Below are 256,437 nucleotides of genomic sequence, written 5' to 3' on the forward strand. Positions count from 1 at the left end.
GTTTCCTCGAGACCTAGGTTCTGCCCTTCCCCACTGAAATCTGCGCACAGAAAAGGGCAGGCAGAAAGGACCAGGTGTCATTTCCATGATTTGGGTACTCAAACATTCCCCAGGGCTCACATCTGGATCGCTTTGGGACTTTAGAGGGAACAAACCAGTGCCAATTTGATGTGTGCCCAAGGGTAAGGGCTATTTTTAATCCCTAAAGGAACAAGAAGAAAGCCTTCCTCCAGACCTGAAGGAGCCCATCCCTGGTGTTGTGAGGACTGTGCCCATAATGGCAGGTCTTGTCTCTGTAAATCTAGTGCCCTGGGACTCGAGGAGAGCTGACAACACCCTCTGTCTCAGGAAGCTGCTCGCTCTGAACCTGCGACTTACCAGAAAATGTCCCAACCCAGTGCCCAGGTAGGGAGTTTTCAGATCGCTGTGCCCGGACAACAAAAACCTCCAATTTTTGTCCATTTTTCAGTTCAAACTGAGAACTGAATGTGAGGTCTGCTTGCTCCAGAATTAAAGCCACATCCTTCGCTTCAGGCAAGCCACAAGCCAGAGGCCCCTCTCTCAGACGTGTTTATGCTCCCGGTACCTCAGCCTGCAGAGCATATCAGCCTGTTCTTCTTTTGGCAAGGGCATATTCAGGATATCCAGATGGGAGCCCACACAGCATGGGCTTAGCAGGGCAGGGCTGGCCCAGGCAATTCAGCTGCCCAGATCCCCCGACACTCCCTGTTCAGTCTCCAGCCACGTGGCCAATTCGCTCAGGCGGTCTTTGTGAACGGGAGCAGCTCGTCGGGAATATTGGCTGGCTGGCTTCCACGGGGACAGCTTCTTCTAAGGAAAACAAAACTCCCCCCCAAGCCCTAAATCTTACAAGCCCAGCTATATGAATAAATAAATAAATAAGTTCTGCAGTGGTGGACCACTGTGGTATTTCTTAGCTGAGACATTTGCAACAGGGGCACGTACCTCGAGAGCAGAGCATATATGGCCAGCACATCTTTGAAGAGCCAACTCTAGCCGACCTTTCCTAATTAAATCTCAAAAATGGAAAATGATAGATGGTTTAATCAGGCCCCTTCACATCATTTGCTCTGGGATAGAAGATCATTCAAACCTTTTTTTTTTTTTTTTGGTTTCTTTTTTTTTTTTTTTTTCCAAACGTATCTAGCACAAGGGCTTTTCTAGATCCTTAATCCTTCTCTCTCTGATCTGAAATGCCATTATTATTATTTTTCCATCGCTCTTTGCACCTCACGCAGCAGTGCAGACGGGGCGTGCTGCTGGCTGCTATTAAACGCTGCAGCACGCTCAGTTGTCTCCATCCCTGCCTCTGCGAAACTCACACAGCTCATTTGCTTCTGAGCAAAACTGCTGAACTGTCCCCTGCAATGCCCTATTATTCCTCTCCGCTGTAACACGCTGCTTTTGATTTTTGCTTGGCTGGTTCGCTAGCGAGCCTGGTTTGCACGTTATACGTACTGCAGCCGCATGCTGAGAGGCTAGCAGAGAGATGTCTCTGGCTACGTGCTTGGCAAAACCAGATCCATCCTTTTACTCCCGAATAAGGAACCATTACAGCCTGGCAGCGGTACAGGATGCCGATGCATCGCCTCGTGGGCTGCATCAGCACCTTGCCTGCTCCGCGTGCTCTCCTGGGGGTTCTCCTTGCACCTCCCTCGCGTGTGAAGGAGACGGGGATCGCCGACGAGCACAGAGATTCAGGATCTGTGCCAGCAGCCTGTGGCAGCTCCGAGCCTTCGTCTTCCCATGCGGCGAGGCTGTGACAACACAGACAGGCACATCCCGTTAGATACTCCCAGACACCGAAAACAGAACGGAAAACAATGAAAAACGTGCTCCATTCCTGCAGCACGTTAGCTGCCAGTAATGACAGGGGTCTGCTCATTCATTCGGTTACAGGCTGGCGGTCTGTCCACTCCTCCTGCTTTATCATCTACCAGGTATTAATTGCGACTTCCACTTGCCGCCAGCAGCCCGAATCGCTGCGTTGTCTGCCGCTGCGATCAGACATCTTCTTATTTCTGCTTTTGTTGTTTAAGCAGCAGAAAACTCAATTACACGCGCGCCCGCATGCATACACAAACACACAGTAGTAGGTTTGTGCTGATGTTTTTCAAGATACACATCTGCTGATACTAAAAATAGGTCCTCGTCAGCAGCTTGGTAATTTTAGGCTCAATGAGAATTCATCCCCATGGTAACTGTACAGTTGTTGAATCATTTATTATTTGAGCTTCGAAATCACAACAGAGCTGGCAGTCTTCACCCTCAGAGCATTTTTCAGGACCTTTTGCGGAGCGTGGCAGTGCTCCCTGCTCCTCGCCACCAATATTTATCAAACAGCCCCCGAGCTGACTACCTGCTGTCCCTCGTCTGCAGCAGGACTGGGCTGCTCGATAGCAGGACGGCAGTTTAAGCAGGTTTCACTTCTATGATAACAGCGGGGCTGCTGGCGGGGCTCTTTGGCTGAGGACAGCACACACCAGCCCCTGTGAACTCCCAATCAGCAAAACAACTTGAATGAAACCTGGAAGTGAAGCCCCGAGCCTCGGCCTTTGTCTCGATAGCCAGAAAGCCGGATAGCTCAGGTCTCCGTGTTGCAAGAGGTTGTGCAGATAAGGGGCCGGCGGTTTTTAACTGTGCAGATAGATGCGGTTGGCTCCAAGCTGCTGGGGTACGCCGCCTGGTTTCTTCGAGATAAAAGCTGTTTGTACTTTCTCCCACTTAGAGATAACACTCATTAGCCATCGGGAGCCAAAAAAAAGGAAGCTGGCCTGCTCAGCTGACAAAGAGTAAGGTGACACGCAGATCCCCTGAGCCCAGGGTTTTCTCAGGCTCTGCTGCCACCGGGTTCCCCGCTCTGCAGAAGGTGGGGACAAGCTGTGCAGAAGAGGCAGCAGTGCCTGCCTTTGGTACTGAAACAGCCAGAATTCAGCAGCAGGACCTGTTCCACACCAACTGCCTCCAAATGGGGTGCCTGAGACCGCTTTCAGGACCTGTTAAATCACGGGCATCAACTCCCGCACCAGCTGCCCAAACTGGAAGCTTTTATTTTAGCTGCACTATGGATGGCTGCGAGGTTTACCGGAGTGCATCACGCCGAGGGCCATCCCGTTTCAGGCGGAGGAGGCTCAGGGGAGTCCCTTTTATCCTGACAAACTGGGATCTGAAGGAATGACCCAGAAACATGGACTCTGTTCCCAGGTGTAAGCAGTTGTAAAGCGATGCTCTTAACAGAGCGGCTTCCTCCTAGATTAAACACGATGGCTGTTACACACTGGCACAAGCAGCGCCGTATTTTTAGTCCGAAGGCACTTTCATTGTCTACGCTTTAAGCTCTTGGCCAACCTAATCTGCAGGGTGCTTTTGAAACAGAGCTCGTGTGATTAGTTCACTGTGTCAAACACAGCGAAATGTGGATGTGCAAGCGCCTCGCGCACCTTGCCTTCCACCTTCAGCAGCTTTCTGCAAAGCTGTCAGCACCCAGCGCATGTTGTGGGATTTGTCAGGTGTGCCCAGCGTGTGTTGCGGGGAGAAACACGATCAGGAGAGGGGCATTTCCCCCTTCCATGCACAGTCACCTCTGATGCTGGTCCCGCCTGCGTGCGGCGGTGCTGCTCCCTGGGCAAAGGGGAACCAAACAGAGCACCACGGGGCGACGCTGCCTCGAGGCGACGGCTGCTTCTCTGCTCCAGAGATTACATTCAGAGCTGTCCAGGACCGTGTCATGTATTTCCATTAGAATTCCTGTCAACGGCCCCAAAACATTTTTTATTTCTAAAAGATAGAACAAATTTAAAAATAAATATAAAAATGAAAGAGCATCTGGTTGCTCAGTCTGTTCATTTAATTACACCAGAATTTCCCTTCCCTCCAGTTGGTTCCGCCACTATACATTTATTCCAATTTTTCATTGCATATATAGGCAGATTTGGGAGATGATGCCTTTTTTTTTTTTTTTTCCAATTTCCACCCAAAGCCTTCCTCTTCCCCAGGCTGAGCAGTGCACGCTGCGGCCCAACACGATGCTGGCTATCGCTGCTACGTGCCGTGCTGCGGCCAGGATGCTCCAGCAGCAGAGCTGCCATTGTGTAGGATCCAGAAAGCCGGTCACAGCTCACGGGTTTTATAACGAGTTGGGAGGGGGAAAAAATCACCTGCACAATGGACCAGAAGCGGCATTAATTTCCAAACCTGCTGTGGCCAAGAGAGGGCTTCCACGGTGATTCTTTGCTTTGGGAGCAGCTCCGCTTTGTGCCCAGGCTGCTGCCCATCCCTGAATGTGCCCAGAAAATGGGGTGGTGGTGCCAAAGCCCCCTTCTCTTCCTAAAAGCTCTTCCCCTTGCCACGAGTGCCTGGAAAGGAGGACAAGCCTGCCTGAGACTTGGACACCAGGCACCAGGCCTTTTTATCTGAAGTCACAGAGCAATAATGGGCGTGCGAGTCCATTGTGCTGCTTTTGCAGTCGCTTTCTGAAAATGAATCAAGTGTTAAAACCCATCTATCAGCTCCCTGTTACTAGATTTTTCCATCTGTATACGACTGCATTTTCCATCCGAGATTTTGGTTGGTAAAAATAGCTCATCTGTGATTTGTATTACAGTAGTGACAAGGGTCTTCTGACTGGGACTGGCTCTGGGGTGTCCTAGAAATGTCTCTTCACAGCTTTGTGCTTATTTATGATTGTTTAGAAGAAGCATTTATTCCATACAGCATCCCTTCCCTCTTCCCCTTGCAAGCAGATTCACAGGGGCTGAAACTTTTATAACAAACGGGCTGCTTTGTTCTCCATTCGGAAAGCATCTCACCCAGGGTCACCCCCAGCCTCCCGAGAGAAGCAGAAGTGATGCTGGGCTGCTCCAACAGCCTGACAGGGCTGGGCAATGCCTCTGCCTGCCGAAAGCTGGCTCTGCTGGCTGCTGGGACTCTCAGCGGAGATGACTTTCTCCATCCTTCACTCCAACTCTGTTACAAGGTCATCATTAATTGTGTCTGCACTCCTCTGAGTTCTTATTTTGGTCTGTCACTACGTGCCCCCGAGTGTAACTGCAGCAGTGTAAGCGGGGACGTCCCCTCTCCCCATCGGGGCACTGGCTGTGCAGGGGGCAGGGCTGGCACAGCCTCAGCCTCTGCCCAAATTCCCCATGTTCAGAGGTGCTCTGCATGTTGTTTCTGAGTGGGTCCCACCTGGGCATCACCTGGTGGTAGCTGGGAGCATCTGTCTGAGAGTGGTCGCCCTGGACCTGTAGGTGCCATGGAAGCAGCCAAATGACCATGCTTATGTGAAGTCCCTTGAGGGATACAGAGCTAGCACGTGTTATAGGTTATATCTAGATCCAGGGACAGCTTTTTATTGCTATTCAGGCTCACAAATCAGTAAGAAATTTGTTGCCAACTACAGGGATTGATATCACATGGGAATGTATTATACTTCCACTTGCTCACCCGTCACTGAAAGCACTGGTGGAATTAGCCTGTGGGGTGACTTGATGTCCTTGTGCTATCATCAGGGTGACAGCACAGCGTCCTGTCTCCTCCAGCTGGCCTTCTCTCAATGTTATCTGGGTCTTTTCAGGCCATTTTAGCTGCCTGTGGTCCTCTGATGGCCTAGTGACAGCCCTGATGCCCAGCACACAGTGTTGATGGCAGTGCTGCTTACACACATCCCTGACTCTGTGCTGGGGCTCCCCTTGGCTGTGCAGCATTGCTGGTTATTCAGATCCAAGCTGGGGTCAGTACCACAGGATCCCAGAGATGCTGAGGCCGGCAGGGCCCTCTGGAGCCACCTGGTGCCACCCGTGCCCAAGCAGGGACACCCAGAGCAGGGTGCCCAGCACCACGTCCAGGTGGCTGCTGAAGGGCTCCAAGGAGGAGACCCCACAGCCTCTGGGCAGCCTGTGCCAGGGCTCCGTCACCTGCACAGCACAGAAGGGCTGCTGGTGCTCAGGGGGAGCCTCCTGGGGGCCAGGTTGTGCCCAGGGCCTCCTGTCCTGGCACTGGGCACCACTGCACACAGCCTGGCTCCGTCCTCCCTGCACCCTCCCCTCAGGGATGTACAGACAGTGATGGGATCCCCTGGGCCTCCTCTTCTCCAGGCTGAGCAGTCTCTCAACCTGCAGGCAACACATTACTTAACGCAGCCCAGGGTAACACCAGCCTTCTCAGCAGCCACAGCACATTGCTACCTCGTGTTCAACTTGGTGCCCACCGGGACCCCCAGCTCCTTTCTGCAGAGCTCCTTCCCAGCTGGGCAGCCCCCGCCATGTGCTGGTGCCTGGGGCTGTTTGGGCCCAGGTGCAGGACTCTGCCAGTCCCCTTGCTGAACTTCACGAGGTTTCCAGTAGCAACAAATATCTGTTGCTTCTCTATGCCCAAGGGTGCCTTTGGGCCTCCAGAGGCGTGCCCATGACCCAGGCAGCGTGTGGTGGCAGGGCGCATGGCGGGGAGGAGGAAGAAGGGACCTTCTGCTCCCTCTCTGTGAAACCATGGCCCCAGGGGATGAACGGGGACACGCCTTATAGGCAGAGGTGGTGACAGAGCCATAAATTCAAATAGAAACAAGGTTTGGTTTTCCAGACCCTTCTTTGGGTTTAATATTTCAGCATTTCAGACGTCTCATAGGCAGCCATAGCCAGTCAGGGGCGGGCGTACTGGTGTTCACGTGGGGGCCGCTCAGCTGTGGCTGCTAAATCTTGCCCAGCCAGACTGACACTCGCAGCCCACCTCTCTCACAGAAATAAATTATATTTGTTGGATATTTAATTACTTTAATAATGCATTTGATCAATATTTAATTACTTTTCTCAGTGCAGCCCTGCTGCTTCTTGATAGCTGATTTCTGGCCTAGGCCCACAGCCTGTGCTCTGCAGTCGGGTCTTTCCAGTGGCTTTGCCATCCAGCTCCACACCATCGCCCATCAGCTTCTCAAACCAGAGGTGGTGAAGGTGCACTGAAGGAAGCAGGCCCATCTCACTCCAAATGTGCTTGCAGCTGAGACCTACAGGACTTACAAGGAAGCTTCTGGCTCCCTCAGTGGGTGAGGATGCAGGGAGCTGAGCCCACATGGGTGCAAGGATGTGGGAATCCCAGAACAGACAGTTTTCCTTAGCAAGTTACTAATTACGTGCTGAAAACACTTCGTGTTCGCAGACTCGGGGTACTCATTTGCAAGTTATTTTAATGGATGTGTATTTGTTTTCAGCTTGCAGCGTTCAGGAAGAAAACAACCCAAAACCACAGACCGCAACATAACTAAACACTTGAAGCATTCCATAATTTAAAAATGGTTTGGTTTTGGTGGCTCCGGCTGCATCATAGGAAACTTGGGATAAGAAACTGTACTCTTATCAGAACTGGCCAAATAGGCACTGATATCAACGCTTCTTCAGGTGGCTGCCAAGAAGTCTTCCCGTGATAAGGAGGCTCTCTCTACTTTTCAGAAAAACCCGAGAGTTTCACACAGGCAGCGCCAGATCTCATTAAAGCCAACAGGAAAGTTTCCCCAGGCCCTTGCTGCAGCACGGGGCATGCTGGCGGTGCCCGAGCAGCCTTTTCACAGTCCTATGAAAATCTTTTGCCAGAACAAGATGTTATGGTGAGATTATCCCTCCTGACATCACTTGTCTTGCAAAAGTGCCAGTAGAAGAAAAAAAAAATTAAAGTGGGAATTTTAGGAACTTGTGTTGGCTTAAACATGGCATTATTTTTGGAGAAAACAAATTGTGATAGAAGTTTAAAATTGTGTTAAAACAAGATAAAGATTATAATGTTCCTAGTCAAACAGTGAGGTATCTTGCTATATATACTGGCATACCAACCAAGGAAAGTATGTGTTAAATAAAAACTTATTAAAAAAAATCTAAACATTAAACTCTTATAAAAACTAAAGGAAGTATATAAATATTCAGTTTTAGATTTTTAAGTTTGGAATTGTAAAATTCCAGACAGTGTGATTGCTGAGACTCAGTTAAAAACAAAACAAGCAAACAAAAAGAAACAAACAAACAAAAAAAAGTTATGGTATACTCTTGTAGTTTAGATTTTTTTTTAAACAAATAAACCCACTAGATTTAAAAGGTTTTATTGACTGTAGTTCATAAACTGAATTTCCTGCATGCAATACAATGATTTTAAATACAGTCTTTAAGAAAGCATAATATATATTTTCATAACCTTTTCTCCAGATTAATTCTAGTTATTAAATCTTTCATATGACATACTACCTACACATCTCAAAACATGAGTGACAGATTCATGTCTCAAGTTCAATTGATAGTCCTTACCCCATAGAAAGCTACATCGTGGACCTGGACTTTCATCTTTCCTGATGGAGTCTCAGGCTTTCCTGCTTAAATAAATAAAATTGCCTCCAGCTGAGATCCTGTTCCTAACTGAGGTAACCAAGATATTCAACGATATCAAAGCGGTGAGATTTGCCAATTAGTCTTGCAAAAGAAAGCTGACTATACCTACATTTTTTCCCTTTTGTAGGAATCACATAATTTCTAGGTTATTTGATTTCTAAAGCATATAACCATTAAAGCAGGGGCATGGCATAGTATTCGGCTTTAGGTTAAATAGAATTTAATGTTGTAGGCAATTAAAACAGACTGAGTTTTTGGAAAAAAAATATAAAAGATCCAGTTTTGAACTTAATAAAAAGAATATCAAATATGAAATATGAGCTTGTGAAAAATAACGCAAAACACACCTCAGGTCAGGTATATTAAAATGCGCATCTGACTTTATAAAATCTGAGGTCAGGGCCCTAAGAAGAAAGTGGAATCATCATAGAAAATCATGGTGGTTTTACACAGGTGGGCAGCAGAGCTCCACCACAACCGCTCTCTCACTCCCCCTCCTGAAAGGGAAAGAGGGAGAAAATACAATGCAGAGGGCTGAAGGGTTGAGATAAGGACAGGGAGATCACTCAACAGCTATCATCACGGGGAAAACAGAGTAAGGAGATTAGTAAAATGTATTGCTTCCCTCCATCCACCCTCTTCCACCTCCTACATCCTAGTGGTGCAGGGGAACAGGAGAGTAGGGGTTGCAGCCAGTCTGCCTGAACCGAGCTGGTGTGGGCTGCCCACAGGCAGCAGCTCTTCAAGAACTGTTCCCAGATGGGTCTACACCACGAGGTCCATCCCCCAGGAGCAAACTGCTCCAGCACGGGTCCCCCATGGGTGGGGCCAGCTCCCCCCAGCCCCCCTGCTCCTGCGTGGGCTCCTCTCCATGGGCTGCAGCTCCGGCCCGGGGCCTGCTCCTGCGGGGACTCTCCATGGGCCGCAGCCTCCTCCAGGCCACATCCACCTGCTCCACCGGGGGCTCCTCCATGGGCTGCAGCGTGGAGATCTGCTCCATGTGGGACCCATGGGCAGCAGGGGAACAGCCTGCTCCACCAGAGGCCTCTCCACAGGCCACAAGGGAGCTTCTGCTGTGTGCCTGGAGCACCTCCTGCCCTCCTGCTGCACTGATCTGGGGGGCTGCAGGGCTGCTTCACACTGCTCATTTTCCCAGCTGCAGTGTGCAGCAGGGTTTTTTATTATTATTTTTTTTTATTTTCTTTTTCCTTTCTTAAACCAGATCTCACAGAGGCGTAAACAACAGCGCTTACTGGCTCAGCTCTGGCCAGCAGTGGGCCCGCCCCTTACCTAACATGGGACAGCTTCTGGATTCTTCTCACGGAAGCCACCCCTTCAGCCCCCCCCCAACTACCAAAACCTCGCAACATAAACCCACTACAAAAACAAGACTGGAGGGGACGGGAAGAAGCCATCTTGTCCACATTCATGACTGAAAGCGGGATCAGCTGCACCAGCAGTATCTCTGATGGGTGCTCAGCCAACCAGTGCCACGTGGTGGACACCAAGCAGCCTCCCCAGGCAGTCTACATCCATACCTAACTACTGCCAGCATGGGAAGGTTTGTTCCATCTCCCTTAATGCCCTGCCTGTAATTCCATCCAGCTCCCCTGGTCCTATCCACAATGGGAAGAACTTATACCTTTTCTCTTAACAGTCATTTTTTTAATATACTGTTACCATAGCTATCCTCAGTCTCCTTTTTGCCAACTTAAGCAACCCCAAGAGCTTCAACAAGCCCCTGGGAGCTGTTTCCAGGTCCCTTCTGTTTGCTCGGCAGCTGGTCCACAGCTTTCTGCAATTTTGTCCTACTTGTCAGATACAACTTTTTTCCTAAAGTTTTATCAGCACTCCACAGAAGACCAGAAAAAGATCAATGGCATCCCAAGCAAACGTCCCATTTGTGCAACCCAGTGTGACGTTTACCTGGTTTTTTGTTTGTTTGTTTTGTTTTTAAGCATTTCATTGTTGTTACTTGAGATCAGTTTGCAATATATTCTTCCAAACCTTTTCTGACTACTGCTTCCCATCTAGTCATTCACTGCCTGTGTTGGCACGCTTGGAGCACTCCTAGGCAGTCAATATGCAAACACTCCATTCTGCCATCTCGTGTAGGCTAATTTTCTCTCTGCGTGACTGCCAGTTTATCTTTGTGCTCCAAAATCAAAGGCAGAGCCATTTTCCAAGAAAGGTAAATTAGAAATACCATTTTAAAATATTTTGCATCAATTAATCCTACTCAATATACTCACATTTACGGAACGGTGCTTTAAAATAATACCCAAACACATCAGACTCTAACATTGCGAAGGTTCCCAGAAGAATATTTAAATCTAGATTACTGGGAATGTAATGTGGTTTTGGGGGAAAGGGGAAGTGTGGAAGGGGACAGGTGGTACACAGGAAAGAGCAGAGTGAAGAAAATGAAGAGGGGAAAATGTCAGTTTTTAAATAAGATATAGTCTCATTTCCATTATCATTCATCTTTGCCAAAGCAGAAATCTTCCAGCTCTTTCTCTTTTCTCTTGTACTTTCATAGATACCACGGTACTGTTGTGAATTTGGTCATCCAGTAAACATACACTGCTTTAAGAGGAACATAGCAAACCCTGCCCAGAGCGTTGTGGATTTGTGCCGTCTTAAATAGTGAGACAGGTTGATTTGCCAAACACTTTATCTTGCTGGGCAATAACTTTTGCACTTGCAAGACATTCCTAACATGCATTACTCACAACCCCCCCTTCCATTCTTCAATACCAGTAACAGTACAGTAGGCATGTAAAGATGCTGCTCTCCCTCAAAGGAGAGTGGGTGCTGGGTCTCACAACAGAAAATATAAGATCACTATACACTGAGCAGGGTAGAAAAATCAGGAATACTACAGCATGAGAGAGGTTAACTGCTTGTCAGTTCCTGAATAAGCAGCGTGACTGAGGTTTGGAGATGTCTGCATCTGTAAGCTCTTTTAAATGTAAATACCCAAACAGATATAGAGCAAGTACAAGGTAAGAATCAGAGGCAAAGCATTTAACATCCCACATTTATGTTTGTATATGTATATATATATTTACAGTTACAGCATTTTTTCTTCAGATAATTTTACATTTCTGTGCTGTGTAAGGCACACCTAGTTCAATTGATACCGTGAAGTACACAGAGGCTTCTTTTGCACAGAACAATCAGACAAACATGTACAAGACATGAAAACAATGTTTGATAAAAATATCAAATACTAAATCAGGTCTTAAAAAACATTTTAAAAAAGTTTGAAGTGTGTGCAAAATTAGGCAAAGAAAGCTTTTTTTCATATTCCAAAGGGTATAGTATGAGAGGTTGTAGGTGCTGGCTAAACTATTTCTATTTTAAGAGCAGCTTAATACTTAAAAAAACAAACAACAAGAAACCCTCAAGGCATCTCATGATTTCAGTATCTGTGCGCTCAGTGAAGGGCTGAGTGGTCTGATGACTGTGTGTGTTCATTGTGCATTAACTTAAAAAGCGAGAGGTCCATAGTTCCAAAGCTCTGATGGTTTCTCTTTGAGCACAACTGGTTTGAGAAGTGGTAAAACTGAGAATACGATCAAGATGTCCATCTAGGTTTGCTGCATTTATTCAAAACACCAGAAAGCTTGGAGGAATCTGCATGAAAGGGTTGTGCATGTCACCAAACTCCGCCATGAAAGCAAATCTTAATTTCTCCATTTCCAAACAACCAAATCTTCAGTGAAATTTAAAAGCATTGGTTTTCACATTACATACGCAGGATTTCAATGACTTTCTGTTAGGGAAATACCGTTTTTCTTAGGAGCAAACCAGACTACTTTCACTGTTCCACAACCCTTTAGTTTCCAAGGGGAAGTTTTACCATCAGCTACAGGGCGGTAATACCATCCTCCTCCCTCCCACTCAGCAACCCAGAGTGGTTGAAAGCTGCCTGGAGGATGAACCCTTTCCTCCACGGGTGCAGCTTCCCTGATCCAGGTCACCGTGGTACAAATGCAGGTTCAGGAACAAGCAGCACGGTGTGGATGGGAAGCAGCGTCGCATAGTTTAATTCAGGATGCTACCAAGCATCTGACAACGGCCTCAGATTATCAGATGTATGGCTGGGGTTTAAGCTTTTCAAAGCAGCCAAAAAACAGCTTTTGACTGACTACGTGAGATGCAGATGCACAGAGGATCAAGTAAGCCATGCTTGAAAGGCTGAAGGGGTCAGGTCAGGAAGCTCACAAAGCAAGAAACTAGTTGCCAGATATACAGACACAACCTACTTCATTACTGCAATTTTACCTCAACCCATGGTTTAGAAATTAGATTTTTGCAGTTACCTAAAAAAAAAAAAAAAAAAAAAAAAAAAAAAAAAAGTAGCTTATTCTGCCTAATGAATGCTATATCCTGCTTCTAAAAGCTTTAGTGCATTGCTAGGAGAGTATCATACAGAATTTCTAGGTTGGAAGAGACCTCAAGATCATCGAGATCACGGGACTTGTTCTCCAGACCCCTCACCAGCTTCGTCGCCCTTCTCTGGACCCGCTCAAGCACCTCGATGTCCTTCTTGTAGCGAGGGGCCCAAAACTTAACACAGTACTTGAGGTGCGGCCTCACCAGAGCCGAGTACAGGGGGACGATCACCTCCCTAGCCCTGCTGGTCACACTGTTTCTGATACAAGCCAGGATGCCGTTGGCCTTCTTGGCCACCTGAGCACACTGCTGGCTCATATTCAGCCGACTATCCACCATCACTCCCAGGTCCTTCTCTGCCTGGCAGCTCTCCAACCACTCATCTCCCAGCCTGTGGCTCTGCTTGGGGTTATTGCGCCCCAGGTGCAGGACCCGGCACTTGGCCTTGTTGAACTTCATGCAGTTGACCTCAGCCCATCGGTGCAGCCTATCCAGATCCTCCTGCAGAGCCTTCCTACCCTCGAGCAGATCGACACACGCACCTAGCTTGGTGTCATCTGCAAACTTACTGAGGGTGCACTCAATGCCCTCGTCCAGATCATCAATAAAGATATTAAAGAGGACCGGCCCCAGCACCGAGCCCTGGGGGACGCCACTAGTGACTGGCCTCCAACTGGACTTGACTCCATTTACCGGGCCTCTTTGGGCCCGGCTATCCAGCCAGTTTCCAACCCAACGAAGCGTGCGCCAGTCCAAGCCTAGGGCAGCCAGTTTCTGGAGGAGAATGCTGTGGGAGATGGTGTCAAAAGCCTTGCTGAAGTCAAGGTAGACCACATCCACAGCCTTTCCCTCATCCACCCAGCGCGTCACTTTGTCATAGAAGGAGATAAGGTTCGTCAAGCAGGACCTGCCTTTCATAAAGCCATGCTGACTGGGCCTGATCGCCTGCTTGCCCTGCAAGTGCTGCGTGATGACTCTCAAGAGAATCTGCTCCATGAGCTTCCCTGGCACTGAGGTCAAACTGACAGGCCTGTAGTTCTCCGGGTCAGCCCTCCGGCCCTTCTTGTAGATGGGCGTCACGTTTGCTAGCCGCCAGTCAACTGGGACCTCCCCCGATAGCCAGGACTGCTGATAAATGATGGATAGGGGCTTGGCCAGCTCCTCTGCCAGTTCTCTCAGTACCCTTGGGTGGATCCCATCCGGCCCCATTGACTTGTGCACATCCAAGTGCCGTAGCAGGTTGCCAACCAGTTCTTTGCGGATAGTGAGGGCCACCTCCCGCTCCCTGTCCCCTTCCACCAGCTCAGGGTACTGGGTATCCAGAGAACAACCGGTATTGCCGCTAAAGACTGAGGTGAAGAAGGCATTGAGCACCTCCGCCTTTTCCTCATCTCTTGTAACTAAGTTTCCCCCCGCATCCAGTAAAGGATGGAGATTCTCCTTAGTCCTCCTTTTTGTGTTGATGTATTTATAAAGACGTTTTTTGTTATCTTTAACGGCAGTAGCCAGATTGAGCTCCAGATGAGCTTTGGCCTTCCTAATTTTGTCCCTGCAATATGCTGTGATTCTGTGATTACTGGACCAAAGAAGGTGATTTATCCGAACACCAGGCCTTACATCCCAACACCACCAAACACCAAGCACCCCAAGGCAATGGGCACCCAAACATCCCTCCGACACAGCGGGCCGACCAGCCCAACACCGTGTGAGGAGTTGGACTTGGTGGTCCTGAAGGGTCCCTTCCACCTCGGGGTATTCAGTGATCCTATAATGCACACCGCCCAACTCCACAAAGGGCATAACCCCGCCCTCCATTGTGAGGTCACGCCGCGCACCCTATAAATTCCAGGCGCACGGCCCCATTGCCAGTAGCAGACGCTGTCTCTGCACTGGTGCGACTGGTGCGACTGGCAGTAGACGCTACAGGGTCAGGGGCTGCTGGCCCTCGCAGACCCAGTGAAGGTGACCGACCGTCAGTGGCCAAGGGCCACAGCAGTCAGAGTTCAGCCAATTCTTCCTGTCCCCGTGGCCATGGTGCGGGACATTGCAGGAAGGGGACCGATGGGGCCCAGCCGCCCCACGCCCCGATGGAGCCCAGCGCAGCTCAATGGCAGCTCTGCGCAGCAGGAGGAGCGCAGGCTGGAGCTGCAGGCACTGCGTGCCAAACTGGAGGCCGAGCGCCTCCACAACCAGGAGCTGCGGCGCCACTTCGCCGCAGAGATTTCCAAAATGAAGGAGGCGGAGGAGAGGGAGCGGCAGCTGCTGGTGCAGCAGCTGCAGTGCGAGTGGGACAGGCAGCAGGCCCTCGACGCGCAGCGGCTGCAGGAGCAGCAGCGGCAGCAGCGCGCCACCGAGACCCGGCAGATGCTGCGCTGGAAGGCGGCCGAGCTGCAGGCGGCGCAGGAGCCGCTGCAGAAGGAGCGCGACGCTACCACGCACCAAGCGCGGGAGCTGCAGCGGCAGCTGGCCGACGAGCTGCGGAGGCCCTGCACGAGCAGCAGCGCAGCCCGCGCCAAGCTCCAGGCTGTCCTCAAGGAACTGCGCTGGGAGACGCATGGGGACCAGCCTGCCCGCATCCGCCAGCTGCAGCACGAGCTGGAGCTGGAGAAGAAGCTTTTCATCAAGTACATTGTGGCGGGCTTCGAGGACGAGCAAGAGGACAGCCAGGGAACAAAGGGCCAAGAAGACCAAGAAGGGCCCTTGCGCAAGGCAGAGCCAAAGACGCCAACACGGGCTCAGCCTGCCCAGGACGCACCTCAGCAGGGAGCCAAGGAAAGCTGTGGCTCCGAGAAGGGCAGCAGCCGCCGCCCTGTGAAGGACGCTCACGTCCAGGTGAGGAGACAGGCTGAGGAAGCTGGGGGTGAGAAGGCTCCGGGGAGACCTCGGGGCGGCCTGAGGTCCCTAGAGGGGGCTACGCGAAAGCTGGGGAGAGACTCTGTCAGGGAGTGCAGTGGGGGGCTCAGAGGAACGGCCTGAGGCAGAGGAGGGCACGTTTGGGTCAGGTATCAGGAAGAAATCCTTCCCCGGGAGGGCGGCGAGGCCCTGGCGCAGGCTGGGGGGGCCCCAAACCTGGCAGGGGCTGGAATGAGGTGGGCTTTGAGCTCGGGCTTTGAGCTCCCTTCCAACCCGACCCTTTCTCTCATTTGGTGATTGCAGGTTCCAGAACCTTCCGACCAACACAAGGTGCTGCCAGGCACGCTCAGGTGGATGCTGGAGCAGCACGCCCGCCTCCAGCGAGCCATGAGCGGCCTGGAGAAGCAACGCCAGGCCCTGGAGGCAAAGCAATGCCTCCTGAGAGAGGCGAGCACCAAGGAAGAGTGCCAGGAGCTCCAGATGCTCCAGGAAGCCAAGGAAAAACTGGTGGTGCTTACCGAGCAGCTGGAGGAGAAATGCAGATCCCTGCTGAAGGCCATCCACCAGGCCAGCAAGACTCCAGGGCCTCCACCCAGCCAAAGCTCCGCTGAGGCACTGCCACCTTGTGAGAGTGCCCCCAGCCCAAGCGAGGAGGTGCTGGTTGCCCAGCTCACGCAGCTGAGCAAGGAGAAAAACCGACTGGAGGAAGAAAATTCTCACCTCCGAAGGCAGCTGGACGCAGCGATGGAAGTCCAAGCTGAAAATGCTGACCTGAAGAAGCAGGTAGAGCAAATGGCAGAGGAGCAAAACTCTGCCCTGCAACAGGTCAGCGAGCTTCAGGCCCAGCTGCAAGAGGCAGAGTGCCAGCTGAAAGCGCTCAAGGAAATTGCAGATAGAGGGCCACAGCTGGAGAGAGAACACCTGGAGACACAGCTGGCGCTCCAGAAGAAAGAACAGGAGCTCGAGAGCTTGCAGAGAGCTCAGGCAGAAGGCAAGAGGCAGCACGAGGAAGCCTCGCAAATGTTACGAGCCCAGGTCGCCGACCTGGAAGATCGGTGCCACCATCAAACCAAACAACTCAAGCTGCTCGCTGAGGAGCTGCAGCGGCTGCAAAGCGAGCAATCCAGCCCTGCCACTACCCGTCTGCCACAGCTCTCACCTACCCACCCAGCCACCTCCGAATCCCAACCGGCAGAGGACAGCCCAGGGCCCAGCCTGCCTGCAGAGGAGGGCGCTGCAGATGAAAGTCAAGAAGCGGAAACTTGGCAGCAGCCCTTCGACCTGCAGGCTTCACTGGGACAAGGACCAGCAAGGATTCGGAAATTCCTAGCTCTGAACAGCTATGACCCTGCTGATAGTCCCAACAAGCATCCGGAGCGAGAGCTTCCCCTCACGGCGGGGCAGTTTGTTTATGTCATTGGGGAGATGGATGAGGATGGCTGGTATATAGGAGAGCGGACAGACGGCAGTAGAGGCTTCGTCCCCTCCAATTTGGTGGAAGAAGTGTTTGACGACCTGAGCTTGACAGCAGTGCCGCCAGATCTGGGGGATGTCCTTCTGGACACCGATGAGGGGGAGAGCTCCACTGACAGCAGCAGCAGCAGCAGCAGCAGCAGCAGCAGCAGCAGGGAAGCCAGGGATGATCTGGACAAAGAAATCTGTCCCGATATGATGGCTGCATGGTGTCGTGGTTCCGCTCGAGTGGGCAGCCGAGCTCCACCACAGCCGCTCTCTCACTCCCCCTCCTCAAAGAGGAATGGGGAGAAAATATGTGAAAGGGGCTCAAGGATTGAGATAAGGACGAGAAAATCACGCAATAATTAGTGTAACGGGCAAACCAGACTCAGCATAAGAAGACAGATAGTAAGATTTATTGCTCATTACAAACAAGCTAGAGAAGTGAGAAACAAAGGAAAGAAACCAAAAGCACCTCCCCCCCATCCACCCTCTTCCACCTCCTCCCCCCGAGCGGCGCAGGGGAGCGGGGGAACGGGGGTTATGGTCAGTCTACAGCACTTCTTCTCTGCCGCTCCTTCTCGGTCACTCTCGTCCCCTGTGCTGTGGGGTCCCACCCACGGGATGCAGTCCTTGATGAACTGATCCGGCGTGGGCTTCCCACAGGCAGCAGCTCTTCCAGAACTGCTCCAGATATGGGTCCGTACCACGGGGTCCATCCCTCAGGAGAAAACTGCTCCAACCTGGCTCCCCTACGGGCAGCAGCTCCTGCCAGATCACCTGCTCCTGCGTGGTCTCCTCTCCACGGGCTACAGGTCCGGCCCGGAATCTGCTCCGGCAGGGGTCTTCCACAGGCGGCAGCCTCCATCGGTGCAGGGCCACCTGCTCCACCGTGGTCTCCTCCACGGGCTGCAGCGTGGAACCCTCACTCGCTCCACCGGGGTACTCCATGGGCTGCAGGGGGACATCCTGCTTCACCATGGTCCTCACCACAGGCCGCAGGGGACTTCTGCTCTGGCGCCTGGAGCACCTCTCCCCCTCCTTCTACACTGACCTTGGCACCTGCAAGGCTGTTTCTCACTCCCTTGACTCTCCCGGCTGCTCTGTGGCGCAGCAGTTTTTTCCCTGTCTTAAATATGCTCTCACAGAGGCGCAAAACAACATCGCTTATTGGCTCAGATCTGGAAAACAATGGGGCCCTTCCCAAACATGGGGCAGCTTCTAGATCTTTCTCACAGAAACCACCCCTATGGCCCCCTGCTACCAAAACATTGCCATGTAAACCCACTACACATGGGCCGTTGCAGAAACCTTCCTGGAGGAGCTGCATGACGTGCTCAAAGAGGACGAAAAAACCTCCAGGGAAGGAAACGATGATTGCAGCGACCCCTTCTGTTTCTCACTCATGGTGGAGGAGGAGAAAGATCAGGGTGGGGGTGCCGATGGCACCAAAAGTCAATAAAACTGTCAACAATAATGAGCCTGGCCTTGGTGATTCTTCTCCAGAAGGTTTATAGAAATGGAGAAGGACTTCTTTGCCCTGCAGGTCACTGCACGCTGGAACAGGTTGGCCAGTGTTATAAATGAAGTCTCAACTCAATCTGAATTTTGTAATATTTATAAAACAAATATTTCTAAAAGGTATAAAAGGCAAGTCAACAGTGCTGGGTGTGCAGGGAGTCTACGCTCCACCAACACGCACACACGAACATCAAACATGCTAAATACACAGAACATCGCTTTCCATACTAAACCCGAGTATGCCTATACATAAGTACAATCAGGAAAGGTAACAAACAATCCTTTAAGTTCCATGACTTAACAGTCTCCATATTCCATTCCTTTTCTTGACCACAAATAAGTCTCCATTTTCCGTTCCTTTTGAACGATATGTCTCGCTTTAAGTTGTCAAGCAACTCAGTCTTCGGGCCTTATGTATCCCGTTCTTCCCGGATTGAAGAAAAGCATATCCATCTCCTTTTCAAGGCCCTACCCCAACCGTAACCCTAAACCTAACCCTAACCCCAACCCTAATCCCAACCCTAACCCTAACCCCAACCCCAACCCCAACCCTAATCCTAACCCTAACCCCAAGCCATAACCCTAAACCATAACTCTAACACTAACCCTAAACCTCACCCTCAACCTTACCCTCACATTAAGCCTCACCCTCACACTTACCCTAACCCGAACACTAACCCTAACGCCTAACCGTAACGCCAACCCTAACCCTAACCTTAACCCTAACCCTAACCCCAAAAAGTGCCCCCAAGGAAAGCCTTTGGGTACAGCTGAACTCCCCTGGGGAGCCTTTATGCAGCCCTGCATGAAACTGGACTCTTTGTCTTTGCTCTTTCTGAACAACCCTAAACGTAACCCTAACTGGAACACTGAGACGAATATAAAAGAGGGCCCCAGAAAATGCGTACGGAGCCCCTTTCTCCCATCAAAAAAAAGCCCCCAACGGAAGCCTTTGGGTACAGCTGAACTCCCCAGGGGAGCCTTTCCGCAACCCCCCACACAGCATGACTGTTCTTTTCACGGGCATCAAATTCCAAAATGAGAACTATTCTTAACTGAAGGTTTGCTCCACAAACGTCCTGTTATGGCTGTTTTGTCTCTTTATTGTTTTGTTTTGTATTAAAAACATCCGTATGCAACAACACGAGGCTGCAAGAGGAGACGTTCAGTCTTAATATCAGGAATTGTGTCTTAGAAACGTGGTCAGGCTCTGGAACTTGCTCCTGCTGAAAGGTTTCATGGCACCAATCTGCCGGTGGTCAAGAAGCGTTTGGACAATGATCTCAGACGTATGGTGTGGTTAATGGATGCTCCCGTGTGGAGTCAGGAGTTGGACTTGATAATCGTCGTGGGTCCCTTCCGCATTGGGATATCACAGAATTTCTAGGTTGGAAGAGACCTCAAGATCATCGAGTCCAACCTCTAACCTAACACTAACAGTCCCCACTAAACCATATCCCTAAGCTCTACATCTAAACGTCTTTTAAAGACTTCCAGGGATGGTGACTCCACCACTTCCTGGGCAGCCTGTTCCAATGTCTAACAACCCTTTCGGTAAAGAAGTTCTTCCTAACATCTAACCTAAAACTCCCCTGGCGCAACTTTAGCCCATTCCCCCTCGTCCTGTCACCAGGCACGTGGGAGAACAGGCCAACCCCCACCTCACTACAGCCTCCTTTGAGGTATCTGTAGAGAGCAATAAGGTCGCCCCTGAGCCTCCTTTTCTCCAGGCTGAACAAGCCCAGCTCCCTCAGCCTCTCCTCGTAGGACTTGTTCTCCAGACCCCTCACCAGCTTCGTCGCCCTTCTCTGGACCCGCTCAAGCACCTCGATGTCCTTCTTGTAGCGAGGGGCCCAAAACTTAACACAGTACTTGAGGTGCGGCCTCACCAGAGCCGAGTACAGGGGGACGATCACCTCCCTAGCCCTGCTGGTCACACTGTTTCTGATACAAGCCAGGATGCCGTTGGCCTTCTTGGCCACCTGAGCACACTGCTGGCTCATATTCAGCCGACTATCCACCATCACTCCCAGGTCCTTCTCTGCCTGGCAGCTCTCCAACCACTCATCTCCCAGCCTGTGGCTCTGCTTGGGGTTATTGCGCCCCAGGTGCAGGACCCGGCACTTGGCCTTGTTGAACTTCATGCAGTTGACCTCAGCCCATCGGTGCAGCCTATCCAGATCCTCCTGCAGAGCCTTCCTACCCTCGAGCAGATCGACACACGCACCTAGCTTGGTGTCATCTGCAAACTTACTGAGGGTGCACTCAATGCCCTCGTCCAGATCATCAATAAAGATATTAAAGAGGACCGGCCCCAGCACCGAGCCCTGGGGGACGCCACTAGTGACTGGCCTCCAACTGGACTTGACTCCATTTACCGGGCCTCTTTGGGCCCGGCTATCCAGCCAGTTTCCAACCCAACGAAGCGTGCGCCAGTCCAAGCCTAGGGCAGCCAGTTTCTGGAGGAGAATGCTGTGGGAGATGGTGTCAAAAGCCTTGCTGAAGTCAAGGTAGACCACATCCACAGCCTTTCCCTCATCCACCCAGCGCGTCACTTTGTCATAGAAGGAGATAAGGTTCGTCAAGCAGGACCTGCCTTTCATAAAGCCATGCTGACTGGGCCTGATCGCCTGCTTGCCCTGCAAGTGCTGCGTGATGACTCTCAAGAGAATCTGCTCCATGAGCTTCCCTGGCACTGAGGTCAAACTGACAGGCCTGTAGTTCTCCGGGTCAGCCCTCCGGCCCTTCTTGTAGATGGGCGTCACGTTTGCTAGCCGCCAGTCAACTGGGACCTCCCCCGATAGCCAGGACTGCTGATAAATGATGGATAGGGGCTTGGCCAGCTCCTCTGCCAGTTCTCTCAGTACCCTTGGGTGGATCCCATCCGGCCCCATTGACTTGTGCACATCCAAGTGCCGTAGCAGGTTGCCAACCAGTTCTTTGCGGATAGTGAGGGCCACCTCCCGCTCCCTGTCCCCTTCCACCAGCTCAGGGTACTGGGTATCCAGAGAACAACCGGTATTGCCGCTAAAGACTGAGGTGAAGAAGGCATTGAGCACCTCCGCCTTTTCCTCATCTCTTGTAACTAAGTTTCCCCCCGCATCCAGTAAAGGATGGAGATTCTCCTTAGTCCTCCTTTTTGTGTTGATGTATTTATAAAGACGTTTTTTGTTATCTTTAACGGCAGTAGCCAGATTGAGCTCCAGATGAGCTTTGGCCTTCCTAATTTTGTCCCTGCAATATGCTGTGATTCTGTGATTACTGGACCAAAGAAGGTGATTTATCCGAACACCAGGCCTTACATCCCAACACCACCAAACACCAAGCACCCCAAGGCAATGGGCACCCAAACATCCCTCCGACACAGCGGGCCGACCAGCCCAACACCGTGTGAGGAGTTGGACTTGGTGGTCCTGAAGGGTCCCTTCCACCTCGGGGTATTCAGTGATCCTATAATGCACACCGCCCAACTCCACAAAGGGCATAACCCCGCCCTCCATTGTGAGGTCACGCCGCGCACCCTATAAATTCCAGGCGCACGGCCCCATTGCCAGTAGCAGACGCTGTCTCTGCACTGGTGCGACTGGTGCGACTGGCAGTAGACGCTACAGGGTCAGGGGCTGCTGGCCCTCGCAGACCCAGTGAAGGTGACCGACCGCCAGTGGCCAAGGGCCACAGCAGTCAGAGTTCAGCCAATTCTTCCTGTCCCCGTGGCCATGGTGCGGGACATTGCAGGAAGGGGACCGATGGGGCCCAGCCGCCCCACGCCCCGATGGAGCCCAGCGCAGCTCAATGGCAGCTCTGCGCAGCAGGAGGAGCGCAGGCTGGAGCTGCAGGCACTGCGTGCCAAACTGGAGGCCGAGCGCCTCCACAACCAGGAGCTGCGGCGCCACTTCGCCGCAGAGATTTCCAAAATGAAGGAGGCGGAGGAGAGGGAGCGGCAGCTGCTGGTGCAGCAGCTGCAGTGCGAGTGGGACAGGCAGCAGGCCCTCATCTAAACGTCTTTTAAAGACTTCCAGGGATGGTGACTCCACCTCTTCCTGGGCAGCCTGTTCCAATGCCTAACAACCCTTTTGGTAAAGAAGTTCTTCCTAACATCTAACCTAAAACTCCCCTGGCGCAACTTTAGCCCATTCCCCCTCGTCCTGTCACCAGGCATGTGGGAGAATAGGCCAACCCCCACCTCACTACAGCCTCCTTTAAGGTATCTGTAGAGAGCAATAAGGTCGCCCCTGAGCCTCCTTTTCTCCAGGCTGAACAAGCCCAGCTCCCTCAGCCGCTCCTCGTAGGACTTGTTCTCCAGACCCCTCACCAGCTTCGTCGCCCTTCTCTGGACCCGCTCAAGCACCTCGATGTCCTTCTTGTAGCGAGGGGCCCAATACTGAACACAGTACTCGAGGTGTGGCCTCACCAGAGCCGAGTACAGGGGGACGATCACCTCCCTAGCCCTGCTGGTCACACTGCTTCTGATACAAGCCAGGATGCTGTAGGCCTTCTTGGCCACCTGAGCACACTGCTGGCTCATATTCAGACGAATAACATCTCCACACCTTGCTCCTCAGAGCTGTCTCTGAATCTCTGGAGGCTCCCAGCCCCAGTTTGAAAGCTTGAAGCTCTGGGAAGTACACAAAGCAGCAGCCCACGACAAGACTGGAGTAGCCAAAACCTGCTCAGTGGTGGCCTTAATAGCTGAGGTCTTATAAATCAGTGTGACATTCTGGACATAGCAAGGAGTAGCAATGTTTCTTGGGCAGCAAATGAAAAGTGATGCTGATCGTGGTGTTTATCTGAAGCAAGCACTTATGTTACCCCCTGACCCATCTCCTGGGTTTGTTATCCTTACCTTCTCTAAGGAATTCTAACTGCTGGGACCTTTAAATGCAAATCCATTCTTTGGGCACTGTCCTGGCCGCATCATTTGCATGTACAAGTCCATCCCCTACTGCATACTACAAACACAAGTTGAGACACAAGCAATCAGAAGCCAGGCTAGTACAGGAGAGAGCCAGCAGCTGGCTGTGCTGCTTTAACCTTTATGAAAGCTCTGGGCAGATATCAAAGTTCAGGCTACATAATGACATCTGTAATCCTCCATCTCCATAGTATCAAGAGTCATTCACCAACAGAAAACATGCTGGGAAGAGCAGCCTCCCCTAAAAGGGGAGCACACGGGAACACCCAGGACCTGGTTGAAGACCACCAGCTCCAGCAGCCACAAGTGGCTGGTCTCATGCCAGCATTCCTGGAGAGCAGGGGCCAATGCACCTCCTGCACAGCCACAGCCACTCTCCAGCTCTCTAAAGAAAAAATTTAACACGTTTACTGCCAGCTGGATCCACATACCGATGGATGCCACTGGTTTCTGAATAATTCTTCACTCCATGAGGTAGCAGAGGTAGACCAATGCCAAAAGAAGACGTTCACAACCAAGGAGCACTCTACGGCTGCTGGCAGTGCTAGCAAGGCAGTGTTGTCTTTCATTTTCTTATATTTCATGGACTCTTTAGGCACATCATCTTTAGTGGTCCCCGGTAACTGCTGCAGGTTGAAGATCACAGAGGAAGATGCTTGTCTTGCTTTAAAGAAATGTAAATGCCAAGATATTCAATATAATTTATTCGTGATTAATAAAAATACACTTCTCTAACATCCAAAACATAGTTTATAGAGAGGAGAAGCTTTGTTATTCTTTGTCAGGTCTTCCAGCTTTATTCAAATTCTCACAAGAGCAGAACTAGGTAACAGACCCTTGTTTTATTTTTATTTGACAGTTCAATCAAATATTGGCTTTTTGCTAAAATGGCAGGTAATCCATACACATTTACAGTTCCTGCTAGACACATGTACGTATGACACTTAAAATATACAATTTACTCTGATTCTTTGAACAAGGTGCTCCCCCCAGACTATTTGCAATTTCATGGCTTTGTGAAAAACATCATTTACATGAATCCTCTGGTATGTTTTCATACATACTCCTTCAGCTGTCAGGCCAAAAAAAAAAAAGGCTAAGTTGTGCATCCGATACAAAAGAACAGAACACCATAAGAGAAAAGTTTGGGTAGAATAGTTTAAATTCTTCTAGAATCCTTACAAAACCAGCACTGTGACTTCTAAACTCATATGAAAAGCAATGAAAGAGACATTTCCCAGTTTTATTTGCAATAGAGTCAACTTGTGGTAAGGAAAAACAAGGAACCCAACAACAAAACCGAGCGTGATGCAGCTTTCTGCTGTCAACTACTTTAGAAGAGGCAATGCAGAGTACTTTTTTTTTCCTCATACAGTGAAGCAAACTAAAAAGCAACAAAAATCAACATGAAACACCACCACAAATCAGACCCACAATAAGACACCTTGGGCAATCTGACCTTCCTCCCCAAAGCAAAGCTACGACGCTTCCCTTAGGAAAGGATTGGTGCTGAACAGAAGTTCCTTTGCCTTCCTTACTCTTACTGGGGGACCAAGCCATGAAAGCCTTCCCCTTTCCAACCCCTTTATTGTTATTGTATGATTTTTTCAGGGTCCTTATCTGTTTTAGCAGAGGTCAGACATCCTTTTCAAGCTCCAGCTACCCAGGCTAACCCTGCTGGCTTTGCACCAAGACACTCTAAGTTATAACACCAGCTTGGAGGTGAACAGCTTCTGCACCAGGTTAGGGTAAGGGCACCAATTCCTGATTCCAGCTCTAATTCCTGATACAAGACAACACACGGGCTGCCCCCAGCCATTTCAGTGTTCCCCCAATCTGAAGGGTGACATCCTCCGAGAGGAACAGCAGTGAAAGACCTGGAGTGGTCCTTCTTCAAGACAGAAAAGCAGCAGATGGGGACACTTACTGAGAAGTGTCCAAGATAAATATCTCTTCTAGCCTACGTTTTCAAGTTAAACAAACCAAGAACAAACACTGGCATGTTTTACATTGGGTCAGAGAGGATTTCTACAGTCATTCTTAAAGCTGCACATCACTATATTGTGTTGCAGTGCAAGATCTCAGCTCTTTTCGTATCAATATAGTCCTTGAAATCAAATGTGATGAAGCATTTCCCAATGCAGCCTTTTTTTCCCTACGAGTTGATCCTTCTTGGGTCTAATCGAGGGCCAGATTGGATTTTTTCCAAATCAATATTTCTGAGATTGTGGTGCTCTCCAAAGACTCTCAAAATAAAACACAATTAAGCTTTAGAAATCAGTTTTGGATGCAAGAACAAGTCCTCACATGTTGATATTGGCATCCAGACAACACTTGTGTGCCTCAAGGGATTCCAAACATTCATCACTGAAATCTGAAGAAACATCGAGGATCGCTGTCTCTCGTTTGATTTCCTAATTGCTCCACACACACACACACACTACGCAGTTGTTTAATAAATACTAATATCCAGAAGTAAGCTGTGATTTGTATTACAAGTAGGCGAGAGGTGGGAGCAGGCAGCATACATAACCAAGCAGCTTCTCAGGTCTCTGCCAAGCATTTGGCAGGTCAGAGAGAACCGCAGACATGCCCAGCACCACTCGCTCTCACACCATCGACAGCCTTCAGCTCCCTCCTTGCAGATCTGTTTTTCCCTTAGCTTTGCTCTCCGTGTCCTGAAAAAGGTTTTGGTGTAAGCGTTAGCTATTTTCTGCTCTGTGCCAACAGATACCGAAGATATCCTTTCATCAGGCTGCTGACTGACAGCTCACATTAATTTACGTGCTGTAGGCCAGGGCCTGTATTGCAGGTTAGCCTTACAGCATGTCCCTCACCACACTACAGAGAGAAACACTGCTAGGTACAGCCCTGGGAAAAGACAAGAAAGGGAAGTGGGCAGTGAAAAACAACTTGGAGAACTCATCTGTTTGGTTTTCTTTTTACACTTTCTCCATCTTCAGTTGTAGCCGAAGTGTAAACTGCACATCAAGCAGCCGCCAGAAAACCTCAAGGAAATGTGATGGGTCACCCCCGTGCCCTACAAACAGGAAATATTTTTTCAGAGACCAGCAGGGATTTTCAGCTGCTCCTGGGGCTGGCACAGACCGTGGGTACAACGCGCACGTATAAAGGGACTTGCGGCTTAATGCCCACAATGTTCATTACTGGAAAGCAGCCCAAACACAGGAGGAAATGAAACTGCAGGATAAAGCCTTTTTAGAAGTGGTTCACACAAAGTTTGAGAGAGGCAGAACTAGCAAATTTTGCGGCATAATTACCAGAGTTGAAAGTTTTAACCTGGTACTTTGTTCTCAAAACCTAACAAGGCATGCTATTAGCACAAGTATTTACATAACCAGAATAATTCATTTTCTAGGACTGGAATGTTTATCCATATTTAAAGAAAGCCCATGTAGCTTGACAAATAGCAAAGGTAAGAGTGCTAAATCATAAGGTCACCCGTTCATCAAATAGAAACATTGAGATCCCTATGACTGTCACTTAATCATGTACAAATATCGCCTAGCTTAACGAGGCCTGCTGAGAACAAAGTTCTCAACTTTAAGGGGCCTTACTCCAAGACCAACCCACCTCAACCTCTGCAAACACCAAAAGCCCCTCGGGTACAGATGCCATCCCCACATTTAAGCAGCCAGCCTGCTGCCCACTCAATGCATCCCATCCGTACAAGGCAGCAGCAGCACGACAAGAGGAAGCAAAAGGAACACCAGAAGTGTTGGCTGCCACCAAAAAGTGCATTAGTTTGCCCTGAGCAGTGCTGGGACTTCACTCCCTGGTATAAGGTGGCTGCTACTGAGTAAAGAGAAGCATCTAGTGACATATCTTTGCACCCTGAATTGCCTGAGATCCCTTTGTCATCACAAGTGAAGTTTAGGATAACACACACGCCTCGAGGAACGACAGAAGGATGCTCTCCTACTGCTCAATGGTGCTGTAAATACACAAAATCAGTAATAAGCCCCAAACTGATCTCTGCATCTAGCTTGCTAAACACTGTAATATCAACTAATCGCTCATACTAATCCGCATGAGTTACCGGATAGCAGAGGAAAAGTCAGCAGCTCTTAGCGTCACCTTCTGACTGAACATCAGCTCAGCCACTACACCAAGTGAACGAAAGGAACTTGGATTTTTAAGACCCTCCATTGACATCCGTGGCAGTGGTTGGTTTGGTGGGATAAGCAGATCTTGGACACCATCAGGTAGGCTTTTGTTTGTTTGTTTTTTAAGTTTGTTCTTAAAATAATGTTGCTACCTTGATCAACAAGTAACTTCATGTCAAGATATTACCATTCTGCTACTTTTCAGACATTAAGGCAGTTTGACTAATTAAAACCTGTAAGTGAAGGGATAATGACAACCTATGAAGGCATGCAATGATTTATCTTCCCAGCTAAAGCACTCTCTCTCCAAAGGAGTTAAAGGCAGCCCTGCTGATCCGGTGCTTGACAAGCTACCTCTGCTTTCAGAAGTGAATCATCAAGGTGTCCCCAAAATCAATCATTCCAGCGCTAAGATTGTGCCACTAAGTGGAAAGCTCAGCTCCTGCAGGATGTTTTCGTAAATCCATAGTGGAGACAGACTCGCCATGAGCAAGGATAGGTAAGGAATAGTCTCAGATTCTGCCACACGATCCAAATTCTCTCCATTCGATCCAAAAATGCTCCATTTCAGCAACTGACAAGTAGGTTTTAACCTCAGTTAGCCCATTCCCTACAGCTGCAATCCAACCTGACATAGTTATTTAAAAAAAAAAGTAAAAGTACTGCAGTGTAAGACCCATGGTCTGGAGTATTACTATCAGCACAATTAAGCCCATGTTTTGTTTCTGGCTACTGCTGCTCTCCATCTGTGACAGCTCTCCAAAGCCAAATATTCATATGGCTGTTATCTAACCTACTTCTGTCAAGTGATCCTGGTGAGCCAGAGAGAGATGCAAACAAAGCTACCAGCAGCAGCTCTCTGGTAGTGCTCCTGATCTGCCCCAGTTGTTCCAGCTTCCTAGTTTTGCTGGTTTAAACTAGCTGGGAGCTGTGCTCTAACATGGACCTAAGAAATGGCCAAGGTTATAAAAAAGCCTCACTTGTTCTCCGTGGTGGTTGTTTTGGGGGAAAAAGTGAGGATAAATTATGAATTACAAGTTCCCCCCGACCTTGGTCTTTAATAAACACACATTTTTATGTATGTATGCATGCATACATGTAATATTAATATGTATAATGTATACACACAATATGCATATAGAGAAATAATCTACTGTCACAAGTTGATTAGTGCATAGATAAAAGTAATCCATAGCAGAAGGAGGTGGAAGCTTACAGGTGATGACACATTCCCCTGGATTTCCTCACGCAGGAAGTGCCAGAACCATGTTTTTATCTACCACACAGAGAGACAAACTCAAATCACTGCAGTGAGAAGAGCTGTACATAGATTGGTAACAGGGAAATAACTTCGTAACCCAAACTTAGCCACCAAACTTAGACTAGCAGAGGGGAATACAACCACACTGTGGAAGAGTTCACAAACAGAACTAATCTCTCAAGACAAACAGTACTCTGAAGATGCTAACAAACACGTTTTCCTCCCCAACTTAGCTCAATAACACAATCGTTTACCGTAGGACACCAAGCATGAAAACACACTCCCAGTTATTTTGGGTTCAAGGACTTCCTGAGCCAGATGTGGTTTCTGTGTATTCACTAGCTGACAATGAATTTCCTGCTCTTGAGTTTGTTCAGTCTGTTTGAACCCACATCAGTTTTCAGCTTCCATGTCATTTTTTGGCAACAAGTCCCACCAGCACACTACTCACTGAATACAAGCCTCTTCCATCCATTTCACTCTTCAAAAATATTGATTAAAAATGTTTAAACGTGTTCCTACAATTTAGCATTTTGTCAGAAACTTGAGGTTTTAAAGGCATTGCTTAGAACTGATCAAAATGGCACTCTCAAGTTTGTGTATGCTAAAGTTTCCATAGTACCTGCCAGCAGCTGCCAAGTAATGCAGCTATCCACTACTTTCAACATACATGCACATGACAGCTAGTGCACCTACTTATCCAGGATTAGGTAAGGAAAGAAACCCATCCCTCCCCTGAATCCCATTGTTCTTTTTCTCAAAAGCCTGGGACTAGGCGGAGATAGAGACCACTGGTTTGCTGTCAGAACACGTTGCCAGATGATAATTACAAGCTGAACAGAGATATCAGAGGCTGACAGATCTTGAATAACTCGCTTTCCCTCCTTCTCATTGGTAGGTCACTAAAGCTATCTTAAAGAAATGGATGCCTTCAATGCTATTATGTCCTCGTGTTTCATCACCAAAGCTAGAAGAGTATTAAGAAAAGTTATATAAAGAACAGGTTTCAGGTAGAACACCAAAACAATCCTTCCCCCAAGCCTGCCACCTAGGTTAATTACTGTGTTAAAAAAAAAAAAAAAAAAAAAAAGGAATTGGCTATTCTAAAGCAACCTGACCTTGCAAAACTTGGGCTGTAGAACATTTTGGCAGCAGGTCAGAGAAACTTTCCTCATTGCCATAAATATTCACTAGATAGATTTACGAGCCATTGTCTGATCATTAGCCACCAGATCAGTTTTGCTTTTCCATGTATGTGCATTTAAAAGCACCACTGAGTACAGGGGTTACCCTGCTCTTCCCTACCGCATATTTAACTTTTTTTTTTTTTTTGAATTAGATTTCAGAACCTGAAAACTCCATTTAAAAAGTCCTGATTGTTACGTGAAAGGGACCCAATTGCTCATTGCATCCTTTACGAAGCATGGGAACTTGTATGATAAAATAAAACTTATTTCTCCAACAAAATATCAGCTACAAGGGATCACTGCGTCTATTGGAGTCATGTAGAAATTGTCTGTAGATCAAACATTCACATTGGACAGAAAAGCAATATCCAAATAGCAAACAGGTGTCATAAAATGGAAAGAAGCCAAGTTTACTCCAGAAACATTACCATTAAAATAAAACAAACACAGGTACTTGTAACTGCTATAAGAATTGCTACAGAGTTCTGTATCATTCTTAGGGAACAACTGCTGTCAGACAGGCATACAAAAAGGATATTTTGACCTGGGACTGATCAGTCTGTAACCAACAAATGTCCACAGATCATGCAGCCATTGATGGGACTCGTGTGGGATTCCCATTCAGTGAGGTCTCTGTTGGGCTTGCTGCTTAAACTAATTATAGACTAGCCACTGCAGATTAAGACACCCAAAACGCCAAAGTCACACCGAACTATTAATGGCACTGCGTTCTCATGATGTAAGAGCTATTATTGAGAAACTTGTTGTATGTTGCCAGTGCAAGTTCTGGAATTTTATTTTATTTTTTTGATCTTACATGAAAGAGGCTGAGTTTGGTAACATGTCATAACCATAAGACACATGAAAGCATTATAGAAATTAACTTTGAGTGAAAAACACATTTTAATGAAAAAAACAGGCAGCTCACAGACATAATGGTTTAGTTTAGTTAGAGTAGTTAGAAAACTTTGGTTATCTTACAGGTGCTACAGAGTCCGTACTGCTCAACAACTCCAAAAGTAGCTATTTGGACCCTTCTCCAGAGATAAAAAGCTCTCGCCTGAACCTGATTGAAAACTTGGGGTTCTTTTCTCAGTTCCCCTGACAGCTGAGGAGCAGTTTATGGCTTGTAGGGAACGTGGCTCTTTCCAAGGCCTCATGACTGCAGAGAACAAGAGGTACGAAGAGTCTTTGTTCTGCAGAAGACGGGTAGTTTGTGCAGGAGAGCCTTTCACAAGAGGTGTTCATGAGGTCAGGGAGAACATATGCTCCAAGGCACGTGTTTCACATATGCATCCAATACGCATATGCTTCAATGCAATATTTTCATAAATAAGTAAACAGAATTTTCACCGTAAAGGTCAAATGTTACTTTATTACAAAAAAAAAAAAAACCAAAAAAAAACAAAGAGGCAGGATTTCAGGAAACGTTATAAGGCAAGACCCCAATCCACCCCTTCTGAAAGGGGGCCAAAGGTGTCTTTGTGGACCCAGGTAGGAGTGTCCATAATCAATTCCTACCAAGGGCACAATGATGCAACCTAACGAGTTGAAGAGGCATGTGAGAGAAAAACAAAACCACAGAATTCCCACTGTAACCGTGCAACTTGTTTAAAAAAAAAATAATCATCACTACCTGAAATAGTCTAAAACTTGGGAAATCCCTAGATATCCTGGAATTGTTTCCCTGAACAAGATACTGAACAAGCTGTTCTTTGTAGCACAAGCCTTTAGCATGACAGACAACGTTCTTTGGTGAGCTTTGTGCATTTGCTGCAAGAAGATTTCTTTGTTCCTGCTTGGTTTTCTCTTCTGCTTTACCTGGGGTAGTAGGCTGTGTAGTTCATGAAGAGCTGGGCCCCAGCAGGGTAGTACGCCGTGGAGGGCTGGAGTGTTCGTGGGTTCAGGAGCATGGATGGCTGGTACAGAGCTGCTTCTGTTGGCACAACTGCTGCAGGAGTCGGGAAGGAGTAGGAAGGGGGTGAAAGGCCTAAAGGGACAAACAAAAAATAGGTTAAGACCTTCAAAAATCCCAGCATGTATATGTATATGAATTCCATTAGCTGAACAGCTCTGCTGTAATTAAGGAGCTTTCACAGGTTTCTCGTTTGCTTGCTCATCACAGAAGATAAAGCTGGGGCACTGCTATGGGCCTGACTGCAAGACTAAAGTCTGTCCTTCTACCCCCAGTCAAAAGCAAAGGGCAGTAACAAAAATCAGAAACCACTGATGGCTCTGGGAACAGGGTCTCTTTGCAGATGACGACTTTGAAGAAGACTTTGCAGCTTCTCATGTTTGTGTGTTTTTAAACTGAATGCTAACAACACACTGCACTTAGCTGTGAGGGCCTCATAATGCCTCACCTCTTGCTGAAACATCGTTAAACTGCCTCCTTTCCTATTCCTTTTCTTCTCTAGTACCATAACATAACTGTATGAAAGTTTTCGATAGCCCTGAATAAGTGACACTGAAGCTTATTTTAAACCAACAGTTAAAATCTCCCTTCATTGGGGGATTGGGCAGTGACAGAGCAAAAAAAGCTTATCTGAGGAATACATCACTTGCATTTGTATTTAGAAATAGGAACTCTGCCATCTAAGGATTCCCAAGCTTTGAGACTTTTACTCAAGAACCTGTCCTAGGAGCTCTCAGGAGCTCCTGTCTGGGATTTGTCACACGTGGGACCACACACTGCAGCTCCCCGCTTGGATGAATCTCGCATTGCAAGAAGTGCTGGTCAACTGGAAAGCTGAACTCCTACAGATTAGGTCTACTCACAGCTCAGGAGAAACCACACCCAAGAAATTCACTGTCAGACTGGGAGCTCTGAGGAGGGTTTAGAGAATGTTTCTTAGAAACGCCACCATAAACAGTAATACATGTGCAGAGAGAAAGCTCCTACTCTACTGCCTTACCATTTATTATCTTAGAAACAAAGTATTATTTTTCCCGTAGGCTCAGATTTATACAGCATGCATGTTTACTAGGTTAGCCCTTAAGCTCTTAAAGCATCTTCCCCAAACATTTGTCTAGAAGTCCATGCTCATCTGAACAGCTCTGGGGAGCAGAATTGTACATGAAATAGTTTCTCTGAGACCAAAAGGATCTGTATTTTACTCCCAGAGTATATTCGGTTTTGTACAACAAGAGGATAAGTTCCAAAGGAGAACACATCCAATGGTTTCATGAATTAAGTTTGGGGATTGAAAGTGGAAGGACTTATCTGACATGTTCACCATGATGAAAAAAGCGTACACACAAATCAGTTTAAATGGGAAACTGCTCTTTAAGCCTTAGGAAGTCAAATTACTTTTCAGAGTCATGGCTCACCCTGGCCAAGTTCAGTTTCAAGAATGGGAGGGGAAGTTTGCTACTGGAGAAGCAAGAGGAATTTGAAACTAGTCTTTCAGTCATAATAATTCACAACCAGAGGGAAAAATAATGACTGCAAGCTGCTGATTTATCACGAAAAGGCCTCATTTTACCACCCCCATCTGAGACTCCTTTCCAAGAACCAGAATCAGAGTCAAGAAAGCAGCTCCAACACCTACCCGCACACAGCGTAGAGTATTGGCAAGACGCATGCAAAACTTACATGGTAACTTACATGGTGGTGGGGACAAGCCATTTCGATTTAAAGTGCCCCCCATTAATACAAAGTTAATCTCCTCAGCAGAACACTGAAAGACTTCAACATATCTGTCCTTCATTGTCTTCTTGTGACACTTCTGTGCAGCCAGAAAAGCTCGGTCTGCAGATTTCATCTGAATAAAAGCATCTCCCGATGGACGTCCCTATAAAAAAAGACAAACAGAAGTGTTTCTGAAGCTCCTGTGAAGTAGCAGCATAACAATGATTTGTCCTGTTAAAAACACTCTTCAGCCATAAAAATATTTATCTCCAAAGTAAAGTGCATCCCTACAGACTCTTGCAACTATCAGCATGTTTAAACTCTCCCTGAAGTTTCCTCACTACTGCTGGGGAATCATAGTCTACCTGGTGCATCTTATGGGCATCCTTCCAACAACTTGTGCTAACTTAACTGAGAAAAGAAATGCAGTCAAAAGCCTATTTTCTGTTTTGTTAATGCCAATATGGGCTGGAATATTTTAAAATGTCACTAGCCTAAGGCTAATCATGTAGCTAGGCTTGGCGTGAGCTTGCAAAGAAGAAAAATTAGATCCTTGTACAGGGCTGTAAGTGGGTGGGATACACAATTAGGAAGAGTCACTTTAGCCACATAAAGCTGACTTGAAGTAGCCAAAACTGGCGGTAGAGATCTGAAGCCAGCTCTAACTTAAGTTCTGGGCCAGTTCTTCTAGTTTCTGAGGGAAGAAAAACCCCATAGCACCATCCTTTACATGCTTGTTTATGATTAGAGGGTTGGAAACAGGAGTGGTGGGAGTAGTGAGAATATTCAAAAAGATAAAAATCAAGTAGTTGGGCAAAGCAGTACCTAAAAGAAAGGTGACAGCTTTGGGCAGGGATGGCTGATCGCTCTCAGGACTACACACACTCTTCCTCCAGGTTCTTTCATTACTGCTGACAGGCTGATGCTAGCGTAAACAATTACTTGTGCTTTAGCATCTGCATCTTTTTATTTGTCTCTTGCAGACCTGCACATTCCTCATCATTTTTCGTCTCTGACTTGGATATGGCTAGGTCAAGTCCTCACAGACACAGAAATCTTAAGACAGGTGCTGCAGAAACTCTAGTCCCTTCTCTCTTCCCATGCTCCTCAAACAGAGAAGCTTTACTCTGGGAAAAGGAACTAGTTTGCAGCTGCAACATAGGCTTAGCATCAGCAGAGCCACTCAAATCATCTCCACAGAGGATGAGGAGCTGCCCTCTCCTCCCCTTAAAGTTACAAAACTATGCAGATAAACAAGGAGATCGCAACACGTGCCTTTGTCTAAAAGATTTTGCTAGAAACTACCTCCAGGAAACAATGGCAATGATGAAACTATCTACACGTGTCAGTGAGCCACTAATCCACATGTTTAGCCATAGCCATTCGAGGAAAGCAGCACCACAGTTCAGGAGACTTGAAACTTCAGCTGTAGTTTTAGACTTGTGCCATAGGAAATCCTTCCATCTCAATAAGGCTGCAGTCATATATGGCCTTAAATATACCTGGGGCAAAACACTCCTTGGTGAGTCAATGTTGACCAAAATTTTGTTTTTAAAGATATGCCTCGCATAAGAGGAATTATCAAAGCTGTTGAGCAGGACTCTTCAGTTTAAGCAGTGCAGGATCACAGCTGGTGCTATAGGAGCACCTCTAGAGATTGTGGCTTAGTTTTAGGCACCTGGGTCTTAGCGACAGAAACCACTCTACAGCAGATGTGGCAGCTGTTACAACGTGGTTCAAGTAAGCCCATCTATTATCAGTTCATTTTTAGAGGAGCGCTGGAGGCCAACTGATGTCATTAGTGTCAATCCCAAAGGTGCTCCCCTACTGGTGATGCTATCATCAGGAGGAGCCTGTAACACACACGTGCAGTTAGCAGCGTGTCCAGCAACGTGGCGCCTACCAACCTGGTGATTCAGCACCATGTGGACGCCGTGGGTCCGAATATCTGTAGAAAACTCCCCCAAGAACTCCAGGATATCCTCAATAGTGGCAGCATAGGGAAGGCCACGCAAGCGTATGCAGTCTCTGACGTTAGTGGGAGGCACGAACTGCTGAGGTAATACTGGAAGAATAGGAGGCGTTGGGAGAGGAATGAGAGGCGTGGAAGAGTACCTGTTCAGCACCTGTGCAAGACAGAAAGAGGTTACAAAAAGCTTCCTGACTTATTTTTCAATTCATGGGATTAGTGTTACATAATTTTCAGTCTGGGCAGCATTTAAAAAAAAAAAAAAAAAAGAAAGTGAGCTAGTTTCTGGGCTTCAACGAGAGCAGCAATGCTTAGAATTCAGACACTTTGCAGACAGTTTTTAAACTCTCCAAAATAAGTTGATTCTTTTTTTTCTCCAAGAAAAAAAATAAAATCATTTGAACCATAATGGAACTCTCAGAAGATCTAGAGCATGAAACCGGTATTTCTACAGCAGTTTTATTGTGAAAACATCCTCCTGTCTATATAGTCATGGGGCCATTTCTACTGAAAAAATTATCTCCTCTATGTGAGGTACTCACTCTCTAGGTAAGATACTCACTCTCTATGAACTGGAAACATGCTTCACTACCAAACAGCCTTGACGTGCAATAGCACATCAGGTAACATGGGTGGTGTCACTGAGCCACAGCATTAGAAATAAGGGAGTCATGCTGAGATTTGAGTAGTCTTAACAATAAAAACCCCACCCAGTCAAGAGCTTACCAGCTATTTAATCGCTTGCCTTTCACCATCTTTGAACAATATCAATATTCAATTACACAGGTGTCAGATGTTTTTGCTAAACAGAGAAGTTATGGGATAACTACAACAAGAGTAGCAAGTTACAGCTATGTTTTCTCACTTACTGTCACCCTTCAAATGAGGCATCAAAATCTCAAATTTGCGTGGGTCTACTGCTTTACACTACAGATACTGTTATTATCAATAACTCCTGCGTGCAAGAATATCAAAAGACAAAAAAAAATTAAGGACTCTGTTATACACACTTATGTATGCATATTTTGCATGTGTGTGTGTGATTGAGAACATCCATACACCATAAGATCCTACATGCAGAGGGAGCAAACCCTTACAGAAGTTTGGACAGTACTCTTTGCAGTAAAAGTTGTCACGAGTAAAAGGAAGAACTTTTTGTCGTGGCCAAGCAGTACTTGCTGGCACTACTTAATGCCAAAGCAGGACTAGAAGAAGCACATTTGCCACCTACCTGCTGAACTTCTGCTGCAGTGCTCCTGAAGAGTTCAATGTACCTTTTTCCCAGCAAGTCCTTATGCTTTTTCAGCGCGTTCTGCGCGTACTCCTCGCAAGCAAACAGCACAAAGGCATCCCCCGTTGGCCGGCTGTCAGGGTAGGTGACGAATAGGACTCCCTCCTTCCCTCCTGTTACAGGGCAGTGCTGGCCAAAGAACGTCAGCACTTCTTCCGTCGTCACGTTGAAAGGAAGGCCTCGCATCCTGACAATCACTTGGTTTTCTTTCGATAGGAACTGTGCAACCTCGTTGGAAGTGCCTTTAGCAAAAGAAGTAGAGAAGCACTCAAATTTAGGCAGCTACATAAAACCCCGAGAAACTTTGGCATAGCTAACTTCTCCTCCCTCTCCGAAGACCATTTTAAGAACATTTCTGAGCAGAATCCTCCTTCCTCCATGAGTACTGCCTCCACTACTGTTCACCTCACCCTTTTAACTTACACATTTGGCAGGCTTTGAAGTCACAATGTATGGCAATCAAGTTCCCAGACCATTATGCTTGGAAAGAAAGCTAGAAGGGCATGTTGAAGACAGTTCAGGAATTTCATCCTATCCTGAGAAAACTACCAAAGTCTGACAATTCTACTTCCAGCATCTTTAGAAGACCATTATGCTCATAGATATGAGCCTACACTACCCTTATCCAGATCTACTTGCTAACCAATTCTGCACCTTAGCACAGTCCTTTCACTTACAGCTAGCTTATTTTGCCAAGCTGATATACAAAACAAGTCTGGTAGTGTCAGACATACAATTTTCCAGCATTAGCAAGCAGTGTTTTTACTTTGAATGGTGCAACTATTACCAAATCTATCAGTTAGCCATCTATTCAACAACATAATAGCCTCTCCCACTCCAAAACCTTAACTTTAGACGTTCAGTTAGTCATCTACAACCCCCAGAACAAATTTATGTTAGGAAGCAAGAAGGATTTTAAGCCAGTATTGTAGGTACATAACAGCTTATTGGATCTTAACTCAAATTCTGTACGCTTGCAGTCATAAAGGGAGGGTGGTAGTCTGGGGGAAGATGAGTAGAACAAGTTTTGCAGTCTTTCAATTCAAGGTTTGGGAATAGTCCCCTTAAAATGGAGTATTTCATCTAAAATTTCCCCCTTAGTCAGAATCGAAGATTTCATTTGAAGAAAAATCAGTTCCATAAATCCCTTGTTATTTACGCTGTGATATCTGTTTGCTTTTATGTGCAAGTCTCCACAGCAACAGCAATAGTCCTGTTTTGCAGAAAACCAAAACCTGAGCAGTTTTTCCAATCAGTAACATTTAGGTCCCCTCGTTCAGGAAGATTACCTTCTGAACAAAACTCATAAGCGAGATCACCTTGTTTGATCAAATCCTTATTTAATAGGCTACTTGAAAAAAAGAGGTGGACAAAATTCATGGAACAGCTTGGACTGCCAGCAGAGTACCTAATTATCACCCATCCGTTACCTACTTGATCATGGAAAGAGAAATGAAAGACCACATCCAAGAGGAGCCGTTTACAACCCCAAGTTGCAGATAATGATGGAACAAACCCTCCCTTCTTATCCCCTCAAAATTACCTCCTGCAATTTTAAGGAAGTCTTCACCTGTTGCCTTGTATACCTAATGAAAGGGAAGAAAAGAGAACACATGACTGACATGCAGTTTGCGCTCCTGTTGAGAGGAGGCCCTCAAAGCCAGTGGCACACACCTCAATGTAGCGATTCCCCATATGATGCTTGTGTCTCTGCAGCGCTAGATCTCTGTGCTCTTCACTTACAAACCTCACGAGAGCCTCCCCATTCCTCCGGCCCTGGGCGTTGAGGCAGAGTGCAGCACCTCCCCTGAAAGATTCAAGTCAGAGAGAGGAAGAACTCCGTGACTGGAGCAGATGAAGCACTACAGAGGGAGAGAGAAGTTCTTGGCTACTAACTTGGCAATGTTTAAGCCTTTGAAGAACCTCGCTATGTCCTGGTCAGACGACTGCCAAGGTAGTCCTCTTGCTCGAATGACAGCATTGTCATCCACAAGCTCCATCTTGCTGCTGCAGGCACCAAAAGAAGAAATAATGCTCGTCATCCACACAAATGTGACAAGCCCCTGCCTGTGCTGGGCAAGGGGGAAGCACTGCCAGGGCTTCCTGAGACCCATGCCCAAAATCACAGCAAACAGCAAGCTCTGCTGAGCTGCCCCTTTCCCAGCTCCTCACCATGCTTGCCCCTTGAGCTCCTCTCCTTGAGCACATTCCCACTTCACTCCCCCCTCCTGACACACCGATGTTTTGTGCTTCCCCGTTGCATGAACAGGGTTGGTGCAGTACAATGAAACACTTGCTCTTATTTTGGGTAAGTAGAGCTTGAAGCAGAGCCGTGCTTGTAGTGTGCCAGCATGCAAGAGCCACTCACAAGCTAAGACCAGATTTGTTTCAGATTTTACTTCACCCAAGGAGTTCAGCCTGAACGTTTCATGTCGAGGCCATCGCTGTGCTGCTGGAGACTTAGTATAGCTCCAGGCGACGTCAACTGCTTAGCATGGGAATAGCTCAGCCACAGAGAGCCAGATTTAATTGGTCATTACCACAGTCCCTTTTGTTCTCTTGCATGTTAAAAACGCCATGTAGAACAAAACACTGACAACAGCTACCCACGGCTGCTTTTAGGGCTATTGGAAGGCCAGGTTGTTGCACAGAGAGCATGGGATTGATTAAGCAGCTGTCTCCCCTCCTACAAGGGTTGTGCTTGTGCCCTGCCGTAGGAGGGTCATGGCTTTGGTTGTGTTTTTAGTTCTCAGGTGGCCTTTCCTATAGAAATCTGTCCAGAACTGCTCCTCACAATCCCGTACTTTAATACTTTGCCTTAATAAAATAAGCAATTGGTGCATGTGCAAATAAAAGAGTGTTATCTTCTCTGATGACATACCCCTATTGTTGAAACGAAACCCATCAGCTTCCACTTTTTATCACAAATAAGATGGGAATCTTTTACCTCATCACAACATTTCATTATTGAAATGGGAAAAAAAATCTTAGAACAATGCTAAAACAAATAGCTGCCTGAACTAATCTCACTGGATACTTTCTGCCAATGCTGTTGCTTCTTTTTTTTCTTGCCTCTTTTCGCTCAGAATCATCTCTTGCCAATATCATCTACCATTATGAGAGTTCATTAATCTGGAGGAGGGAAGTCAGTACTTGGGACTAAGTAAAGTGAAGAAAAATTTGTATTTATACATGGAAAAGCAAGATTATGTTTTAAAAAGTCATCAAGCACAGATGAAGCTTTATGTTTAAAACATGTTTGGGAAGAAGACAATCATCATAGCTCAAGCAATTTACTGGTAGCAGTCTTTTGTTTGGCACCGTATCTTTATGGAAATGCATCTTCCCTACGCAAGAAAAAAAATCATCATGATGTATAGTCACTAACTGGGAAGCAAATTGCAGGAAAAGCTTAAGAGTTGATACTAAAAGGGTTACTTCTGCAAAAATGCAGAAGTTCTTTGTTCACAGGAGAGCCCACTCAACACCCATTATATACACTTATTAGGAGAATCCAGAACCAACAGCACCTAGCAGGCTACAGCTTCCTTGCTAGGCTTCAGTCCTGCATCTGATGCAGTTTTCTACCCCCCCCCCCCCCTTTCCCAACTTAAAACATCTAATTTACTTCCACAGCAGTGGCAAGATAAAATAAAAATACTGACAACATCGATATGCAGATAAGGAATGCAGAGAAGTACTTTTTCAAGCAGTGCCTTTAGAAAGAAAAAGAGCAAGATGATACATACCAAGGCCCACTTTCAAATTTGTAGTTCACTCTTTCCGGATCTGAGAACTTGTGATCTAGGAAACACGGTACAAGTTATTTCCTTTTTCCTCAGCATACAAAAAGAACAAACAAGCAACACAGAAGACTAGTTCATCACAGTCACTTACTGTATGGTTCAGATATTAGTGTTAAAATAATCTTCCCCATATCTTCAACTTGAGAGGCTCCATAGGGAAGCGCTGAACTGTTCTTGTCAAGATTTAAATCTTTATGCTGGAGTTAAGTCAATCATCAGAGGATAGGTTTCTAATTGGTCTCCTACAAGAGCAACAAGCTTTCATGTTATCCTTTGTGGTAAGGCGCTTCTCAGGGGAAGATTTAATCCATTTTCCTGCCGAGATGCATCAGCTGCTCCGGGTTAGCTGCTGCCTTAGCCTCTAACTACTGCCACCTGCGGGAGTGTGAGGTCACTCCAGAAAGTGTCTGGGGACACGAGACCCCATCATAAGGGCATACATATTTAATTCAGATATACAAAATGCATGAGCATAAGACAGATCCAATCCTGCATGCAGAAGAGACTGGTGTCCTGTCCTCTTTAATTAAGATCTTTAAGCTCTAGATCTGGGGAAGGAGGAGAAGCAAACCATCAGCTACAAACTCTAAAAATAAGAGGACTTGCCACACGTTTTCTAAACAGGTAAATCCCAAAGTAGAGTAGCTATTTTACCACTTTGCTAAAATTCACAAGCAGCACCTGGTCTAAACCTTGCCTGTTAGAAGGTACAGCCTGGGCTTTGTGCTCTCCTGCAGCATTAGGAGAATCAGGTTTAGAGTTCATTACTGAAAATCCAAGAGACAAAGCAGAGTCCCACAGCTCACATATTTTCTGATCTGAAGGGTGTTGGAAGATGATAGCAAGGAAAAGCTCTCCTGTCAACAGAGAGCAGAAAATGTTGTCTTAGCCTGTAGACTGACCAGATACAAATCTGTGCTTGAGGGAGACTGATTTAAGTTACAGGTATCATTTTTTCACAATTTTTTTTAAAGTTCACTAAGGTATCTCCCTCCCCCCCCATTTTCCTCTTGTATTTGTCCCTCCCTGTAGCATCAAACTACAGAACAGTGAGATTCCTTTCAACTCCGCTCCATTTATAACGCCAATTTGTATTGGCTTTTCCAAGGGTCTTTTCCATCCTCATCTCCTTCTTTGAAGAATGTTTAAGAAACAAACAAAACAAGTCAGCCCCAACGCAGTTTGAAGCAGGACTTATTTTGTTCTCGTGCCTTATCACTGCACAACAAGATATCAGAGCAAAAAATGTATGTGTTTCCTAAACAGTGAGACCTATCTCGGCACGGCTATGCAGCAATGCAAGGCATTCAAAACAGACAAACGCACCAGTTACTCACCCACATTTCCACACAAGTACGCGAGATGCATTTCAAATGCTCAGAGTTCTGCACTTTGGTCTGACGAACAACTTTTGAGCATCTCGGGGGTGAGGATAGAAGTGTCATCGTCTTCCCGTGACTTGTGGGATGACTGCAAATCATTCTAACAAAACTGTTTTATTTATTTTTTAAAAATCTCAGGACAAGCCATCAATTAATGCTCAGAACACTTAAAAATATAATTTCAACTGAACCAAACTCTTCTTCCATAGCAGGGAAAGGAAAGATGCAGCACTAAAATGCTGAGACCGATTTGATTTTGAGACTTCGCTGGTTTTAAGCGTGCACTGAGTATGGAAAGTAAGAGGTTTGTGCTTAATCAGCTTCAGATGTTCTTGTAAGAAGTGACTTATATTTAAAAAAAACAAACACAAGTAAACTAGTGATCTGCCAACTCCTCCACTGAATATTGTCTGCTAGCCATTGCCATCACCTTCCCTTCCCAGCATCTTTGGAGTAAACTAGTAAAAACACTAAATGGCTTTCTTAAAACCAATATAAAAATCCTAAACGAGCCACATGAAACAACCCCACAACATGGTGTAAGAGACTACCACCAGTAATTATGGCAACAAGGAACGTTTTCATTGCACTCTCTCTTCCTAAGCCAAACACCCAAGCTTGTCTCTCCCCCACAACTGCCTGGGAAAAGCTGGTGTGTGTGTGGGGAGTGCTGAAGTGAAAAATAATCCACAAGCAGGCTGCCTTCATCCCTCTCATGGCATCTAATCAGCAGCACGCAGATGTTTCTGGGCACCTCACGTGTCAAAACAGAGGAGGGCTTCTCCTCCTTCGCCTGACACCAGCCCCCTGCAGTTCCTGGTGCTTGTGCAGAGCCTCTGCCACCTGCCTGGGGAAGGAGAAGCTGCTGAAAATGCAGGAATTAGAAATCTGGAGAGGAAGAGGAATCAGGCAGCAGTTTCGACAGCCACTGGGACAAGGGACAGGCGTACGTGTGCACACATGCAACAGCTTGGCTGTGAGGGCAGGCTGTCACAACGAGGAGACACTTCAATACTTCCCGTTTGCAGAGCCAAGGATTCCTACCAGCGATCAGCTGCAGGAGGTGGGAACGCAGCAGGGTGAAAGGGGAGGACGCCGAAGCGAGGCCATCACACAAGGAAAACAAAACAAATTCCCCCTCTCTGTTTGTATTCTCCTCGGAAAACCTCTCACTGAAAATATTGAGGAGGTAGTTCCTAAAAATGCCCCAGTGCCTACAGAAATCGCTGCCGGGTGTTGAGAAGCAGGGAGATGGTTGTGCAAAAAACCTTCCAGAGTGATACAAACACAGTGGGAGGGGAGGGAGAAATTCATCAACATCAGTAGGAGTGAGAGGGGAGAGATTGCTCACACCTCTGCCTCTGATTAGCTGCAAGCAAGGCTTTTAGGCAACACGGGAGAATAAAACTGATTGCTTTCTGCACATGTGGAGGAGCACATTTATAACAGCCTCAACTAAGTGGAAATTTTAATAAATGTGTCTGTCCACAGGCAGATGGACCTCTGATCTGGGGCACTGGAAAGAAAGGATGCTTAAAAAATTAGTGGAATAGCCTTTAAAAGAGAATCACCACTTGTCCCATGAAGGTATACGAGACCACACACGTGCATGCACTGATATTTAAAGCTTGTCCATCCTAGGCAATTAGCAAAAAGAGTTGAATTCAGTGGATGAATCTAAGCTCACATTTAAAGCATTAGAAAAATGGACTTGGCTGTATAAACCTTCTACAGGCAATACCAGGTACCCACAATCCAAGTGAAGCGAAGGGCAAAAAGATGCACTCAAAAACCAAGACAGGACAGGGAACAAGGCTTTTCGGCTTGTGCTACCACCCCTCTGTAACACTCAGCACGCTGAGGGGTGGCACATCCTATGTCAGGCTCATCTGCATAGCGTGGGAGACATTTTAAACCCTGATTCTGTTGCAGCTTCACCTCCAAGTGTCCTCCAAGCCTTCTTCCCCCACGCTGTCTCTCCCAGGGTCTCACTTCCTTTCTTAACCATGGCAAAAGAAAAACTAATGCTCACTTAGCAGTGGTGACATGAGCATGTTACAGTTATATTCTGCACCGATGCTTTTCCCCCTTTATTCTGATCGCAATCTTCTGCTTGAAGAGACTTAAATCTCTTTAAATACTATTTTGATTAAAGTAATCTGATATTACCTGGTTCCTGGGTGCTCCCACAGGATATACAAATAGCAATGCACAAGATTTGTCAGGTAATACCCATTAATGGGCTTTTCATAGCCAGGGCTAAGTCCTGCTGGGTTTAGCTGTGCTCTGCACGGCGGTTTTCAAAACATCCAGGTCAAAAAAACAAGTTTCAGTATTGGAGAACCCAGATCTTATCCAGAGCATGAGGCAGACTGCTCTGGAGCCCTGCTGTGCTTCTCCTGACAACACCCTGCTAGCGAGGAGCTATCCTCACAGCCCCAGCTCAGAAGCAAGTGGAGCAAACCAGAGACGGGAGGAAGCAATAGTTATTTGCCATTTAATGACTTCTGCACGCCCAATCTTGAGGCAAAGGATGAGTCTTCTGCAGACCGAGTTATGAACAGTCATGCAAGCTTTGTTCACTCCACCCTGGAGGCACTCACAGCAGTGAAAACTGGCTCAGCCAGCTTTGCAAATCAAGAAGTGCAGCGAGTATGGGAGGTACAGAAGGTGCAAGAACAGCCCTGCTTCTTTTGTGTCCTTACACAGGCTTCGAGAGATTTCAACAGCACCAAGTCCTTTCCTTTGCCAGAACACGATCGTTTCTCCCAGCTTTTTTTGTTACTCAAAATTTCTCATAATCGTCCTGCTTCAGTCAGCGTTGTGTAAGAGGAGCAGAAGACAGCCTGCCACAAGGCTGCCTCCTGCACCAAAAACATGCTGGAGACCTTAAATTAGGAGGCAGTGGCAGACACAGCAGTTAAACTCATCTCAATTCTTCCTCAGCCTCCCAAATGCGATTGCATTTTAAAGACTGCCTTACCTTGCATTAAATAAATCAGTGGCCTTTTGGACAAGGAATTCACACTTTCTTTGGGGGCAGGGGACACAATGTAAAGTTTTCACCTGAACTCTTAGATTTTTAATGGTTTCATTTCTATACACAATTTCGAGTAGTTTGCTGAAGGATTAAGTCCCCAAAATTCTTTTTAAAGGAAAAAAAAGTCAGCAGGTTATTCAGTTTAATGTCCCTGTGTTCCTTTTCACCATCATGCAAAGAAGGCAAGCACTAAGTATACATCCAAGCACCAACTACCCAGCGTTTGACACCCCGGAATATGCCTCCTGAATGACTGCAGCAGGAAATTATTCCCTCTGATTGCTGGGAACCAGAGAGCACATTCTCCACCAGCCTGTAATTTGTTGTTTAATCAGACACTACCAACCAAAATAAAAGCATTTGAAAGCTTGCTAACAACTGAAGTGACTGCAGACCAAGGGCCAGCTTTCCCACAGCTCTCTCACACCACACACGTTTCCTCCCATTGATCCCAGCCGTCTCCTGGCTGGGTCAGGGATCCAGGCACATGAAGCGACTTGCCCAAACTCATTCTTCTGCTCCCACCAATTTGTGAATGCAGATCTACACCTCTGCTTTGTGCTCAACCCCCAAACCAAACGCTAACAAACCTGGTCGCTTCCTGCAAGAGTAATGAGAGATTGGGCAGGCTCTGGCACTATCTTGCAGCTTCCTTTCAGCTTCATCCACCAGCTTTTATTTTCTTCATCCATCCATCTCCCTTTCTCCATCCACCCTCCCCATCCCCACCTCAGATACGACACTTTTCTCTCAGCCTCCTCTTTGCTACCTAACTGTCTTCGAAAGAAGGCAGCTGCCTCACTTGAGGGGGAAAAACCACTAGGCACAAAGCTGCTTGGGCTAATCCTCAGACTTAATCACCTGCTCCAACCAAAACTTTTATCGCAAGCATTACACGCACGTACAGACTCTCCAGGTGCAATTAAGTTAATCTCCCTGGTGTCAGGCTGTGTGTAAATCAGTACATCTCAGCAAGGTGAGGGGAAAAGAAAAATTAGCATATTGGGCAATAAGAGGAAAACAAGTATTTTACTTCTTTGGCTCTGCACCCTTCTTTTCCCAAGCCCCTGCGAGGGCTCCCAAACAGTGTGGGGTACGGACAATTAATTCCAGCCATGTTTCATAAACACAGCAAGTTTACAAATAATGCATCAGCAGTTACAAAACAAGACAAACCTCAAAGATAAAAACAGAATCAATTCATACACACACCCAAAGAGAAGCAGATCGGATCTAGAATTCACACTCAAACTAAGATCACTCAGCCCAGCCAAACCTTTAGGACCTTGGAGGAAAAACTACCTGCAGTTGGCAACCAAGACCCAGGTGGTGCTGGCCGTGGGGTCTGCTCCCCTCTCCCGGCACGTAGGGAGTGCACAATCAATCAGTCATCGTACCTTAACTGCCCAGTGACCCTTCAGCTGTCTGTGGTCATACAACCGTTTCCACAGCAGCAGGATGTACACCAGGCACTCACATGGAGAGAAAGTAAAGGCATCTCTCTGAAACAGCTGAAGTAGCTCACTGCCTTTAACTTCTCCAGCTCATGTTTTCCGTCAGAGCATCCCCAAGCAATGTATTAGGCTTTTAACACTTTTAGAAGCCCCCATCATCTGGTTTCTAGACTATGCAAACACTTATGTAGAAAAAGCAAAATAAAAGTCCACACTCTTCCACTTAAATATACCACTTTGCTTCAGAGTAGGGGGAAAAAAGGTGATTTCTGCCCCTTTGCTAGAAGACATGCATCTTAATTGGCAGATGACGAAGCAGAGCAGACAGCCTCCAGCATTCAACCTTTAATTAAGCACACGCACAAAAAATAAAGCCACAAACTAACAGAACACACTTACATCAATATTTTATGCCCCTCTCACTACAGATACAAAACCCTGGTGATGCTGGTCCTACAGAGAAAGGCTACTGTAATTCAGATGTCACATAATTTTGAGTCTGAAAAATGCCAGTTCTTAATGGCAATCACTCTACAGATGCAAGAAGCTAGTCAAAGAAGTTATTAATAGCAACTTATAATTCTCAAGATCCTTTATCTCTTCTTCCTCTCTCTCAGGCTGGATACCACGTGCACCAGCAGCATCCCTGCCTTTGAATTAAAGGCTAACTACCCCTTCACATCAAGAGGAACCACTCCCCCTCCTAACAATGAAGATGAAGTGGTCTCCCAACATTTACTCTTACCTAAAAAACCTAAAGATTTAATTAACCAATGCAGCGAGCAAGCTCGCAACTTTAAACTCAGGATTCACACCAGCGACTTGAAAAAATATGTCACATTTAGCTGTGAAGTTTAAAGGACAACTATAAAAGTAGTAAGGAATGCATACAGAAATCAAGATGAAACAGAATTTCCCCCCATGGCACCACGCACTATCGTATGTTTTTATCTTTGTGAGAAAGCTCTGTGCAGCGCCGAGTCACTTGTTGAAGTTATATCACCTTTGAACACGTGTTGCAAGCATTACTCACACATCTTTGTCCCAAAAATCCAGCCGAAGCCGTAACAGTAGCAGGCACAGTCTTTGTCAAAAGGATACATTCTGTCATGGCCGCAACATCCAGCTTGCCAATATCGGGTGAGCCAGGGCAACACTTCTTGAACTCTTTCCGCAAGTCAAAAAAGGAGTAGAAGCATTCAGGCAGTAAGATATTCTGTAAAAGGACAAGGTACCAACTGTCAGCTGGGGCAAGCATCTTCTACTTCGTCTTTACATACTAAACTTTCCAACTATTTCCTTACAGTGGCTAGAGGGGGGAATAAAAAGACAACAAAATACCAAACCAAAATATTTCTGCTGCAGAGCAGCTCATATAGCTCCTCATAGTCATCCAAATATGTTTATCAACTTGTTTTTTTGCTTAAGCAGCTTTCTCTCTGTGATTTAAGAAAGAAAAATGTGCTTTCTCACTGCCAGAGAAGAGTTTGCTGTCATTACCAGTGCCTCAAATCCAATATACACGTAGGAGAGCAAATGCATGCTATTGCAACATTTATCATCAATTCCTGGTTCCAGCTTTTACTGCGAAAAGCCAGAGGGCACTCGGTTCGGTTTATAGAGCCAAGCAGATTTTGCAAGACTAGCAGAAGATGTCTTGGTTTGCAGACAAGGCTGAGTTTTCAGAGAGCAGTCACACTTCAAATATTTATTCCCATAAAAAAATAAAATAAACGGAGCAGATGAAGGTTTGATGTGGTGTAGAGGTTATCAGTCTATGCTTGGTAACTGCTTTAATTACGGCGCATGAAGCCAGGAGCAAGCCCATTGACAGTGTCAATAAAACCCTTTTTGCCCCACAAGGACATCTTTCACATGCTTTATTCCCTTCATTTGTTTCAGGATGAGGAAGAGAAGAAGCAGGGAAGTTATTTCAACAAACACAACCCCCCCTCTCCTCCAGACTTCCTCGCAGCCTCGGTGCTTGTGTTCTACTTGGCTGCCTGCAGTGCCTCTAAATCACAGAAAGCCCTTGCTTAACTTTATGTCTAGAACAACTAGTTAGCATCTTGGCATTGTAACAGAACGGCAGCATATGTGGATGTACGCTTAAAAAGCCAGAAGAAAGAAGTTTAGGCTCCGTAACAAGTTCTGCTTTGAAAACAGCAGAGCTTATCTTAGCATACAGACAGGTGCATTAGGCAAACAACATCCTTTAAAGACAAACTTATGAAAATGCAGGCGTGCTCGCCAAGATTGCCTGCTCTCGTTTTAGCACGGCTATTTTTCTGCTTCCATGAGAAGAGACTGAGTTCTGTACTTCACCGAGTTTCCCTTGAAGCAGTTGATATCACTTTGTTGTCTGAATACCACGAGCTGCTAGGCTGGTTGAGACTGGGCGTCTTAAAATAAACACCGGCAGAAATCACAAGGCTATTGAACAGATCTGGATTTCCGCAGTACACGTGCCACCAGCCTCAGCATTCGGTATCCACCAGAAAACTACTACAAGTCTCATAAGCATCTGATTTACTTGATCTATAGGCAGCACTGAGCAAGTTTCAAATGAAGAATTTGAAACAAAACAGCAACAGAAGATTTTGATGAGTCCTGTCACTGTGACTGAATATATATAGAGGAAAAAAGGACCCCAATCACTTGCACGAAATTAACTTAAATAAGAATATTTGTAGGGGTACTCCCTTCTTTTACCTACATCATTTAGCTGCATGGAAAACAAACAAACAAACAAACAACTGTATAAAAACACAAGCCCATTCTAAGTGACAAAGTTTGTTGTTACACATACACAGGTCTGGTCACTATGAATCATGCTCGTGGCTTCTCTGCTCAAGCTTTAAAAGTGTCAATCAATACTTATGGCACCAACGGGTATTAGGAAACAAACACCCAATATCAGTTTTGTAAGAGCACAGACTTGCAGCATTGCCCCTTCCAAGGCCAAGCAGCAAAATGCTAGGCGCAGAGATCAGTAGCCGGTGGGGATAGCAGAACAGCTCTGCTACTGAGCCATGCATGTTCACAGCAAACCACAAGACCAGATTTTATTGAGGCAGTGAATTCAGGCCTGAAGACGCAGCACAGTGCTGCAACCCTATCACTAATGAAAATTAGGCAGGAGCTCGTAACACTGTTGGCAATTTGGCAACTCTGAAGTTATGGAAAACTCTAGACTAGGGGACTCGTCATCACTCAGTCTGCCTCATGCCACTGCTCGGCTCCTTACAAACACAAGCACCGCCCTCGCAGAGTCAACTGAACGCATGGAGACTGAAAGCTGCTAAAGGTGAACGTAAAAATTTCAACAGGCAGTCAGCCACCTTAATCACGAACTATTTGGCAACATTCCCAAAGTTCCGTTTTTTAAGCCCATTGTGGCTCGCGCAGCAGTACGAGTGTCAGATTTAGAGCAACCTCTCAGCGCATTGCTCCTTTCTCAAACACTCAATTCACAGTTATTCTTCTGATTTCACTTCTAAAAGCCTCTCTCAGGGCAGTGCACGCATTAGACATTGCTCATGCCATCCACGTGGGCAGGCTCGTAGTCTGACAAGTATATTGACTGATGAGCAATGATTGAATCACAGAGGTGTGGAGGTCTCCTCGTACTATGCATTTTAAAGAGAAGTCGATCAGTTTCGCAAGAAAAACATACAGAGCACACCAAGAGTTGGACTTCAGTCAACTGCTACGTACCTTTTTGGAAGCTTCAGGATGCAGAACCTGCCTAATGTGCAGCTGCCCATCAGTACAGAAACAGAAGGAAGTACCCACACCAATGTTCAGCTCATTGCTCACGGACTGATTAAACTGAAAGCAGGAACAACAAAAGGCACGCATGTGAGAGATCAGAGCGGCTGCAGAAGGAAGTGTCATCAATCGACAGTATTAAACCTGGTCAGCAGGATCACAGGGCTGGAACTCCTTTTTGAGAAAGCCTCTTGTATATTTGTTTCTTACTAGCTAAGCACATGATTACTCCCATGATAATTAACTTCATAGGGAAATTGCCCCTTTTCCCTTTCCACCACGATGTGGCCACACACTCAGCCCACACCACAAAAATAATTCTTTTTTCACTTGCAAGAGCTCTGCAAGGAGACATAAAGCTGTTTGCAGAGAGCTGGGTGAGCACCTGGGCAGAAAAACCTCACAGACAGGGCATGTTGGATAGGAGAAAGACTTCCAGCCCTGCCCTTAATGAGAGCCACACACACCTGCCTGTTTATTTTGAGGCTTCGATACAGTCTCCTTCTTTCCAGGACAGATAAGTCACCATAAACCCAGCTTTTTTGAGGGGCACCTCCACTTGGCTTCCCTCCTACACTAAGGAAGACCCAGCCACAGCTGCAACTCAGAGCCCAGCAGGAGATGAGAGCTGGGCAATGCCCAACCTTCATCCTCCTCTCAGGGTTCAACCCCACCTCCCGAGGTGAAAGAGCACGAGGCAAGAGAGAAAACCCCACAAAGGCCAACAGGGTCCAGGCTGCCAGGCCCACGTGTGGCTATAGTGCCCGGTGCCGGGCTCTGCTATCCCAAAAGTGAGTGGGGAAGGAGGGTAAACAGATGCTAAGGTGGCTTCCACCTCCCACCACTGAGGGACTGCGGCTGGTTACGGGCTGTCACCTGTCTCAACGCCTGCTCCAGCGGTGGAGCCAGCGCCAGGCTCTCCACGTCCACCTTGGTGACCTCCTGGCACTCGGCAGTCAGCTCCGGGTGGTCGGGCCTGACCAGCACGTCGTGAGGGCACCCCAGCTCCAAGGAAAGCAGAGGAGGAGCGAGTCAGCACCCGGTTTTGAGCTCCCCAACCTGCAACCCCACAGCCCTGCCCTCCACCACCACCACCTGCTCCAGCCTGGGGCACCCCCAGCCAGCCCAGCTCCTGGGGCACCCAGCCCAGCAGGGGCAAGGGGAGCAGCAGAAGCAGCTGGGGATGCTCCCACCTCCTCCTCTTCCTCCTCCTTTGGGGGGAAAAATACCTCCTTCGTCCTCAGGTCGACCACTTTCCACAGGAGCTGGAGCAGCTCCCGCTCATCCGAGCCCAGCCTGGCCCCGTTGGTGCCCGCCGTGGTCACAAAGAGGATCACCAGGTAGTCGGGAGACGCCGTCATGGTGCCGCCAGGCAAGTGGAAAAGGGGGAAAAAAGGAGGAAAAAAAAAAAAAAAAAAAAAGGAAGGAAGGAAGGGGGGAAGAGAAGAGCCCAGAAACTTTCCCTCTTCGGGTCTCTCCCAAGCCGGCAGAGCCCCCACCTGCAGCCGCGGCGCAGGGGGCAACCCCTTCCCTTCCCTTCCTTCCCTCCCCCCTTCAGCTGATCCCGCTCGGATCTGTAGGATTGGTGTCGTTTCCTTCCCGAGGGGGAGGCAGAGGGCTGCCTGCACCCCTGGGAAGCTGGCAAATGGCTGCGGGCGAGTTTGGGGCCGCGGCGCTCGCTGCCCGCCCCCCACGTGGCGCAGGTACGGGGAGCGCTCACCTGGCGCCGCCTCAGCCCCGCCCGCCATGGGCGCTGCCACGTCCCGAGGCGGGCGGCGCCGCTCAGGGCCTCGCTTCTCCTCAGGGAGTGTGGGGGAGCCCTCAGGAGCGACCCCTCTGCTGCCCAAAATGCAGCCCCGAGTTTGCCATGGGGGGGGATCGGCCCGCCCTCGGGGTGCTGCCCGCCCGCCGGGCTGCGCCTCGCTGTGGGGGCGGTGGGGCTGCTGGTTCCTGGTGGGACCCCACAACCGCACGATCCTACAACCACACAACCCCATAGCCGAGCCGGGACCCCACTCTGGCACCACATACAGCCGGGAGCAGCTCCTCAGGGGAGCCCCGAGCAGGTTCGCCACAGCTGTGCAGCCTTCCCTCACGCAGCTTTCCCTCACACATACAGGGGCAGAGGTGGTTTTGCTCCTTGTGAGGTGGTTTTGCTCCTTGTGACAACCTCCTCTTTCTTTCTTCCTTACTATTTTTTTTTTTTGTTTTACCGTGAAATTTCTGTTTTAAACACGTGTTGATCAGAAAGCCCTTTTCCATTATGACAAGATCCCTGAATGTAGGGTAAAGAAGCAACGCTAACTTTCCCCAGTGAAATCCCCCAGTAACACTAACTTTCAAACCCCATACTTCTTTAACACCCTACTTGTGTGTTTCCCGCTTCGCTGTGGTGCCCCTTCCCAAAATATTTATCAAGATGATAGCACACATCATACTTCATGGCTGCTCCTGCTGTGGTGCAGGTCCGCAGCCCGCACCGTCTCCTGCTACCCCATGCACATTTGTTGCTTTGGCAGCAGGGCTCAGGACACATTTCGGAAGCACTCTGGGGTTTGGGATCCTGGTAGCCCCCAAATGTTCAAGCACAGCTGGGTGGCCTGATCCTGATGCACTTCGTTGGGCTGTGGGGTGTGCTCCTTGCAGGGACTGTCACTAGGGCCATGCTCCATGGTTTATGGGCTCCACTAAACAACCTCCTTGTGGTGGAAAGCTGGCTAGAGTCATTTTTGACCTTTTTGGTGTAAGATTTGGATAATGGCAGTCACTGGAACAAATTCCTGTGTTTAAAGGAGGTGGCAGAAATGTGCCATGCTAAGCTGGTATCGGGGACGTGAGGTGAGCATGTCAGAGTCCCCCATTTTCTCTGTGGATTTGTCTTCCAGCTTTCCATCCAGAAAGCTCAGACTCCTTGCCTTACTGCTACAGCAGGCTACCACTGCGTACAGTAACCTTTTTATAGGTTAAGCTTTACCCTAGAAGTATTTTTAGTTCCCATTATGTCTCTGGGTTCTTGATTAATCAGTATTTTATTTATTTGTTAATTTTTGAAGCCACTTACCACTAATTGCTCCTGTAGTGGCATTACCCTTTCTTTTTCCTTTTTCTTGGGTAACACATTCCCTAAAATGCCTGTTTCCCAGCCACGGTTCCCATTCCACCCTGCCTCTTTTATGCCTTCAGTATCCGGTCTGACAGCATGCACCAGTCGGTCGGGTTCCCATGTTTTGCTGCCCGGGCTCCTGGCATTTTGGTTGCTTCTCCCTTGCTGTGCGTTATCCCCAGGCCTGGTTAAGCATAGCCCGTGCGTGAAGTGTCATCCTCCAGATGACATCAGTGTTATTACCTACAGGAATGTACTAGGATGCTTTGGGGCACGACGACCTCCTAAGGTTCCTCCCAGCACCTTGCTGCTGTATTTCTCTCCTCTCGTACGCCTTCTGTTGCCTGCCTTCCCACCATCTGTCTCACTTTCAGCCCCTTTGCTAATCGCTCTGGTTTTCCCTTTCTGGATTAGTTCTGTTTCCCCCCGCAGGTTGCTTTGTACCACTTTCTGTTTCAAGGCATTTCTGAAACTATTCACATTTTCCTTCCTGCTGAGAAGCTGGGTTTAACTCCGCCTCCCTGACCGCAGCAAGAGACCTACCTATCTAACCACATTTTTATTACCTGTGTTCCCGAAGCTTCTTCCCCTCTCACCCATCAATCCCTTTCTTCCTGGTTTCTTTTGTTAATCTCCACATCCCGTGAGTTCTGCACCTCCCACCCTGCTCTATTACTCAACAGGAGGGTCTTCAGCTCATGATGCCACCTGCAACTCTGGTGTCCTTCCCATGGGGACCTGTGGTCCATGCCAGATCTCCCATCATGGCTTCCTATATCACACTTAGGTTTTCTTGCAAAACACCAACTTTTTAAAACTGTGATGGGACAATCAGCAGAGCTGTACTAAATCATTTTCTCCACTTTCATCAGTTATTAAATAGTGTCTGTGGATACCTCCATTGTTCCCTGAAATCACACAGCTGGCTGTAACATTCAAGCACTGCCACTTTACTGCACTGCTGCTTTACTGCAGCAAAGAAATGCCAACTTGTAAGCTCTGCCAAGTCCCAAAGCCAACAACACCGTATTCACAGCCATCTGAATGTAATATAAAATGTAATACCACCAAGCATGGTATTACAGTCACATTCTCTCATCCAGAGGTGCAGCTGTTTCTGCAGCAGGGAGTCACTGTAGATAACAATGCAGGGTTGGAATTCCCCTGCCACTCACTGCAACTACTGGCTCTAGCTCTTCCAGTTGTGCTACTGTCCCAGAGAGGCCACCTGACTATGGTACGGGCCATAGTGCCACGCTTGGAGTACACCTACAAAACATGTTCATGTCTAAAAGTCTAAACAGGGCCTATAAACATAACCAAAATAAGCCATGGCAAGTGCCGTGAGCATCTGTGAGGCATCGTGTTACTTCAGCAAACTATATATAAATTCAGGTTTTTGTTTTTTTATACGCATATAAAAATGTTGTATTTCACTTTAGGAGTTTATATCTGTTTGTCCATCAGGGCAAAGGAGGGTCCCAGCTCAGGGCAAGACTGAAAGCTGGCCAACCTTCTGCCAGTATTGTGTATGAGAGCCCTTGATTCCCAGATTCTCTGGTGTTTCTGCAGAAGGATTTGCGGTATTTCAAGCACATCCGTTGAAGTAGCATGGGGAGGCAGCAGTATGATTTCAATGGCTTCAGCAGCGCCCCAAACCCCGTCTTCAGCGGTACCAACAGAACTGGTTGCGGAGCTGCGTGTCGTGACCCAGCTCCCAGCACGTGGCGTGGGGACCAACCTTCCCCAGCGAGTTTCAGCGTGGAAAACGGAGGCACGGAACCACACCCTGGCTTGAACTGATGCAATGTTTTCGTACCAGGTCCGACCTGGAGGCCTGCAACTTCCCGGTGCCAAGTGAAACTGTGGGGTGCCGAGAGAGCAGCAAGCTCTGAAGCGAGGAGCCCTGCCAGTTCCTGGTGCGCACACAAGAAGGCGTAATGCCATGAAGCTGTTCCAAACACAAGGCAGGGCTCAGGATGCATTATTAGCACCACTGAGAGAAGCATGGGGGCAGTTTAGAGGTGCTGCGTTTCTTAGGCTCTGCCTAAAGGACCACGGGGCTTTGCTGTTACGGGGACAAACCCCAAACTCACGCAGCCCCACACAGCCCGCTCCGGCGAACGGGGTGGGGTTGGGACTTGTGAGGTGACTCGTGAAGGGACTCGTGAGGGGACACACTGAAGGTTTCAGGTGCTGGGAAGCAGGGGACAAACTTCATCCACCCGTCCCCTTCCCCACAGCTCCGTGTGGCCGCAGCCGCCCCGTCATGGCCCCGGCGGCCCCTGCCCGGGGAAGCGCTCGCCCGGCCTCCGGAAGCGCTTCCCGCCCGCCGCCGCTAAGATGGCGGTGGACACCGCCACAGAGCTCCTCTTCCTCGACACCTTCAAGCACCAGAGCGCCGAGGTGAGGCGGCGAGGATCGGCAGAGGGGGAAAAAAGGGAAAAAAGAGACCCGGGGAAGGGGTCCGCTGAGCAGGGGGGGTTCCTCAGCCTCCTGCCGGCCGGCAGCTCGGGGCTGGGGGACGGGGAGGTGAGGGAAGGGGATGGGGTCCGGGGGCTCCTTGTGGTGGGGCTGTGGGGGGAGAAGGAGCCGGGAGGAGCTGCTGCTGCTGCTTCTCCGGGGTTTTAGGGAGCGTTTGGGGGACCCCTGGGCTTTGTGCATCGGGAGCAAAGCGAACGTTTCGAGCCGGCTTCAGCAGGGGGAGGTTTTATAAATAAATACTGAATTTCGAGCGAGGCTCACTAACTAATAATCAAAGTGAGTAAATAGCTTGCTGCAGGGAGCCTGAGCATCCACGAAGATGCTGTGTTAACAGGGTTTGCCCAAGGCCTGGTCCTCCTTCCCCTTCAGAAGGGAGGATGGGGGCTGTGAAGGTGGGGGATATAAATCCTAGCGTAACCTGAAGGAAGCTCCGTGCATGGACGGGTACAAGGATGAAAACAAAGTGTTTAGAGCTAATGCTATGATTAAAAACAAACCAGAAGTCATTCTGGAGTCCTGTCTAGTGCCACATTCATGGATCCCCAAATATATTTCTACTTCTGCAATTTAAGACAGCAGTGGGTAGGACACCCTAGCTGTTCCCCATCTCCTCCAGCACAGTGCACACTCTTATTGAACGTTTTTTAATTCTCTAGGCTGTTTTCTGGCACTTTCAGTCTCACCAATGACTTTTTCATAACCAGAACCACACTGAGTTTTTATTAAAAACAAAGCAGTTAACGTATTGCAGAAAAGCCACCTTCCTGTTATGATAATTCTCCAGCTAAATGGATTGTCAGTCTTGCTTTGGAACTTACACTTAATGAGATGTAACCTTTAGTTTTCTAATGAAATTATTTATTTGGCTTAGCTATGTAGTTTAACATCTGTTGGGCAGTTCCACCACATATATATATATATTTAATATATGATCTGGAGAAAAAGGAAATTGGGTTCAGTTGTTAAGTGATGAAGTTGCTGCATGGGGGTCAAGGCATAGTCCAGTATAATTTCACCAGTTTTTCCCAGGGCTGTGCTGCTGGGGCTACAGCCTCCTTAGCAGCAGCCTTTCTTCAAAGTTTGAGTCCTGCAGGTGGTGTATCTTTCTGAGAGGCACAGCAGAGAGCTCCCACAGCCATCACCCCATGGGGGTTACAGCCACCCCATTCCTTTAATGAAGTTGTGCCTCCTGTCACAGGCTCCTTTTGTTCTACCTTCCTGACCAGACACCTCAGCCCCTGGGACAAGATACTGTATTTGTACACTAAAAGATGCAGGCATAGATATTTTTTCTTAAATTATAGCAGTATGTGTCATAAAGCACATGCTTAAGTGTTCCTCATAAAACTTTGCTTGTGATTATTTCTTCAGTTAATAGCTTTCTAAAAATCTTAGTACCTTCTTGCTTCGTGCTGATAATTTTGGGGTTTCTTTTGCTTTGTAATCGTGATGAAGGTTCTGTAACTTTTTACAGATGATAACTTTTCTAATTTTAATTTTTTGCTTATGTTGGTAGACAGATTTTTTTTTTGTTTTTAGTTTGCCAGTGCAGTCTTTGCTAATCCAGTTTGCTGGCTGGAAGCTGAGAAGCCTGATTCTGAGCTTCTGTTTGAGAAAGTCTTTATATTTGAGGTTGGGCATACGCTTTACATACCTAATAAAACCAATTTAGTTAGAGGAGACTTTCAGCATTAATTGTTTGGTGGTTACTACACAGGAAGTCACAGTGACCTTACGATTACTTCCGAGTTTGCTCAGGCTTTTAGGAGTGCTGCTGTCTTTACATTTGCTGTTTCTGTGTTGTAAACAGAAATCTCAGTTTCAAAAGGTTTTCAGATGTTGCAGAATTGGTAAACAAATGTCACATGGTGTTGTTTTTTTTTTTGTATAGGTCTAGCAAAACAGAATTATAGTATCACAATTATTACTGATACTAGGTGTGAAATTTCTAATTTCTGTATCTTTAAAATTAGAACACAGATTATTTTTCATAACTTTTTCATAATGTTTTTCATAATAAACTTGATAGGGTTTGTTTAAAAGGGAACTGTACACTTAGTCTTTCTTTCAATAATTAAAGTTCCAGTTTTTCTCTTTACCAGCGTACCTTCTGTTGAAGAAAAACTGTTCCTGTTAAAAAGATTCTCATAAACCACTGATTATGTAAATAAACCTGTAATGTTGTCTATAAAAAAGTGTCAAATATTTAAATAAGTGCCAGAAGATCATTTAAAAATCTTTTCTGTTTACCAGTGTTTAACATTTTACAGAATTGAATCCTATAATTTATTATGGTTGCAACCTTAGTTTGGTTAATAAAGACCATGTAAATATGTTACGTGGCTTCCATTTTACATTTCATCGGTTTTCTTTCTTCTTTGTTTTGTAGCAAAGTACCAATATAGATGTAGTTCGTTTCCCGTGCGTGGTTTACATAAATGAAGTACGTGTCATTCCTCCCGGAGTGAGAGCTCACACAAGTTTGCCTGACAGTAGGGCTTACGGGTAAGTGAAAGCTACAGGGTGTCTGGTTCAGGAAAACCATCCTATTAGTTTTCCCTCACCTTGTGTATTTCCATAAAACTTCCTGTCTAAAAAGGTAAAATGCATTTGTGTGTCTACTGCTCTCGTAATTACTTTGGGGAACCATTTAAACAGTAAAATTTGAAGCTTTTTCCTTGTTAGGCTTACTTGCTCTGATGAGGAGCTTGATGGGTTTAATTTTTGCCTTTGTTCTGTTTCCAGAGAGACATCCCCGCATACATTTCAACTGGACTTGTTTTTCAACAATGTCAGCAAGCCAAGTGCCCCCGTTTTTGATAGACTGGGGAGGTAAGTACTTGCACAGTTACTTCTTGACTTCATTTGCCACCTTTCTTTTTGTCTTCTTGAAGTTTTGAGTGCAGATAATGCACAATAGAAAATCTGTATCTGTTGTACTTTTCTCGTTTGGTCTGCCTTTTGCTAGTTTGTATTCTCCTTGCCCTTTTGCTCCAGTTTGTTTGGGAGGACGGAGGTTTGTGCTTCAAAGATGAGACAATTCTGTTATTTTTAGGCTTACAGAGCCCAAATGTATTGAGGAAACATGTGGAAATAAGTGTTTCTGTGCTCTTGTTTTTAGGAGCGTGTATTTGTTCAGTATTTTATTATTGGCAATTTCTGTAAATGTGCTTTATATTAATGGAAAATAACTTTGTTTTGCCTTTTTTTTTTCCCACTTTTAACAGCCTCGAATATGATGAAAATACTTCAATTATTTTCAGACCCAATGCAAAGGTAATGCAATGCCATTTAAACCTCCTTTTTTACGTGCCTGTCATTTGCGTATAAGCATGGTAATATGTGGTGTGTTGGAACTGAGTAAAACATTTACTGCTGAAGTTGTTGTTATAAAATCTGCCCGTAGTTCAGATACATACGACTTCAGAGTCTCCATTATGGATGCTGTATAAATTACATGAGTTGTAGAAGACTTGATTGCTTTACAATTCTAATTGAGATTGCCAGCAGAGGTATCCATTACTTATGAACAAAGATGAATCCGAATGTTACGGCTGCAGGCCACAACGAAGCACATCTTCCTCAGTTCTGTTTAGGTTTATTTCATTCTGATCAGTATGTTTGTGACCCATGGTAATGTTTTTTTTCACTAACTGGGTGTATAATACAAGCACGTAGGCTGTATTAGTTAGCAAACATATTGGAAGTAATTGAATGCTTTTGGAGAAAGATTACTTATTGGTTGTAATGATTGGTATGTTTAAAGTTTCCTTAGTTTTCAAAATGCGGGTTAGAAAGATCCTTCAATGTTCAGTTCTCCGTTCTTGCCTTTATGCAGATACTGATACAATGATAAAAACAACACAAAAGAAAACTTCAAAATAGTTACTTTATAAGTGCTTTTTCTTTCCTTTAAAAAACAAAACAGGTCAACACAGATGGATTGGTTCTAAGAGGATGGTACAACTGTCTGACTTTGGCAATATATGGCTCAGTTGACAGAGTAATCAGTCATGACAGAGAATCACCTCCGCCGCCTCCACCTCCGCCGCCTCCTCCCCAGCAACAGCCTGGTTTGAAGAGAAACCCAAAACATGGTAAGCCTTGTGAGAGGATGTAGTTTTTTTTTTTTTTTTTTTTTTTTTTTTTTAGAAAAAAGATATCAAAATTACATTATGGCATTTGAAAACACAGTTCTTTAACATCTGAGATTTCACTGGCCTTATTTTTCTAGCTTTTTGTCCATATTTTTGTATTTTCTTTTAGACTTATGCTGAATGATTTTGAGTAGACCACCCTTTTCTAGTCCTTTATTGGGAGTGGATTAATTGTTCTATTGCAAATAACTGAGGATCATCAAAATTCAGTAACCTGTGTGAACTCATTAATTTTATATGGTTATAATACAAAAAATAAGGTTGGAAAAGCATTAAAATCATAGAAAGAAAAACTGGAAGCCATAATTAGCTTTCCTTTTGTGGCTTGTATGTAACAGCATATTACAGAAAAGTGTTTGCTTTGCAAACACAAAATTTTGGCATTAGAATAGCCATGAATGGAGTTCATGAGTAGATTTCTACCGGACTTTTGGGTTTAGATTTAAAATTTTTCAAGGTACAGGTATTGTGCTGCCAAATTTGAATAGTTCTTATATTTTAATCTACTTCTCTCTTGTAAAATAATCCCCCCCCCTTTTTTTTTAGGTAACTTGTTGTTATTGGTAGTGGAATAGTCTTGCTAGATAGTGCTAAAGCCAAAAAAGGGCAATTAACCATGTTAATTTTGATCCTTCTTATGTTAAAAACATCTGTAGTGTTAACCTTGCTTATTGATGTAGTTCTTGTTTACATCAAAAGTGATTTCAGAAAACAGCCTCACGTACTGCAGAGGTAAAATACAGATTAAATAACAGCTGGGAGAACGTGTTCCTTTATCCAAAGTAGAACTAAAACCCTAAAATATACCATTTTTGTTCCTGCAATTCTATTGAATGCAAATTTTTGTTTTCATAATAAACATAGCTGATGGAGAGAAAGAAGACCAGTTCAATGGCAGTCCTCCAAGACCACAACCTAGGGGACCAAGGACACCTCCAGGCCCTCCTCCTCCTGACGATGATGAGGATGAACCTATGCCAGTGTCAGGTAGAACCAGGCTGTGTTTTATCTGCTGCACCAATGCTTATCGGAGTCAGAATTGTGTTTTGATGCCTATTGTGAGGTTTCCTGTCTTCTGTTACCCTGCTGGACAGATTCCTATTTTAGGGAAGGAATTTGAAAGAAGATCTGTTGGATATCTTAAATTATATCAATTAATTACTGATATTCTTAAACCTACCAACTCTTAAATTGATACATTCAATTAATATATTGATCATTATGCTGCTTGATCATACTGCTCATTCTATGAGTTTTTTGTTGCCTCTGTAATTTGTGGTCCTTCCCCTCCATCACTGTTTGCAGCTTCTGCTGAGTCCTCTGGAATCTCTAAAGTACTGAAAACTCCTTACATAATTCTTTACAATCTTGCTGAACTGCGTGATTGTTGCTTGAGTTCTGCCAAAACATTTGGAGATTTTCTTCAAGATGTTCTTTTGCACCTCCACAACGTGTAATGCAAAATTCTAAAATGTTACTGAGCGTTCAATTTCACAGAAGTACTCTTGATTTCTTAAACTCTGTATATTGTTTTTTAGTGGTTGGGGAAAAAGAAGATGATGTGGACCACAGGGAGGATTACTTCGAGCCCATTTCTCCTGACAGAACATCCATTCATCAAGAAAGCCAGTATTCTGATGAGGGAGAAGTGGAAGAAGACCAACCAGAAGAAGGAGATGATGAAGAAGATGTGGATGTTGAGGAGGAGGAGGATGAGGAAGAAGACGATGGGCATACAGTAGAGAGCATTCCTGATGAGGAAGAGGAGGAAGAAGATGAAGACGAAGATGAAGAAGATGGTGAAGAGGAGGAGGAAGGTGAAGGTAAGTAAAGTTACAAATAGATGAGGAAAAAATAATTTACTTTAAATTTTAAAGGCAGTACCATTACAATGACTAGGAGTATAGAAAACTGGGTCTCATTCTGCAATGGTCAGTGCACCATTGTGTCCCTTATGTATACTTCTGACATCTCTTGAGAACAGTAGGAATAGTTAATCCCTTACAGTAAATCTTCCTGTTGCTTTCTTTAAAAAAAAAAAACAACAAAAAAAAACAGATTTTATAGGTACTAATGAACATTGGATCTTATCTGATTTATTTAAAGAAGTAGGAAAGTGTGAAGCAAATTATTTCTCAGTTAACAAATAAAATTGTTTATGTAATAATATCAGTAGTTGTCATCTTGAATTATTCAAAGTTCCTGCTGATGTCTGTGCAAAATCTCAAGGTAGATCTTTAATGATAGGTAGAATCACAAGAAAATTGGACAATATTTTTGTAGTAATGTTTTTGTTTTTCTAAATGTCTCTCCTGTCACAAAAAATATTCTGTTGGCTGGAGCTTTCACTTAGAGCTGGGGAAAGAAAGGTTTTTGTATGGTAGCACATGATTGTTTTCTAACCAGTAATATTTGTATTAAATAGATTTTCTTATTTATTTTGAGCATCCTCTCAGCATTTATGAACTGGATTATCCATAATTAATTTTATTTCATAACTGAATCCTTTCTTTTTTAGGAGATGATGGATACGAGCAGATTTCAAGTGATGAAGATGGAATTGCTGATCTGGAACGTGAAACGTTCAAGTATCCGAGTTTTGATATTGAGTACACTCCTGAGGATCTGGCGTCTGTGCCTCCTGTGACATATGAACCTTTTGAAAGGGAGCTCGGACCTCTTTTGTACTTCAGCTGCCCTTACAAGACTGTATTTGAGAACGAAGTTGCTAAAATAAAGGACCAAGACCCGGAAAAAGAAAACTCGGGGGCAGTGGAAGCCTCCGTTAAATTAACTGAACTGCTGGAATTGTATCAAGAGGAAAGGGGTGCAAAGTGGGTGACTGCATTAGAAGAAATTCCGAGTTTAATAGTAAAAGGATTGAGCTATCTGCAGGTTAAAGACACAAAGCAGGACTACATAACCCAGCTGGTAGACTGGACCCTGCAAGCTTTAAACCTTCAGGTAGCTCTCAAGCAGCCCATCGCTTTGAATGTCCGGCAACTCAAAGCTGGGACAAAACTGGTGTCATCATTAGGGGAATGTGGGACGCAAGGAATAACGGCACTGTTGCAGGCGGGAGTTATTAATGTGTTGTTTGAGCTGTTGTTTGCAGACCATGTATCATCCTCCCTTAAGCTTAATGCTTTTAAAGCTTTGGATAGCGTTATCAGTACGACCGAGGGAATGGAAATGTTTCTGAGAGGTGGCGTAGATGTGCATGAAAAAAGTGGTTATCAGAAACTCCTTGAACTCATTTTGTTAGATCAGACTGTGAGGGTAGTCACTGCTGGCTCTGCAATTCTCCAGAAGTGTCACTTCTATGAGATTCTGTCGGATATTAAAAAGGTGGTCGATCAGTTAGCCGAGAGCACGCCTCCTCTGCCTAACCACACGGAGACAGAACAGGACCAGGACTTGGCAGGGCTTGACAGAACCAACCAAGAATATGAGAACGATGTGGAGGCTCCTATGGATATGGATCACCTTTTGGAATCTTCCAACATAAGCGAAGGAGAGGTGGAGAAACTCGTGAGTCTTCTGGAAGAAATCTTCCATTTGATGGAAACTGCTCCTCATACAATGATTCAGCCACCCGTCAAATCTTTCCCAACCATGGCACGCATTACAGGCCCTCCAGAAAGGGATGATCCTTACCCTGTCCTGTTCAGGTATGGTTTTTGCAAGGTCACTTCTCAGAATGTATTTCCATCAACTTGGTGTAGGTATTTCTAGGGATTTTTTTTTTTCTAGGTGTTTTACCTTGTATTTATTGGAAGATTCTGGATTGTTTTGAGAGAGTTTGATACTTGATATACTTGCTGTGTTGTTAGATCCTGGTCAGGCCTACCATGTGCATAGCAAAAAGTCCACCTCTTGCTGCTGCTGGTAGTGTGCTAGCTCCTCAGTTGCATTCGTAGACCTGGGTGGCTGTGCTGGGTGCTGCACGAGTGCGTATTTGAAAATTGTTGTGGATGGAAAGCATTTTTCATTTATCTTCTAAGAACGTGTCTGTGCATAAGGATAAAAGGAGCCTGGAATTACCTTTGTCTGTGTGCTGAGCTGGCAAAACAGAAGCCGGCGTGCTGTTCTGTCAGCGAGCTCAGTGTGCCAGAACGTGGGCAGACGAGTTGAGGCCTGTCTGCATGCAGCCATTTAAAGGATTCCCTGGGTTATTTCTCTGTTAGCAAGTTTCAGGCTAGAAAGTGTTTCTCTAAATGCTAACTAGCAGTTTTCTTTGATAGCAGCAGTGTAGGGTCACAGCTAAATGGAAGCATCTATAAGCAGTCTTCAAATCACCTCCTACGTACATGGTAATGACTGGTTTCTTACTGCATTAAATGTTTTAAATGCTCTATTAATGACGGTTCAAATGCAGCAAATTTAATAAAAGATAGGGTGTGGTTTTTGTGGGGCAGACGCTTGGTTTTGGTAATCAGTACTTCATATTTAGGGATTTGCTTCCTGTAAATATTCCAGCAACTGTTTTGTGTGCTTAGAATTTTGTACTACTTCCTAATTAGTCATTTCACTTAGTCCACAGAGCAGTAAGCACTGAATTAATTTTGTATTTTATTATTGTACTGTACTGGCAGATGGTTGTAACATTACTGATTATTTCCTTGTACTTTTTTTTTTTTTTTCAGGTATCTTCACAGTCACCATTTCCTGGAGTGCATCACTTTGCTGCTGTCTATTCCAGTGACGGGTGTGCACCCGGGTGTGCTCCAAGCTATACGCGACCTCCTGCGCTTCCTGGCGCAGTCCCAGAAGGGTCTCCTCTTCTTCATTTCCGAGTACGAGGCGACGAACCTGCTGATCAGAGCTCTCTGTCAGTTTTCCGATCCGGATCAAGAGGAAGGCCTCCAGTCCGATGGTGCAAACGAGGACACCTTTGCCCTGTGGCTCCTGCACTCGACGCAGACGTTACAGTGCATTTCAGAATTGTTTTGCCACTTCCAGCGGTGCACAGCCAGCGAGGAAACCGACCATTCGGATCTCTTGGGAACGCTTCACAACCTTTACTTGATCACCTTTAACCCTGTGGGAAGATCTGCCGTGGCTCACGTCTTCAGCCTGGAGAAAAACCTCCAAAGTCTTATCACTTTAATGGAGTACTATTCCAAAGAAGCTTTAGGGTAATTTATATTTGCATCCTTTAGGTTTTTACTTAAAAGTATCTCCCTTTTAAAAATATATTCAAAAATAGTATATCTAAAAATTTTGTGTTCTTTTAGACCACAATCTTTTAAAAAAAAAATCTTAAGTAGGACAATGTTACTGGAAATCAGGCCTGTCAGTTGTGATCAACTAACTACTTAATGCCCAGAATTTGTGGGGGTCATCCACAAAGGTGTTGTGATACAGGTCACACATTCATTTGTATGAAAAAATTCAGTTAGTAGGCATTTTTCATTCAAGTATAAGATTTCATCTTGAAACGAGCAGAAGATTTGGCTGGGAAAACCAGATGCTGTGCGCTGTTCAGGGGTGGGAATCTCTCAGTTCACAAAGTTCTTGTATGTGTTAAAAGCAGTTGTTTTTTCTGGACAGGCAGTCATACTACTTCAGGTAGCAGGGCTTTTAAAGCAAGATTGTAAAAAAAAAAGGGAAAGAAACTTAGGGGAAGAAGATTTGTTGGCTAGTTGACCTAGTTGACTCTAGTCAGTACTCAGGTCTCTTGTGGATGATAAATAAATGTAAATGAAAGCTTTCACTTCTCAAAAAGCACAGGAGATTATTTTTTTTTTAATAACCATATGGGGAAAGCCTTGCTGAAGGTATAAGTTCTGTAGGTAGATTTCTAGGTGTCAGAGATTGAAAATGTAAGAAATACCCAGTAGCATTAGCTGAGATCTAAAGGAAATTCTTATCGTTGTTCCAGAGACTCGAAGTCTAAGAAGTCAGTTGCTTACAATTACGCCTGCATCCTGGTTCTGCTGGTGGTTCAGTCTTCCAGTGATGTCCAAATGCTGGAGCAGCACTCGGCGCCTTTGCTGAAGCTTTGTAAGGCAGACGAAAATAACACCAAATTGCAAGGTAGGGCGTGTGTCATTATCAGCTGAATTGTTGGAATGTATGGGAGAAACCTTTTATATGTGGGTAATTGGCACTTCACAATCATCTGGTTTGGCTAATGCATATAATGAAATTCCTTTTCCAGCTGCATCTGATTAGTTGAGTCACAGAGATGATGTGCAGTTTTTTCCCCCTGTTAATGAGAGTTAAATAGGAAATTCTGCATAGTTAAATTATTTTTCAAGCAATAATAACTGCCATGAATTTTGGATAATTACAGGAAGTTTGAAATGGTTTCTGTGTTGAAAATAACTTAAGAGAGCAAATTTCAGTAAAAATGGGCTAACTAGTTAGCCAGCAGACTCTTACTTTTGTTTTCCTTGGTGATGTAGGCTTATGTATATACTAATAAATATTCCTGGGACTGTTTCCTGGCAGCTGGGCCAACTGGCATGGAATGATCGGGTCTCTGTTACTAAATCTTTTGACTTCCAAATTGTGATTTGGGTTATTTCTTCCTTTGTGTCGACTCACATGTCAGACCCAGATCATTTGGAATGGAGCAGATCAGAGAGAGCCCGCTGGCGACCATTCTGGCACCCAGACCTGAAGCTGCAGGGCTGTGCTCTGCGCTGCTTCACTGATGTGTGTACGTGTGCCAGCAGTTTCTCCCAAAACTTAAATGCTCCAACAGAAATCAGAATTCTTCAAAAATTTAGTTTAATTTCCCTTTCTGCCATTCTTTTATTTCTTTTCATCTCATCAGACTATTTCATGAGAAGTGAGAACTGGTTTATTAAATCATGAAATCAAGCTGAGAATAGTAGTTGATTCATAGCCATTCAACCTCTGAACCTTCCCATTATTCTGCCTATTTTCAGAAATAATGGGTTTTGAAACTTGAAATCTCTTCTCCCAAAGCTTGGGACATGCAAGTTATTCTGGATTAAGAGAGAATCTGTTAATGTGTAAAGACTTCCAGAGAGGATAGGTCTTACTGGTGCAGGGTACTGGATACATTTGGGCATTTAATAGGATGTTCATTTTCAGTTTGTAGTAACCTATTACGGATAACCTAAAGGGAATGTGTCCTTGTTCTTAATGACTTTTTATTTATTGGACAGTGGGACCATTACTGTCTTGTAGAAAATATGTCTAATTATAGATAACACAAATAATAAGCTGAAAATTGAGTGTTCAAGTTGACGAGCAAAATTTTGTGTGTGTACTCGGGGTGTACTGACTGTTCTAAAGTCTCGCTTTTGTTGATGATTTTCATCTGGCTACAGCTACAATGTTTGCCTCATGGATTTCACACTTGCACTTAGTACTCTTTGTGTGAATTAAGTGCATAAGGTTTTATGTTCATAGATGCACTGGCAAGTTATTTGATTAATTATGGGTAATCTTTTTTTCTCCCTGCAGAGCTCAGCAAGTGGCTTGAACCTTTGAAAAATCTTAGATTTGAAATAAACTGTATTCCAAATCTCATTGAATATATCAAACAGGTTAGTAAAATACAGATAGATGCTATCTTTTAGTTGTGCTCCGTAGGCTTATGCTTTTTTGTAGCTTTGATATTTTATATTACACATGTAGTAACATTTAAAAATATTATCTAAAATAGATGTGTTTATTAAAGCTTATAATCTAAGCCAGTTCTTGCTCTCAATTATACATATTAAAATAAAACTGCAGGTAACTGAGTACAAAACCTAGGGGAACCCCCTGGGATCCTAGGGACAAGAGATTATTAGCCTGAAGAGGGATCAGCATAGGAGTTTGAGTTCTCAGCTGCCAGATCTTGGGCAGTAATTCTGCAGGCAGAGACAAGTTGCTCTTCCACCTGTGTTGAGCAGGCAGCAGATCTTCATCTTGCAGCTTTAGTTAGGAAGGCTGAATACAGGATACTTTTTCAACAGAACATCTGAAAGGGGCTTCCAACTGCTTTCTCCTCAAGTTAGCTCCCAGAGGGTGCTTCTCTGCTTCCATAGATACCACTGAAATGCTTCCATTCCCTTCAACAGAGGCTGATATTAGTCAGTGAATGATAAAGGCATAATTACATGTATTTATGTATGTAGCTATATAATAATCTATATATTTTAAACACTAATTGTGTTTTGTCTGTAACTCATTTTCCAAGGCTTGTTCTGGTGGACTTGTTGTTATGTTGGTCATGTAGTCTCTTTAGAGCTCTTTGGATAGCTGCAGATTATCAGAATCAGTGTGTAGTGGACCTGTTTTTCAAAAAAGTGGAAAATGAATGGCAGTAAAATGAGTCTTCTGTAAGTTATGTTAAATTTGCTTGTTGGTGTAATTAAGCATCTTGGGTTGTTTAAGATTTGTTTAACAATCTGATAGTCTGACTGGAATGAAAGAATAGCCATTAAGCTAATAATGTATTTTTCATAAAGCCCTTCCTTGTAATACATTTTGATTATTTAAATTTTGTTTTTAAGAATATTGACAGTTTGATGACCCCAGATGGAGTTGGCCTTCCTACGGCCCTTCGTGTCCTGTGTCATGTAGCGTGTCCGCCACCTATGGTAGAAGGTATGGTAAATGTACTTCTACTGTTCAGCATAGAAATCTCAATTTTCTGAGTTTCTTACTTAAAAATGTCCCAAGTGTAACTGTGATTTCCCAGGAGGAATTAGATACACAGAGACTATTTTTTTTTTTTTTGTCTTTCTGTACAGGTCAACAGAAAGACCTGAAATGGAACCTTGCAGTTATTCAGCTCTTCTCTTCCGAGGGAATGGACACCTTCATCCGGGTCCTGCAGAAGCTGAACAGCATCCTCATTCAGCCTTGGCGACTCCACGTCAACATGGGCACCACCCTTCACAGAGTCACGACGATTTCCATGGCCCGCTGTACGCTGACGCTCCTGAAAACGATGCTGACAGAACTCCTGCGGGGCGGATCCTTTGAGTTCAAGGACATGCGCGTCCCGTCGGCGCTCGTCTCTTTACACATGCTCCTGTGTTCTATCCCGCTCTCGGGCCGCTTAGATAGCGATGAGCAGAAAATTCAGAATGACATCGTTGACATCCTGCTGACTTTTACGCAGGGCGTTAATGAAAAACTTACCATTTCAGAAGAAACTCTGGCAAACAATACTTGGTCTTTAATGCTGAAGGAAGTTCTCTCCTCGATTTTGAGAATTCCGGAGGGTTTTTTCTCTGGACTCATACTGCTTTCAGAACTCTTGCCTCTTCCACTGCCCATGCAGACAACTCAGGTATAATTTAGATTTATTTACTTTTTAAAGAATTTTTATTATGCATAACCCTTAGACCACTTTTGACCATTTTCTTAGTTGTAGAAAGAACAGATACATGAAAGGATGGATTAAAGTTTTTGTAAAGCGTTTATATTCACATAGATTCTTTGGAAATATGTTTCTGATGGAAAAAAAATTCTTATATGGAGGATTTTTTTTTAACAGTCGTGTTCTTCTGTCCCTTGTCAGATTATCTAGATTTATGTTGCATTACTCAAATGGTTGGCTAGGAAACCTCTGAATTTAACCCTGAATGCCAGACTCTCGGTTTATTAAGGCATGGTTCTTGAATTTGTGATCTTTAAGCATAAAAGATGTGACAACCCATGCTCCCAAAGGAGTTAGGAATACCTGATTTGTGGAACCGTGCCCTGTTATTTAGTGATATTAATGAAAATGGTGTTGCGTGTTTCTGATGAGGGCAATATCAGTGCTTATTATTTGTTTATACCTTGTGGAATTCAGTTTTTATGATAAAAGTCGAAAGGAAAAACCTCCTGTTCTTCTGTTCCCGCAGGTAATCGAGCCACATGATATTGCAGTGGCACTTAACACCAGGAAGCTGTGGAGCATGCATCTTCACGTTCAAGCCAAGCTGATCCAAGAGATAGTTAGATCGTTCTCTGGTTCTTCTTGCCAGCCTATTCAGCACATGTTGAGACGTATTTGTGTTCAGCTGTGTGACTTGGCTTCACCCACTGCTCTTCTTATCATGAGGACTGTGTTGGATCTGATTGTAGAAGACCTGCAGAGGTATTTTGGCTTCCTATTGCAAAGATTTTTTTAATGGAATATTAAATTTGCCCAGGTCCTGTGCAGGAGAGTTAGCAGGAGAAAAGGAGAAAAATACATTGAGAAATACTACTTATGTTATGAACAGAATGAATTCTCAGTCCAGTTCTCTATACCATGTCCTGATACTGCTTGATGTTGCCAATAAACCATGTCATACAGGTATTCAGTTTGACATTACGGAAAGTCTTTTAAGAAGGCTTTTTTCAGGTTGTCCCTACAAAGCCTTATTTATTCAGTGAACTGTTACAAGACTTATTTAAAATAAATAATAAAAGTTGACCTGATATCAGTAGAGGTGAAGTTTATATTACTGGGATTTGCAGTGAAGTCCCAGTAAAACAGGAACAGGGAAAACAGGGAAATGTAGATATTTGTAAGCTGGAGGAAGTTGAAGACTGCCATGTCAGAGGACATTGAAGCAATGAGTATTGTTTATTTAAAATCCTACTTATTCACATATAATTAGATAACTGTTTAAAAGCATATTTATCTACATATAATTAGATGCAGTAGTGTGTTAAATGCATCACTAATTTATGATGCAACAGAAAGATGGTTAGTGAAAGTTAAACAGCTTTTAAAAAGTACATTAAAGTGTAAGTTTACATACATTAGGTGTTTGTTTAAAATGTGGAATTATGACTCTTCTAATTATTTTTATAGCTTTTTCGATCATTTTAGAGCAGTTTTTCCTATGTATTCAACGTGCATTGATATCCTTTCAGCAACACAGAAGATAAAGAGAAACAATACACTGGACAAACCACTCGACTGCTTGCTTTATTGGATGCCCTGGCTTCAAACAAAGCTTGTAAATTGGCTATTCTGCATCTTATCAATGGAACTACCAAAGGTGATGAAAAGTATGCAGAAGTGTTCCAGGAGCTCTTGGCTCTAATGCGGTCAGCTGGAGACAACGTCACTCATCAACAGAGTGCTGAATATGTAACCTCTCTTCTGCAGTCCCTCTGCGATCAGGTATTTTATACATCTGATGCATAATGTGTGTTGACACTTTTGGGCAAAACTTTAAATTAGGTTATTCTTAGGTGCCTGGTTTTGTTTGTTTTTGTTCCTAAAGAGGGAAAAATACAACATTTTTAAAATACAAAAAGTAAGAAATTGTGTATGGTTGGCTGCTCTGGCGGACTTGCTGCCAGTCTTTTTGTTCTTGAACGTAAATCTTTAAATTTATGAAATCTCTTTTGTTCTGTGTGCACTGTTCTGGTAGCTCATTAGAGACCGTGGGCTGATTCCTCAGCTGAGAGCACAGACAGTCTGCATGCCAATGTCATTTCTCCTCCTCCCAGGGAGATTTTATAACATGGGCCACTGGTAAAACTTAAGCTGTCACTATTCACCTTTTGCTCAATTGAATAAATATCTGGATCTCAGCTGTCTAACTGAAACCTCTTAAACATATATTGCAAATCTGAAGGTATGGATGATAGGCTGCTGCCACGGTTAAAAAAAATAAAAATAAAAACAAACAAATCACACAGGAAAATTACAACAAAACACAGTCTACTAGAACAGAGTAGGAAATATTACCTGAAAACTGATTGATGGATGAGCCCAGTTGTTCTCTCATTTTTTTTGCATATATTTACATCCTTAATTATCTTACTACATGCATGTTTTTTTTTGGTTTGGTGCATTTATACAAATGATGGTTGAGCACTGGTCGGCAGAGATCAGTCAGCCATTTATATAAACAAGAGCTCTTTGCCTATGCAAATTCATTGTGAAAGTCCAACTTGTTTTATGCCACATAAAATATGAAGGGGATAGTAGATCTTAAACTTTGTAGGTATTGCTTAAAACTTCTGAATTTGGATGAATGTTTTAAGATCGAGGGACAGTTGGACTCTGTAAGCAAGGAGCTGAATGCAGAGATAAGATACTATTCAGTTACTCTGGCATTTAGTTGTGTCTTTGCCATCACTTCTCACTCTTTGAAGCTTTTGTTTTGAAAAATCAGTAATGGTTTGTAACCCTTGACAGAACCAAATTAAAAAGGATACACTGGATTAGTGTTTTAGTGTCAGTAATAACTGTCAAATGCTTGAATAAGGTGATAAAGGGGTAGTGAAAGAACCTAGTGTTGGTGACATAATGTATGGTTTATGCTTCTTGCTGGTGTGTCAGACGCAGCTATGTCTATCTTACTGTGTGTGTAATAATCACTTCTTGTAGGATATTGCCCTCATTTTGCCAAGTTCATCAGAAGGCTCTGTGTCGGAATTAGAGCAGCTCTCCAATTCCTTACCAAACAAGGATCTGCTGCCGTTAATTTGTGACAGCTTAATGGAAACATTAACCAATTCTGAGAGCAGTTACAGTTGTCTGCTGACCTGCATCCGAACAATGATGTTCCTTACAGAGCACGACTACGGCTTCTATCACTTAAAGAGGTACGGTATCGTAAGGTATCTCTGACAGCTTAGAGGTATTTAAAACTTCTGCAGTGTGAAATCAGATGTCTAGAAAGACAGGTGCTAGAATGACAACATTTAGTGAGAATCCCTAAAACTTTAGTGTTTAAAATGCAGAAAAATAACATTGGGAAAAACACTTATTTTTAATAACCAAGTGCTCATATTTCTCATATGAAAGTTTCTAAACACTGAGTTCACTTTTTGGTCACTGTAAAGAAAAAGTGCTGAAGCTTTTTTCACTTCCCCTACAAAAAGTATATAGCACACTGAGTAACACACTGTTGCATGTAGCACACTGAGTAAAAGATCACTCTATCTAGCAGGAAATGCTGAAGACAAGGCATCTGAACTCTCATTTCTGTTTTGAGGCTTCAGTGTTATACTCAGGTGTTTTTTTTCCTGTGTTTTTCTTTATTTTTTTTCTCTTTCACTTGAGATTTTACCTATGAATCATTTCTGTAGTGGGCACGCAGGAGCGCTTTCTTTTAAGAAGCAGATAAAGCATTGGGGGAAAAAAAAAAAAGCTTGTCTTCCATTTCCTCCCACCCCAAGGCTGGAGAATTAAAATGAGATCCAGTGCTGGTGTCCTTTCCTTTTGAGTAAGGCAGTAGATACAGCTATCATCTGAGACATTGAAGAGCTGTACATTGTTTCCTCTGTTTTAAGGGAATTCAGTTTGGATGAAAAAACTTTCCCAGAGAGTTTTAACCACCAGGCAATTAGGGCTTTTGAAATGGGGATTTTTTTTAACTATTTCTATTAAGTCCTCTCCCTTTTGAACAGAACATGTACATACGGGGACAGTACTGCGTTGTTTTGGCACTTCTCCCTGTCCTATATTTGGACCTGTTTCTGCCCACCAAAAGTGAGGTGCAGAGAGGCAAGAAGGGTGCGAGCTTCCTGAAAAGAGAGAGGTAGCATCTGGAGCCTTGCCAATAAAAGGCTGCTCAAAACACTCTTCTAAGGGTTGTTACAGAGCTGTGCTGCTCAGTCTTCAACAAGCTACACAGCCTGTAGATGAAAAATAAGTAGGCTAAAGATGCTGTGGTTTCTGGGACTCCCATGTGTCTATCTGTCAGCTTCAGTGCATGGCCTTGCCATTTCTGATTATGCTTCTGGTTTTGTTGCTGCAGTTGGGCATTGTAGGATTCAGTGAAACTGCAAGCACAGTCCTGCTTTATACACAAGGCACTTGTGCGAGCCAAAGCTTCTGTACTCCTGCCTTTCCCCCACAAGGTGGAAGTCCAGTTTCAGGCAGGTTTTCGAGATATTGTTGTACTGTGTGTAGCTGTGTACGTGCAGGCTGAAATATCTGCAGACAGCCCTGGTGAGAACAGTAGGATAGAGAGAAAGCAATGAAGTTCCAGCTTTGTAATCAAACCCCAATTTCATAATTATTAATTGTACCAAACTTGTTTTGCAATATATATTGTTTTCTTATAAGAAGTTACAGCAGGGTGGTCACAATGTATGCACTAAAAAAGTATTTTCTCTTTTTATAACAAAACAGCTCCCTAAGAAAACACAGCAGTGCTCTGTACACTGTATTAAAGCGAGTAATCACCAGTTTCAGCAAAGACACAGGGGAACTGGCCTCTTCTTTCTTGGATTTTATGCGGCAGCTTCTAAACTCGGATACACTGGTGAGTGAGTATGGAATAGTTAGACAAACACAGCTGCGTTTCTCTGAAATTGCAGGGTGAGATGCATTTGGGACCTATGATCTCAGAAAGCAGGTGACTATTTAGATTGCTGAGTCTGGCTTTTCTATGAGTAGTGTTAGTGCCATCTTCATTTTGTAATGAAATCTGTGAAAGCTGGGCAGAACATATGTTTAATAAATAAAAGCTTGCTTTCAGCAGGAGAAAATAGCATAATGATTCTTGAGGAGAAAAGTGCAATTATTTATTTTCAAGCTACAAATGAAGTATTTCGAGAAGTCACGCTGGCAATACAAAAAAAAAAAAAGACCCTAGCAAGCATTCCATGTGGCAGCTCTGTGCAGAAAATATGTTTGTGTAATTGGTGAAACTGTGAATTAGTTGTACTGGCTTTCCTAGGCGAATAGTGTGCTGCTGCATCCAGGTTCTGATTTGATGGGGATGTGTTAGAGTAGCTGTATTGCTATGTAGCATAGAAAGTATGACAAATATAATTCAGTAGTATACAAAAACTACTAACACGTAGTATAGAAAGAAGTTTAAAATAATGTTAGTTCTCTGATACAAACCTCAGCTTATATGGGAAAGGATTGGATTCATTTTGATGCAGCAGTTGAACTAGCCTATGGAAATGGACTTAATTAAAAATATTTCTTGTGATTATTCTGCATATAAAATAACCTTTCCTTCCTTCAATTTCTCTAATTTATGTTTGAGGTCTAAGGGGTTTGCCATCTAGAAGTATAATAAATATTTAACTCTACTTATTTCCCGCCCCTCATGTTCTCCAGGGATGCTGTGGAGATGATGGGAGCCTGATGGAAGTAGATGGAACTCACCCAGGCAGAACACTGGGTCTGACCACCGCGGAGTTAAAACATCTTCTGCAGAGCAAGGAGGAAACCCCAGAAAACCTACTGCTTGATCTGGAGAAACATGTTATGGTAAAAGTTCTTGGATAATCGGGTTCACATTGCAATCTGGTATCTGCCTCTGATTTTAGAACAATATAGACCATTGCTTCTTGATGAAAAGGATGTGCATTTCTGTAGTATACGTTGCAGAATTAAGAATAGCTGTTGTTTTAAGAAGCTTCAGGTAGGGTTGGGATGCGATTGTGCTGAGAGTATTTACACAACATAGAAGCATAGATAACTGTGTGATAAAAGGCAGCGAATGCACACGAGAAAACACTGGCTACTGCTGAGAAGACTGTTATTGTAATAAAGGACAAGGAATCCTGTTTCATGTAGTATTTTTATAAATAATTATAAAAAATATTTTTTTGAGGAGGGGAACAAATTCTGTCTTGTAATTTGTTAACTTAGGATCGTTCTAAGGAAGACGATGGCCTTGAATCTTTGCTGGACAACATCGTTGGCGTCAGGCAAATGTTGGAATCAGCAGGTGATTCTTGTCCCCTGAGTGACCAAGATGTGGAGCCTCTTCTTTCTGCACCAGACTCTCTTCAGAATTTGTTTAACAACAGGTAAAGCAGATAAATGTGTGGGCGTACAGCCTGTGATTTATTTAATAGAACGCAATCATTTATGCATTTTATATTACAAATAGGATCTCTATAGAAGAGATGTTGCTACTCCCTACTAGTCCTAGTGTATTTAATTCCATAAAACTATCAAGGATAGGGCAGCAATATTTCCCCTGGGTTCCGTGGTGCTGCTCGTGCTTGCGTTTGGCCGTAGTTCATAATCCCACAGGCATCAGACATCTGTCTCATTGCAGGACTACCTACGTGTTGGCAGACGTGATGGACGACCAGCTGAAGCCCATGTGGTTCTCACCCTTCCAGGCTGAAGAAATTGAGACTGACCTGGATATGGTAAGGGGCTTCATCAACGTTATTGAAGGGGATTTAAATATCAGGCTAACCTGAGCTAGTAGCGTTGTTTCCTTCGCTCACCCCTGTAAATTGACCCACATAAAGGGGGGCTGGCGTTTGTTAAAGGTTGTCATCAAACGCCTCCCAAGTTCACGTGGAAGTAGCCAAAGAATTGGCACCTTCTGTAGCCCTCTGATGTAGGAGGGGGTTGCAGTTGTTGCATCAGTCCTAACCTGCTTTTGTGTTGCTGCTGGGTCTTCTCAGTAATTTGTGTTAAGCTTAAACAAGGAATAGGATTTATCTTCTCTTTTCCTTGCTCATCTTCTGTCCTTGGAGCAATATTCGAACAGCCTGATAGCTCTCCTCTGTTTCAAAATCTTTGCTCTGACATGAACAAGGGGGGGAAAAAAAAAAAGACAGTAAAAAAAAAAAAAAAAAAAAAAAGGAACTACATGCACAAAGTTTTCACAAATAACTTTTTTAAAAACTAAGCTGTTAATGCCTTAGCTTGGTTACTTTCTGTTGACTTCATTGCCTTCCTTTTTTAGCCTTACTTTTTAATATTGCACAGACACTTTTTTATTTTTTAAGCAAAACCCAAACTGTTCATTCCCATATAAAAGCAGCACTGATAAATTTCTGGAACTGTAGCTTAAGAGTGCTTTACCGTAAGTCATTTAGTGACAAGACAGGCATTCAGACTTGAAAGTTTAGCCCTTAACTTAGAACCTTTAAGACAATTTTGCTGCAGTTCTGCTGCTCTTTTTGTTTAATTTCTGCTGCTTTTAATTGAGCCACACTACTGCATTAAAAGGGAGAGGATCCTCTAGCAGGAGGACCTCCAGAGTAGTTTTGGGACCCTTGCTGAATCTCATCTGTCCTGGTGCAGCATGTTTTCTTCTTCAGAGGTGCTAGTGATGATTGTTGTGATAAAACACCCTCTGTTACTGCAGGTGAAAGTTGACTTAATTGAGCTGTCAGAGAAGGGCTGCAGTGACTTCGATTTGCAAGCTGAGTTGGAGAGGTCATTTTTGTCAGAACCATCATCCCCTGGCCGGACAAAAACCACAAAAGGTTTCAAACTTGGCAAGCACAAGCATGAGACCTTCATAACTTCAAGGTAAGATGAGTTTAATGAGTAAATAATTAGTATGTTTAGCACTTTTTTGTATATTCCCAAAATGTTGAATACCTTTTAAATGGTGTCTCCAATATGAAGAATATTTGACTTAATAAATTTTTCTGTTAATTAAATAAACTGTGGTTTGTCGTGACAGTGGGAAATCTGAATACATAGAGCCTGCAAAGAGAGCTCACGTTGTGCCGCCACCGAGAGGAAGAGGCAGGGGAGGATTTGGACAAGGAATCCGACCGCATGATATCTTCCGTCAGAGAAAGCAGAACACCAGCAGGCCGCCCTCCATGCACGTGGATGATTTTGTTGCTGCGGAGAGCAAAGAAGTCGTCACTCCGGACGGGATACCACCAGCCAAAAGGCCACCGAAAGTGTCCCAGAAGATTTCTTCACGTGGTGGGTTCTCAGGGAATCGTGGAGGACGGGGAGCTTTTCACAGCCAGAACAGGTTCTTTACCCCACCTGCTTCAAAAGGTACGTTTGCTCTTCTATCAGAGTTGTAGTAACTGAATGCTTAAAATGCTTCGGTAATACTAGCCCGATCTTCCAGCAATTAATCACCCCTGGCATGTGATGTTTTGGTCCCAGTGTATCTGGGAAGGAATGAAGTTGTTTGGCACTAAAAAGGTTCTCTCATGTGCTGTGGAATTGAACTAAACTCTTCTCTCTTACAAAGAGTTAGCCGTTTTCTTTCTGATGTCACGGTTTTGTGTATAGCAACTGTTGAAGTGTTTCACAGATGCAGTCATACACTGACAATACAATACAAAGCCCTACCATTTTTGATGTGGTAGTTCCTGAAATCAAACCTCAAAATCCATCTCTGGATTTAAATGGGGCTTGAATAAAAGGATGGAAGATTCTGACAGGAGCAAGGTGCAGTTTGATTGAACCTGGAGATTCTAGTTACAGAGTGCTAAGTTTTTTCATATACAGACAAGGTTGCATTCCTTTCCTTTCCACCTGACAATTAAGACAAATCTACACAGTGGAAACCAAATATTTTAATTTATAAAAGTTATACATACTAGGATTTACTTTACCACAAACACTGCTACATATACTTTAAGGTAAAGTGTAGGATTATTTACCTTAAAGTATAGGGGTCTATCTCAGTACACTAGATAATGTGAATTAATGTGAATGTTTTTAAAGCTTGACTTCATGTCTGGAAGGTAGATATTGTACTATGCACAGGATCAGGGGAAAATAACTTACACTTTGAGTTAAAATAGTGAGGGTAAGTTGATGCAGAGTAGCATTATCTGTCTGAGTTATGTAAATGCTACGTTTATCCACCCTGAATATCACAAAGGATTAAAATGGAAAAAAAAAAAAAAGATTTGCTCAAGAGCGTGCGTTTTTTCTCTCCCCATATCTAGGAAATTACAGTCGCCGTGAAGGCGCTCGAGGCTCAAGTTGGAGCGCCCAGAGTACGCCCAGAGGAACCTACAATGACAGTAGAGGTGGTCAAAGCAATTTTAACAGGGGTCCACTGCCACCACTGAGACCATTAAGTTCCGCAGGTACATGGTATTCATATGGGCATCGAACTATAGAAAATTCCTTGAATTTCATTTTTGCTTTACAAATGAAACCGTGCAAGGATGCTGCAGACACCTTGAAATTCAGCAAATGCTTTAAGCATATATGAACAGTTGTCACTGAGACTGTCAAACCCGTACTGTCGTAAGAACTGTCCTGTAACCCGTAAGACTTGCTGAATTGAACGCTTGAGCGCAGAATCTTAATTTTGCAATCGGTTTTTCGCAGTTCAGTTGTCTTCGTAGCTACGCGGTAGTTACAGAGCCAATCAAAACAAAAGCGCTTGCCTAAAAGAAAGGTGAAAATTGAAAGGAGAAAACAGACCCAGTTCGTGTCTCGTCTTGATTTCGTTTCTTATGCTTTCACAGCGCCTGCTACGCCTAGGCTTTTTTTTTTTTTTTTTCCAACTGAGTATACTTTTCTTTGCTTTAAGGCTACCGACCGAGTCCTCGCGATCGTGCTTCCAGAGGCCGGGGAGGAATTGGACCATCTTGGACAAGTGCTAATAGTAGTAGCAGTGGTGGCTCAAGAGGGAAGTTTGTTAGTGGAGGCAGTGGAAGAGGTCGGCATGTGCGTTCCTTCACGCGATAAAATGAGACCTAACGGAACAGCCCAACCGCGTGGACTTCTGTGAGATGACAAAGAAAACGGAGGCACTAAAGGACCAATTCAGAGTTGGTGGGATCCGGAGGACACCAAGAGAATATTTTTGTCTGAAGAAGAGTTTTTGTTTGATACAAGACTTGAAATTTCAATAAAATCCAAGACTTTTTTGTGTACAATTGTAAATTTTTTTTTGTTCCTTTTGAAATAATGTTTTAACTTTTTTTTTTGTGGACAGTAGACAACATTCAGTAAAGAACCTCGTTGAGTTGACTTGAAGGACTTTTAAAAAAAAAAAATCATTGTGCCAAAAGAAAGGTACAGGTGTTTTGTGTGTGACTTATTACTGCAAGAAAATTAAAAAAAAATCTATGTAAGGCAATTCTAGTTTCTTTCTCTCAGGTTTAGAGCCACTAGCCCTTGTTTTAGCCAGTCTCAGTTGTTAATGATTGAGGTACGTCTGAGAGCAGTTGAAGTAGCAGGTGATAGAAGATTGACTGAAATGAATCAATCTGTGAAAGAATGCAAACATAATTGTAATTTATATGGGTTTTGTTGTATGCTTTTGGTAACATGAGTAGATGCTTGGGTAAGATCTTGTTCCTGTTAAAAATCGATGAAAATGCGTCGTTCTCTTCAATGAGTAAGAGAACGTTCTAGTATTTACAACTCCAGTTCATGCATCAGGAGCAGAAGTCACTTTGTTGGAAAGCAGAGTATGGATGCTTTAAGGTGAAATGTTGGGAGTCTGGAGTTCATGATGGTTGCCTGCCGATCTGCTGACTGAAGCAGAGGAGAGGGCACAGGCATGGAAAACCGAGCAGTAAAGTTAAACTTTCCCTTTGAATAGATGGTTTGGATTTTTGTTTCTGTAATATTTAGATACATGGCAAAGAAGAAAAACTTTTGAGATGTAGAAATTCATGAAGAGATGTTACCAGTAGATCCGCCTCTGAATTTACTCTCATGTTACACTTGTGTTATCTGAGCTCCGTGGGATTTCTTAGAAGTAACCAGTTCTCAATCATCCTTCACTGCATTTTTGGATGGGGTGAGGAGTGGTAGCTCTTACTGAAGGCCATGCACCATTTTTATTTTGATTTTTTTTTTACAAGCTCCGCTGTCAGCTGAGCTTGATTGTCACTTATGCTTTGGTTTCTTGCCATTGTGGAAGTGCTATAAAGGGGTCAGCTTCTGCTTAAACAAAGCCCAGTGCCAGTGTCCTTGTTTTAAGTAATCTTGACTTCTGGTCAGCTCGTCTGTTTGGAATCAAACTAACCACCCATTTGAATTGTTTCTAAAATATGATCATACTTCAAGTCGGATTTTTTTTTACCTTTATGCTGGTTGGCTAAATAAGGACGTGTTCTATTTGAACCATTTTGTGCACGCTTTCTCTGAGGAGACTTTGGGCCGTAACGTCCCCCCGCTGGAGGGCTGTGCACAAAGCGGGCATAGCCCGTGAGAGCAGTAAGCTTCTGCTGATTGGGTGCAGTGAAAGGGAATAATACCGGATCACAAAGGTTTAAACATTTAACGTTGTGTAAAGTGACATGAACAAAAATCAAATTTCTGAACGGTAAAAATAACACAAAGATGTAATCTGACCAATACTGCAATTATGACTGAAATGGGTGGAGCTCTCAGACATTACAGCTATTAATGCTATTTTTTTTTTTTTTTTTTAAGGAGCAGCATCAGTATTTTTCAAGCTGACTTGCTCCTTTAGACCACGTGTTGAAGGTTCTTTGTTTTTTTTTTCTGGAAACTTTACTGTGTTTGAAACTAGCAGGGATATGAATCATTCGTTTTCTGTCAGGGAATTTGAAATGAAAAGTGTCAGGCATGGAATAAATATGTACATATATAGTATTTGTTCTTGAAAGTTTAAAATATATGGCATGTCACACTAATCATTTTCAAACTAGGAGGAAATAAAGGGTTGCTTAAGTTGTTTAAGATGTATGCAATCTGTAAATTTAGTCAAACTGGAAAAAGAAGTATATGTCTTAACGCATTTAGTTCTGTAGCCCTTCACTGCAAAGCGGTTCCTTTCCTGGATAAATCCAATGTGAAATAATGCTGTTTAAAACTGACTTCTTTGGTTTGACTCTTGAAACTGGAATCCTTCCATGATTAAACACCATTCTAAGCATTAAATTTTGCTTTTTATACCATGCCCGAAAATGAAATGTTCAAGTTCTGTTTCCTACATGGAGTGCTAAAGCAGTGGAAGCTAATAACAATGACAAAACCCTGTTTAGTGATCCCTACACTTACCCACTGAGCAAAACACTGAGCAAGTAAAGTAGAACCCATCCACAATGCACTACGGTAATACAATTCTTCCTCCTGTGGTTTTGGGGCTAAGTACACAGAGCTGGTGCCGGAGAGTGCGTGGTAGGGAAAGAAGGTGGTCAATAAAGGCTGTTCTGGCTGAAATTACCTTGGTTCAGTTAATGGCACAGTCAAGCACAGACAAAGGCTGAGGTTGTGGGATAAGGGTGAGACAAGCTGTGTATGCTTTCTGATGAATGGTGAATTGATTTTTTCCCCTTTGTGTCAGTTTATTTTCATGCTGTCTGTGCAGGACTGGATTGTCATGTTCCTGTAGTCTAGGAGTTTTCAGCTTTTGCTAGCTCTTCCCTCCTTCAAAAAGGTCTGCTTATCCTATTCACGAACTCTGAGTTCAGGCAGGAGAAAATCCATGAGAAGGGGGTACTGCTTGACCTAACGCTTGCTTTCTTCAGTGCTGTGTTCTTGCTCTATTTGGCAAAATGATGCACAACTGGTAACATGGCCTTAACTGCTTCAGTGCACTGCCCCTATAGTGTGGTTTATTCGGGAACTCCTGCGTGGTGCAGGCAGCAGGCTAATTATTTCAGCCAAGCAACGGGGATATTCAAACTTCTGTAACAGAAAGAAATGACCCAAATGGCATTAATTACAGTATAATCCTTTATTAGTTCAACTTTTATACAAAGTGTACTTCAAAGTGATACAAATACTGCTTCTTGTACAGATCAAGGTCTGTTAAGCACTGCTTTATCCAGGTATATAGAAAGGTAGAAAACGTAGCTAGGCTGGCAGTGAACCATAATGCTGGAAGACGAGTCAGTGGTTATTTGTTAGTACAAAGTTGCATAGAAGTGTAGGTCTCTGTCAAGGCATCTCTCAACCCTGTAACATCTCCCTGACCTACCCTACCTCTTCCGCTCAGCAGTACGCGAGAAAGGAAAGGCTGGTACTGCTCCTCTGAAATACCCAGCACTTGGAAGGAAAACAGCTGTAGAAAAGCACCATGCCAGAACCATCCGAGAGGGCAGCGTCTGGAAAATTTAATTTGTTAGACTAGGGGCTATTAATGCATTACGTTTTCCTAAAAACACTTAACAGTTGAGATAAAAAAACCACATTTTTCTGGTCAAAAGAGATCACTGTATTATTTTTTTTGCTTGGATATATAATTCCCTTCCCTCCTGCCCTGACAAACTCTTGTGTAGGTATGTGCCAGGTGGACATGGTGCTGGGCAACCTGCTCTTGGCCTCCTGAGGTCAATGTTTTGGTTGGTCAACTTGTTGGTCCTGCCAACCTCACCCATTCTGTGCTGTTAAATTAACCTCACCCAGGACTGTTAATTCAATACGAACTAAAAATGGTCATCTTAATGAGCAAGGCTGGTGAAATTCTGTCTTGCAGCTGACTCAGATGCAGGGGAGGCCTCAATTTTAAGTCTCATCAAATCTCAGCTAACCCTATCAGAAGCACTCCCAACTCATCGTCCCCTTTCCAAATAATCTGAGCAGCACAGGTCCACAGTGGCTGAGGCTTCTGACAAATTTTTGCTTTGGAAAGACAGCAGGAAAACAGGGAAGGTAGCTTTAACGCTAAAGGAAGCAGAGAGAGCAGTATTTTGAATTTGACCTCTCAAGTTGAGAAGTCGGTTTAAGGGAACTAATGTAAAGGTATTTTTAACTGGCCTCTTCAGAATAAATATGTAAATGTTGGTTTTCTTTAAAATACAAACTTACCCCTCACTTAATGATTTCTTTAAATATATCATCATTATTTTTCACTCAATTTAACCTAAGATAAAGGATTTGCTCAACTCATTGTAACCTCTGGTACTTTACTCAACAATAGGCTCTGTCCCTTTTGTTTGAGGACGTTGCAGGTTTGGTACTACTGCATTTAGTACTCACTTGTGGACAAGGACTTAGTCTCATTTTTTTTTCTAATGCCGTGTAATGCTCTCCAGAGCTGGCAAATGGAAGCTGCAGGGATTGCACCACCCAGGGCGTGCTTCCTCACACAGCTCCCTCCACCTGTGTCAATTAAGGGACAGAGAGCAGACCGAATGCTAAGTAAATACTAAATAAACCCTACTTCCTACACCAGAAAGAATTCAGTCATGAAATCAGTGAGTGAAATCCTTCAAAACAAACAGAAATCCTGTTATAAAAAAAGCACAGGGCTAATGACTTGCTTTTTTCCTGGTCAGAATGGAAAGGATGGGGTGATCGTTCCTGCCCTCCACTTTGGGACGGATGCTCCAGCTCATCTGAGTTCCGTAGGATTTTGAAGGAATTTTCTTCTTTCACATTAAGCAAGGTAGATTAAAATCACATCACAGAATCACACGGTTATAGAACACAGAAAAACATCCTGATTCTACTAGCACGAGATCTGGTGAGGCTAAGAAGCTTCAAAAAAAATCAGTGTGAAAGCCAAAACGGTCACAAAAATCACGGAAAACACGAGATGACCACAGCTTTCTAAGTTTCTACCTACAGCTTTAGTACTCACACCGACGGACGTGGAATGACCACTGGATGCTTGGTGGGAGGGAAGGGGATCATCCCCAAATCACAGCGACTGTTTCCCTGTCCCACCTCATTACATACAGCTGCTGAAGAGATGTGTTATGTCAGGACTTGGAAGAGGCAGCTAGAACGACCTCAGCGCTGTCAGTGAGTGGAGTTTAATCTGGAATACACACAGTGTGAAGTGAAAACCAAATCAACATTTGGTCATAGCTCTTCCTGTGACTGTTTTCGGTCAGAAAAAAGAAAGAGGTTTTACAGGAGAGTTATTCGTGTTAGATTTTCAGCATACAAGAACTGAACATGTGCATTTGTTTCAGTGTCACTGAAGGACCAGGTTACAAGGATTTATTAATGCCTGAAATGAGGAGAACGCTGGCCACAAGTTTTTCTCATGTAGTGTATGTGCTGAAGAAGGCTGCTGTCTCTCTCTTTGGTTACGGTGTTAGCCACAAAAGCTTTGCTCTGAGTGACAGCAAAGCACGCACAGTATCCTATTTGCTTTCTAAGCTAGAGAATTGGTTTATTAAGACTGTTGCACCTGCACACGTCTTTCCTGAAAGGTCAAAAACTGATTTAGCACATTCAGTGAACAGGAGGCCAGGCTCTCCCCCAGCTATTCCACTGAAGAGCTGCACCAGAGGGCAGAATATGGCTTAGTTATAGGTCTGAAAACAATGCCAACAGGCTTTGTGAGAAGTTTAGAGAAAAGTCTTCGAGCTGTACAGGTTTCTCACTCATACCCCAGTCCTTACAGGGATACATCCCCTCAGTCCAGTATTTGTCAGTCTGCTGCAAAATCCCAGCTCTGCCATGGCTGCGACTCGAGAACTAAGACATTCGAAGTCCAAGCCCCCATGCAAACGTTCCTCTGCTGTGGACATTAATGCTCAAATAGCCTTAAACGTGCCAAAAGAAAACCTGAGCTACTCAAAGCTCTGCACTTGGAGGGAGAAAAACCCCACTACAGCGCTGACACCGCCCCCAGGCTCCCTCCAGCACCCCCAAACCAGGAGGGCGAGAGGTGGGGCAGGGACATCCCTGCCACGTGGTGTCACGCTCAGCAATAAGAGCTGGGAAAGGGGAAGGAAGCAGAAGGAAGCTTGTTTTTTTTCCCCACTTTCTTTCCCCTTTAATTAAATCATCCTCATCTCAACATGTGAGCCTTTTTCTTTGATTCCTACTTCCTTCTCCCCCCCTTCTTTTGAGGAGGGAAGTCAGTGGTTGTGGTGGCGTTCAGCTGCCCAGCAGGTTAAGACCACCACTCTCAAAGCATTTATATGTTTTTTAAAAAATATCGAGTGCTGAATAAGCTGAATTTAGGCTTCAAGGACCCTGTAGAAAGCTAATACTTTCACATAGAAAAGCTCAAGTTATTAAATAAAATGCAAGAGCCCCTCCCCCAACCTCCATGTCGCACACAGATCTATGTAACAGGTTTTAGGTAACACGATTACCTTGGGTCTGGTACATAGCCCTGCAGTCTGTATCAGCCTGGGAAGGTAAGAGAAGCTTGGAAGTAAGTCAAGCTCACCTGAAGCTGTTACACAGCAGTAGATTTAGAATTTAAAGTGCTTTCTTTTCACCTCGGAGATGTACCTCCTACAGATGATACAAAGTCTATTAATTTCTGTTGCTGACTTTCCCCCAAATTAAGTACATCCCAAATGTCATTACAGATAAATCACATTTTCCCCCCCCCCTGTTTCAAGTATAAGCATAAACTGGACTGAAACGGACTCTAATAGACCAGAGAAGAAAAGACCTTTAAGTATCCTTGACTTTAAAAGATTCCAGTTTTCATGGTACAAAGAGTTCTGTAAATGACACACTGAAGAGACAGAAATCAAGTTTTCTTCCCTCCTTTTTTAGGAAAACGTGAGCTACAAACATCTGTGAAGATTACCAGGTTTAATACCCAGTGTTCTGTAAGAGAAAACTCTCCCATTTTTATGGCCCAAGAGGACAGAAAACTGTAATCCAGGCTTAAAAAGAAAGCAAACAAATCAGAAATGATATGAAGTTCACCAATCATTCACGGAGAATTAAAAAAAACCTGTCAGATGGTCACAGAAATTAGGAAAAACAAAATGCTTCTTGAGCTTACTTCTGTTTAGATAACTGTCACTTCCCTGGGTTTCCTTTTTGCACTCTCTAGTCGTGTCAGTGGGCGGAAGGCTGTTGGCTTCCTGCTTCCCTCTGTGGTGCTTAACCGACAGTCCTTCTGCAGCCCCCTCAGCAGCTCCATTAACTCCCGTTTTTCCAGCTCTGCTTGCTCCAGCTCCTGGCGATGCTGCCTCTCCGCAGCCATCAGGGAACGGACATCTGACATCATCCGGGACATCTGACTCTGAAACACAAATACAAACTTCCTGCAACTAACAAACTCTTTCCTAGTGATGGTGTTAAGATTGTTCATGCCTGTAAGTGTGGTGGGTTATAAAGAAAAAGCAACGCTGGTTTTGATAGCAGAGGAAACGTAAGCAATTTAAGACACAACCCAGCATTAACCTTATTAGATGGTCTTTTTTCAAAAATTCCAAACCAGTTTTCCTACAAGTGCAAAAATTTTCTCATGAACTATGTTAAACAGCAAGTGGATTTATCCAGTTGCTGTTTAAGTTTTCTATCTCAAGAGCCCTACCAAAGTAAGGGATTGGTTACGTTCTGATATATTCTTCAAGGATTTAAAACTCAAATCCCTCAAAAAAGAAAAGCTTATTATGTGAAGCATCTCCACTGCTTTGGAGCTTAATAATCATTATTTGATGATATAAGAACTGGATATGTGAAAAGATAACATGGCTTTGCTTGTTATTTGATTTAATTTACAGTGCAACTTCTCAACCTTTTGACCACAGCTGCTAGCATAAATACCACTGTCTGCAGCAGGGCTCTGTGTCAGCGCAGCACTGGATTAAGTCACTTTGAACAGCACCAAAAAAGGGGCAGAATATTTAATTACGTTTGATTTGTGATGTATGCCCTTTGTTTAGACACTGAAAACGGGTTTCAGAATGATCTGCTGATGTGTTACATGCACAAACAACAATGCAGTCCTTGTACAGAGGTATCCAGGCCAGCTCCAAATGAATTTGAAGTAGATAAACTGCACGAAAGCAACACTCAGGCTGCTTCTCAGAGCTGATTAGCCTAGGCAAAGCATTATGCTAACATCTGTTTTGCTTCCCATCCTTGATTTAACTCCCATCTATCTGAGACTCTGAAAAGGCTGCTACTGGGAGAGCAAAACGCTAGTCTCTTCGGGGAAAAGGTGGGGGAAAGGAGGGAGGGAATCGTATTTACCTTCAGTTCTTCGATTTCATTCTGCAGAATGCTCTCTTTCTGGACCATGTGCCTCCTCTGTGAATCTAACCTTGACTCCATCTCATGCTTTGCCTCCTCCACTCTGCAGATCATTTCTGACCTAAAAAAGTATTTCTCCTTTTTACATCTTGTTCACACAGAAAAATAAAAAATAAAATTCAAATTCCCCAAAGCCTTCTTGCAGGCAGATAGCCAGATCTGATTCCCATCATGCTCTAGAAGATGCCTCTCTGGAGGCACGATAGCATTATCTATAAATTTGTTTCCAGTGACACGTTCTTGCTGCTTATCATGCCGTGTTTAGTGTTATTCCTTTTTCCTGATGGAATGTCCTGGTGAAAAAAAAGTCTAGCATAAAAAAAAAAAAAAGTGTATTCTGCTGAGAGGGCACCACATTGACCTTGGACAGCCTACACAGGGAAAAATATACATCGTATTTCTGAAATAATTCTATGATTTTTTTGTATTTACGACCTTAAATGATTTACTGCCTTTTACTTGTAGTGTATGCTTGCTTGATATTACTAAGCACACGCAGTCAGGATAATGTGTGAATATTACTGGCTTGCTAAACATGGCGGTTTGTCACTTTTATGGTGGAGACTAAACGATGGCAATAAGTGAGCATAACCTAATCGCTCACACAGACTCACAGCCAAAAACTAGCTGTTACTACAGTAACCTTGTTTGGGTCGGTAACCAGATATCTGAATTCCTCCTGCCTCCAGGCATTTAAAACAGATCTGAGCCAGATTTCACAACAGTCAAGAACACAAGACATGGTGGAAAGATAAAAGACAGGAAAGAATGTGGAAAACAAACACACAAAACCAAAAAACCCAGTTGGAACATCATGGAAAGGAAAAGCTACAGAAAAACACACACAAATAAAAACACACTTATATAAGCATATTTATCTTAAAGTATATAAGAGGAAATAAGAAAATGCTGGCAAGAGGATGCGTATTGACCAAATGGTAAGCATGATTTTTATCAAAATTGAAAATTAGACTCTGTGAGATTAAACCTACCAGTCCAAAAATAATCAAAGATTTTTATATTCAGGAGAATTTGTAAATTTATAAACTAAATTATTAAATAATGTGACCTTGGGTCTGTAGCAGGCCAATGGAAAAATAAAGTTTCTAACTTCAGCCCAGTTCTTGGTAGGTATTTTGTCATTTTATATAATCAGCTCGCTGTTGCGTTCAACTGCAATCAATGGTATTTTGGGATTTGTAATAACGTGGACAAAAAATAACAGCAAAAGAAAATCAAAACAGTAGGAATTTAAAGTCTGCACGGACAAATAACAACACCCTGGCCCACCAATATCAACTCATGAACAGACTATGTAACGCATACCAGAATCCCGTGCTAGCATTTGAAGTGCTTTATGCAGTAATTTTAGGCCCAGACTAACATAAACAGCAAAGAAACAGAAGATTTGTACCGAAGTAGCTCTAGCTCGGTTCTTAGCTCGGCTACACAGTTGTGCTGCGTGTCTTCTGCGCTGAGAATGGTGTAACCACAGCCGTTGGGGCACTCGCGGCTCCGATATTCACACACTGCCAGGTGAACATCAAGGTTGCGCCGCTCAACCTGAATGGTGCAGCCTGAACAGGAAACAAGGAGATGAAGTCAACCACTTACAACACCAGCATTTAAATAATTAATAGCATGACCACTTCAGTAAGTAAGCTGCAGTAACCTGAGGTAAGCATCTGTGAATCTGTTAAGAAGTGAAAAAAAGCAGATTCTTTAGAATATGAAGTTCAGTACTTATAGCACCACTACTGGAACTAATACAGACTCTCAAAAACTCTAAAACATTTATAAATTATTTGAAAATATTGATTAAGTGATTTTTTTTTTTTTTGTCAAGTTTTCTGCCACTGGTCTGGCATTAAATCAGCTTCAGCAATGACAACACTGATGCCAAGCTAAGACACCAGCAGCTTGTAATGTTTGGAATTGAAGAACGCAAACGTTTTTTCTTTTTTTTTTTCCTTCAGTGTTTTTCATTTCTTTTCTCTTTAAATGTATCAAAGTTTTAAAAAAAAGGGTCCTAGAACAGGTAGTGTAAAACAGCAGGTGAGATTGTTTTCCTAGCCATTGGTTGGTCCTATGAATAACATACTAAGCCACAAAAAGCAAGAACAATTATTTCTGAGCTTTTACTATCTGTTGCAAAAATAGAAGCATTTCCACAGAAATGTCAGGATACAAATTTTGCAAATTGGTAGTGATTAAGAGCAGAAATAAACACTACATAGCTTTTTGCTACATTTAACACTAATTCTTGCAACTTGTGGTCTTAGCTTTGAATCTGAGAGGCACTGTGTGCTATAGCGTATGTTATAGCTCCTTTCATTTCATTTTGGGATAAAATTAGATACCGGAAAACTGAAACAACAGAGCAATGAAACTTGCCAACAAACCATAACAGGAAACTGCAAAAGAGAGCCCTCCAGAAGAGCTTTATTAATAACTGCAATGATTTGTAATTGAGGTAGTCAAAATACACTCTTGTGCACTCTTGAGCAAGAATTGAAGAGCTCACACCTTGAATGCCATGCAGCAGCCACAAGATGTTGTAACTCTGTCAGTAATCTGAAGCTTAATTAATTACAGTGGCAGACTTAACTACGCCCTTAACATCATTAATTAGAAATTAAGTTTTTCTAGGAGTGTGCAACATTGTGAATGGAGTAAGCTGGGAAAATTTAACAGTACGCTTCTTTTTCATGGTATGTTTCTTCCTCAGGAAGCTTGGGTTTGTTTTAAAGGCCTTAAGACCAACATATCAATTTAACAAATAAAAAATTAGTTAAAAATTCTCATTTCCAAGATAATTTTGTCAAATCCAGGAGACAGTGAGTGGCTGCACGTGCACCAGACAACTAGCTTAATAAATTGTGACCTATACACGTTTGACTTCTGTAGGTGCTATTATATCGATGGATTTCAAAGTTAGTATTATTATAGTACTGTATTTCTTTTGCTTTCTGTGGATGTATGAATTTGTCTTTCCGTTTTGAGAGTTTCAGATGTCTAAATTACTCTCATTCATTTTGGTTAGTTCTTGGATAAGAGTTTGTTGCTAACGATCATGATTGCCATAAATGGGTAATAAATTGCCTTTAAAAATACTTCTGCAAAGAGTAGATCATGCAAAAGTTTTAAATTTCTGTTTAGAAATGAATGGCCACTGTTGCCATCCTGTTGACAGAAAGATGCCAAATACACGTTCTCTGAATATTTTATTTATTTATATAGGATTTGATTTTGAATGTTACTCACCAGCATTGGAGCAGGGTATCTGGCTGTATTCACACTCCCTTTCGTGCCGGTCGATGGACTCTAGAGAACAAACCATTTCACAGCCATACTCTCTGTTTTTGCAATGCAGCTGAAGACGATTTAAATCATTTTTCATATATCTATGCACAAAAGAATAGCTGTTCTTAAATCTCTGATCATTATTGAGAAGATTGAATTTTCCACTTTGGGAAGAGAAACTAAAATTCAAATTTCTATTGGAAAAACTTGTGAATAATCAGTTTCCGTACTTACTTCTTTTTAAGCATTCAAGTGACAATATTGGAAATAACAGGCTTAAAATAAACAACTGAATGTTAATGGAAAACTCAGTCTCCACAATCAAATGTGCAAATATAAAAAAAACAATTCAGAAATAAAGAATTCAACTGTGCCTTTTCATTACTTCAGCAGATATCACCAAACACTTTGGCTAATCATTCATCATTTAAGTTTTAGCTTGTGTTTATAAACATGCCAAAGCAGACTGGCCACAGTGAGTACAGACTAAACAATGTATAAATTGAACTCTAAATTTGAACAATGTGGTGGTTTTTTGTTCGATGTGTAAGTTGAACAACGTATAAATTGAACTGTGTACGTTACATTTTAATTTTCAATGCAGTAAACTCTCATTAGTGACAGAAGTAATGGGAGTACTAACGGAGTTAATTTAATGCCTGCAGCTGAAGATTTTAAACGTAACTGTTAATCTGAGCCAGATTAATTAGACAATACAAGAGTTAAACACCAAGCAGTGTCTACTGATGGAACTGGGAGTATTGATGACAGCAGGAATTACAAAAAAGCGAACTGATTTTAGGACTGAAAAGGAAAACATCAGATATACATTGCTCAGTTTGTTCTCAGGAACTGCATTGCCCACTTTCTCTAAAAAGATACGGGAAAGTTTTGGCACTGTACTGTAGAAGATACTCAGGGTAATATCCAGGCACACATCTATTATCAGCACTCAAGATATAAAAAGGTGGAGAACAAAAGCGTTCTTTCCATTTTGAAACCTTCCTACCTCCAAAGTTAGTTATAATGAATACAAAATGCTTCCATGCGGGTCATCAGTTTCCAGAAAATGGCAAATGACAAGAGTTGAAAACTCCTAAATTCGTACAATCTTTACAGTGAGATCATTGTATACCTGTACAGAGGTCGTAGCACAGACACATCAATCGCTTGTCTGTCTTCAGGGCAGTTACTGTGATGAACGAGCCACCCGTGGATGCAGGCAGTACAGAAAGCGTGTTCACAAGGAGCCTGCAGCGGATCCTCTAACACATCACGGCAGATGGAGCATAAGAGCCCTTCGTTAACGTAGCCAACAAACCGCTCGATGTCATAACCCATGCTTCCCACACGCTTCTAACCTATTAAAACAACAAAGACAAATAAAGCTGCCTTCGTCCTCTTTGTTCTTTGTCTACGGCTAGATCCACAAAAGGCCTGGAAGCATAATGTAGAAATACAGAGAATGCAGAGCTGAAATAGAACTGTACTGGTGACAACACAAACACTTAGAGCCAGTAACTGGGGTAGCACCAGCCAGTGGACTTTGTATTTATGAACTCCATACAACTTTATGCGTTGCTTTCATACTGGAGGGGAAAAAAAAGCAACCTAAGATTTCCTACTCATTGTAGACTTCTACTCCAGAGGGAAGAGCATGAAATCTCCACATGCTTAGAGAAATACTTAATATTTGGGGAGGAGAAAAACGCCCAAACTTATGATAAAAAAGAAAGTCAAAACTTATCCTCACAATAGCCCTGAAATCATGAGGAGCTATCTTCTTCTCCTACAAGATCTATTTTATAAAACTGAGTACCTTTTAAATTGATTTCAAAGTTTTGTGGAGAAAAATTAAGAGGCAATCTACCTTCATCAAAATGCCATCGGGAAAAGCCTACTGGAATTTGGCAAAACTCAGAGTTCACTTAGAAGAAAATGGTTCAGATTTTGCCTTCCTCCTTAACATGCAAAATCACTTCTGTAAACCCATTCAGGGCTTACAGGTTAATTAGTTACGAGATTTTTAAATAATACAAAGAAACAAAAAAGAAAATGTCTTACCTCTTTAGATTTTACTTCTTATATACTTTTTTTGTCCAAATACTTCAGAAACAGTTTTCTGATCTTTAACATATGCAGTGCTTCCTTCTTTCAGTTTCTCTTCACTGCTTTATTATGTCTGTAAGAAAAATTAGAAAGAAAAAGGCTCAGCTGTGTTCCCTAAGTTAGCAAGTCCTATGCCTAAGCAGCCAGCTGATGAATGGAAAGCTGCCATAACAGCATTAGAACATTAAAACAAAGCTTTAAGAAGTATGGCACTGTAAAACCTACAATTCAACACAAGAGATCTGACTAGACTAGGGAAAAAAATAAATCATCAGTCTCTCTGACAACAGAACTCAGTATTATTGGAAAGTAGCAACTGAAATCTGTTAAAATGCTATTCCTTAAATACACAGTTTGTTCTTAAAACCACCACAGTCAAATTCATAGCATTGACAAACAGCGTAACTAAGGTTGCACACTTATAAAAATTAAAAAGGAATTCATCACTTAAATCCCCTAGGACAAGATTTAGTATTTGCAATATAACATTCAAAGATAATCTGTGCTAGCTGGTCAGAGATCTGATTTGTTTGTTTAGGGTGCTCTCAGTCTGAATTAGACCTGGTTAGGAACAGTAAGGATCTCTAATGACTACAGTAATATTGATAATGACTAAAGAAATATTTTGCTCTAGAGGGAAAAAAATAACTTGGTGGTTCCTCTTCATTAATACAATATAAATCTGGAATTGGGAAGATCTTAAATATCTGAGTAACAAAGTGTATCTTTACTGAATGTGAGAGACGCTTGTGTTAACAGGGTGACTGCTAAGATTAAAGTTAATAAAACCTGCAATGGGAGCATGCATAACACAGGCCAGCACGTACACTGCCCAAACAAAACACGTCATCTGCTATGGTTTCAGTGCTGTGTTTTGTTCCTACTAACCACAGCAGCGTGTGGCACGCTCCAGGCTCCTGACAAGGTACCAGGCAGATTTCGCAGTCTGCATTTAGCAGGCTTTGGATCTTAGTTTGGTGGATCCCAGAGGATTCAGCTTGCAGAAAACTTTCACAGAGCCACAATACATATCAGCAGAACTCGCTATTTCTGCTGCTCCAGGGTTTCTTTTCCACGGGAATTGCGGACGCTGTCAGCTACAGCTTGCACACACTCTGTTCCCTGAACACTGGATCTTTGAGGCGCTGTTAGCTTATTTCAGCAAGTTTCAGGAGTATCAGCATGCAGGAAAGAGCGTTTTTATTGAGTGGGAAACCAAAACTTCGTTTGTGCTTGTCAGAAAAACGAGTGCGATAAATGTGTCTGAGGTAAACAATGCAATCAGTTGGTATGTTTCAAGGACTGATGCTGGAGCAGCAACATCCCTACACACCACCACTACCCTTGCTGCTTGTACGATGGGTCAGGGCACATTTTTAGCCAGGACCACAGGCAGCTTTCCCTTCAAGAGATGTACTTAGTCAAGAAATAAGCAGAGGGAGAAGATCAGCCAGCTGCCATACACTCTAGCAGTACAGATCACTTTGCTCGGTGCTTTCACCGCAGAACTACATCACTTTCAATTTCTTCTCCCTCCCTGTAATTTCTCCTTTCTTGACTTTAAATTTACACCAGGTGTCACTGCCTTCCCGCACTCCACTAACAGCTCCAAACCTTACTTTGCCTCTGGCTTCTCTGGTCCACAGCTCTGCCCATCACCTGGCCATTACCAGCACCGCTGTCCCTGAGGAAACCTGCAATTTGCAGATGCCAAACCTGGAAGGCAAGAAACCAGAAGCTATCACATGCTATTCGCTTTTCCATTGCTTGAATTATTTTTTTTTTAATTCCTCACGACGTGCAACGATCTCCCCCAGCGTTGTGGCTTATCCCAGCAGACAGCTACGCACCACGCAGCTGCTTGCTCACCCCACAGCAGGACAGGGGAGAGGATCAGAAGGGTAACAGTGAGACAATTTGGGGGTTCAGATAAAGACAATTTAACAAGTGAAAAAAAATAACAACAAGGAAAAAGAAACACAAAGAGAAACACACAAGGAAAACAAACAGCATACAATGGAACTGCTCATCACCAGCAAATTGATCCCCAGCCAGCCTCTGAGCAACAGCAGCCCTGGCAAACTTCCCTCTGGCTTTATTGCTGAGCACAGCCTCACACAGCACGGGATATCCCTTTGGTCCCTTTGGGCCAGCTGGCCGGGCTGTGTCCCCTCCCAGCTCCCTGCTGGCAGGGCAGCATGGAAACAAAGAGATTTTGACTCTGTGTCAATGCTGCTCAGCACCAGCTAAAACATCAGCGTGTTATCAATGTGTTTTCATCACAAATCCGACACATAACACCATGCCAGCTATCTCAAAGAGAATTAACTCCATCCCAGCCACAATCAGCAGACATGAAATCCTTTTCCAGTGGCTGTCACCCCAGACTGCCAGGCAGACGCACGCTTGAAGGCAGCCCTGAGCTGTGTTCTGCTCTGCCTTCAGAGGGTTTTTGGGTGGGTGTAAAAATAGAGAAAATACAGGTGGTAGGCAGGTCCCAGCAACGTAAAGGAACAGCTTGCCTAACACCCAGCACAGCAAACCATTCTGTTGTAAAAGCAGGACTGTGATATGTTAGTGACCGGCATTTTTTTTTTCTTCTAGGGTAGTTTCTGTAATTTTTAAAGAGTGTTTATGTGACAAGACAAAGGCTGTCAGAATCACGATGACACTAAAGACGTGCATCGCTATGACACACTTCCAGAAGCTTTTTGTGGGTGGAAGAACAAGCAATTCGTGCCGGGCCCAGCCCTGGGGTGCCATTAACATGTGACTGCTTCAGCTCCTACTCCCCCAAAGACAACACAACAAAGGCAACACAGAAGTGACATTTTGGGGTGCCCTATGGCAGTGCCACAGCCCCTGTAGGCCACTTTAAGACACCACTGATGCCCGAAGAAGCGGACTAACCCCTTCAAGCGCCCCAACACACGCTATTTCTACAGCCACTTGGGGCACAGCGGGGAACCAGCTGCTTTTAGGAGCGAATTGCCTCAGGTCCTCCAAGTTCTCCCCTCAACGCGGTTCCCACAGCAGCCTGGGCCGAGCTCCCCCTCCCACAGCCCTCCCCACAGCCCTGCCCTGCCCGCAGGCGGCTCAGCAAAGCCACGAGGGGCACCAGGGCACTTCAGGAGCCCTGAGGAGCCACCAAGGCCGCTTTTCGGGGCGGAACGGGGCTGATTTCTGCCATAAATGCCCCAAATTCCCCTGAGGGAGCCCTGAGGGCGCTCCCCCAGCACCCACCTGCCGCCGCCGCTCGCCTCACGGCCCCGCCCGCCGCAAACGGCCCTTTTGCGGCAGCGCCGCTTGACGGCAGCGCGTCGCCCTTCCCGCCCCCAGCGCGGCCCGGCCGCCATCTTGAGTGTGGCACAGGGCGGCTCCCTACCCCCCGAGCCATGCGCGCTGGCTGAGGCGCGGTGCCCGGCGCATGCGCAGCGCGGCCGGCGGGGGACGGCGGCGGGCGAATTGAGCGGCCGGGCCTGAGGTAGGGCAGGGGCGGCGGGCGGGGAGCAGGGAGCGGGGGCTGCTCGGGCGGCTCCGGCCCTCACGGGGCTCGGTGCGGGTCTCCTGCGAGCCTCCTGTGCGAGGCAGCTTCCTTAATTAGTTTTTTTAGTTACGCTAAATGCTAAATACCCGCGCAGCGTGGGTAGCTAGCAGCGATCGCGGTGCTTTTTGTACCCAAATCCTTGCTCGATTCGAGTCCCCCCCAGGTTAATCCCGACACCCGAGGGCACAGCTCTCTGCCTGCAGGAAAAAAATACAAAATATTCCCGTGTTACAGCTTCCTGACCGCGTCCAGAAAGCTTCCAGCCTGCTCGGGTGTGCCAGGAGCCTCCAGCGTTGTGGGGAGCAGCCCCCGGGCTGGTGCTACCGTGGCTGCCTGCCCTGTGGTGGGGCTGAGCCTGCCCCGCTTCCCAGTCCTTTTTGTGTCTGTGTTTCCTTTCCATGCAGATGTGCAGAGAGAAACACGCCACGGAGTGCGTTGCTTGCAAAAACAGGTGCAGCTGGGAGGCGTTTTAGGCTGTGGTTTCACGGTACGCTTCTTGTGGTGTGGTTGGGTGACTGCTCAGAGCAGCGCCGTTATCGTCGCCTCCAGCAGCTTCTCCAGAACCAAACCCAACATATTGCAAGGACAAAAAGACTCCAGTTCTTGGTGACTTTCTCCTTACAAAGGGCACATTTGGTTGTTGGTCAAATTAGCTGGCATCTGGAGCTATTCCTCGGCCTGGCCATGCCTGCGCCAATCCTATAAAAAGACCGAGTCTCACCGTCACCCACAGGGCTGGGTAGAGAAAGCCCATTTCTTGACCACCCTCCTGTTACCATGACGGAGCTACTCCCATATCCCGTGAGGTGCTAACGGTGCTGTTCAGCAGGCCAAATTTGTGTGAGCTGCCACAACTCTTGACAGAGACCTCTTCTTCCCTCGTATTTTTAACAGCACAGCCACCGTGGGAGTAATAGCAGTTACAGGAGGCTGCTGTGCCATCAAGGTTTACATCTAGAAACAGCATCATTTATGTGCAAATCATGCCAATATGTGCAGATGTAACCGAGACAGCAGTACTGTCAGCAGTGTAGATCATGTCTGCATGCCTGCAAAGTGTTTTAATAGTGCTCTGTTACTAGCTCTGTGCAGACCTGGGAAAGAAAAGCTGTTGTGCCCCGGTAGGCCACTGGAGTGCAGAATAGTGTAAAATAAAATAAATAAGCCCAGTAATACACAGTGCTTCTTGGAACAGGATGCAAATAATACTTCCAGGATGGTGGAGGTGATTGGATCTGCAGTTGGTGAAAGTGTGTTCATAAATTGCTGTGCCATGCTTATCTTTGTCATTTGAGCTGCTGGGTTACTTTATTGGATTATTTTTTCTTGTTTGAAGTATTAAGATTGTAGCTTTTTTATTTGAATGGTTGCAGGTATACTTTGCCATATTAATTTTAGTGTATGCTTGATTTTGTTCTGAGGTTGGTTGGGGGGATAATGGTCTTCTAGTTCAATGGAAAACACCGAGTACATTCCTTCCACTGTTCAAGTGCACGTAGTTCAGAGTGGTAATCTCAGCTGTAATTTTGAGGTCGTTCTTTTCTGAATTCCAAACTTCTCTTAGATATTGGAATGACCAATATCCAAATCTAATCGTAGATTTTGATTAGACGTTAGGAAGAAATTCTTCATGCAGAGGGTGGTGAGGCCCTGGCCCAGGCTGCCCAAAGGAGCTGTGGATGCCCCATCCCTGGAGGTGCTCAAGGCCAGGCTGGATGGGGCTTTGGGCAACCTGGGCTGGTGGGAGGTGTCCCTGCCCATGGCAGGGGGCTGGAGCTGGGTGGGCTTTAAGGTCCCTTGCAACCCAAACCATTTTGTCATTCTACAGCTAATGTATTCAGACTGCACCTTCCAGTTGCACCTGCAAGTATTCAGTGTTACTACAAACGAGACTGATTCTTAAATCAGGCACTTGGACAAATCTCTACTGTCAGAAAGTTTGGGTTAAATGACTTTCCTTAGACCACAAAGGAACACTAGAAAAAATGCAAGGAACATCAAGTTCTCAAAGGCACTACTTTTCTAAACATGAGAGTCGACTTTCTGTCCTTGCGCTCTTGGCCTCCTTCACTACCCATCTTTTGCATCAGAGCAGCTCAGGTGTCCTGTACATAGCAGCCTCTTTTTGCTGCAGAACAGTTTAATTTTCAATTAAATTAAAGTCCTTCTCAATTCAAACCATTCTGTGATTCTGTATAATTGACTGTCTGATGCAAAGTGCTACTTCCAGAAATGATATATAACTTCACCATTCCTTGTTCATTTTTTACTAATTTTTTTTTCAAAATTATAAGTTTTTAGAATAGTTAGTTCTGTTACCTCAGTTGATGATAAGGAAGATGATATGGCAGTTTGATAAGAAGCCCAATATCGTTCATCTCCAGAGCATTTCTTGCTCTTGAGAACTGCATTTCTGGCTTTTCAAATGAAAAATGAAAGGTTCAACTGCAGAAATTGCTGTAGCTTATCTTTCTTAGTACTTAAACAAGGCATTGCAATTGGATTTCTTTTTCATATGTTATGTTTATGAATTAAAATTGTTATTTGAAAATCTTTTATGCTATGCAAGTTTTTGTTTGTTTGTTTTTGTTTTTCAAGTATGTTTCTATTGTTCCCTATGGATCTATTTATATATTTAAGCCTGTTCTGACTTCAGTTGTTTTATCTGCTTCATTTTTTCCAGAGCAGTGCAACCAAATATGAGGCGATCGGCAGCTCCAAGTCAAGTGCTAGGAAATGTAGCCAAAAAGCCGAGGTTTATACCACCAGGAAAAAGTAATGCGCTCTGTCCCAAGACTGAAACTAAGGAGGTGGACCAAGACATGAAATTAAAGGAGGTAAAACTGAACAATGCACTAAAAATTATATCTATTTGAACACCGTTGTTACTAAAAGGTAGCATTGAGCTCACCACAGACGATTCTAGCTTAGACAATCAATCTGTTTCAAACAGACGTTGGTACCTTTGCTCTTACAAGATTTGATCTAAATACGTTTCTCTCACTCTGAAATGCATACAGAAAAATGACTTTAGAATAAAAATAATAAGTATTAATAATATAGGTAATAAAGGTAATTAGTATTGAGCCCAAATACAATTCTAAATGCAGACGAGGCACGTTGGCCTGGACTTTGAATTCAAATGTTTGGAATGCTGTGACAAAAGCAGTTTCAGAAAACATGATACTTATTAATGAAATGACAATGAAATTGCAGTTTTGCTAAAAGAAACTTCCTCTGAAACCTTCAGTATCGACCAAAAAGAACACGACAGTTTTTATTAATTTTATCTGTAGAAGACTTCTATTAAATCATGTCATAAACTACTTGCACAACCAGTGTTTGGTATTGTGTTCCTGCACTTACTGTTCTGAACACCGGGATGTGTATATTTGTGTAATGTTTTATATATTTATCTAGATAGTTTGATAATGAGGATCACGTGTCTATTAAGATTCCTTCTGGTTGCTTTTTTAAAAAAATTCCCTTTAACTGCTCGAAGGAATTGCTATCCTGATCTTGTTTCTCTTTTGCAGATAAATGAGCAACAGGGAAGTGATTCAGAGCTTTCTAAAATACACAGCCAGAATCAAACTGTAAATTTTACACAACCTGTGGAGTCAACTGCAAAAGTTAAGACAACAACAGCGTGGAACAGCGGCAGTAAGTGCAGCAGGCTGGAAATGAAAATGCTAAGAACGCCCAAAGCCGGTAAGATGCTCGTTCTTTCTTACTGCTGTGTAACGTGAGAGAATTTAAAAGCTTATGAGTGACGTGCTACTTCCTAAACTTTTATTAAATACTAACGTGTTGTGCAATGGGACCATTATTTGGCGCTCTACTTGGTAGAGTGTGACAGGAACAAACATTAAATGAGTCTCTTAAATGGAAAACAAACTCAAAAAGTTGACATCTTAAGAGGCAGTTGGTAGTGCTGCTCTTCAGGTGTGTGTCCTTGAGAAGAGTACTTATCAACTTGCTGTTACCCAGGGTAACATCACAAAGAGAGTTGGGATTCCCCAAATAATAGAGAAGTGTTGTAATTTGGATGCGTTGTTGGCCTCATGCAGAGAATGCTAACCATACTGAGGGAATTCACGTTTCTGAGAGTTTCTTCAATGCAAGATCTGAGCAGTTTTATTTGGTGTATCTGGTGGGTATTGAGGCTCAAGCGTGGGTTGTTAACCCCGTGTAACCAGAGCAGGACTGGCTCTGCTCTCTCATGTGTGCCATTCATTATTTTTTTTACCCTGATAATGAGTATTACTCAGAAAAGCTAATTAGTAAGCACTGCAAAGGTAGTGAAGCACCTGAAAGGTAGCAAACGGACTTTGATGGACCTGAACAGTGGGGTTGAGCGTCTTCATTTTCTACTCTTCGTGTGTAGAGACCCTCTGGTCTCTATAGTATCTGGCCCAGATTCATGGCTGCTCCAAAACCTGCCTCCCGAACCCCTTTTTGTATTTCCCAGTTAGCCCAGCTCGATGTTTGCTGATGATCACCCACTGACAGCCACAGCCAGGCAGTATGCCCAGCTCTCCAGATTTTTTTTGTTTTTTCCTCTAAGAATTGCATTATAAGTCTTGTGCAATCCCCGGCGCTCTTTCAAGCATCCTCTAAGTTCCACACCCAGGTAGGGAACAACCCCCTTCACTCCATCAGGTGCTCTGAAGAACCTTTCCTATTCACTCTTCTTGTTGGCTTTCACCCTCAGAAAATGGGGTTGGATGGGCCCCTGGGGCAGGGGACCAATTCCATCAGGTGCTCTCTTTGGCAGGAATAATGTGGGACAATTCAGCCATCTTTTATGCCTGATTTTATGGGTTTTGTTTTTATCTGCAGCGTGCTGTAACTCCCAGTTCTTCCCGTGGTGCCCATACTTGCAGAGACCTTTCGGGGTGTGTGGGACAAGCTGTTTGAGCTGTCCTGCTTCCCTGTCCATACATCTGCGCAAATTTGTGCCTGCTGGTTCTCTCTGGCAGTGCATTAGAAAGATAACTGGCGGATTTTTTTCCCAAAATAACCTTCCTGTGGCCTGCAGGGGAAATCGGCAGTCTTCCCAACAACAAAAAATTGTGAAAGGGAAAAGATACTAAATATTTTCTGGTATCATGTGTCCCACGTGCAATTGGTGTGGGTTCTCTGTTGTGATCTGTTTCCGTTGATGTTGCACTCCTCGCTGAGTGACCGACCAAATCATTTCGTGCCACGGGGCTAACCCTGCAACTCCTTATAAAGCTCTGATAAAACCTGGTATAAAGTAAGGATTTTAAAAGTAGTGTGAATTAGCTTGGTTTGTCAAAGCAATTCAAAACTCAAAAGCAATGGGAACCAGTTGTGAAAAGCAGAGTCACTATTGATTTATTTCTTTATTTATTAATGTCCTAATGGGATTATATCTGACTGTTGGTCTCTTCAAACAAAAAAAGACTTCCCTATTAAAGGGGCGTTAAGACAATTTCAAGATTTACAGTCTGTGTGCATGCATTATTTTGGTTCACTGTCTCAGTACCATTTAATGTGCATGATAAGTTGTTTGCTAACTCCATATCGTGCTGAAAGCTGCTGTGCTTGGGTTGCCAGTGCAGCAGTGGAATGTGTAAATAAATACCCCGGCTTCCACTGAAATTCTTAGGGAACACCTGTGGGCAGTCGGACAACTGCACGGCTCGTTGAGCTTTATCTTTCTGAAACCCAGCCCCGAGAATGCTGCGCATGCTTTCAATAAAACTTGCTCTCTGACACACGGTGTCCTTTTTTCTGGGTGTAGACAAGGAAGGATTTGATCAGATACCATCAATCTAAAAATTACAGCATGTCTAGCTTAAAAAAATACTTGCTTTTCTAGCCTTCTTCTCAAAATAGGCTTTATTTCCTAAAATTTCACTAACAAAAGTAAAATGAGAAGGACCCTGAAGTTCTGCAAGATGAGATAAAAACCTCTAAAGAGGTTTTAGTAAGATTGTAGCAACTGTTGTAGGGTGAAACCTAGAGATGTGGTGTAGTTTTAAGAGAGCTGTGGTGGTGGTGCCAGTTTTGGGCTCGAAGCTATTTCAGATGCAAGGTTGCGGCATTCAACAAGCAGATTACTAATTGTGGTTATGGTGAGCTCTGAATACTGGAAAATGATGCTTCTTCATAAATACACATCTTTGTAGGAAAATAAACTTTATTACTGCTTTAGGAATCAGCCCGGGTTCTTTTGTTTGTTTGTTTCCAGAGGCAGGCGATGTGGCAATCACTTTGGTCCCTTTTTCATACTCAGAACATAATATTCATCGCCACTGCCAACAGGTGTGCTGTGGGGAGGTCACTTATTTTTCTCATACACCTCTACTGGATAAGTCTGTGTGTCTTTAGAAGCGAAAGTTACTTCACCATCCCAGAAATATTGAACAGAAATTGAAATTTATGTGTCTGGACTATTATTTCAGTTCTTAAAACTCCTCGTTTTCTACTTGTCCTCATTCCGTTCTGAGGTCCTGTAACCAAGTACAAAACAAACACAAATAATTTGAAGAATCCCCAGACAGGCAAATTTCTGACCAATATCTCCTCGGTGTCTTAGTGCTCTGTCTGGATTACATTGTTGGATTTATGCTCTGCAAGGTGATGAATTCAGATATGGTGCTAGTAAGAGGGATTGGCCAGGATTGGGGTTCTCACCTGCACTACCTTCTTCAACTTAACATTTTATATGTAAATATATATATAACAAATTTAATTTATGCTTATTATCTGGGTTTACAGTTTACTTTCTGTTGGCATTTTTAATCTAGGAGAACCTTGACTTGTTTCTCCTCTGGCTTTGCTACATCACACGAGGAGACGAACAGCTCTTGTCCCTTGTCTTTCATCCATCATTACCATCTCTTAATGCTTCTTCTAAGGGAAGCTTTGTCAGAAGCCAAACTCGGAGATTACCTTTGAACTAGCAGCGCAGACAGATTGTAACTGTATTTCAGAACAGGATTAAAGTGTTGGCCCGATGATGACAGAGTGTTTTTCATGCTTATGATGTTAACCGTAGATATTATTTGCATGGAGTTGTGAATATATTTTCCAACCGCCCTGGGATGCTAATGTTTGCTGAGTTTGTTGGCCTGTAAAGTTTAACCTCTTTCCTCAGTTAAGTCATTTTTATTTTCATAATGGGGTTGTTTGGCTCCTCCAGCTTTTGGCTTCACCACTCAATTGCCTATCACTGTTAATCAGAGGATTAAAAAAATTGCTATTTGGAGGTTTTTTTTCATACTGTGCAATTTCAGCCTATTTCCAGTTGCTAGATAACACAACCAAAGACATTCACACCTGACATCTTATAAGGAAACATACCATTGCTAGAGTTACTGAAGTATCTTTGCAAGTATTAATTGTAATTTCTATTATTTCATTATTGCCCTTTACAAATTGAGCTGGAAAAGATATTCCCGTTGAGTATTTTTACTGTGTGCCTGTTTTAGTGGTGGAGCTGCAGTTCAGTGGGCCCCTCACATGTTTTCATAAACAGTTGGTAAAGCAGTTAACTCTTTGGGTAAAAGATACTGGGTAACCACGTGTAGCTCCTAATAACAACTAAGTGTGCCTTAGAAAATTAGGCTGATGTTCGAGTAAATATATTGGAAAGAAATTGTCTGTGTCTCTGATCTGACACCGTTCTGAGATGGTTTTTGTGATGTTCGTTTGCTAAATGAACCAGAAGCGTTCATTTATTCATCAGCCCCGGTAGGTAGAGCTGCAGATTGTCACCTCCTGGCCAAGCACCCTGCTGGCCAGCAATCGCTGTGGTGCTGGCATTGCTCTTGTTCTCATGACTCTTCAGTCTTTTTTTTTCCCCCCCTCACCCTTCCTATAGATTCCTCACCTGCTTTATGGTAGAGGCCAGACCAGAACCCCATCCTTAAGGGTTTCTATTCCTGTGCTCAGAAGCACCAAAAGCAGCAGCCGTGACTTCCCTGCCTCTCCTGTTTGAAGGTCTGCAGTGGAGAAACCATTCCTGAACTGCAGCAGCAATCCCTTAACTCCGAGTCCTGGGCTGGGTGGCCACCTGCGAGGCACTGTGAGGGGCTGCTGTAAAACAAACCCAGCCTTGTTCAGGTGATATTTCCACGGTTAGTCCTACACAACCTATAATTTGATATGGATGTGTCTAGCTGTCCTGTGAATAACGAGGCTTGAGGTAACGATAGATGACATAACCAGGATATTCACACGTTTGAGAAAAGGGCAGTGAAATGGCAGCGAAATAAACTTTTCCTGTGTCCTACTTAGCTGTGCTCTGATATGTGTGTTTGGACTCATGGAGATAAAGAAGGAGAGGGGAAGGAAACTGGAAATCAGAAGGGTGCTGCATGGTCAGAAAAGGAAACGCACGTCAGAGTTGTTTTAGATGGAAGGAACCCAATGCTTCCCAAAAAGTTGGAGGGATTAATGTGGAAGTGTTTCAGTAGAAACTTGCCTAGTAAACCGAGTGGTGTTTGCTTCTTTGCAATGAAACAACACAAACTGCTGGTTTCTTTACATTTCAATAACAAAAGGTATACTCACTACTGAATAGAGCTATGCTGCACATAAAGATAATAATCTTTTATGCTTTATTCCTTTGTTTTTATCATAAATTATTGAAAAATCACAAACTGTAAACAAGAATTAAAAAGACTTACGTGCTCTTTTTAGTGCAGACACAGAGACCTAGCGTTGAAACTGCAGATATAAAGGAAACTCCCTTTTCCAGGGTGGGAGTGGGCCTGGAAAATGAACTGATTAAGCCAATATATTTCCTATTATTTAGCTCCTTGGCAATTGCATGCAAATAGATGATATATAGTCTGCAATATGTAGAATATGAAATCACCTAACACTGTGATTTTGAAATAAGGAACTTGGGAGATGCTTTGTCTAGAGACTATTTTTTAACAATTTAGGTTTAGCAGTAAAGATAGTTCTGGTTTCTTCATTCATTCTGGGGGAAACTGTCCATATAATTTCCTTCTTAATTTCTCCTTCATTATCAGAATTTATTATCAGGCCGTGTGTAAGGAGTGAAGATGGACAAAAGAGGAAATTCAGTGCCATTCTAAATTTCTCAGATATTTTCCACTCCCACCCTTCAGAAAGCCCCGTTGTGGGGGTGGGATGTGAGTTTGCTCCCCCCCCAGCACCCTCCTGTCTCCAACAGATACAAAGCTGGATTTCAGGGATGAAAATGATGGGAGAGAATGTAAGCACCAGGTAAAGGATGAGAAATGCCTTATTCAAGTGAAGTGGAAGGGTTTTTTTGAGCTATAATGAGCGCTGTTACAGACTTGGCCCGGATCCCTTCAAAGATAGTCGCCAAATCTTTCTGTAGCTCTGCCCATTGTTTGGATCCCCTTTGTTGCCATGCCAGCATAACTCAAGTTCAGCCCCAGCTTCTGGCTTCGGGCCTTAGGCTTCCCCCCCAGCAGAAGCTTTGTCACAAGACGACGTTCCTAAAACCAACGGGATAGCGGTAAGGCAGTTTGTTATCTCAGGGCCCTCAAAATAGCTGCTCTGAGCACACCAGAAGAATGGAGAAAGCTGCCCCTGTGTCAAACGCACGGAGTAGTGGGTAGGGAAGTATTTTGAGGTTACTTTTAAAGAATAATCTCCAAAAGATGGGAGAATTGCAGAAACTTGGCTTTTCTTACATCCTTTTTTTTTTTTTTTTCTAGAGGCTATCTTGCTAATGGGGATTTAAGAACACAAATATCCTGAGAAAACCATACTTTGAAACCTTCCTATATTTCCTGGCTGCTTCTGGTCAGTCGTCAAAAAGCTTATTGAAAACCAGGATCAGAGAAGGTGCAAGAGTGTCTTAGGAACCGGAGGCATCCTGAATTTGTAAAGAATGATGCTGCTCCCTTTTCTTAACTTACAAAGCGAAGAGCTTATTTGTGGTGCTACGGGCACTTAGTAGGATAATTCGGAGCCCTGTAGCTTTAAGCCAAACTTGTTTGAAGGATGATTGCAGATCTGAATGTGTGGGCTGGAATGTCAGATTGAGATGAAGATAAATCCTTTAAAATTTGGCATAGAGAAGGCCGGCGTAATTATCTAATCTGAATATTTCCCATTTCAGTGGGCTAGATGTTGAGACAACACTTAGCATCAGCAGAGGGGACGGATGCATAATTAGCTTTTACGCCAGGAATTTTAGAGGACACGAGAACTCTGGAGTGCATAATTCAGGCTAGTTTCAGGAGAGCAGTGAAAAGGTAATAATTACACTGTTAACTTCTGGGGTTTCTGGCCTTGTCCTGAGATCCAAGTGCCCAGAAGCTGCAAGAACTGTTAGTTAGATGTTAGGCCTGAATACGTGGTAGATGGTGATGACAGAAATAGATGCAGAAGAAAGAGTTAAAGCTTCTCTTTATTTTTTTCCTTTCCTGCCCCCTCTACCCCAAATGCTGGGCAGAGGTTTAGAAATGTTTAGAAATATTTGTGCAAGGATAAGGGAAAGGAGCGGTCTGAGGGGTTCAGGTATGGTGAGGATAGGAAGAAAAAAGTGTAAAGGTGATGGTGAAACGAGAAAAAAACTGAATGAAATGGGAAAGCTGTTTGAGAATTAAATTAAATGATCTTAAAATAATTCTCGGAGTCTGGAGAGAATATGTCCAAGCATAGTAGCTTCCAGGTAAAGTTCTTCTGCAACTTTTGGCCCTCAATTCTTCACCATCCTCAGCCCTCTTCGTAACGAGTAATGCCTGAGCCCCTTAATTTGGGAGCTTACCCACGAAACAGCTGTCACCACGGGAGACCTTTGGAGCCGAAAACTTTTCTCAGCCACCCTTTGCTGCAGCCAGCTCTCCGGGCGGATCGGATGGCTTGGCACCACCTCGCTGGTGTGTCAGCGCAGAAGGCTGTGCGATGACCTCATGGAACTTGTGCAGCCCTCGCTACCTACAGACCCTCTCAAGTCCTCTTCTGCAGCTGCCAAATCCCATTTGCACGAGTGAGCAACTGCCTCGGTGCTTGCCAAATGTTTCTGCTGCCAGTACGCCCCAATATATTCAGAGATGTGTAACGCAGCCGGAGCTGCTCAATCCTCTTACGGTTTCTCATAAGCACAGGGGTATCAGGGTTTCACTTCAGATTTGGGATCAAATCTTGCAGTTGTTCTCTTCTTCTTAAGATTCTCTGGCGTCTATGGACTGCAAATGCCAAACCCAGGCCTACCCAGAGCTGGTTTGCTTACACATTAAATGAAAGAAAAATAGATCTCTTTTAGACTTACTCTGAAGCTACCCCTCTGTGGGCAGAGCACCCTCACAGAGTTCAGCAGCCCTTTACTGACTTAATATTATTTACATTTAAAGGTCCCAGCCTGGACCAGTGCAATTCACTTCATTAATAAGTCTGCTCCAAACTTCATCTTTCATTACATTCTTTTTTAGGGTCTCCTCCTTAATTATCTCTCTGTGTGTGTAATCTGTAGAGATCCTCCCCCTTTTTTTTCTTCAAAAATAAAAGCTTGTCATGGGGATATTCTTCCTCAGCGTGTTTGACAAAGGATCCTTCTCCCTTTTCTCTCCCCAGTTATTCCATAATTTTCAACTGCAAAGCCCTGGACTTACCTATTACCTGTAGTTTCGAGCCTTATTTCCCAACTATTTAAGTTCTGCAACCCTAGCAAGGGCCTGTTGCTCGGTCCTTGAGTAACTGTGATGGTTTTCTGTTCTCTAGATATTCCGATCTACTCTCACAGCTCCCATTTTTCACGAATTTCCAAAGAAGAAGATTTCATCCACTTGAAAAGTGGGGTTTTAGATGCTAACGTTTAAACTGGGAAGCATCAGGCTTCTTGAAAAGAAGGAATTAAGGAAATGAAGGAAAAAAGTTGCTTTGAGTGCTAATATCAGCACAGGGCAGGGGCAGAAGCACAGCAAGGCTGGGGGAGAACAGGGTTTTTTTTCAGCTGTCTTATTGCTACACCTTTGGTAGCTGAGAGAAGTCTTCACGTGATGCTAATATGCAGCCTTCTCACCTCCCGTGATTTCTCACCCGAGTACTGACATGACCTTAGGCTGATGAGCAGAACTATTTAAAAACAACAACAACAACAAAAAAAAGAAATAGGGGAAAAAAATATCTTGTTTGGCAGCCGGCTGCGTTTTTTACAAGGGTTCTTTTACACTCCGGCAGAACAATATGTAATTCAGACTGCTTCCTTCGGGCGCTGGCTCGAAAGAAATCATCGTGGGAAGGGTCCCAAGCCTGGGCCCTGGTTCTGTGGCAGGCCTGGAGCAGCCGTGCCGAGGGCTCCCCTTCTTTCCTTGGGGTTTTTTGGGGTTCCTCTGCCCAACGGTGGTCATCTGCTGGGTGTTTGTGGGGAGCCTTGTTGTTGTGTGAGCCTTCACTCACACAGCCTGGCCCTGAGTTTTGTCACTAAAAGTCAAGAAATTGGGGCCTGCACAGCTCCTTAAACATCTGAGGGTGGGCTCTTCTCTGGCTCCTCGATTCCTATACTCCCAGAAACCTAAAATACATGAGGCATATTCCTTTTATTCCATTTTATTTTATTTAACCGCTAGTACCCCACTCTGTAGTAATATTAAGAGCGAAATGTGAGGAAATAGGGAAGGATTAGGTGTTTAAAAGTAGTGGTTTTCACGCGGCGCTCCTAACCACAGCAGTATTTTGTTTCTCAGACTCTCCCGAAACGGGCTTCAGCCCATAAAATGCTTTATTTAAGCTTGGCTTGAAAGCAGCTCCAGCAAAGCGGACCGGTCACAGTTTTGTGAGGTGGCGTGGGCAAGCCAAGCCTCGGGAAGTTGTTCCAAACATGCTTGTTGTTGTAAACGCTGGCTGCTTTTTCCTGGTGAAAGTCTCCTTTTCGTTTAGTTTCAGGCTTTTTGTTTTGATTGCGGCTCGCGTCTGCTCGGGGATTTTTCCCCTTCGAGCAAGCAAGTTTATACCTAGATCCTTATTGCCTGCAGATAGATATTTCAAGCTATAATTAGATTTCTCCTGCCTTCACCCCCCCCTCCTAGGCTCCCTTCTTGTCAAGGCTGAACATGTTAAGCCGGAGAGCTGTTTGCCACCACCTCAGCTTGTGTTTCTTTCCACCCTCTGGCCTCTTGCAGCGACGTCCGCGGTTCTTCAAACTCAGCTGCTGCTTTTTGTGGTGCTGAGCACCTTCCCTTCCACCTGCAGCTTCCTCCGCTTTGTTCATTTTGTTAAATTTCAAACCTCGCCTGCGTTTTCTGTGCTCAGGCCTGGCTCAAGGTGATGCGCTTGGGAGCGGGCCGAGGGGAGGCACCGACACAGCACGCACGTCGTGCCCCTAAAAGCCAGGTTTTCACCCCAAAGGAGTGCCTGGAAGCATCACCATGCAGGTAGCATGTTTCCCCCAGCTTCCACTCGCGATGGCAGGCCCAGAAATTTGGGACAGAGCCATCCCGTGAGGCAGGTCAGGCCGTCTCGCAGCCACCACAGCGATGCCACACGCCCCGAGAGGCAGGCATGTTCCAGCAGGGCACAGCTGCGGGCTGCAGCCAGGAGAAAAAGCCGGATAAAAAGCCCGTTCAGCCCTCACGCCGCTGCCTTTGGGGCGTGTTTCTTTTATTTTTATCATTATTTCACCAGGATTTTGGGGGGGGTTTTTTGCTCGCTTTCTCCCTCCGCCGCCACACGCCGGGCCGCGAGCGGCGGCTGCCGCTTTAAGAAGGCTCTGTGGAGGTAGCGGGAGCAGGCTGGCAAAATGCAGGAGAAGCTTAGCTTTGCTGGAAGGCCGAGTGTAACCTAACCAGCTGGAGGATATGCCGGAGCTGATTGACAGCAGGACCAGCATTATGCAAATACCGCCAGAGAGAGAGAGAGAGAGAGAGCGCGGCGGCCGGCCGGGGGCTCTCTGAGGGAGCTCCCTACACACGCCGCGCTTATCTGCCCGCTCGGTGTAACACTCAATAAATCGCCCCCCCAAAAAAAACAATTGTTGCTTTTTTTTTTTTTTTTCTCTTTTTTTTCTCTCCTCTCCCTTTTTTCGGCCGCCCGTTGCGTGCGAAATCCCGAGTGCGGTTTCAGTTTGCGCGATGTGCGAGAGAGCGAGGGAGATGTGTCAGAGCTTGTTACTCCGGCTAAATTAGGTAATTTTTAGCCGGGTAACGTGCTAATCTTTAAACCTTTATGTCTTTAAATCCTGCGTGTGCCTGGGCTCTTCATACAAAAGTGTATTTTGCTTGTTTCTTCTCGTCTTCTTCAGTCTGAAGCCTTATGTAGGTCAGGCTTGGCTTAAGCAGATTTCCTGAACCTGCGTCAGCTTAAGCTGAAGGAATTTTAATAAACCCTCCCTTGTAGGCGTGGGCCTAAATGAGACTAGCCTAGTTAAGCCTGATCTTTTTCTGTTTGTGAAAAAGAGCTGAGCAGAGCTAGGGACTGCATGGTGGCTTGGGGACCGGCTCCCTTCATTCCCAGCTCACAATGGTGGGGAAGGCCAGATCTTCCAATTTCACCTTATCCGAAAAGCTCGATTTGCTAAAGCTGGTGAAGCCCTACGTTAAAATTCTCGAGGAGCACACCAACAAGCATTCGGTCATAGTGGAGAAAAACAAATGCTGGGATATCATAGCTGATAACTACAACGCCATCGGAGTAGACCGCCCGCCTCGTACCGCACAGGGCCTGCGCACGCTGTACAAGAGGCTCAAAGAATACGCCAAGCAGGAGCTGCTGCAGCAAAAGGAGACCCCCTCCGACTGTAAAAGCAGCATTTCCGAGCCAACCAAGAAAGTTGTGGAGATGATTCCACAGATTTCCAATGTGTGTTTAAGAGACAGGAGCGGTGTACAAAGGTGAGAGATTTTTTTTTTTTTTTTTTCTCCATTCCCCTCCCTCCTCCTCCTGGTTTTGTTACTGAATGGTGAAAATGATGGCGCCTCCTGTCTGCTCTGCGACGCGTTGCTCGTGGGCAGTGTCCTGAAGGAAGCGGTCGTGAGAGGAAAAAGCCCCAAACTGGGAACAATGCCTAAATGATATTGCTTTTGTTTTATGGCAAGCTCGCTGGTGACTTAGCACTGCATTCATTTTTCAGCTCTTTCAAAGCCTGCTTCAGCCTTTGTCATACTCTGGAAAGTGAGGGTTAAGGGAGAATCAAAGGGAAAGAGTAGCTCCAACCTCTACCCCTCCCCTACCTTTTAATAGGCAGATTATTCAAACATTGGCAAAGTGATGGCTATTCTCCTCCATTTAAGGTAACACTGCAGTCATTTTGCAACATATGGCACTATTAGCAGTTTAGAGCAGATTTTTAACAAAGTTAGTTCACAGAGCTGAGGAACCTCGTTCCCAGAGCTTTCTCCTCTCCTTCACTCTGCTGTCTGCGTCTTACATTTGAACTGATCCCAACCCTTTAAAAAAAAATGGACTGCCTGCACCACGGTGCCTTTGTGAGTGTTTTTTTTAAACACTTTTATTGCATCGAGGGTGATTTTCTGAAACTGGAGCAAAGCTCATTGCAGCCTAAACTCCACGCAGCCCTGCATCGTAGGGTAGGTGGTTTAAATGCACACAGAGAGAAACCAAGAGGTGCAGCTATAGAAGTTTTCTCTTTTTTTTTTGTATTTTTTTTTTTCTGCACTGCTCAGTAAAGTGAGACACACTGTCTAGGTTTGAGCCAGACATAATACAGGCAGGCAGCGTGCAGGCTTGCTCCCACAGCTGGCTAATGCCCCTCATATCTGACTCGCAACACTCTGCTGGTTCTGTATTGGTCCTCGAGGGATCAAAAAACGCCTGGGTCAGGGCTTGGTTCCTCCCGATACAAAAAGCAAGGTAGGGAGGAGGGGGGAAAAAAGCCAAATAACTCTCAGAAATCCTGAGAAAGCTCTGATTTTTTTTCCTCCCCCCTCTTTTTCACCAACGGATTAATGGGAAGTGAACTTTCCATATTTTAATCGGCCACGCTGCTCCTTGGTGCAACAGCCAAAGGCTCTGCGGAGGGCTGGCGTGCGCGCACAGGGCGAATTGGATCCGTGGTGCCACTGGTTGAACTGAATGGTAGCAATTGTCTAAATCCCAACGTGCCAGATGCTCTAAAAATATGCTGCTGCGGGTCCCTGGCGTAAAGAAGTCTGAAGCAACTGGGCTGTGCTGCTGCTGCTCCTGGTGAATGCCCCTGGAGGAACGGTCCCAAAGAATTCCCTGGAACAAAACGAGGCTTTTAATTGCGCTAATAAAGGTTGCAGTGTCTTGGCTACCAACTTTTGTAAGGAGGAAGGGGGAGAAAAAAAAACACAACAGTGTGAGAACTTGGGTTTGCAGATCGGCTTATGAAAAGCGGTGACGCTTTTCATGAATGATTAAGAGCTAATGATCTCCGTAGTTTGTCTCCTATAATTTAGGCTTTTTTTTTTTTTGCAGGCTTTTATGGCTCTGGGAATGTTGACTTGATTGCTGCTTACCCAAAATGGTTGTTCTAGGAACAGCCAATGCACTGTGTGTCGAAGGGAAGGATTATCATTTAAATATATATTTTTTTCTGCCTAATTACATCATTATTTGATAGTTCTAATTTTAACTCCGAGTTGCGTTTCCCCCTGATTTTGAAAACCCTGCGCTGGGTTTTAACTCGCTAGGATACGGCTTAGCTTTTGGGGAAGGAAATGCAACTTCTAATGAATCCAAATTCTTAATTGCACCTTTAAGCAATTTCTAGCTCACGGTGATTAAACAAAACCTAGCGAATCATGGGTGCCTCCAGGGTTCGAAATACCATCCCCCAGTTGTGGTAACTGTTGTTTGTCTTTCTTTCAGCCAAGTTGTCAGAAACAACATTAGTAACCACCGTGCAGGCGCTCCTTTTGTTTCCCAACTCCTTCTTTCTCTCTTCCCCCTCTAATTGTTTTCCTCTTAGGAGGCTGACACCGAAAGGGGAGAAAAAAAAGCCCCGTCTGAGCTACCTGGAGGTTTGCTAATGGTCAAGTTTCAGGTGAAATACACCACAGGAGGTGAAATTGGCAGTGTTTGGAGGCTGTTAGCCTAAATCGGAGCTGTTTTTTCTTTCTCTTCAACCTCTCTCACTTTCTCTTTCTGCTCTCCCTCTCCGTTTCCTCCTGTCACAATGACCTGCTTCTCCTGCTAGCTGTTTCCATCGTCTGCAGGCGAGACGCTGGCTGGGAGCCAGCAACCCCGAGCGAGGCTGAGCTGGTGGAGAGGGGGAAACCCAGGGCTGCAGCCGGCCCCCGGGAGGCACAGAGGGGCAGGAAAATAACTCCCGATGCTCAAGGAAAAGGAGGGAAGGGCATGTGAGAAAGAGGTGTCCAAAAGAAGGCGAAGCTTTGTGGCATGAGGAAGAGGGAGTAAGGTGGTATAATCGATACTTCACAGGCAGCTCAGGTGGCGGTGGACAGAATTGAGATTATCCCAATGTTTCCTTGGGAATAAATGGAAGTTCTGCTTCCAAAAGCCTCCTTCAGATGGACTTTTTCTGTCTGAAATCTTCTTTTTAAATAGTTTGGGTGATTGGCAGAAGTAATTTTTGTGAACTACATTTCTCTGACCCTGTTGCTCATTCTTACAAATGACTATTTCGAAGTTTCCACACGTTCATTCTAGAAATTGCACTTGCATCCTAATAGATGTTGGGCTAGTTCAGGGTCCCTTGGAAATTGCACCCATGGCTGCTTATTTCTCTTGAACCGAGAGTTTTGCAGGCCATGGGAGATGCAGAGGAGAAAATGCTTTCTTTTGGTGTCTGCCTAAGGAGTCTGTGCACTTCCACAAGAAGCAGGATGTAGAAATTAAATTCCTCCTGTACTTCTGGGAACGTGAACCCACGCCTGCTGCTCACGGGCAGTGTTTTAATAATCAGTGTTCCTCAAACTGCGGCTTGTAGAGCTCAAAAGGAGGCTTTAAAAAGAAAGTGCAAACACAGCCACACACCCTGCCCCTTTAATAGGCAGCAACTCAGGTCCTCCAGGGCTGGGGAGCATCTGGGGATGTTTTGCTCATCGTGGATCCCCTGGCTGCCTTGAGCTGCTAGCAGCAGCTCAGTTATTCATGGGCTGGGGACCGTCTCCTGTCTCCTGTACTGTAAAATAGTTCAAGAAGCTGATCTGGCTTTAAAAAAAAAAGTATTGCCTCAATCAGGGAGCGATGTGCAGAGCTCTGGGGTTTCAAACAAGTGGTGGAGAAGTCGGCAGGCACAGCTGGGGCCGCTATTAGCATCAAAGCCAGCGTAATGTCAGATCGTGACTGGAGGTGCTGCTGACTCAGGGCTCCGCACAAAGGCAGATGAGTCAGGTGGGTGTTGCACTTCGAAAAAGGGGGAAAAATGCAGCGCGGAGCTGTTCTGAGTGGCAATGTTTCCATGTCTCCTCTTGAAGCTTGAGAGAAATCGTGAGATCACTGCTTCGTAGGGAAGGAGCGAGGATTAGCTGGATTCCCTAATCTACGGGGCAGGGTCATCATCTGGGCTGTGGTTTCTTCCCCCCAGGCGCTTTGTGTAATTTTATGCAGCGATTGTTTTACATGGAAAAAGGCACACAAAACAAACATCGAGGTGCGTGAGTCACAAACGGGGAACACATTGGGACAGGACGAGATGAGTAAGTTTGGGAGATGGAAACGTTTCTGCCGTAGCCCGCTCAGTCTGAGGCTATGGCCTTTTAAAATCACTTTCTCGATTATCTAAACCATTTATCACTATTGCCTGTTTATCCTGGTGCAGAGGAAGGGCCAACCAGGATTGTTCTTTCTAGGCTACACCTCGTAGTAGCAGTAGCATCTGTGTAAGACAAAGCCATATACATGTGTTGGAAGGAAGGAGGGGTGCACACAGTGTTCATGTAATGAAGCAGAGTTTCAGCAGTAGCTAGCAAACACTAGGATTTCAAATGAAGCTTTGGTTATTTTCATTTATGTCTTTTTAAAATAGTTTTTGCTGGGTGATTTACATCTGATTTTGTGTGTTCTAGCGCTAGTATCGATAAGGAAACAATTGCTGGTACCAGTTCACCACAGGCAATGTTGGATCACCATCCTGCGACAGTCATGATGGAGTTGCAGTCGGAAGAGGATGTCAAACCTCCTCCTTCGTTGATTATAGACGCGCAGCAAAGTGAGAACCTAGAACACGAGGAAGAACACCAGCTGGTGCATATCATGGAGAGGTCTCCTTCGACGTCGGTGTCTTCGGTTGACATGAGAGTTATGATGTCTCCCTCTCCCGTACCCAGAAGAGATGAGTTTTTTAGGCTTGAGGTCGGAGAACGCTTTAGACCGATGTGTGGGTCTGACCCGCAGATGCTGCAAATGCTGAAAGAAGAGCATCAGATCATATTAGAAAATCAAAGAAAGATTGGGCTGTATGTCCAAGAAAAAAGGGATGGTTTGAAAAGGAAGCAGCAGCTGGAGGAAGAACTGTTGCGAACAAAAATCAAAGTGGAGAAGCTGAAGGCAATACGATTACGCCGCGATCTGCCAGAATACAGCAGCATCTAAATATTTTATTACTCCTGTCATATCCCTTGAAATACTTAATAATAAATACTTTTGCCCTAGCAAAGTTGTTCCTTACGTTAATATGGATGGATCCAAATGTGGTCTTGAAAGATGAGGGCATATTTCACATGTTGTTGTTTATGTACCCTAATAAAAATACCTTGTATGGGTTTGAGTGCACCACCTCTTCTGGTCTGAAGTATAATCAAATCCCATAGATTTAAGTGGTTAGGATGATAAAAAATGATAAATTTCTTCAAGAAATTGCCTATCCTTCCTAATCTTAATGAAGTTGCAGGTTCTTAAATACAGGTGAAAAGGGGAAGTAAGGTGATGCTTAAATATGCTCTTCAAGTTGGTAAATCTTCTGACAGTGGTGAAATTTTGCTGGTATATCAGCATGGAAAACAAACTTACCGGATTGTTATATTTTTTTAATGTTCAGTAGTCTTTAAAAGAGTTAACACTTTCTATTGTTTTCAGTGGGTGAGCGTTTCCATAGGGAATTATCCAAATAGAGGCAGTGAAGGCAATACTTCATCGTTAAAACTGCATGTGTGCGTAATTTGTGTGTACAGTTACCATGAGCCTATATTCAGTTAGAGTAATTATACTGGTGATCAGCCACAGAAATGTCTAATTTGCTCATTTGCATGCATAATTACTACTGTGCATGTGCAACCGAGACAGTTGCAGGTGCCTTTGATTGATATCTAGACGACTATAAGCTACCAAAATGAAATAGTTGCTGTGTGTAAGTAATGTGACTTGAAGTCAACAGAAGATTCTTTGTTATTCCGCGTACCTTTTATAACTGCTGTTGTTCTGGTCTTTTGATTAGTTTCAAATAAAAAGCCCAAAATGAGAAAGAAATTGATTCTTCTGTCTGTCCTAGCAGCAGCACTTTCCTCTGCAGTTATGATCAACACTAATAACTGGAAAAAAAAACAAAACAAAAACAACAAAACAAAACAAAACAAAAAAAACAAAACAACTGGAAAGCGTAAGTCCCGGCCAATTTGTCTGTAATTCTTGGTCTTCTGCTTGTTATGAATAGATCCACATCTGCCTTAGAGCTCTGGCTCCTTATTCCATGTAACAGTACTTTGTTCTTCCTCTAACTTCTTGCATAGGAAAAGGAAAGGAAGCACAGAATCGAGGAAAAAGAGAACAAAGGAGGAGCAATTCCACCCTGGTCTCCTATCTCAGAGGGCCCCAACAACAGAAAGAACAAAAGCAATAGGAAGGAGATTTTTTTTTTTCCTGTGTCTGCTTGTTACTGTCGCTTCTGTCACTGTTTTTTCTCCAAATTTGCTTCTTTCTCCATTCCCACAGAACCTCAGCGTGTGTGTATGGGGCACTGGTCTGCACCAGCAGACTCTTTAAATGCAGTAAGCCTTGCTACTTCTTGCCAGTCCTCTGGGTGAATCAGGTTGCCTTTGTAACCACAGGGATAAATGCTTATTAAAAACTGAAGGCTGGAAGCACGTGAGTTTAGCTGAGGGACCAGTCGAGCTTAAAGCATCGTAGTTAAAATTTTATGACAGCAAGGAGAGAGAAATCATCTCGACTGTCAGTGCCCAGGACACCTTTATCAGGCTGCAGGTGGGGAGGGTAGAGGAAATAATTCTTTGGTTTACAGTTTGAGGAAAAATACAGTCAATGAAAACAGATCTCAGCAATATGGAATCGCCCCCTACTCTTCTTCCAGTGGCATTGTAGAGAAGAGAGCTTTTCAAGTATTTGTTCTTTTGGGAACGTTTGCCTTCGCTGATGATGACAGTGTCTGAACGAGTGGCCTTGGTTTCTGTTCAGACCTTGCCTTTCTTCTGTCTTTTTTGCAGTTCAAGGACATTGATCTCTTTTTATATAGCCAGGAACACTTCAACAAGATGCGCTCTTCCCTGAGTTTACACGAGTCAAAGTCTTGGCTTCGATAAATAAATACAGATTTTATTTGTTCTGCTTTGCTGTCTGAAATGTGGCTGCTCAGAAACTGGGTAACAGCACGAAATTCCCTGCACTCATAATTTGGAGAGACCTGCTTTTATCCTTTCAGTTGAAAATCAGAATTCTGTTTTCCAATGTCAAGGAATTCCAGTTTGTTGTTTCTGTCCTTAGATACTACACAAATGGATTTTTACTAGCCCAGAAGATAATTCCCAGCTGGCTTATTGTCTTGCAGTGGCTTTGAATTATTGCTAGCCTTCATTTGGCCACTGAAATGCTCTGTGGAGACTTTCGAATATTTTCTCTTGAATTGTCAGTTCTCCTTGAGCTACATCAGGAGGTGACCTCCAGGGCCTCTGTTGGCACGGCGTTTTTATTTCGAGGACTGGAAGCAGAGGAATTTCCAACCTTCAAACGCATGTAGTCCTTCCTGAACTGAAAGGTGACACAGATACAAAGCTCAGACTCTGGGTAGAGCAAACTGCCCGTTACAGCCCTGACATTGAAGGGGGAAGGATGCAAATGAGTAGCTTGTTTCTTTACTTGCGACATGACATTTATCTTCTTTCACTACAGATATATTTCTTCTGCCAGTGACATCAGTGCAGCCTGGTGCTGCCTATGTCCCGCCTGTCCGTGCTGGCGGATCTTTCTCACCCCACATCTGCTTTTCAGTGTCAGGTTTGCATCAGACTTCTCGGTGCCTGGTCTCCTTTTTTTATTTCTCCATGTATTCCTACTGTGGGTATGTGCACACACAGCTGTGGCTAGTCCTTCTGGACCTTCAACTACAACGAATTTTTACCGTTCCAGTTTCATTAGCGTGTATGAAAGCAGCGGCAGCAAGCCCTTCACTCCTTCACCCCCACCCTAATCCCGTTCCCTTCACCGTGCCTGGCACTGCCATTCCCTGTCTGCGTGTTTACAGTGTACTGTGTACAAGCAGAGTAATTTTAGGCAAGGGCAAATTTCTACCATATGTTCACGTCCTCCTACTAAGATAACTGAAATAAACAGGCTGGAGCAGTGTTTTAATTCCCAATTTCATTTTAGGATTAGAGTAAAAAAACTAGAACTTTGGTAACTTTGTGATCATTGTGATAACATCGTGCATAACTTCATTGATGTGAGTAACTCTCTAATTATTGGTCTCTACTTTTGTCACCTGTTCCCTAACTATCTTTTCCTTTTTCTGCCCATAAGCTCTCAACTCCTGTCGTCATCTTGTTGGCTGTGCTTGCCTCCTGTCAGAATTATCAGGTAAAAATAGTGGAAGAGAGACATACTCCAAGACCAGGAAGTCTTCCAAGTAGGGCTTACTAATCTTGCTCGTCATACTCCTTTTCTAGCATCCTTCACCTCGCTACTTTCGAATGCTTTCTTTCCTTTATGTTTCCACCTATTTTCTTGCTTGGGACTTTTTTCCTCAGGGAATGAAAATGCGTAAACCAGAGCCTACACACTTCGCATCCCATGGATTGCCAACAGGCCAAGCCGTGCTTCTCATTATCAAAGAATTGCTCCTAAGCGGTGAATTCTGATGCTCAGGTTTGCTGAAGAAGCCGTCTCTTCACAGTTCCCACATAAAACATTTTCACAAGGCGATTGAATCTTGTGTTGATGGAGTTCATGGTATTGCCCAAGGGTAGAGAGACAGATTGGAAAAATAATTAGTTTTTTGTTTTTCCCCGTTTTCTTGAAAATTATTTTTGCTCCAAATTGCATGATAGAAAGGTTAAACCTAACAGAACTCTCCATACATTTAACCCAGGACATTCAGACTTTAAATCACGGTGTTTAAAAAAGTTTTAAGATAAAAGTCTTGCTTCTGAAACCTACAGTTCAAGTAGCTGAAAACCTTGGTTGTGATCTGTGCGTAAGCAGGGATGGATGAGGGACGGGGAACCCATTGGGACGCTCAGCAGCCTGCAAGCACTGCCATTCTCCGGTGGCCTTGCGTTTCCCAAGTGCTGTGGGATTGCACACCACTTTACCCTAGTGATCACACAGTGCTTTGTTGATGTACCCAAACATTTGAGTGAGCACAGCACGTTGTCAGACTGGATTACTCACACGAGAGAAATATTGTACAAGTCTCTTTGCATACTCCATCAGCAGTTGTTCCGTGTTATTTGCTCTTTAGGAAACATGCAGACTTGAAAACCGTACTTCATTTTTTCTATTGTAAGTATGTGAGCAGAATTAAAAACGCTAATTTATTTTTTCCTGACCGTTTCTTGCTGATTCTCATCTGTAGTTAGCATAATCGCAATAACAAGCATAATTTAACATAAATACAGCCCCCCCAAAAAAAACAATTTATCTGGATTCTGATGCCCATCCGTATGCTGTTGATGCCAAGGCCTGGTTCGGTTCAGTTTCAGTCATTTTGTTTACAGCACTCTGCGAGTTGCCTTTTGCTCACTTCGCATGGCGTTGTGTGATCCTTGTCTGGATTGGTACTGCTGCCTCAAAACACGCCTGCTTCTAAAGTTCAGGGCTTTGTGCACTTGAAATAAGTGAGTTTATAAATTGCCAGTTCCACTTCAGATTCAATTTAACAGTGAAACAAGAGGACAAAACCTTTAGCTAGCTTTGGGGAGGGGGCAGGAGGGAGTTTGTACTTTTCCTAGTTAGTTACGGCAACATGATGTTTCCTCTGCCTTACATACAGATAAGATCTGTTGCAGTAATCTCACGCTGTGCCTGTTATTAATCACTGAAAGTATCATGTGAAAGAAAGCAATTTATCATAACTCCGCAGCAGTTTGCAGGTAAATTTTGCTTAGCCCACTTGTTGCTACCATTAATACGATTCTGTGTGGACTCTGGGAACATTTTGGTACGGTTTGTATCAGAAACACAATTAAAATTGGGCATATATCCCAAATCCATACATCCATATGGGTGTTGGAATAAAGTTGGATGTTAGAATTAAAATACAGCGTATCATATTATGGCACTGACTTTGGGTTGCATGTGTAAGCCGAAAAAATGTATATTTTTTCCTTTGTAGTGCTTTGGTTTCTCCGTGCTTTTGCAAAAGACCTCGACGCTTGGCATCGAGATGGTCTTTGGTCATTGCTGTCTCATATTTGGCTACTTCATAACTCATTGGCAGGCACAGAATGTGCAGTCTGTTTGCAGTAAGTTTGTTACACTTCTGTTATCGTCCCTAATAATTGAATTTTAGGAGAATCTGTCCAAACTGGGCACATTGAGTTGCTGAGAGCTTCACGGTGATTTCTTCGCTGGGCACTCCTTAAAGGAAAGCAAGACAATTTGTCTCTGGGCTTGCCACTGGCACACCTGGTGGCCTCAGTGAGGAAACCACTTGGTTTAGCTCCAGAAGGGATGGTGTGACAGCAGGGATCTCGAGCACTTGCCCTTCTTTCAGGATAGTTTCAAAGGTATTGAACTACACAGCTGAGCAGCTAATGGCTCAGCTCTTCCGTGGGAAGTTCAAGACCAGCAATAACCTGGGAAATATAGTCTGTAGTGGGGTGCTTCAGAGTGCTGAGCATATGATAGATAAAATCTGTTCCTTTCATATCTCATCCTTTCCTGACAAGTGTGCACGTGTACCTATACACACACATACCGAATAGATCTACTTATGGCAGCTGGATAAGAACTAACGTTGTGTGTGCTGCAGAAGCTGGTTGAACACCTTCCAGGTGACATTGAGGGATGTTTCCCAGTCTCTTGGGAACAAGAAGAGGACCCGGTGTTTGTGGAGGAAAGCTGCCACATCTCCATGGCTTTCGGTGTTTCCTAAGTACTCAGTTCAGGATTAAACCCAGGCAGGCTTGACACAAAGTAGGCTCTGCCAAATATGGCTCCTCGCATGGAATAATGTTATTAATTTATTAATTTGTGTTGGAATTTCTGTGCAGTGTAAACCATGTTCAATTTTCTTCTGTCTAGAAGCAGCAAAAGCGGCCCAGTAAGCACCCCATACCTGCACAAGGGTAAAATTCTCCTCTTCCCTCCTCTCTCATCTGCCGCATTAGTTTTGCTTTTCTTGCGAGAATTACAGCTAAAGCCCTAGGTTTTTATGCCTTGGCCATAAATATTACTTTTCTGCCTGGCCTATTGAACGGATTACTTTTATGTAAATCAATGTTATGTAACTTGATTTGGAAAGATTACTCGTTCCCTTTCCAAAGATTTCGTCAGCCACCCTGCAAGTAATCATTGCTGCACAACACATGAAAACTCTCAGAAATATGACTCATCCTTTGTGTGCCTCTTTCCAGGGTAATGCCATAAATTTTAAACAGTCCTGTTTAAATAATTTAGGTAGAAATATATTGTGTCCCATGCTTATGGCAGAGGGGAAAAGTTCTATTGATTATTTTAAATACTCTTTATTACAATCCAGAGAAATTAAAGATGATTCAAAATTAACAGGCAAAACCAGTACATTAAAATGTTTTACTTTCTAATATGTGCTAAAGCAGATGTGAATATGAAGTATACATGATCTTAATACATCCCTTTCTGCCTGCTCACTGTTTCCTACAACCTAAAAGTCTTTGGATTTTATAAGCAAGATTTTGTAGATAGCAAAGTTTTATCTTCAATTAAAAAGGAAACAGTAGAAGCAATAGCAAATGTTCAGAGAATGTGAAACTATATCTTCTCAAGGCCCCACGTATGTGTTTAGCTGTGTACCTTCCATTAACATTCAAGCAGAAGAGAATGCATATTTAAATCTCTGCAAGCTGCTTCAGAAATTGGCTGCTTTCTGAGATGGCTCTGATTAACCTGTGATTGTTTAACAGTCTAATAACTGCTTTGCTTCCATCCTTCTTAGTAATTTGGATTTTTCAGTAAATTAAATATTTGGAATTTTTCCACTTTTCCCATTTAGGCTATCATTTATCACAATAACATTCAATATTTACAGAGCCCAAGTACAAATGGTGCTTTCCGATACTACTTTTTGCATTTATTTTTATTTTTTTTTGAAGGAAAAGAGCCTTTAATTGACAAATTAATCAAAACAACTTTCAGCGTGGATGGCAACGCTAAGAGGAGCAGTAAGCAGTCAACTCGGATGGCATTTGAATGGTTCCAATATTTTATCACGCTGATCTGGCTTGCTGCGCCGAATGATGCCTGCAGCATTTCAGAAGCCTCAATGATGCTGCTTTTTCCTTTGATAATGGGACCTGCACGTCTATTTCTGTGGACTTGACAGAAGCTTTCAGCTCAGTTCATTAAATTTTAAAGTGGGAGCTGGAGTCAGTTGGATTTTTAGACAGCTGAGAGGTTTAAGGAGAATAGTTTTCTGCTGTGGAGATATAAAAGTAAAAGCTTTCCTCCCTCCTCTGTAGCTGATACCCTTAAGAGCTAAAAGTTTCATTAAATGGTGATGAGGAGAATGTTCCTCATCGTTCAACTTAAGTGCATCTATCATCTCTTTTATTGTATACAGAAAGCTCCCATTTGAAAAGAAAATTCAGGCTACAAACGCAGGTACCCAAAAATCTTGCAAATGCACGCAGCCGGTTTCCAGCCCTCTCATGCATTGCGGCGTAGTCACTAATTGCACAATCATGTGGTCTGGATCCGTAGGCTTCCTTGCCGGTATCTGACATTATCTCAGTGCTTCAGAACACCGTACAGGAACTGGGTGCATGGAGAGCAGCCCTGAGGAGAAAGACCTGGGGGTGGTGGTTGATGAGAAGCTCAACATGAGCCAGCAATGTGTGCTTGCAGCCCAGAGAGCCAACCGTATCCTGGGCTGCACCAAAAGCAGCGTGGCCAGCAGGGCGAGGGAGGTGATTGTCCCCCTCTGCTCTGCTCTCGTGAGACCCCACCTGGAGCCCTGCGTTCAGCTCTGGGGCCCCAGCACAAGAAGGACAGGGACCTGGCAGGGGGCTGGAACTGGGTGGGCTTTAAGGTCCCTTCCAACCCAAACCATTCTGTCATTCTGCAGCTAATGTATTCAGGCTACATCATCCAGTTGCACCTGCAAGTGTTCAGTGTTACTACAAATGAGATTGCTTCTCATTAAGAATCAATCTGATTTCTGTAAAGACTCACCATTAATGCATGTGGCCAGTGGGGCAGATCAACTCTTATTTTGATATTTCCAAACTTTGCTCGACTTCACAACCTTAAAAATAATTTGCTTAAAATAGGCTGGTTTTTGAAAGTGTGTTGGGTTAAGGTAGTTTGGTACCACTGGCTTATAGATATTATTCTTCTGGCTTGTAGAGCAAATTAACATTTCTAAATTAGTCCCTATAATTAAATGTTTTCATTTGTGTAAGACAGACAAGGTTGAAACTCTGATCTTTACCCTTTGAGGTAACAAACCTCAAAGGTAACTGCACTAGGAGGATGCTGCATTCAGGGTAGACCATTAATATTGTGGCATGCAGCATTTTGATCAGTGAGTTTTGCACGTTTGCTGACAGCAAACAAACTGAAAGACTGAAGATATTTCATACTGAAGAGCAGAAATTACCAAAAGGACTTTGAGCAGAACAGCAAGGTCATCCAAGCTTTAGCTCCTCATTTGTCTATACCAACTTGTCCATTACAAATTGTTTGCCTGACTCTGGGTCCTGCACCAGTCCTAAATTCAGAACTGATTTGTCTTGCATGGTCAAATGGAGCCAGTTCAAAATCTTAATTGCTGCCACCTCATATGTTGTACCTAAGCCTCCCCTTGCACTCATCCCCAGGCCCCACCCATATGGAGAGCAACTGCTGAACCTGAGTCTTTGCAGTAGAAGAGATTAAAAATCATAGTAATTTTATGCTATTTTTTAACCTTGGTAGTCTTAAAAATTGAATTAGGAGAAAAGTGAAACTAGAAGGAGGAGGAAAGTGGAGTGGGCCCTATTTGTTGGGGGGATGAATTGTTCTGAGTGCCCTTACATCTTTGTATGGCCATTTCTGTTCTGGACTCACCTGCGTGCCATCTTTTATGCTGCAATGCCCTGTTGTCCTTTGCTGTTTTCTCCCCTGCAGCAAACTTTTCTTGCTCCCAAAATCCCATCTCTCTTTCTGCTACCTGACTCTTATCCTAGACTCCAATCCCAGCCCGCCTCTGTCTCCATCCCCATCCCTCCTTCTAACGTAAACTGTTGTCTCCTTATTCTTTTTATTCCCTTACTGCTTTCTAGCCTTTCCTGTGTGCTTAGCTTCTAGGTCTGACTGATAATCTCTTACCAGTCATCATCTTTTTTACTGTTGTAACATCAGCCTGCCTTTCCCATCGTAGCCTCTTTTCAGGCTTCTCCTCCCAAGGAACTCTTCCATGCAGCTGCTCTGTGTCCCCTTTGCCATCTTTTCCTGTTCGGCATCAGGAGGGGAGACGTTGTCTCTGAACAAGAGGGACAAAGAGAAAAATTCCCTGCTGGCAGGCTTGGAGGGGACCCAGCTTTGGTCCAAGCAGCAAGAGCTGTGACTACAGGGAAAGCTATTCTCGGCCTCGGTTAGAGCACGTCCACTGTGTAATCCGCAGGAAATTAAGCTGCAGAGAATGTGCAAACTGCATTTATTTCCAAGAGCTTTTAGCTCTCAGGAATGGAAAAAGTTTTACCCGGGCCAAAAGGAAAAAGAAGCACTACCTTCTCCCCACATTTTTAGATTCTTCTCCACAGCATCGAGTTCTTAGAGCTTCTGCAAGGAATAATGGCTTGTTGAGACTCAAACTGCATTCATCTATGATTTTTGTTCTCATAAAACAGATGTTTATGATCAGTATTTGATCATTTGTGCTTTTGTTTAAAAATAAGTTTAAGTATAAAACAATGTATTTTTCAAAAACAAAAACATTCCTGCTTGAAATACGTCTTTATATGAATTAATTTTCACATTCAACAAGCTCATCCACTTAGTATGAAATGAAAGAAGAAATAAAAGCAAAACACCTTGCTTTTGCTTAAAAAAAAATCTTAAAACAAAAATGCCCTACAGACTTGGACACTGATGAAATTGTCCAAATTAGGCTTTCCTCTGTCAGTATCTGAAGTCCTTGTAGGTCGTGCCCATAACTGAAATACTGATAGGACTGTGGGCCTCCCCTCGTAATACCACTGGTTGCATTTGGGCTGCAATATTGATGTGTGCATTATACATTTATTATATATTTTGTGTTTTAAGGAGGGGTACAAAGTACTGGTTTGTAATCCAGCAACTCAGGTGTAGTCCCACCTGTCATTGATTCCTATGGTTGTAGGGCAAGTCAGCTCAACTCTTCATGCTTTATTCTCATAAAAAGTCCCACAGAAGTGCTGTGAGGAGAGTTATTACACATTTTTCCAGTTTCAAGGCACGATAATATACATTGACATGTTAGCTTAGTATTAAATTTATCATTAGACTGCAATTGCTTTGGAAACGAAGGACGATGCTATCTCTGCCTCGTATTTCTTTGAGTATTCCTGGGAAGTGTTTAGCATACAGGGATTTCATACTGAACACGACACTTCTGTGAACACCTCAGCTCTCTGAATGTCATGAAGTGCTTTGATTAAGGAATTTTCTGAGGCACAAAGCTGCTCAGCAACCTGACAGACCCACGGCTTCAAACCTCCTCCAACCTACTTGGGGCTGCTGCATGGAAAGGAAAGGGGCAGTCTCCTTCTTTCCCTTCCTCATATGGCCCTCAGCTGCTCATGAGATTCATCGATCGGCCTCGCCCTGGCTGCTCAGCACTAAAGCTCACGGGTTTTGTCAGCAGCCCGCAGTTAGATGGGGTTAAGCCACCCATTAAACCCCACCTCAGCCTGAGGTGCCCGCGGCCCTGCTCACTGGAGCCTGACTTCTCCTCACGAGCCTGACTCCTCACTGACAATGCACACGCGCTTTATGTTTTGTGGTCTTTCATAGTATGGCTCTCTCGGTGTTTTGGGAGTAGCCGAGCACATTTCATCGCCGTGTTTTCTCCGAACCCTGCTCGGCAGAAACTGGTTAAGCTAGTTTGCCATCGGGACGCTCCCCCCGTCCCCTTTCCTGGATCCCGTCCCGTTTTCTGTAAATCATCACCTCCAGGAAGGCTGCTGGAGCTTTTCCTCACATCAAGCAAGCGATGGTTTTATATCTTGAAACTTAAGCCCTTGCTCTTTCAGCCGGGTGCGTTTCTGTTTGTGGAAGCATTTAAAGCCTCATTACCCACGTTTTTAAGATTCCCGAGCCCTTCCCTCATGTCACTTGCTGCGGTTCCTTCATGGTTAAGGAGCTGCAGCCAGGCGAGGCAGCAGGCCGTTTGGGAGAGATATGAGCAGGCATGATTTCCTGATCTTTCTCGTTGGTGCACACATAGTTCCTGTTACTTATTATTTGCAGTCCCAACTGATTAACAGTGGAGCCCGGGATCTCCACCTGCAGTTCAGGATCTCGGTGAAACCAGCTCTGTGTAGGGCCAGCAAGGGTTTTTACCTTAGAAGCCATTGCTCTCCATACCTATATCAAATACTGAACTTAGCTACTGTGCATACCACCCCAGTCTCATTTTGATTCATGAAAATATCCTGACACTGTATTGACAAAATTTGTTTATTCTGCCATTGCACGGGAATAAATCTTTGAAGATTTTTTTTTGAAGATTTTGAAGAGGTGAGCCCAAGTACAAACAAAACCAACAAGAGGAGTGTATCATAAAGGGAAGGGTGAACACCAGTACCTGATCAGAGTTGGTGGTGAACAGGTTTAGATTTTTATCCCAGGGAATTCTGTAGAAGATCAACTTGAAAACTTTTCATTATATAAAAATGATTAAAGAAAGAAAAAATACATTTTTATCTGAAACTCTACTGTAGTTTTAAGCAAAAGGAGAATACATTATGTAGCATTGAAGCAAATCACTAACGGATATTTCTATAATCAGAAATTATGATCATCCAGAAGACAAACTGAGGGAAAAAATCTGAGCATTGTGGAGTCTGCTAAGTTTTAGTTTTCCCATAGGAACATGACACTGTTAGATGGGGGATACTGGTAGCCAGTTTGCTGCTCACTGGGGGCAGTTTGCTTTAGAAATCCTTCTTTTCAAAATTCACTGTTATTCAAAAATTCACTAAATTCACTACTGGAATTCACAAAATTCACTGCTGGAAACTGTTGCATGGTATGCTAGCAGTTTCCAGTATTGTTTCTAAATCGTTGTTTATTTTATTATTCTGAACTGAAGTGGGGATTAGAGGAGTTTGAAGAATTGTTCTTGACCTGAAAGTTAATCTGTTGGTGATTCAAATAACACCAAGCAGGACTCCCTGGGCAAAAGAGCAATGACCATAAAACAGATCTCAGGGGTCACCAAACTCATGTGGGAGGTCAGTCAATGCAGGAGATAAGGAGGTGGTCATTTGTTTATGGACGAGCATCCTTCAGGAGGGAAGGAGAAGGTTCTGCAACAAAGGCTCTCATTCTTGCAGTAACTTATGTAAAATCTTAAAATGAGGAAAGAAGTAGCAGTTGCTGATTAAAATGTGAGAACCAGTTGAAAAAGCGAAGAGAAAACAATCCTGTATGTATTTTTTTGGATCAGCTTGCATTCTGAAACTCAGAATAGAATCAAATCAGGCTTGTATTTTTAGCAACGTAGGGGGTTTCTCTCTCTCTTTGCTCCTCCAAATCTTATTACTTGTGATTACTGAAGATCCAATAGAGCCCTTGTACCTTTTTGCAAAACTGTAAGGATTTATTCTTGCTCTCTGGCTCATTTCCCAGGTTTCATCTATGCAGAATTCTCTACATTTCAAAAGGAGGTCATCTGGTCTGTTTGCTGATCCTCGTGTGGTGTGCCTGTGCTCAGTAGCTGTTCTGCTACCCCTTGGGGATGGGGGGCACTACAGTTGTCAGCCAGTGCCATGAGAAAAGATCAACATCAAGCACTGCGTAGCATTAAGTCCTATCCAGACACTAAAACTTACAGACAGCTTTGGGAAGAAAAGTATTCTCAATAAATGTAGCATTTTTAATTTAGATAATACTTCTTTAGTAGATACTAGTCCAAAAAATTACACTCATTTTTATGTATGTAACTTACTAGCTTTTTGCAATTTTAAGAAAACGTAGACTTGATGTACAAGCAATAAAGTTGCCTCTTTATTTATTGTGAAGGTGCCTGATATTATTATAAAGTTGCCTCACCATTACTGTGAGCAACTCTTGCTACTTCTCCTTTAAATACCAGCATGCTTGGAAATTTTGGAAAGGTTAGTCTGTGGCATAAGCGCTTTTTTGTAACAGATTTGTGTAGCGTTGAATCCCAGATGGAATCAAAGGAGCAAACCGATTTAAGCCTTTAACCAGCATGCAAGGGTATTTTAATGAAAATTAGTCTGATTCTCTCTTTGAAGCTGTGCATGTGCTGAAAAGGAATGCTACAGATATTCCTTTAGATAATGCTGAGGACTTATCTGCCATTACTTGACTCATGTCAGATTGCAAACTCTGGGAAGCATGCGTTTATTCTTAATCGATATTATAATCAACAGCTGTCTGTTCTATTATGATTTCTTAACCTTATTAACCTAAACATTTTGTATTAGCATTTATATCTGTGATACTTATAATGATCTAACTGCTGACAAATCTAAATCAGTCTCAGCCTGGTAGCATCATTTGAATGGGTGCAAGCTCAAGAGATGATCTGTTTCAATGTCTGCATAATTGCTTATTTCTAAAGGCCACGAGGAAAACAGTTGAAGTAATCTTTTGCATTATTACAGTTATACCTATTTTGCAAGTTTAGGACTAATGGCTTTAGCTTCAGACCTCTTTACTGGCCTCCTTTGCTCCCTTTCTGGAGTCCTGTATTCCCGTCCTTGCTTCCAGAACATTGCCCAGCACCATCTCACCAGGACTTCTCATTTTCTCATATGCTTGTTTCCCTTCTGTTTTCTCCAGCCATTCCTTTTATTCTTTCTACACGCTCCTCATCTGTTATGTCAAGTCAGGAGTTCTCTGATTAATGTACTTTGTCCTTTTTCTCTAAATGTCCTTTTCCTGAAAGTACGTACTTTCCAAAAACAATTTAATGGTTCCTATTTCAGGATGAGTCCTTATGTGCTTTTCTATCTCAGTCCAAACTTAACATAAACAGCCCAGGAGAGGAAATATGCCGCTTTGTTTATATAAGATTAAATGCATAGATTGTCCTTGATTTGTTTGAAATGAAAATGACTGTACGCTTCATCAAGAGAGCTTGAGATATTCTTTGGTATTTTATTTCTCTTTTAGATGCAGCGTGTTTGCCAACATCAGGAACGGCAAAGGAAGAAGCAGCACAGGAAGAACCTGACTGCCCTACAAAATATTTCAGTGTTGTGTGGTGTAAGGCATCAAAGAAAAAGCACAAGAAGTGGGAAGGCGATGCTGTTCTTGTGACAAAAGGAAAGTCGGTAATTTTGAAAGATATGGAAGGCAAAGACATTGGAAGAGGTACTGTAGATTTGCGTGCTTGTGCAAGTGAAAAACTGGTTTAAAAATAACGTGCTTTGAATAACAGAGACAAGGTTCTTTAGGTATTTTACAGTTCTCAATACCGAAGTTGAACACCGGATGAAAACACAGTAGTCTTTTTTTTTTTTTTTTGTGGTGGTGGGAGATGGAAAGATGGCTTTATGTTTCTTACGTATAAGGCAGATGTATGGGGGAGGCTGGAGCAGGCTGAATAACATTATTCACAAAACCACCAAATGCTAGTCCAAGAAGCGGATCTGGAAATGAGCGGCGGTACTAACTTAGCTGAGATGCCAAATGAGGAAGAAGTAGTTGATTTTGGTTGCTCTTATGCTGCATTGAAGGTGTGAGAATTCAGGGAACATATACAGGTAAGGTTCTTGGAGATACTCCCGTCAGTAGTATGGTAACTGGGAATGTCTGAGATTGGAGCTGTACTTTTCAGCCAAACAGCTAAAAATATTATCTTTGTCAGAAAGACAAGCAATAGCAACGGTTTCCAGCCAAGCCAAAGTCAACTGTGTAGCAATTTTTAGTCTTGCAGTTTTAGCAGCAGCTGCTGCTGTAAGACACAGTTTGGGTTGTTATCAGAGTTAAAAATAAGACTTGCAAACTATAGGCTGCAGTCAACTTGGAACTTGGAGCAGTATTTTTTTAGCGGAAAAAAAAAAAAAGAATTAACTTTGCTAACTGAGCCAAAAATATTTGAGGAGGAAGTAGGATTGGAAAATGTTGCTGCAAAACATAATTTGATTAATACTGGGGCCAAGGTGGCTTCTCAGCTCTTTTGTTACAATCATGACATTGTGAACCTTGCTAGGACCAAGCAGTTGCAATTTGCAGGTCAGTCTGTGACTTAGAAATTAATTCAGATTCATTTATAGCAAAGCAATATATGTACAGACTTGCTTGGGTTTGAAAAAGGCAGGGAGAAAGAGAGTAATGCATGGAATGCATCAGCCACCACCCTGTTGTTCTTGTGATTTTTTCAAGTCCTGTCTTCTTGAATTAGCAGAAAACACAATAGAAATTTAAGTATTCTCATTGTCACCGGTAAAATTCTTTTGTCTGTGTTTGATTGTGTCGGGGAGCACAATGATACCAATGCCATTGGTCTAACTTGCTCCTTTAGAGTTGTTTGCAATGCTCATGGATTCTAAGACAATCATCAATTCCCCAATGTAAGCAGTGGACATTTTAAATTTAAATTAGCAAAGGATAGGTCATAACTACCCTCTCCAGGTACCTCGACTAGAAAGGCACATTCCTTCTCTTATGTCCTGGCATCTTCAGCTCTTTAGTGAAAGCAGATATTTTTCTTTCAAGAATCAAACAAGGAGTACTATGCATTTTTGCATGCATTTAGAGGGGAAGAAAAAGGCCTCCCATTGCCTTTTGGCTTGACTGTTATTCAACACTTGCTTAGGCTTTGAAACAGCTCAGTAAATTTCTGCTCTTAAAGGAATTTGCATCCAGATCTTCACCTTCCAACCTTTTCGGAAGGACACATTCCTAGAAATGGGAAACTTTTTTTTTTTTTTTTTTTTCCAAACAGCTTTGCAAACAACTCCCAGCATTCTTTCTATGTACTATTTACTGGACACAATGTGTGTAAGACCTTGGGGGGATTTGCCTCTTTTACACATGAGTGCTTTAACTGTTGGTCAACATAGTCATGCTTTTAATTTTTCTGACCCAACTAAGACTCTGAGCCCATTTATCCAGAGTGGCACAAATCCAACAATTGGGGTAAAAAAATAAATAAATAAAAAGTGCCTGCTTCTAATTCTGAGAGAGAGGTGTCTTTGACCTCCCTGAGTTAAGAAAATAAATTATAAGTAAGCCTCCCATTTCTTATGTGAGAGTTTTAACAACTAGAACACTGTTTAAAAGAAGGAACCACAAATCTTTCCTACATATTTATATTAAAAGGAAGTGGAACTACATCTTTATTTTTTAATTAGACTGATCAGTAGCTGCTCTGGGAATGTTCACCTGACAGAGTCCCTAGGAGGGCAGAGAAAAATGCTTCAGCTTCCTGATAGGTTTTGGAATGAACAAAGTATTGAGTATAAAATATATATATGAGCAATATATAATATATATGAGCAAAGTATAAATCCTGGCAAAAATCAGAGCATATATTCCCAGTTGTGAAAAGCTACTTTAGAGAACGGTTTTAGAAGAAGAATATTTTGTCTAGATCAACAGCAAGAGGGGCTAGTGGTGTTCGTGCTGGGGTACAAAAAGAAGGGAAAAGGACCTAGAATGGTCATTAGTTTTACACAAGTTTAAAACTAAGGCAAGCTGCCATTTTCTATGATACGGTATTGTGATTTTTATAAATTTCCCTTAAACGAGTACTTGACATTCAATAGAACTCAGGGATGAGGATGGTAGAATGTTTGCTCACATATTCTGGTATCTAATTCTGAACATTACCACCGAAATGTCAAGTCTGTTAAGGAGGAAAAGACTTCATTTGTTCACATGTTTAACAATTTAAATGCTTAAGAATCAAATACCTGTTGACAGTTTTATTTTTCCTTCCTGCAGATGAGTACTGATGTTAAGGAAGTATTATTTGCTGTGTTGTCCTAATTCATACATTTTTATATTCTTTTAGGTACTGGATATAAACCTAAAGAGTTAGACAGTCTTGATGAAGGTCAAACACTGATGATTGGAGGAAAAGAAATTGAAGTGATGGGTGTAATTTCAGCAGATGACTTCAGCAGTGGCAGGTGTTTTCAGACTGGAATAGCGACTCATGACACAGTCCCAACTGCTTTACCTCAAGCTACTATGAAACGATTCTGTAAACCGTTCAAAAATGTCTGTCAACCCAATACTAAAGAGAATATTCTCAACAATTCTCAAAGCTGCAAACCTCGCCATGATCCCAATGCTTCAAGTAAGGTTCAAATGTTTAAGGTTATTTAATCATCCTCTGTTTGTCAAAAAAGTTGAGGGTCTAACCAAAAGATTCACTTTCCCCTATGTATTACTGTAGGATTTCTGAAATACAGTAGTCGTGTTTCTATCAGTGCCATGTTAGGATTTTATCACTTTAACAAGTGAAATGCTTTGCGGGTCAAGTTTCTCATAGTTGTTACAGATGGCTGTAGAAACAGGTTAGAGTGGTTTCTGAGAGGTTTGCCAAGAAGATTGTGTACGTTGATCAGAGAAACAGGCTGACATACCCTAGAAGTTCTAGATGAGTTCCAGCTTCCCGCTGGGATCAGTGAAGCACTAGCAGAATATGGCAACACCGTAATTGCTGTGAAGGATCAGTAATAGACCAGGTAAGCCAGATTCAGAGAATTGTTCCTGATGGTGCCTGATTCTTCCCAGCCAGTGAGTTTAACTTCACTGCCCAAAACTCAACAGGATATATTTGGGGATAAAAGTTTTGATTTGTAATACTAGAACTATCCTGTGCTGAGAAGCCATGAGAATTCACATGGAAACTGACTGGTTAAGCAGTTGTGTAAGAGGGATCCTGTAAGCATTTGATAAATGCAGGAAGTGCCATTGCTTATCTAAACAAGACGTGCTCTTCTGTCGATCAATAACAAACCAGTCATACAACCTGCTGGTTAGGAACTATGTTCTGCTGACGGCTTTATCTTTCAGATGGAAGATAGAAACAAATTTAAAGAAATATTACTAAGTAGAGCAATCCTTTTTTATTTTTATTTTTTAAAAAAAAAGGTTGTTCTGTATTCTTACTACAGTTTTACCTCCATCCAACTTCTTGCCCCATATCTTGATATTGTAAGGCTTTTCAAAGCGACTGCTTGACTGCTATGTAAATAAACAATGAAATCCTCATCATCTAGCAATTAATGATATCATTTGCGCTTTTGTAAGAGCACTTTCATTAGCACCATCTTCTAGTCTCAATTCAGCATGATTATGTTGTTTCTAGTAATGCAGCTTCCTGTGTTTTCATGATTCCGCATTAGCTTTCTAACTGAAAATCTGGCAAAGAGCTGATATATTCTATACCCAAATGAATTTCTTTGTTGCTTAAGCAATACTCTGTTAAAAAGCTGAGTTTTATTCTAGTTCTTTACCTTCTGTAACTTTTCTTCTGGTGAGTTTGAGCACCTCCTGTGAGACTTCCCCAAATTGCCTGATATGGAAAGCCCTCAACACATCTGCAGGTTGGACTATCACTCATCTTTGTTAGTGACGTGGACAGCGGGATCAAGTGCTCCCTCAGACAGAGCTGGGGATGTTCAGCCTGGAGAAGAGCAGGCTCCAGGGAGACCTTACAGAGCCCTTCCAGTACCTAAAGGGGGCTACAGCAAAGCTGGGGAGGGACTCTGTCAGGGAGTGTAGGGATAGGACAAGGGGGGATGGCTTTAAACTTAAAAAGGGTAGGTTTAGATTAAGTATAAGGAATAAATTCTTCACTCAGAAGGTGGTAAGGCACTGGCACAGGTCGCCCAGAGATGTCCCATCCTTGGAAGTGTTCAAGACCAGGCTGGATGGGGCTTTGGGCAACCTGGGCTGGTGGGAGGTGTCCCTGCCCATGGCAGGGGGTGGGAATTAGATGGGCTTTAAGGTCCCTTCCAACCCAAACCATTTTGTGATTCTATGATTAATGTCGTTTAACTCAGGAGGATCACATAGCTTGCTTAATGCCTTGCTGCATAATTTCTTTCAGAAGTAATGGAGATATTTTCCTAGACCAGGACCTCGGTATTGGAGCATTCAAAGGTTTTCATGCTGAGGTCCATGACAATCATTGATTAAAATGCAGCTTTTTCAAAATGAAATGTTGTTTATCAGTGTGCTCAACAGAACAGAGTGCGGTGACAAAGATGGAAATCCTTGTCTTCCAGATATGATTTCTAAGCTTTTAGTCCAGAACTCATTTAGACTGCACTTCTTCCCCATCTCTAATACTGCAAAATTTTGTTAGAAAAATGGTATTTTTGTCACCATCGCCTTTTATGTATACCCAGATGCAATTTGATGTAATCCATCAGAACTCAGCCCTTTGTCAGTAGGAAACAAAATCCCTCTGAGTGATACAAGCCTTCAACTGACCTATTTCCATGAATAAATTATCAATATAGATCTATTCTAGCAACATAAAAATATCAGAGGCTGTGAATGCTTTCTCATTCTGTCTTCTGACAATTCCACTTTTCAGTGAGGTTGTATAGCATCAATACAAGCAACCTGGTATGGACTTTGTCTAGCAAAATAATGACATCAGAGTTTATAAACAAATTATGGCAAGCAAAACTGCTATACAGATGTAGCCAAAGGACATATCCCACTCCTTTGTGCTCTCTTTGCCCCTGTATATCTTCAAACTTGTCAAATTCTTGTATTCACACACTGTGGCAGCCTTTGTTGGCTCACTCTCATTCTTTCTCTTTTTTAGCAAATCATTGTCTTATCTCTGTTCCTCAAGAAGAGAAGTCTTTCCCAGCATCTTCAAGAATATCCCCTTGCAATAGTGTCCAGGCTTTCTGTGGGTTATTCTTTGTGTTCTTAGACTTCTTTTTAGAAACCTTTTAGACCTTCTTCTAAGTATTCAAAGTTGTCATGCAACATTTATTAGGTAGGCAGTTTCACTTCATAAAACAATACTCAGACTTGCCAGTTTGTCACTTTTACATTGGAGAAAAGTGCAAACTATTCTGGAAACTGCTGTGAAGAGATTATTTCAAGGGCTATCTAAAAGTTCTGTTGGTAAGTGCATTTTCTGACTGAGAATGGTCCATATATTAAACCGTGTATTTAGCAGCAATCAGATCATTGACTACTTTTTCTGTAGATTATTTAAATAAATAATACTCTATGCTAAATGACTAAAAAAAAAGTGCAACATTTGCATATATTTTTTTACTTCAAGATTCTCTGGTTATGCCAAGACCAAATGCAAGCCATCAGTGGATGTTCAATAAGGCAGGTCTACCTGTGGTGGATGTAGTTGTGGATCCTTACATTGCAAATAACCTCCGACCACATCAGAAGGAAGGAATTGTATTTCTATATGAATGCGTAATGGGAATGAGGTAAGAACATAATTATTCTTTTGGATTTCAATACCTATAATATTTTAATGTTCATGTTAGAAATTAAAGAATTGGAAGGGGGAAATTTGAGAAGTTGTTCAGTTAATTAATATTAATAATATTAATAATTTTCTCCTAGGAAAGGTTTCACAGTGGTTTTTTTTTCTGACCTGTATGTAGCATTGTGCTTGCTATGACTTTGCCAGATATGATAAGTGCAGCAAAGGGCCTGTCAGTTCTGCTGAAATTAGCACGTCTTGAAAACACAGATACAATCTGACCCATGCTAAAGCACACTGCTTTCTGGGGTTTATAATTCATATAATTTATAATTATTCGTATAATTTATATTTCAGTCATTTGGGATAGAGAAACTGAAGGAAGTATGTACAGTGAAGGTATAGAGAAGGCATATGCAACTGTTAAAAAAACTACATATTATATAATATTTTAAATTCTAAATTAAGATATAACTATTTGGTTTTGGAGGGCTAGTGCATTAATGTAAAAAATGAGGAGTTTCTCTCTAAGGACTTCTTGTCCTTCCTGAATGAAAACCTACAGCAAAGCATAAGTATAAATAGGTTCTTTATACTTCAGAAAACAACCTTGAGAAACAATTCCCCAAAACAGTTGTAAATAATTACAGATATATCTTTTAAAATGTTATCATTTTATCTTACAGAGTTAGTGGCAGATTTGGAGCTATTCTTGCTGATGAAATGGGCTTAGGAAAAACCTTGCAATGCATTTCACTTGTCTGGACTCTCCTGCGTCAAGGGGTTTATGGATGCAAACCTGTACTAAAGCGAGCACTAATTGTGACCCCTGGGAGTCTGGTAAAAAACTGGAAAAAAGAATTTCAGAAATGGTTGGGAAGTGAAAGGATCAAAGTCTTTACAGTTGATCAGGTAAGATTTATTTCCAAAAGGGGATTAGGTCATATCTGGCTCAGAATATAGGACTTGTGATTTTTTTTTATTATTATTATTTTTAACCAGAGACCTAAACTAGTAATCCTCTATTAATATTTATTTGGAATACTTCGTTTCTCCTTCATGTAGTTGTCCAAATGTGCGTTTAGTTGTCAGTAACCAGGTTATAGCTCAAGCTCTGCCTGCATCTGTCATATCTTCCCTCAGGCTTCACCTTTGCGGATGTAAAAGATGGCATGCTCTTCCTCATCCCTCTGTGGTTTAAGGAAGAGCTTTCTGTTATACATCAAAGTGCATACCTTCCTTGTTTTATGTAACACCACTTCTAGCTTGACTGACTTGTACTCAGTTTCTTTGGTAGTTCCTGGTGCTCTGCACTGAAAACTTTTTCCTCCTTGTTTCAGCTTTCTGCTTCAGGTCACTTTAGAAGGTTATTCCCTTTACTGTCGCGTTCAAGAGTTAGGTTTCTGTAAGGATGATTTAGTCTTATACCACAGCCAGAGGCTCAGTGTTACATAACGTGAATATCTCTTCTCTCTGGAAGAAAGCAGACAGGTACAAATCTCAATAAAGAAGCTGGCTGACGCTGACCCCTATCCCTCCTACTGTGGAGCTATTTCTGCTGGTAATGACACTCCCAAATTCCTGTATTGCTCATATGAATCCCATGTGCTGAGGGAGTATTTCGTCTTTTAATCTCCTTGGTATACCTCTAGGATCTTGCCTCCTTTTTGGAACACAGAGCTCTCTGTCTAACTGCAGAAACTCGATGTTCTAGCATGGGCTCTCTGCTTCAGTGAGCTTTACTGACCACATCAGTCAGGAAAGCACCTGGTAAAGACAAATAAAAGAGCAAGGAGTTCAAGGAGTGAAGGTGTACTATCACTGACAGGGCTTTCTCTGGAGGTACAAATCTTGCTCTGGTTACTCAGAAAGGCTTTCTTGTCATGCTTCTCTTTAAGCATGGCTCAGTATCTCAAAGTGTTGGCTCCCCTCAGACTGACGTTTGTCATGCTGTGAACAGAAGTCTCTCTCTTGCCTTTATTAACACTTCCAAAGCTTTTAAAGTCAAGCTCTGTTGTTTATAATTCACCATCCACTATTTATTTTCCTAAGCCCTCTGCTTCCCATGTCCATTTGGAGTGAGCATTCATAACAGAAAGAAAAGGGAAGTTACTGAGCAAACACACGAACTGTGGTTTCTACAGGAACATTCAACAATCTACCATTCCCTTGCTTCTTCCTTGGTCCTTACTGTTTGAATCATCCCCGTGGGAGGAAGTGGAGACACAGGAGGTCTGTGCCTGTAAAACATTAGAGGAGTATGGGAGGCACCAGTGTGGGGACACCGACACTTAACATGTCTGAATGAAGCATTCAGAACACCAGATGAAATGCAATAGAAGCTGACTTGACAGCTTTGGTTTTACTAAACAAGAAGAATATAAAACACAAATGGTAAACGTGTAATGTTTACATTAGTGTTTACATCAAAGATACAGATGTTTATTTTCCAGTTATTTTTTAATCTATATGTTCCATACAATTACATCGAAGAAAAAAAATACTTCATTTTAAAGATAACCTAACTCTTGCATAATCTGCTTTTAGTTTCTTATAATATTTTTACTGTCTTTATGGAACAGCAAATATTTCAGACAAAGTGGAAGTTTTCAAACTATTTTAAATGTAGATGTAAATTTTATAGAACATATAAGATTTTGTAAAGGAATTATTTATTTGAATACCACTCTTATTGCTGTCAAACCCCTGAAATTACTGAACCTACTCATCTTCCACTGGGGCCAGTCTACATGTACATTTCAGTAATAGGTGCTCTTTGCATCACTTTTTTTTTCTTACTAACTTATTTCAAGATGTGGAAATGAAGCAGATTGCCTTGTCAAGAACTGTAATGTAATATAGGTTGAGAGGTTGAGAAATATAGAAGTTTCTAAAGGAAGTGGATACAAGGCAAAATATAATATGCAAAATTTTTGCCTGACAATGATAATTAGAAATAATTAAATGTTTTCTTTCAGTTACTACGAATAATGTTGGGAAGAAAAAATCCGACTTTGCTGACAGTTACCGTGAACCAAACTGACAGTAGCTTTTATTTGTCTTTTAATTTAAATAACTTTAATATTCCTACTCATTCATTGGAGCCATTTGGATTGAGGACACTCAGCAGCTTTTAAGATTGTGCTCCCAAATAGCAACGAGTACATTGTCATGCAAAGGCAAGATGCAATATGACTTGCCTGGGGTATAATGAGGTATTTAAAAATAATTTACTGTCTATCTTCTACAGAAAAACAGCAATTATCCTACTGTTATTTCTTCAGTATAACATAAAAGGAAGAGCTTGTCTCAAAGTTTATTTATTTATTTTTCTATTCTTGCCTGTAAGGAATACACTCAAAGAACTAGCAGACTTTTCAAAATGTGTTAGGCGTGTTTTCCTCATTCTCACGCTGAAGCACTGAGAACTGATCCTAACCCTCCTGTGACAAACTCTTAAAAAAAAAACCAGGACATTATTTGCTTTTAAAATGTGAGTACAGTTTACTTCTGTCAAAATGCAAATGTCAGGCAGAGGACATTGCTTTGAAAATGAAGGTTTCCTCACAAAAATTGCATTTAGGTCTCATTAATCCACGTTATCAGCGTTTGAGGTGTGTTTCAGAGCATAACTCCCATGATCTGTTTGCAGAGCATCACTTCTACAGAGGTTGTGTTGGGCTGGTTTTTAAGTTGAAGAGTCTGGAGAAGGAATTAAGGCAAGGTTCAGGATTCAGCGTTTTTTAATTTACACCTCACTGGCTACGCTAGATTCGGACTAGTGCAAAGCAGGGTCTGTTCAAAGAGTAAGTGTGGGACATCATGGGGCTCTAATGCTGACTGACAATTGCTCCCTACGAAGCTCCAGGCACCTCGCTTAAACCTGTCAAGTCACTCCGGGTAACTGAAAATGGAGGCTGTAATACATACATATCTTGCAGCTAGTTAAGAGGATAAATTAATTCTTTGAAAATGACTTGTAAGGTTATTATATACAGCGGTGAATATCTTAGATTTGGCTGCAGGGGGGTTATAATATGTCAGGACTCTCCTTCTTTTTAAGGGATTCTAGCACTCCGAATGAGAAGCCAGGGGAGGGAAGCTGCTCGAAAGTGCAGGAAAACAAAATAATTTCCAAACCCTGCTCATCTTCTGATGCTTGACCACCAAAAGATCAGGGGGCGTTGCATCTGTCCTCAGGGCTGCAGTATGGAGCCTGGGTATGGACAGCACTGAGTGTTGCCAGCAGGGCTCCTCTGCTCCCATGTTGGGAATGGAGGGTGAGGGAAATTTTCTGCCATCAACTCCAAAATGGCAGTAAAAATACTGGGCAGAAAACAGGCACTTAACTGCAGTCTTGGAAGCAACAGGAATGCCGTGGTCCAGTTCAGACACCTGGGGGAAATCGGTGCGTGCCCTCGTTAACCTATTCTTCACAGCTCCTTGCTTCCTCCATCATGTGCTGGGCCTCTTCGTGAGCAAGATGTGGGGATTCACCTACCACACGGTACTTTGTGGGATTAACTTGCCAGATTTGGCCCATGGATTCACCTGAATCACCTACTTGAAAGCTCTAAAGATTGTGGTAATTAAGTGGTATTACTCTTTCAGTGTATTACACCATCTGGCTGCAGACTTAGTTGTCTGTCTTTGGTAACTGATCTTGTTTGGAAATAAAAATACCTTTTGGGGCTCCAGGTTGGTCTGCTTCAAAATTAAAGAGATAGTTCAGCTTGTCAGCTGCTACTGTTGCCTGCTTAGGAAGTGATCAATGTTAGGAAACAGGAAAGAGTGTGCAAGGAATTAGTATCTGGAGCTAAGTGGAAAGATAAGGGATGTGCCAACAGAAGAATTTTTCATTTTTATGTGTAATTACAAGACAGGTAAGCAATCCCAGTACATTCACAGGTCTGTAAGTATGTAAACAAATAATCATAGAATCATAGAATATCCCAAGTTGGAAGGGACCCACAAGGATCAATGAGTCCAATAACTGTTTCTAGGAGGTTTCTATTTATTTATTTATTTGTTTATTGAAGGAGCTCCCTTTCACATTACAGTGGCTTCTTAATTTCGTGTTTCTTTTTAAAGCTAGTTCAGTCTATAGGATCTAGAACTGTACAACTGATTCTGGTTCAGACTTGAATGGTCTAACATGGACAGCTGTTGTTGGTTTCCTCATTGTCACATTTGATAAAAAATAGACTTTTTTCTGGTTGTTTTATCCTGGAGTTTAGAAACAAAAGTCTAATGCAGGGTTTAGAGTTCAATTGAATTTATTTAGCAATAGACAGGCTTGTTTTCTGGGACTATTTATAGGCTTAACTCTGCGAGTCCTAGGCTGCATTTAGCATTTGGCCAACCCATCAATGTTAAGGGCTTTTAACAAAGTGAGTATCATATTCAATTTAAAACTACAGGTGGAATTTTAGGCTGGCAGAATGTGGTAACTTCCTACAGGCAGCCACTTATGCCTGTTTGTTATCATCTTTTTTATCATCCATTTGAAGCCAACCTAAATGCCAGGACTGGGAAGCTGTTATAGGGAATCTGTGCTTTTCACCTTCATGGTAATGTGTCTCAGAGGATCTGAAGGTCTAAAAGAATAATAAATTGTCTATTAATGAGGTGATAAAATAAAGTTTAAAAAAATGTTGTATCAGCTCTCTTATTTCCTTTGCAAATTAGGAAGGAATCAATAATCCAACTCTTGGAGGAGATGGTAAATGTTCTGTGTCATGCTGGAAAATTTCTGCAGACACTAGATCTTTAAATAGTGTGATGAGTGATCTCCGAAGAAATAGTTGTATGATATATTTTCTTTATGCCTGTAGGACCACAAAGTAGAAGAATTCATCAGTTCTCCACTTTATTCAGTTATGATAATCAGTTATGAGATGCTACTACGATCTTTGGAACAAATTCAGGCAATAGAATTTAACCTCCTGATCTGTGATGAAGGACATCGTCTGAAAAATAGCTCCATTAAGACAACTACAGCCCTTACTAGTCTGCCTTGTGAGAGGAGAATTATCCTTACTGGTTAGTATTTATAGTTGCTTGTAATATTTTGCTATGCTGAAAGTGCCAGCTTGGGGGAAAGGGAAAAGATTGTAAATGTGACAGGAGCACAATATAAATTTTGGCAATGGGTATTAAGCACACAAATCTTGGGTCTTGTTAAAACAGATTATTTCATTAAATTTTTATTTTTTTTTTAATAAAGGCAAAATTTGTCTAACTTAAAGGACAGGCAAGGAGCCTAAGAACTTTTGTAAGGAAATCGGGACTCTGTTTATATACAGTCATTATTTTCTTTTGTATTTATTTAATAAAACTGATTTAGAAATTGACTTTTTGAATTCCTTTGTCAAAATAACTAGATGTGCAGTCTGTTCAGTTAGGGAGACAGTACTTTATTAATCACTATTATAGATTAATTCAGTGCTCTGAGTAATTCATATTGAAACAAAACTTCTCGGGATGCATTCTCAACGTTAAATTCTGCATTCAACAATTTTACTTCTGTCTGTTTTAATAAATAGTTACCAAATGCATAACTACTTTTCTGTCTTTCCAGGTACTCCAATCCAAAATGACTTGCAAGAATTTTATGCGTTAATAGAGTTTGTAAATCCGGGAGTACTTGGTTCTTTGTCCACATATAGAAAAATATATGAGGAGCCGATTGTCAGATCCAGAGAACCTTCAGCAACAATGGTATAGTATTTAAAAAATGCAGTTATAGAAGGAAATTAATAGAGAGCAAAGTGAAATTAGCTTTCTATGGAATAAAATGAAGCTTGGGACTGCTAATGGCAGTAAAAACTTCTCAGCTTCCTATTTGAATAAATTCAGTTGTTTTCCAAAGTGTGGGGGGGAGAGGAATATGCGTGTGTTGAGATCATGGCATTTCATCCGTGTTTTCATTATCAGGCAAAATATGCATTCCTGATAATGCCATGTAAATTTTGATATGATTATACTCTATTAATTCTCAGTTTCTCCACAATACTGAAATATCTCCATGATTTTACTTCATCTGTACTGCATAAAGAAATTCTGCAATATAATTTGAGCCTTGCATGTCTTTTGAGATATTATTCTCCTTTCTTTAAGACCTTAGAAACCAAACCTAGAACTAAGCTAATGCAGTCGTACTAATTGTAGAACTGATCATTACATTCACATGCTGAAAGTGGTGTCATTAAATCAAAATGTTCATTAGCTGCCTAATTAAAATCATATAGAAAAATATTTTGATGGAATGCAAGATGAACATTAATTTTGCGCTTTGTTCTTTTAGGAGGAAAAGGAATTAGGAGAAAAAAGAGCAGCAGAACTCACACGCCTCACTGGACTCTTTATTCTTAGGAGAACACAGGAGGTTATAAACAAATTTCTCCCCCCAAAAAAGGAGAGCATAATCTTCTGCCGACCAACAGCACTGCAACTTGAACTGTATCGAAAACTGCTTAGTTCTCAAGTTATTAGATCCTGTTTACAAGGCAGGCTAGAAAATAGTCCTCACCTAATATGTATAGGAGCTTTGAAAAAACTTTGCAATCATCCATGTCTTCTGTTTAAAGCTGTAAAGGTATCTATTTGCATGGGGGTGGGTGCCTGCAATTAGTCATTTCAGTGGACAAAGGTCACTAAAAATATGTTATGGTCAATGTGCATGTTAGTTAAGGTCATTTCCATGCTCTCTTTTCACATCTGACTTACTTTAGGAGATCAGCTTGCAAAAATGTAAATGTTAGGAAATCTGAACGTACTCAAGGAAGGTATCTCTACACCTTCCTGTGGCTTAAGGGTATTTTCTTGTTCTTTGTTGCCTTCATCTATTTTCCCTCCTAGTTTTGTCTCTGAATATTTGTAGATCTAGATACAAATGTGAATTTTACACAGAACACTTAGCTAGAGATTAGTCTTTATACTCTGTCTGCTGGTTCCCCTGAAACTTCCCTGCCCGTACATTTCTTGAGTTCAGTGATACCAGGAACTGTAGGTTCAACACGTCATTGGTACTAGATGTCTCAATTTTCACTTTTCCTGGAATCCTATCATGCTGTACACCTTATTATTTCTACAGAAATGTTCTCATTCCTATAGATAAATAATGTGATAGTTAGAACTTAGTAATAGTAACTTCTTTGGACACTGGTCGAAGTCCAAGTAAGGTGAGTGGAGATGTAAATGTTCCTTAAAAGAGGTTCTTCGTGACTTTGTAGGAATGTCCACAGCAGACATCCCTGACGTAACTGACAACCCTGTCAAGTAAAGTTTGTTGCTTTTACTTTATTATATAAGCATTCAAATTTTTTTGTAAGTGAAAGCGTAAGCCTTTAGAAACTATGTGGGTGAAAAGGACTGTAAATGCAAGTCATTTATTACTGCTGTGAGGTTTTATTAGTTTGGCTTTTTCCTCCTCGTGAAACATCGATTTTCAAATTACAGCAGAATATTACCTGTATTTCTTCTATTTTGTTGTTATTACTTGTCAGCTTGTTTTCACTTCCCTTGCATAACTGAATCCTAATGACAGTATCTTCCCCCCAAAAGTCAATGATTTTGGACTTCCATGATAAGGTATTACAGGATTTAGAAAGAATAAACAGAGTATTGATTTGTTTTCCCAAGCTTTAGTTATGGCTGTATATCTGTTTGGTTGTTGAAGTAGAGAAGAAGTCAAATGCATTTTTGACTTTTCAGTATTTCAACCTGTTCTCTTCTCAGGTGTAAACAACATCTTGGATTAGAGGGTGTAAACACAGTAAATGCTATCAGTAAAGTTTTAAAAATAAAAAAGCAGAAAACATTTTAGTGGGGACATGAACCTTGAATCCTTTTATTTTTAATAGGAAAAAAGCTGTGATCCGATGAATGATGAGCATGATGAGTCCAGTCTCTATGAAGGTCTAACGGATGTCTTTCCACAAGATTATACTTCTGACACTTTCTCTGAAACTGATTCAGGAAAATTGCAGGTGCTGGTGAAGTTGTTAGCAGCAATCCATGAGCTCAACTCTTCTGAAAGGTAAGTGTGAAAGTAAGGTAAAAGGGAGATAATAAGAGTGACCTTCTCTATATTGTTTTGCTTTTCAAATGTGTAGGGACATAATATTTAAAATAAAACCTTTGCAGCTGTTTTCAGAGGTGCCAAGCACTTTTATGCATTTTACTTCTGGTTCTTCCTTGTTAAATTACTAACCTATGATTTGCAGCTGACATAATTTTCAAAGTTGCTCTTCATATTTCCAGGCAAAGATAATTGTATTTTTCATCCTGAGTTCCAGCAACTAGGATAGAGTTTGCTACAGCTTCTGTGCTATGACAAATTATCTTTACCTGCAAAGTCTTCCCAATGCTTTGTATCTCCTTGAGGCAATTATTTAATGTATTAAATATTTGAAATTGCACTAAAATATTTTTAATGAGTGGATTATGAGTTCTTTCCCCTTTAATCATGTTAAACTGCTCAGTGCTTGCTGCCTTTTCTGTCCAGGGCAACAAGTCTTAACAGGTGAACTTGCACAACAACTGCGTATTTCCCCCATGGTAAATGTCACTGACATGTAGGAAAACCTCTGCTTATGGGGTAATAGGATGCACACGGTTGGTTACTGTGGAATTGCTGATTCATGGAAATCTCAACGTGACCTTGTGTCTCATGATAACTTTTTTCTGTACTCATACCTTAAAGCCCAGCAATTTCAAAAGTATTTAGCTTTTAACTTTTATTTTAATTGATGCTTAAATAGGACAAGCTGTAATTCAGTAGTGTGAAGTAACAGCAGATCTCTTGGCACTTGTGCAATGGAATTTGTTTCTTCCTGGTGCTCTCTTCTTACAAATCAGAAATCTGAGCCTGTCATGGGAGTTTATATGCCTAGCATCCAATGAAACCAGTGACAGCTAAACATCTAAATGTGCTAGCCTTTTTTTGTGTAAGTCAAAAAAATCAGGGGTGTGAGGAAAAAACACCTTTCCTCATGTCAGTGCTATGGGAGTTGCTGAGTTACAGCTCATGTTGAGGCATTATTGTATAACTTCAATAACTTTTTTACTTTAATTCAGTGCTATTCATATTTCTTTTTCTTCTGTTTCTCTGCTCTCATTAGCACTAAATAGTTTTTGCAATATACAGACCCAATTCCAGTCCTCTGTTAAAGTTTATGTTTCTACTTTTGAGTGAAAACAAAGGTGTGAATTTCAGGTTGATTGTCAAAAAGTCTACCTTGCAAAGTTTTTACAAACGCATCTTGGATTTAGTTTGATTGTAGAGGCAGCTGTGATAATAACAACAACAATAATAACATAAAACAAATTTTAAATGTTAATTTGCAGAATTTTCCCTGAAATTGTTTGTATAGTTCTTCAGTATTTCTGTTTATTAAAAAAATATTTTTTAAAAATATTTTTAAAAAAAATATTATTTGATGGAATTTTGTACATTTAGTTTAGACTTCTAAACAAAATATATCAGAATATGCCTTAACTGTGATTATTGTTTACGGCTTCAATTAAAAAGATCTTTCTTTGTCCTCTCAGTACTGTCATCCTCACTACCTTTGAGGACAGAAACTCAAGATTTTCAGATCTTTGAAGCTTATTTGCTCAGAATGTAAGAGAAATAACACTGACATAATAAGAGTCATTAGTGTAATGAACCAGGAGACTTACTCGTTTTAAAAAAATCCAGACTATATTTTTTGTGATATTTTTCATCATGCCTCAGTCCATTTCTTTTCAGTCATTCAGTGTAGGCAAGAGTCATTGCTTTCTTATCTGACTTTCATGATTTTATTTATCATTATTTTTCTAGGCTATCTGTAGAAGTTCGCAGTAGCTTTTTCAATAAGCAAAGTCATACGTATTTTTAATTAGCTGCTACAACATCCTCTGCAAATGCTGCCTTAATGCTGCCAGCTATGTTATATTATATATATAATATATATATTATATATATATATATATGGTTTATTCTGGATCCCTGTAATCTGTGAGTTGGGCCAAATTCTATTGTGAAGGAAAACATTAATTACTTAACATTCGAACACTAGATGATAAGACTTAATGCATCCAAATCTAGTAAGTGCTTCAAATCATATTAAAAGTTTCCTAGGAAATATGAGTAACCTCATGTTGATGTTTAATTTTTGCTTGACTTGTGATTTCATTTTTTTAGTTGTCTTCAATAATTTGTTGTTGTACTTTAACTTTGCCGAGGTCTAAGATGATAATTTTTTTTTTCTTTTCCGCTTGACAGGGTCGTACTAGTATCCAATTACACTCAGACATTGAACATATTACAGGAGACATGCAAAACTTACGGATACTCTTATACGAGACTTGATGGACATACTCCTGTCTCCCAGAGGCAACATATAGTTGATAGCTTCAACAGTAAATTCAGTCCAGCTTTCATCTTCTTGCTGAGCTCAAAAGCTGGCGGAGTAGGACTGAATCTGGTCGGGGCATCTCACTTGATCCTGTATGATATCGACTGGAATCCAGCTACGGATATTCAGGTCTGATACAACTGTGTATGTGTAGGTTGGGATGGGCATCAAATGGGTTCTTGATTGATTTTGAAATGTCTGGCTTTACATGTCTCATTGCTACCTCACTATCACATTATATCTGGGTAAGTACAATATTGGAGGAAAACTCTGAGAAGCAAAGAAAAAATATTTCTCTATTTTTATACATATATATATATATGCATATATACATATATATGCATCATTAGAAGGACCCCATCAGTAAAAAAAAATGAAAAGAGTAGATTAGATTCTGGTTACTTTGGAGGAATGAGTTGTATATCTCTGTTGTCTTCTGATCACTTTTAAACTGGAAAGTTGCTGTTTCTAAAAAGAAAATAAGATTATGATTAGACGGTGTAGCAAGTGTTGCTGTTGATTTGCTGTACATAAGAGAAAGGGAAAGGTCCTGATCAGAATTAAGAGAATGAGAAAATCATGTGGCAATGACATTAAAAGAAAGAAAACAAAGCTAGTACCGTTGCTTGTAACTGTGCACATGGCCCTAAGGGATTATTTAGTTGGCATAAGAGCGTTCAGTTAAAATACTCCTTAATAATAGCAATTAAAAAAAAAATACTTTTATAAGCACAGGAAGAGACTTCTGATTATAGATTAATAATAAATTCTTAATACCTACCTGAAAGAAGCTCCAATTCTTGCCCCTGCTCCTGTTCCAACTGTGAATTAGTACCCCCATGTGGTCACTTGTCACGTTGCTTTAAACACTGTTCTATCACTCAAAATTGTTACAGCTTGCCAAATACTGCAAGCCATTTATGAGTACTTGTACCTAATATGTACATGTAACCCTAACATTTTTGACAAAAATCATATAATAGTACTCACTTAACTTTTTTGTTTGTTTATTTAAGAATTATGTGTGAAACTACAATCTTAAAAGAAATGGAATAGTCATTTATAAAGACGTATTATGGTAAAAAAAAAAAAAGAATTGGAGATGGGGGAGAATGACAAGTATTCCTGAAATATTAAACTGTTGCTAGTGTTTAGAAAAGAAATGTAAAGAGGGGATTGCTGGCAGGAAGGATATAAATGCCCCACTTTCCTAATATAATATACACAAAGAGGAGCATAAATAGCAGAAAGAAAGTAAATTATATTTTCAAAATAATTTATAGTTAATACCAGAATATTTTTATGAAAATAGTCAAAGACAGCTACTGAGGAATGCTTTCTTTGGACAACATCTTTTTGAATGAGCTAGCAGATCTGGTAATTTGATCAGCAGATGCTAAGTTTTAGCTGTAATTCTATTGTATCATATGCTGTTAATGCTTTTCATCTTTTTCCTTTCTTCAGGCAATGGCCAGAGTGTGGAGAGATGGTCAAAAACATACTGTACATATTTACAGACTGCTAACCACAGGTCAGAGATGGTGCTCAAATATACTCCAGACTAAAACAGCCATTGAAATATTGCCAGTAGAGGAAAGAGAGATAATGTTTTTGGAAATTATTCATTCTTTTAAAATATACATAATTTGTTCTGAATTCAGTTAAAATAGCGACATCACATTGACTCATTTACCTTTTCCTTGCTCTTGTTTTAGTAGTTGAAAATAGTGGCTCAGCATTTCCTATGAATATTGTGAAGAAATGGATTTGACTTTTCTTCTTGGCAAGTGCTGGTCAAAAATTATTGCAGTTTATCTATTGGTTTTTCAATCCAGGCTCAATAGAAGAAAAGATTTATCAAAGACAGATCAGCAAACAAGATCTTTCTGGGGCGGTTGTAGACCTTTCCAAGACATCCGAACACATCCATTTTTCCGTTGAGGAGCTCAAAAATCTCTTCACACTTCATGAAGATTCCAGCTGTGTTACCCATGACTTGCTTGAGTGTGATTGTATGGGAAACAAAGACCATCAAAGTGAGTTTCTTTTCCATTATCTCTGACCATTGATGAGGAAGTGCATCCGTTTTGAATATACAGTCTGTCACTGGAGAAAACTCCAATGCTCAGTAAAATAGGATTGAAATAATGAATTTCATTATGGGATCTGCCACATATTGCCTGATTTTTCTGATCCATAGGAGCTCCTGACAAGATGAAGAGAAGGAAAGATTCATTCCTTACCCTAACAACCAATTCCTATATCACGCCTCTTGATTCCTTGAATTAGCTATGGCCAGCTGAACTAGTGATTCATCACAACCAAATGCCATTGTGCCAAATGTGGTGTTTTGTTTCTAAATATTCAAGGACAGTAATGATCATTTCAATTTCTGATTTCTTAAAGGAAAGAGAGTCTACTGCCCTAGCACATTGCTTTCCTTTTGGTATAAAATATGTATATGTAGTATTAACAGATTTCACAATAAAAAGAGCCAAAGGAATGGCTACAAAAGCACGCATTCTCAACAGACATAAGTAAGGAATTAAGTAATACAGACCCGATGTGATTATTTTGCTTGATGGTTTTCATGTCTCCGTGCCATAGGCTAGAGCTTTCTATTCCTTTCTCAACTCATTCTATTCAAAATGGGGAGGACTTGGTTAGTGAAAGCACAAAGCTTCTGTAACCATGACAATGTGAGGTTTTTCCTTCTTTTTACTCCACTTGTTGATTTCATTATCTTTGTATCTTTCCTTAAGGATTGAAGAATTAGACCTTCTGTTCTTGTATGAGTAAGTGATGTTCAAATTATGCCAGCCTGCACTTAGGCACTGTTACTCCCCGTGGTACGGAGCCATGTGGGAGCAGTTCTTGAAGAGCTGCTGCCTGTGGGCAGCCCCTGCAGGCTCAGTTCGGGAAGGATGGCAGTGATTTCCCTGTCCAATCTCAACCCTTGAGCCCTTTTCATTGTATTTTGTCCCCTTTTCCTTTGAGGAGGGGGAATGAAAGAGCAGTTGTGGTGGAGCTCAGCTGCCCAGCTGGGTAAAACCACCACAGAATGTACAGAGTGCACTAGAGATCCACCTCTAGTGTGCTGAGTCAATGAAATAGCCAGTCAAACTATTTTTAGCTGGTTGGAATGACTCCTTTGGGAGGAAATCAAAATTAGTTCAAGTTTTGCTTCAACAGACTTCTACCTTCAGAGTTAAAGAATGGGAGCAACCCAAATGTCACATAAATGGGAAAACAAAAGAAAGGAAATTTCTAGATAAGATATTTCCTTTCCCATCTATTTGTGAGAAGATTCATCTTTGAGCTAGCAGATGATGATTTTGTTAAATCTGATCAATAAGCAAGAAAGAGAGCCTTTCCCCTCGTACTGTGGATACATATGTTTGGTTTTCATTGACAGAATGATTCTATATGACGTTCTATTTTCTCTCATTTATTATCTCTAACTGGCTTATTGATTCAGACTGAAATTCTCTGTCTCAGTTTTCTCTGATTAATTTTCTTCATCATTTTTTCAGATCCTTCCTCGGAAAAGCCTTCTGCATCTAGAAGTTGCCAGCTTGGACAAGACCAGGGGAAGCCTAATTCAAAGAAGCCACTCTCTATGTCACAGCTGATGCAATGGAAACATTTCTCAGGGCAGCATCAGGCTCTAGCTGATCCTTTCCTTGAAAGGATCAAAGAGAATGTTTCTTTCATTTTCCAGAACGTAACGAGTCCAACTTCCCCTGCCCAATAAAACTTGAGTGTCTTTCCCTACCACTTGCATCCTCCTCCTCATGGGTATGGTGAAACAACCAATGTGCAGTTACCTTTTGTTCTTTTTGCCAAATTTTTTAGGGTGTTTATGATGAGGTTTCAGGATAAATGTGATTATACGATTCCTGAGGTTTATAAAAAGTTACAGTTATTACTAAGTTAATCATAATTGCAATAATTGTAATACAGGTTTTTGAATCTAACTTTGCTTTCAAGTCTCCTGTTCCTTTGATATCATAATTAGTAAGATTATTTTTATATGCAGTCTTATGTATGTCTACTTTGTTATATGGTTTTCATTGGATCATAATGATTTATTACTTGTAAAGCTGGCAACCCATCAGCCACATTTGGTGCGATTAGGCAATGCTATATACATGCATATGCTGTTTACAAGAGTCTGGCTGGATTTTTGTTTTGACAATGAAAAGTTATGTATCTGTATAATTGTCTTTATAACAAGAGGAGGTGTTTGTTCACTTTTTACAGTTTAATTCTATTTACAGTTTAATTCTAGTAGGAGCAATAGCCACTGAGGTCTTAAAGTCTGAGGCCATGGCTTGTTGTGTCAAAATGTTATGAAATTCACCTATTGCTTTTCCTTGGAAAAATAAACAAACTTCATTTCTCAGGCATGCAGAGTACAGGCTTATCTAATTTCTAGCTAACTACCTCTGAGGACACCTTTTGTCAAACACTGGAGTACTGCACACATTTTCACTGTATATTTTTCTTATGACTATATTTTCCTTCTCTGAAGGCACAAAAGCTAGAAATCAGATTACAGCTTTAAAGGGAAGTACTTCAAAGGGCCCAGAAGAACAGAAGATTGGATAATTTTCAGAAAACCTGCAAACTTACAGAATCTGAAAGACCTCGAGCAAGTATAGGGCTGCATTGTGGTAATCCTGCACTGTGCCACATTTTGCACGACCTTTTGATATTTGGAACCCGTTGTGATAGCAGTGGCTCATTAAAAAGCCCAACCAACTTTCAGAAAACAATTGATTGGTTTGTTCTACATGCTATAACAGTGCTCTCCCTCCCCCTAGATTGTCATGGAGTTCACAGTCCATCCTAACTCATCAACAAACATTTTCCTTACATTTTGATGCAGTTTGGGAACTGAAAGTCAGATGCACCGACTTGTCTCCATCATAGACACTTATCACTTAATTCAGAGGGATTATGAGTTTGATAGCTGAATGTCACAAGCAAATAATGAAAAACAAAGTGAGAGATTGATGGAGAAAGACATCAATTATGAACATATTTTGCCACTCAAATTTTGTTCCTTGGTACAATTAGAATGATGTTAGTAGACAGAGTTTAATTCTTTAACATTTTAGGCTGTCTGTTAAAGAGCCTGTTCCTCACCCTGCCTGTGGTGGAGCATGGTGGTGATCATGCTTGTACAGGTGCTGTGCTGTTGTGATGCCCATTGTCTGCTAGACAAAAGCTGTCTTGTATCTTATGGCTCCCACAAGCTTATTTTAATTAGCAAGGCCAAGATTTGCCTGCACCTTTGTAACTCAAGAAAGACAGATTTTAGCTATTCTGTACAATAATGATTATTGTGATTAACAGTTATCTGAGGGAAGATACCAGATCTGTGTTGCCCTTAAGTTTGTAAGTTGTGCCCCTGTCTGTCTGTAGGAAGGATGCCAATTTCTCTGTTCTCTGCTTTTGCTGGTTTCATAGGTGGTTTTGTGCATCTGCATGAAAAAGTGTTTGCTTGTTTGGTTCCACTGCTCTTTGTGGGACCTGGGTCATCTCTCCACTGGATACACACGAGTGCACTCCGGTTTGGAGCAAATCAGCTGGCAACGCTTGAGGAAGCTGGGTATATAATAGAAGGAAGTTTGCCCCAGGACCCACACCATGTCACGTTTCATCTTCTCTGACGAAGGCAGTCCCTCGGGGTTATCTCAGCCAGCCTTCGGACCTCACGTGTTGAGTCCCTGCCCTCGGACAGTCCCGCTCGCTGTCACACCGCGCACTGCTCCACACAATACAACTGCAGCTGCATGCTGGCAGAACACACGTCTGGCAGAGAAGCCCTTTCATTGTTTGGCCTGCAGGGGAGTTGTATTTTGGCAGGTTTTAAATAAATAGATGAAAAGCTGATGCTGGAGCACCGTGGAGCTCTCGGGAGGCTGGAGGTGATGAGAGCTCGGACGTCCAGCTTTGTGTGTAAAGGTGATCCAGGCTCACATCGCTGCTCTGGGAGGGATTGCTGGCAGGTGGGCACTAAGAAATGTTGCTTCAAGGTTCAGAAGCCCAAAACGTGATCTGTGCCCTGCTATGCCAGGCTGTGCCAGGTCTCTGGCAGTGGCAGCTGCGTGGTGATGGGCAGTGCAAGGCTCCTCCGGCATGCACCCAGCCAGCCAGAGGGACACCCCGCTGTAACCCCTCACACCTCTGGGCATGGAGAACGTGTGTGCTGCTTGGGTGTTTGGGTAAGACAGCACTACCCAAATTACAGGTTGAATATGGCATTACATGTGATACAGGTTGAAACTCTGATTTGGAAATGTGATGAAAAGTTACAAAAAATAGAAAATTACAGTTCTCACTGGAAGAACAAGTTGTGGAAAATACAGGAAGCATGAATACGGACGTGGACTATGCCACCTGTAATTCTTCCACAGCAGACTGCAAAAGCCCCCAGATGAGATTAGCCCATCCTGCTCAAGCAATCATGGTATCATAATCAGTATTTTTCATACAAAGTGCAACACGTGGGCATGTGAATTTCTTCACCCACAGGTGAAAAATGTCTACAAGGAAAAGGCCCCATGATCTTACTGTGATGTGATGCTTGACTGATGAGGTACATCGAGGATTTCAAGCTTCCACCAGGTCATGTTGCCCCTTTTCTTAACAAGTGTGATATTCTAAAGGATGGAGAAGGTGGCTGGTGCTGAAAGACGAGTTGTCAGGTCCTAGCAGGTGGTCTCAAACGTGGTGTCTAAATTCACTGTCAGTGATGCCAGCTGTAGAGCACTAAGTAGTGCTCGTTGCAAGGTCCCTCCAAGCAGGACTAGTCTCCTAGACCCAAGACTTGCTCTGCAGACAGATAGAGGCAAGGAGTGTTGAATTCATGGCCGTGTTCTAGTGCAATGCTTGAAACATAAGGTGTTGATTAATGCCCTTGGCTGTCTGTTCCAGTGTTTGAAGGATGCAGATGTTCATCCATCTTGTGCTTCTCATGGATCCACTCCAAAGACTAAGGCAGGTCTGCCTAGAAGAGGTCTCAAACAGTGGCTTCTTGAAGGAACATGAAAAACAAGAGGAGCAGAAACCACAGGTGTAAACACAGTGGAAGCAGCTTATTTTTTTCAACAATACTAAGCAAAGATTGCCCGTTAGTCTTTGTATTTCAGTAAAAGTAGGAAAAATACATAGTGTGTAGAAGTACGTATGAGGCAGCCAGAAGTCCTGGTGCTGCTATGGGTGTGAGATGCTGAAGGCTATTAGATTATTATTCCATCTGAGCTGACAGATGCAACCAATATTATGTTTGTTGCCAGCCCTTAGCTGGGAGGAGGGGATTTTGGAGAAATTCTGATACTTCTGGTAGAGGGCACAGTGCCAAAGGCACAAGTGTACTGCGTGTTCTTGGTTGGGACCAGGCAGAAGGATGTTGTTTTATTTATTGCTTTATCTTCCATCATTTTTTTAAACTGGTTTCATATGACTGTTTTTATTGATTCAGTTTTTAGCCATCTTGGCTCACTTTTTTTTTTTTTTTTTTTTGGTGATTTAGATGGTGACCCTCTATCATTTTTCATTAGCAGTCTGAATTGCCACTCTATGCACTTGTTGCCAAGGAAATGTATAACGGGTTTGTATCACGACTGCAGTAGGTCCATGATGTATTCTGACGGCAGGTTGACATCAAGTCCAGTTACGGGTTTGCCTTTTTTAGAGATCTTGAAGCTCCTTGACTCGTCATCTGCTACAAAAGGGTGCCAAATAGTGACTGAATGATTTTGTAATGGAATAAACTCAGGAATTTCTTAAAATGCCAAGTATGGAGCAAGCTTTGACAACTGCTCGGGGTTAGCACCAGGAATTTGCACAGAGAGACTCCAGCCCTTGCAGGCAAGAAACACACAGAAGGAAAGTAGTCCTTTCATGTGCTTTCCATTGAATGAAAATGCTTGTTTATGTGTGGCTTAAACAAATGATGTGTTTGCGGCTGGAAGATCTGGGAAGGCTATAAAGAACAATGAGGAAAACCACTTCTGGCTTTACAGCATAGCTGAAGGATAAGCTGAAATCTGGTTTTTAACAGAGCCTCGTGTGCACCAAGGCAAGACAGCCCTTCCAGAAGTGCAGAGACACTCACAGGACCTGCGGCGTGTGATGCAGTGTCCACTCAGGAGGAGATAAGCACCACCACGTCTGCACAAGCACCACCACAGAATCAGGACCCAGAGAAATAATACTGAACGCTGAAACCAACTTGGGAGCACTCTCTGGAAACTTCTTCCAGGCTTAGATGTATTGGCTGCTGCTGCCTTTCACCCAGCTTTTCATCAACTTGTTGAAATCTAAGCTGATGCGAAGGAAATGTGTCTAAAGACATCTGCAGCCTTTGCTTCCTCCAGCCTGTTCTCTTTTCTTGCAGCCTTGATGCCAGCCCGAGTTCTCCCCCTGCTCCTTTGTTTGCTTAGTTTGATTTACACCCACTTGACAACATATGCTCCTCATTCTCCTTTAATTAATTTCCTTCCAAGCAGGCGAGATGTCAGTCACTCTGACAAAAGCCTGTGCCCCTGCAAGCTAGTTTTTGGGTATTTTCTGTCAATTAGCTGAAGGTCTTTTTCCTCTCCTCCTTATGACAGCCTTGGCCCAGGCTTTAGTTTTCTAGGGTGTGAGTAAGCCCCTTTATGACCCCTGACTTTTCAAGATTCATCCTGATGGATGGAGTTTGCCGAACAATGAAAGTGCAGAAGTCTGATTTTTCCTCCCTCCAGCTGGAACGGGTTGACTTTGGTGGGATTTTTGTCCTGTCCCGTAACTGGTGTGCTTGCAGGGGTCTGCACGGCCTCATCAGGTCAGCAGAGTTCTGGGCACGAGTCAAGGCTGACCCTTGAATCTCCCAGATTTGGGATCTGGACTAGATTTTACCAGTTGGAGCAAGCGGCTCATAGGTTTTGCCTGTGATTCTGGAGTTGTTTTGGATTCTTCTTATTATTCTTGCTGCCAGTCGTTCTCTGCTCTATGCAGATATCACTATTAAAAGGAAAAAACACATCACATTTGGTCAAAGGAGGGAGAATGCTGTCCCCCATATTCTGTACTGGATGCTGGGCTTCCTGAGTCTCACCCTTCTCCTGCTCTTGGCAAACACCCACGGAGACACTGGCAAAAATTTTTGTTTCCTCTCAGCTGACGTCTCTAAGCTTTTACAGAGCCAGTGAGTTCTCTTTGCTATTGATTTGTCAATCACTGTAAATCTGAAAGCATGATCCAGATGGAAATGTTTGCAACCTTCATGGCAGTACAAATGCTCAAAGAATACTGATAGCATTTTGGAAGCTGCAGGTGTTCAGGATTAAACTTGCCTGGTGGACTTTTAGCTGCCTTTTTTACATAGGCAGCACAAAAGCATCTTGTATGATTTTTGAGCACATACTCCATTTCCTTGACTCATCCAGCTAAGGGGATGGACAGTGATCTGTGAATAAATTGGATTTTCGTAATAAAGAAAGTTATCATAAAATGGTCCTTGCTACAGCCTGCAAGGATGCGATGAACAAAGGAAGGAGCTGCAAAAAGAGGAAAAAGGGTGACAGGGTAAGGCAGTTAACTGCAGGCCAGTTGGGTTGGCGTTTCTTCTTGGCTGTACATCAGGGCAAGTCTCTTAAGCTAAAGTAAGGTAAGAAAATTGCTACTTAACATTTTCTTGTATTCTGATACCTTTCAGTGTGACAGGCAGACGTACTGCAAGTGATGCACACAGAATTTGCACTTTCTACCCATACAGAAATCTGGTACCATTTATTTCATATGAGAAACTCCACATTCGTGAATGTCTCTGACTTACTTTTTGTGTGCCTTTATGGTCCGCCAAAAATAAATAGATAAATAAAACCAAACCCCCAAGCCAGCAATGACGAACAAAGCCTGAGCAACCTGATCTAACTTTGAAGTTGGCCCTGCTCTGAGCAGAGGGATGGACTAGATGGCCTCCAAATGTTCCTTCCAATGTACATTATTCTGTCATTCTGTCATTCTGGACTGTGTTAGGAATATGGAGAAAGTATAAATCTGTGACGGGAAGCAGGCACTGGCTATCATCTTCCATGGTTCATTGGGAGCTAAAATCTGCGATGGATATGAAACAACAGAATCTGATCGGGGACAATGAGATTTAAAGACCTGATATGACAAAAGAATACAGGAATTATCTTTTGTGGTGGGATACTTAATACCAGGCACTATGAAAGCAGCCTGGAAAGGGTTGTGAGATCTTTTACTGACAGCTCCCTGAAGCCAGTGTTAACCAAGTGCTCTTGGGCATGCAGAGAGCAGTGGAAGTTTGTCTACACCTGAAGCCACTTGAGCTTGTAACACCAGCTTTCCTCAAGTTGCTTTTAGCAATGGTTCTGCTCTTTGTCTAGTCGTCATGTCTTCCTCTACATTGTTTTTCATGACAACATTTGGAGATATTGCTTTGCATCTCCAAAGACGTTGCAAAGGTCTTTATGAAGTTGCTAAGTGTTGTAACTTCTAAAATCCCAACCTTGACCTCAACACAAGCTCAGAAAACACCTTGCTAGAGCTTTTGTTCCCTACCTACTATGATGGTGTTGGAATTCAACAGACAAGTATTGGGAGGTAAGAAGAAGCTGGGGACAAAAGTATCACTGACCTTGCTGAGCTGAAACTATTATGAGCAAAATTTTTTTTGGAAAACAATTTGGACTTAGTCTTTTCTTCAGCATGCAGGGAACCTCTGGAAAGAAGCTTCCAGGAAAGCCATAAAACCCACCTCCTGGCTACAAATGACTGGGCAGAAGCAAAGTTTGCTCATCTGAACTCATCCCTCCTCCTGCAGAGTCATCAGACCAACAACAAGCCTCCTGCTTCTGATTTAATTTATTTTTTTCCATTGCTATCTCATCTCAAGGGTGTTGAGACCTATGCCCCTCAGCTGGTACGTGTTGATGTAGTCATGGTGTGTGTGGTGCAAATGCAACCAAAGCACTTGTTATAATATAAGAACTATTGGGATTGCTCCACACAGTGTTCATTCCCAAGCTTTGCCACAGCTGCGGGTCTGGCTGCAGACGCTCTGCTAATAATGGGAAGAGGAGGGTGGATAAACCCAGCTATTTACCTGGGATTTTGGAATTGGGAAAGTAAAGGTGACTTCAGGTCACCCCTTTATTTATTTTTTGGCCCTGGTTCCATCTCCCTGTGGCTGTTCCAGCCCTTGCAGCGGCATGTTCCCAGGAGAGGCACATCTCGCTCGGAGCCCCGTGTTCCTGCACGCCCGGTGCAGCTTCTTGGCCTCCTGCCCACCTGGACCCGAAACAGCTCAAGGGAACCACTTGGGCACACGACGTGACCGTCCTGCGCTGGCTCCATCCATGTCAGAGCCGTCCCTGCTCTTACGCAGAGCCTTGAGGTTAAAAAAACTCGAGCCAGCCTTGGCAAGCAACTACCCCGTGCCAAGCAAGTGCGAGAATCACACTGGCCGGTGCCTTTGCTGAGCTTGCTTTTTATGATTTGTTTCAGGCAGCATCCAGCAGAGGCAGGCAGAGCTTTTCTGAGGGGTGACCTGAGGGTGGCAGCAGCTGCCCGCGGTACTGTCGGTGCGGGTCGTGCAGCGCTGGCTGCCCACCAGCATGCAAGGAGGCTGCAAAGCCCTTGCTGAGGGCTGCTTTGGGGTGAGGTGACAGAGGACCACTGCCCTGTCCTGCATCAGCAGTGCCTGTGACCAGCAGGGAGGCTTCGCTGTGAAGGACAACCCCTGTGAAACTGCTTCCAGGCAGGAAAGAGGCACGCTGCCCGTGTCCTGTACTAAAACCAGCAAGCTCTGTCGTCAGTGAGTTATGATGTGGTCATACCTTTTGGCAGAGAGGGCACGCCGAGTGTGTTTAGAGCTGATGTAAAAGGCACAATTGTGCTGCCCACAGGCAGGAGAGCCGAGCACGGGCACTGCAGCTCCGTCAGCCGGAGCTTGCTACCTCAGTGCTGTCTGAGTGCTGCTGTAAGCACCCGAAAACCCGCCGTCCTAAAACCATCCTGCAGCTGCAGGCTGATCTGTGAAATATCTCAAGTCTCTAAGCACCTACACGATCCATTAACGCCCCTGGGGGTAATCTCAGGTCTGTGTTTCACTGCCAGAGACTTGCCACCACGCAGGGAGAGCCCTCATGTCTTCTAGCGCTGTAGGTACCTGTGGATCTTTTTTTTTTTTAGGTATCCAGCTCTCCCCAGGCATGCACCTAACTCAGGGCTGTGGATACTGAATGCAGGCATTCATTTATGCTGCACCACTGTCTCAAAGCACCTGAGTCTCTGCAAATTCGGCTGATGCTGGCACCCTCTGCCAAGACCTGATTGTGAGCCAAGAGGGAGAAGCAGAAATGACTGCATAAAACTGCTCCGTTCTTTTAATTTCCAGGGCTAGCAGAAGACAGTAGGATCTCATAAGTAACTTAAGGCAGCCTGAGGGCTTCTCTAAATTACAATGCCTGGTAATAGTTCAAAGAGGTTGCTCCATTATAATCCATTATAAACCTTCAGACGTGCTTCAGTGGTGGTTAAGACCAGGGAAGGTCCCAGCTCTATCCATTACCGAATTTGGCCACTTTGCGTCATCGTATCAGGATCCAGGATCATGGTGTTTCGTTTGGGAGGGCCAGAGTCCCGGGGGACAGAATTAAATCTTGCTGCATTGCAATTAGGCAATAAAATCTTGAGACCACACACAAAACTTCTGTCAGGCTACACTTCTCCTGAAATCCTTGAGTAAGAGCTGAATAGGAGAGCAACAATGCTTTAAGTTTGGCACTTTTTTTTTTTTTTTTTTTTTTTTTTTCCAAATCATCAGAGCCAGTTCAAGCAAGACTGGCATTCCCCAGCTGCTTTTCCCTCATGCCTATGAGCCATCATCCCTTCAGCGTGCTCAGCTGCACTCTGCTGAGAATTGAAAGTTACAGATCCAGAGGGCTGATCTGCTAAGGAAGGTATCTGAGATGTTGTTTGTCTTTCCTGAGAGCTGTCCATTTTCACTCTTCATGTGTGACAGCTTGCACTCCACCTCTGCGTGCTCTCCATGTGCGCAGTATACATCCCATGAAGATATCTCTGTTATACATCCCATGAAGATATCTCTGTTACAGCATCCAAGCCAAACCTGGCTGGGTTGATTCCAGGTTGGTGGAATCTGAAGGGCATTTCTAACAACCAGGACAGCAGCATCATGGTCATGGGGTTCATCAAGGTCATGGGGAGAAGTCTGGTGAAATAGGAGGAAACATTTGTCTGTACCACTGATATAAAAACGGGTGCTGCTCCCACTTCATTCTGTAATATCCAGGCAGATAACTTCTGGTGACCAGAAATTCCCTGTAGGGGTTGTTTATTTTCAGCCAAAGCTGCTTTGTGTTCTGCTTTTCCCAGTCCCATGAAAACCTATTGAGCTGTCCGGAGATGGGCCTGGTGAGAGCCCGTGTTGAAAGCAGACAGCTTTGAAGCAGTGTCTGCCAAAGGCCCTGATGGGCAGGCAGGTTTAATGACAAGTTCAAACTAATTACCCAATGCCCAGCCCCTGGCTGCTACCAGCGGTTGCCAGCAGCAGGTCCTGTTTCGGGGCAGCTGAGGGTGCTTGTGTTGCCAGCTGGGATTGCACAAAGTCCTTCTGAACCTGGGCTCTGGAGCTGACCTGAAGCCCCCATTCCCACCGACCTGTCTGCACGTTGGACTCGGTTGTTCCCCGCGTGGTCTCTCTCCACCCTCTCCCAGCTCCCCACGTAACCGGCAAAACCAGGAAACATATGGCCCTTTGTTATTACAGCTTCCGACTCAAAGGGTTTGCTACGTGATTTGTAACAAACAACAGTTGTGCCGGTCAACCGTGCTGATAACAAGCTCTGATCTGTGTGCTGCCTTGGAGAGCAGGCAGCAATCTTGTGTCCCTGAGCCCAGCTCCCAAGGTTTGCCCTGGGGCAGTGGTTGTGGCTGGGGACCAGGCCACAAGGCCCCAGCCCCAGCCTGGCACCTGTCCCCAGGCCTGGTGGTGGCCCTTGGTTCAGGTTTAGCTGAGGCACAGCTGAATTCAGCCTGTCTGGATGGGAGGCCATGGGCACAACCTGGCCCCCAGGAGGCTCCCCCTGAGCACCAGGAGCCCTTCTGTGCTGTGCGGGTGACGGAGCCCTGGCACAGGCTGCCCAGAGGCTGTGGGGTCTCCTCCTTGGAGTCCTTCAGCAGCCGCCTGGACGTGGTGCTGGGCACCCTGCTCTGGGTGTCCCTGCTTGGGCACTGGTGGCTGCAGAGGGCCCTGCCAGCCTCAGCATCTCTGGGATCCTGTGAGTGGTTGGTATTGAGGAGGAACAACTTCCAGTGATGGTTTGGCAGGTTATCGCCAGTTAACAGCCTGTCTGTCCTTTTTAGGAGAGGAGTTGTACAATTGAGTTGCTGGAAGTGTATGTGAGAGGAGAGATGTAGAGAAACCGGCATTGTGGTTACTGTCAGGCTGTGCAGAGGAGGAGCGTCTGATGAGGAATCCCCAGCATCATAAGTGGATAACGCAGTGGTGACCTGAGTGAGGAGTGGCAGCATTTCCTAGGTTACACTGAGACTCCCTTCAATACCAGAGAAAGGCTTAATGTCAATAAAATGCATTTTATTGATCTAAAATGCAGAATTAAAAAATAATAATAATCTAGAATTCAAAGAATCAGTGACAAGTGTTAGAACGGAAACATGCTTTTATGATCTCTGGAAGCTTCATGAAGTCTCCAGAGACCCCCCTCTGTGCACTCATACGTTAATTAACAGAATTAATCTGCGGTCCTTTGTCAGCCCAGCCCATCCTGTGCATCTTCATGCTCAAGTATCTGACTCCAGACAGGGGCCTGAATGGTCTCCAGGTGCCTATACTCTTAATTCCCGGAGACCCACTGGCCATAAACACACTTTGCTGGCCTCCCTGTAACATAAAGCGTTGAAAAGTAATTATGATATCAATTTCTCCTTCTCACATTAATTAATTTCAGCAAAGAGCATGCGGGCTGACCTCCTGTAGCTGGTGAAGCACAGCAGGTGGGTGCACATTGAAATGCAAATCAGTTCCTCTAGGTAAATCAATTACATTGATTGCAGAGTCACCTGGTTTGTCTCAAGTGTAAATAGTGGAAGTCGGCTCCTTTCTTCTTCACATTTCTGGATGCCTGAGATCAGTCTCTGGTAGCTTTCCTTAGCTGAGATATTTTAGCAAAAGATGCACCTCAAAAACACAAGGTTGCAGGCATACTCAAGTAATGCCATAACAACCTGCTAGGGACAAGTCAAGCAGAGAGATTTAATGTAGGTTTGCTGAAAGCAGATTTAAGGGTGGGATGCCATGCTGCACTTGCTAGTAGAGTTGGGAAACATTGCTGGAGGCTGCAGTAATGTACCACAATGTGAGTACTGCAGACTGCTCTTGTACAGATAGTGTACGTCAGGGTGCCAATCAAAAGCTTTTGAAAGCTCGGAATTTCCCGGATGAGTGCATCTCAGGTTGTTTATCAACACTTTACGCTGTCCAGACTCAGACTCAGAAATTCAGTATTTCTTATGGCTTCCAGAAAGGTACCGGTTTTTGTGCAGGAACACAAAACCTCTTGTTCTAAAACTCCTTGTGAGTTGCCATGGCGGACACGTTTGGAGCCAAGGTCTGACTGGGTGGCTTCGTTAGCCTTTCAGGAAAACAGAAGAGTTGATAATTGTAAATACACAAGCTGGCATCAGACCTTTTCCTCTGGCCTGCTGTGACTTGTCCATCTGTTGGTCCTGCTGTGTGTCCGGCCGCTGATGGCATCTCCGAGAAAGCATTTGGGTAGGTAATGTTTCCTTTAAAGACTTCTGAGCTCATGAGAGTGAGATAGTGCATTCCCATGTGGTTAAGTTATGCTCTTGCAAGTCCCAGCTCGAAGTGTTAGAAAAACAGCCTTTGGTTGCTAGGAGGTGCTGTACGGGGTTTAATTAATCAGGATGGTTGTGCCTTCTGTTTGCTATCACTGCTGATATATCATAGAGGTTTCCAAAGCTGCACGTTGTGATGGACTCCTGTTGGGCTGACAGCTTTACTTATAGAAACACATGCTACGAACGCATTTATGGCAAATGGCAGTCATTACAACACACTGCACGGAAAAACATCGCAGACGTGAGGCCCACAAGAGGTGCTCAGGCTCTGCCGGCTCTGCACAAACTGCTCCTCTGTCTGTGCTGTTACAGGCAGCAGCGACACAGAAAGTCAGCCAGTACAAAAGATTTTCCTCTTCCATGAAATGGGGAAAAGAGGTCGATATTTAGCTCAAAGCTTTTTTGGTCGGGTTTGGAAACAGCAAGCTAAGCTTTCTTAACAAAGTAAGAGATTTGGCTTGCCCCTTGCAAGAGCAGAAAATGCTTCCACAGGGTGCAGCCCCCTTACTGTCACCAGTTGAGTTGCCCAAGGGATGTAGTTCCATCAATAAAGTCTAAATTCAGCCAAAAAGGTGTGTTAGTAGATGGTAAGAGATGGTGAGAGGCATCAACTCAGCAGGCAAAACAGAAAGGCTTTGCAGAGGGTGATGAAACCTACTGGAGTTTGGAGCAGTCTCTTCAACTCGATGGCGATGTATAGTAGACACAGCACAGTCTTGACTGTACTACACACACAGGATTAAAGCCACACAGTTTTCAAATGCTCTTAGATATTGAACCGGCTGGACAAGTGAACTTGCTGCTAGTTGGCTCCGACCATCCGTTCCCTTGGAGGTACTGTCCAAACAAAAACATTTAGGTTTCCCTCAGCTGAAGGCAGGTATTTCCTCAGCGAAGTCTGTAGATGGAAGGCAGGCACGATGTCCGAACTCCCCATAGCCCTTAACTTGGAGACACTGTGCCAGTGACTTCAAAACAAGTGGCCTCAGGGTTCAGGTATTCAATGCAGCATGAGCCAGGAATGGATGCCCTCATCCTGTGTCCCCTGAGACCAGCTCACTTCCTCACTGGTGTAAGAGCCATATGAGGATGGGCTCAGAGCCCCCACCACCATGGTTCGGGGGGCATGGGACCAGCAGTGCATGAGATCTTCAAGTGCCATGCAGGTGGGGGTGAGGACTGACCTTAATGAGCAAGCTACAACTCACACCTAACCCCACATGCACCTGTAGGCTATTTATTTTCTCTTTCTCTCTCTCTCTTAGCCTTTGAAAGAGGGGCCCGCACTGAAGGTAAGGACAACCTCTGGCACAACAGCCCCTACTATAGAGGTCTTGCTGAATACTTCAGATGTATGGTGGAAATCCCTAAGGGCCCTTAGTAAGGTGTGGGCACCAAAGTAAGTGGTTTGTGAATCTCAGGAGAGTTACAATAATCATGGACACAGCAGTGGCACTCAAGGGCGAGGACAGTGCACACCTGGGAGCACCTGAAAACATTGACTGGCAAAATCTTATGTGCCTATATCCTCCCATGTTGGGCTGGGTGGGGTTTGTAGGTTACTGTGCTGGAGTTCATCTCCCAAATTCTGCCTGCACTGCACTTGAAGAACTTGTGCACTTGTTTTTGGACCAAGTCTAACGCACTTTCCCTCCCTTGTGCCCCTTGCATAATGTGAGAACAGTACAGACGCTGTCTTTTCTGTACGCACAGCAACACACAGGCACCAAACCAAGCTGTTCCCTGCACAGATGCTAGATGTGATTACACCCACTGCCCTCTCACACTGCCCACATTTCCTCCCATGTTTCCTCCTGGGGTCCAAGTCCAGGCACTGCAGCATCCTCGCTCCAGTGCTGCCTTTCCCTGCTCTGCAGCACCAAAGCAGCACAGCGTTGCTTGCGCCTTAAATTGTTTTGCAGCCTGCAGTGACAACCATCTGCTGTTTATGATGAGCAGGATTACCGAAACACCGGGAGACAGCAGCCAATGGATTTGCTGTGCAGGCGGTGCCTCTACAGCAAAGCAGGCAGAGGAATCCCCGGGCGCTGCCAGCCAAGGAGGGTTTGCTGCTGGGAAGCATCGCACTGGCTCGCTGGTGCTGGCACATCTCCTGCAGCCAGGTACAAACTGGTTTGTTCTTTATGTCCCTGGGGTGAGTGATGGTGGCCCTGATCCTGCAAGACATTTAGGCTGCTGTTACTGAAATCAATGGGACGAGATGTCTACTACGAGATGTAGTGGGACTAGCTATCAGTGTGGGACCCACGGCGCTGTTCTGCTTGCTGCAATTCAAATGCATGGAAGGATCCCTCTAAATATTTCATGGCCTTGGAGACAAACCATGATGTGGCTGCAGAGCTAGGCACAAATATTCAACCCCATGGCAGCAGCAACAGAGAAACCCCGCTCCTAGCCTGTCAATACTTACAGCTAACATGTAGAAAGACAAAGTATAGTCAGCGTCTTAGAAATGCATTTTGTTCCTACATGGCTTTCCAGTTTTCAACATCTCTCAAACAAAACAGAAATTATATGCCCTCAGATTTTCCTCGTTAGAATTAATCAAGCACACTTGACTTGCTTACAGATGAATTTGATTAGGATCATGTATGCTCCTAGGAACCAAAAATAGCGAATCGGGACTGGAGCGTACGTGCTGCTGCAGCCAGCGCTGCTGCTTGTGCCTGCTGCAGCAGTGAACGAAGAGATATGAATGAAAAAATGAACAAACAGAAAGCTCCTAGAAGAGGAACCCAAACCATTGGCAACAGGAGACGGTAAACAGCATGCTCAAAATAAGGAAAGCAAGACCACAGAAAATGGAGAGGTTATAAAGCGTGCCGTTTTTTTAATGCCCATACAGTTTGTTGAAATTCTTTGTTTTCTGACATAAGATGAGCTACAATGGAAAACTTAGCACTGTACCTATGCATACACAAATATTTTTCATACATTTCAGTATACGACCCATAATGTGTGGTTCTTGGGTCTGTGAGCTCACCTGCACTTTTTGTGATGCCAGCAGATTCTCATGTTTGTGGTCTTTTAGCATTGAATTAAAAAACATTTTCCAAACAAAGCATTTCTGCCTTTGAGCTGAGTTTCTGTGTGTGCACTTCTGTAGATCTGCGTGAGTTTTGTGTCCTTACCACCACCTGTGTAAGTTCATTCAAAGCCCATGTGTACAAACATCAGCTGAGAGATGCAGCACTGCACTGCATTTTTGCTAAAAACAAAATAAAAATAATCATAATTAAAAACAAGAAAGAACAGAGAAAGGAGGAAAGAACACTTTGATTCTGTTTTGACAGTTTACTGATATATCACATAAATTATTCTGACCTTCTGTCACCGCTTTTATTTCTTCCTTTTGCTGTTAGTGTTGTTGTGCAGTAATCCTTCCTCATGCTTGTATCAGCAGCCAGCTCCATGAGGCCTGTCGGTGTAAGGGATGCACGAGGAGTTATTATCTGTTATCATGCCAGCCACCTGGGCCTTTGACAGATCTGAAATCTACCGAATTGTTTACTTAAGTGCCAGAGAATGCCTGGGAGAGGAGAAGCAGAGGTGTGAAAGGGGAATAATACATACAGAAATATCTGCATTTGAGATCATTTGTCATTTTTTGAGAGGTCTTGGGGAATTATACATACATTTGGTATAGTGTCATGCGCACGGGACTGCAGGTTTTTTAGGGACTGGCAGCCCTTATCTCTACCGCAGTGGTGGGTTAGAGTGAAAACACACATATCAAGCTTTTAGCATGTTTTTAACATTCCTGCTGAGTGCTCTGGCTGCAGAACTACCCCCTGGTGCCGCATTCAGTAGGGGGGAACCACCCTGGGGCCATGCGATGCTGGAGAACCAGGTGGCGCAGCTGGGAGGATTGCTCTGGCTGGGCCAGGTGCCTTCTTCATGAGCTGTTTTTTTTTTTTTCACCAGATAAATGTTCATGGCGTTGCACAACTTCTCGCAAGACAAAGTGCATAGCTGGGGAGTTACCGTGCAAGCAGAGCTGTGAGACAGCATCCTCGCTGCCGATGGGTGCGAGGAGGCGTTGCAGCTCCCACGCTTCCCCTGCTCGCATTTTGTGAGCCACCAGAACTGCCTTGGGGGCTGCCTGATGCCAAATATCGGGCTATTAGGGGAATACACAAGGGAGAGTTTGAAAAGCAGAAACATATTTCATACATTTATTTTTTTTTTCATGTGCTTTTCAAGTGCAAGATGTGCCAAAATGTTTCCACTGGAAACTTTATGTGAAATGATTAATGTAAAGGGGTTCTGCAATTCTGGCATCTCTCTCCCCTCTCCAGAGAGCCGTCATGGCTCATGCATGGCAGCTCTGCTCTGCGTACTGGAAGCATTGGCAGCTGGAAATTATCATTTACTGATCTTCATCTTTCCATAGATCGTTTGAGACCCTACCAGTAATGAGGGATCTCACCCTTTTACCTGCAGGATGGGCTGGGATTCCTCTGGTAGGGCCAGAAATCACTCCAGCACTGAATTTATAACAAGCAGGAAAAAATAAGCATTGTGTATGGTATTCAAACCAGCTCTGGGCATTCCTCAAATTCCTTCAAAGGGCAACCAGAGGGACAGACATGTCATAGCCCTGGGCTCTTTTCCCCACTGCTCTGCTATTGCATGACACCCTTCTTAAAACCTCCTCCTTGCTTTTTGTCTCTTTCTTGCCTTTCTGAAGACTTCAGCTGAGAGTTTTCAGACTCCCTGCTGCCTTTCCCAAGAAGTGGCCTCCTGCTTCAGTGGCCATGGTGGGACACGTGGAGGAGGGCAGCTTCCTCCAGGGAGGGGGAGATTGGGCATCTGCCATTTCGGAAACTCAGTGTCCTATGGGGATCCTGATAATGTGGGTTCTGGGACATTTATTGTGCTTACTCCTTACTGCAGCATCAAGATGTACTGGAAAAAGGTTTTTTCCTTAGCTATTTGCCTTCGCAGAAAGGGGAGAAGAGTGCAATTGTTCTGCTTGCCTGGCTCACGTGAACTATTTCCATGAAAATGTTGATGTGCATCCACACACAGTAACCAGAAAGGCTGTGGTGATGGTGTCAGCCCCAGTCTGCCAGCTTTCTCTGTACGTCAGAGGACTTCTTGGAATAAAGAGTGTGAAAGAGAAAAGAGCTGTCAGCTCTGGCAGTGACAGCCAGGAAGGTGACCTGTCCTGCCCTATGCTCCCCGGAGCATCGTGTTGGCTCCCCTCCCGATGGCCATGATGCAGCCACGGAGCCCATCTCGTTGTCCTCACCCCCAGGTGTTTAGACCCAGGTCCTAGCATGGTTCGTGTCCATCTGTGCCCACATCTCCTTCCAGAGAAGCCTTGTCCTGACCTTCATGCCTCGTCCTCACCATCTGCGGGGCCATGGCACCACCACCACGGCCAAGGGCCCCCAGCCAAGCACCCCCTGCTCCATCTGCCTGCTTAAGGAGCAAACGAATCTGCCACAGGAATCTCCTGCACAGGGATTACATGTGCTATTAATAAAAACTGCCTTCAACTTCTAAATTGAGGCGCTTAAAAGCCGCAATGAATGCATTTTTCATTAATGAAAAAAGCCACGATCTTTGCTGTTGAAATTTAAATAGACCCATGAACTTTTGTATCATGTGTGCTATTTTAAAACTGTAAATCTGTTCGGCTTTTTCCATTGTGGTTATTTTCATATATCATTATGTTCTCACACAGGCGAGCCTTTGGTCTTGTAACATAAAGGATTCTGCATTTCCAGGCATGGGTTTTTGTGCCCAACTCAACAGGCTTGGTAAGAAACTAGTTTTCAGACACTTTTTATGGTGCAAGGTTAAAGAAAGGAATTAAAGGAAGTATTATGGCACCAAGGCAGCAAGAAATTAATGCTAACTTCTGGAAATTTGGCCAAAGATGTTCTAAGAATTTTTTTTAAATGTAAAGAAGAGAAAACTTAAATATGGGCAAGTTAATTATGTTCTGTGATTTCTGTTTATGGGAAAACCAGACGGGACTCAGGCTAAGAGACTGTCTTAGGCCAAATGTTGTATTACAGCATAGATCATGAACATGGCCTCAGACTGGATGGTAAATCCATAGGCAGCATAAAGCCATGCAAAAAGCTGTGGGGCTTTGTAGCGAGGAAATACACTCGACCATGTTCCAAAGAAAATCCCATTCTTTTCTGCAGTAATGCAGGAGAATTGAACAGCAGTTTCCACTCCTCCATACTCCTTCCTGTGCTGCCCCTTGGGCCTAGAAGATCCCAAAGGACCCCAGAGCTATTTCCTTCTCTGTTAAATTATACATAAAAGTCTTATTTGCTTATTCTGCAAATGCTTTGATGTCTGTTGTGATGCTGACTTGCCCTGGCCGTTGCCTGTCCTGTTGAGCAGTGCTGTCTCTTTGTTTCCTCCCATTTTCCGTGTCTTGGTTTTAATAACAAGGCTGACAGCTGCCTGGTGCAAGGGTAATATTTTTGATGTACATTTGTATAATGCTTGGCATGGAGGAGCCTCGTCTCTGGCTGTGTATGTCAGATAATAATGATGTTGCTCCCAGATCTTTCAATCCCCAGCTTGGTAAGCACTTCAGAACTTCTCTTTTAAATGGTTAGAAACAAATTGTTATTTCTGGAGTGTTTTCCACATCACTTATGATTTCTTCTAACTGTCTCAGTGCTTTTTCCAATATTCCTCACAAGAACTGTGTTATGCACGTATCATTTTACAGATGTAAAGCCTAAGACCTGGGGACACTGGAGATCTGCTCCAGATGTCTGAACAAAGCCCACGCAGCACGACCTCCAAAAGCCAGGTGCTGGTGATGTGGGGAGAGAGCCGTGCTAAATGAGAGGCTGGACGAGGAACACAGCACGTGCCCTCAGTGTCAGCGATAATTTAGTCTTTCATGTTGTTCCCATGGAGTATTTACTCAGAATACTTAAGGGATGCCCTTGTCTCAGCATAGGAAATGACATAAACTTCACTGGCATCAGGCTGCTGTCATCAATAAGCATCCATCCCTATTTAGCAAACCCACTACTCACAGGTTCGTCATTGTGCCTGGGCCCTACTATTACCGTCGAGTTAATCTCTTTCTATTTCCGAAGTGGTCTATCGGGATCTACTTCTGTATTAAGCTGGTCTCTAATCCTTGTACCGAGCTAAACATAAACACAGCCTATTTATATAGTGGGCTATCCCTAATTAAACTAAAAAATACTATAACCTACTTCAGCAATTGGGTAACACTAAGTATTAATGGTGCCTATTTATATCGTTAAGATGTTCAGACCTGCTGTGTTAAATAAAAGCTTTGGCTAAGCTTTTTAATGCTTGCTGTCACTTACGGCCACATGGGCTTGAGTATGTAACAACATGATGACCCCAGATTTCCAGATCTGGGGTGGATCAAGTCACTGGCATTCCTGAGCCCTGCAGGACCCAGCTTTTGTGGCAGCTGTGAATGTTTCAGTGCAGCGTGGATCATGGCAGCTCCTTCTCTCCGCTGCTGTTGGCACACAGACAGCAAGCAGGAGGTTTCTGTTACTCTGTGGATGTCGATGGTTAATAAATCTGTTTCCCCCCAGATGCAGGAGGCAGGTTTTGTGCATTTGAGCAGGTGGGTTTCGGGAACTGGCACTCCGTTTGCAAGGAAGTACACGCTCCACAAGTGCATCATGGAAAGACAATAACTAAAAGAGTGACGCAGACTTCACAGCATGCCCCTGCAAGAGCTATAAACAAAAAGGTTACCACCAGGTGATTTGTGCAGCTCTAATGAAATTAGCTTTTAATACTAGAGACAGTGTGGTGCTTTTGACTCTGCACGGCACTATATCTCACCTGCTTGCATCTGAAGTTGGCATTACTCTGCCTTTTCCTTTGCCACAGAACACAGAGAGCTGCTGAGGCTGCCAGGCTTTGTCCATAGCTGCATTTGCCACTGTTATGTTTGTTTGTTTAAGGTTAAATACATGTGTTTGCTACTTCCATTGCTTCTAGAGCAAGGCAGGGCCAGGCAGCTGAGTTTCTTCCAGTGCTCTGTGCTAAGCTGGAGAAGTCAGAGCAGCATCAGCACCAGGGATCTGTGCTGCAGGCAGCCAGTGTGGAGAAATCACTGGCATAGTCTGGAGGCAAAATTAGAGCTGTGGTTGCTCTAATTTTGCCACCAAGTACATTGAAGGTGTGGAACAACCCCATGAAGTTGGTCACTAACTACACATTGCGACTTCAAAATTTAAGCCACTTCCATGACTTTTTATTGCATCTTTCTAAAGTTTAGGAACTTTCCCCTTAGCTTCTTTCCTGGTTAGAAGTGGAAGATAAAATGATCTGAAAACCAGCTGCTTGCAATCTAGGTAGGTCCTCCACAGAAAGTCACATTTCATGTCTGATCCCTCCAGAACTTAACTGCTACCTGGCGAGGGAAGAAGTAATTTAATCCTGTCTTGTCTCGTGTCATCTCTCCTCTCATTACTGATGAAAGGTTCTTCAGGCAAACTGCCCTCACCTCCACGTCATAGCTTTCCCCCTGATCTACCGAAGCAGAAATTCATCAAAGGTGCAGGTTCCCTTTCCTGTTGAATTTGAACAAGGGCTGCTCACGAGTTTGTGGTTTTGCTCCATGGCTCCCACCATGAACAAGGTGGCTAATGCTCCCTTCAGGCAGCGCTACAAGTGTTTTGCAGCCAGATACCCATGGAGAAACCTCAGTTTCCTCACAAAGCTGGAGAAAGGCCACCCTTGCCTGCAGGTTAATTAAAAATCCATGGTGAGCACTGTAATGTTAGTGGCTTTCCAAGCCAAAGGGGTGGAGCTCTTTGGTGGTAGGGTTTGTCGTGGTCATTGTGGGCTGAAGAGGCCTAGCTCCTCAGTGTAGTCACGTTGCTGCAAGCAATATGAGACTGAGATGCTGGCAGGGCAAAAGCTTTCATAGAGAGCACTTTCCTGGGATGCCAGCAAAAGAATAACTGGGAATGACACTCTACAAGTGATGTAGCACCCCCAAAAAAGGGACGGTGCTTGAATTGGGATGATCGCAGGAAGGCTGTTCTGAGGGCAGGGCCTCTCTCTTGTCCTCACTTCCTCTCCTCACTTTTTCTCTGCTTTCCTTTTTATTCAGCTAGAAGGTTAACACATTACATATAAGCAACATATAGGGACAATATTAACCATGTGCTTAATCAGAAGACAACCCAAAAGTGCAGTTGAAGGGCTGCAAATGGCAAGGGACTTCATCCCTTGTGCAGGCAGGACGCGGGGTAGGTGAGGCAGTGGCGATGGTCTGTCCTTTGTGTGGTGTGTGAAGCATTCAGGCACACGTGTTGTACAGGTTTTTCTGGACTAGATATGTGCAGTGTGTGGGGTACAAGGTGTTCATCCTCCACAGAACACATGGACCTTCCCTGCTGTTTTCCCTTCAGATAATTTGGGCATGATTTTTAACCTCAATTATGTTTGGTTTTAACTTACTTTAAGGGTGACTTTGATATATACCAGTGTACGAGGAGAAGGAGGCATTTCATGAGAGCAGATATTTGAAGGTATTTAGGTAAGCCATCAGACTTTGCCATGTGATCCTATGATTAAAGAACATTTTTTCTCTTTAGGTGCTGCCCATTTTAGCTTCACGTTTTGCTTAAGCTGTGAGCGAGGATGAGCACGGCAGGCAGTGCAGCTCAGAAGCCTATGTTGGCTGCTCTGCCCTCTCTGCTGGAGGGCTCATTTCCCTGCCCTGACTCACCCAGCCAAAGCTGCCCCTCTGAGCACCCTGCTGATGAGGCAAAGAGCTCTTGGCAGCAGCGTTATGCTGCCCAGCTGCGGGGATGTAATTGCTGGCAGCGTAGTCTTGGGTCAGAAGTCAAAGAGAAGTGGGCTTGTAACTAGGAGATCAAAATATTTTCTCTGCCTTTAGTAATGGGATGTGTCCGTATTGTTCCCCCGCATGTCTCTGTTTGCTGAGATATGTTTTATCATCTTCATTCATGTTTGTGGTATGTTGGGTCTTACTTTACAACATGACGGAGTTGTTTAAAATTCATCAAAGTGCAGTTCAAAAGCATGCAGGGCAATAAGGGGGAGGAGGCTGTGATTCAAGGGATCAGACCCACTGCTCAAATGACCAAATTGTGGGCGACACGGAAAGGAGATTTGTAGAGCACCAAAAATCAGATCTAGTTTATGAGTCACGCCAGAATCACATTCCTTGATCTTGTGACTTTGAATTATCTATTTTTCTCTTAGCTTCTAAATCTGCCTGCCTGGCCACTGATTAAACATCCAGCAACACAGAGGATTTATGAAAACAAGGGCTGTAGCTACTTCCTCAGGCTCAAGGAGTCAAAGCTTTTTCTCTAGTTTTCTGATTTTTTTATTTTTTTGATTTACAGGAACAATGCACACCAGGTACCCCACTTCAGAGCAGCTCACCTGACAAATGTGCTGCTTGAGCAATGGGTGGATGTTGCCTTTTCATCTACCTGGACTTGTGCAAAGCACTTGACACTGTCCCCCACGATATCCTTGTCTCTAAATTGGAGAGACATGGATGTGATAGCTGGACCACTTGGTGGTAAGGAACCGGCTGGATGGTCACACTCAGAGCTGTGGTCAGTGGCTCAGTGTCCAGGAGGAGATCAGTAATGAGTGGCGTTCCTCTGGGGTCAGTATTAGGACAGGAACTGTTTAATGTTTTTGTTGGTGACACGGACAGAGAAATTGAGTGCACCCTCAGCAAGTTTGCTGATATCACCAAGCCGTGTGGTGCAGGTGACACGCAGGAGGGAAGGGCTGCCATCCAGAGGGACCTGGGCAGGCCTGAGAGGTGGGCCTGTGTGAGCCTCGTGAGGTTTCAATGAGGCAAAATGCAAGGTCCTGCATCTGGGCCAGGGCAATCTCAAGCACAAATACAGGCTGGGTGGAGAATGGACTGAGAGCAGCCCTGAGGAGAAGGACCTGGGGGTGGTGGTTGATGAGAAGCTCGACATGAGCCAGCAATGTGTGCTTGCAGCTCAAAAAGCCAACCGTATTCTGGGCTGCACCAAAAGCAGCGTGGCCAGCAGGGCGAGGGAGGTGATTGTCTCCCTCTGCTCTGCTCTTGTGAAACACCACCTGGAGCCCTGCATTCAGCTCTGGAGCCCCAGCAGAAGGACATGGACCTGTTGGAGAGAGTCCAGAGGAGGGCCATGAGGATGACCAAGGGGCACCTCTCCTGTGAAGACAGGCTGAGGGAGCTGGGGTTGTTCAGCCTGGAGAAGAAAAGGCCCCGGGCAGACCTTACAGCACCCTTCCAGTGGCTAAAGGGGGCTACAGGACAGCTGGGGAGGGACTCTGTGTCAGGGGGTGTAGGGATAGGACAAGGGGGGGTGGCTTTAAACTGAAAGAGGGACGATTTAGATTAGATATCAGGAGGAAATTCTTCACTCAGAGGGTGGTGAGGCCCTGGCACAGGCTGCCCAGAGAAGCTGTGGCTGCCCCATCCCTGGAGGTGCTCAAGGCCAGGCTGGATGGGGCTTTGGGCAACCTGGGCTGGTGGGAGGTGTCCCTGCCCATGGCAGGGGGTGGGACTGGGTGGGCTTTAAGGTCCCTTGCAACCCAAACCATCCTGTGGTTCTACAATTCTAGACACCCACACCTTACAGTCAGCAATACTACTGACTCAGCATCCTTGGCTTCAAGACAACAGGCCCTCCCCTAGTACTATGAAATTTTAATAACTTTCATTGTAGAAAATGCTCAGGAGACATTAAAGGACGTGGTAATTACCATAAAAAAGGAAAAATGCATGTGACAGACTGCAGTTCACCTCTTCTGAAAAGGGTGGTGGTGTCCTACACCTTATCACACAGACACACATTTTACAAATGCATGAGATGCACTGGAGGAATATGCAGTGAAAGTATTAAAGGTTCTGCTACCCATCAAAACTATTTTTTTTAGAAATTAATGGTGACTTATTTATTTTTTTTAATTATGCTCAGCTCCTGTATTTACTGCCTGCTATCAAAATGAATAGATGTGAAAACAACAGAGAGAAGGCAAAAGACAAGCAGTTGGCAGCTGGAGGAGGGCTCCCAGCAGCCTGAGCATGGCCAAGTGTGTTTCCCAGCTGGGGAACTTGAGAAGAGCCTGCTGCAGTTGCACCATCCCTTTCTGGCTCCTGCAGGAACGCAAGAGCCTTCAGTGCCAAGGATCTAGTGTTGGGAAGCAATATTGAAGGTGACAGCCCTGTAATTGCTGGTATTGAGCACGTTCCCTGTAAAACACACTGGCTGGGATCCTCCTTTCCTCCAGGGGCAGGGATGTTAAGATAAGCTGTTAGATATCGGTTCAATTCACTTGACTTTTGGATCTTCTGGCGGGGAAGTTCAAGGCTCATGTTAGTGCAGGGAGACTCATCTCCCCAGTGATGCATCTCACCAGGGACAGACGCATCTCCAGGGGTGATTCATGCTGCCTCTGTGGGATGATGACCCTGGAGATGCCTGCCTGACCTCGCTCGGTTCAATTTGGGGACTAATGTAAAGGAGGTGAAATGAGCACTGCCCGAGGGCTCAGCGCTTGGTTGTCCTGGCATGATAAAGGTGTAACAGAGACAAAGAATTCAATCTTCAAAGAGAAAACAACAAAGACATTTTCACTTTTATGTTCATTTTTATTTCTTTCCTTTTGGACAAACGCAAAGTGCATGCTGAAAGACAGCAGAGTAAAGCCATGTAAATAAAAGATTTGCTGTCGTTGAATTAAACAGATATTAATGACGCCTGGCCATATACAGCATCTTCCTAAAAGGCATTCTGCACAGCTCCAACCCTCTTACATTCTGACGCTGGGGAGCGTGTGTGTTTTGCTGCTCAACGCAAGCCCGGGAGCCAGAAAATCCAAACAAGGCGGTGAATCACCGAGCCATCACACGGAGCATCGCTTCGCTAGGTGCTGGTGCAGCCAGCAGCGAGCGCACGGCTGCGCTGAACCGGTGGCACTGGTGAGACGATGCTGTAAACGGGGGGAGAAGAGAGCCATGCGTCCCTCACAGCAGACCATATTTAGCTGTGGTTTGGTTGCTGCTGATCTTCTATACAGTAAAAAGAGCACAGGGGAGGGGTGAGATAGCCAGACACTGTGTTACAGCTACGGCTTCATCTTGCTTTACGTGATGAGTGTAGCTGGTTTAGCCATCATGATCCAACACGTGTTGAGCATTTTTACACATCACCTTCCTCCTGGTGCAGATATCAATAACAGTCTGGGTATGATTTTGATTGAAACTGAATCTCAAAGTGGCTGAGGCCAGCAGGGACCTCAGGATGTCACCTGGTCCCACCCCTGTTCCTGGTCCCACCCCACATCCAGGTGGCTTCTGAAGGGCTCCAAGGAGGAGACCCCACAGCCTCTGGGCATCCCGTGCCAGGGCTCTGTCACCCGCACAGCACAGAAGGGCTCCTGGTGCTCAGGGGGAGCCTCCTGGGGGCCAGGTTGTGTCCAGCGCCTCTCGTCCAGAGAGGCTGAATTCATCCATGCCTCAGCTAAACCTAAACCAAGGGCCACCACCTTTTCTCAGGCCAAAACTCCTGTGAGTGCAAGATGGACCAAAGCCTTTAGGCAACATTTTAGGATGCCGTGGGCTTGCAGTGGCAGAGGATAAGACCCATCCTCCCTCTTTCTAACTGCTGAAAATATGTCTCCTATGCAAAAGGCACAGAGAAGTGCACCAAGGGGTGTCAGACCCTAAGGGTACCCACAGCCTTACCCATCCCTGCCCACCCCAGGCCCAGGACCCCTTCACAGCCCCCCAGGACCACCAGTGACCCTGCCCAGGGATTATCACGCCACCCGCCTTCTCCCAGCCCACATGGCAGGGACTCCTCCATGCAGATAACAGCCCCCAGCTGATGGGAAACCAGAAAAAGTTTCACAATCCAATGCTTATGTGGGCTGCAGAGCAAAGTGCTGTGCTCGGGAAATGAGGCGCTCTCTTCCCACCCTAGATGGGTTTATCATCGAGATAAATGCAATCAGAGAGCAAACCGGTGGGTGCTAGTTGGCGAATGTGTGTCCATGCATGGAGAGCTGGAGAAAATGGCAATAAAAACTAAGAGGCAGTGATGACAGCTGGAGCAAACCTCCCTGGAGATTGTGGGACCGTGTGCCGGGAAGCCTCTGATGGTACATCTCTGCTTTCTGTCAAATGTGGGGAAGTTTTTGAAGGATGGGAAGGTTTTTGTGACCCAGCACCCCCAAATCTTGGCAATGATTGTTGGTTGCCCTTTGTGTGACAGCTTCGGGTATCGCAGGGAGGAAGGAGAATTTGTGGTTGGATCAAAAGACCTTTTTCTGGATTTCTCTTCAGTACTTCTGAAGATCAGAGACCCGGGATATTCTGCTGAAGTTTCCAACCTATGTTTTGCTGATGCAGAGGTTGCTTATCATTAAATACCACCACGGCTTTCTACTATAAAAGCAAGTGGGATTTGTTTTGGAAAGTCACGACCCCAAGTTGAAAAGGAGACTGTGACTCACGAGCCAGACTCCACGGAGGACTGTGACGTGCTGCAAAGATCCCAGCTGCAGAAAATGGTCTATTTCTCTAAAGGTCCATTTCTCTAAAGGCTTTTTTAGCTCTGCATTCAAAGAACATTTACAGCTAACTCACATCCTGCTATTATTAGGATATTATGATTTTTAAAAAAATATTTGCATCAATTCTACTTGAAAAGTACATTTATTTATGTCATGCATGACTTAATCCTGTTCTCTGGGCAACTATCAGCAGAATTCTTTAATGTCATTCAACGCAAGGGTGGGAAGTAGGCCCTCCTTTTTCTAACTCTTGCTGAAATAATTCACTTCTTCCATTTGCTTTTTGTTATTGTTGCTTTTTTCCCACATCTGATAGCTGTTTTCTTTTATTTTTTCAGTTAAATAGTCTAAAAAGTAACTTATAATTTGTAATTTGTTATGGTCCTGACTGCATTGCTTCCTTTGGCTGCTCATTTTTCACCCTCTACTTAATATTTGTTTTTGACACCTTACCGTATTAATGGGGAAAATACTTTTTGGACACTCATCACAATTACAAAAGCTCTGCAGACCTCAAATGTGGAGCACACCTTCCTTTTGGTACATCAGAATCCAGATTATCTGCCAGAAATAGACTAATGAGGGGTTCCCTAATGAGACAGCTGATTAAAGGCAATCCTATTCCCTCAGAGCTCTAATGCCAGCTTTTCCTGCTGTCTTGCACAGAGGAAGAACAGATCAATGCTTCTCCCCTGTCCTTGTGCTCCACCACCAGAAGATCATGTCCACGTAAAGAACTGTAAAATGCTGCTGTGGTGTGGGAGAAAAGGAGGTGCTGGAACAACGTCAGAACCCTTTGCAAGCAATTGCTGAGATAGAGGCAACCAAATCTGCCCCTCTAAGGGGAGCACTGGTTCATTTATTAAACATTTTTAGGTAGGGAAGCACTTTCAAGAGCATTTTTTGACTCTCTTTCCAGTAAAATAGATCAAAATTTTATTATTCCTTAGTTTCGGAGTCTCCTTCTCTCCCTATCCCCACTTAAGACCCTCAGTAGTTACTCCCAGACACACGATCCTTCATTTACCTGCCCCATACCAGTGGGTCCGCTCTGTCCTGCCCAGCATCATGCCTGTCCCCCCCACACATTTCTGTCCACTGGCAAGCTGATAGCTGATGCTACATGGGGACTGAGAGTTTCCACGTGGCCAGCCAACACTGAGGGATGTGGGAGGTGGAGAAAAATGTAAAATGCTGGTATGGTGTGGAGTGAAGAAGGGTGGTGGACTGGATTCACTGCCTTTGCAGGCAACTAACTATTGGGAACACAGGCTGCTGAAGTAGGTCATTTACAGGGAAAACCAAAGATATACCCTTCTGCTGAATGTGCAGGGAGCAAGTGTACTTTCAGACACAGCATTCAATTTCAAGCAAAATAAATCTGAGTTTTGCTCTCCTTGGTTTTATCGTTGTCATTGTTTTTTTTTTTCCCTTGCATTTCTCTCCCCCTCCAAGCTGATTCAGACCCCCTCTAGCACGACCTTCGTGCTAGATGGCGATTTGAGGAACTACTTTTGCCTTCATGTGCATAAATACAAAACAGCTAATAAAGTGCCAGCCTTAAAACGCACTCCTGTTTTATATCCAATGGAAAATTTCTGCCTAATTGCTCTGGGCATCACCTGGTGTAACTGTAAGTGGCCAGAGAGGGATTGCAGAGCTGTTGCTCTGCAGTGTTTATTTCAGCCTGGCTGCAGGGAACATTCCTCCAAGATGCGATTATTGAAGCACACGATGGACAAGACGGGCAAAAAGCAATCACTCTCAGTTTAGTATTGCACCAGCCAGCAGCATCCAAGCGCTTGTGTGTTTTACGACAGCACTCGGCCTTATGTTTTTTCTCTCCTTGTACCTACGTCTCAGGCGGTTTTTGTTGCAGAAGTGCTGACCGGCAAAGAGTGCAAGAGGACAGAGCAGTCCAGGACCGCAGAACCACCCATCAGTCTGCGGAGCTGTATTTGGAAGTACAAGCCGATAGCCAGCCCCCTTGGGAAGGGCTTAGTTCATGATTCATTAACCAATGTGCTCCTATCCCTCAAAAGCAAGTAGCAGAAGGCTGAAAATGATGCAATTCTTCCTAACTTTTTTTTTTTTTTTTAAAAAAAAGGAAGAAAATGTTTTCCCTGCAGTTATCATGATGGATTCATGAGGTCTGAAGGTGTTACCTGAGGACTAAGAGCTCTCTGTCACCTGCAGACCCTATCCAGAATGGGGGCTGCAGGGTTAAATGTCAAAGATACATCAAGGCATTGCTGGAGAGCCGTGTTTTCTGCGTCTGCCTTGCATTCCACGAGGAAAGTACACAAGATGATGTCCAACGACTCCTGATCTAACACTAACCATAGCTAAACACGAAGGCTTTTCTGACCGTGCTTTATATCCACTGCCTGTGCTTTCTGCTATGATATAAGTTAAACATTTGGACAAGATGCTTGAGCCCACAGTTCTGCTGGCAGCGATCCGGCCATAAATATCTCCAGCCCCGTGGCGGACAGGTTTTGCTTGTGTCACACGTGGTGACAAATGAAGGCAACCTAAAGAGAGCTCAGTGAACCCCGGGTGCAGCACACACTTCTCCAGCCACCCACTCTCCTACATCACTTCCAATGTTTCATTAAAATAAAAAAAAGAGCAACTGCAGAGCTGAGTGTACCGGCAGCACAAGAGCAAAGTGCTCCGTGTTGATTTCCACTGGCCATGCCATAATCTTCCCCTGGTGGAGGTTTTGCTGTGTTTTTCCATGCACAGTGAGCACAAACAGCAAAGGGATGCACTGCCCCGTGGGGGGATGCAGGACCTGGGGTCGGGGCAGCTGCTGGTGAGCAAGGTGATGCAAAATCAGGGCATGTTTGCATCCTCCCCTCGGTACCTCTGACTAATTTCCACATGCACTGATGAATGTGCATGACTTTGGGAAACGCTCTTGGCTCCTTGAGGCTGGGCTCAGGAGATCCCTGAAAATCCTCATGAAAGATGCAAGAGGACAACAGAGGCAAAGGGGGAAGAAAGCGGGCATATTTCAATGGAAGAATTTTGTAAAGGTCCACTATCTATCCACTAGACAGGGTTTAAGCAAGGCATGAAAATGTAGAGCTCTGCACCGTAAGTGCTGGGCAGCAACCGGAGGTTGTTTCCCTCTGCAGCTTGCTCACAGGGAACACCACAAAACAAAATGCTCCTTCCTCTGCTCAGAAGTGAAATGTTTCAGAGTTCCTAAGTGCACGGCGAGGGATTGTCAGCAGTTCATCTGGGAGGGAAGGAGGGGGGAATGCAGAGGGCAGGAGAAAAACTAGGAGTTTGTTAAAATAAGGGAAAACTGCAGGCATTTTCCATAATTTTCTGTGTAACCAGTGCTGTGCCTACCAAGTGGTTTGTGGATGTTTATTATTCTTTCTCTGTTAATCCAGAAGTAATTTCCACATTTGTTAGAAGTGTCACCCAGGGGCATACATTATGGCTTTGGATTTACTCTTTTTTTCTTCTGCCAAGGAGTTATGAGATGATAAAAATTTAAGGAGCAGGCACTTGTTTTATGGCACATACACCATAGATTCGTCTCTCCTAATAAACTGCAGGCAGAATCAGAACTACGCTGCCCAGACTTTGTGCCCGCTAGTGCTCATACATCTTTTCCAGTGCCAGCATCCTGCTGGAGCAATGCTCAGTGTGAGGCCAGGTGTTTTGGCAAGCCCTTGCTAGTGGAAAGGAATAGAAGCAGAAATAGGAGCTGGTTATGCAGGTCAGAAAACTGGGTGCAGTGACTTGGAAGTCGACAGAGAAAAATAGGATTGTATAAATTAGATTTAAAACACAACAACAGGGTAATATTCTTACTTGTGATGCAATTGTGAAATAACATTCAGATACCTTATTCCAAAGAATCATTTTGTCCAGCAGGGAGTCAGCTGCATTCTGCAGACAGAGAACATCCAACATTTACAGCATTTTATGCATTAATGAGATGTGTCATTTTTAAAACATCATCAGTTCTAATAGCATTTACTTGAAAAACTGAGGTGGACGGGCACGTATTATTATGTGTTTTTCCACTTTCCTGTTTTCATCGTGTAAGACCCAAATGTGTTTGTTTTGCTGGCAGTACTAAGCCAATCATATGATTTCAAGTAAGTCTTTTGAGCCTGTTTGTAAGTTTTTGCTCTTCTGCATGTCTGCTTCCTCCCAGCTGGGGGCTGGCTGTTGTATGGAAAGGCCGACCACGTCACGGAAAAGCCCTGTCTCTGATCAGATGGGCTTAATATAAACCAGGTTTGCCGAGAGGGAATTAAAGAGGCAGCCCGTAAGCGGGAGAGGATTTACTTGGGCAGAGCAGCGCGGTGTAGCACGGTCTACAGGGAGAGGAGGGCAGCGCGAGCCGACTGCGAGTAGGAGCCAGGCACAAGTAAGACACTGCTGGATGAGGTGCCCTGGGTTGTGTGCGGTGTGTAGTGCCTAATTTGCTAGATCTCAACAAGCTCCAGGCAGCTTGTGGCACCAAAACCAGCCTGCACTCGGACCACGATGTGCAATCGTGCCTTATAAGCCTTGGTCTCGCTAGGATTTGCTTAGCAAGGGATGGTAGTTTGCTGGAGAAGAAATCATTAGATGATCGTGAGTGAGGCTGCTCGGGGATTGTTTATTGAAACTTATCTTTAGGTGTTGCTGTGTGGCTGAATTAGAGCTGGCTTTTCTCATCTGATCTTTTAAGCAGGGAAACTCCAAAAAAAAAAAATTAAAATTAAATTGTGGTTAATAATTCACTTCGTTTGTGAAGCAGCCTGCTTGCTGCCTGGTCTCCAGTTAGATCTAATTTTGCCTCTCAGCACTGTGCATCACAGAGAAATATTGCATATGTTGTACTAAGCTCAGACAGTGCTGTTTGTTGGTTTGTTCTCTGACCTGCCGTGTGCTTTTTCTGAGAAGTTTTCAGAGTGTTGTATGAAGTGGACCAGCGACTTGTACGTGTTGTTTTGATGTGTTGCTGTACTTTTTTGTTTTCATTCACCATTTATTATTCAAGTTTGGAAGTGATCCGGTGAATTTTATGGGCATTTATCCTGCCTACTAATATGGAGAAGAGAGCTGAGAAACTTCATATATATATATATATATATATATGTATATATATATTAAAGGGGGAAAGAAAAAGCAAAATGTCTAAATAACTGTCACTTTGGGAACTGGAATGCATCAAAGTAACTTTCCTAAAAATGGTAGCTGTTGGCCAGTGGGAATGACATCACTGTCCTCTGACTCCAACCAAGGCAAAATAGAGTTTGCTACATAAAATGTAATTAAGAGCCATGCTTGGACAGGAAGAGCTAACCTATTTAGCCAATTGCGCAGTAAATGAAGTTGTTGATTTAATATCTTTAAATTTATGAGCTTCTTCTCCCAGTGCTACCTCCTGTAGTAGCTCAAACCTGTACCTCCTCAGAAAAGCCATCGGGCTTGGCTGCGTCCCTCCTTTCAGCAGCCAGAAAGCCACCACCTGGAGCAGTCATTGTCCTGCCATAGGGGAGACCCAAATCCACCCAACCACAGCAAGGCTTGCTTGCTTGGCTTTCTTTTCTTATGAGGGTTTTCTGAGTTTGTTAGCTGGAGGCAGCTGGGACTGGTCCCTCTGTTTGCCCCCAGGCAGCCACGAAGGGTAAGGAGCGGTGCCTGCAGGGCAGTCCCAGCAGGGATGCAGCAGTGTGTGTGCTCTGGTCTTCTCCATGCCTCCCCCAGGCTGGGCTGCACCTAGCACCGCAGTGAGCTTGTAAAAGATAGGATTTAGCATGTGAGGGTGGCATCATCCCTAGGAAAAAGCCTCTGACTCACTAACTAGAAATATTTCTTTTCATACCAGCGACTGCGAAAGAGTTCAAAGCCTCAGTTTTCTTCCGTTGTATACTGGATACAAGAGCAGGACGCGCTGCCTTGAGTTAACACGAGGGTGCTAGTGCATTTGTTTTGTGGGTAACAAGTGTGATTTCCTTATTTCTCACCAGGGGTAAAAAATGACCCTCAACAACGTTACCATGCGTCGCACCCACACCAGCAGCCTGCAGCAGCAGCAGCAGCGGTGGAGCATCCCCGCTGACGGCAAGAACCTGCTGGTCCAGAAGGACTCCAACGAGTACAACGCACAGAAGAGATACACCATCAGCCCCGACGAGTACTACAGAAGGAGCTGGTCCTCGGAGTCGTCCGACTCTGTCATCTCCTCTGAGTCCGGCAGCAATTGCTACCGGGTGGTGCTGATCGGGGAGCACGGCGTGGGCAAGTCATCGCTGGCCAACATCTTCGCGGGGGTACACGACAGCATCGACAGCGACTGCGAGGTGCTGGGAGGTAGGTCCTTGTGCTCTGGGGTGTTTGTGCTTGCTTGCAATGGGCCCTGCCAGCAGAAACTGGCACAGAAAATCAGAGAGGCCGTTTAAACTAAAATTGATGCAGCAAATGTTTGAATCTGATTGTCAAAACTAAGCAGAACAAGCTCCATAGAGTAAGATGCTCTCCAACAACAGTCTAAAGCCTCTGAAAGAGAACAATACAGATTCTCATGCTCTTTCATTTCAAAATACCTGTTTGAAGCCATTCAGTTTTCATGCTGGTCCAACACTTGTCATTGCAGGCTCCGTGGGGTCACCTCCAGCTTTCTATAAGGCAGGGAAAACCACTGGAAGTCCTCGCGGTCTATGAGGGTGCAGTGCTTAGAAATAAAACATAATGAAAAATAAAATAAAATAAAATAAAATAAAAAAACCCTGCCCAGTCCTTCAATCACCTCAAAAACTTTTGCCATTAGAAGTCATCTCAGTCTTATATATAAATGCCTTGCCTCAGTGAAGGCTGTATGGAGTTTGAGTAAATATGCCTACCCCTCCTTCATGCTCCTTGCACAGGTTGGGTTCCCCCAGGAAAAAAATAGATAAAGATGCTTCAGCACTGTAGGGAAATTTCTGTTGCCCAAACTGGGGGAAAAGTCAGAAGCTGTAGGGTTTTCATGAATGCTTTCCCCTTGCTATTTTCGTCTGCATTTCTGAGGATTGTGAAACCTTCCTTAGTCCCAAAGAGCAGCTAATGCATGGCACCCAGCTGTAAGGCATACTGTGCAGGGGATGTGGTGGGAGAAGGGTTGTGCCATGATAGAAGTCTGCTGTGGCCCTAAGGACACAGGTGCTGTCACCTTAGGAGGACTTGCAAATTGCTGGGTGGTTTTGCTAGTCAACACATCGGAGTTTTCTCTTCTCTCCCATATCCCTTCCTGGTGTGTCAGTGCCTGTGCTAGCACAGAGAGTTTCTGGGCTTCTCTTCCAGTCTTCAAGTCTTCAGTGGAGCAAAAACAGATTTATTTTTTTTATATATTTTTATTTATTTATTTATTTATTTTATGCCAGGATTTAACACAGTTTGGATATAATATAGCCCAGGGCTAGGAAGGTAGGAGCCACCTTCTTCCTTCTCCCAGACTGGAGGCACAGCTCTTCGTGCCTTTGGGGAATCTGACGTTCCCCACAGTGCTGTGACCCTGGGTCAGTAATTCAGGCAGGCTTTGCCTTCACCTTCCACTGGCTTTTCCTGAAATTCCATCAGCTTCACCACCTGCAATATCTCTGATAAAACCTTTCCTAGTGCTGCTCCAGCAACCTGGTTAGGACCCTTGGGCAATCATTCAGAAAACACAGCTGATTTACTTTGCACACTTGTCAGATGGTTTCCTTCTCCTCCATGCAAAGCAGTGTGGTTTTTTCTTTCGCTTGTACTCCCAGAACTATTGCTTGGAGCGTAGCCATGACAGATTTTCAAGGTCAGCTCATTGGAGGTATCAGAAAACTTGCTGTTGTTGTATTTCTCCTATTTTTATTTATTTATTTATCTATTTATTTATTTATTAATGTCAGCTTCAAAATAAGCATGAGATGAACTAATTGCTCACTTTAGGTGTCTTTTATACCCTATCGAAGTTCCTTAGGATTGTCCAAGGTGCAAATCATTGCTGAGTACGACCATTTGGGGCACACCATTTTCAAGGAGTGTGGTTATGTATTTGTAGCCCCTCCCTGTGTCACAGAGAACAAAGCAGTCCTCTAAATGTTGTCCTCTGCTGCCTATGGAGCTTGTTCCCATGCAGAAGCTTGATCAGTTGAAGAAACTCCAAACTTTAGCTTGCAGAGTGGAAATATTATTACAAGAGTTGATGGTTTCAGGACAGCCAATTCACAGAGGGAATACAGCTGCTTTGTTGGAGTAGTTTTGCTACTGGCAGCGAGATTAATCAAACTCACAATCACAGATGTCATGCTCTTGGGCCTACAATGGAAAGGGCTCCCCTTGATTAGCTCTGTATTTTGATCCCCTCTACTTTAAGCTGTGCCAAACCTGAGCTCTTGTTTACAAAGTTTGATTTTATTTTAAATGTGGAATACTTTTGGCTGATTCTTCTGCATGGATGTAGATTCCTGGCTTTGAGGAAAGCCTGTGATTACAATGTAGGGGAAAGTTCACTCCGCTAATACCCAGCAGAAGTTTTATGACTCAAGAGTTAAGACATGGCTCTATCTACAAGCGTGGTTGGGACAGATCCCTGACCCAGTGCCACGAAAGGTGTGGTACACTCAGAAACCCTAAGCCCAATATTTTTCACTGACCAGCAACACAGGACTCAGGACAGGTCCAAACCCCATATTGTTCACCAAAATGTCCCTGGATCTGGGGGAGAAGAAGGAAGATAGTATTTGAAGTGGAAGCTAGATTGAGATTTAACATCACGGATTGATTGTGATTGAGTGGAAACAGCCACACACACACACACAAACACTGATCTAAGCAGAACTTAGTCATGTGGTGTTTATAATCTAGATATGAGTTTTTGTGGTTTCGGCACAAAATAATTATCTTCTGTGGTTTGTTGACTCCTTTGCTTTTTGACATCAAAGGTAATGTGGGAAGCTGTGAAATGGGAAAGAAATGGGATGCAGCAGGCGTTTCGGTCTCCCTAAAACTCAACAGCTCCCGTCTCACAACCCCCTGTCCTCTTTGCTTGGTAGGCTGTTAACTGTATTGCTCTCCGCAGCAGTGACTGTTCACCCGTAAACTGTCCCTGCTAAAGAGAAAGCAAATATTTTCCATTACTCAGCCTCGCTGGACTCCGCTGCTCCCATGGGGCAAATGTTCAGCCTTTGGTTATTTCTTCCACTGGTTCTATTTTCTCTCTCCCACATAAGATAAAGAGAATATCGACCTAAATAATGAACATTTCGTTTCCTGATCTCTCTGTCTCCTTCATATATCATGGAAAGTTAGACAACCAGTAATGAGCAGAGGGCAGGTTTAGTGCTGATGGAAATGAGGAAAGAACTGAATGTGAGCCAGCGCAAAACTTGGCTCAAAAACTTGAACTGCGAACAAATTATACATAGTCAACTATTTGTTTTTTTATAATGTACATGAAGCCACAAAATAATGTATTACCAACATTTCTGATTTTCTTTCCAGAAGACACGTATGAAAGAACCCTGATGGTGGATGGGGAGAGTGCAACCATTATACTGCTGGACATGTGGGATAATAAGGTACTTTTATTTACGTATGCCAATCACATGCCAAAAGAAAAGTGCATATAGATGAGTGTTAATAGAAAAAGTAGGTACCTATTCAGGAAGAAAGAAAATGTTTTTCATAATTCAACATAAGGGAAGATACAGGATCAATCCCCTCCCTGCACCAAGCCAAGCATGCCTAATAGCTCTGTAGTGTGAGCCTGAGAAGAGCAAGCCTTTATTTTTTTAATGATAAAACAGAACATTCAAGCCATTTTCCAGACCATGTTCATTCCAGCCTAAATCCAACACAATGAATTATCCGGGGCAAGTTTTACCCTCCTTTGTGATGAACTATTCATATGGTCACCACTTTGGAATGGCTTTTAGTATAACTGTGATTCAAACCATGCCCAGTGCAGCTACAGCAGGAATGTATTTGGATTCGCCAATGTTATATTTTCTGAGTAAAACCTGTTCGGGGCATAACATTGTCTGACCATTTCGTTTGAACAGCGTGAAGGAGAATGGATTCGAGACCACTGCATGAAAGTGGGAGATGCATACCTGATTGTCTACTCCATCACAGACCGAGCAAGCTTTGAGAAGGCCTCCGAACTCAGAATAGAGCTCCGCAGAGCTCGCCAGAAAGAAGATATTCCCATTATTTTGGTTGGCAACAAAAGTGACCTTGTCAGGTGCCGCGAAGTTTCAGTGGCAGGTAAGGAGAACGATGAGGATAAAAACTACACAAAATTTAAGAGTCATATAATAGCTTTTGAGCAACGTAGGGAGCTCTGGCTGAGGGAGCACACTGTGATTGGGACCAGGCAGTAAGAGAGCAATAAAGCAACAGAGGAACAGCTGACAAAGGACTGGGGAGGGTCTACCATTTTTTTCAGCAATCCTTTTCCCAAATTTAAGTTCCATCATAAAAGCAGTTTGAATTGTTTCTCTTCCAGCTCCTAGCATAAGACCACTGCAAAATGAGATTGCTCTGGTAGCTGGAAACCCCTTGGGTTTCCAATACATTTATGAAAACCCCCTTTTTTTTTTTCTGATGTCAAAGATTTTCTCCTTGTTTAATGAGTTCCTTATCCTCTCAGACATTTTACTACTTGATGAGTTAAAATTCCCTCTCACTTTTCATTTCACTAACCTGGGCAAGCACTTCACCGCCTTCCAGGACAGCTCTCCTTGGTGCCTTGCTCTGGGATGCTACAGCAGTCCTCCCTCTGCTGCATGTAGAAGGATAAATAAACAGCCTGTGCCCTGCACCCAAAGCACAGGGAGTCTTAAGCCTATAAAAAGGAACAGAGAGACCACCAGGAAAGCTGCTGCCAACCCTCAAGCTCTTCAGTCAGTAAAATCTCTTCTTAGACAGTCCTCCCTGAGGTTTAGGTGGCTTAACACAACACACAGCGATGTATTAGATAATCTCATCTTGGCCAGAGCCAACAAGAAACATGGGTTCCTCAGCTCAGCATTCCTTTCTCTGCAGCTGTTCTGCTTTTTTATTTCCCAGTTGAACTAGGCTTTTGTTTCACTGGGGATATGCACAGTCCCTCTAGCCCCTGTCACAATTGCTCTAAGTGAAGAGTTTGAACTGAAGTTCAAACTCAGGAGCCCAGAGATGACTATTTTCCTTCTCATGCCTCTCTGGCCCACTTGAAAAATCCTTTGAAAGATGGTTAGTGTCATTTTAGTCATCCTGGCGATGAGTTCACACCAAGACAGGAGACAGCATAAATTGGCTTGCATGTAAAAGAAGGCTGCTAAGGTTAGTGTATGTTCGGGCCGTTAAGGATAAGGACAGTGATTTCACATGTACCTCTGAATTTATAGGCATAGTTCTGCCTTTATTGAAGGACTTTTGTACAATTTCACACCAAAACTGATACCGTCTGAAGACCCTGGTTTCTGTGGAGGGGATAGGGTCCTGCCTCCTGTACACATGGCTGGCACTGCCACTGTCCTTTAAGGTGACCTGGGGGAGTCTGCACACGAGGTGACCAGGTGATTTTGAGTCATGGCTGAGCTCCCTCCCCTCGATGTCTCAGCACGTCAGCCAGCCCCGGCTCCCTTCCTTCACAGCTGATGACAAGGACTGGGCTTCTCCATGGGGAGACTGACCCCCCCTTGCTGAGAAGGGAGTGTGACACAGACCAGATGAATCATGGCCTACCAGGCAGCATTAGATGATTAAAGACTTATCCCTGGCTATATTAGGCTCGAGGAATTCCCCGGTGGTGCTGGCTCCCTGCACGTGGCAGCCCGCAGCTGTGCTGTCTCCCTCCCAGGCTCGTGACATCTCATGACATGTCCCCGTTGCGATTTTGCAGAGGGCCGAGCATGCGCCGTTGTGTTCGACTGCAAGTTCATCGAGACCTCGGCAGCCGTGCAGCACAACGTGAAGGAGCTCTTTGAAGGCATCGTGCGGCAAGTCCGGCTCCGGAGGGACAGCAAGGAAAAGAACGAGAAGAGGCTGGCTTACCAGAAGCGGAGGGAGAGCATCCCAAAGAAAGCCAGGCGGTTCTGGGGCAAAATAGTTGCCAAGAACAACAAGAATATGGCCTTCAAACTCAAGTCCAAGTCTTGCCACGACTTATCAGTACTTTAAGAACATTGGACTCTGCCAGAGCTTGTGGCATTTTGTGGACATTACCTAACGATGTTGTGGGAAATAATCAATCTATATTAGATTGGGTTATGAAAATGACTTAGATTCACAGTTGTGATTGTGATGATACGTGCTGGCATAAGAACAGCACAGTGCATGGAAATATCTCTTTCTTTTTATGTTGGTAGTTTTAAAAGTATAGACCAGAACGACCCAAAGTTATGCTGGGAAGTGTTCTGGGATATACCTATTGCTTCTCCTCTCAGCTTTGGATAATAGCTTAAGAACCTCAAACTGTCATCACTTGGGAAGTAAATACTGCTTTCTTTACTCTTTTTCACTGTCATTATTCTTTCCTTTCTTTTTCTCTCTCTCTTTTTTTTTTTTTTTTTGAAAATTGTGTAAAGAATTGAGGAACTGACCAGGGATTGGTCCTCTGCCAGTTGGCTGGTCAGGTTTGAGCACCCGCAGCTAAAAAATTTGCATTTCTGTAGAATAGCCACCAAGACACTTGTTTTTATTATTTCAAGGATTGTTTTCAATGAGTTTACACATCTCTTACTTTGAAAATATTTAAAGGCAAATTCCTGTAATCAATCAAATTTTCCTCTCATATTTCCATTTTATGGGACTGTTTAAAAACCACGGTAAATATAAAATTAAAGCACAAGTTGTATCAAAGTACATCAAGTGCAAGATGCCAAACCTTTATAAATCACCTGAGCTTTTTTAAGAAACCACATGGACTTCTTGTATCTAGTCTTGGCTTTTCTCTATGCTAGAGCTATGCTGTATTTATTGTCATGCAAAATAACAAGCATTTTAATGTTGAGGGGAAATGTATTTATTACCAAGTTTCTTAAAACAATAATGTTAATTTTATTACTGTTTTCTATCTGATATCTTTTTTTTTTTTCAGATATGCAAGTTTTTACTTACATGCCTTGTAATAAAATAAATAAAATATATGACTGCCTTTGAGCCTCAGCAGGAAATCCCTAAGAATTCTTTCAACTTGAGAAAATATTTTGGATGCTCGTGAAGATTGCTGCACCACAACTACCAGGAGGATTCCTTGTGTCTCTGAACACAGAGGCTACTTAGCAACCTAAATCACAAAGCAAGAATCACCCACAGCCTGAAAGCTATTTGTGTACGGTGTCCCTTATGAGCAACTGGAGTTGTGGTGTCAGAGATAAAAATAAGTCATTCTTAAAAAAGGTATCTGGCCCCGAGTCTGAAAACACGTCAGAAATGTAGATAAGTACCGTTGTCCCTATTTTGGAGACAAAATTAAGTGAAATGTTACGTTCAAGGACAGAAAACATCAGCTGGCATGGCATGACCTGAACCTCAATTTATGTTGGAAATAATGATATTAGCACAGATTTTCCTCCTGACTATACTGTGTTATGTGGGCACATCTCCGAGTTCCGGGTAGATGTAGAGCCATTTCACTTTGCCAACAGGTAGCTCAGGAAAAGCAAACCTCTAGCCTGACAGCTTGTCTTCCTTGCGAGAACAGGAGACACCTTAAGATGAGAACTGCCTTCCACATCTCATACTGCAGCTTGTTTCCACCAAACACTCTGGAAAGGAATGAGCTTGCTGAGTGTTTGCCCAAAACTGCATCTGCTGAGGGGATGATTAAAGGGGCAGGAAAAGAGTTTTAGGGGTAGAAAAAAAAGTTTGGGGATTTATCTAGGGGTAAAATATCACATTGCAGGGTGGCTCTATGTATGTGCAGCATTCAGATCTCCCTGGAAGGGAATTCCTTATCTAGAATAAATAACAGAAGACAATATTTTGAATACTGCATAGACAAGTTTCCTGTCATTGGATGTTGATTAAGCACTTTTGAGTTGTCAGAATGCAACCTGAGGTCTGTCCAGAGCAATCTGGAGAATACAGGGCTCTCCAGGAGAAATTTCAGAACTTTTTAGCTATCAGAACTTATTGCCTGTTCATGAACAGAAATAAAATGGCACAAATTAAACAGATGTTTATTTTCAAGAACTAAAAGTGTAGCTGAACACAAGGAGGGCAATTCTTTAGCCTGTTCTGTATCTGTCAACCTATGGACCCTACAGTTCTAAACCAAGCAGGTTTTGAAGAAATATAAAGTGTCCACGTTGATCATATAGCCATTCATATTCACAGCATTGCTTCATGCATAGCAGGTATTCATAAAAATTTGGAGTTACCTAATAAGTTTTCATGGCCTTTACTTGTCTCTAAACCACAACAATAAAATTTCTTTTTAAAACCTGTAGGCTCCTGGATTGTCCTAAATTTTGGGGCTGAGCATGGTGGAAGCTGTGGGGTGAAGAACCACCAGCAGCAGCATCCCCTCCCGGGAGCTGTTGCTTCAGCTTGCTCAGACACCATCAGGGTGTGTTAGTGCCTGACCTCTGGATGTGGAGTGAGAGGGATGGTGCTGGGCATCCACACCCTGCATACTTCAGGACTTTTCTTGCTGTGGATCAGGCCTAGTCTGGTCCTGTGGACCAAATTCACACCTGGGACTGCAATGCTGTAGTTGCAGTCCTGTAAGGCACCCTGTGTTTCACCTGAAAGGGACCCCTGTCACCTGTGAGTGGGGCACAGGGGAAGGACCAGGGCTTTCTTTTGCAGTGTAGGAGATGAATTTGATTTACAGTTTTAGCTGATAATCACCAGATTATCACATACAGAAATACTCACTGTATATAATAGCCAGTGTACATGGAATGGCTAATTAATACTAATTTAATCTGTAATGCTGACACTTCAAACCCTAAATATCCACAGGCCATCTGTTCATCTCAGATGTGAGTGTCCAAAACCATGGGATGGATCAATCAGTGATTCTAATCACTGCTCTATTTATTAAGTCAGAGCTGCAGTGACAGGTCCTAACGCGATAATTACAACGTCGGCCTCAGAGATCTGGCAGTAGCTGTGGAATACGTGAGTCACAGCAGTGAGCGCACCAGGGCCAAAATGGCAAAACTCAGAGAGTCCAGACAGCATAAAACAAACAGAGAGAGAGAAAAAAAAAGTCTAAGAGCACGCGAAATACCAATTATAGTGTAATAGCTCTTATAAAAAGCTCTTTTTAGGAAGACGGACCTGCAAGAGGAAGCAAGGAGCATGTTCAGCTTTAATTAATTTAATCATGACAAAGTTACTGCAAGAAAAAAGGTTTACTTGTGCTTTGGTGCAAAACTACACTAAGGAACTATTATTATTACAACACTATATGTATTTGTAGGGTGCTATATGCATTCAGGTTTGGGAGAACTATTGACAAAATGTAGTCAAGTAAAAGAATGATGTTTTGAATAAAATCAACAGATACAGTGTGAATTTAACCTTCACATATACAAGTTTTTCAACATTGGTTCCTTGGAAAGCATTAACCAGAGTTAGCTCACTTGGGCTGCTTTGGAGCACAGATATAATTTGGAGAAAGGGCTCCTGACAGCAGCGTTCCTAGTGATGATGATGGGATCTACAGAGGGCTGAAGCAGAGGAAGGAAGCAGGTTATTTCTATGCAGTATTGCCTCTGGGATCAGCTACAGGCCTTCGTTCTCTCTGAAAGAACTTAGAGAAAGCACTCAGGGAGAAGGTCAGATGGTAAGGAGGGTAAGTGATGGGTGCTGTGCTTGAGTCACAACAGCCCTGTGCAGTGGTACAGGCTTGGGAAAGTGGCTGGAAAGCTGCCCAGCAAAAAAGGACCTGGGAGTGCTGGTCGATGGCCAGCTGGACATGAGCCAGCAGCGTGCCCACATAGCCAACAAGGTCAACAGCTTCCTGGCTTGTATCAGAAAGAGCATGGCCAGCAGGACCAGGGAAGTGATTGTCACTTTGTGTGCAGCACCAGTGAGACCGTACCTTGAGCACCGTGTTTGGTTTTGGGCCCCTCACTACAAAAAGGATATTGAGCTGCTTGAGTGTGTCCAGAGGAGAGCAACAAAGCTGCTGAAGGAACTAGAAACAAGACATATGAGGAGTGGCTGAGGGAACTGGGACTGTTCATTTTGGAGAAGAGGAGGCTGAGGAGAGACCTCAGCACTCTGCAACCACCTGAGCAGTGAGGAGGGTGTTGGTCTCTTTTCTCAGCTGACAAGCAATAGGGCATGAGAAAAAGTTACTAAGTTGTGCCAGGGGAGGTTTATATTGGTTATTACGAATGATTTCTTCACAGAGAGGGTGGTCAAGCACTGGAATGGGCTGCCCAGGGAAATGGTGGAGTCCCCATCTCTGGAGGTATTTAAGAAATGTGTGGATGTGACACTGAGGGACATGGTCAAGTGGGTCTCGGTAGGTCAAGTTGATGGTTGGTCTTTTCCAGCTTAAATGATTCTGTGATTCTATGAGTACTAATATTGTCTTACTGGCAAGATCCCCAGATGAATAAATTCTTGGATCTCCAGAAGTGCACCCTGCACTCTTTTCTTGCAACATCTCTGAAGACTGCATAGCTGAACATATGACATAAACCATTCCCATGTCTGACCCACAAATGTTTTCACTTACACAGGAGATAAGAGGCAGCGAGAGCTGCACAGCTGCTTCTTCTCTGGGTCTTTTCTGGACTCACCAGAGATCACTGCTCAGTTAGGAGCTGCAGGTTGGGTTGTGTTCAGCACGCTGCTGGAGCTCAACAGGTAGGCCTTCCACATGCACAAAACAATATTTAATATTAAATAATGAATATTAAATAATTATTTAATATTAAATAATATTTAATAATAGTCCACCTCACCCGCAGTCCCCCTCTGTTCTAGTTCAGTGGGATAGCACAGGATGGGACATAACATAGTTTCTTTGATGGTTGTCTACTTGTTGGACCCATGCAGTATCAAGTGTGTGGTAGCACCCAAGGTGCATGTGGCATCCTGTGTTAAAGTTATGCTAAATATCGCAGTGCTGGCCATACTCCAGAAGCACTTTTAAAAGTGGCAGACTCTGTGGGATATTTATACACTGACCTTTAGGCCTGTAAATGTGGCCTCCTCCAGCTAAAACGGGCATATTGGGTTCTTCACTATGTTCCAGAAAGCCTAGAGACATTGAGATTCGGTGAATTAATTGTGATTTTAGCTGTCAGACAGCTGCAGGACAATGCACCCACACGACACAGCACACCGGTACTGTGTAGCTTGCTTTGCTGCTCCAGCACTGTCTCGTCACCTGGTTAATAATTTGCTGAGAAAATGGTTGGTGTAGCACGCTTCCTCTAAGTTTTGAAAATTATGCCTGAGTAATTTTACATTCAAATGATTTTCTCGTTTCTGCTGTGCTCCAATGCAGGGTGAGGGGAGCTCAGTGGCTGCCTCTGTGGAGGTAGGACCTCCAGCTGCACCGAGCTCCCTCTGACACTGTATGATTTTTGCTGAATTACTTAACAGTTTAACTTCCACTGAAGTCATAATTACCTCCCAATAGTTTTCACATGGCCAGGATGATATTTTTGTGTCTAAATTCCTCACGTCCAATGTGACTTTCAATGCAGTGTGCATATTTTTCTGATTCACAGTTTTGCTCTGAAGGTGCTCAGGATATATTCCCTCCCTAAACACTGTTGCATCACTGAGTGATGCCTAGTTGGATGTTTGCAAGCCTTGACACCATAATATCATTTTAGTCACTTTTTAGTTATATTTTTGGTCTTCTGTGCTATCAGATTTTCCTCCTCCCTTTGATGCAATCTTGTAGCATGAACAACTGCATCTGCTTCTCTCCACTTGCTACTGGGGCTGGGATGCTTTCTTAGTGCTCATGGCAGCATTTTTGCCACCAATGGTACCAGTGTCCCAAACTTTTAATGTCTTCCTTATGGCAGCTGCTCCAACCCCTTGCCCATGTTTGTTGAGTTTCTCTGTTCCTTCTTTAACAGTATCCCACCTTAGAGGCAAAGACCACAGCAGTATGTACTACTCAAGATGCTAGGTTTTAGATAGCGACAAAACATCTTTTTATTTGCTGCTTTCAGTACCCTTTCTGATTAGATCCCAAGGGTGTTTTTTTTTTCTTCTTTGTTTTTGTCACTTTTGGCTGCCATTTATAAAGACAATGATTTCAGTCAATGATGATGTGTCACCTAACATCTTTTGAAAGCTCACTTAGATTTTACAAAATCCTTCATTACCAAAAACAGTTTTTCATGTAAATTATGCTCCATTTAAATGTACTGTTCAGTTCTTTCATGCATTACTTTGAAAACAACTAGGCAATTTGTACTGTACTGTTCTTGTCTTAAATAGAGGCCTAAATATATATGTTTGGTTGCGGGATACAACTCCTATATTCCAGGTACAATAAAACTCATGTTCATAAGGATTATAGGATCAAAACCTTGCAGATAAAAATCTTGTATGGAAACCTGAAAAGAAGTGTCCAGTTGCTAAATGGCAGCTCTTTCAATCCTGCTAATGTCTGGCATTATGTCATACACAGAGCATAAAGAGGGATGCCTGCAGCTAGTGTTTGCAATGTTTGCTTAAGCAAGTCGTCCAGCTGATGTAAATCACACCAGTGGTATCCCAAGAACTAGACTGTGTCCTTTCAGGGACTGGATCTGTTGTTTCACACATGTGAGTACAAAGTTATGTCATTCTCCCACAGGAATAGGAAATATGTCATGGTTTCACATGGTTCATCAGATACTTTCATTACGTGTGCTCTTCTTATCTCTGCTGGGTGGGACCTGGAAATGCTTTGCACTTTGGCGCACAATGAAACAAGATATTGTATTGAAATGAAACACAGACTTCCCTCTAAATGGCTCATAGCTGTAAACATGTTGGATGGAGAAAAAATTACATGTGCAAGTATAATTTTTCATGCAGGTTGTATGGGCAATCTCTTCTATGGCTTGCTGTCCAGATTACCGAAAGCTATCTAAAATGCCTAGAAGCCATGAAATAGCATGCAGATACACTAGTTGACTCACATTTGCTTTGAAAGAAGAATTTCATGCACAGAATTTGGTTGGAGAGAGACCTCTCTGAGGCTACAGTGACCTCAGGGTTAAGGATGATATCTTAATTTTATTCCTGATCCTAGCCTTTCCTTCAGATCCAATTATAGCCAGGCCACACAAACATGTATCTAAGTTTGCTCTCTGCATCCTCAGAGAAATATTGCTTCAGTTTCTAACCTATATGGTTGAAAGATGTCATTCTGAATGTCTTTGCAGGACTTGGTTCTACCTGCTGCCTTTTGGCAGAAGAGTAGGTGGCCTCCAACCCTGCCAGCCCCCCCAAAAAGCAGCATAGCTCCCCTGCTCCCCAGGAACTGAAGGATGATAAAAACATGGGCTCTGTAACGGGGAGGCTGAGGACTTCTGGGTCTGCCACCTGGGAGAGGTCCAAACAAAGCTTGCCCATGGTCCAGCTCCATATCCGAAGGGCACTACTTTAATAGTTCCTACCTGCAGTATTTCATCAGCATGGTGATTGAGCATTTCTATTTAAGCAGAAGAGAGAAATGGCCAGACTGCTTCAAATGCATAAAGGGACTCTTGCTGGCTATAAATACTTGGCTCTGGAAGGTAGGATTTGCTGGGAGTGCAATACAGACTGTGTGGAACATCTGCATCCCTGGTAGATGGCACCTGCTGCAGGACTGCTAAAGTACAAGCTAGTGATGACATTTTTTAGGTTTCTGGAGTGGTAACCTGGAGAAGAAAGATGCAAGTTCCAAGGCCTGCTGTGGGAATCAGAAGATTTTTGCTACAACAGTCTGGACTGATGTATGCTATATTCTAAAGGAAACACTTGGGCAGAATTGCAGCCCCAGACACCGTTCAGACTCCATCATTGTGCATTTACCACAATGATTTTGGCTATGTTTAGCAAAATCTTTGCCATGATTTACTGACATACAAGTAAACTAACAAACAATCTCTTCCTTTTTTAACTAAAAAAAGTTTGCATGACTGCAGGCCACTGTATTTAAGATACATACATATATAGAACTGAGATTTTGACCCCTGAAGTTGCATGTCTACAGAAGCCACATCATTGACTGCATGCAATGTGTATTTAAAGCAGTTACAAAAATATTAACCACATTTACAGAAGTAGAATATTATAGTCAGCTATTGACGCATGAGCTAATGTCAATCATAAAAAACAGTCCATCTATAGAAAGTGAAACAACTTCAAATCTAAAGAAGAAAAAAAATACCGTGTTTTAATAGGACCGTTCATAGATCTGCAAGGGTTTTAGCATAGGATCCACCAGCAGAAGCATCCCTGCACAGCACCTTTGACAACCCCTGAGGACACAACCCACAGCCACCACCCAGCTCTGCCTGCTGAGCTCTTGCCACCCTGAGGTGTGTAAGTAACACCTATGCCTCTCCCTTCCTATTGCTTCTCCTTCCGCTGTGGTCTTTGCTATTTTGCAACAGGACTTTGCATCAAGATATCGGCAAAGAACGTGCAACCAAAGGTGCTGCCCAACTGCCAGGCCACCACCTAGGTGGTCTAATGCCAGCCCCAATGGTCTAATGACAACTCTAATGGTCAGCTGGAAGATAATCCCTGCTGGTCCCTGCCTGCTCAGTGAGCAGGGCATATAAGTAAATGACTACAGGCTCCTTGTCAAATTGGCAAGCAAGCAAGGATCTTGAGGGCATACAAGAAGTACTGCTGTGTTTGGAAAGAAAAATAAAAGAGTGAGCCAGCGACCTGTTGGCTTTGAATTCTCCCAAGCCAGTATAATTAAAGCCCTTGAGAACATTGTATTTTCTTTTCTTTCTTTTGTTTTCACCTTTTCTTGCCTTTCTCTTGTGTCTTTCCTTTCTGAGCGCATGTAAATGACAGATGTGTCTTGGAACCCTAACATAGCTGGTCAGAAATTTTCCTTTATGCCTATAACAATAGTAACACAATGATAGAAGTGATATAAATTATTTGAATTAGTAGCAACACACAGGGCCAGCATCTGGCTCAGAAATTATGTGGCAGCAGCAGCAGATGAAGGGGACAGCAGACTTGCTCCATGCCAGAAACCCGCTTATCTCAGCCATGCTGGCTCCTCTGGGTTACAGCAGTGCCCAGGATGTCACTTGTATGGCTGGTCTCTCATGTTCCTCCTCAAAGCCCTCTTGTTCTCAAAGCTGATTTTTCTTTCTCATAAAATAATATATTAGGCATGTATCCAGAAAGTTTGTTCCTCCCCTTAAATAGCTTTATTATTCAAAAAACCCTGCCATGTTTTTGATTGAACCAACCGAGAGAACATCTCCAGTGAGCAACTAAACTCCAGCTTTCAACAATCAGAAGAAACCACCATAAGTCTTGATAGCAGTTGTAATCTGCTTGGGCTGCATGGTAATTCATGCTTTTGTGTAGATCCTCAAGTAATAGTCACCGTTGTCTAAACACAGAAGCAAAAGTCAGCCGAAATTCCCAATGCCATGAAAATTTATTTCTGAGGGACCTATGATAAAAGGTTTGTTGTGCTCTTTCTTAGACTGGGTAAAAATTAAAAACAAAAATTTAGAACACTACTCTACATGTATTGAATTTTGCTAAAGATAAGAAGTGTTGATATTAACCATATAGAGAGCTAACATTTACAAACAGATGAAGATCCCTTGCACTTACACATTATACGAAGACCTTGACTATTTATAACAATGACAATAAAGGTATGCTATTAAAATAGAAGTTATTTAACATTCTGTAGCTCTCCCTCTTATGTGTCAATCACAGCATTTCTATTATGTCAAATACTTGTGATTGCTCAACAAACTGCTCTCTATTCTGCAAATAACTTGGAGAATGTCTACATAAAAATATACACACATAACTTCCATAGTAGCTAAATATTAAAAGCAAAGAAAAACAAACCTAAAGACATCAAAAGTTGACCTTCATTCTTGGAGTACGGCAGAAAGTCTCCAAATGCGGCATATTTCAAACTGGATTCCATTATCAGCCAAAAAATAAAGAACAAAAATTAATATGGAAAATAAATTTGCTTGTTTCATCCTCATTAAGGTTAATTTAGTAAAAAACTGCAGTGATATGAGGTAAGAATAAATAGTATTTTGCAGGAATTAACTACAAAAATTCTGTTATAGTCAAACTTGTATATAAATCAGAAGTCTAGCTTTTATATTCACCTAAAATGCTATAGTTTTGTCAAAAACTGCTTCTTTTGGTATGCCTGTTTTCAATACATAACCAGAATATAAAATACTATGAATGTCTCATGTTTGCATATTGCTTTTCAAGTTAAGATGTTTCTGGAAGCAAAAGGGCTCTTACTTAATGGGGATTTAAAATAACCTAATTTGCATTTTTAAAGTAAAGATAATTCCCTTTTTATTTTAAAAATAAAAAAATAATGTTATAAATCAAGATAGAATTAATAAAAGTATCAGTGTCTGACAAAGGTGGTCTCACAGTTGATGCTGTTGCAGTTTCAGAAAGGATTCCTCCTCAGCTGCCCACTCCACTGGTAATTGCTGTCTTCACAGCAGGGTACAGGGAACATGTCCAAATGTCTCAGACTGTGTTACACAAAATGCTGCATAGTGCTGTAAATGAAGTTGACATGAACATAAAATGACAGTGTTTGCCCTTAAAGCAGCTGAGGCTTAAAGGGAACACCCTTCCTCCTGCCCAGCTAGCTGAGATGAGGAGGGTGCACACAAGCACTCACCTGGGAGTGTCTCCCTAAAACACTACCCAGACGTGATGGGGCATTCCTCCTAGTCAGCTTTTCTCAGTTTCTTAATATGGGAAGTAAAATATTTGTTAGACACATTTGCACAAGTAATGAACAAACAAATAAAATGTTTCCACAATAAATAGAAATAGATTTCTATTTCAGGAATAAACATAGTTTGGGCAACAAAGAACCACCACTCCCAACTTTTTTTTAAAAAAGAAACAACCAGTTACCACAAAGAGCAATGCCCTATACTCCTCCCACCTCTCCTCTCTGTGATCTTGTCACAGTAGATTGCACAAGCATCAAAGTTGGACATGCATTGCTTCTCTTTCTACATTAGATGTTCACTCTGCTCTTTAATTCAGCAGCAAAAGTGATTCATAAAAATTTACTACCGGTACTACTGTTTCATGGATGCAACTCAAAGTCCTTAGACTGATAACATTTTTTTTTATCCTTTAAGCTAGCTAAAGATAGCAGCTAAATATCTCTGTACTTCCAAACAACATGCTAATTCATTTGAAGAATACATAGTTCAGACAAAGTTGTATTTTTTCTTTCAGCACATTGTGTTGAAACAATCTTACTTTTTGTTTTATAGTTCCTACAATTCTATGAATATGTGAAGTTTCCTTTGTTCAAAAAAGGTTGAACTTCATAACTATAAAGACACTTTATGAGTCACACAGCAAAATGAGAATACAAAGACACTCATTCGTAATGTTCTTATTAAGAACTTTTTCAACCTATCACTGTATTTTGGACCTGAATTATGTTTTTCGAATTCCTGAAATTTGTGAAAGGGAGATAACTTTTCTTAATGATGGATTAATCCAAATATGCAACGTTTGGAACTCCTAAAATGCATAATCTAAATGTGAATGTACTACTAACCATTAACTGATATAATTTCACCAATTTTCCAAGAACTGTTGTGTCCACTCAGCATTTACAGGAGACACGTAGAAAACAAGAAGTTCAAAGTGGCAAACTATTCCTCTCAAGCAAACTATTCCTCAGCAACTTTTTTGTTTTATCGAAGTGCTGCTGAAGTGTGCTGGTCTCCCTTTGGACTGGGAGGAGTCTACACGCCATGGCAGCGAGCTCGCTAGGCGCTGGGCACTTGTTTATTCAGCCCTACCCTTCTGTACCTGTGCTGTGGGAAGTAGCTGTATAGAAAGGAAATGCAAGTCTGAAGCAGACAAGAGACGATGCTGTGACCTGAGCTGATTGCAACTCTTTGCTGGAGCCTTTGGGTTAATGAAAAAGCTTTGCACTTTTGTTTCTTCATTGAAACTTTTAAATCTGTGGTTGGGCTCCTTTGAAAGAAGTCTGAGTTGCCTTTCTGTATCACATCTTTGACCACAAAATTAACCCCTGAATGCAGAACATTTCATTCTTTGCAGCTTTGGTGGTCCTGTATTGCTCTGGTCTATGTTGTATTGTTGTTGTGTTGACACCAAGCTAGGTGCGTGTGTCGATCTGCTCGAGGGTAGGAAGGCTCTGCAGGAGGATCTGGATAGGCTGCACCGATGGGCTGAGGTCAACTGTATGAAGTTCAACAAGGCCAAGTGCCGGGTCCTGCACCTGGGGCGCAATAACCCCAAGCAGAACTACAGGCTGGGAGAGGAATGGTTGGAGAGCTGCCAGGCAGAGAAGGACCTGGGAGTGATGGTGGACAGTCGGCTGAATATGAGCCAGCAGTGTGCTCAGGTGGCCAAGAAGGCCAACGGCATCCTGGCTTGTATCAGAAACACTGTGACCAGCAGGGCTAGGGAGGTGATCGTCCCCCTGTACTCGGCTCTGGTGAGGCCGCACCTCGAGTACTGTGTTCAGTTTTGGGCCCCTCGCTACAAGAAGGACATCGAGGTGCTTGAGCGGGTCCAAAGAAGGGCGACGAAGCTGGTGAGGGGCCTGGAGAGCAAGTCCTATGAGGAGCGGCTGAAGGAGCTGGGCTTGTTCAGCCTAGAGAAGAGGAGGCTCAGGGGTGACCTTATTGCTCTGTATAAGTACATTAAAGGAGGCTGTAGAGAGGTGGGGGTTGGCCTGTTCTCCCATGTGCCTGGTGACAGGACGAGGGGGAATGGGCTAAAGTTACGCCAGGGGAGCTTTAGGTTAGATGTTAGGAAGAACTTCTTTACTGAAAGGGTTGTGAGGCACTGGAACGGGCTGCCCAGGGAGGTGGTGGAGTCACCATCCCTGGAAGTCTTCAAAAGACGTTTAGATGTAGAGCTTAGGGATATGGTTTAGTGGGGACTGTTAGTGTTAGGTTAGAGGTTGGACTCGATGATCTTGAGGTCTCTTCCAACCTAGAAATTCTGTGATTCTGTGATTCTGTATGTTGACACTGGCAACCTTGGCCAGCACCATTTAAATTCTGCTCACAGACATTGCAATGTTAAAAGTATAGTTTATTCTGTGGCTGTGCTAAGCTTGAGATGCAATAAAGCCAGATATAGCTCTAAACTCATGGATTTATCCTACTGACTGCCCTTTTAACTTGAAAGTTAATGAGACGTGCAAGTTTGAGACCGGGGAAGAGCATTAAGTCATAGTTTTGTAGAAGAGTCAAGCAAGCAGAGGTGTATATTCGGGGAGGCATTTCCATATAAGTCACAAATGAGGCAGGGAAAGAGCTAAAATGGTTGCACTGCAATCTTCGAAATTATGGAAGAACTGAACATGAAGTACATAAACTGATAGCCCAATACCACAGCTATTTAGTCACAGAAGTAGTCCCCTGGGGTCCCGGCTTGTGTATGGCGTGCCAAGGAAAGCTGGTTATCCACTGCTGGCAGAAGTTAAAATTATGTGGTATTTATGGCATTTTCTATTCTAAGCAGAGGAATTAGTACTTTAAATAATGTTCATCGTAGGTGGCTGCAACACAAAATATGCACGGTCCTCTCTTGCAGAGTAGGCCTTATCTTCTGGTGGCTCATCGATGTGACTAGGCCTTGATCACAAAACTAGGGAATTGAAACAAATGAGATTATGTATGTTTGGCTTGGCCTGTAACACATGCAAAATTTCTTCTAATGGATACCACTCAGTTTCAACATTGATTCAGGTTGGTGATCTGTGCCATATAGTTTGACTCTGAAATGAAATTTTCAGATCCCCAGAACACTCAAGCCTCCTTCTAGCACCTCTTAGGGAGTTCATAATACTTGCATTGGAAGGCACTGATGCGACTAGACCTTGTGGTCCTGCTGAAATGAGAGTAATAGAACTTCTCTGTGGCAATTTTTCCAGCAGGAATTACATTTCTGCCCATCTGGCAGTACCTACTGAGAGGTGTGCACTAAAATGAACCTTGAATTTAGACATAACATAACTTCACTTCTAGCCAAAATCAATGCAAATATTCAATCCCTAGCTACAAACTCCTGCCCTTTTCAAAGTCTTTATGGAAGCCAATTTAACATTAGAAATGCTGATATTATTTAGAGGAACTCTGGGAACCCAAAATCACTAGCTCTTGAGCTGAAGTTTGCTGCTTTTCTCCCTGTTACAGTTGCTGGTACTAATATGTATGAGAAATACCATACTCAAGGTACCAATTAGTATCTTATCAGGCTGTGAAAGTCCCACCCAGTAATGTAAAGCAGTGTCATCCTGAATACTGTGTACACAGAGGAAAGAAGGGCTAAAACCAAGGGAAAATGAGCCAGGATTACCTGATCCCCGCTGAGGGAAAGAGTGTGACTTTTTTTTTTAACCCATCCCAGCAGAACAAAGCTGGTTATAATGAATAAAGCAGGAGCAGTTTTGTCTTCACTGGTCAAACAGTCAGTTTCTTACTGTTCTTTACTTTTGTATTAGAATGCGAACAATAAAACCCACCAGTTAGATGACCCATCAAACTTGAGGTGAGGGTGTTGGACTGATCCCCTTTCTGCTTATACAGCCTGGGTAAGGTGAGAATCTGTCAAGTCTGAGAGGCAGAAACTCATTTTGTATTCAAGGGTGTGCAGGTAGGGGAGAGAGAGAGAGAAAAACAACATCAGCTACCAGCTGCAGAACCAGGGCCCAGTTGCTTGTGCTGGTGCTTGAAAGATGTTTTCATTCGAAGGACAGGTTTTCAGGCTTCCAGCTGAGCTGTGGAACCTGTGGCTGTCTGGCCACTGCAGACGTGTCTGTGTGTAGTAGAGTGTTTTTCGGTTTGGTTTAGCTTTTTACATCAGTCAGCACAGGATATGGTCATAGTGGTTTTTTCAAGAGGTTGAGAACCAGACATAACATTTCTGAGGATCTTCTCAGGTCCTCAGAAGAGCACCTAGAGCTGAAGAGCACCTAGGTCCTGCTTCAGTTTGCAGAAGGGAGTCTTGTCATCTGGGTTCTGCTCACAGATTTATTTCTGGGTTTTATGAAGTGCTTGCTATCTCTAACAGCCAGACAGCAGTGTAAGTGATCACAGTGATAAACACAGCCCTAGAGACTAGATTGTTTTTTTGTGCTCATTTCAATGTCCTACAGGTGGGCACATTCATCCAGGTGACTGAATGCTCTTGGACCATCTGCTTCTTGGGTCCTAAGGCCACCTGCATTCACATATGTGTGTGAATAAGCAAAAATTTGTGTCAGCCTGCCAGCTCACTGGTTGTTTCTTGTCATAATATTGTCTTGCTGTTTTCTAAACAGAGTATAGCTGAGAAAGGTCTCTGGTTTCCTATTTTGTTTTGACACAATGTTATGCTCTGTATTATTTTGAGCCTTGAGAATTGTGGATGTGTCTTTGTATGTATTGAGTACTGACCGAAAGATTTTTTTTTAATTCTTTCTTCAACATTTATAGCAAAAAAAATTCAATTTTGAAAAATGCAGGTCATAACTTCTAATGCATATGCCACTCCAAGTCCCCTTGAAAGAGGACACCATCATTCTGAAAAAACTTGAATTTCCCTGTGCTTCAATATGGAGTGCAAGTTTTAAACTCCTTTGGAGGTCTTGCAATAAGTAGTGTAAACACAAGTAATCTCTAGAATATGCATTGTTTATTCCAGAAGAGCTATTTGGTTCCATTATGTCATTGCTTGCATGAAGAAAAAGGGAAACTAAAATCTATCATCTTGACCTGGGCAAGTTTAATAGCCCAGGAGTTTGACAGCATTAGCTCAGCAACTAACAGGGGCCAGGACCTGACAGCAACAAACAGAATTTCACAATGGGTCTCCTGTTAGCAATGAAGAAGTCAAGCTCATGTGCTCGCTCTGTGTGCTGAGGGAGAGGTCAGACATCTGTGTCTGGTGAGGTGGGGATGTAGCTGGGAGCACAACATGCCTGGGGCAACAGCTGCAGAGCCTGGGCTGACTGATACCTTCAAGGAGACACTCCAGGAACAAAGGTGGGGATGTGCTGCCTCATCAGAGACTGGCATGCTGCTGATTCAGCTTGCACCTACTTTATTGGCAGCCACATGTACTTACAAATGAAATCAGCTTCAGATACCTCCACCCATGTCATGGCTGGGATTTACTCAATTGCAATGTATCATCAGTATCAGTGTGAGCTGGGAACAAGACACTGCGTGGGTGAAGGGCTGCAGAAGGAGGTGGTTAGGCTGAGATGCAATGGTGGCCAGGAGAATTTCATCAATGTAACAGCGATGGAGTCCCCCAAGGATAGCCAAATGAAGGTGCTGGAGACATACAGCAGCATCAGCAAGGACAGAACAGGCCCCTCAGTGTGGTAGAAACAGGCTACCAGCTCCCTGATGAAGGAAGAACAAAGCCTATGTTTCCCAGCAGATGGGCAATTCACAAAGACGGCTCCAAAGAAGAAAGAAAGCAGAAGACATCTCTGTTTCTGAGATGGGAGGGCTTGGAGGGGTGGGGACATGACCCTTTTAGGCATCTCACCTGAGCTCCAAATAGTCTGTTACCAGCTGCCCCAAACAGGCACTAAGGGTCTGGCCAAGAGCTCAGGGGAGCAGTTCAGAACTGGCTGCTGAGTTCAGGGAGTAGGGATGATTCAGATGAGGTTTTCATCATCCAAGGCACAGGCATTCAAGGGCTAGTCAGAAGGATATATCTACAAGGCCTGTCATTTTGGTTCTTTTCATTCATTTCAGTGAAAAGTGGTTGCTACGCAATCTCTGAAATTCTAAATTGAAAAAGTTTATGGAAAGCATCCTCAACTGATGAGAACACTGCAGGTTTCTTTTTTTATATTGTTTATTCAGTAATTTTCAGTTTTCTGAAAGACATACTTTATCACTTAAGTCAGCAGTCTTTTCCTCAGTTATCAAGTACTTTGTAACTGTGAATGTCATGTGACATTTTTCACATTGTATACTGACCCTTTTACTAGTACATTAGATCAAATTACTCACACTGTAGTTGAAAGTCTCAATAAATACATATTTTTGTGTTCTTGTTGGCTAAGCTAGCAAGAAGAGTTTAAACTAGGATGAAAGGGAGGTGATGGTGAAACCTCACAGTACAAGAATTACACCGAAAACTTGCTGAATAGTTCAGTTCTGTCCTTTGTTCCCATCCCAACATGTGCCTACATAGTTAGCCCCCCTTATTTCCTTTACCATGTTGCCTCTTGTTAGGGATTAGACATTAGAAAGAAGCCCCATTCAGAAGGTGGTGTGGCACTGGCCCAGGTTGCCCAGAGAAGCTGTGGATGCCCCATCCCTGGAGGTGCTCAAGGCCAGGCTGGATGGGGCTTTGGGCAACCTGGGCTAGTGGGAGGTGTCCCTGCCCATGGCAGGGGGGTGGAATTAGGTGGTCTCTAGAGTCCTTTCCAATCCAAATTATTCTGATGCTGTGTGATTCTGTGGATGACTTAGCTCATTGCTTACAATACTGTGTCCTTCTGATCTTCCCAGTTAGTGTTTTTTGTCCAAGTTCCCTTTCCACAACATGATATCTTATACCATTTTATAAACATAAATTATCACAATGTGGACAGAGATCTAAACAGTAGAAAGGGCAAGGCTATGCAAACAGAGTGAGAGATGTAAAAGGAAGGCCTGAAGAGCATCTTAAATTCAAGTAATGCGCAGCCCCGGAACTCTTAATATGTTCTGAGGATTATGAGAAGCATGGAGACTTGGCTGAGTAATAAGAGACTGGACTGTTTGTATAGAAGGGTAAAATGCTTCAGAAAGAATTGTTAGGAAAAGAAATGAAATGTTGATGGGGATGAATATATTTATTTTGAAGTCCAGAGTACAGAAGATAGGGGTGATGTGTCTGGTAATTATAACGCAATGAGATTCCACAATCCTTGTAAATGGAGAGAGGGAACAGGAAAAAATGACAATGAAGTTGAAAAAAGAAGATTTCAATAAAATAAGATTATTGATAAGAAGGATTTCATAGGAAACAAGACAACGAAGAGCATTAGTAGGAATGACTATGTCTCTGTATAAATGAAATAAAGGGCATAATATGTTCCAAAGAAGAAATAGTATTAGGAAGGGAATACTTGGTTAAACCAGAGACCTTCGGTGACCTCAAGATCACATAAAGAAGCATAAAGAGAGTCATAAGAAGGTTACACTACTAAAAATGAGCACATAGCACAAGCAAATGCAGGCAAAATTGGAATTACTGAGGTGCAACTACCAGTGCAGTGAAGATACTATTAAAAGTGTTATAAGCAAAACATAAGTGCTTTGGTGAGAGTTGCATTGCTCAGGGAATATTGTTTGTAGGAGCCTGTCCTCAGCAACACCAGGAAGTATTGTCTGGAGAATCTGGGGCACAGCTCATCGGGAAAGGTAGAGAGTGACTGAGCATATGACAATTATATGCATGAGCAGGTATCTGGAAGTGCCACAGTGGATTACCTATAGACCAGGCGTGGCCATTATTTGCATTTTTACAATCAGGGAGGTTCTGGGTGTAGCTGGTTCTGCTTCTGGAGAAGTGAAGGAACCAGATGACTAGAAACTTGAGATCCTTTCAAGCATTATTTTTCTACACTTCTTTTTCCTACACTAGTGCGTTTTGACACATATTGATGATGTTGTGAAATTATCATGCCCCAAAAGATTAATAAAAAAACCCACACATTTTCTAAACAAGCAGGAAGGGAAAGCAGCTGAGGTCAGAGAGTTCTCGTTAGTTTTGGAAATTGAAGTACATGGAGAGACATGAGGTGAATCAAAACAAAAAGACAAGGCAAAATGAAAAAGGAAAGAGGGAGGGATGTCAACGCTGATAAATGAGAAGAGTAAAAAGGATGTGACTAATGAAATGGGAAGAGTTGTTTCTGGAAAAACTGACTCGTTGAACAATGATTCACACAATAAACACCTGGACACTTGCCTTCTTTTCATCAGATTTACTCAGAGAAGCAACTGGCTCGAGGAACCAATCTCAGTGCTCAGTTTCTTCTTGTGATTTTATCTGTGGCACCATGTTATGACTGCTGTAAAGCCTTAAGTGCTTCTGGACTTTGTAATGCTTTTGACATAGGAGATTTTTCTTTTCTGTGTGGCTACAACCTGTAAGCAGTTGCTCTGCTGCTGGGAAATTATTTCACCCGGAGAAAGATGCTCAGGGAGAGCAGGCTCACCTCTTCCAGGAGCTTTAAAAAATATGTGCATTCAATTAAGCATATTAGGTATCTTAAATCTGTATTTAAAGTACCTCACTGCACTTCTCAATAACAGCACATCCAAGTAGACTCTAACACTTTAAAGACAAACATTAAACTTGTTTATGTGACTGACTTAATATACGTGACTTGACTTATTCAGCATTTTTTAATGAAAAAGAAGGCTAAAGATGATGTTCAGAACCAGTTTATATGATTTTTTATTTTTTTTTAATTTAGGCTTAATTTTGAAATGATTGGTCATTTGTGTTCAAATAATATACAATTGATCTGCATGTAAGTCACTTAAAGTCAACATATTTCCAAGAAGGTCCAATTCCCTCCCACTTATTATATTTGCTTTGAAATCATTAACAATGAGTTCTAATGCTTTAAGGGAAACTGTTGTTTTCGAGCTGTGCTCCAAAGATAACTCACTGCTTGCAGGCAGCTTTTGAGAATGTCTGAATCACTCTGAGTACGTGAGCAAATGGAGAACTATTGCGTTTGAAAGCATGCTGAAAGCACTGTCTAGATGTTTTTTTCCTACAGAAACAAATGCTGTTTTCAAGAGAAAAGTGTGATCTGGAGTAGAAACAGAAAGCTCACCCTTCCCAGAATTTACACCTTCCAGCTGTAATTGACTCTAACCCCTTCTTTCTTTGGATGCATAATCCAGAAAACTCTTAATGCACTGCACAGATAATTAAACAATGTTCAAGAGTAATTTAACATACTTAGGAAATTGCAGCCAGAAGTCAGAACCTGGATAAAAATTAACATTTGATGAGAGAATAAGTCTGTTCAAAACATCTGAAATAAGCATGATATTACAAAGTGAGTTAGCAGAAAGCAAAACATCGTAAGGATTACTATTTTTTAAAAACTATTTATTTCCAAATATGATTTCAGTATTTTATTTTATTTTATTTTATTTTATTTTATTTTATTTTATTTTATTTTATTTTATTTTATTTTATTTTATTTTATTTTATTTTATTTTATTTTATTTTTACCATAGCCCTTGACAATCCAATTGATTTCAGTTCCCCTTATCATAGGTACTGTAATGCACAGAGTAGCAGGCATTAGTTGCCCTGACGGCCTGAAAACCTAAACAGACATGAAAGATGACACACGAGGGAAAGGTATTATTACATCCATAATGAGAGGAGCATCTGGAAATGGGCAAATAGAGTGATTTCCCCAAAGTTACCCAAAGTAAATTTGCTGCAGAGCTTAGGCAGAATTTGAGCCCTCTGAGACCACGACTGAAGAATTATTCTTACAAACAGGATGAGTCCTCCCCATGCACAGGTCTGCTGTGAAGACAAGTCACCTTTGCCTCCAAAACCTTGTCTTCCACATGTGAACTATTCCTGTGACTGGCAAGCAGCAGACATCTCCACCCGAGGCCCATGCCGTCTCCTTGCCACCTTCTGTCCAAAAGGACAACTTTCACCCTGCAGCTCCAACCTGCACCCTGCATGTTAGTTCCTTGCAACCTCACTGAAAAACTGGATTCGGAGAGAAAACCCCAAAGGACATAAAAAATACTGAAGGCTGTAAATTATCTCAGAGCTATACTGCTTCCTTCCGTGGCAGCCATTTCATACCACACCTAGTCATTAAGAATCAATAATTCTCCATGCTGTTAATGTTTGAGCCACTGAACCTCTAGGGCGAGTCTCAGAAACTATAAACTGTGTGGAGAAGCACAGACAGACACTGCCAACCTGCACAAAGGTGAACCCCACAGATGAAAGAAAGAAGTATTTTTTAGTCCAAAACAAGCTTTTCATGTTACAGGTAAGGGATGATTTAGCTGTCATTTCACTGCAAAATTGTAAAAGCTGAAGCAAGGGGCTTACTGAAGGTTTTTGCTGGCAGTGTTAGAAACTCAGCTGTCCTTGTAAAATGGATGACTGCTGTGCTAAGGCTTAGTCTTTGTAAGGCTTTGTATTTCATTTGGATCAATTTCCTCTGTTTTCGCTTTACTGAATTTTAACATCTGAAATCAATCATTTAAAGAAAATCAACTTTTTTTTTTTTTTAAACTTTTTTTCTTCTTTTTTCCCATGGAACCAAATAGTTTTGATTGTTCCTGATCTTTAACCTCTGGGAATATTCTTTGTTCTCTGAAAGTTTATTACTGAAAGTCGCTGGGATATGTGTATGCTGGCTATACTAGAGATTTCTGTTCAGGCAGCAGAATCAGAAGGGATTATTAGGGATATAGCAGTGAAATGAAACAGAGAGATGAAGGGGGAAATACGGGTCCCGTCCTCAGCCAGATCTCAGGCTGCTTTTAGTTAAGTTGAACCTATTCTAATCCTGAAACTGTCTATTGTTGAAAACTTTTGTATGAGTTTATATATACTGAAACTCTATTCTGAGTGACAGAGGAGTGTGCAGTTCGGGGCTCTGGTCCTTGGCAGTGCCATGACTTGGTGGAAGCTTCCAGCCATACAACAGTGGGCACTGAAAACACCCCAGGCATTCGGGGTTCAGTTCAAGGGTTGATCAAGCCACTCATCATGGCCATACGTGTAATGTAAAGGGGAAAACATTAGGGCATGATATTTATATTCAAAGTGGAACTGTAAAGGCACTTTACCCGCAACCCAGGAAATGTCTGTATTTCCACTGCTGCACTTTGTAGTCAGTTTTGGGCAGAAACTCCTGGTCAAGACACAGAACAGATGGACAGCCACACGAAGGAGTGCATTTTCCAACAATTTCTGTCTCCTACACTAAGGCTGGACGTGTCCCATCCATAAATTTTCTCCTAACGATAGTAGGTCTTGCTGCCTCTCTTCTCTCTAAATCCAAATTATGGTATCCCCAGACCTCCTCATATTCTTTTTGCTGGCCTCTTGCCATCCTTCCCACAGTACTCTCAATTCCCAAGTGTCCCACCACTTCCAGTTGGCCAAGGGGCACATATGGACACGTATCTCCCAGAGGGTCGGATGAAACCACACAGCTAACCCCTGGGTGCATACTGCAGCCTTACCCAGGGAGGGCATGGCTTTGGTCTTCTGTTCCACCTGCCACCCCAGATCAACAAAGAATTAGTTTTTCAAGGTTTCTGCCTGCTATCAAATGCAGTTGAAACTGGCCAACGTATTCAGAAGGTACCAGGAGGAGAGGAGAGGTTATGAGACAGACAGGAACAGAACAAATCTCCATACACTATCTAACTGCAATATCAGCAGCGGTTCAAAGTATCATCTCGGGCGGTTCAAAATGTCTCCTCTACCTCTGTCCTGTTTCTGCCTGATCCCAGTTCCTCTGGCTGCAGGCAGGGTGGTGAAGGACCTGATTGCACATCCAGGCAAATGCAAGGATTTCCCCTTCAGCCCTACTGTCCAGACAAATATAATGATCTTCCTCATCACCACTGGTTTCAAAGGAGTGCCATTTTATTTTCTTCCGGTACCCACTCAGGTAGCTGTAGTCCATGGGAAAAAAAACAAACAAAAAAACAAACAAACAAAAAAAAAAAACACAGTAATTTCAAAGGGCTTAATTGCCCTTGATGAAACCCAGCTCAGAATGGGATTTGCAAGACAAAGTCCCATGTCACATACTAAAACGAGTGCTAAAGAAAACAGCAATGTGGACAACATTTTCTATATTTGCAGGTCCTATTTTTGGTCAGCCATTGAGGAGAAAAAAATTAAAAAGAAAATACATGATCGAAAGCCCAAGCTGGAGGGCATCTGGAGGGAGCTGTGCCTCCACACTGTTGTGTTTTTTTTTTTTTTTTTTTTTTTTTTCTTTTATATCTGTGAGTGCCTCCATGGGCTGTGGTGGCTGAAGGATACCTGTAGGTGTGAGCCAGCTAGCACGGAGCACCATGGAAGACATCAGCATTGTACACCAACCTCACCTCTCTCCAGAACCTGCCTCAATCTTTTTGTTAAAATCTAGAAGTGATGAGAAACCAGGACTTAACTTCTGAGGAACCCATTTTGTTTGCAGGAGGATGCAATATCAGTCACTGAGTCACTGCACTGTGTGCTCAGCCTTTTTTTTTTTTAAAAAATCAGGTTGCCTTGAGGTAGGCAGTGCCCCTTGGACTTGGAAATTTCATTTCCAGTAGCTGGGCTGTTGTAAGGGGTGCAAAGGCCTACTCTCTCTGCCTCTGCAGGCCTCACTGGAGGGATATTTTTCATAATCAGAAGACAGGGGGCCTCGGGATGGCTTCCACAAGACCTTCAGCTTCCTGTGGTTATAATCTTCCCTGTGAAAGTGTCATTGCTTTCAGTAAAGCAGAAATGAAAGCAGGGCTTGTGTGACACTGATCAGCTAAGCTGTGACACCGCATGACTTGAAGTTTCGTGCCGGCTTTAACTTCTTTTTGACAGCACCTGAGGCTCTCACGGGACCTCCGGCAGCCTAAGGGACAGGCCTGATGGGTTATGGCCACCCGGGATGCCAGCTCTGTGCCCACTCTTGCTGCCCTAGCAAACAGCAGCTGGTTCTCCAATTTTGGGAAAATTTAGCTGTAACCTCTACGCACAGAGTTGGCCAACTCTATAAGGGTTAACTTGACTTTCACATCTTCTTTGCAGGTGCTAAAGCAAAGCATATTCCAGTATGTTTAAGCTGTGTGGATTTCAGTTTCTGCTTGTCATTCAGTGGGTGAGTTGCAGTTTTTCCTTCATTTATCTGGGAGCAAACAGCAAAGGTTGCCCAGGAGCCTCTGAGCTCCAACCTTGAAGGTGCCCTGCAAAGCAGCTGTAACCCTGGGTGTGGGAGGACTTCCCATCTGTGTGTGTGGTCCCACGGCCAAAACTTAGGCAGCTGTGTCAATCATTAGGGAAAAAAAAAAAGTTAGAAGAAACCAATTTATCTATTTTGACTCTTGTAGTCCCTCACTAGATACTACTTTTTTCAATAGATATGTTTCACACTAATTACAATTTTAAAATATGGCAATAAATCACCAAAAAAAAAATAAATGAGGACATCTGCATCATCCTAGTGCATTGTTCTGCTTTATGATCCATACACCTGCTGCCATATTAAATACATTTTAGAACATGTAATGGCATATGGTTTAAACCATGCCTACTGATTATTTAACCTCATTATTCCATGTATGTGGATCCCTTCTCAGAGGATTTTCTCAAACTGAAATGTATTAATTACGCTATTCATGGGCCTCGTCTATTAAATTCTGTAGATTTACAGATGTTTGTAAAGGCTTCAGAGACAGCTCCTGCTTTATAATTGAATTCAATAGCCAAGATAAAAAATGAGTCAAATTCAATTCTGTGAAAAGAATGACTTAAAATACGGATATGGGACTGGGGCTGATGTGCAGCAGTGAGCACCTCTGTGCCTGGCAGTGCCAGTCCCCATGAAGCCACACCACAGCCATTACAGCTGTCCTCGACTGAGCTGTCAGCCAGATACAGGCCTAGGAGTAAACCTTCATTCCCCTTCAGGCCCCTGAGGAGTGATTCATGCTGTAGACATACGTTCGGAAATATTTATGGTCCACATAAAGTAATTTTAATTGACAGGAAGAGATATCTTTTACTTGCTTCAGTGCCTGCACTTTGAACCTGGTTTTATGGTGTCAGCCTTTGTTCCTCCATGGCGGGGCCACTTCCCCTGTCAAACATGACCAAGAAAACCTCCCCACAAAATGGCCCTGGGAAAAAACTCCAGGAGATTTGTCCTCCTCCAGGAGCCAGGCTGTGCCCACCAGGTCAGATCCAGGGTCCTGCTAACCTCGTATCTTGACCCTGGCAGAGACGAACTGTCAACATTTAGTGAAAAAGCAAAGGGTAGCCATAAAGTACTATTTTCTGGTATCCTTAGCCATTACAGGGCTTTTTGGGTTATGCTTCTACTGTCATTAGCATTACTAGCATCCTTCCCCCTCCCCTCACAGCTCTTTCCCCAGTTCTCACAATGTTCTAGTTTTCCCGTTTGCAAAAAGAGTCACAAACGCTTGCAGGCGAAGAGGGCAAAATCTCTGGCTATTAATAAGCAAAATCTGGCATTATTCAAACGCAACTTGTGACACACACACACGGAGAGCAGTGCTTTAGGGTAAATTGTGCTGAACTTAGCTATGTTTTTGTCATAGCTGGAATTAAGTTTTCCCTTGGTGATATGTAAGCCGTGCTTTTCTGCGAGAGGCCAAATAACTGTCCCAGCAGCAGCAGGACCAAATCCAGGGGAAAAGTCATGCAGCAGAGAATGGGCACTTCCAGGGCCTGACTCCATAGCGTAGTGGACAGTGTGACAATGGCTCTCGGGGTCCATACAGCAGAATAAACTATTTTTTTCCTCTGGAAGAAAGGGAGGTAAACTCTGTAAGACTCTCAGCGGGGAGTTTTATCTGCACTGCCTAAGGACAGAGCCCTAATTCTGGCAGGTGGCTTCTCAGCACTGCCAAGACCTCAGAGACGGGGAGAGAACTGTAGATGTTTAAGGGATTTTGGTTTTGCCATTTCAGAAGCAGGAAGATTATTTGAACTGTAGGCTGAATTGTCTTGTATGCAAGAGCTGCTCTAAGAAACTTACTTTTGCTTTGCTTTTTTTCTTTTGGAAGCAAGGACTGCCATGAAACACCAGGGCTTTTAAGAGTCTGTCTGGAGGTCTTTGGGCACTCTGGAGGGGTTGGCTATAAAACTCATGAAAAATTTGCCAGAAAAAAACAGCCTGTGAAGGCACTGACAGCTGGAGACCAGTAGGACAGTAGTAGAAACTACAAGGGGTGCATCTGCAAGTCTTCCCCTTCTCCAGGTGGGGTGCTGGGTGTCCCAACACACTGATGGCCACAGGGTTGCACAGCTCCTGGATGGGACATGGGAGTGGTCCAGAAATGCTTCTGTGAATTTTCTCTTGCTCTTAGTCTACCTTCAGCTCTTCGGTGTGTCTGCCTGCTCTTGAAGGTCGATCAGATCTCATTTTGTTATGTAGTGGTTAGAAAAGGGCAGGACAAAAATGTTTGTTTTTAAATTAACCTAAAAATAACACTGCCTTTAAAATGGGTGCATGCTAAAGAACCATGAGATGTTCAGTGCTGGTGTCTCTTCCCTTGTACTGGAGCAAAATAACTTGCAAGAGGCTCAGTGATGGAGAGTTGCTGTGTGTGTATGATTACAACAAACATTCCTCAGCTGCTCTCCTCTACCATTCTTTCTCTTTCTCTCTCACAGGCTATGTGCCAGAATCTCGGGGACCTGAGTTTAGCTGGTCCTTTGAAAGACATGAATTTCTCTATTCCTGAAGGTGCAGGAGTACGACCCATTTACCAGGTAATCAGCATCTCTTGGTACCCACTCCATTCAAATTGAAGTCTCTACATGTGAAAAACAGGAGACAAGCCCTTCTCTCAAACACAGTTTAGGGGCATATTGTAAAACAGAGATTAATAAAATCAGCATTCCTTGAGAATGGGTTTCCATGCAACTTGTGTCATCATTTTCCTTAGTCTCTGAGGTTTTCTTCCCAAAACCTTAACCACAGACGACAGATCCAGCTCCTAGGCAAATGGAGGATGTGTGTCATTTTTTTTCCATTCCCATGCTCAGACAAAGTCCTGTCCTAAGCAGACGTTTTCTTTGGAAAGAAACCACAGTTGGGATTTCCTGCAGCATTCAGGAAATAATGTGAAAAGTTCTCTGTTGCAGATCAGAAGACAGCAGAATTGTTTCAGCAGGCTCTTGCAATATCATTCCTCCAGCCAAATGCACTGTTGGCAACGGGCTTTAAAAGACACAAAAGCAAAAAATTCTTTAAATGATGGTAATAATGCTGAAAAAAAAATAATGATTTTTCCCTCCGATTTTTCCCTATACTAGTTCATATCTGAGACACCTGTGATTTTCAGAGCAACTGGTGAAAAAGATGGAATAATTGACATTGTGCCAAAGACAGGAATGCTGTATCTCAATGGGTCTCTGGACCGGGAGACTAAAGCGGTGCACAGGCTGCAGGTAAAAACTCAACAAAAAATAGAAAGGAAAGGTTTTTCATATTCATCTTGCTAGTTATTCATGAAGAATGGCAGGATAAATTCCATGGCTAGGTTGTGAAAATAAACTATTGCCATCTATTTAGAGAGGTTATAATCTATTTAGTGACAATGATGCAACCAGGTGACATTTAGATACAGAAGCATAGACCTCATCTCTATTAGATAGAAGCAGAAAGCTGTTTGGAGATATCAGGGACTATGTGTTTGTCCTGTTATCTTCTTTCCATGAAGATCTTGGCATGAATGCTGCCGGGAGTGGGACAGCAGGTATGCAGTCTTTTTGCCTCAGTACAGCCTTGTGCTCTTCTTCTATGTCAAGAATGGCATTGCCTTTTTTCTGAGGCACTAGCAAATAAGAAGGAAATGGTCATGAGAGGATCAATGTCTGAACAAAGGACATGATGATGTTTTAGTTAGCCTTAGTTATCTTTCTAAAGCACAAGATGTCTAGCACTTCAGGTTTAGGAGTTTCACATTCTCAGCTCTAAGGCACACACGGATTGGTGAAGTATTAGAGAGGACAATTTCCTAGCCCCAGTAGTTAACTCTAAACTTGTGAGTCCTTTACAGACAAGAAGAAACAGTGACAGAACTGAAAAATGATCCTTGGTTAGGCATAAATTATCATGATTTGATCTATTGTATGCAAACAAAATAAAGTCCAACAGATATAATATATACTTGATGCTTTAAAGTCAAACAACTAAAAAACGAGAAGTCTCATTATTCAGAACAAAAATGTCATCAGAACTAAGGATTAAGTTTTATTAACAAACTTTGGATCAGCCTGCTCTTCTGGTTGATGTTAACAACAGTATGCTTGAGTCCTCTATGTCATGTTGGGTTTTCTCCTTTGTCTTTAGAAAGTATCTATTTCTATTTAAAGGAGATCTTGAGGTCTAAGCTATGCAAGAGTAGAGGTAGTCTGCTGAGGATGGAAGTTAGAAATTGCCCTCTGAGAAATGTTGGTAAATGCAGGAATAGGTTATTCTGTTTTGTTGGTGTTACATACTATGGTGAATCATTGTCAGTGAGCTACTGTGGTAAATTTGTTCTTGTAGATGGAGCCACCCAGTGATGGCTCTCACCAGATTTGCATGACAGTAGAAATCACTTTGCATTTGACAATCATTTGATTGTCATTTTTATTTAGGTCTTTACACCTCAAATTTATCTATGTGAAAATAATTATTTATTGTTCCTTCTTTTTTTCAAATCAAGGTGGAATGTCTGGATGAAAATGGAGACGTAGTGAAAGGTCCATATTCTGTGACAATATATGTTGAGGATATCAATGACAACCCACCAAAATTTGACCAGACAACATACACTGGAGTGGTGAGGCAAAACTCCCGTGCAGGTAATCATCACAATAACTAAATAATTAATAGGAAGTTAGATAGATTAGTTAAACAGTAAGATAAGTTGGATGTTATACTTCAACAAGCTGAAAAAAAAAACAACACACAACAGTTTTTCCTCCCACAAGATTGTTCTAAATAAAGGTACAAACATGTACAACAGAAATGAAAGTGCAAACAGGTGACCACCAATGTCTAAAATGTAAAGGCTGCCAAAGATTATGCAGACAGACATTGTCAAGAACATTTTAAATCCTTGCACATCAGTGAAATAAAAAGCCAGTGCATAAGTGAGGTATGTGTTTATGACCAATGGTTCTCAGAACCTGGGGTGAACATTAGTATTTACCAGAGAGGCCTGGGTTATGGATTGCAGTAATCCATTCCAGACATAAGGAAGTAACAAAAAGCAGTTTGAGACCTACATCTTGGAAGTGAAATTAAGGACTCAGCCAGATGTTATCACTGTGACCATGGAATCAAGAAGAAACTTTCATTAAAGAATGTGCATATAAGGCTCCACGAGGCCAGAAAATCATTCTGCAATATTTTAGCGTGTACTTCAAATGCATCCAAGTTGAAAAGATTTCGAATGTTGTGTGGGTGCTCAAAAGGCAAAAATGTGGTTATTTTACCATGCATCTCTATTTATTCTTTTAATTGTGTGACTGTTCTTTTATTTACAAGTGTGCTACAACTGTGCATTTTTCTCAATGTGCTCTGTGTTGAACTGCGTTGTGTAAGGACTGTGAAGTATCTTTAAAGTAATAAGAAATACCAGGTGCAGGCACTCTAGCTAGTAGATAGCTGCTCTCTGAGTGAGCTCTGCCACTTCTGCATCTACTGGTCTTTACCCCTATTGTGATTTTATTAAATGGAGAAAGTGGACCCGTGGGATGGCACACAGGCTATGTAACCCCCATGCACAAGTATGTCTTACCACAAGAGCTGTGTTATGAAACAACAGCAGCTCACTGTAAGCTGACTTCCCTGGTTGTGAGCTCTGCTCAGATGGGCTACGTGTTGAGGTTTCAGTCATCTCTTACAACTGTTTCTTCTCTAATCCAAACAGGCAAGCCCTTCATGTATGTCCACGCCACTGACCCGGATGATCCTACAACCCCTCATGCACAGCTGACATACAGCATTCTCCACCATTTTCCCAACCCTTATTCAGACATGCTTTTCCAGATTGATAGTACAACTGGAGCAATCTCACCAAGTAGGACAGGTATGTCAAATTACTCATCTGTCAAAAAACAAGCATGAGTTTTGGGGTATACATAGAAACGAAACAACAACTCTGATGTTATACTCTAAATAAACTCAGTCATTGAGACATACTCCATGGAGAACCTGGTTTTGGTGATTTTTCTTTATGTTTCCCACCAAATTCAAGAGCAGTTAGAAGAAATGGAGACCAGGATCTGAAAATATGTTGAGAAGACAGATAGATCCTCTGACCCTCTGGACTACACTGAGTTAGTTCTCTTCCCTGAAATGTAGCATTAACATAAAAAATGTAGAGAAAGGTCAGCCAGCTACATAATCCCACATAAACTTAAATAATTAAAAAATAAATAAATAAATCTCTTCTGCCAGGCCTACTATGTTGTGCTGCATTGTTCAGAGAAGACAGAGGAAGGAGGTTGTTGAGATTTGGCACAGAGGTCTATCTAAGCAGTGATCATGGAGCAGATGTAGAAGCAAGATGCATGTAGGAGGCAATGGGCAGGTGAAACATCTCCCCAGCCTCTGCTTCATTTTCTCACAGCTCTTTGCTCTGTCTCTAGGCTCCTTTTACTTAGATCCCCAAAAGCAGAACACCTTCACACTTGTTGTCGCCGTGAAGGATATGGCAGGGATGACAACAAATGCTTTCACCAGCAGCACCGACGTGATCATCAATGTGAAGGAGAGCCTGTGGAAGGCTCCCCCCACCATCTACATTCAGGAAAACTCGACCGAAACCCACCCTGTGAACATCAGCCAGGTAGGGCCCTTGGCCACAGTCCCTGCAATGCTCCTCAGTGCCACAGAGTTATTTTCTTTCATCTCACGGCACTCAACAATGGATTCTCCAGAAGTACTTTGGCACCTCCCCGTTATTTTCCATATGGTATCCTTTGTAAATGATCTTTAGGACAGGTCTCATTAACATATTGTTAGGATGAAATTAATGGTTTGACAGGGACTGAGCATCTGATCAGAGATACAAGCATCTGAGTGACTAGACTTTGCCTTTCAGTTTGGGCAGGCTGGTGGCATCACCTGTGTACAATAATATTTCATGGACAGAGGAAATTTTGGAAAAGGTCATTCTGAGGTTAGCTTCTTCTGTCTACAGAAGATCTTGTCAGGGGTCCAGCTCCACTGCAACCCTGTTGTGAGTAGTTTCCCTTACTCAGAGACATCTTCTGTGGCCAGTTTTGTGTGGCACAGTGAACCTGCCATGTCCAAAGTACCTAGGAAAGATTTGAATAGCCTCCTGCAGCTTCCTGCATTCCCATGGTATTTCTCTTCCTCTGATATTTCACCAGGCAAACACAAAACATTTTGCCTGTAACTGCAGAGTGGGAGTGATATATGTACTACTAAATATTAACCAACAGACCAACAGCCTTTCAGAAATGTTTGACTTTGAAAACCGCCTTGGCACTGGCACCCCCAGTGCTGTGATCCCCTGAGCATGGCAGGATTTCTTCGTTAATTTGGCAGCCTTTACTACATTTAATTTCATATCTCAAATATTCCACTAAAGTTTCCCTGTCACAGACTTTGAGGCATATAAGGAGCTTGCACACACATATGTGTACATAGGTTCTGGATGTTTGTTTTGCTGTTCCACATCACAGAATTAGATAAAGAAAAAAAGAAAAGAGAGGGATAGGCAGTGTAAGGAGATGGAATAAATTAGTGTCAGGACATTCAAATAGTAATTCCTTCTCCTTTACCACCATTTACTTTCACAAAACCCTTCCACAAAAAGATAGGCATAATAGCCCATCCTTGACAGCTGGAGAAACTGAGATAAAATGGCTTCACCACGACAGTTCAGAGAGCAGGGATGGATTATTGGTCTGGTTTTCTGAGGTTTATCCCAAGAGCCTGCCAAACTGTTAATTTTCTGGTTTATGAAGCTAACGGGAATGCAGTCGTTTCTGTTTGTGGCCCAGAAATGATCCCTGTTAAATCTCAGTCCACACTTGTGACTTCCTATCCTGACTTATTTTTGTGTTTTTTAGGTGCACTCCAATGAAGCAGATGTAATTTATGAGCTTTTTGAAAAAGAAGGGCTGGCCAGATTCCCATTTTCCATTGATCGGAATGGGGTTATTTATGTGACTGAGCCATTGGATAGGGAAAAAAAGGATTCTGTAAGTAAACATGCACAACCTAACCGATGGGAGGGAGCGGCCAGATGATTACTGCTGGGGGAGTAAACACAAGAAAGTTATAGAGGATGGAGGGGGAAAAAAAAAGAAAAGTTTTGTTTCTTAACAGATATGAAAGTATATTCATCTACTACATGGTAGACAGTTTTTAGTTTGCTACCCTAAAATATTTCTCCATGGGTCTGGTGTAGTGATCACCACCCACAATGTTATGTATAACGTGCAACACAGAACGCACCATGCCGGGGTTGTAGGTGCATAAGTAGAGGGCAGGAACTTTGCACATTTTAAATCTAGTTCAGATCCCAGGGACCGCAGCAGAGGAGGAGTTCAAATTGCAGCTGGAATTTTTAAGTTACTCTGAAGCTCTCCATCTTGGGGGCTTCTATGCAGAAAACCCTCTGTTGTTATTTTCTTGGAAGAAATCTGGAGACAGAAAGGCCAAGGATCAGCTATGCTGGAGGAATCGCATCTTTGTATGTGACAGATTCGTTTGTAAAGTGACAAAAATTAAATGTTCCTGCTTTTCATGATTTTTTTTGAGAGAGTAAGTTCACAGGACAGAGAATTGTTCAGAGAATTGTTCGTTGACTCACTTCTTTTGAGAACTCAGACCTCGGGCACAAAGGCATCATGGAAGAACTCTGACATAAACAGAGGGAAAATAGTGAGCAGACAAATGAGAACATTTCATTTGCATGGAAGGCACCCGTGGTTATCCATTTAAATGCAAAAATGTCACTGTGGACATCCAACACATCTAATCTTGCTACCCTCTTTGCAGTATTTGTTCTATGCGGTCACAAAAGATTCAGTGGGAGAACTGGTGGACAAGCCTCTGCAAATTAAAGTTATTGTGAAAGACATTAATGACAATCCCCCCGTGTGCGAGAATGCCCTTACTGTATTTGAAGTTCAAGAAAATGAAGGTGGAGGTAAGAAAACAGCTTCTACTCATTTATACACATCATTCTAGCCCTCTTACTGTTTCCAGCTGTGTGCAAACAGCTAGAATTTCTCATCCCAAAGAGTAAAATACAGCTATCCTGGAGGAACATTCTTCTGTGCCAACAGCCCTGTTGTTTTTGTTTTGAGAATCCATGTGGAAATGATATCAGTAAACTGAGGAGGACAGACCCCAAACCAGTATTTAAAAAATGGCGTTCAATTTAAAACATAAATTTGCATTTTCCCATAATTGGATTAATGCTTACAATGTAAACAAAACAACAAACAAACAAACAAAAACTTTTATTATCATTTCAATTGCTATAATTTCAAGAAATACCGTTCTAAAAGTGGCTTGAGCCCTTTTCCACCCATGCCTGTACTCCTCCAGTGTAATGCCTTTGACTTCAGGGGGCAGTTACTGAAACCTATCCCTAAGTCTTCACATTGGTTATTTGGTTTCAAAGATGAAAGTGCCTTCTTCAATGGCACAGTCCTCTTGGACTGCCCCAATCCCAAACCAGCTGTTTGGGATGTTAAAGGAAAACACTCTAAGAAGTCAAATGATTGTGTCCAGCACAGTGTTTTCCACACAGCTGTGTTCTTATCACCACCCTACTTGCATTGGTGTCACTGTCATCACTGTGCACCTCTGTGGAGAAGTAAACGGGAACCCTGCATTATCCGAGTGATTCTGATTTCCGATTTTCTGTCACAGGCAGTACTATTGGCACCCTGCATGCTACAGACATGGATGAGAAGGACACCCTCAATTCTCGCCTGAAGTTCAGTATTGAGAGTCAGGTTCCTGCTGTTCCTTCAAGTAATATGTTCATTGTTCAGCAAGACACTGGGACTTTGCAGTTAATGAGTTCTTCATTAAATAAGCAAACTGCAGCCAACTATTCCTTGAAGGTGATGGTAACAGATGCAGGTATGTAATGCCTAAGTTTTATGTTGAAGTAGTTTTGTTCATGTTGACATCTCTGACGCTCAGTGTCCAAGGGACAAGAGGAGTCCTAAGGAATTCTAATATCTGGAGATATTCAAGGTCTGTCTGGACACCTACCTCAGCAACTTGCTCTAGGGAACCTGCTTTGGCAGGGGGGTTGGACCCAATGATCTCTTGAGGTCCCTTCCAACCCCTACAGTTCTGTGATTCTGTGAATTCACTGGAAGCAGCACAGGGATCTGGCTTGTCCTGGCATTGCCCTTCCTTGTTCTTGAGGTGCAGAGATGTTAATTGTGATTCATAATGCAAGTATGGAAGGAAACCAGCTCTAGGGAAGTGCGTGGTTCAACTGGGATTGTTCGTTAACAAGCAAATCTCTCTTGTAAGAAATTTCCTTTCACAGGGGAAAAATATGAAGAGATCATATGACTGATTGTTTAGATATTGCATTTTCCCCCCTAAATTCCCTCAAAGAGACTCACTGAAAAAGCTGAAGTTATTAAACGCAGCTGCCCAGAGAGTCTAGATGGTGTATTTTAAAAGATTAAGAGCTGAACTTTATCTTCAGAAAACAGTCTTGTCCATTAGGCAAGTTCCCAGGAGTCCTTTGTGGTTCACTGAATGGAAAGGAAATCAAACCCTGTATTAAAGCTTAAAGCTTTGTGCTGGAGTCCTCACAGTCAGGCAAAATTTGTGCTTGGAGAAACTTGCTAGTACATAAAGCAGTGTGATGTATCCCTTAATGAAATAGCATCACTTAGATATGAAAACCTCGCTGGGGGAGAAGCCAGTGAATTGTTTGGGATGCTTGTTTGAATTTCATCCAAACATTTTTAACTTTCAGCTTATGGAGCACACTTGGAAAACACTAAAATCCAGCTACACTGGAATATCACACAGACAGAGAGAGTATGGTTTCAAAATCACAAATCCCTTGCTATAGTGTCCCTGCTCAGGGAGTGTATAGATTTATGCAGATCTGAGGTTTAAGTTTGGCTATAATGAAAATGAAGGTGCTGTCTGACGGCCCACCAAGAGGACACAGTAGAATAACATCCTGAGTGTTAGTTTTTATACGTAAAAGTGATGTTGAGAAAGATAACACAGTTCATAGCCAGGATGTGGTTAAAAAAAAAGTGAGGGAAATGAAACAAAAGAGGATGGATCTATGTTCAGAAAACTGGGAAAGTAAGATAGCAAGTGAGGCTTTCACTGATTACAAGATACTGGAAATTGAGTCGTTCTTACAGTAGCAGGGCTCTGCTTGATTCAAGCAATTTGACAGTGTTCGCTTTTGCACATAGTGAACCCTTCTAAAGCAAAGTTATTTTTGGCAGAAGGGCTGCTGTGACATTGCTTGTTCTTTTACCATGCAGATTTCCAGACAATCTGTGAAGTGCAAGTACATGTCATCGACATCAACGACCAGATTCCCATCTTTGAAAAATCAGATGTGAGTATTTTTAACACCGTCTTTGATGTTCCTAACAAACTTTTGACAAATGTTTGAGCATGCACTCATTGTCTACAGAAGTCAGTGGAAAACTAACTGTTTACAGAACAGGTAACAGAGCAAACCACCAGTGAAACTAAAGGCAAGGTATTGCTGGAAAGCCTGCTTATGAGGTCTGTCTAGACAATAAACAGTGGGCCTAATTCATAGTTAATTATGAAATGCAAGATAATTTGCTGTGCAAAAAACCTATGTGTATAGAAATAAATTATTCTTTTGGCCCAAATCTCACTGCAGTGGCCGTCATGCCTACATTTAGGTGCCTAAGCTCCCACTGAGCTCAGAAAAGCTGTCCAGCCCACCAGGTGTAGGTGTCCTCTTGGGGAAGCTGTATTGGTTTTGGGGCTGTTGATTTTCTCATCAGAAGGTCTCGGTTCAGGACCTGGTCTCAAAAATGAGATTCTGTCACCTTTGCTAAATGTACAGCTAATAAAGGGGGTATAGTTTTGCTCTAGTTCCCCTCTTGCAGCTCTGGGTTCCCCCATGCAGTGAGGTAGCTCGCTTCTACTGCTGAGCTTGTAGCACTCAGCTTTTTATCTGCAGATGGTGCTAGGTGTGTTATGTTTCAATGATCTCTCTCTCCTCAGTATCACAATGTGACTGTTGCAGAAAGTATCCCAGTAGGAACAGTGATATTAGAAATTCAAGCTACTGATACGGACGAGCCTGACACAGGGAGCTCCCACATCATTTACCAAGTGGAGGAAGGAGATCCAAACCACAAGTTCATCATAGAGACAGATCCTGAAACAAACCGAGGGTTTGTCAAGATTAACAAGGTGAATAGATGGGTTTCTTCTCTTCTCTCTCTCTCTCTACATGTACATTTGTCGTATACAGTACTTCACTGGCACAGTGCTCAGGCACACCTACCCTCCTGCCCTTGTTGTCCCCCACCTACCCTCTGCTGCTGGCCCCTGCTCTGGGCTCTGGCCGATGAAGGAGCTCTTTATGCATCATGGGGAAAAAACAGCATTACTTGAGTGATGCAGATTTTCCTTCCTGCTGGTGATCTGGGCCATTGGTGGTTTTTGCCACCAAGTGGAAGTGAAACTCACTTGTCTCAGTGCCAGTACAGCGAGGCAGTTTGTTCCTGCTGAGGCCAACACTGACTGTGACAAAACCAAGGTCAGCGTGTGCTGAGGTGGGTGATAAATCCCACGTGCTGAGTGTTGGGATCAGAAACACAAGGTACATTTTCCATTGCATCCATGTGTTTCAGTATCAAAAGGGTCCTCCCTTTGAAATTAGCCTTCTTGGAGGCATGTGAACAACGGGTCTGGAAAAATGATCACTCATTTTCCAAAGAGTTACACGTAGTTTGCATCAAGTTCACGTGCCACTGGCCATGGGCAGTGATCGGTGGATTATCTTTGGGCTCAACCTCAGCATCATTTTTTCCTGAAGATGCAATTGTGAGAAACTCCGTGGTGTAACAACCCTTGCAAGCAATTCTGTCAGCCAGAGGTCATCCAAGGCCTTCTAGTACAAGAACTATAAATACTATTGCTGTAAACAGGATATAGTTATTAAACTTAGGCAGGTGGCAACATTATTAGGACATGCAGTTGCTGAGGAAGCCTCCAAATGGGCATATGGTTTCACTTACATTGACTGTTCTCAGTGTCATTTTACTCTTGACAGCTCTCCCCTATTTCCTCTATATCTTCCTTGGGAAGAAGAGGATTTTGCCATTTCTCATGGCCGGAAAGGCAGGGATGCTCTCCTCTGCCATCTGGCAGGGACGCTGGGGTCTCTGCCTGTGGGTTGCTGCCCCATCGCAGGCCAGGCACAGTCAGGAGGGCTACAGATGAGAAATGAGAACACCCTCACATCTGCCTGGTGCTTGCTGAACCAGACAGCGGTACTATTGCTTAAAGCACTTTTTTTTTTCTTTTTCTGATTTACTCAGGCTCTTGATTTTGAAACAGACAAAGTGCATAACCTGGTGATCAACGCCACAAACCCCGAACCTCTGGTGTCTGGGGTGCAGTACAATGCCAGCTCCCGCACCCGTTTCAAAGTTTTTGTAACCAACATGGATGAGCCACCTACCTTTCAACAGCCAGTTTACACAGCAAACGTATCAGAAGACATTCCTGTAAACACTCTGGTCGTGAAAGCAGAGGCCTATGATCCTGAGGGGGATACTGTAAGGTAAAAAAGAGTGACCAAGATTTATTTATTATATGTAAGATTTAGATTTTTTTTTCCTAATAGAGGTACAAGGAAAAAGCACACAATGTTTGGCATAGAGGAAAAGGTTGCTTTTTTTTTTTTTTTTTTTTTAATAAAAGCTTGCCTATTCTCAACTTCTGATAGAAAATCAGGTGTGGTTGGGTGGTGGCTGGTGACCTACCTGCAGCAGACTACTGGGCAGTGCTTTTCTAACCAACTTTCTGTCTGTGTTGTGACAAGCATCACCAGTGGGGCCCTTGAACAAGGAAACTAAAAGTGAGAAAGGCCAATGTGTGTCTCCAGGAAAAAGTCAGAGCCAGTTTGAGAATAACAAGGTTTCCAAATACACCTTACAAAATGCCTTTAAGAAATAAATGAAGTATGTACTGAAATGCTTTCAGGAACCAGTAGGACAGTAGCCAATTTTCACATCAGTCAGGAAACCACAAAGGGCTTTTATCCACCAAAACACACAACTAATAGCAAAGCTCAAGTTCATGACTGATCATTCATTCATTTACTTTTCTGACTGTCAAAGACTAAAGGTCTACCTCCACCTTGGATGCAAAGCGCCATGCAAGCCAACTCCTGTTCTTGTGAGTGGGATGCAAAACCTCAGACTGGCTCATTTGGTGGCCCAACACTTTGTCATATGGTCAAGTCACCATGAGCCTCTGCCAGAGCACAGATCCATGCAGAAAGCTGTGCAGCATGGTATAAATGTATCTATTCCAGTAGTGTCAGGCAGAACTGTTCGTGGTTCTTGCTGCACGATTTCCAGCTAGAATGCTGAACAGATCAATCCAAAACAAACAGTCCTTGAGATTTAACTAAAACTGAGCAAAACACCAAGTAGTTAATGGAGTTGCAGAATATGACCATTAGGCCTCCTGTGGATTTTTATTCCCAGAGGTTTCTCATCTGGCTTTCTACTTCCCCCTAACTTTTGGGAACTTAGCATGTTTGGCCTTCTGTCAAGCTGGTTAAACAGTGAGCCACATCGTCCAGAAGCTCTGGGAGATGATGACAGAGACAGATGACAGAAATTCATGTTTACATAAACCACATTATGTTAAAAAATAAGTTAAAAGAAGTATAATAAAAATTATAAAAAGTAAAAATTCACAAGCATGTCAGCATGCTGTTTTAATGCAATGGGCACTGAAAGAGCAAAAGAATGAAAAAGGTCACATATAGTCAATAAATGGCTTTGTTTTAACTGGGTCATATGTTCATGGTTAAATTTGTATAAGTAAATACCCACAGACCCTGTGCTTTTTCTGCCTTTATATATTTATATATATATATATATTTTTATATATATATAAATATATATATATATATATTTAATAATATAAATTTATATATATTTATATATATATAAATATATATATAAATATATATATATATATTTAACAATATATATATATATATATTTTAAACAATAATGGCAATTATGTGGTGATGCTTAAAACTGCTTAAAACACTCCCAAGTCCCTATGGTAATCGCAGCCTGCTCCAGACTGGCAGCAGGTGACCTCTGCAGTCTATCTCAGGGTGCTTGGTCCCTCATTTATCCAAAAAAGGGAGCCTGGCTGCACTGCTCCTCCCACTCCACACACTTTGGCTTGTGCCCCCATCAAAACCAAGGCATGACAGACACGATGAGGAGAGAGAGACACAAGGTTAGGACAGAGCATCCTTCTGGAACAACAGATCAGGAATGCCACGGGTTTTGCAGTTAAAAGGAAGGTACAGTTGTAGCACATACAAGCTGGAGGAGCCATGGCATTCCCATAGTTCTGCTCTCACTTTCTAGTGTCTGAACTTAATCCCCACCAAAAATTGATGGGTTTGGCCCCCCTTCTTCAGTCTGTCCCTCCTGGATGGCTGTACTATTAGGACTCTTCCAAAGAACCCTCTCTTCAAATACAATAGCAATCTAGCTACTTGCATATAATCAATAAAGTATATGCTTTGTCAATGTTTTTTCTTGATTTGGTATAACATGTGATTTTTCCCTATTTCCTTCCAAAGATACTCCTTAGAAGGTGATGTGAAGAAATGGCTGAAGATTGATTCAAGCACTGGGAATATATACACTGCTTCCGCTTTGGATCGAGAATACAAAGAATTGTACAAAGTTGATATTGTTGCAACAGAGACAAGTAAGCAATGAAACAGCTACATACACACACAGAGGAATCCTCTGCCCTTACTGCTTTATGAGGGATTATTATACTTCCCATGACTTGAGGAGGACAGGGCAGCAAAACTGAGTGCATGGGAAGCACAGGAATATGTGGTGTATCTTTAGAAGATAAATTCCTTTAGAATTTAACTTTCTTAAAAGACATTTTGGTCTGGCAGATAATGGTGATTAAAACAGCTTTCATGCAGTTAGCTATCATATGCCATTATATTTGCTTAAACAACATGGCATACACTGAAGGCCATAATTTCTTCAGTGTTTTCAGCATCAATATTTTTTTTTTTTTTTACCTTTTTTTCCTCTACACATATAAAGTTTTTAATCTTTCTTGTAGGTATGCTTAGGTTTCCTGAAAATATATCTGGAGAGTAATTCTTAACCTTGTATAGAATTTAATTTTATTGTAAATAAATCTAATACATTAGTTAGTCTGAAATACATTCAGGCTCCTGTTTCCAGCTATTTGGATATTTCAAACCATATACCTGGGGAGATTTCATTGTGTATTTTACGTAAAATAGGGGTTAAAAAGTCTGGACTACATCTGACTGAATGAGGTGTAAATATTGGTTTCCCTTACTAAACACAGATAAATAATAATGCTGGCCACTGTTTTGGGGGACCTGAATAAAGATGCATGTATGTCAGGAAGAAGGTGTGCTTCCTCAGACATTGAGTTGGTGAGGGACCAGTCCTTCAGGAATGGGCAGGAGAAATGACAGGGCTCTGAGAGCTTCTCTTGGGTCTCTTGTCATGGCCCTGGGGCAGAATATTGACTTGAATTTTCTATATACAGAAGATGGATGGGAAACTTTTGGAGTTCCACACTTTAAAAAGTGTTCCAAAGAATGAATGCTCTGACCTCGGATATGACCACTAACCAGATACAATGGTCTAGCTGCCTCCTTTTGCTTGCTACTGTTCTCTAGTTAGATGGGGGCAAACAAATCATACTTTTTAGAAAGTGGTAGTAGCTAACAGGAGTCCCCCAGGACCTCCTGAGACCTTACTTTGTGTCCTGCAGAAAAAATACCACTTCCCACCCCTGCGTGATGGTATACCAGGCGATACGATGGTGTATCGTGTAGGTGATACATATACGATAGCTGCAAATGCCACAATCCAGCCTCTAAGTCCAACCTGTGACTTTTAACTTTGCATTCTGTTAAACTCTACAGAAAATGCTGCTCAGAGATCCAAAATACCCCTCATACTACACTTAAAGGACGTGAACGACAACCCTCCGCAGTTAGTTACGGATTATCCTACTTTCTTTTGCTACCCGGTTCGTGGAGGAGAGAAAGCACTGATTCAAGCTACTGATGTTGATGGACATGTATATGTGCCCAGAATTACTTTTTCTCTCGGGGATGATATGGAAACAAAAAAAAATTGGGAAATCTCAAAAGTCAATGGTAAGTTAATAAAGCTATTCTTGTAATGATATGGGATTCTCTAAGTAATCTGGGAAACACAGAGAAATGTTGAATTCCTTTCTATTCATACTTTTGCATATCTAATATTTCAGGTAGAAAAGAATGTAAGTTATTAAGAAATTCCATAGATTTTGGCGTGTATTTATTTGAACACCTAAGTCTTTTTTTTTTTTTTCTTCAAGAGATAACATTTAGTATGCTACAAGCTACAATTTTTCTAGTACTTAGGAGAGAAGAAAGATGTAAGAATAAAATGTACTGCATGCTTAAAAGAATACAAGATGCTGGTCTAAAGGGACATTTGGACCGACCCCAGTGGATGTTGTACTCTTACATTTCCAAGTTTTGAAGCATCTTAGATGTGGTAGAAGTGCACTAGAAAGGTGGCCTCTCCTACTAAACTATCTTGGGAATAGTTTAAGTTGGTTATAGCTTATAAAAGTATGTGATGAGTCTCTTGGTTTAGATGTGATCATACCACTGTAATACTGCCCAAGCTTAGATTTGGCCCACCCTAGAAATTAAACAGGAAATTCTTTGAGCATATGACACAGAAGGCTAGACTAAGCATTCAGACAGTCCATTTTGACTTGAAGTCTGCAAACCAGTGAGATCTCAGAAGACAAGGAGGGAAACAAGGAACTGCCATCAAGAGGAAAGGGGCCTTAAGAAAGAACACTTGCAGCTGTAATGTTGACCTAAATTTTATGCTTGAGCTGACACAAATATCCCATTTTTTATTTACAGGTACATACGCTCACCTCTCTCCAAAACATGGTAACTTTGAAGAGAAGGTGTACATTGTTCCAGTGATAATTAAAGACAGTGGAAACCCATCTTTGGAAAACAAAGTGAATCTTGAAGGTATGCTACGCACTGCTATTATTTCAATATGCAAAATATTATTTCAAGACAACAGTAATACATAAGAACAATCAAGCTGCACTACTAAACTTCTTGTTAACGTCATGGCATTTCTTTTTGCAGTAAACGTCTGCCAGTGTTCAAGTGAAAAATCATGTTATATAAAACTACAGCATGAGAACTCCAAGCCAAGCGCCGGCCAGGCAATTGGGATTCTTCTTGGTGTCCTGCTAGTTATTGGTAGGTGACTTCTTAGTTGGTCTGAAGCCAGGTCTCTGAGATGGTGCTGATGCATTTCTGACACTGATTCACTCCTTTGGTGAACAGATTTCGTGAATGTTGTAGAATTAGTAAAAAAGCAAAGATCTCATATCTGAGATCATGATCAGTGCAAACTTCAAATGTTTTGATCATCGGGATACCTTTCTTTGGATTGTGCTTCTGCACACACATACAATGTCACAGCAAGCAGTTATAACAAAAGAAAATGCTGCACTGTAGTACATTGTGACTCCACTGCTAACTACCACCTTTTTCCTGTCAGAGAATGGATTGGAACCTCATCGTGGGCTTTCAGATTATAGTGAAAATAGCAAAGCATCCAAGAATGTCATGCTATTTACTGCCTGTAAATTTCCAATCAATTGCTACCCATAGCTTATAATTATGACTTCTTTCACCTACTTCAGCTTTGCAGGTTTACATGTGCCAGTGGGAAAATTGCTTTGAGCTGTGGGACACTGGCATTTACATTAACAAAGTACGATTATATTGTACTGAACAGTATTATGTTCCTATAGGCATGAACTGATACAACTTTGACAACAGGTTTAAAACTTTTTTCCAAAAGAAGACAAAATCTTTTTTGGTATTATTTTCATGAACATATGTACAAAAGTAGTACATGTTGACGTTCCCTAGGAAATGAAAAGCAAAAAGAACTCAGTGCATAATGTCATGTGATTTTTGACTGTGAAGATCACAAGCACTAGACTGGGAGACTGGGAATGAGCCATGGAAAGGGAAGGGAGCGTGAAAGTCCCATGGAGAAAATCAAAGCAAAGAAATTAAACACTTTACAGATCTCATATTCAAAAGAGTAAGGTGAAATTAGAGGATAAAGGGGAAAAAAAAGAAAGAAAGAAAGAAAGAAAAGAACAACAACAACAACAAAAACTTATGTAAGCAATAATTAATCCTGTTTGAGAAGAAAAGAGAACAAGTCCCTGAGAACAAGTTCCCGTTCAACACCTAAAAAGACAAAGACAAACCTCTGTGCTAACTTTTCTTTTGTAATACACAAACCCCTAACACCAGGTAGGGTGCTCATGCATATTTGATATGTGTTCGTCTTTTGAAGATAAAAAAGAGAAGAAAAAAATGATTCCAAGAACCTAAAATGGAAGAAGCCATGCTCAGACCAAGCAATTGACAGAGAAAACCCTCAGTATGCATCTTTATCATTTCTGTTCTAGCTTCTCAAATAACTTGTTTTCTCCCAATGCCTTAGCATGGAGTCATATAACAGTGAAAATTATGTTGGGTAATTGACTAAAGTTATTTTCATTGCAAGAGAGCTGGCCAGCTTTAAAGAGCACATTAAAAGTTTTTTTTTCTGCATTGTAACTTAAGAAAGAAAAACGCAGTGAATGTAGCTCATAAAGGATTTTTTAAAGAATTCCTGAAATGAGTATACAGGGTTTATTTTTCAACATAAATTTTTCCACTTTAAAGGCAAAATCAGATGATAGCCTCTGAGGTGGACTTAACAGGATCTGGGATCAGATATGGGCAAAGAGAAAAGAATGAAGGAGGTATCTAAAAACTTTTTGAAACCTGGGGATATTACAAATGTTGAGTTTGATCTTGAAGCTCAGAAGATGTGACTGTAAAAACAGCTGTATCTTGAAGGCCTGAAAGTGAAAGATAATCTAACACTGATAAAGAGGAGATAAATTTACATTCAGTGCAACAAGCTCATTTTGATTTTAAAAGGATCAAATATATATATGTATTATGTATATAATATGCATATTTTTGTGCATATATACACATATATATATGATTAATGAAGACATTCACAGACACCTTAGATTGGATATGACAAGTGATGATAAAGGGTATAAACACTTCAAATTCAGGCCGGAACAAATCCCACTCATTCTCAGCCATAGGTGAAGAGATTTCTGAGATCTATCAGTTATTCTTAAGAGACACAAAGGAGTTCCATAAGAAGAGAAATTTCACTGTCAGTAGTCTTAGCTTTGCTGTGACAGAATTGCCACTCCATTGGGGAAAACAAACAAACAAACAAACAAACGAAAAGGGGACTATGATTCATGACAACAAATCACTGCTCAAAAGAAGGGGGCTTAAAAGAGACACTTTGTCATCTGGTTAGGTACCAGAGGAGAAGTTCTCCTCCAAGGGAAGTCTGCTGAGTGTTGAGGCATCTCATTCTCCTCAACAGTACCTCAGGTCCCTGAACGTGCTGTTGACCCAGCACTACGTGGTCATTCCCCAGAGCCATTTGGTTCCATTCAAGAAGTAAATCAGTTTGTATATTACAGTATGAGTGTCAGACCCTTTGCTGAAATACCTTCTCAAGAATGTTTTCTCTTTGCTTTACTGATGAGTGCTCTCTTTTTCCAGGTGCCATTATAGGGGGTGTATTTTTCCACATGAAATACAAACAGAAAAATGAAAAGAAGAGCCAACAGAAAGATGCAAAGGATCAGACTGAATGTGTAGAACTGAATCAATGACTGTATATTTCATCAAGCTAAAAATGCCCTTTGGGTTGGGAAGAAGTAGCCTTTGTATCTCCCAAAGCCCTGAAGTGTATTATCATCAACTGAGGATGCAAGCATGCAAAAGCAGACTCCCAGGGTTTGGTCCTCACTTCCATAAGTAATACTACTCAGTCACATAACCAAAACCAAAGATACACTTCAGCAGCAGCCATTACTCGTCAGCTTTGACAAGTGTTAACTCATGACACCACCGAATGCCGAGCTCCTGCAAGGATAAAATGCATGGATCCAGTCTTTGTTCGGCAGCTAAAGTAAACATGGGCTTTCCAGAGGACTACACTGATTGCATGTCTATGGCTCTTTATATCTCAGTAAGTAACTGAAGAGCAGAACAGGGAATGTCCTGTGCTACGTTTGAAGATGTCCCATGAAGTAGCAGGAGTCTCTGACTCTCAACAAAGTTGCTCTCAAGCATTGTAGTCTGTAATTTGCCCTGGGTAATCCCTGCTTACATTTTTCTGGTGATTTTTTTCTAGAAAGATTCACTGGCAATGTGACAGTTCAGTTATGATACCCAGGGTATAACCAGTTCGTGAAGTGCCATGGCTTGTCATTACAGTTTTGAGGTTATAAAACACGTTGACTCATGTGGACACTGGGTGATGTGCTGTTTTATCATACTGCTGCCAATATTTTGCTTGCCCCCTACGTATGTGATAAGAATAAAAATCTTCTTTAAAAGTTTTAGAGTCTACTTATTTTTAAGAAGAGAGAAAGAGACAGTGCATGAGAGCAAACCTTGGCTGCTTGGTTATCTATTGTATTTAACCTTTGTTTTTACGTCATAGAGATGCAAAACGGCTCTCACACCAGGGTGGTATACGGCTGTCTGATTTTACAGATGCAATGATTGCTGGAGGCACGTGTATATTGGTTTCAGTAAATGTATCTGGGCCCAGGATGACACTCAGGGAAGGAAAGCCTTCCTCCTGACAGCATGCCTATAGAAGGACATTTCTGGTGACAATTTGAGGGAGACTTTTCTTTTAAGCTATAAATAAAAACTGACAAATATTGTGCTAAACTGGAAAGACAATATACTTTTGAAAACATTGTAGAAAAGGTCATATGGAAAAGAGTATGCTTGTTTATGCAGAGTTTTTCTTTCTTTCTTTTTCTTTTTTTTTAATAACTTTTGCATGCAGCACAGAACTAGAAAGAAAAGAGCGCTTTTTTGGTAGCATTGCATTATAATAGGTTTTCCTAGAATGCTGCCAGCAAAAACTGTGCTTTTGGGCTTCAGCGACACAACCCAATTGTTGTATCTCTTACCCCAGCTTCCCCAGCTGTCAGAGCTCTGTTATTTGCTGTGGGGCTCGCTGCTGGAATGTATTTATTTTATGATGGGAATGCAATCCATTATATTTGGAAAGTATGACATTCAATTACGTCAGTGTGTCCAGGGACTGGGATTAGTATATTGTTTTATAAATAAAGGAGCCAAAGTTCAGGAACCATTGTACTTGTGTATATCAATACTGCTTTATCTGAAGATGGGGAAAATGTGCAGCTTTCCTCTTTGTTTTATCTCCCTGACCTGTCCCGTTTGCTTATTTTACTGAACAGCATCTCCTATTTTCATCAGTTTCTTTTCTAATAAATGGTCAGAAAATTCCTTGCCTAATTTATCTGCATTCCTGTCGCTGACACATATCACTGTGGGATGGTGAAAAGAACGCAGGTAAATCAGGCAAGAAATACATTGCAGGACCTAGCTGGGACAGGGGGCACAGGGCACTTCTAAGGGCTTCTTGTAGCACGTGTTAGTTAGCCCTACCCTCAAACAAACAAACAAACACAACCGAAAGAAAAAAAATTTCCAACCCTGCTCAAGTATTCTCATTTCCTTCACCCTGCCTTCCTGCCAGGACTTCATTCCCAGTCCTCTGAGGGTTGATTTAACCCACTCCTGCTCTGGCTTCTCCATCTTTTCAGTCTCTTTTGGGAGCCAGACAAAAGTTCTCACCCAGCCTTAACCTTGCCCTGCAGCAGGCTGCTATCCCTGGCCTCCTTTCCAGAGGACAAATTCAGTTTTCATTAGGTCTCTGGAGAGGGAGAGAAGCAATGTTTGTTATTGTTCCTCCCACCATGCTTCTCCACCAGCCCCAGCTGGTTCCCAGGTCCTTGCAGGGGCAGCATATACAGGGGTGCTTTGCCCTTGTGGATTACAGTTTGCTCTGAACTCAAGCTTTAAGGGCCAAGAACTTCTTTCTGAGCTCCTCAAGTTCCTGTCAGTGTCTGTTGGTCACTGCATTCTCCAAAACATAGTCTCACTGAATCATCTGGGTAAGGATTAACACATAAGCTGTACTTTACAGCGTAAATGTGTAAAGATGCAGACAGCACAGAAAACAAAATTTAGGACAAACCTCTAAATGGTAGTTTTCTGAAGTTGGCCATGTTAGTTTTTAAAAACAACTTTGAAATATTGGCCTACATTTATTTTTAATGCTTGAATAATATGTATGACATCCATGCATGACTTGCACAAATGTAAGCTGCACTACAAAGAAACTTGTGAATTCTGCAAGCATCAAAACTGGATCAGGTCTTTAAATGTGTGATACTTGAAAGAAAACAGTAGAGAAGCTAAAGCTCTCTTACTTTATACCCACAAATTATTAGGACAACTTTATACATTGATAGCTGGAGAACACGTTTTGATCACTTTGGACTTCAAATACAACCTTCCTGCCAAGAACAATATCACACAAGAAGCTCAGTGATGAAATCTGCTGAGAACATGTCTTCTGGCACTGTTCCTTCCCATGGCTCCTCCTTTAAGTATGCAACATCTCATTACAGAGTTCAAAGATAGGAAGAGATGTTTCAATGCATTCTAATTCTTTTCTACAAGATTAGAGACTTATCGGGGTTTTGATTATCTCCAGGCTTAATGGCCTACATTAATTAAACTGTCGTTAGGCCTCTTTTTTCAACCCTTTGGTAAACACAAACTTGAAAAGTACAAAGAGGAATTTTATCTGGATTTACAGAATGAATGCCACAGAGCAGCAGCTCTTGGGAAAAAAATAATTAAAAAGCTGTTGTAAATCCATGTTTTGAAGAATAGTTCATCAGTTCTCACACAATCAAACCGGGGTGAATCCACCCCATGTAGCTACTGTGGTGCCCATCAGTGGGGCTAAAGATAGGGCAGCCCCAGTGAGCCACTGGCGCTAGTGGAGAGACTGGTACATCAGTATTTGAGAGGTGCAGGGAGAAGTGTGTCTTTTGGCTTGTAAAACAGCTCTGTAGTGAGCTGGACTGCTAGAAAGGCAATTGTCATGTGGATAGCATGGAGGACATTTGGGTGGGACTAAGATGCTGACCTGTAAAGGGAACTGGCCTTGGCTGAAAGAGGATGGAGGCTCTCCCATGCCCTCTGGGGAGCAGGTAGGCTGAGATACGCACCTTGCTAGGAGTTCAAGAGGGCTTTACATGAACAGAAAAAACATTTCTTTATTCCTGGTGTTTTTTCCTCCAGATTTACCAGAAATGGGAGCTGAAATTAGGGAATTGCTTTTGCAAGAGAGAACATGGAACCACAAAATTCACAGTCACTGCTCCTTTTAAACACCAGAGATCTTGTACAGTCTCTAAACATTATTCGAATGGCGTTCACCCATTCACTTCCCAGACACATCTTCCTTTCCTCTGGGTTGACTTGGGGCTTTGAACAGAGGAAATGTGCAGCTTAAACTGCAAGACAATGTCCCAGAGGTACAGGTCACTGCCACAGCAGGGGAACATCCTCTGAGAGCTCAGAAAAGGGAGGCACCACAGCTTTTGCCCAAAGGGTTACAATGATGCACATGAGCATCCATCAGTGCAGTAAAAAAACAGAGAAACATTCCGAAAAGAAATGGACAACAGTATAGTGTCAAGGACCCTAAGCCAGGAAAAACACTTCCAGATCTTTAATTACATATTCCAAAAGCTAAACAGAAGATTAAAAGGAGAACAGCAGCAGAACTTTGAACTCCCTGCTGAACAGTACGTTCCTCTGCTGATAGCAGAAGATCGTGCAGCGCAGGGAGATGAACTAGCTGAGCCTGCTCTGTTTACAGCTTGAGGGCCAGAGATAGGCCACGAGTACAGTTGCAGAAGAAAATCATGCCATAGTTGAACGCAAGGAGATGAAATCTCATGCGTTTGCAGCTGGGGAGATGACAGCTATTACTGCTATGAGCTGCTTGTATGCGTACATCCAGCTCATTCAGTTATGGTCTGAGTATCTAAGTGGACTCCTCTCACCATTCCTAAGCCATTCCATAAGGCCCATTTCAATGCTGAAAAGCGAATACAGTCAACAAATGCATTTCCACAACTTCCTATTCCAGCACATTGGTACTCGGGACTAACATCTAACTGGCAGGTACTCTAGGGGAGCACAGGCCTGGCACATAACCTGAGTTATGACTCAGGAAAACTTCCCAGTGAGTTTGTAAGAGCAGAAAACCTTCTTCTCCCAGCCAGCTGAGCAGCACAGGTGCTAGGCACTGGTATAGCTGAGGCTGGGTTGTGCCACACTGTTGAATTTGGTCAAGGATTACGAGAACAGGTGATGGTGGGAGAACATCAAGTAAAAGAGGAATCACGAAGGTGGCACCAAGAAAAGTATACTGAAAAATAAGAGCAGAGGTGTGCTCAGAGCCCCAGCTGCAGACTGGTGTAACAGCACCTGAAGGCATCATTCCTGAACCACCACTGTCTCTCCTATCTGGCAGGAGGTTGCTGAACTTCAGGACACAGATACAGCCTTTGGGGTCTGCTGGCTGCCAGAGAGCTAGAGGTAGCAAGTGTGGTGGCTTCGGGAGCTGGGGCATTTCAAGGTGCCACCCCTCTGAAGCTCCTTTCGCTGGTGCCTGCTGCTGCCAGACCTGACTGGGAAGGGACCTGGTTTTCTTTCACTTTTGGCCAACGTCTGAAAGGCTATGGATTTTTTTTTCCCTTGCCCTTTGGATAACTCTGTTGATGTTAAAATCTACTCTTATGAAACTTTTTCCATTTCCCCAGGAAATATTTTGTGTTAATATATTCTTATTGACTTTATCTGCTGCGCATTTTGCCAAGTCTGATTTTTAGAGCCTTACGTTTATTGTCTTAGGCCCCAGTCATGAAGTGTTTTGCTGGGCTCTTTTCTTTTTTTTTCTTTTTTTTTTTTTTTATTTTTTTTTTTCCACAATGCACAGCGCACTGCTTTCAAGTGAGGCTTGGCTGGGAGCAGCTTGTGATTTCTGTGTAAGCCAGGCTGGCAGTGTGGTCTAGCAGGGAGAATGAGCAACAGATAGGGCCACTTCCTATGTGCTTACATCAGAGGGGCTGAGGCCAGGAGAAAGCTGAATGATGCTTAATTAGTTGTGATAAGATAGAAATGAGAAGGGGACACACAGGAAACACTAGGCAGTGACAGCTCATGCTTATGGGTACGTGGGATCAAGTACTAGTAAAACATTTTGTACCCACAAGTCATTTAGTTAAAAATACCGTGTGTTTTAGGAGCACCCTGGCTGCCTGCAGATTGGTCAGCCACTCATCTCTCTTACATTTCCTGAGGTCTGTGACACTGTGGGCGATGGTGACCCCTGGGCAGAGGAGCTCTGAACACCCTCGTGCTGGAGCAAGTCACAATGTCCCCTCCCCGGGTCTCTTACACATTGGTCCATGTGCTTGCTTAGTGTTTTTTTAAGGCCTACATCCTGAAAGCTGCAAGCTGTAGTTGCAAAGGCAGGTGTCTTTACCCAACCTACAAGAGCAACACCAGAAGGGAAATGCTTTTTAAGTCAATCTGTGGAGTTTCATCACCTGCAGGCCCCGACTCCTCCTCACCTTCTGGGCTGAAGCCCCCAAGAGGCTCCTCTCACGCTGTTTGTGTGATGTTATACCCAGCTCTGACAACCATGCAAACCCTGTGTGGCCCAAACAAACTCCAGACACAGCCAGCAACGAGCTGAAGTGGTGGGAGGGTGGCCTGAGGGTTGGCCAAGCCACAGCAGAGGACCTGGAGCACCCAAGAGCTCTGCCCAGAGAGGCGATGCTGCTGGGGAGGGAGCTTGGCCGGAGCCACGAGGTGCTGAGCAGCTCCATGACCACACAGAAGGCGTTTGGTGTTCAGGGAGCTGGGGAAAGCTGCTCTCCCGCGGGCCAGGGAGGCGTTATCACAGCGGAGCTGTGACGATAGCCGCTTTCGCAGAGTATTTGGAGTGCGAGATACCCTGGACATTTAAATATTATTGATATTGATACCAGCAGCCTCCAGAGCTTGTTTAATTCGCACGGGCCTATAACCCAGACCCAGCCGGCCTTTGATGTGCATTCCTGCACACGCACGAAGCACATTCATTTCCTTTTGCAGTGTTTTGCTTTGCTGCTAGAAAGCCTCTAGGCCTCTCAGATGGGCCTGTGGCTATTCAAACAGCGTCAGTAGTTTTCCTATCACTGAGAGTCTTAAACAAACTCTGCTAGTTTTCTCCTGCTCTGCATACCAGCCTTTAACCACGGTCAGAGAATTTTAAATTCCCACAGTGCGAGCTACGGCTTCTCTTCAGAAATTACCCACCCTCACCGCTGCAACCATCCAAAATATCCACCTGAAAATCAGGTCCTTGGCAACACTCACCGTGGAGTCCCAGTTTCTCACACTGTAGAAAATTAAACAGTGCAGTTCCCTGTGCCACCTGTGCTTGTGCCCTTGTTTGTCTTTATATGATGCCCACAGCAAAATTCCTATAACATGCCAGGGGCATTGCTGTTTCTCAGGGTGTACCACCATGCCTACAGAGGATGGTGGCATGAAAAGACAGGCAAATGTGTTAAAACCGATGTGCATTACCAAGGATGTAGGGTGGAGCAAAATTTAATTCTGCTTTCCTAAAACTGGAGGAAAACAGAATTAAAAGGAAGTGGAAATTTGGGTTTGTATTGAAAGAGGCTGGGTTCAACACTAGGGTGGAAGTGTCTGTCTGATGGAGAGGCCTGTGGTCGAGGGCCTGGTTGTGATTCAAAAAATCAATGAGCCTTGAGCGTGGTGCATGAAATAGAATCACAGTCACATCCAGGCAGCTGAACCTCATGAGCCCAGACTTTATGGCACTCAGCCCTGCAGTGAGACCCGTGATAGCTGCATTAGGTACCCCCTGTCCACTCTTGTCCCTTTGCTCCTGGCAGAGGCATGCATCATATCAGGGAAGGGAGTGTCTTCTGCTCATGTCCAGAAATGGCCCACAATGCCATAAATCTTCCGAGTCCATATAAATGGGAGCTTGTGACAGGACCTTCTGAGGACCAGGATGTGTTTAATTATTAACCCTTCATGACTATGGACTAATGGGGGAGGGAAATGAGGAGGTGTGAGCAAAGAGAAAGGGATAAGCAGTGAAACAAGACAGTCCTTCCTGGACTGAAGGGAAGTGACTGGAGTTGGTTAAGAAAAACAATGAGCCTCGTTGCTTTAGCTGAAAATGGGCTCAGGTAACGTGGGCAAATGCATCTGTGCTTTGGGGACATCTAACACTTACCTGTTCTCTGGGAAATTAGGAGCTTTCAAGGAGGAGCAGTTCAGAGGTTCTTGCCAAACTGTCTTGGCATGGTGGCAGGTTTGCCACCCTAGGGATTCAAACAGGTACCCCAGGTCCACTGAGAGTAGGGTGCAGGCAGGGAGGAAACCCCCAGCTGATGAAGAAACACCCCAGAAAGTGAAGGCACTGAGGGCATCATCCAGAGCAAGTGTGGCCAGGGGCTAGGTGTCCACCATGTCACTTCCGTGAAAGTTTGAGAGGGCAGTGGTGTTACCTGATTTCCATTGCAGGGATCTAATTGACAGAGCTGTGTAGATGAAATTGAAGATCATATTTAGAAGACTAAGGATTTACTGCTAAGAAATGAATGTGTCAGCCTGAAATTACTCTGACTGACACCACAGGGAACCAGATGCTCTAAAGAGCAGTGGGCAGTGGAGGATCCTTGCATGGAGCCACCCTGTTCCTAGGACAGTGCTCACCAGATACAGGCTTGTGAGCAAAGTGTTTCAGAGAAGGTTTTTGAAGCCAAAGCCACTGCAGTTTGGGGGAAAACAAGGGCTGTGGGCCTCCATGGAGCAAATGTGAGCTTAGGTACAACATGAGTCAGTAGGTATTCAGATCTTAGGTTTGTATGTCTGGCTGCCAGAAGTTGCCCCTGTTCCAGTATTTCCAACCTAAATTGTACCTGCAGAAGGAAATCTCCCCTTTTTTAATGATAAAGCAATCTTAATTTAAATCCAAGACAGCTGTTTTTGTCTGTCAAGGCAGGGCAGATCTGTGCAAGGATTTTCACTAGAACTGTCTTACTCGGATAATTCCAGTGGAACGACTTCTATAAATTGTACAATTTTTTCAGCGTGGTAACTGGGAGGTCTCAAAACAGCACAACTCGCATTTTCCCCTCTCAGGGTGTTTGCCTTGCTGTTTTGATTACTTGGCTGATAAGCAAGCTACAGGAATCTAAACAGCGAGGAGAACAAGGACCATGCCGCCCGCTGCTCTGATAGCACAGCCTTAACTGTGGTTAGAGGCGTCTGCCCCCACAAAGAAGAGCTCTGCTGGGTTTCTGTGTGTCCACACAGGGAGGCGTTGACCATCTGCTTCAGCTGCTCCAAAGCAAAACAGGTTTCCCTGGAACACTGAATCAGACACACTTTGGAGCGTGCAGTTAGAGGGGTCACTCACTTGAAAGGCCTTTGATGAACCCGTAATGTAAGTCAACAAGGAATTTAATTATTTGTTAACTATTTGGAGCAGTAGCCAAGAGCACAGTTTCGTAACTGTGATCCAGAAGAGGAACGTCTGTGGTCCCTTGGAAGATGTTATGCAGCTCAGAAATACCACGTCTGTCACTTTGTTCTGATTAGATAGACAGAATATCTTGACAAAAATGTCCCAGAGCTCAGGAAACATGAAGATTACTCTACATTTCTAGCAAGATAATTGATTATTGTGTCACTATACATAGATCTAATGCTAAAATGTTATGGATAAAATTGTGGAATGTTACTGGACATTAAAGACATTTGGGTATTTCAAGATACCGAAATGTCCATATCAGATGTGGAATTTGGTCTCCCATTCACTGCCTTGATAGATGATAGTATGTTCCCCAAAAGCCAGCTTTAAGTTAAGGATTTCTGCTGCCTTAAATATTTAATGATAGCAATTTAAAGAGAATACCCTTATCACTTTTAGGGCAGGGGTGAAGATAACTCCAGGAATGGATGAGACAATAAGGATGACAATACCTGAGGTTACCTTGCTTGTGAAAACCCTCCTGATGTAGCTGATGCCACAGAGTGCAGATGGCAAGTGGTGACACTGAAGGTGGACAGGACATGCAAAAGGGCAGACACCGGTGTGAGAAAAGGAGCCAGAAAAGTGCATTAGCAGTAGAAGAAAATAACAGCTTGGATTTGGCTAATGAGAGAAATACTGTCAGTGAGGAAGAAAGAGAGAAAGAGCAAAATTATTCAGGAGTACAGAGAGGAAATAAAGTAATAAAGAGGGTATCATTGCACTTAACAGAAGAGCACCTATTTCCACCAAAAATAAAGGAAGATAAAAAGATACAAGAAGATAAAGAAGGTAACAGGTCGTTGACAAATGAATGCTTATGAGGAAGGTTTTGACATTCTGAATCACTGACATTTATGGAAAGGTTACAGATGCTGTCTCAGTAGCTAGTATCAAGTAGTACTAGCATCTGAAATAGAAGTGTTTCAGCTAAAAAAGCAGCTACAGGGTTTGGGAGAAAGTGTACACTTCATGACAGGTTTGAGAATAGATGATAAAATTAGAAGTACCAGTGGACAAACAGTAAAGAAAAGTAAAAGGATTGCCTTAAAAAAAAAGAAATCAGAAACAAACAAACAAACAAACAAACAAAAAACTAAAGGGTTGGCTAATCTGACCAAGAAAATATGGGGACAGTATACGATCCTCAGGAGCCAAACAATAGCATGGAGGAATTTGACCCACCCAGGTAAGGCATCAAGTAGAAGCATGGTGAAACAGCAATGTATCATGGATATCGGGGGGCACGCACCTATAACAAAGGTATAAATAAAGGCATATTACTGACACAGAGATATGTCATTGTGCACTAGTGAAGTTTGAGACTACTGAAACAAGAAGACATAGAAGGGATAAAGCAATCTATTAACGTGAAAGCCATTCAGGAAAGGTTTAAAAACAAAACAAAACAAAACACGGTTACAGCTGGGAACGTCTTAGGTCTCCAGAATGAAGTTTAGATTTGGATAATGATCTCTTGTTAATGAGTGAAATACCGTCAGCAATGATGCAAATCGATGATGATACAAACATGAGAGGCATGCTGTGTGTTTGTTATGATCTCAAGAAGTTAAGCTGAGATCTGGTAGCAGACCACATGTACAATCTTAGTCATCAGACTGCAGCAGAACATAAAGGTTTAGGATACAAGGAGACTCGGACGGGTGTAATCATGTGAACATACTCTTATTCTCCCGGTTCAGCTTGGAGAACAAACTCTACTAGAGCCTAGATGTTCCTAGATGTGCTAGCTGGAAGATGCCTTCAAAAAGTTACTAAACAAACATAAGCAGTACTATTTTAGACATCAGTAAGTGGGAAGAAACTATAGAATGCACGATTATAAAATATAGTTTTAGAAATAATCTTCAAAATTTAAGTTTTCTGGAAAGACTGTCAAAGATAGGCCTATAAACAAAGCTTTCAAGTCCTAAAGCACAAACTTCTTTGAAATACAAAAACAAAAATAGTGAAGCCAAAGAACCAAACTGAAGAACTCAGAGAACTGAATGAGGAATAATCTTGGAAATTCTTTATTTCAAAGATTCAAATTCTATTTGTAGACAGAGAATAACTTATGGAGAAGCACTTCACACTTAATTAGGTGAGTATCCTCTCAAAGCAGATATTAGGAATAAACAGAGTTGTTAAAGAATGAAAACACATTCTTATGAGAGAATAAAACTGTTTTACACATTAGGATGTGCAGAAGTAAAGTAAGAACAGGCCAAAATTCAGAACAGATTTAGATGCTTCAAGGGAAATGATAAATAAATAATAATAATTATTATTAATAATAATAAGCAATATGATAGAGAAGAAAATAACATGGAAAGAAGAAATTGACTCACAACAGAGCAAGGACTAGATGGTTAAAAGATCTGATTCATACCTTGCCTTTGTTTCCCAAAACATAATAATAAAATAAAATAAAATAAAATAAAATAAATAAAACAAAACATTGAAAAAAGTGCAATTGTGAGTGGAGAACAGCAAATATGATGCCACTGTTTCAGGAAGAAAAAAATAGTGTTCCAGGTCAGGACCAGTACTCTCACTTCAGGAGTGGGCATGGCTTTAAAGAAAAAGCACTATTTAAAAGAAAGAATAATTAAAGATATGTAGATAAATGCAGAATGGGATAAAGGATGACATGGGTTTGCAAAGTTTAATTATCTCAGACTGACTGAATTTCCCCAGAAAAATAAATAGAAGAGATCTAATCCCACCGAATGTCAGCCAATATTTTGATAATCTGTCAAACAGGAAATGATTAAAAATCATACCGGGGTTTCTCAGAAGGGAGACAAAACCAGACCATGCCGAAAGAGAAATTGCTGGGCTGCAATACACTGTCAGCAGAGTTTGTCAAAGATCAGTCTTGGTTTCATCTAATTAAATATTTTCCTCTGGGACTTCAGCAAGAAGTGTAGTTTTTACCAATGATATTTGCTAAAGACACAAAATAGTGAGTAATGGGCAGTACAGTGCAGAAGTAGAGTATCACGAAGGAATAAAAGGTGACCTTGAGAAATTAGTAATAGAAGTGGGTTGAAAATTAATGATACGAAGGGTGCTGTCACTTGGGGAACAAAAAAAAATCTGCTGTTTCTGAAACAGTAGATGGGAGCGGCGGGGGGAAAGGTGTAGCAAATCACCACGGTGCTGGGTGGGCAGGAGCCTGTTGCAACACAGCCGTGAGAAAAGCAAATATGTGACTGGCGTGTGTCAGAGGAAGCAACTTTCACTGCAGACAGCACAGTGTGAACACAGGTCTCCAAGACACGGTGAGACCTCACCTGAAAACCTGTGGACTGGTCACTCTCTGAGAGGAAAAATTAATTAAAATGGGAGCAGATGGAGACAGCGATGACGAGAATGGGCACTGCCCTGCAGGAGGGAGCTGAGCCTGCCTAGCAGGGGAGAGAGGAGGAATACAAAGGGTTTCTATAAATACTTCAAGAAGAAGTAAACACCAGTGGAAGAAAAATAGCTATATAAGGGAAAGTGGCATAAGATGGGAATCTAAACTAGCTACAAAAAGCATTCGTGTGGAAGATAGAATACGGTTTTTATGACTCAGAAGAGCAAAACTGTAGCGCAGCCTTCCAGGAGAAGCAGTGAAACAGGAAATTTGCCTGGTATCAAGGTACAGCAGGATCCCTGGGCAGGATTACACCTGCAAGGGTCACCTGAGCAGGAGGAGACAGCACTTGGTGCTCCCATGGGCTCCTGCTGCAGGAGGAGGCGGGAGGGCCCTGCTTCTGGTGGCATGCCAGGCCCTGGTTCCTGCGCAGTCCCTGTGTCCGAGCAGGTAGCCTGCTTTTAGTAGAGCTCTGTGGTTCTGCCTTGTCCTTGAATTATCACAGAATCATAAAATTACAGAACGGCTCAGGTTGGAAGGGACCCTAAAGCCCACCCAGTCCCAGCCCCCTGCCATGGACAGGGACACCTCCCACCAGCCCAGGTTGCCCAAAGCCCCATCCAGCCTGGCCTTGAGCACCTCCAGTGATGGGGCATCCACAGCTTCTCTGGGCAGCCTGTGTGTTCAAGAGGCAACCAGGAGTAATTGCCATTACTCTTGACTGCCAGAAACATGTATCCCCTCACGGACTACACAGTACCGACTTCTTGCAGTGGAAGGTTATCTCTGTTCATGTTGCAGAAAAAGCAGATTTCCACAGTCCACACATTAAATAATAAAGCTATAAGCTGCAAGGTTTAGCTATCTATTTTGCTTGTAGCAGGACATGTCTTCAGTAGTACAGTGGGTGAAGTATAACAAATACAGGCTACGGTTAGTGAGTAAATGAAACAAAACATGAAGCGGATTAAGTGCTACCATCACTCCATCACAGACGTGATTAGGAGAACTGCTTTGTTTAAAAGTTACAAAATCTTTTTGAAGTCTCAGCTTGGATGGAGCTAATCTGCACAGGAAGCAATCATTTTTCTCTCCTTCTCTGTAACTGTTGCTCTTAACATTTCAGCTCTCTTAGAGTTTGTGCCTTTTTAAGCAAAGATGCAGATGGGAACTGGGGAATGGTTTGGCTGTAAATCCCTCGTCTTGCACAGCAGTGGATGCGTCCAAAAGCCTGGGTTTGCTCTCCTGTTCAGAGCACAAAACGTCACGGATCAGGTGTTCAGGGATTGAGTTAGTCTCATGAAGTGCACAGCATTTTGTTATAAATTCAATGACCCCACAGTCAGGTGCTCTGCTGGGGGGTCAGAGAGCTGTGATCCTGTCCATGGATATTCTTCACAATCCAAAACTCTTCCACTTCACTTTGAGACAAAACTGGGCCCTCTCTGGGCTTTCCTGGAGAAACAGTGTCAGGAACTGGCTGCAGCATGGACTGCCCTTCTCCACATCAGCCCTATACCCACTGCACGGGAGATGTGCCCATGGGGCTTTGCCTTTTCCCTGCTCTCACTGCAACACTGGGTGCTAGGGGGAATTTCTTGTTCACTGCAAGTATGCAAGCAGCTGGAGATTCACTGGGCCCAGGACAGGAAAAAAAAAAAAAAAAAGAGAGAGAGGGAGAGAAAAAGAAAAGAAAATCAATGCCTGTGGCAGAGAATATAGGGCAAGAGGGGAAGCAGGCAAATTGCAGCTGGCAGAGAAAGTTTGGAGAGCAAAATGCAGAGAAAAAAAGTAGCTGGAGAAGGGAAAAAAGAAGAGGAAGCAGAGGTACAAAGGTTTGTAAATACAGGAGGAGCTGGTGTCATTTTTTGAGGTGACAAGTGCTCACCCAGAGGACTAGAATAGGAAGAGAAACAAGGAGCAAAAATAAAGGAATTTTAAAAAGTAGCTTGCTAACTGTGCAAAGAAGGGGCTAAACTTGAAATACACTTAGTAGCATGCAGAAAAATAGGATAAAATTTGTCTCATTTGCTTCTCTACATTTGCCTTTTCCATCAGCTCAGAAGGAAATAACAGCACCAGGAGAAGAAGGTACCCAGAGTCCTGGTGTCCCAGGGCTAAGCAGGCACTTCAGAGACACTGAAGATATGATCCAAGATGTGCTGGTCCAAGGGAACCAGGATCTAATCCTTTGGGAATCAGGATATAATACGTTGGTTACTAATGTGGGACCAGAATATATTTATTTCTTTTTCTAATTCCAAATTGGAACAAGAACCTTGAAATTTTCATGAAGTGAATGATTCTGGTGAGGACCCAACGTTTCCAGTCCATCAGAATATTTCACAGTGACTTTTTGCATTTCCAGTAGAAAAAAAAAAATATATGCATTTTGAAAAAGATTTTCCCGAGGTAAAAGAAAAGTGCTGCATTTTAAAAACAGGCTGTTGAAATTGCTTGTTTAAAAATAAAAATAAAAAACAGACTGGAATATTCCATCCTCCTTAAAAGGCTTTTGGGGGTTTTCCTTTTCCAAAATAAAACACTCTTGACATAGCCATCTTTCCACAGAAAGTTTCAGTTTTGACATGAATGGCTTTGTCTGACCAAAAAGCCGTCTTCCACTGGAAAAAATCTGACCGGCTCTTGTGTGGCCGCCCACACCCTTCTCTTTTTCCTCAATATCTTTTTCCAGTCCCCATCGGTCAGTCCTCTGCCAAAAACGCTCCACCCGCCAGAAAGAGGAGCAGGCAGAACACGTTTGGGGTTGTTCATTGCTGTGCGTGCCCTGCGCCTTTTCACACCAGCTCCTTCCCCATCTGGGGCCTGCAGATTTTGGGGCAGCCACCACCTCCTGGGGACACGGACCCCATCCTCACGGCCTGGTGTCTCCTCTCCCTTCAGGAGACATCTCACAGCCCGAGGACCCTGGCTGGAGCTGCAGGCTCTACGTAAGCCCAGCAAATGTTGTTGTATTTGAACAAGAGCTGGTTTCTGGCAATTAAAGGAGTCCTGCAGGGTGCTGCTGTCTTGGTAACGCCTGCCGGAGGCATTTATGGTCTAACTGCTGTGCACCGCCTGAGGAGGATTTCTAGGAACCACTGGGGTGGCAGAGGACAAGGTCTGCACGCAGGTGTCTCGAGGAAAAGGGCTTGTTGCTGGGAGCAGGTTTTGTTTTCCAGCCTGCTCAGTGCCTGGTTAAACCCATGTAATCCCGAGACAGGTGAGCTCACAGCTCCTCAGGGCCCCAGCAAGATTTATTGCCACAGCTTGGGCTGGTTAAGGGAGCACTTGGGCACCACCAGAGGACAGGGACCTGCCCGTAGACAGGAAAAATCCCCCATAGCGCTGAGCCACATGAACCTCCAGCTTTGCATGAAAATAAATAAATAAATAAATAAAAATAAAATCATTTTAAAACCAGGAAAAAGCCTTGCAAGAGCTCGGCTGGGAGGTGCAGAGGCTGCCTTTGCAACCCTTCATGGGGCTGGTGCAGCTGAACAGGAAATGCTGTGGAAATGGAAAACCTTGGTGGAAATATGTATGGATCTGTAGTTGCTTAAAAAGAGAAAAGCTGTTCAGTAACTGACTTGTTCACTTACCTAAAAATGCAAGCAGAAGCCTCTCTTATTCCTCAAATTTTTTAAAATTCGCAGGTGCTATCTTTTCCAAGAGAAACCTTGGAAGCTTCACGATATGTACTCCTCATAACTTGTACCTTTGATGTGACATCTGTCCTTGAGTCCGTGTTTCGAAGGGAAACCTACACAACACTTCTGAATAAAACACAGCTCCACAAAACACCATGCAGTGCCAAGCAGCAGCCTGTGCCACGGTGTCACTGCTCAAGGGCTGGTGTCACACCACGGGTCCTCCTTTGGGGCAGCACCGTCTCTTCTCCAAACACCAGAGCTCTTTCTCCCAGCAGGGCTTTTGAGTCCTCCAGTGCCCCCAGTGTCCCCCTGGGGATGCCACAGCCCCACTAGTGGGAGAGGGCTCCTGCTTTGACACCGGTGCCCAAGAAGTGACGGACACCTGCACCATGGGAAGGGGCTTGGTAGTTTTTCTTAACCATGCCCATGTCAGGGAAGTTGTCTTTAGGACTTAAATTTGGCCACTTCAGAGGTGTCATTCCCCTGCTTCCTGAGGGGCACAGCAAAGATTGGGGTACTAGGGGCTGTGAGGGAGCCCTCAGCACACAGCACTGGGTTTGGAGCCGCTGGCAGGAGAGTTCAGCAGAGGGGAGGCATGAGGCCTGCACTGCAAATCCCCCTCTTCACACAAGTGTTTCTCTGCTTGTGTCAATGGGAACGTTCAGCACCGTTTATCCTGGCCCTGGCCAGCAGCAGCAGCAAAGCCAGAGGTCTCTTTTGTTTGTAATCTCCGCTGAGCAGATGAATCATTGCTGTACATCATCAGATCATTTCTGTTTTATAACACCCTGCTCATTTCATTACAAAAAATCCACCCTTGAGCAGAGTAAATTAATTTGTCTTCTTGTTGTCCTCACATTCCTCTTGATATTTAGAATGTGATTTCCGCAGCAAAACAGAAGGGCTGCTCTGTGCCTGCGGCCAGCTCCCATCAGATCGTGGGCTGTGGTCCACTTTCTGGGCAGCAGCCACTGTTCAGTAGATGGGCTGCTTTGAAACAGGCCCCTCTCGCTTATCCAGCTCACGTCCTGTCATCACCGACCTGCTGCTTCATCCTTCTGCAAACGCAGGATGGCTCTGGAAAGTTCATAAAGCCCCGTCCTATCTGCCTAATGTCAAGCCTAAAGCTTCCTGGCTTTTTTTTTTTTTTTTTGTGAGTTCACCTGGGTGCAGCCTACCCAAATGGCACTGCAGTGCCCATCTGCTCAGCAGCTGCCTTCGGATCAGCAGAGAACTGTGCCTCGGTGGTGGCGTGTGTTCAGTGAACACTGCACAAACATCTCTGGAGGACACACCAAAATGAAAAGCATGTGCAGTTCCCCATTGTATTGACTAGCTGTACCAACCCCAAAAAGAGCCAAGGACCTTGGGCCCACCAGGACCAACAGGGCCAGCCTCCCCTGACTTTGCAATGAGGCTGAAATTGGGCACGTCCACCACGTGTGCAGTGTGCACAGTGGAAAGTATTCTCCACAGGAGCCCCAAACAAAGGGAAACTGGGGCTGGGATAAACCCAATGGATGTAAAATAGCTCATCCTGTGTGTGTGAGTTTTCTAAGATACTGCACTGCAATATTTGATGTCTGTTGAGACGACGTTTTTATTCACGGGACTTCTTTTATCAGCTGCTAATTTCTTTGGCTCCCTGTAGTAGTGAGAAGCTGGTGGACAAATAACAGTGGTAAAAACAGCCTAGCCAGGGCTGTAAAGTTGAAGAGCTAACTAGAAAATAGGGGGTTTTGCCCCTGCTCTGAGCTCCCAGGAATTGACACAGGTGGTTGCATGTTTCCTCTTAGACAAACCTCTGCAGAGCAGCTCAGCCTGCTGCCCCATAGCCTCTGTCCACAGCTTAGAGAGGTTTCCTTGCTGAGCCTCAGACACTGCTGGGGCTCCACGTTTTTCCGTTAAGGAGACAAAAAGATTTTGCCTGATTATTAACAGAGAAAACAAAACCCCAAGAAAATGCTGTACGTAAAGAGCTTTGTAAACAAAATGTGTTTGGGAGTTTAATTGAGGCTTTGCATGCACATGCGAATGTCAAGCTTAATTTATTGCATTTTCCTCTTTGCAAAAAACATATGAGAAGCATCTTCCTGCATGTTAGTTGCTATTTAAAAAGAGGGACTCCGCTAGTAGGGCACTGAACCTTAGGTCACTGCAGACCAGGGAAAAATAAGTCCCTTCACCTGCCTGTCTCTACTGTCCTTCTTATCTCTACAGGTCTACTTAAAGCTCTTGGGTCAGGGAATGCTTCATGGCGTGCTTGTATGGTGCCTGCTGCCTGTGCCTGGAGATGCTGCTGTGCATAAATGTTTTATAATAAAATGATTTATAACTCTATACATCTCAGAATGTTGTTGAGATCATCTTCATCATTCAGCCACTGTAAGATCATCACCAGCCAAAGTCACACCTTCCCCTGCACCAGACTGATGAAATAGGAAAAAGTTTTCATTCCAAAGAAAGATCAGAAGGGCAGTCAGACCTGTAAAGGACTTTGTCTTCCTCTGCAGAAACACTCAAGTCTTTGAAACATGACCCAATCTATGCAGTCTCCCAAAGCCAAAAGCTGTGGCCATGATGGCCTTGGCCCCTGAACCACATCCTTACCTGCTTCTCTTCATCCCAGTCTCTTTATATCTGGCAACTCCTTTCTGAGGCTGGTAGGGAAGCCCAGACCCTCCAGGTGAACCTCTGTCCTCCCTTCCCTTTCTCTCAGCACAAGTGCTGTGGCCAAGGTGAAAAGTATGAGGGAATGCTTCGCTCGCATTTTGGAAGTACAACACTGTTTGTGTTTGTTCACAGCTTAACTCTGTGTCCTGATTAATACAAGAATTTCTGGGAATATCGTTTTGTTCCAAAGATAAGATCACCATTTGTTAGTGAGACTTTTTCTGATTTGTTTTTTTGTTGCACGTACTTCTTTTGGTTCATTTTTTTTGTAATGTTTTATTTTTGCTCTTCAGGAAATGAACACAAGCTGCAGGCTCTGACTCTTTGTTGTGCAGCCTGAACTGTCCTAATGTTGTCACAAATGGTACCCCAAGGATGAGGGAGGTCAGAATCCAAAGTTCTGGAGTTTAGAGATTGCTTAACCACACAGATTTGTCAATGTGTTTTGGGAAGAAACCCCTCCCCTCAAATACCATCACAAAATACCATCAAACATGTGTCGAACTGTGGCACTGAAAAAAAACAGAGCTGTGTGTCTGTGACCTCTGCTAACAGCAACCCTGACCCTACCTCCCATGTAGGGAAGAACTTCAGGGGAACAGCAGCCATCCTCACACCTACCTGAATGCCTGCAAAGTACAACAGCAAGAAGTTTATTGAAGGAGCAGGCATTGGTAAGCACATTCTGCCTGATTTTGTCTTTTTGCAAATCGAAGGAATGAGTTCTTCAGTTGTTTCTCATCTCTTCACAATGGACAATAAGGAGACAATGGCTTCTCAGTCTAATTAGAGAAATTCATCTACTAAAGCATATAGCGTGCTCTGAGTTAGCCAATCCCACTGAAAATACTTGGCCACACTAGACAGGACTGGAAGCCAGCAGGAGGTGCATCTTCTCAAACATCGTTGCTGTAATAGCTAAGAGGTAAACCCTGAAATGCTGTGGAAAGGGGGCAGGAGCAGCCAGGAAACCCTAAACTCTCCTTACTGCATTAGCTAACGTGGAAGTGGAGAAAAAGGAAGAAGTGGTGGGGAATAAATGAGGATGGGGAATGAATTATCCTCTATTAGAAGTGAATCATGTTTTAAACCATTCACAGTACAGGCAAAGCTGGAAGTACCACAGCACCCAGATTGGCCTGAAAATAAAGACAGCTGGATCTCATTGCTATCAGCCTGATCCTTACCTTTTCGTCTTCCTGAAATCAGCATCTCATCAGCATCACACCAACTATGGGAAGAAGTAACTTGCTAGTATGTTATTGACCATCATTTTCAATGGCATTTTAACAGCTGGCATGGAGAGGATCATACCACGTGAAGGTGCATTATTTGCTCAGCATTAACAATGCAAGTGAAATAAGCAACTTTTTTGTGTGTAAATTTAAGGAAGTTCTCAGCACAGTCCCACATGTACTATGCCCTTCTCTTATCCCCAGAGCCATTGGGGTATTTTTCAGTGCCTCCAGCTGGATCAGAAAAACAAAGAGTTGCAACAAGTTAATCAAGGTAGGAACAAGCAGCCCTTATTGCAGCTGTTGCCAACTTTCAAGTCTTTAGAGACTGGCAATCCGGAGTGTTGCATCGTCTGTGTGTATTAGACACTTGGCAAGACAGAAATCATTCTGAATGGTGGGAAAAAGACGGAGCTCCCCAGATGGAGATTTTCAGCCTGCTGGGGTTGGGAAACACCTCGTTATGCTCTGGATGGTGTTTGGCCAAGTAGCTGCTAGAGGCAGGATGAAGCTTGGTGGGATTAGGACAGAGGCTGTGTGGCATGGCTGCCTCAAGTACAAGGAAGCTGGATGAGCTGACCGCAGGCAGACAAGGTAGAGCTCAGCTGGACTCATCTTAGTGGAAGGAGAGTCCTGTGCTGACATCCCAGCAGTGCTTAGGAAAGTCTGAAGCAGGGCATGGATAGAGACATTGCTCTAGGTTATCTCCAGATTCCCTAAACCATGCTTAATCTCATGCTTAATTGAGACAGGTTCATCTTTTCCTCACAGCTGAGTAACACCAGCACAAGTATTCAAATTCCTGCTGAATTACAAAGTGCCTTAAAGTGTTCCTTTGACCATGGGCTCACAAACTAACATGAAAAGTCTCTTTAACAATCCCTTCTTCCATCTGACATTACCAAAACAGTGAGTGCATGATCTGTGTCCCTAGACTATGGCATTGCTGCTACGGAAAAACACCGGGAGGAAATACAAATCATCCATCTTGTCATACAGTAAGTCACTTTTCAGATGGGTTATTTTTTCACGAGGTCTTAGATTTGGAACAATAATTATTTTTGCCTACACAAAGCATTAGAATGAGTGGTAATATTTTCAAGTCATCAGCAGCATCAAAGCGTGAAAGTTTTGCTGTTGGAATTGCGTATCATTTATCTTATTTATCCCATTAA

At 43.3% G+C, this 256,437-nt stretch overlaps 8 protein-coding genes across 14 annotated transcripts; 6 read left to right on the plus strand and 2 right to left on the minus strand.

Annotated features, from left to right (window-relative positions):
- Positions 1 to 14,846: 14,846 nt before the first annotated feature.
- On the plus strand, positions 14,847 to 20,001 carry LOC119715700 (uncharacterized). Its single transcript, XM_072034955.1, has 3 exons — positions 14,847 to 15,617; positions 15,942 to 17,339; positions 19,810 to 20,001. Exons 1-3 carry the CDS (start codon positions 14,847 to 14,849, stop codon positions 19,999 to 20,001), a joined length of 2,361 nt encoding a protein of 786 aa, XP_071891056.1.
- A 4,212-nt stretch (positions 20,002 to 24,213) lies between these two features.
- ESRP1 (epithelial splicing regulatory protein 1) lies at positions 24,214 to 52,391 on the minus strand. Of its 2 annotated transcripts, none has more exons than XM_005030106.6 (13): positions 51,675 to 52,391; positions 51,322 to 51,450; positions 50,392 to 50,505; positions 47,776 to 47,890; positions 40,890 to 40,988; positions 40,742 to 40,796; positions 38,889 to 38,999; positions 38,667 to 38,799; positions 38,536 to 38,578; positions 36,933 to 37,234; positions 35,640 to 35,858; positions 33,709 to 33,895; positions 24,214 to 32,091 (listed from the first exon to the last, which is right to left on the minus strand). In XM_005030106.6, exons 1-13 carry the CDS (start codon positions 52,191 to 52,193, stop codon positions 31,919 to 31,921), a joined length of 2,199 nt encoding a protein of 732 aa, XP_005030163.4. In that variant the 5' UTR covers positions 52,194 to 52,391; the 3' UTR covers positions 24,214 to 31,918. The 2 variants fall into 2 exon arrangements, with proteins under 2 accessions (XP_005030163.4, XP_005030162.4); XM_005030105.6 differs by having other exon boundaries at positions 33,697 to 33,895; positions 51,675 to 52,385.
- A 2,893-nt stretch (positions 52,392 to 55,284) lies between these two features.
- Positions 55,285 to 81,692, plus strand: VIRMA (vir like m6A methyltransferase associated). The gene is made up of 24 exons (XM_027452477.3): positions 55,285 to 55,954; positions 58,422 to 58,537; positions 58,778 to 58,864; positions 59,260 to 59,308; positions 59,961 to 60,129; positions 61,054 to 61,176; positions 61,728 to 62,012; positions 62,708 to 63,860; positions 64,836 to 65,327; positions 66,074 to 66,228; positions 67,633 to 67,715; positions 68,670 to 68,763; positions 68,910 to 69,454; positions 70,014 to 70,249; positions 71,017 to 71,269; positions 72,488 to 72,705; positions 74,240 to 74,372; positions 75,182 to 75,334; positions 75,719 to 75,879; positions 76,134 to 76,230; positions 77,184 to 77,350; positions 77,508 to 77,839; positions 78,748 to 78,891; positions 79,344 to 81,692. Exons 1-24 carry the CDS (start codon positions 55,892 to 55,894, stop codon positions 79,499 to 79,501), a joined length of 5,466 nt encoding a protein of 1,821 aa, XP_027308278.3. The 5' UTR covers positions 55,285 to 55,891; the 3' UTR covers positions 79,502 to 81,692.
- Positions 81,693 to 82,453: 761 nt separating this feature from the next.
- Positions 82,454 to 96,481, minus strand: LOC101792930 (RING finger protein 151). Of its 3 annotated transcripts, none has more exons than XM_072034456.1 (8): positions 96,359 to 96,481; positions 94,735 to 94,831; positions 93,071 to 93,188; positions 92,142 to 92,367; positions 90,968 to 91,107; positions 89,118 to 89,280; positions 87,644 to 87,764; positions 82,454 to 86,687 (listed from the first exon to the last, which is right to left on the minus strand). In XM_072034456.1, the coding sequence occupies exons 4-8, from the start codon at positions 92,345 to 92,347 to the stop codon at positions 86,451 to 86,453; spliced, it is 867 nt and encodes a 288-aa protein (XP_071890557.1). In that variant the 5' UTR covers positions 92,348 to 92,367; positions 93,071 to 93,188; positions 94,735 to 94,831; positions 96,359 to 96,481; the 3' UTR covers positions 82,454 to 86,450. The 3 variants fall into 3 exon arrangements, with proteins under 3 accessions (XP_071890557.1, XP_038029536.1, XP_071890558.1); XM_038173608.2 differs by having other exon boundaries at positions 92,142 to 92,443; XM_072034457.1 differs by lacking the exon at positions 96,359 to 96,481 and adding an exon at positions 96,026 to 96,167.
- RAD54B (RAD54 homolog B) lies at positions 96,441 to 153,022 on the plus strand. Of its 3 annotated transcripts, none has more exons than XM_027452474.3 (15): positions 96,441 to 96,599; positions 99,346 to 99,499; positions 100,199 to 100,373; positions 130,281 to 130,481; positions 133,129 to 133,416; positions 136,381 to 136,543; positions 137,229 to 137,454; positions 142,377 to 142,584; positions 143,123 to 143,262; positions 143,849 to 144,139; positions 145,407 to 145,582; positions 147,815 to 148,076; positions 149,412 to 149,478; positions 149,783 to 149,983; positions 151,481 to 152,955. In XM_027452474.3, exons 2-15 carry the CDS (start codon positions 99,362 to 99,364, stop codon positions 151,699 to 151,701), a joined length of 2,757 nt encoding a protein of 918 aa, XP_027308275.3. In that variant the 5' UTR covers positions 96,441 to 96,599; positions 99,346 to 99,361; the 3' UTR covers positions 151,702 to 152,955. The 3 variants fall into 3 exon arrangements, with proteins under 3 accessions (XP_027308275.3, XP_038029535.2, XP_071890556.1); XM_038173607.2 differs by lacking the exon at positions 96,441 to 96,599 and adding an exon at positions 97,003 to 97,149 and having other exon boundaries at positions 151,481 to 152,975; XM_072034455.1 differs by lacking the exons at positions 96,441 to 96,599; positions 99,346 to 99,499; positions 100,199 to 100,373 and adding an exon at positions 127,150 to 127,169 and having other exon boundaries at positions 151,481 to 153,022.
- FSBP (fibrinogen silencer binding protein) lies at positions 109,371 to 116,993 on the plus strand. The gene is made up of 2 exons (XM_005030109.6): positions 109,371 to 111,472; positions 115,595 to 116,993. The coding sequence occupies exons 1-2, from the start codon at positions 111,102 to 111,104 to the stop codon at positions 116,118 to 116,120; spliced, it is 897 nt and encodes a 298-aa protein (XP_005030166.1). The 5' UTR covers positions 109,371 to 111,101; the 3' UTR covers positions 116,121 to 116,993.
- A 29,567-nt stretch (positions 153,023 to 182,589) lies between the features above and the next one.
- Positions 182,590 to 191,585, plus strand: GEM (GTP binding protein overexpressed in skeletal muscle). The gene is made up of 5 exons (XM_005030111.6): positions 182,590 to 182,853; positions 184,445 to 184,787; positions 187,935 to 188,011; positions 188,495 to 188,699; positions 190,321 to 191,585. Exons 2-5 carry the CDS (start codon positions 184,454 to 184,456, stop codon positions 190,596 to 190,598), a joined length of 894 nt encoding a protein of 297 aa, XP_005030168.1. The 5' UTR covers positions 182,590 to 182,853; positions 184,445 to 184,453; the 3' UTR covers positions 190,599 to 191,585.
- Positions 191,586 to 198,878: 7,293 nt separating this feature from the next.
- Positions 198,879 to 236,199, plus strand: CDH17 (cadherin 17). 2 transcript variants are annotated; one of them, XM_072034458.1, is made up of 18 exons: positions 198,879 to 198,928; positions 214,416 to 214,485; positions 217,023 to 217,121; positions 217,668 to 217,802; positions 219,065 to 219,203; positions 220,277 to 220,435; positions 220,998 to 221,197; positions 222,450 to 222,581; positions 223,384 to 223,534; positions 224,266 to 224,481; positions 225,876 to 225,952; positions 226,600 to 226,791; positions 227,925 to 228,169; positions 230,228 to 230,358; positions 231,581 to 231,817; positions 232,586 to 232,702; positions 232,826 to 232,942; positions 235,355 to 236,199. In XM_072034458.1, exons 2-18 carry the CDS (start codon positions 214,441 to 214,443, stop codon positions 235,465 to 235,467), a joined length of 2,505 nt encoding a protein of 834 aa, XP_071890559.1. In that variant the 5' UTR covers positions 198,879 to 198,928; positions 214,416 to 214,440; the 3' UTR covers positions 235,468 to 236,199. The 2 variants fall into 2 exon arrangements, with proteins under 2 accessions (XP_071890559.1, XP_005030169.3); XM_005030112.5 differs by lacking the exon at positions 198,879 to 198,928 and adding an exon at positions 211,497 to 211,644.
- The last annotated feature ends 20,238 nt before the right edge of the window (positions 236,200 to 256,437 follow it).

Source organism: Anas platyrhynchos, chromosome 2, assembly GCF_047663525.1.
Source record: "Anas platyrhynchos isolate ZD024472 breed Pekin duck chromosome 2, IASCAAS_PekinDuck_T2T, whole genome shotgun sequence".
Classification (NCBI taxonomy): Eukaryota; Metazoa; Chordata; class Aves; order Anseriformes; family Anatidae; genus Anas; species Anas platyrhynchos.

Coding starts and splice junctions, on each gene's coding strand:
- GEM (XM_005030111.6), top strand. CDS start 184,454: ATGACCCTCAACAACGTTACCATGCGTCGCACCCACACCAGCAGCCTG. Junction 188,012..188,494: donor TGGACATGTGGGATAATAAG/GTACTTTTATTT, acceptor TCGTTTGAACAG/CGTGAAGGAGAATGGATTCG. Junction 188,700..190,320: donor CCGCGAAGTTTCAGTGGCAG/GTAAGGAGAACG, acceptor GCGATTTTGCAG/AGGGCCGAGCATGCGCCGTT.
- FSBP (XM_005030109.6), top strand. CDS start 111,102: ATGGTGGGGAAGGCCAGATCTTCCAATTTCACCTTATCCGAAAAGCTC. Junction 111,473..115,594: donor GACAGGAGCGGTGTACAAAG/GTGAGAGATTTT, acceptor TGTGTGTTCTAG/CGCTAGTATCGATAAGGAAA.
- ESRP1 (XM_005030105.6), bottom strand. CDS start 52,193: ATGGCGGGCGGGGCTGAGGCGGCGCCAGGTGAGCGCTCCCCGTACCTG. Junction 50,506..51,321: donor TGGAGCAGGCGTTGAGACAG/GTGACAGCCCGT, acceptor TCCTGCTTTCAG/TTTAATCAGTCCGTGAGCAA. Junction 40,989..47,775: donor TGTTGCGGCCATGACAGAAT/GTATCCTTTTGA, acceptor TCCAGCATAAAG/ATTTAAATCTTGACAAGAAC.
- LOC101792930 (XM_072034456.1), bottom strand. CDS start 92,347: ATGGGTTATGACATCGAGCGGTTTGTTGGCTACGTTAACGAAGGGCTC. Junction 87,765..89,117: donor ACCGAGCTAGAGCTACTTCG/GTACAAATCTTC, acceptor ATACTTTTTTAG/GTCAGAAATGATCTGCAGAG. Junction 86,688..87,643: donor ATGAAATCGAAGAACTGAAG/GTAAATACGATT, acceptor TTTGTGTTTCAG/AGTCAGATGTCCCGGATGAT.
- CDH17 (XM_072034458.1), top strand. CDS start 214,441: ATGTTTAAGCTGTGTGGATTTCAGTTTCTGCTTGTCATTCAGTGG. Junction 223,535..224,265: donor TCAAGAAAATGAAGGTGGAG/GTAAGAAAACAG, acceptor TTTCTGTCACAG/GCAGTACTATTGGCACCCTG. Junction 232,703..232,825: donor AAACAAAGTGAATCTTGAAG/GTATGCTACGCA, acceptor TTCTTTTTGCAG/TAAACGTCTGCCAGTGTTCA.
- RAD54B (XM_027452474.3), top strand. CDS start 99,362: ATGAGGCGATCGGCAGCTCCAAGTCAAGTGCTAGGAAATGTAGCCAAA. Junction 100,374..130,280: donor GCTAAGAACGCCCAAAGCCG/GTAAGATGCTCG, acceptor TTTCTCTTTTAG/ATGCAGCGTGTTTGCCAACA. Junction 144,140..145,406: donor TTCTGTTTAAAGCTGTAAAG/GTATCTATTTGC, acceptor TATTTTTAATAG/GAAAAAAGCTGTGATCCGAT.
- LOC119715700 (XM_072034955.1), top strand. CDS start 14,847: ATGGGGCCCAGCCGCCCCACGCCCCGATGGAGCCCAGCGCAGCTCAAT. Junction 15,618..15,941: donor TGAAGGACGCTCACGTCCAG/GTGAGGAGACAG, acceptor TGGTGATTGCAG/GTTCCAGAACCTTCCGACCA. Junction 17,340..19,809: donor GGTGTCGTGGTTCCGCTCGA/GTGGGCAGCCGA, acceptor ATTGTGTCTTAG/AAACGTGGTCAGGCTCTGGA.
- VIRMA (XM_027452477.3), top strand. CDS start 55,892: ATGGCGGTGGACACCGCCACAGAGCTCCTCTTCCTCGACACCTTCAAG. Junction 55,955..58,421: donor TCAAGCACCAGAGCGCCGAG/GTGAGGCGGCGA, acceptor TTTGTTTTGTAG/CAAAGTACCAATATAGATGT. Junction 67,716..68,669: donor TCATTGAATATATCAAACAG/GTTAGTAAAATA, acceptor TTTGTTTTTAAG/AATATTGACAGTTTGATGAC.